The following is a 288,358-nucleotide window of genomic DNA, read 5'->3' as shown; positions in this document are numbered from 1 at the left end:
TGGTTTTTTTACCATCCTGCATTGGAGTGCATTGTCACTGTGTAGAGAACGTTTTCTAGTTCCTCTGCAAATGCAGTATCACTATGTTATCAAACGGCATTTTTTATAGTTAGGATATATATTTATACTGACAGAAGGCTGTAGCAGAAACCATTGCTGCGATACATTCTAACTTTAATTTGGAGCTGAGAAAGCCCAAGCCATTTATAGATGTACTGTAATTAGTTTCTGGAATCTACAGTACTTTGTCCTTTGGCTGAGACATCAAGTTATGGTCTTGTGTACTCAGTTAATAAAGTAAAGTTTAAAGCTGTTGGTAAAAATGCAGGAAGTGTTAATCCCAGCGTCTTTATTAAGGTCCACTTTATGTTTCCACAATCAGGTCAATCTAAAATCCCTCCTTAATGCACCTGGTGATAAAAAGCTTCTCATTCTGTCATGTAATCTGCTGTGTAGTAGGGCTGATAGCTCATGATTGCTCTATTACCCCCTAAGCTTTTTCACTGATTGTCAGAAAACAAGGTGCAAAGTTGGGTCTGGTAATGTGAAAATCACTTTATAGTATACCATTTGGATTTTTGTTTTTTACTACACTCATGACTCTGGTTTAACCTGTAAAGACACAGTCAGCATTGCAAAGTTGCAGGTTAGTGCATTTGTAAAAAGACTAGTTTGTTAAACTTGTAACATAAGTTTATCTTGGTATTTAACCAAACACACTTACTGTAACTCAATAGTCTATTTACTCAATAGTCTCTCTCCACAGCTCTGGTCTTTGCATTGCTGCTGTGCGTTTTACACACATACTGTATATAGACAATCACATTGTAATGAATTGATCTTAGATCTAATATAGAGCTAATGAATACTGCATAAGATTCAGGCACTTTTTTTCCTGCTTTTTATTTCTTAAAAAGGATTATGATACAGCACCCATACTTTGATATAAATACTGCAGCACTCATTATTGGGAATATCACCAATGACATTCCACATTCTTGTTCTCTTATTTATTTTGCAATCTGCCCAATATTTTTTATAACTTCATACTGTATGTTTTCACAGGAGGGTGGACAATCCTTGGTATCTAGATAGGGTATATCATATCTTAACTAGGATCCCAAATCACTCTAAGTTTCAGATTTCATAGGGCTTTTGACCTAATCAACTGGGAAAAGTTGTCACATTTTCCCCAATAAAGTCAGTAATTAAGCCAGAAATGAGGAGTAAAGACAATTATCTGAAGATAATGTGGCCTTCCATGTTAATGAACGTCTGACGTTCTTCAACAGTTTTTCATAATCTGATTGTAAGAAGAAATCTAGTATGAAAGATCTGTGTCCAGTATATTTAATAAGAACAATATGGTAATTAGATAAATGGAGATCCAATAGTAAAGCTAATTTTTTTTCCATACAGGGCTTTGGCAGAATCTTGTTTAAAGACCAGTTCCAAATGTACACAAGACAATAATAAGCATATAGTACTGTTTCTATAACACATTTCTATTATTACATTTCTGTATAAAGGCATGTCTCCATGACCCAGTGAAAATGTCCCTCTCTGCACTCTCATTAGTGCTCTCACTGTACAGTTTTGTCATGCAATCTCTTCATTAAAGTGTGTGAAAAAAGGCTTAATGTTCATTTTACATTATCTCCTATCCACCTTTTCATGTTTCTGTCTCACATACTGTATATTATGGTGGGCTGTTTATCTGAGAAAAAAAAACAATAATAAACAAATATCAACTACTTTTTAGAAAAATGCATACAATACGTGCATTTGCATTTACTGTTGGTTCGACTAGGTTGCCATAGAAACTGGCCTACTGGACACACTGAAAAAAGCAAAGATGTCCATGAGCAAATGTTCTTCAACAGGGTAATTAAATCAAAAGACAGAAGTGACTTTCCTGTGGGTTGAGATGATAAGATAACTGGGAATATTGTAAAATCTACACCAGCATGTTTATTTCTAAAATAGAACAGGATTTCTACTCTTGGCAAGTACAAAATCACACCTCTGAAAAGCAGTGTAGAAAAGCAGAATACCAACAAGAGCGCATTCCTGAGCTGATCTAGTTTTTTTGACAAAAAAAGACAAACTCAAAAACAGAGACAAGATCAAGACAAACTGAAGAAACAGAGACAAGAGGAGTATTTGGGAGGAGTGATCATAATGTCATATGCTGTGAAGTATGTTTTAAAACCGTACAGGCATAGTACAAAACAATGTTTTACAAATATAGAAAAGCAAATTCAGAAGGAATGAGATGGTGCTCAAGAGAAGTAGAATGGGACAGGACAGATGGAATCACCAGATAGTGAATGGGAATGTTTTAAAGATGTCGTATACTGTATACATTATATATATATAGTAATTCAGGTGGGTAGCTGCATCAGCATGCGTAGGCTGCAAAGGAACAAGTAATAGGTTTATTCCATGCTGAAAAGATAAGAAAGGAAACACAACATTTTGGCCATGGAGCCTTCATCAGGTGTGAGAAAGACAAAGGTAAGCAAAGGTAATGTAGCAGGAGAACAAAAGCTGGGTAAGAGGAGGAGCGGGAGGAGGGAGCAGAGGACAGACAGAGTGGCCAATCAGGTAGTGTGAAGTCAGGATTGTCAGATTGTCATTGTCAGATCCCCATAAGTGATCCAGTAAAACTGGAGCTGCTGGACCAGAACCCTACTCATTCTTTGCTGGTGTATGAACTCCTGTAATTGTTACCACACAGTATATATATATAGATCCATTCGTAGATGTATTTTACTTGAACATGAGCATCAATTTACATGTGATTTTCCTCTTTGTGTTTTTAATGTGATATTATACTGCACTATAATTTGAATTTGAATTAAGCTTCTTCTAGTCCAGCTTCAGAACTTTACTTGCTATGAATTGTGATATGTTTGAGATTAGTATTCTCTCATTTCTATCAATGCAATTTATAGGTTGTCCAATTTGTTATTTAAATGCCATTTATTTTCAAATGTGGGAATACCCAATTCCAGAGTGAATATTAACCTCAGTCTGTCAACATGCCTGTGGCCAAGTTGTACTCAGATCTTGCAGCCTCACCAGTTCCTCTTCTGACCACATATATTTCATTCATGGATGCATCCAAGCCAATAAATCCAGAAGAACTCAGCTCAACTTCCAGAGAATTCCTCCTTACCACACCAGCTGTCTTTTTGATACAATTCTTTTTCATACAGTGAAACCCAAGGTGATATTTCTTCCTTAAAATCAAAATGTGCAAACACAGTTTTGTGACAAAATTAGACTTTCGAGACAATCTCAAAGCATGGTTCACCTGCCTTTCACTTCTATGTGGCTCACCACAGGGGATTCCACACTAATTATTTAACATTCTGACATCCTGGAACCAGGGGCAGAAAAAAACAAGCTTATTTCCCAGCAGAAGGATCACAGAGGGTAACTTGTTAAGCTTTGAACAAATTCCCTTATAGAACTTTATATATATATATGTAATTGGAAAGATAGACCTAAACTAAAAATGGCTCTCTAATTAAGGCAAATCTTTTCATACCGGAATGAATGTTCTTTTTGTGAGGGGAAGAAAAAGGCACATCCATTACCTTTTCTCCACACTGCACCCGAATGCCCTCTCTTTTTTCACCTTTGAAAAGAGAGGCCCATTGTGTGGCTCTCCATTATCCCTCTCCTGCTCAGAAAAGTGGACACAATTTAATTCAATTTCCCCTGGGATCTTTGACAAAGTGAGAAAGGAAAGTAGGAATTGTCAGGGCCACTAAAAAGGAGCACAGATTATCCACACTTGCTTTGCTACACAAATCTGCTCTGATTAACTGATTGTGCTGCTGTCATTTTTCCGGCAGCTCTGGAAGCAAGATTTTTAAGATTTCAAACTGCACAGAGGGATACACCATGCCCCCCTTTCCACAGAGTATGTGTTATATCACGTCCTGATTTGAAAAAGGCCAGTTTGGGCTTGCCTAAGTAAAATTGGCTCCCTTGGTACTGGTACTGGGCTTGTTTATTTTAATCTTACAGTATCTTAAACATGATAATTATTCAACTCCACAGCTGGTGCCATAGCCCCAGCTAGTAACCCTGTGTGTGTTACTGTAAAACTGTATCTCCTGTAGCGTGACAAAGGATTTTTTTTTCCCTCAGCAGGGTCCCCATAGATAACCAGGGGGAATTTTCTTTGCTGCATGTTAGGTAGTTCATTTGGCGGGGATCATGAATGCTCCCAGCCTCACAGTCAACTTTAGTAATTAGGTTCTTCTTACTGTAACACCAATTAGTTTGCCTTGCCTCAGTGCTTATCAGTACAGTACGTATCCTGAAGCAAAAATTTAATTTCTGAACCTGGATTCTCAGGTTCACCCACTTCTCTTTCCAGATACATACAGTATGCACCATCAGTGTCAAACCCAGTTGAAGGGTTGAAAATGTTTCCATTTTTAATTACATCTTTAGCCCTCAGTGGTCTTGAATGATCAAGTAATTGCATTGGCTGGATACTGTTTAGCAATAGGGAAAGTCAATAAGTAAAGTGAATTTGTGAATTATGCATCAAACACTCCTGACTCTCCAAGATCAACACTTAAAGAGCTGATAATAAGTTTCTAGTGATTCAGGTGCAGGAAGGACTCAGGGATCTAATGTTAATCATTTTATTACAAGGGTGTCTACAACCCCATGAAGTGCTGGCAGAACTGTGTAGATGCGGATACACTGGTCTTAACCAGGAAATACTTGCTGGACTATTCACTGGGTCAGTTTAATTATTGAAGTGCACTTATATACAGTATTTTCAAATTGTTCCTGGAAATGTAGAATCAAAAATGCTGCAGATTTGATCCACTTCCCTTCCATTGCTGGAAGCAAGACTGACCTCTGCAATAAGAAATCTTAGGACACTAAGGGCCATTATAGGGTTTTTGTAAAATATGTCACCAACAAACTGTGACCAGGATTCTCTGAAATGTGACACGTATTTGACAGCCCAACTCCAGAGTAGATCCTCTTAGCCTTTGGCAGCAGATAACTATTGTACAAGGAATCTTGAGACGTGCTCACCTCCAGTCATTCAGTCAATCAAACAGCCAGTCAGCCAATAGCCAATGATTGTTACCCTTCCAAGCAGTTTGTGGTACATTGATTATAATTAATTGTGGACTTCCTCAAGGGTTGGGGTCCTGCTGTCCTGGATTTGTCATTATTTGAGATTCTGCCTTTTTGGGTCTAACATTCCAGGTTCTGATAGCCATAGGTCATCAGCACATGCTTGCTTGACATCAGGGCCCTGTTCTCCGATTCAGGCAGTGGAAAAGATGGAGAAAAGGTTAGCAGTGACAGGATGGCAAAGCACAGTTTAAGGTTAATAAAATAACTGTCCAATATTTTTGGCCATATAATTTGTCTTAAACAGTTTGTGGATCCTGATTAGGTTGGTAAATACTAGAAAATATTTTTGATTTGGAAATGTAAGCCAGAAGTTGACAATTTGATTCAAGTGTAGAAGAGGGCCGCCCTAAAGTGTCTGGATGATGTATTTTGAAAACAGGGCACTTTCCCTGTGAAAAGCACCTTTAACCAAAGAGCAATGATTAACAAATCCTCACCTATTGCTGAAAGCAGTTGTTAGTGAGTCAATTATTATTACAGTTACTGTATCACAAGCTTCGACATGGACTCTGCTCCTTTATAACCACCCCAAAAATAACAAACTACAAATAGATAATTTCCTTGCAGTGAACCCACAGTTGGTGAAGGACCCAGTAAAAGCAATTTAATTAGATTGAAGTTTAACAGTCTTGGTTTTATAAAAAAGACAGTACATTTAAAAAATGTTCTTGAGTAGGAGCCAACTTTCAGTATAAATAGTTTGAATATAGGTGTAAAGACTGGTCTCAATCAAGATTCCAAGAGTTTTAGAGTATGTCCTCTCTTGGGGTAGCACAAGGTGCTAATTAATATTAAGTAAAATTACACAAAAGTTATTGATACAAAGTTATCACCTACTGTTGTACAGTATAGACTATGCTAATAATTCTTACATTCTGTTTTTATCATTTGTGCCTATTAATATACACATGCTACAAGTAGTTCTGTAAGTTTCCTCCTCCTCTTACTGTGTCCCTTGTTTGCATGAGCCTTATATATTTTTTGCCTTGTCAACAAATTGCCTTTGTTCTAGCAATCTCTTTTTAGGCTATTAAGATACTGTATACTGATTAAAACATTGTTTAGTGCAATGTGATATCGAGAAGTTCCATTATAATACTGTACATCACTGTGGTGGACTGTTTGCCCATCCTGGCTTTATTCTGGCTTGTGCCTATTGTCTGCCTATTTTAGGCTCTGGCTCACCACTACCCTGTCTTTAGTATACATTTAACTGACAAGTAGTTAGTATCGTTCCCTCCATGCTTGGGCCCTGGGTTCAATTCTTGATCTGGGTTGCTATCTGTGTGGAGTTTGTATGTTCTCTCTGTGTTCATTTGTGTTCTCTCTGGGTGCTCTCGTTTCCTCTAACAGTGCAAAAAATATGTGTTTGTGTCCACCCGTGATGGACTGATGTCCTGTCCAAGATGTACCCTACCTTGTGCCTGTTGCTTGCCGGGACAGGCTCTGGCTCCCCCTGAGTTGGAATAAGTCAGAAAATGGATAGATGGGTGAATTTAGGGATAATTTTAATTCAGTATTTTCTGTTTCAATACAGATTTCCATTTTCATTTAAGGCTGAACTATTTTCAGCTTTAATGTCCTTACTTATTAGAGAAAACTAGTTCTGCAAAATCATTCCCTTGGTGCAATGATACATTTTAACTACACTACCTATGGATACTTTGAGTACATCCTGACTTTCATCCTGGAAAATTGTCTTGTGTGCACTCTGTTATGTGCAGAATATGAAAAACAATTGTGTTAAATCAAAATCCCACTATGCTTCTATACTCATTCTGTCAGCTCTGTTGGCTATACCATAAGCCTGAACTACAGGGTATGTACATCTGTATTTTTTGTGACAAATATTGTATTTACAGTATATGTGGGAGTTGGAGATAGCAATACGAAAGACAAAACTTGAGTATGAAAATCGTAGCTAAGTGCATAAACAGTTTCATGGCCTCCAATTTCCCTTTTAAAAGTAGTAAAAACATGTTTGCCTGCTCTGTTTCTTTAAAACAATTAGATAAGGCTAGAATACCAAGAAAAACCTTTTCCTCACAGTGCATGAACTCATGTTGCCCTTTTCACTGTTGATTATCTCTTTTAATCCATGCAATGAAGCAGGTGTTTTAAGTTTTAAGGAGGTCATAATTATACTTGGGCGGCATGGCAGGGCAGTAGTGAGCATTCCTGCCTTGCAGTGCTGGGTTCAGCTCCTGGGGTGCTGTCTGCGTGGAGTTTGTAGGTTCTGCCAGTGTAGTACCTCCAGGTACTCCAGTTTCCTCCTGTAGTCTAAAACCCTACTGCTAGGCTGTTTAGCTCCTGTAAAATTGGCGCTGGGTGTGCATGTGTGTGTGTTTGTCTCTGTCTACTTTGCGATGGACTGGCATCCTGTCCAGGGTGTTCACTGCTTTGCACCCATTGCTTCCCAGGAAAGACTCTGGCTTCCCCACGACCCTGAATTGGATGAAGCAGTTAGAAAACGGATGGCTGGATAATTATACTCACACAAACATTTACTAGTACTAGTACTTTCTAAAAACATGACTAGATAATGCTCAGCTCTGTGTTGAAGCACTATTCAAACACATTTGTAAAGACTCAGGACAAGCACACAAGTGTAAGTGACCAAGAACGTTGGAATGCGATGTGCCGTAGGGATGTTTCATGGAGCACTTATTAACCCTGTCTCTAGATGCTATTTCAGTTGACCCTAGTAGCACAGTAAAAGAGGGAGAACAAAAACATATTTTTACATGATTTCATGTTTGTTACTATTTTCCTTTTTTTTGTAGGTTTGCGATTTTGTTACTGCGCATATGTACATGTATAATAAACAAAAGTTTGGAAAGAAGTCAATCCCTAATCTCATCCACTACTGCCTACCTACTTATAAATATCATGGTTCTCATCACTCTCTCGCATGTTTTTCTTTCATATCCCTCCCTCTTCCACATCTTTGCTCTTGCAGTAGCTCCCTGGGTCATCTCTCAGTCCTGAGAGCCCCGGACAGCACCGTCCACCGTATGAGATATATAACCGAGGTCCTGACTCTCTGTGGGTCAGAAAACCCAGGGTGTTTCTCAAAAAGAGTGGGTTGTAACTCTGGCATCCTGGCCAAATGTCCCATTGCCCTTTACCAATCATGGCCTCCTAATAATCCCCAACTATGAATTAACCATATCACTCTGTTCTCCTCCCCACTGATAGCTGATGTGTGGTGAGCGTACTATGTTACCGTCTCATCTGTTACCGTCTCCTCAACCAAGTGGATGCTGCACATTGGTGGTAGTGGAGGGGAGTCCCCACTACCTGTAAAGTTATTTGAAGTGTCCAGAAAAGCACTGTATAAGGGTAAGGAATTATTCTCTTCAGTTAGGTGAGTTACCTCAAAAATTACTATCTGAATCATGTCTCTGCTCCCTTAATACAGCTAGCCTGAGATATTGTAAAACAACAGAAGTTTTGAGAACTATTTTGATTTGCCATAGCAAAGGGGATGACTACTTATGCAATCATCATAAAGTGTTTTTTCCTTTATACTGTAGCTTTTGGTGACATTTAACGCCTTTTAATAATAAATGTACTGTGTTTAGTTTCAGTATTCCAGTTTTGATCACAAATATTAATGAAAAACATAAATGTGTATACATACAGTAACTTGTAATTCAATAAAACAGAGCATCTTTACTGCTAAATGGAATGCTTACTTTTGCATGTCATTGTACAGTACTTTATATACTTTGGACAATTTTATAAAACCTTTTTTATTGTTATTGACACATTGTATAAGAAAAGCAGATCAATGGAAGCAAATGGTTGAATACAATTTATATCCAAGTAAACAGATACAATAAATCTGAATAATGTTAAATGAGTATATTTAATCATAGAGTCCCTCCTTGCTCCGTATGCTTCTAGGATAGGCTCCAGATTTGCCATAGTCGCATCAAGGACAAGCGACTTTCTGTTAAAGGATGAATGGATGAAAGCAAATTAAATTGCTACAACCCATTAGAAACAGAACAATCTGAAGAGATTTTAATAGTAATTAATTTAAAATATTTATAAATTTAAGTACTATTAGCAATGGAAGCAGAAATGTCAAGGGAATAGAAAAAATCTTAGATAAGCAAATCTCCAGGACCTGATGGTGTTTTACCAGTTGTATATATGGAAATAAGAGATGCTGTTAATAGGTTGAAAAATTAACCTTTTTCAGCAATCGCTGAACACTTGATTAACAGCTATTGGGAGTAACATTGCTAATGCAGCACTCATTTATAAAAAGGGTGGCACATTGGAACCAAAAAGAATAAATATTTTATTACATGTAAGGTTATGCAAATGATAATTAGAACGAAATTTGAGAATTATCTGTATGACAGGATTCTAGTCAATAATCAATGTGAATTTATGTGTGTCATGTCTTCTTGTTTCGCTAACTTTTTAGAGTTCTTTGAACAAGCAACAGAAGTACAGTATAGACATGTACAGGACACATGAAGTAATACTATATATTTTAGATTTTCATAACTGAATTGGCGAGTACTGTAGATCACGAGTGAATGCTAAAACTGCGATCAAGAGCCACAGGATCTGTTTTAGGACCACTGCTCTTCTTAATATATCAATGTTTTATATTCTTGTACAGTATATTTAGTACAGTATATAGTTAAAAACTAGTCAAGTTCCCAGATGATACCAAAATAGGAGTGTTAGGAAAAAACTTTAAAAGTCACACTAGAAATTAAAAAATAGACAAAATTCAAGATCAGGCAAACAACTGGAAGGTGACTTTTAATGCAAACCAATGCTGCAAGTGTAAATAAGATGGGAAACATTGAGCTTAAAGAAGGTACTTCTGAAAAAGACTGAGGTGTTTATATTGAAACATTATTTACATCATCTAGACAATGTAAGGAAGAAAAAATGTTTAAAATGTTTATCAGGGGATGTAATATTAAAATTGTAAGGTGAAACTTCATTTAGAATATCAGGCACAATAGTGATCACTGCTTCACACCAAAGATTGTTGCTTTCTAAAGGGTCCACAGTAAATCGTTCATATACAACGCTGTTTGCATGTTCTCCTCATGCTTACATATGTTTTCAGCTCCAGTTTTCTCCCCCACCCATGGAAGTGTGATGATTATTTACCCTACATTGCCAACTCCCCAAGATTTATTTCCTAGCCTTTTCCTGTTTCCTGCAGAAAACAGCATCATTTACCATTGATATATCCTGGTCTCAGCATGCTCAAGAAGGTGAAGAAATGTGACAATTCACTGGTGAGGACAGCTTTAGGTCTTTACAAGAAACACCTTGTAGTGTTAGGGTGTCTAAAATCAAGCAAGGAATCAGTGGATGATTGAATATGTCTGACATCTAATGCAATGTTCCAAGTTTACTACTGACAATTCCTGTTCCAGAATGTGTGGGTGTCCAGACACTGCTTGGTTCCTCTCTGCCTGATCCACAATATCTGTGTGAGTGTTTGGTGACCGAGGTGTGTGTGAGAAAGGAGGGGAGGTACCACCTTTTTGAGGTTTCTAGTTACTCTGATGAAACCAAACCTTGGGAAAATGACTGCAGGGCATTTCAGCTAAAGCTTCTGTTGGTGGTAGTGTTTGTTTGTCATGGTAACCATTAATACAGTCCTACCTACCCTTAAATTGGCAGTAATGCTTACCTTGAAAGCCTACAGAAAACAATGCTGGGCCTGGGCTACAAGAACTGTCCCAGACAAGCTTTTTTGCACAGTGTTGGTGTTCGCCTGCATGATGAGACAGTGTCTTGTCTGACACAGCGGGAGTAAAGTATGTATTAAATAATCCATTACATTATTGTATATATTGTCTTGTGAGTCATGTCGTGACAATGTAAAACTTCTGGCCACAACTGTAGTCTGAGACTTGCTTTATGTTGCCAGTAATGTGCTATTCAATTCAAGAGTCCCTTGCATTTCTGTACTGTATATTCACACACACAGTTATTATATTTTCTGTTAATTACACATAAAATAATTCACCTGATTTATCATGCATCTATCTACAAAAAGTGCTACAGCACGTTTTGAGCCATAGATTGAGACTTTTCATTGAGATTCAGACAAGTGAGAAACTATTGGCTTATCCTGGCTACAGCCCAATACAAATGGAAACTGTTTTACTTATCTTTATTGAGGATTAGGCTCCCTCTCTGACAAAACCACACAATTTTCATTTTTTTCCAAGAGAATAAATAAAACAATCCACCCATCTCAATAGCCAGTCACACAAATCAGCCATATTCGCAGGGGCATATATATGGAAAGACTTCACCTTCTGGCCTAAGAATTAAAGAGGACCCAGCTAAACTTATCCATCCATCCATCCCTTTTCTAACCTCTTTTGCAATCCAGAGTTGCAGGGGAGCCAGACCCCATTTCACCAAGCAACTGGTGCAAAGCGAGGTTCATCCTGGACATGATACCCATCCATGGCACGACAGACAGACACAAACGCACACACACTCACACCTAGGGCTTAATGTCACAGAAGCAAATTAACTTTCTAGAATGCCTTACGACTGTGAGAGGAAACAGGAGCACCCAGGGAAAACCCAAGCGAACACAGGGAAAACATACAAACTTCACAAAATAGCACCCCAAGTCTGGTATTGAATTGTCAAGATAAATATTTTTGTGTTAAGTGCAATTCTCTGATCTTGTAATGCTTTTCAGTGTGTGTTATTCCTTAACCCATTGTAACAATGCAGAGCTTCTATCTACTATAAAGCAATTTTGGGAGTTTACATATCTTGAAAACAGCTATATAAAATGCAAGGATATGCTTAATTCCCTTTTAGTCAATGAATGCAAAAACAGATCTTCATCAAACTTCAAAATACATTATATTTTTGTATTGATGCAATACGTTTTTGTTATTTCATTACAGTTGAAACTGTTTTATTTTTAGTCAACAACACATTTTTAAGTTCTAGTTTGTTAGTCTAATTGCTTAGTACAGGCCTTTTATGATACTTAATAAATTCCTTTCAAGTGACACATTTAAGGCATACATTAGTTGTGCATTACTGGTAAAAGGTAACAAGTGCCTAGTCAACATTTATGGAGTTGCTTTTTGCTTTGTTCAGAGACTGTGCTTCAGTCATAAATAACTTCATAAAGCCTTGCCTTCTTTGTGACAACCCCTTCATCTCTTCAGATTTATGTTGCAGATTTTAAAGTTTTTTTATGATTGGTTCAATACTAACGTCATGGGTTTTTTTTTCAGATGGGTAATATGTAGAATATTGTGGGCCTTTACACTGGTGAACGAGAGCTTGTTATAATATTTTCAAGGCTTGTAAAAGTTAAATTTCAAGTGGATGAAAAGCTAAAGAGAATGTAGCCTTGATATTTTTATTTCCTATGGTGTCTTTAAACAGGTTTTGCAAATGGATATTCTCATGGACAATCTTTGCATAACAATATTATTGAAGCTCAGTGTATGTTAATGTCAGAGGAGAACATCATTTTCCCTCTTTCACAGTAACAGCAACACTAAGACCAGCTTTCTCGTTAAAAACAAATATCACAGAGAAGTAAATGCTTCACCTAATAAAAAAAGGAACAAATGCAGACATTTGCCATGCTAAACATTTGTGCTCGTTTCATTCTGATAAGCTTTTTTTATAAATAAATATAAATCTCCAGGGACAGACTAAAGTATTCTTATTAACCTCAGTATGTATTACTGAAGCAACCCACTATTAATTTAAGCTGAAGAGCTCTCTTGGGATGAAACAAGCAGTAATGTGATACTGGAATTGTGGGGTCTTTTCATATGTTGCACATTCAAAAGGCTTGGGAGTGAAATGGGATATACTGCATTTAACTGTATGTCACGATCTACACAGAGCACACGTCCTTTGTTCTGGAGTTGTTTTATTTTTACATTTTTTATATACATTTCTACAGACAAAGACTATGAAATATAGACTCTACCTTACAAGTAGATCTGGCATTGTCTTAATTCTGAAGAGACATTATGAGGAATGAATTCAATGTATTGGTCAGGCCATGTTTGGAGTGTGGCATCAAAATCTGGTTTCAAAATCATACACTATTGGCTGTGAAAACACCCAGAGAGTGTGCGACTAGACAAGGATGTGGAACTACAAATTGAAACAGAAATATGTGGAGAGTCAATAAAGAAATATTTTTGATTGGGGCTCTTTAATGCATAGTACAGTTTCTTCAATCTTGATGTCAAAATCCATTACTTTTGTGATGCTTTAATAATCGGCAGACCACTGTGTCAGCATTTTTTACACTGCCAGTCTTACCTTTGTCATGGCTCAGGTCTGTGAATTCCCAAACAACTAATTCCTTTTTAAAACCTTATGCCCAGTTTGGTGATGGTTTTGACTCTGGTCAGCCTTCAACATCTCAGATCATAAAACATAAGCTTGTAAACAATGACAGAGAAAAAGGAGGCACACTGAAGGCTTCAGCTCTGCAAAGAACAAGGTAATTTATTTCTTAGCAAAATTTCACCTGAACAAAGTTCACTGTTGTATAGCGACATGAATGGAAATCATCAAGAAAACATCTGCTCTATTTATAAATTGACATTATAGTCCATAGTAGTTTGGATAGAAGCATCAATAATGACATCTTCCAAAGTATGGAAACAAGATTTCACAGGAGTTAAATGAAAAAAAAAGAAGAAATACGTTAGAGTACAGTATGTATTGGCAACAAAAAATACACTATAGATTAAATGTTTCTTTTAGGTTATAGTTCCCATGTCATTGCGTGATTACTACTGTAACTCAAGCCTGCTCTGAAAAAAGCTATAGCTCAGCCATGTAAAACCAGTTTAATACCTGCAAAGGGTGTTAATATCTGCATTGAAGGATCTTTATTTGAAGGGTGTGTTGAAAGCATTATATAAGAATGTTGCAGCGTTCAATTGTTCAAAAAGTAAGATTGTTTCTGCAGCCAAAGTCAATGTTTCTGTTTGTGGTTCTTTTGTGACTGATTAGGATAGAAGGTTCAAATGTGAATGCAGATGGACGAAATCTATCATTCTATGTAAGAGAGCTGTCTTCTCACATTGTTGATTTTTGTCCGGAATCCTTGTTATATTTCCAGGTGCTGTACAGTATGTTTGTGGATACAAGGATCTCCAGATGGCCCAAATAGCAGCAGTGACATCCCAGTTCTCATTGTCCATTTTGTATGTCTTTAGGCTAGCCTTGGGTCATTATTTTCTTTACACCACCTACTGATCATCCAGGCTTCACCTGAATAAAGTTGGATTTAACACAGCCCTGTAAACCATAGCTTGGTTGCAATTGTTAAATCCTTATCCGTGGAGCAACCTGTTGGTAACAGCTGTTGTTAATCTTTACCTGGAAATACTCTGCAATAGTGCTGAACTAGAGAGCCGGGTTTAAAGATAGCTGGCATGTCCAACATTCTTGAAAGTGACATTTCTGAATAAAAGCATTATATCTGAGTTAGAAGCTTGTTGGTGATTCATCTCTGTTTTGGTGGTATTCACTTTAAGGTGATAAAGCTTGTAAGCTGTAGATAATCTTATGTTTAGGGCTACAAATTAGAGTACTTTATTATACCAAAATAAAATTGGGCATGATAGTGGTTTCACAGTGGACAATGACTGCATAAGCCTCCTTGTCTTAAGGGAAAGTTTCATTTCTAGATTAGTCTTGCTCTCATGTTCTAATGAGGGTTATCATGGGATATGACGTGATCTCTGGAGGTTTGTTAGCTAGGAAAGTAGTGCAATTACAAATTGTGGAAGATCAAAAGAAATCGGTAAGGAATGTATCAGTAAATCCTGCCACTTCCATTTTACTTATGGCTTAAACAATCAGGAATGGTAATGTCCCCGATTACATATATTAAACAACTAAGCTAGCAGGCAAAAACAGACTGTTTTCCTAGGTATTTGTAAAATATATGGGACTTTAAAAGCACTGCTTTCCCTTGCAATATTGAGATCAGCACTTAAATAATAAAGAAAAAAACAAGCTTGAGTCACCAACAAATTTCCATGCTGCTATACAGCTGGAGCTGGTGTGACTCAAAGAATTATGAACACTTGTCGTGTGTTCCTCTTAGAATTAATCAGGAAAAATTGAAGGCTCTTATTCTCCCTGTAAAGCAGTCTGCAAACATCACAAAAGGAAGAAAAAAATGTTCTTATCTTTTTCAACCACTGTAGCTACAGCACCTTATTCCTCCCTTTCTGTACTGATATGGTATCACAGATGACCAAAAAGGAGGAGGTGTGTTGAACTGTTCATACTGTAAGCCAGGCTGAGTGATAAGCGATTGCACAGAAGGAGCCATCAGATCAGGCCAAAGTAAAAGGATTTTTTTTCGCCGTGTGACGGGAAAACAGGAGAGCATGGCTCTCCGATGACGTGGGCTCTTTTCTGCCTTGGCAGCGTGTTGTGTTTGATGTGTGCTCGCTTGGCTGGGCACTGATTGCAGGTTGCCTGGCAGTTTTTATTGTCTCTGCCTTCAGGAGTCATGATGGATTCGTTATGAATCGCTCCCAGCAAGAAAGGGGAGCTCAGGTGTGGCAGAAATGGCAGGTGGCAAGAGCTGACTTGACAGCAATTAGATGTACAAATCTTTGATTAGACTCCTGGGAATGGAGTCATTAACAACACTGAATGGGCCACCTCTTTTCCCCCTGCCTCATTAGTTGCAATACTCCTGCTACTTTAAAGAGCCTGTAAAACTCAGACACAAAGGCACCTTCTGCCTATGAATACATGCGTTGGCAAAGGTAGGCCTGCGGTCCATTTAGGAGTAAATGTGTTCGAACCTACTGAAAGAAAGACAACTAATTTCATAAAATGTGATGCAAGTAGAGTGAATCAAATTAAGAGCAGCCTACATTAAGTTTAACTTTTTCTTTGAGGGGAGCTTTTTCTTAGTAGAAGATCCCAGAAGTAGAAAATGTATTAACATCAGATAGAAAAAAATGAAAAATGGCAGTTTTGAATATACCACTGTAAGGTATTTGGATATTATAAATCTCTACTTTCTTACTTTACTACAGAAGTAGTTTTCCTTCACTTATTCTCCAGAGTACATTGCTGAGCTTTAGCACACCTTTCAATAACTTCAAAATTCAAAGGAACTGTTTCTGAAAATCCTTTTTTTTTACAATCTGGTGCTGTCATTTTTGTTCTAGCAGACTTCCAGATTTAAAACCGAAAACAAAAGCCTCAATGCATCCAACAATATTGTACATTTTGTAAATTTATAAAATGCCTTATCACTTTTTCTAAACTTGGGCTGAGTTAAAAAGGGTTTTTGATACATCAGCAGAAAGCATTCACTGTAAGGCTGCCACAAAGTGTGGCTTATAAGATGATTGGCTTTCTGGATGGAGTGTATCACTTTTAGGCCTTACTAGAGATAGATCTGGGCACACCCTTAAATCAAATGGCTACCAACTACCGCAAACAGACCGAAAGGGCCAGATGGCGACCTCTTGTTTATAACCTTTCTTATGTTCTTATGAACTATGGAACTTGGGTGCAGGGAGTTCAAAACAGGTCAAATTTGGTGGGATCAGTAGAGCTCATTGCAAAACACCTAAAATAACATTGATTTTTAAATGTGTAAGGAAACTCAGAAGCGTAAGGAATAAAATGGATTAATTCAAGGCTGTTGTATTAAAGTGCAGCTATGATATTATACAAATAATTCACACATGATCAAGAATAATGATAGGGTGATTATAATTATGATAAAATGGCAGAATAGGGTAGACAGAGGTGATGGGACTTGCTTCTATATAAAAAAAACTTGCAAGCCATAGAACAGAAGAGAGCACAAGAAGTTTTGAACCTCTAAAAAGTAATTTAACAATAACAAAAGGTAACAATAGGTATATGCTATAACCACCTAATTTATAAATACAGTACACGTTGCTTACTGTACAATGAAATCCGGAAGTCACAGTATATAACAAAGACAACACAGTATTAATGAACAAGAAACAGTGTGTCATAACATCCATTTATTCATCCATTTGAGGATCACTGCTTTTCTACATTGATAAAAGATTTAGCTGTTTATAAAAGATTTAGATTCAGACATTAGCAACACTAGCAAGGTATCTAATTTGGTAAATCATCCAAAAACAGGGGTATATGTCTTTGTATATGTCTTGGAATATACATGTTACATGTCAAATGAATTTTAATATTGAAAAGTGATCTGAAAGGCTGTAACAGCACACCCTATGTGTGTCATATTGATGATTCTGATGCAGGTGCGGAAAACTACACAAAAGATTAAACAATGTGGGGAAGCAATAAAAAAGCACACAATGCTTGGGTATATAGCAAAAAGTGTTAGAAAGGAAATCCAGGGAAACTACGTTTGAGCTTTACAATGAACTAGAAAGATCTAATAAAAACTAATTGAGTTCAATTTGGTTACTTTACCAAAAATTAGAATACCAAAAGGCAGAATAGGAGAAGCAAATTGAGTCAAGATTTGATCCAAGTATATACAGTACAATCTAAGGGACAGGGTCAACCCAAGAGACTCAGTTGCAGTGAAGCAATGACATGTGGTCCCAATTGGACAAATAGGCAATCACACATTACTGAAAGGGAATTAATTTAGGATAAAGAATAAGAATGGATTCTTTACACAAAGAACAAAGGCTTCCGAGCAATGTAGTTGTAGCCCAAATTCTGTCCTCATTCAGGAAACGGCTGGATAAAAATTTAGATTAAAACAATTTACAGTATATTAGATTAGTTGGGTAGCGACCACATAAGAAATATGGGCTGGATTGCCTCCATGTCTTGAGAGCCTTTGTTATGTAATTGTGTTACTGTATTATATAATTTTTACTAGAATAAAAGTTCCAATGTGTTCTGTTTTTCTCTTAAATAAGCAAGAATTCTTTATAAAATCTCCTGATGGGAAGGTTTTCAAAGTCATAGAGTTAGATTGACATACAATACAGTGTATGCTGTAAGCACAGAAATTGGTACAATTGGTTTAGGTACCTTTCGTGTTGATTTTGAAAAAATTTCTTCATGTAAATCAGTAAAAATGTAAAAATGTGTTTCCTCACCTTTTAAAAATGTTTTATTTTTATTTTTCAGCATTGGTAGACTAAGTTCCTCCAGTATAAGCTCCTTTTTTTAAATGACCAGATGACAGAAAATGTTTTATTTCATGTTATTTTTTAAATGGTTTATTACAGCTCACACCAACGGCCTTCATTGCTGAAAACCACTTGTTTTTCCTTTTCAAGCTGACACTGGTGAATTCCACTTTCTCTCAAATACACAAACCTGTGAGGGTGGCATCCATCTATCAGCCAGTGGTGCAGCTTCCTGGTCAGCATTGTAAGTGTGATTACGGAACAGTGTTTAAACAGCATGTGTGTATGATGACATATTTCCTGAACATATGGATACCAGAGACATTCATGGAGAAAAGCACGTTGCCTCGTTTTCCAGTTAGCATAATTTCAGCAAACAAAGATTTTCGTACACTAAAGGCTCACCACAAAGTTCTGTTCAGTCTCAACAATTAGGAAACTGATTTGGCTTAATGAGAATCTCAGTTTACAAGTTAATTATTATTAATTTATTCAAGGTTTAGGGAGAAAGCCTGAACCAGCTGAAGTGTTCTACTGTTTAATAAATGCCTATGAGAATGGTGAGACACCATTTTAATGTTATGACATGCTGTGCTCTTTTCTTGGCCATTTGTGACATTGTGTGCAATGTATGAAATCCACGTTTAATTAAATGTCATGATTACTTAATTTAAAAATTGTATTTGTCAAAGCTGAACAGTCAAAATGAAAGACTGAGTAGGAAAGATACTTCAATAAGCATCAGTACTGCATGATTTAAATTAGAACTAATGGATTTTTGAGACATATTTAACCCAGAAGATGAGCCAGTCAATAAAAGATTTAACCATACATCTAAAAGAGTTTTAGATGTATACAATCCATTTTCCTTATGTTCCAGGAGGTGTATGTGAATGGGGTACTAACCAGGAGGAGTAAAATTAATATTTTGAAACTTCTGCTTGCAGTTTTTAGATGCGACCTCACAGAAAGTGTCACAATAGTAAGGGCTACTCCACTTTTTGTTAAGCTTTGATGCAAAAGAAAGGATACAGTAATGAGTTCTTATTTTACACCAGAAGGTTTCCTTTTTAATCCCTGAAATATTTCAGCTCTTTATTGCCTTCACTTAATAAGAGGTGTCAAATTCCCAAATGATTAACACATCTAATTGGCATTCTCTCCTTTGCTAATGAGGTCTTTTCCCTACTTGGGCTTTCATTTTCCCAGGTTGCACAGCAGCTGTTCCTCTGGCAACAGGTTGTAAGATGTGTCTTAAAAAGAGAAAAGGGTAAAACAAGGTTAGGTCAATTGCATATAAAGTTATTTTCTCTTTTAATTTCGAGGGTATTGATGCATAGATATCTGTAGAGCTGCAGATCTAATCTTCAGCACAACTTGCTCGAAAGAATTATTGTTAAATACACTTAAGATATTCTTGACAAAGAGGCAGAGTGTTAATTATGCATTAAAACCAAGAAAATATCCTTTGCAACATTGCAATTACATTTGAAATGAATGTGTGGCTGTGTGTGTAGAATCATTTTCTCAGTAATTGAAAGTCTAGAATGTGCTTTTCTGAGAGTGTCAATAAATTGGTCAAACTGGTACAAGACTGCAAGTGCTTTTTCTAGAAATTGTGAACAAAATATCAAAACATCCTACAAAACTACTGAAGAAAATATACTGGACAATAACGATTATATCATGTTATAGATTCTGGTATAGTTAGTAAACTTGTCATGTTTGGGGACAATATTCAATTAGGGGAATTTAAGAAATACTGTAGAATCAACAAATACATTCTGATTTTAGGTAAATTCAAGACTGGTCAAACACCAGGCAGCTCACATTTAATATGGATGAGTGCATAATATTGCATACAGGTAACAATAACATACAGTAAACTCTACATATAAAATAGAAAACAGTAAGTTTGAAGATGCTACTTATGGAAAAGACATGCACCTGTAGGTTTAAGTAGTTCAGGTGGATAGCTGCGTCAGCATGCGTAGTCTGCAAAGGAACAAGTAATAGGTTTATTCCAGGCTGAAAAGAGAAGAAAGAAAACACAACATTTTGGCTGTGAAGCCTTCTTCAGGTGTGAGGACCTATAGGTGTTTATGTTGATAAAGCATGTACTATGAAGAAGTGCATTTAAAACCAAAAACAAGAAACACTTCTTTCCACAAAGGTTTATGGAAGCATGGAACAAGCTAACAAGCCATGTTATCAAATCTGATACCCTGAATTCTTTCAAGAAACAGCTATATGAGATCTTCACATGAAATAGCTATGATCAAACAAATTAGATGAGTCAAATGGCTGCCTCTAACTTTAACTTTTCTTATTTTCTTTTAATGTTTTTAATGACAAAACATTAATCTGATAGGCATCCCTTATTTAATTTCTTCTTTTCTTCTTTTATGTTATCCCATATGGCACCATTGCATCGATATTAGGACTTTATAGTACTTGTTTTTGCCTGTTTTTTTAACAATTGAACTTTAGTCAGGAATTGCACAGTGGAATGATGTTGGAACACAACCTGAAAACCCCACTACCAGTCGTGAAAGTTTGTTTCATAAAAGCTTTTGCATTTTTTTGTTCTGATACAAGTTCCTGAATTGATCTATCTTACCTCGTGATTAACTCAATGCCTGCGAGATCACAGCTTGAGGTTAGCTGAGTGGTTACCTTCACGTAGGTTTTAATAGCGTTTCTATTCATTTCCCAATAATTCTGAAAAACATCTTCACTACACCAGTGCTGACTGCAAACCCCTCACAACTATCCCCTGAAGGCTACCTGTGGAATACATCCTGCAGTTCTGTTACCATGGCAATTCAATACCATAACTCTCAGAGCATGCCATTCAAGTAGTTTTCACAGATATCAACTGCCTCATTAAATTGACAGATTTTCTTAATTAAGGGCTAATCAGGGCTACATGGTAACACAGATACCTGTAGATTTGATGAACATGGATTTAATATTTAAGGCTGAGGTGGCTGTATAAACTGGAAAAAGTGCTTCATGTTTTTCTTCTGAACAATACACATATACTTACATATCCTGGCATGATCTGACTTATTCCCTAATTAACATTTAGATTTCTTCTCACCCCCTGCCTTACAGAATACTGACATACATCTTTCCATGATATGCAGTATTGACTGCATACAGAAGGATCAATATTCCACCATGCCTTTTATCACTCTGTTCTATTCTGATTCACAAAATCTACCTGGAAGACCATTTGAGTAAATTGCCCCTTTTAGAATGTTTGGGTTACATTGTTCTTTCACACTACAGTAGGAAACTGTGTAGCACATAGGGGAGGCATCCGGGCTGATAACTGCTGAACTGCATCCAAACTACTTCTGAAGGAAAATGAAATGGTATCCATGTACAACCCCATAGAGCACTGTACTGTAGCTGTGAATGAAGTGAGTCCCCTGCTTCTGTATATACAGTATGAAGCCTTGTGTTCCTCTGGGAAGAAAAGTGCAACAGTATATCTATAAAATAGTTTTTATTATTTACTGTATGTATCCTAATTCAGAATAAGCAAGATTCTCATGGAGGACAAAATAAAAAGTTTTGACCTTTTCCTAAACTTTTTTTGAAGTGCCACTTTTTTTTTTACTTTTGTTTTGAGAGAGGGCTCAGGAAGTAGAATTTCCAGAAAATCCTGCTCAACTCTCTCATAAATACTTGTAAAGAGAAAAAGAACTGAAGTGACTGTACCCATTGAACTGGAAGAGGACGTTAGGAGGAATATCCTGACTAGAATATCCACACCAGCCACTTTTAACTGTCAGAAAATGTTGAACAAAGGCCTTTTCTATGAAACAGAAAGCAGAATGTACGCAAAATAGCACTCTGTGATGCCAACAGCACTTACATACCACTAGGGCACCTTGTGACCTAGCTGGGAAAATATTCCTCAAAATGAAAATGAGAGTGTGTGTTTCACCAGAACACAGATACTAATGCTTCCATTAGTTATTCATTAAAAGAAAAAAAGACACATATTTTAAAATAGACACAAAATGGTGGTGCAGAATTATTTCATTTGAATTAGAAGATTTTGGACGCAGACTTATCTACTGGAAATGGCCTTCAAGAAAAGCTTACATGTTTTATTTATCACATTCCCTGAGCTGATAGAATTGGGTGGGTGGGGTTTGTACTACCAAACTGAATAATAAAACTGAATAATTCAACAAACTGTAACATACTATATAACATATAACAAAATAATAAATGCAAATTGGTATTGTTTTAAGGATTGAATGAAATTAATTAATTTATTATACACTTTGCAGCTGCATTCATACTGTTTTACCTCCATTTGTTTAGATCGGCAATCTCAAGTCATGGCCCTAGATGATTATGCAGAAGACTATGTAAAAACACCATTATTGAATTGTTCCATTAGTTTTACCCATAAGTGTTCCTTTGGTTAAAGGTACTGCACAGAAGAAGTACTCATATCTAACACTTATAATTTTTAATACTTGACATTTCAACAAATGTCCATGTCTGCTTCATATGAATCTGTGTAAGCTTCTGTACAATAATTCTGTATGCGCCCACAGAAACTGAAGAGTATGCTATTAAAAGGAAAAAAACAACATAATTCATCTTGGTCTAGTTAATAAATTCCTTAGGAAAACAATCTTTATCTCAGTAGGGGAAGGCTTTTTTATGTATCCTTTTGATTCCAGTTTCATAATGGTTTCCCAAAACATATATTTTTTAACATTATCTAAAAATATGAAAATTGAAAACATGTATAATGTATAATGTATAATGTATAATGTATAATGTATAATGTATAATGTATGAGATTCCTTATCTGTTCATCTTTAAACTAAGATAAAAAATGGGATGCTTCAAGTGTGTCACTTCCTGTAGAGTTCCATTCGATTGTTTCAGAATGTTTCCTTGTCTTCCAATAAAACCAACTTCCTTCGTTTACACTGGCTGCTGCCACAATGATACAGACATTCCTTCCATATGAATTGCATTTTTCATGGCCCAGTGAAATATTGTTTTCGCTGGTAAATGGAATATTATACGAGATAAGGGAGTAAATGCTGGCATTTTGACAAGTGATGTTATCACAAATTGAACAATAAGAAGTGAGACTTTCCTGAAATCTTAAGATCCTATGGCACTAACCATCCACGGGGTCTAACTCATGAAATGTGTTGCTTGTGTGTCAGAAGGCCTCATGTTTTCCAAATATATTGCAATTATTATTAGAGAAAACATCCGTCTTTGCTTTCTAATGTACAGTATTACTTCCATGTTCCCCAACATCAAAACATTAATGATAGCATCAGGCTTCAATTTTTTGTTTGTTAGCAGTTGTTCTTTATTTCTACAGTTTTTACTTTTCTTGCACACAAGTACAGTATAAGTGATTGCCATTTTCATGCAGCATTATAGTGGTCATTATGAAAATATTTTTTCTTGTGGTTAACCAATTTAATTAGCCTTCACTGACCATACCAGCTTTTTCTAAAGTAATGGGTTTTCACATTTGACCCTGAAATGTGGAAATTACTTACTGACTGAATTGGAAAAATAAAGTAGTTTCCGCCCTGCTCTCTGAAAGTGATGCTTCAATTGTATCTGGGTGTTGCAAGGCATGATATACTGTATTCCGTGCTGGTACTGTACCTTTACAGTGATTCCTGTTTCACAGTGCAGGACTGAACTATGTATGTGTCAGTGAATTCTGATACAGTGAGGAAATTAAGGTTGAATTGCTTGAAGTGCACACTCATCAAAGAAATCATCCTTATATAGGAAGTGGGTGTAAATGTGTTAAACTAAGGATGTTTTTACTTTTTGGCCACATATTATGAACCTTCCCCTGTTTTCAAAACTTCTTACATATACTTATGGCTAGCCCATTACAAGGATAAACATAGTATGCTTCTTTATTCAATGTTTTATTAAGATTTAAATCCAATGTGGCTGATGTGTGCACATTTTGCCCATTCATTGTTGCAACCTCCCGAGGGAACATGATTTTCTCAGCTTTCACAGCTGTTTCTCAGTTCAAGTTTAGCAAGAAGCATCTCAGCTGCAAAATCAATGTTTTTTTTCCTACTTTTTCCCCTCTTTCTTGCCAGAGCAGTCTTTCTTCTAATCAAGTGAAAAGGGCTTCGTTAGAAGCACATGCCTTTGTACATCATAGAGCAAATTAAGAGGAGTCTAGCAGGCCAGGTCTCTAATACTTCAGTGCTATGCCTGAGCCAGTTCCAGGCATTAAGACATGGCCTTAATCTATTGTGCTGCCCGCATGGTGTGTCAGGTTTATTGACTTAGAGACTTCTCAATTAACTTTTGAGTCAATAAATGTGCCAGACAGTAATATGGAAAGCAAGTTAAGGGCAGTTGGGGAGCATTTATCTTTAATGCAATTACAATTCAGGAGATCAAGAAAGCACATTGATAAATTCACCACAGAGGGTTTATGAGGGTGAACATGGACAATAATAAACATGACCATGTCTAATCTGATTTCTTTCCTGCTTGTCTTAGAGTGAAATGATCTATGTGAAAGAAATGTGTAATCTTTCATTTGGCCAAGAAATATCTGCATTGGTTTAATAAAAAATGGCTAAATGCTGTTTTGTTTAGTAGGCCCATTATGGTATAGAAATAAACCTACTAAAATGAAATGTACATATGCAATATTCTCCAATTTGTGCATCCTATGTAGATAATTATGATCTAACTTAAGTTAAGGCCTTGCTTCAAGGATACAACCTTCTAACTTTCAATTGAGTTTAATGATGTTACTTTAAGTTTTGAAGCAGAAAACGTCCTTAATTTGAGACGTTTAAGATGTCCTTAAAAATAAAATACCTGAATTTAATTATTTTCCCAGTCCTCTCTTTTGTAGACTTTCTTTCTTTTGTAGTTATGGTTTATTGTTTTCCTATCTGCATGTAACACCCTGAACTTTGACATTACATTTACATTAAATGTCTTCTGTCAGGTTTTTGCCTAGTCTTGAACTTTGTGTTTTTTGAATTTCCTTTTAGCTTTTATAGTGTTTGGTAATTAGCCTGTTTTGGGTGTCATCTTTTTATTTGGACAATTTGACATGTTTACTAATTATACCAGAATATATGTCATTTATACAAATTAATAAGAACAGAGGTCCTAATACAGACTGCTGTAGGTATTCCACTAATTACTGTACTGTACAGTTTCATAAAAACCTTCCGAAAATCAAAATGTACATATTTGTAGTGTATAGAGTAGGGTCTGTATACAGTAGGGTCTTAACATCTGTGAATTTAACATCCGCAGATTTGCTTATTCACAATTCAGCCTGGCCGACGAGATCTTGGATGAAAAAAGAGCAGATCAGGTTCACTACAACTTTTAAATTAGTGGTGCAGACTAGGAATTGTGAGATAACTCTAGTTAGTGAATGAGTATCTCCCTGACTCTTGCCCAGGTACCCATTGCCCAGTATCTGCATCTCAACAAGGTCTTGTTTTTATATTGTACAGAACACTCCCAGTTCTGTGTTAGCATTGTGGAAAATGACAGGCTAGAGACGACGTTACAGGTTCACTGATAATTTTATTGCTGGACACAGAGAAGGATTCGTGTTGTTTATTTTACTAATTACTATCAATTTGTGATTACTGTTGTTTCTTTTAGCTGGTCAATGTAATTTCAATTAACTTAAAGCTAATGCATTAGTAATTTAATTATCATTAAAGGGAGAGTTACTTACGTATTTATACCATGCATACTGTGGTAGATTATGTGATGGTATAGGGGTGGGCTTTGATATATCCAATTTTGGCTGTTCATAACGGTTATCTGTACCGAACCCTTACAAATGTTGAGACCCTACTGTACTATAGTACTAGCATTGGTTGTTCAAAGAGGTATAACACATTAATTAAGCAAGACCTGCCTAAACCATATCGACCCTCCCCTTAAATCCTCTTGGCGTGCTGATGATTCACTAGTTTAGTTCTACGTATGTGTAGTTCTACTAGTACAATATGCAATACTGTACATCTAAGACATGTTTTCAGACAATTAAAGGGCTTTATCTTGTTTCCATATTTGATGGGTGATACAGTAAGCAAAATTCCAGTTAGTGGATATGCCTTGAGATCCTGAGTGACTGTTTAATAGCCTACAGGTAAACATCACCTATTACCAGGTATAAGGTAGAATACCATCAGGCTCTATTTACATTCTGAGTATTTTGAGTGCTTCTTACAATAAACAGGGGCTGGGTAATAAATAGGTAATACTTCTGCCTCTTTCAGTATTATACTGTAGAACTCTTGACTAAATAGACTTTCTGATACAATACCTACACCCCTTTACTGTCTCTCCAGAATGCTTGTGCCCCTTGTACAGTACTTGTACTTGTAATCTTCACCATCATTTTCTATTAGCCATGATTCTGTGATTCCAGTTCTATCGCAATTATATGCTAAAGAAGTAGCTTATTTCTAATAATTTATATATGTAGTTTACTTTTGCATTTCAACAAAAAGTAAACTGTGTGTTAACTGAAAAATTAGTCTGGGGTTATCTGAGGCTAACTGGTGGAAAAAATAGTGTTTGAAGCCATCCTGTACGGAGATTAGAGAGAAAGGAAAACTACCAAACGTAGTACCAGAACAGCAGATTTGTATCTATATGGAGTTAAAGGCACTGGGATCCTATTTGTGACACTCAAATAACATAATGGCTTAGTCAGGTAAAACGGTTCATTGGATGCATGTAATGCAAGGCTTACAGAGTGACTCACCTGTATGATCGTGAACACTCATTTTTAACCGCCCACTCTCACAGCTTACACTAGAATACCGCAGGCCCACAGAGAGGGACTCCAAACCATTATGCAAATGTAGTTCTGGAAACACGGAAAGAAAAATAAAACCAACTGAAAGACTAAAAAAGTACTAGATATCTGGCATGACAATTTTCTTTTCCCAAATGCTAGAAAAGTATTATTACCTTACAGCAATTTCAGCCATTATGTTACATCAGAAGCTTCTAATGAAATTAATATAATAGACTGATAAGTGCCACTGACATCCAAATTAGATGTGAGATGCTCGGCTTCCATGACAACCTCACGGCAGCTCATAAACATTTGCCAATTAGCCCTGTGGCTCATCACCTGTCTCCCTGCTCTTACCCAATCTGAAATCCCCCTGACGGCTCATCCCTTCAGGGAATGAGCATCAAATCCCATCAATCTGCTGTCCAGAGGTTTTCTTGACAAGGCATCCAACCAGTTACTTAACTAGTCTGGTTGCATTTGGATGAAAATAAAATCTGATGGACAAACCGTTTTCCACTAATGGGTCATTTTTAATATATTGCAGCAGAGTAGTAACAGGTAAAGGGGTCACTTGAATTAACAAAGGGAAAGTTGCTTTTACAGTAGATTCAAGTGAGAATCTAGAAAAGATCAATGACTTGGTATTTGTTCTGGTGTTGGATTGTGATTGTATTGTATTCCTGACTCCACCTGGTAAATCTTAAGGAAATCCATCCATCTATTTTCTAACTGCTTCATGCAATTCAGGGTTTCAGCAGAGCCTGAGCCAAGCAACAGGCAAAAGGCTGGGTACTCCCTGGATGGAGCACCACACCATCACAGGGCAGACACAGTACCAAACAGTTTTTCATCGATGTTGGACAGCAGGTTGCTTGTCTAACTACTTCAAAATCCCACAGTGCACTGAGATTGCCTTTTCTTCTAATTTCATAAATTATACATTAATAAAACCTCACTCTGCATATTGTAACGCAACAGGGTTCAGGCGGGCGCCCTTGCCGCATCAGGTCGGCCCTGCACCGTCGGGGGGCTCGAACCCAGGACTCCGGCATCACTCAACAGGGACCCAGTCCTTAAATCCTTAAACTGTCTATATTTGGTAACATTTCTGGCATTATTTTTCTTGGGGGCAAAGAACATAATTCCCACACTCTGAAAGGTGTGGAATTTTTTCACAGGTAACATTATTTGCTTGTTTGCCTACTCATCTGGTTATGTATGCATTATGGAAAATTATGACGAACCCTGACCTACATATAGTAACATAAATAATAATAAAAGAGTCTAATTATTTAAGTCTGCCACGTAAATCATTTAATTTTTAATTTCCAAAAAATTACCATGAACTGGCATGATGTACACCATATACACTATGAATACAAATATAAGAAAAACAGAACTTCTGGGCATGTCATTTCCTGTAGTGAAAGGCATTGTCATCTTGGAGAATGGGGGTTACGAAGGGCACACAACACAGGCCTCCCAATTGTTACTTCAGGAGTAACAGACATAAGAGAATACCAGAGACTGCAACTTTAGACATTAGACTTGTGCCATTAGTGCCATTAGAATATGCAGATTTGCCACTATTTTAATTTTTGAGTGGGTATGTTAGAATTTGTCACTATCCTTTAAAAAGCCAGAGGCAGGTATAGACAGCAAAACATAGTTCATAACTATTATGAAGAAAACCTCTGGGTTGAATGAGACTAAAAACTAAAAACTGGAGAGTTCACCTCAAAATAAGACTCCACCTAAAAACTGCCTGAGAACAGCATTAGAATGGCCTGACAATATGTAAAATATGAGGTTCCACCACTAAAAGGGGAATACTGAACTTGCTCAAAAATAAAATCTCTTTTGATCACAATTATTTATGAATATTCCTAAACTGTTATATTTTGGTCAGATTGAAAACAGAATCCAAGAGCTGGTTTCTGGACAGAACTGCTCAATTGCTGGTAGATAACCATGTACTTATTACAAGTTAGCTCTGTGCCTCTGAAGTCATGTAGCATTATACTGGTGATGCATCATGAAGTAATTCTTATTGAACATAATTATAGCAGAGGTCCACAATGTTGGCCACTATTTTCAGGAGTTTTCCCTTGAGTTTTTAACTCAGTCAATAACTAGTCAGATGATTGGCTTACTTTTGTCAAATTTAAACTGTTTCACATACACCATTTAACTTTATGGAAGCTCACATGGAATGGAAAATAATACTGTATTATTTCTAACATTATCTGTACGGGGAATATGTTTTGCTATTTTAATTAATTTACTATATATTGTAACAGTATCAGGCTACAGGGCAGACCTTTGAATAACCTAACTCTCTGTTACCTATCATCTAAGTAAAGCTTTAAATAGATTGATTATATGATTTGAGTAAGTTATTTTTGTCTGCTCTTTATAAATGATATAAATGATTTTGGGTTGGTTTTAAAATGTTATATTTTGGGCAGAATAAACCAAAATAAGCCAAGTTACTCTGAGTCACATAACATGTCTGTGCATTTCCGTCACGTCTACTGAAACCTAAAGTCTAAACCGTTAAATCGAATAAATTAATTAAAAAATGTGTCCCACTTGCCAAATGTAAATTCCACATCATGTACTGGCAGTCAGGTTTGCTAGAGGCATCAATTGCAATGTTTTTCACACCTGTCCTGGAATACTCCCTACCTCTCCAGTTGTTCAAGCAGCACACCTAAAATGTGCTTTACCGCAGTATACACACTACTTTACCTTGACCTCATTTATTTAAAAATAACTAAAAAAGTTGCATATTCATACAGGGTTTAGAACAATCACAAATTGGCTGAATACAATATCCAGACTGGTTTGGGAGTTCAGTTTTGAAAAGCCATGGTATTCCAGTTGGAAATGTGCAGCCGAGCATGGGGTTGGAATTTGTGACTGTCGGGTCAGGTGAGGTTTGGATTTCAAACTGTTCTAAAGTTCTGCTAGTGTCAGGTATTCATTAATGCATCTGGGGTGGGGGGGGATGGGAGGAAGATATGTGTTTTTTTTATCAGGAGACTTAATTTTGGATTGATAAGATCTGGCCTACCCTGACCCCAGACAGCGGCAGTAAAGCAATAAAAAGAAAATATTTTCTGCAACATTTCCGTGCAAATAGCTAAAAATGTATTTTAATATTTGAGTTAAAAAGGACAAAGTCTGGCGACTGCTGCTTTTTTTCCCTGACTCCAGATCCGCTGAAACTGCAAAGCATATGCAACAGATGTAGTTTTGGATCAAGCACAGCATATTTCTGTGTAGCTAATTGCTGTTGCTGAAAACCTTCCTTTCTATTTCTCCATCTTCGTCTCTGTATCAAAAGGGGTATGCTTTAATTGAGCTTAATGTCTGTTTTATAATGAATTCAAACTGCTTAGTATTGCAGAATGGACAAGAGTGTCCATATTCCCAAGTGACAGGTAGGATTATCCCACCCTCCTGTCTGATAGAATTTTACATTTACATAATATGATCTGGGGGGATGGGTTCAAGTTCACCACCAGGTACATTTGTGGAAATTGTAATTGTTCAACTGAGATTTTAACTATAAGCTTTGAGTTACATTCCTTGTCCAATCTATAATTCCTTGCTCCGTGGTACATGTACAGATAAGGTAGTTCAAATGCCAGTAAAAGCACATACTGTATAAAGATTTGTGCTTATTGTCATTTTATAGGATATAACATTTTAATTCTCATTTTAGTTCTCATTGAATTCTCATTCAAATTAGTGTGATTAGTTAGTTCTAAAAGTGTGTTACAGTACAGCATGTTTTGCTACCCATTTAAATTGCATTTAATTATTTTGTCGCAGTAAGTAACAGGTTCCTAGGCTCACACTTTGAGGTACTACTGTCCACAAAATGATTTGTGGATGTGTAATTAGCAGTGAGTGTAGGGCACTCATTGTAACCATTATCTTTCCTTTCGGACAAAGCTCGTAAAGCAGAGGAGACCAAGATATATTTCCTTCGATGCTTGAGTCTAATTCCAATAATAACTTGCAAACCTAGAGTAGTTCTGTCCTGTTAAAGACAGACAGGACCGCCCACAGTCCAATCAGAGAGTAAGAATTGATCCTATGCCCTCTGATCCTGAAAACAACAACCAATTCACAGTTTTATTGTCTAATTTCACTTTACTGCCAAATGGCTTTCCCCACACTTGAATGACCAATTTAAGCAAGATTAATTGAGTGTGAAACCGGCCGCATCTGGAAAGTAGTTTATCAGGCAAAATGGGTGTTAGGGGAGGCCTGCCAGATCGAGCCAGATGTCAATGTCCTGTTTTTCATCTTTCTTTTATTATCTTAAGGCTTGAATGAACTTGTTGGCACATCAGGTCTGTATTGATGGTGGCATCTTTTTCTTAAGGGGAATTGTGTTGCAAATTGTGTTAGAAAACAAGAGAAGAGCGTTTAGCCCAACTACAATTAGACGTTAATTGATCAAAGAATCACACTCAACCATTTTGTGAAAGAAACCAGAGTTTCAATAACACAACTGAGTAGGTTGTTCCATACCCAAACATTCCTTTGTGTAAAGAATAGCATTTCATCCTGTTCATGGCTCTAAAAGGACTTACTTGTAAGCCCATCGGTCTGCGGTTCACTGTTAATTCTAAAGCAATCTTTAGAATTTATCAATGTCTTTGTGGATTTTGCATACTTGTACAGTATATTTAGCTACAAATTACATAATACAAAAGGTATTATAAGCAATAGAACACTTCAAAGGTCTCTGTAGAGGTCCTGCACATCAGAAAGGTTAGAAAACCCTGACCAGCTAATTTACAAAGACCTCACTGAAATTATTACTAATAACACACTTTCTCAAAACCATGCCTTGGAATACTGCTGTAGAATGCTTCATACTGTACCATAACAGAAGATCTGCATAGAAGTAAAAGATAATTTAAATTCAATGTCTGTTGCTTTTTTGTAGTGCTTTAGTCTATTCACTTAAGATCTATCATCTAGCCATTAAATTCTTGTTACACTCACATAAAAATGCCATTAGAAAGGTCTTTAGTCCCATTCAATTGCAACATACTGTATATACTGTACCATGTTGAGCAGTGTCAGGGAAAAATACATTTAAAAAGTAATGCATTTCAGTTACAAATTCCTATTTTAACAGATCACAGTTACAAGTTCATAATCTAATGGACTACTATTTAATTTATAAAAGTACTTTTAACAGGTAATGCATTTCTTTACAAAGCACTACATATCCTACACTACATATCAATCAGTGTATCTGATCCCTTTTTAAATGATTTCCTCTGACAGGTTTATTTTAAAAAGCAACCTTTGGTACTGTACTGTGTAATTTTTAATTGCAATTTTACTTCTTAAAAGTATCTTTCCCAAGAATGTTCATCTATGCACTGTTGGGAAAATGAGTGACGAATGAAGGACTACCTCAGAAAATGCACATTTTCCTGACTTCAGACACATAGACAGACTGTTGAATCAATGCAAGAGGTCAGTCAAATTAAGATGTTTAATCTTATTCATTGATTAACCCCAGCTCCTGACTTGCACAGAGATAGTAGCCACAGCAGACTTGGCCTATGCCAAGATATGTGAAGTGGTAAACAGTTTGAGGTTCAACTGTTAGCCTGCATCTGATTTCAATTAAGTGGGATTCTACTAACTTCAAACATTTTGAAATCAAGCTGTCCTTAAGTCACAGCTGCTTGGTAAGGAGACAAACAAGCATGTGGCAGCCATGCTCAAACAGCTGTTCAGGACAAAGACATTTTGCAAAAAGAGGTGCTTTCTGGGACTTCTGTAAAGTGTCTTTATCCGCTAGACAGAATGAATGCAATAATACACAGCAGTTAATTTCCAACTAATGGATAATGGAAATTTTTTTTGAGAGTTGTGAGTGAGTAGGTATACTGTAAAATTTATTTCTGTGAACTTATGATATGTATTTAATTCATAATTTTACAGTTACTGCATGGTTATGTAATGGAACCAACTAAATTATACCTTTTTTGGACCTTGAGGATTAAGACTGTACACTTTTAGCAGACATGGAAAGTTCTTTGAAGTCTAAAATTTGAACATTGTAAATTCATGTGTCTTATATTGTTGTCTATGTGTTATATACAGTACCTGGCTTTCTTAGAGTTAGTACCTCTTGACAAGTTAGTGCTAATTTTTATCGCCAGTTGTCCAACAGAAAACAGGGTTCTGGAAAACTTCCAGGAATCATACTGAAGATTAAATAGGACTTATAGTAGAAAGGTTCAGATACCCTGTAGGATTTTTTCTGTGGAAATCCAATTTTCCACTTTTTTAACCAGGGTAAAGGCATATTAGCGTCCATCAAAAAGCAATTAAACAATTTAAGGAAGAAAATAATGTTCTTGCATCAATAAAACCAAGTCTGGGACCAAAAGATGAAAACAATTCTCTCGACTAGTGAGGATGTTTTCTTATGGCATTATGATCATAATTGCGAGGCCTCTTGTCCTGCTTCCCTATGACAATCCATTGATCCAGTAAACCTCTCCATTTTCTAACATCAAGGCATGAAAAAAATAAACATATTTCCCTGCCTACTCTGGTCTTTTTATGATTTAAAAAATAAAACAGAAACATGAAAGCACATGAAAGTACTATGTGCTGCAGAATGTTTTATGGTCCATTTAAAATGGCTTTCATATTTATAGGACATGCTGATCTTCAAAACAGAATGATATTATATTGTACATGGAATAGTTTAAAACAATTAATAACTTGAAAGGCTCAAAAATAGACATTTTATGTGCCACAATAAAGCTGAAATGAAACTTGCAAATGCGCTTGTTTGGTTAAATATGGATTCTGTACTGTAATTATAAGAAAGCAGACGGTTAGAGCTTGGCATTTCCTCTCATCTGTAGACTTCCCTCTCCTTTGGTTACAGACTTGTATTGCTGACATTTGTGTGCATTTTGTTTTTTCATTTATTGTTATGGAATATGTCATGGACATTATGGCAAAATCTCTGTAGTCCTTCCAAAACAGCAATTCTGAGGCTTGTGTTGCACAGCAAAGTATTCAGGGACATGTCAGAAAGGATAGGTATGACATACAGTATTTAGTCATGCAGAATTTACACTATGGTTTATGACTTTGTGTATTTGTTCTATTTCAATTCTCCATTTTCCATTATCGTACCTCATGGTTTAGAAACACAATCAGAGTTAAAAAGTAACCTTCATGTTGTGAAATAAGTATATTTGAAGTAGACCTAAAGAGAGAGAACAGGCCAACTAACCTTCTTCATTGCCAACTCAGTTCATTGTCAACATATATTCATTGAACATACATGAAGACAAGAGACAGTCCCCTATCCATCCACTTCTTTTTCACAGTGGGAAATACAACACCAACAGCTCAGCTAAGCCTTCTCTGGAGAACTGGTGCAGCTCTCAGTGAAGATATTGCAAGATGAGTGTCAAGCTGTAGGGGTCCCTATTGTGCTGCAAGCTGAGGATGTCCTGGCTGACTCAAATACTCTAAACCTCAGCTGTACTTGGCCAAATGTGTGTCGTTTCATGGGGAATCCCAGCGAAAGCTAACTAATGACATATTCCAGTTTCAAACCACAAATCCCTGACTGTAAGACCCAGCCTGTAATCTGAATGGGCAGCCTTACTTGTTGAGCCAGATAAAAAGCTTGCTGCAATGAAGTTTTTTCCTATTTTTTAAAGTATTTCTTCCCCACTTCCACCCTCTCTGTTTTCAACTGTCTTCTAACCACTAATACCCGCATACAGTATGAGTAAGAAGATAAAGATGGGAGATGAGTCCCCCCTGATAATCTAATCAGTATCAGCTAGGTTTGCAAATGCAGAATCTCATCTTAGATTTCAAGAACTAGGAAATGATAATACAAAATCACTTTGATAGCAGTTACAGCTGATGCATCGCTGGCACTTTGGACACTTCTGCTTCATTTAGAGAGGAGGGAAGAGGATGTCTTTTTCATATGACAGATCTCTGTACGAAGCTGTTGGAATGACAGGGTTGTTAGTCCAGGGAGTTTAGCAGCAGCAGCAAGACAAAGGGGAAGCAGCTCATGAGAAAAGAAAAACTGTAAGATCCAGACTTCGTGAACTTGAGTTGTGTGACGCCACCAGCTGATTCGTGTTCTCAAAGCTCAGCATCACCAGAGGCTGTGGAAAAGTCAGCCAGTATTCTTTCAGTTTCGGTCGAAGCAGCAGCCTCTGTGACTTCTTGGACACCTGGAAGCTTGTGATGACATCAACGAAGGATTCACTTCTGCCCTGATCTGCATCTGTAGGATGTTCTTTTAAGCCCAGAGATGTATCTGGTGGTTCATCACAGGACAAATTCCAGAACAGCAATATCTTTCTTAAACATAACATGACCAGAAATATTCTTTAATATCATACTTATTCAATATTCTTTTTATTCATCTAGTCAGTCAGTTAACAAATATTCATAAACTGTTTTATAGTACATTTGTTTGAACAATTTAAGTAGCAAATAGTAAAATAATTAATACAAATAATAAATAACAAAAACTCTCACTTTTAATGATACAGTGCCCACACCAATTAGAATGCGATTGTTTGTTTTCAACCATTAAAAATAAGTTTAGTTAACCATGAAGTAAACTATGTAAGTATCTCATACACAGTTGCTAGAAGGCTGTACTCTATCTGTTAGTTTTTGTTCTAGCTGAATTTGCTGTTTCTTAGTTGGTGTGTAATTACTTAGCTGAAAAAATCTCACATCTCTTGAGGCCTCAGAGAAATTACATCATACTGTAAATCTATATATATGAAATTATTCAGTGGAAATACAAATTTGAAATATGAATATTTTGAATGCACGCACATACTTGACAACAGCTTTATTTACGCTCATCCCATGTATTGGCTTTGTTTTGTTTTGATGGGGTACATTAGGGAAATCCTCCTGTTAAAAACCAGATTTCGTAATACTGTTCACTATTCAAAAGTTTCTTTTTCCATATTGGAGAGGGACAGCTGGACCTGATTGGAACAGTACGGAGAAACAAGCAAAACAAAACCCTCCCAGAAAAGAAAGGAAGCATTTGGACAGTCAAGCGCACGCTTGTTTTTCACCAGCTGGTAGTATTATGTGTCTCTTACAATAGGCCATGACCGCGAATCCCTGACGGTTAATATTAAGGAGCAGAGGTGTAACACAAGGTTCAGATATCCAGCACGTGTCACTTGTGTTAGAAAACAAGCAGCCTTTTCGCAGTGAGGAATGAGGGTAAACTAATACTCTCATTAATAAGGGCATGAACTAGTAAAAGATGCTGAGGTAACAAACAGACCGCAGAGTGCTCCCTCAGCTGTCTTTAAATGGTGGTCTTGCTTCATTAAAAACAACAACAATGTGGTTACAGGGAGCTGGAATTGCACTGGTTGATTGCACGTGACGTGACCAATCTACGCATTTCATGTGTGTGGCCCAATTTCCTTTGTGTATGTAGCTTGTCTACTTGTAGAATATGAAATGAAATGCATCATCTATGCATTTTCGTACGGGAAGTGGTGTTAAGAATTATTGGCAATGTATTTGAGACATAATTTCTTGAATAAAGTGGCAAAGGCAAGAGACCATAATGTGCACTGGTCAGAAGTTTAATGGTACTAGCCATAGGTGCCCTTGTTCATGACATATCCTACAGTGTTTAAGCACCTTAGGTTCCTTATAAAATATTCTAAAACAGCCAGGTTTACATAATGATATGTACATAACAGAGGCACTCAATGGGACGTCATAAGTAGTGCAGATACATAATTTGGAAGCTATAAATTTACCTGTGATAGTTTATATATTATTTGGAGTTTTGACGGGTTTACTCTGTATTGCTTTCAAGATCAACAGTTTTCAATAGAATCACTATATTTTAAATGTTGCCCATCCTAAATGAACTCCAAAGGTTCTCTTTATAAGGTAGCACAGTGGTTAGCATTGCTGCTTCTCAACTCTGGGGCCCTGGGTTCACTTCTGGACTGGGGTGCTATTTTTCAAGGAGTTTGTATGTTCTCCCACTGTTTGTGTGGGTTTCTTTCAGGTGCTTTGGTTTCTTTCTACATTTCAAAGACATACTGGTCGGTTAATTGGCCCTGCTGTGAGTGTGTTTGTATCTGCCCTGCAATGGACAGGTGTCCTGGCCAGGGTGTACCCCATGACCCTGAATTGGAAGAAGTGGTTAGCAAATGGATGGATGGTCATGACATTGTTCTCCTCAGATTTCATCCTTCTCTTTTCTGAATAACTCAAAACAGCAACTACATCAAGTGGGTAGCTGTGTCAGCATACGTAGGCTGCAAAGGAACAAGTAATAGGTTTATTCCATGCTGAAAAGAGAAGAAAGAAAACACAACATTTCATCCGTGAAGCCTGTGTCTGTGACACCTGAAGAAGGCCCCACGGTTGAAACGTTGTTTTCTTTCTTCTCTTTTCAGCATGGAATAAACCTACAGCAAGTACATTGCTGGCAAACAAGGTTCAGTTCAGAAGAAATAGGTTTTGTTGGTATAAAAATTACTAATAAGAGAACACATGCAAATAGGAGGTTTCTTTTGGCCTTAAATGGTGAAGCTCAGAATAACATGAGAATATAGATCAGAGTCACGCAGTGCACAACAAATGGGCAAATTACATCACGTTCTGTAAATCTACTGAAAGAAAGCAATGCCCTTTAGAAGCAAATACTGCTTCAATCATCTTGGGTGCATAATTATATGTTGTTAGCAGCTAATTTAGACTGATTCAAGTTAAATATCCCGTTTTTGCCTTTTGTTTGGCATTTGGTTTTTGAACGAAATGACAAGAGGCTTAGAAAACATATTCAATATTCATTTTTTGCATATTTCACTTTGATAACAGTTACACAAATCTGACCCCAATGATCTTCTTCTTCAGGTACTGCAATGCACATAACCAACAGTGAAAATATTTTCCACAAAGCTATTTTGTACAGCACACTGACTAATTAAATTATCTATTTGAAACAGATTATAAATAAAAAATGAATTTCAAGGATATGCCTAATCAGAGCTGCAGTGTTCTTTAAAGAAGAGTGAACAGCTGATAATATTACTATACTGTATATATATAAAAGATTATATAACTAATTCATTTTACAATAAATAGAACCATCATATCAGGTAGGAAATAATTAGGTAAAGTAAATTCAACCTTAAGACGTTTATTGTAGTTTTTCTTTTTTACTTTTACTGTGGATTTACTGTAAATTTGTGATGGTTTGTAACATACCTTGAATATACTTTATTGGATCAGGAGTAAATTGTGGGTTATCATAGTAAACATTCCAAAGAAACATCAATTAAGTTATTGTATTTTCAAGTTCAGTGTTGTAAGGCATCCTGATAGCGTGCAAAAACAATAGGAAACCATATGAAACGAAAATTAAAAGCAGGAAGAATGTGAAAATTCTGTGATGCACCTCACAATGTTGAAATTATATTAGGCCAATGTAAAAATCTGAACCTGAAGTCCAGATGGCACAGTTTATTAACATTAATAAAGTTAATCAAATATCTATGGAAACAGTCTCAAGTTTGTAGTTCTTTGTCCTTCTTCCCTTTCTTTGTCTTCAAATACCTTTACATCTACAGTCAAAGAATATATGTGTTCTGTAGCTATTCTCTTTAATTTTCCAGCTATTTTATTTTAATTTTGAAATCTTCTCTCCAACTACTGGTCAATGCTTTAAAATTGATAGTGCCAGAATAAATTCTGATTGGTATACCCTGACTAAAGTCAAAGACAAGGGCTTGGAGATGTTGCTTTAATATTACTTGGATTCTGTTCTGGAATAAACTGTATCTTCTGTTCCTACAGACACTTTTCTCCTATTGCAATTGATTTTTGTGTTTTATTCATGTATATAGCTTTCAGCTACAGGTGGCACCATTCCCTGATATTTATTCAAAATCTTTTATTTGATCTTTGAAACTGTTTGCATAATTTAAACATATCTCCATATGTAGCATATTTTCCATGCTAGTTCTAGTGGGAAACAATCTAATTGTTACCTTATCTTAGTTTCATTTTTGCTGGTCATTTATGGTGCTAGAAAGCAGACATCCGGAAAACCTCAACTGAGTTTTCTCAGGGCAACTAAACAGTTCAACAAGAGGAAAGCCATTTAGTAATCTATACCAGTAAGATCAGGGAACATTAGCAAAGACTACTCGTAGACCATTCAGGAAATGTAACTAAATTTCAAATGATTTATAATCAAATTATAAATCAGTTTGCATTACTAAAAAATAATATGTTTAGTTGTAAAAAATTGCACTTTTGTTCTCTCTGCCACTGATGCTGGACCTGTGTTTAGGGTTTTTAAGTACAGTACTGTATACCTAGAAGCTCAGGTGCAGCACATTTTCTAATTATTCTGGATGTAATTACTTAAATTGAAGCAGTAGCAATCATATTTGATCACCTAAAGGGATGATGAAGCACATTTAAGTCTTGACAAGACTTATTTTTTGTCATTAAGTTATTACATAAAATAATGTAGCAGAATTTTCTCCTAGAGGCTAGGCCAGCTTTTAGCAGTAGTGTGATATAACATTGTCCTGAACAGAAAATGTTATTTTTACAGGTACTGCACCTCACATTACATCCAGTTGCACTCGTCTGACCTCAGCAAGACTTCTTTATTAATGAGAACAAGGTAATGTGTTAAACTCCCATTTCAGGTCAACAAACAATAAACTAATTCAAACTTAAACTTGAAAAGAGGAAACAAGTAAGAAAATGCAATGAAAATGACATTTGGAACATCTTTTATCTGGCATGTACAGTACTTTGTATTGCTGCCATATATAAGAAACATCATTTCCTAGAATCCTCTACTATACACAATCATGATGATTAGGGCTAGTCACAGTTAGTTGGCTTAGTGGGTGATTGATTAGAGCTATCTGTAATTTATTCTGTTGTCCTGTCCTTTGAATTCTCCATGTTAAAGGATGTTTTTGAGTTTTTATGGAGAGATAGAGACCTCAGAACTTAAAAGTTTGCCTTTTTTGCCTTCTGCATAAAGTGTGAAAGTTTTGCATTGCTCCTTCTTTTCCTAGTACAGCAATATGGAGTGAAAAGGCATCTAATGTCACTTTTGACCACAATCCCCAAATTTTTTTGAACCAGCATTATTGTAATTTACAACATATCACAGTTAGACACCGAAGCTTTGTATATATTCTTGTTGGGCCATCAGGTAAACAGCTTATGAGGCTATTTGACAGCCAGAAATTGCACTCATAAATGTTCAGGTAGATAATGTTCATGTCAGTTGATTTTCTAATTCATTCATCATCCTTCAGTTCCTCACTTCAGTTGTCTCTCACGCTGAGGTGTGAATGGGTATGACTAATGCACCAAACTCTTTCGCATGTGTTATAAAAATAAATCTATAAATCACATTTCAATTGTTGTTTATTAAATATGAGTATCTCATTTTAAAATGAGAACACAGTTTAATTTCTGTAGAGATAAGAGAGAGGAGGTGGTTAACACTTGCATTCTTACGACATATGCTCTGAAGAGCATGAGTTAATTGTGTAATTTACAATATACAAAATAGCCTTTGGAGTGTATGAAATTGTATATGTTGGTATTACAATATATTTAATTGCTATTAGATATATATGTGATTACATAATATGCCTTCTGATTTTTCTTTCCAATAGAAACATCATACTGTAAGTTCCCAGATGTGTAGCACTGTTGTGATATTAACAAGCACTGAACAGTACTTCCTTTTCTCACTGTCTAAAATGCCTAAAACTTAAATGTTCTAGAGACACATTTCAAGACATTAGGGAATATCCATTGAACAATCTTAATAACGGAATTTAATGCCTGATACATGTCTTACAGGTGATGCTTTGCCTTAAAGTAAATCAGACAACCAGAGATCGCCATGTGGACAAAGAAATAGAAATGAAAGTTGGACATTATAAGTAAAATCTCATGGAAAATGGAAGACATTAATCAAAAGGTGGAAATTGAGGTAGGTAAAAAAATAAATCCTTCTTAATGTTTTGTTTGATTTATAGAATAATACAGTACAGTATGTACAGTCAAGTGATGACCTCCTCTCAGAGTATTTTTCTCAGTACAAGAGTGGTACCCTCCTTCTTCGCCTGAGAAAACAGGCAGATGAGGTCCACCTTCGGTCAGTTATTTTTCAAGCAATTCTTGGAAGTCCTAGATTGACGTAGTTCTTGCGTGGTTTGGATGGGTTGCATTATTACATCATTGCATTAGATATCATTGCTCATGGTTTTGATGAAAAATAGTGTCAATACTGAATTTCTAAAGAAAAAAAGTTTAGAGTCCTATGTGTTGTGGCCTTTGCACAGAAAAAATCAGTAAATCAGTACCACAGAAATTAAACATTTGATGCGGACAATGAAGCAAAAATATTGATTTTTAGTAACTGTAATCAAATTTATGATCTGCAAAAAGAAGAACAAGTAAAGAAATTGAAGTTTTTTTGTTGTTGAGTTTGTCTGCTTTATTCTGTTTTTCTGAAGGGGTGTTGTACTTAACAGAAGGTGTGTCCACACCACATTGTCCTGAAAGTGCCTCATAGAGCTTTTGTGAGACCCAAGTGAAAACCAACAGCTTTTTCATTTCTCATCCAGAAACAGTTCTCCCCCACAATCAGTCCATGCAGGCTTATGTATTAGTCATATGTGGTTTCCGTTATTAATATTTCTGTCAAGGCGGACCACATGATTAGCGGTTTAGAAAAGCAAAACTTGCTATATCCCATTCCCTAGCTATTTGCTTCACTATTCAAGGTGCTCCTACCATCAGAGTAACTAGGTGATACCTGGCGTCTGGAGGCAAAGCCTGGTTAAAGTGACAACCCACTGAAGCTAAGTAGGTGTGAGTCTGGTCAGTACCTGGATGGGAGCCCTCCTGGGAAAGCTAAGGCTGCTTTCTCTCAGTCCCTGCTGAGGAAAAGCATCGTCATAGCATGTTGTTGTCACCACCATGCTTGACTGTAGGAATGGTTAAAACTGGATAATGTGCTGTGTTAGTTTTGTACCCAATTTAACACATTGCAATTACATCAAAAAGATAAATTTTGATTACTTGTGTAACCACAAAGCTTTTTGCCACGTTTGCAATATCACTTAAAAGCTTTGTTGAAAACTTTGTGAGGAACTAGTGATTGGTTTGCCTCTCTGTGAAAGGCCAGCTTGGTGTAATCACTGGTGATATTATTGTCTCATGTACATTTTCTCTCATCTCAATCATTACTCTGTAGCTCTTTCAGGGTTGTCATTGGCCTCACAGTGACATCCCTCAGTAGTTTCCTCCCTTCTAGGCTTCTCAGTTTGGAGGGACAGTCTGATCTATGCAGTGTCCTGGGTGGTACAGTGCACCTTCTATTTCTTGAGGATTGGGTTGTTTGTGCTCACAAGGAAATATGCAGAGAATTTTATATTTTTGTGCACTGATTTGTAAACATAAAAAAGAGTAAAACTGACAGGAGATTATCTTGCCCATCTAGCCCATTTGGTAAAGTAAGTACTGTACTATAACTTACTGACCTAAGGATTTCATTAATCTGTTTCCTGAAGGATGCGGAGGTATCGGATTCAACTACGTGGCTGACTACATGGACTTTTTGCACAACAGCAATATCTTTTTTTAATGTGGTGACCAAAATTGTACACAATACCCTTAATGAGGCCTAAATAAGGCATTATACAATTGTTACACAACATTCCTTTATTTGAATTCTTCACTTTTAATTATACAGCCTGACAAGGGAACAAGTAAAGGTTTATTCCATGCTGAAAATACAAGAAAAGAAAGACAACGCTTCGGCCGTGGAGCCTTCTTATTTTATTTGCCTTTTTAATACTTCCCCACATTGTCTGAAAGATTTTAACAATGTGTCAAACTTAAACACCCAAGTCTTTTTCATAAGTAGTCTCTACTAGCTCAGAATTTCCCCTTTTATATTTTTGGTTTATGTTTCAACTACCTGTATGCAAATCTTGCAATTGTCTTTGTTTTTTGGTGACTTTATCCCTGACTCTTTTTTCATGGTCAAGTGTTTGCTTGAAAGTCACGATCTGACCTCGTGAACCTCATAAAGACACAAGTTTTTAGTCTGAAATCATAAGAACCACTATTATTGCACACAGACAGAGGCCACTCAACTAATTGCGTGGCTCATTAAGGTAATTTTATGTAACTAAAATAATTTAGGTTTGCTACAGCAAAGAATTTGGATAATTATGCAATCATGACATTTCCATTTTTCTTTCATATATTTTTGTGTGGAGTCGGTTATGTATAAAGTATAACAAATATCAATGGCTACTTGAAAGTGTAATGACTACAAGCTTTAAAGCAACAAAACTTGAAAACTGTGCAAGGGTCTCAATTCTTTTGCAAGGTATACTTTTGAATACTTTTTTTTTATTTTGTAGGGTTCCTTAATGTGTTAACAAGTTAAATGAGTTAATTTTCCCAATGCAAAGTGATATCAGTCAATAGTACTGCCACGGTTGCAGGGTTTAATTGTTGACTAGCATTTAAAAATGTAGCTTTTTAATGTTTAAGCAGCTCTGGAATGAGAAGACTGGAGGGTGACTCTCAGGGGGCTAGAACAGGAAGGATTTATGTGATCCTATTAGCCAGGTAAGTGACATGTTCCTGTTCCTTGCTGATATTGCACAGTCTCTTTGGGTTTGCATAGCCCTGCTAGGTCTCCAGTTACTATCTCACATTTAGCATTCAGCTGCTCACCTGGTAGACCTAAACCCATAATTATCTCCTCCTAAACATCAGTGTTGACTATAAGATCTGTGGGAACAAGTTGTGCTGCGTCTCTCAGAAGCTGACAAGGTACACAGAGACAAGTCAGGTGGGAAGAGTGTTAATCACGGAACTATTCAAGTAGCCAAACCTTTTTTAATTTAAATTCAAGACCAGATTCACTGATTAATTGAGTTGTCAGGACTTAGTCTGCCCTTTCGTTGTGAAAATGATCTGATCTTCTACAGACCTTGGATTAAATTGCAGGAGGATGTTGAAGTATGAAGGTTAGGGTAATTAAAGAATGATATTTGTGTCATGATTTGGTACATTGTGTATCATAATGGACAGTGTTGCCAAATGAGGAAAGAGAAGTGCATGTGATCTTTCAGTCCTCTTAGAAAACATTTCCTTTCCTTGGCAATTTCGTTATTTCTTCAGATATTCTCCCTGTTTCCCGCATTCTCTCCCCGCTTTGTTTTATGTGTGAACAAAAACTCAAAAAAATTTTTTAACTGCATATCCATATGTTAGTGTGCAAAAGAATATTGCCCTTTTCTGCAAATTTCTAATTATTTGTGTGTTAAAGGTGGAAGGACAGGCATATATATTAAAATCTTAGGAAAAACTATATTTAATTTAATTACTGTTGTTGTGATGTGAAAGCAAAACTTGATGCTTTACAGTTTCTCATGTTCTAACAAAATAGCACATACTGTAACTGTAGAGCCCTGGAGCAGGGGGACTCTCACGTTTTCACATTTCCTGGTTGTGAGTTTCTTTTAATTATGTAATTTTCAGCAGGAACCCTCTCTTTAAACAGAAAAAAAGTGACCTTGCAATTCAGGGTCTGTACTGTAAAAAAATGAATACTAAACTGCTAAAATCACTACTGCAAGACTCCAGGTTCTTAGTAAATTATTCAAAACATTTATTTGTTTATTTGTGGACAAGAACAGTTACATAGTAATAATGTAGGTTTTTAACATGAGGAAATATAATCTCTACTTTTTTAAGAACACCCCTGTTTATATCTGAGAATAACCAGCGATTCCCCAGCTTCCAAATTGAGTGAGCTATACAATCTGGGTATATGCTCATTAAGACGTGCGAACTATTGCTTATTTGGGATTAAAATGGTTAATAACACAAATCTGCGTTGTTAAACAGCCATGGTTTCAAATTCACCTTCACCTTATGGCTATGGACTATTCCAAACTGACGTTTGAGAAGAATTTGTCAGTTATAATCAGGTTTTATGTTTCCTGTCATTTTTTGACTCACCTCATACATACAGTACAGATCACTGAGCATGAAATGACTGTGTCTGTGTTAAATGACATGAGTTTGCAGGTCTCCAATTCCACTTGGTTAGTTAAGTGTATTACAAAAATTTTTTTTTTTGCAATTAAAACATACCCTGGGTGCACATTCTGAATGGATTAAATCAACTTTACGATGGGTAACAGCAGAACAAAATTACTGTATGTAGACACCACAGTGTTAAGCAGTGAATATAATTACTGTAGATTAAAAATGTTGAATAAAGGTAGGTTTAATGGCTAAAAAAATAAAAAACATTCGCCATAACTAACTCACCCTGGTCTCCATTCAAGAAAATGTAAGGTTTTGTTTACACCCAAGGTTTTAAAACCAAACTAGTGTGAGATCTAGTTAGAAATCTGTCTTTCTTCCTACCACTTCGATATAGCCCACAATAAAAAATCAGCAAAGATCTACCAAAAGACTTTCAACAACCTGACATTTCAGTGGTGTCTCTTTCAAAATACCATCTAAAGGATGAACTGGAGACACACATTTTCAGAAACAAATGCTACAAGTAAGTGCTTTCAGACCTACAGGTTCAAGTGAACTTAAAAGGCACACACAAAGAAAAAATTCCGGTATACATTTATGTTTGTAAATGTACTGATTTGGGGGTATTGACCTTGCTTCTCCCCTAAAATAAGCATATGCTTAAGTTAACATTAAACATTTTAAGCTTAATCCTTTTCTGCTGTTTTTGTCAAAATAAAAAGCTAAAACTAATGCTGCAAGTGCACAGCACTAATTAACTGCACTTGCACCTAGAAAAAAAAACATTTATTGTTTCCAAAAGCACAACTCACACTAGAACACAAATGTTGATTGTGAATGACTGCATTCAAAAGCTAACATGTCAAATACTATAACAAACAGCTGTTATAAGTCCAAAATACACTGTGTTTCTGTATTTTGTTGGTTCTGATTTAAATAAAAACATCTTATAGCTAGGCAATCCAATTTGCAATTGCACCAGTGTACTTTTTTTAAATAAATCTAAAGCAAATATCATCCATAATGCAAAATAAGCAAATTGCAAAAGCACAAAAATTCTACAAGCTAAACTACGTACATACTATGTACTGGGTAGTTGTTTTCCACCTGTTACTGAAAGGTTGGAGAATTATCTTGCAGGACTTTTGAGACAAATTCACAATTCACAATATACAGTGGTAAAAGATGAATCCCTTGAATGCATATTTCGTTTCCGAACACACTTTTTGTGAATCATTTTTTGTCAAGAGTTTTGGACATCTGAAATGGAAAAAATTCATAAATAATACCCTTTTGCCTTTAAGATCTCTTGTCAAGCCGCATTCCATCTTGTCCAACAGCTTCTTTCCTGGCCTAGATTTTCGCTTCCTCTTTGCAGCCAGAAAGCCTTGTCCTTGAGGTCCAAAGGGTAGGGAAAAGTAACTGAAAAGTCATTTGACAGTAGAGGAAATTATGCAACTAGCACACACAGCAGTGTGATAGGCAGTGTTGTCAGCTTTTTCTACTGTGCACATCACCTCAGCCACATGTCTGTGATTGTAATTTGCCAAATAGTTGGAGAAAGTTACTTTTGTAAGTACAGCATGACAGTTACAAGTTACAGTAGTTATATAAAGGATAACTTTTTTAAAACTGGTCCTTTGACTTCAAAGGTATTGTTTTTTCATTTTCAAAAATAATTACCAAGTGTAAACAATTAACTTGGTATTTTGTACATCTTTCTGTACATGAAGTCACCTCAGGTGATTGTTTTAAAATAGACATATTTGTCCCTCAGTATCAGAGATTTTACTATTTACTAGTACTGTAGCTAATCTGTTTATTGTTAGTTTAAGGCATTTTATCAACAATTTAAGGTTTCAAAATGAAATGGAGGCAATTTATTTTATACACCCGTATACATCATTTCACAGGGTCCTTTAATGATGGCAGATTAAAATCTGTGCAAATTATAATAAATCTTAAATGGTGCCATAAAAAGTGCAAGCATATTTTAATTTAAATTTTGATTATGATTACAGTATATGAAATTTTATGTTTATATGCATTAATGACTATAGATATGCGTCTTAGCATGCAATGAAATGTCAAACCATTACAACTTTAACTGTTTTTTTTGTGTCCAACATTGAAAACTGGGGAACAGGTTCGGTCCATCAAAATCTACAGTTTTTATAATATTCTGCAAGAACATTTGGCGAAGCTTTCTCTGTAAATTCTATTACATCACAGGAACAAAATGCCATTCACAAGACTCCCAACACGTTCTTCTTCCTCAAATTGCTATTTAAATAAACTATGTTCAGGGCATGTCTTTCTGAAACCACAGAGCAGTGCAACAAAGGATGGATATCACGAACAAGATTGCATCAAAGCTCAAGGACCACATAAACAGAGGCTCCTGAAACAGGATGATGGCATGAACGGACTCATGTGCTGTGCTTTGGCAATTTCCACTTCTAAATTCCACTTTTTTTCCTGCAGTTCTGAAATCTGTTCTCATGTTTCTCACATACTTGCTTGAATTGGATTTCAAGCTTCTCAAAACATTTCTACCAACTGAGACCTCCAACTGGGACCTAGAGATTAAAGTAACATATACTGTAGGCATGGTCTGCAAAATAATTCAGGTTAATATCCACACATTAATACAGACCTGGAATAAAACTGTGTTTTTGATTGAATTTCAGTTCATGAGTTCCAAGCTGGGTAGTGAGTGATTCTGCACATGAAGGGAAATATTTCCAGGCTATTCCAGTCAGGTTCTGAGGTCTTTATATTCTGATTGGTTTTAGTCTGTAATATGTACTTTATATATGTTGTGTAAATACATATATTTATATAATAATTTTTAAATATATGACAGAAATATTGCAGGCACAAAGAGACTAATAAGATATTTAACATGGATTTATCTGAAGAAATGAATAACACTTTTATAGTGTGCTGTTTGAAATATTTTGATGAAAACCGGTTATACTAGTTTCTTCAGACAGACGTCTGTCTGAAGAAACTAGTATAACCGGTTAGATGTTTCTGTGAGCCTTTTTGTCCCCAGAAGAGGATATCTTATCGTTAGTCACAAAAAGCAAATATTTATGAAAGTGGAGTTCAAGATTTCAGCCATTTTTTAACTTTTGCATTTCCATAAAATTATTAGAACAGAGCCTAAAGTCATAATGCCACTGTGCTCTCTATTTTTATGAAGGACAAATATATTTTTATTTTAGAAATACTGTATATCAGTCATTTGAATTTTCAATCTTGTAATATTTCTTATACTGAATTAGCCCTAGACAGACATCTTAAGTTGTCTGACATCTTATAATCTCTGAGTTCATGGAGGGAGAAACAAGCTCTAGTATGTGAAAGAGAAGCTATTCTGTTGCTATTCAGCTCTTCTAACATAGATGGAAGGCAAACTTCATTTCAAGCACTGGACATTAGCAGTTTCAAGACAGCCTTCTTCTTTAAAACTCGAAATAATCAAAAGAAATATGAATTCTTATCTGTTTGTTCTATGGCACCCAGAAGAAGAGGGTTTACGCACAACCCTCCTTAAATATTATAGGTATTTTCTTACAGTGTAAGCACAGGGTAATTACAAAGTATTTAGAGTACCTATATTATGAAGTTTCTGTAATTTCCACCATTAAATATAAATACTATTGTGTCACATGGTTTGCTGATAATTGCTTGAGATTTCTGTACTTTTAACCTTGGTATGTGAATGCTAAATTGTAGAACAATTTAGAAACAGGTTCTTTTTCTGAGCTTGGGTACTATGCAAAGATCTAGATAGAGACCAGATATACTGTGATGTGGTGGTTGAGAGGGTTTTTCCACTGCTAAGAAACAAGACTTTAAATGACAGTATAGAAGGTGGGTGTTGCTATTATGCTGGAAGATCCACTTATATAAAAAACATACTTTATTCTAACTGCATATAGATTAAGCAAATAATAACTTTGTATATTTTCTAGTCAGCATAGCAAAACAAGCAAGCCTGTTTAGTTTTTTGAAATGCCAAAACAATAGTAGTTTAGTAGTCTAGAAGACATCATACTAGAAATTGATTGTACTAGAACAGTATGAATAGATGCCAAGAACTCTTCAGTATTTTTTTCAATAATTGCACAATTCTAGCATATTAAATATAGAGGGGGAGGGGGAAAACAGCTTTTAACCCAGTAATGATAACAGCCAGTGTTAAACTTACAGGCAAAAGATCAGTGATAACCACTTTGACTTCTGCTATTTCCAGAATAAAATACAGCATTTTGTAACATTTGTGTTAAAAAACCCAGTCAACTAGAATATGAAGCAGTTAAAACAGAATTGCAATATGTGCAATTATTTTGGTGACAAGCTCCAAAGTTAAATGAAGACACACTCTGGGTCATCATTACTAGCTGGAAGCATATGGACTAGGCCTGCTGTAAACATCAGTAGAAGAGTTATGTGATGGCTCTAGCTAGATACTTTAATATAAATTCACAGATTTCTCTCTTGATACTAGATATCAGATGAAGCTTTCTAGTCCCTGTTTGTAAGAAGGTACATTTTACTGTCTGGGCTGAAATACAGCCTCTGGTCTAGCATGTTAAAGCACTGAACATCATTCTTTGATTATCCTGGAATTACTCCTAACATTAGTTAAGTTAATACTCTCCAGTGTTGCTTAAAATACTGTAATGAAATCCATTTGTGGTTTATAACATGGAGTATAGATAGACTATATAAGTTTCTTAACAGTATAGGAGTGATACACAGATTCTCAAAAATACAGCATCTCTTACACTTCGCATATTTACTGTATGTGCTTCAAAGAGTACTTTCTTCATGTTATTTTCTTCAAAGTTGCTTTCTTCTATTACTGAGACTTGAAAATTATCTGTGTCAGTTTGTGATGGCCCAGATATAAATTCTCTGGGACGTCACTAGTAAAATCAATGCGCATAGACATCTTATTAGACGAACAGCTTCAATTGAAAAATCACACAGATTTCAAGGGGCTAACCAAGGTTTGAAGGCAGCAAAATGCTTCTCAAATTTTGTCTTGTAGTTGGCTTCTTTGTACATATATAATGGTTTGGCAACATGACTTGTTTGTGGGTTTAGGAATGCATTAGCCATGTTCATCTGCCTTAAGCAGTACAACGTCTACGCTGTGTGTTGTACTGTATATCAAGTTCCTAATAAGGTCCACATTTTTTGTGGGATGAAAGGCTGTAAATTTAATTCTTGTCTTTTTTGTTGTTTCTGATTTCATTGTCCATTTTCGGAGTCATTCAAATCTATCATATAAAGGCGGTGAACACAGATCTGTTTGTGCCCTGAACAATACATTTTCGGTTATATTTTTTAAAAATAACTTGATCCAACATTGGATAAAGTTTCTGCAACTATAGAGAAAAGCAAAACTATCTATCACAGCAGTGTGTGAAAGACGTTTTTTTACATAAAGTCAAGAACTGAAACTGTTTTGTGTACAGCTGTTTTATTTTAAGCTAGTGCCCATGTCACAGCGAAACAAGACATACAAAAAACAGAACAAAAGATTGAATTGATAAGCAATAAGATAAAAGTTACTCAACAATACTCTCAGCATCTCAGATTCTGATCTGTATCTTTCCTAGTTGCAAGGTAATGAAGCATAATGAATTATATTTGGGGTATTTTGTAGAAAAATGCAATCAAAACACATTAGGTATAGTTCAGTTTAATAACTCATTTCTACTTGGATGTATGCTCTTTATAACCCTGATTAAATCATATCCTGTTTCAATTCAGTAGTTCAACCAGGTTGTTTTCCAAGGAGCTTGGGAATCAGAGTTGCTTGTATGAGGTGGGGTCAGAAGGTAACACAGTCCAAGCATGGAGGAGGTGAACAGTGGTCAGATAGCTGGTTGGCTCTGCAAGAAAAGCCAGCCAGCTTGTGGAGCTTGTGATGGCGAAGTGACGATTGCAAGATGGAGGGGAGAAGCTTGGGGGTTGAGCACAGAAATGATGGAGGATGTATGACAGATGAATTAAAAAATAAAGTTATTGGAACAGAATCCAAGTGTGAGAAACAAATGTGCCAATAAAAGATGAGCAAAAGGAAGATCAGCAGGCAAGACACAGCATTAATTATGTTGGAGAGCTGAAATGGGCAAGTTGCTCCTGAACGTCTGTTTAAAAACTCCAGGAAGTGTCTGTGTCTGCCACTGTGTGCTTTTTTGTAGGCTGCAGATTTGTTTGTTAAAAGATTAGAATTTCTAATCAGAGAAATAGTCGACAATGGAAAAGGCTGACAAGTAATGCTAGCAGGTGTGTCTTTGGTTTAGATCTGAGAAAAAGAAGGGTAAGAGCCTCTCTAATAGTAACATATGGCTATGTTAAAACAATCTCTTGTCCTTATAAACCTGGCAGTGGATGGTTACCCCAGAGGAATACTCTGACCACTGAAACCAGGCCATTATTTCATGTCTACATGTTCTAAAGTGCCCATTGCTGGTGTCTGTAGTTCAGTTATCCAACTTGCTCTCTGTCTCCCTGGTTCCTGGCCTTATTCCACTATCTTTTGTCTGTTTCGCCCTTAGTGGCTCATTTAGTGTGCATCTTGGCACCTTTGCCTGCAGCTATCTTGTCTCCCTCAGGAATTCAAGACACATCTGCCTGCTGTTTGGAGATTTCACTCTCTCTTCACTTTGTACAGTAACAATAAGGAACATGTTTTTTTTTAATTGTTTGGCAACTGTTTGAAGAGCCAGCTCAGCATGATATCATTAGAAATAGTATATATGACTTCCTCTGGAGACAAAAGGCAGAACCTCTTATATTTGAACCTTTAATAGGCTTCAAATGATAACAAAAGAAAAGAAAATCAACATTTTTGGCTGTGGAGCTTTCTTCAGGTGTGAAGAAGGCCTGAAGAAGACTCCACAACCCGAAATGTTTTGTTTCTTTTCTTCTCTTTTCAGCATGGAATAAACTTTTACTTGTTCCTTTGCAGCATACGCCTGCTGACGCAGCTACCTACAGTACTTGAATTTCTTTAAATAATAACTGACAACTGTTGGAGGGAAATGTATACTATAATTAATATTAAGCTGTATACCATACATAAGCTACAGTAGATTGTATATCTCACAAATGAAAATTTAAGTGTGAATTAATATAATCTACATTTGCCAATTATCACTAATATTTATATACAGATATACAGTATGGCTTTCAATATGTATATTTTCAAAACGTTTGTCCTCACACCAAGTGTCTTTATGGTGACCACCAACGTGTATAAAATTATTACAGTATGTATTAAGATTTAAGTAAAATTTTTCAGTAACATAACTGTTTTCTTACATATTAAAATAAAAACCACAGAAATAACAGTCAGTTCTAAGTGTTTTAAAAGTCCTGACTTCCTGATGGAAAATTACAAGTTGCTGAACATGTTTAAGCACATCTGAATGATCTACACAACATCAAAATACTTTTAATTCTTGGTTCCAGAGTCGGATACTAGCTTGGGGTTCCTTCTGTGTGGAGTTTTTTTCTTCTCACCATGTCCATGTGGGTTTTCTGTAAGTACTCCACTTTCTTCCTATAGTCTAAAGACAAAGTCCTCATTAATTTTTGTCTCTAAATTAGCTCCAGTTAACAATGAGTCTCTATAGACTGTAACTACTGTATAATGGTTATTTAGAATGAACGTTTTTCATTTGTGGATTCTTAGACCTTTGGAAAGAGGCATTAAAATGCACATTTTATCACAAATACTTTACAATAAAGGACAGCAGGGTGGCGCAGGGGTTAGCATTGGTGCCTCACAGTGTTGGGGTCCTGTGTTTAGTTCTGAACCTGGGACACAGTATTTCCATGGGTTTCCTTCTGGGTTTACTCACACAGTCCCAAGACAATACTGATAAGTTAATAAACGCCTGAGAGAACTGACCTTGATGTGAGTGTTTGTGTCTGTGTGGGTCTCTCTGTGATGGACTGGCGTCCTGTCCAGGGTGTACCCTGCCTTGCACCCATTGCTTTTTGGGCTCCCCACGACCCTGAATTGGAAGGAGTGGTTAGAAAATGTTTTGCATTTTGTCTAATTCATATACTGTAGTTACTGTACATACACTTTCCAATCTCTTTTAGTCCAACCCAATGATGGCTTCCAATGATGCATTATTTCATAGTTGCATTTCCATTTTTGTAATACTCTGTTAAAAGGTTTAGATAATCTCAGTGGTGAAAAGTGATTTTATTATTTTTTTATATTGTAGGGCTTATTCCACTGATGCCGATCCTCAAGAAGTGAACATCGAGCCATGGAACCTTGTTAGTAACACAGTATAGTAAAATGTATGGCAGGAGAAGGGCAAGCACTTCATCTGTCTTGAAAATCAAATGACATTCAATCATCTATAGAAACATTTTTAACAGCTCTTTCAAAATGTAACAGATTGTTGCCTTACTATAACAATATATGCACACTTATCCTAGGTAAACAAGCTAACATTTAATAAAAATATATATGATATAATTTTAATTTAACAAACAGTAGCTCACTCATATCTGCATAATCTTACATTAGTTACTCGTTAAAGCAGCAGTTAGATTAAAATACAGTTTTGAAATGGGATTCTTGCTATAATTTTGACAAACAAGTCTTGTTTAAACACAAAAAAAATAATATTAATTTCATTGTGTACACTAGGGGATCCGAGTTTCATTTAAGGGTGTCAAACTCAATTCCTTGAGGCCCATTGTCTCTGATATTTGTTCCACAAGAGCTCTGAGGCACCTTACTGGTCTAATCTATTAACTGTATGTTATGCTTATAGTTTAGGATGGCTACATGTTGTAAGGAAGAGTGACTCCACCTTAATAGGTGGTCATGGATAAGATTGATTGCAAAGCATTAGAGTTTTTTTTTAACTTTTTAAGCACACTTCTGCTAGCATGTAGCAGATCATGCTGTAAGGCAGGGATGTTTTATACCATCTCATTACAAAATGTTTGCTGTGCCTCCAGTCGTTCTGTCTGGATTATGTTAGTTATATAAGTTTATCGTGTTAGTACTGTTATTTCTTCAGTGTTTGTGCTCTGTCATTGTCATTATTATTGTCATATTATTATTTTTTATTCCCCATGGCACTGTTTGCCCGTTCTTGGAAGATATAGAGACGTGGCACTGGCTATTAACTGAAGTTTATGTTTCCCAGGAAATATTACAGCATATGACTCAATAAAGCTGAACGAGATCTGCAATCAGTTAAAATATGGAAATATGTTATCTGTGAAACAAGGGAATCACGGAACCTCATTTTTTGGTTAAAATTAAATAGCCAAAAGAAAGTTCTTGAAAAATTGGTGAGTAATATTTTTAGAGAAATGAAAGATAGTTAAATCCAATACTAACTTGTAAAAAATTACAGTTCACATTGCTGAGGAGTTGTTCCAGTCTGCCTGTCTGCCTCTCAGCCTTCTCAGCTGTTTGAATCCAGTGAGCTGTCCACTGGACTCTTACAATATTAATACACTGTGCAGATCCCGGACTAGCTGTCAAAGTTCTGTTATTTTATGTGGTTGCTCCTTCTGCATAGCATCATTCTGTAGTTCTCTCATTGATATGCTCACTTACAATTGTGTTTGGATGAATGTAGTGAGCTGCAGCCTTGTATATTGTAAGTCAGTTAAACAGAGCAAAAAATACTTGCCCTTTCTCAGATCTCAAGATGATTCTCGCTTTGTCATTTGCAAAGTGTTACAACATACCTACTATTAGTTAAAAAAATTGAAAGCTATGCAGTCGACTTTGAATTTGGAATAATTACAGTCATTTCCATTTATACCGTGTTTCCAACATTTCTGTATTCTCTTTGAGCATATTTCTCCTTTTGTCATCGGGAAAGAAATCTTGGAAGTTTAACCACTGGTATCCGGCCACTTCCCGTTGGGATTCTTGAAATCCGCTTAAAGAATAACCGAAAAAAAGCTCAGATGTTCTGTCTTATCGGATAATTTTAACTTTTTATGGCAGGGAAACTTTATTTGAACTGTATTTTTTTTCAAATCATGGAAATATTTTTTCTCTGATGTTTTCCTGATTGAATAATTTTTTTATTTTTTTCAGGAAACCAGAATACTTGATCAAATTAAGTGGGAAAAAAAGAGAGCACTAAAACTCCACAGTTCAATGCTGGTTCTCTCAATGGTCAAATATGCAGACATTGTTACTGTGTGACATGCTCTGTTGATTGTATGTTTTTCTCATTGTAGTAATAGGAAGTGAATGGCAAGAAGAAATTCTGAATTGAAAAAAACAGTTTTTCTTTTCTTCGATTCTTAGTTTTACCAAACACAGAATTCTAAACTAAATTCTAAATTTTAATCCATCCATTTTGTAACCATCCACCCATTTTCTAACCACTTCTTCCAATTCAGGCTAATGGGGAAGCAGGAGCCTATCCTGGCAAGCAAGGGTACACCCTGGACGTGATGCCAGTCCATTGCAGGGCAGACTCAGACATGTACTTACACCTAAAGCCAACTTTCCCAGAAGCCAATTAACCTACCAGTATGTCTTTAAACTGAAAGAGGAAACTGGAGCACCTGGCAAAAATACGAGAAGCACATACAAACTCCATGCAGATAGCATCCCAGTCTGGAAGTGAACAAGTACCCCAGTGTTGCAAGGCAGCAATACTAACCAATGTGCCACTGTACCACACTATACCTATTCACTGTACATATTCCATTTTCCTTATTAATGTAGTGTTCTCCTCCTCTCTTTGCCAGAATGGACTGCTGACTGTTCCAGTGGCTATTGTCCTTTCCCCTCTCATCCAACCTTTCCTGCTCTTTCATCCTATTAAAGGGGGATAGACCCCTGCTCTCTCTCTCTTTCTCCCTCATGGTCTGCTGAGGAAGCTTCTAAATTTCTTTCTCTTTTCCCTCACTCCTTGGCCTTAGTTACCTCTTGAGATTAACTTGCCTCATTGCAAAAACAAAAAGGGCATTAAAGCTTCCCCGTGAGCCTGCAAGTGGTCTTGACTCCTTGCTCCCCACACTGCCTAAAGAGAAATTGATCACAACAATATTTATTCAAAATTCATATTGTGTCTGCATTGTTTACATGGAAATTGTGCAGTAGTCTATACCGTATATTTTAACATTATAGTTGCGTTTTTATTGCTTTTGCAAACTCACTAGATTGGATATGAAAATAATCTATCTATAGGGAGCATCTTAAAGCTCACTGTCTTCTATTTTTTATTTCTAGTTTGCTCCAGCTGCGTGTGTCACGCTACACTTTTTGAGATTAAATGTCACATGCCAGACATTTCACTAGAATTAAGTTCTATCTAAATCTATTTGGATTTCATGTGTAGCATTTAGTAGCATTTGTGGCACTTAATCTTACAAATTAATAACCAAACTAATTTACTTTGTTTGTAGAAGGTTTTCTCAGTGAAGTTTTGTAATGTGCAGCACAGTAGTGTGGCGATTAGCATTGCTGTCTCACAGATCTTGGATTTGGGCTTGATTCCAGATGTGCGCATTCATTCTGTGTAAAATTTACTGAATAGATTGTGTTTTTAAGTTTTCCCTATGTTGTCACTGTATATTCCCTGCAATTAATTGGCACCCCTATGACTGTTGAAGGTTAGATAGAGCCTAACACAGCAGACATTGGGTGCAAAGCAGCATACACCCTGGACAGGATGCCAGTCTCTCACAGGACACAAACTTAAGAGGAGCAAAGTAGAGACCCCAGTTAGCCTAGACAGCATGTCTTTAAGAAAAAAATGAAGCACACAATGAAAATCCACACAGCCATGAGGAGAACACATAGACACTGCACAGACAGTGTCATGGGCCAGAATAAAATCAGCAATGCTAACCACTATACCACAGTGCCACCTCTATCCAAATCATAAATAGGGAGAACTAAGGAGCTCTCTCAAGTTGCTGAAATTAAGGTCAGCATCTGGTTCCACAGTTACCAGGGATTTATAGACGGAATGAATTTTGTGATGCAAAATATCCTACTTAAACTGTTAAACCCCTTTTAAAGTATCTTTACAATTACAATGATAAAATTCCATCCTTCTCTCCTTGTTAAAGAAACGTATTTCAAGAAGCTTAAATCAGGATTTCTCATATTGATGTCAAAATTCTGAGGCAGGGCACACTTATTGGCAATTGACAGTGTCACCAAAAGGTATGGCTTGGTTAGTCACCCAGATCTTTCTTAGTTCTTGAAGAAATGCAGACTTCTACGACATTCCAATTGCCAGCAGACAGGAGTGGCACTCCTCCAATTTCTGATAGCTCTTCTGTCAAGCACTGTGGAGCTTGCACCATGTCAAACCATGACGGGTTTGCTGGAGGGGTCAGAGGAGAATGTCTGGCTTTCTTCATTCTCCCCTTGCAAAGCAGAACTTTAAACAAATTACAGTTCCAAATGGGGAAAGTATGAAACTAAAAGTACCTAAAATCATTTTAAAATTATGGTATTTCAGTGCACTGACAACGTATCCGCAGAGCACAGGAATTAAGCTCAGGGTGAAAAATAAAAGATTTGGCTGCACTGCTTGATCACCAAGACGCCAACCTGCCTTCAGTTACATCTGCCCTTCAACACACACAATAAAGTTGGAGTAAAGTTTCCATCTGTGGAAAAACAGCCAAGCACTGAAATGTAATGATGTGGTTCCATTCTTCCCAAGATTTAGTATTTCATATATTCTATGCAAATACTTTTACTTAGATACCAAAAGAGAAAATTACAGGGACCAGCTGGGATAATAAGGGATATGAAATTTAATATTCTTCAGCAACTGCTGGGGTCATTAAAGTGAAATTATTTTGGATTAGATTGCTTTATGTATTGTACAATAAATTAAGAACTGAGTCTACAAACCAGCTGTTTTAAAAGATGCTAAAAAGGCCTAGCTGAGCAAATGTGCTCAGCTCTTGCAGGATCATATTCACGTTCGGGCAGCATAGAGGTTCAGCACTGGGTCACTGGCTTCAGTCCGGGACCTGGGGTGCTATTTGCGAGGAGTTTGTATGTTCTCCCCATATTCACGTGGGTTTTTCGCTTTGTTCTCCAGTTTCCTCCCAAAGTCAAAATACTGGTCCCTCCCTCCCAAAGACAATTCTGGTAAGTTAATAGTTCTGGGAAGAACTGGCCCTGGTGTGAGTGTGTGTGTGTCTGCCCTGCAATGGACTGGCGTCTAGTGCAGAGTGTGTTATGCCTTGCACCCACTGCCTGACCAGATAGGCTTCAGTGACCCCGCGACTCTGAATTGGAATGAAGTGATTAGAAAATGGATGGTTTGGAAATTTGAGTTTGTTGTAAGTTAGTAAAGGGACAGGAGCAAAAAAGGGTAAAAAAACAGTATTACTTGCAGTTTACAGCTTAGGCATACTAAAGTACCATAACTTGACCAGCAAGTGGTTCACTTAATATCTGAAAATTTGACGAGTCTCTGATGAATACTTTACGACCTGCTTCCTACCAGCTGAGTGCTTTGACCATTTGGTGTCTCAGGATCACTGTTTTGCACATACTGTGGCAACCAAAGACACCAGCTGCATAAAACTAGTAAAGTATGTGGTGGTACATGGCAGAAAATATTAAATAATTCTATTTAATATTTTTGTACTGATTTGGTATTCATAGAAAAAGACCAGGGCTACATTATCATCCTTTTTTCTGGGCTAAAAAAACCTCACAGGAAATATAACTGTAGTCTCGTTAAAAAAGAAAGTTTTACAGCAACCTGGCGCTTGCCAAATAATGATACAGTGAACTTCTGTGTGAACTCATAAGAGTTTGCATGTCCTCATTTGCCCTTAGCCTTTTTCCTGCTGTTCTGGAACATAAGGATTGCATATGTCTTTGGCACAATTCCACACCCCGCCTGCCGCATTCCTTAGCAATAAGCTCCTTGAGGCCCTCTGTAGGGATATTCGCCTCAGTCTGCAAGATGGTTTAAAGAGATAGCTGGACCACAATTCGGCAAAAACTCAAAGTTTGTCCCCCCTCATCCTGTCATTAAGTATAACCACTCTTCTAAGCAAAATTTGGCTACTTTTATAGTTTTAGCTTTTTTATTAATTCAAATATTTTGGGGGGGGGCATTTTTTTCAAATACTATAAACTGTGTTTTAACTGAACAAGGCAAGTCTAATGCTCTTGACAGCTATAAGAAAAACTTATTTACATTAGCATGTAGCTCTATATGTTATGAAACCAAACGTTTCAGTAAGTTCTCAGCACAGAATAAAACTACCAAAGATAGCACAGCCATCCTGGGCTTTAGACATGGTGGAAATTAAAAAAAAAAACTATGAAACTCAAATAGAGCACATGACCAGATGTGCAGAGACATGGTTCACTCTAGCAGACTCTGCAAGAAAGCACTTACAGGGACACCCCGTCTCATAGACCCTTCAGAAAGTGATACCTAAAGGTGGTGTGAGTGGTGGTTTCTGGTGGATGCCAGACGGCAAAGCTCCTGATTCGAGAGACAGTGCCTTTATTTCCAATCAATAAGCCTGGACAACCTGGACAGTCATCAGCCCATATAACACATCCCAACCCCAGGAATGTACAGGCTCAGTGTGCCGCAGTTTCTGGGCTCAACACACGACTGCTAGAATATCATTTTGCTAGAATTTGTTTGATAAATTATTCACTTGATTCCTTGCATGCACTGGTTTAAGACAATGTCATTGAAATGTGTGGCAATTAATGTAAATGGTGGCATGGTGGCACAGTGGTTAGCACTGCTGCCTCATGGAATGTGGGGCCTGTGTTCAATTCTGGACCCGGCCTGCTGTGTGCTTGGAGTCTGCATGTTCTCCCTGTGTTTGTGTGGGGTTTCCTAGTGGTGCTCTGGTTTCCTCCAACAGTCCCAAAAGCTACTAGTAGTTGAATTAGTTTCTGAGCAAATTGGCACTGGTGTGTACGTATGTCTGTGTCATAGTGTGTCCTATGAAGGGATTTCTATTAAAACGCTTTGTTATTAAACTTATTATTAATGCAACTATAATCTTCTCAGCATCCCATCCAGGATACATCCTGCCTTGCTCCCATTGTTTGCTGCAATAGACTCCAGCTGCCCCGCAACCCTGAATTGGATGAAGAGGTTAGGACATGGATGTGTGAATGAATGTACAATAATCAGGTAGATATCACGTATCAGAGGACATTGATATCTTCCTCTACTTGTTGACTACAAAAGTTACAACAATGCTAGCTAAAGAAATAACTGGCTAGTTCATGCTCGTTGAATTCCTAGAAGATCCACAATAAAGTCCAAAGCATCAGGATTCCATCATGTCCTTCTGCTCTTTGCTATTAATTTGAGACGCTCTGGTACAGTATGTGAGGCAACTGCTCAGGACAAAACACATGCTCCCCTGACAAGACCAATTCTCGGCTCCTAAATGTATGGTAAAACACCATAAAAGCCTTCCCAAGGACTGCAGCTTCAGCCCAGTAAAGTAGGCTGATGCTCATGGAAAAGCACACGTTTGTGTATATTGGTAGCATTGGAATGTGACGTTCTCATCACCACCTGAGACATGGAGTAGCAGCTGCTTTGCAAATGTTGGGTTTTGTATGGCTGTGCCACAATGGTTTTGAAGGGTGTTCCTTGAGTAGTTATTGTGGTGGAGGCCCTACTGCGGGGCTCAGGTTGGCTGTGTTGCCTCTGGCATTGGCGGTTCGAATCCAAGCTCTTTGAAAGCCGAGTGACTTGAAAGCAGAGACCCACCTGCTGCCAGGAAATGTTGATTAAAAATTTGGAATTTCAAATCAGGGATGGGAGAGGGAGGAGAAAGAAACAACATAATAGTAAGGACAATCGACCAGAGTGACCAACCATCTATGTTTTGAGTAAAGAACGAGAAAAATATTAATTTCTCAAGTATACATAAAATACTGAAAGGCAAATAGGGTGACATAACAAGGGTGATAACATTGGGGAAAAATATGTTATTAAAGCTTACAATAATACAGAAAGCAATACAGAAATGAAAACTACTTTTAGAATGGTTTAGTGGGCACGTTTCTTTAACTGATTTCATATTTCAAATGAATTCCCTTTTCATTTGTAGGGCTTTCTTTTTAATTTTAGTGAATTTTAGTGGGGGGGGGAGGGTTGTAAAAGCAATTGAGATGTGTGGATTACAAAAGAAAATGGTGACCTCAACAGCAAATCTGTGGGTAGTAAAATGGTAATGTAGCTGGTAACCACTGCTATAAACATATAAACATCAAGGCAAGATGCAGGAAAAAAGGGAACACTTCCCTTTTTAAACAGCCAGTAAAATGCTCCACCAACTGGGATAGTCATTTTGTTTTATTTATACAAGTAAAGTGGAGTTTACATTCTCTTCTCAAACAGTAAGGTTTTTATACGCAAAGTACATTAAAATAAAAAGAAAAAAGTAATGACGCAATGTTGCAACACAAATTAGCTTGTAAATGTTACATTGGAACTCTTATTTTGTTCACAGAGCAGAGGATTATCTAAAGTACTGTATATTGAAAACATTCTCCTTTAGACCTAAAACTTTATAAAAGAGTGTCATAAGATTTGTGGGGCAAAAGATGAAAGAAAAATGCTCACAAATTAGCATCTAGAATAATAGACCCTTATGATAATATATGTGGCCATGCTGCAAAAGAACAAACTGCACTTCTTTCTCTATAAATACATTAATGTTTAAGAAATCCTGCTTTTATACTATAACTTTCTACTACTTTGTTTGTTTTTGTTTTCCAGGAATCATTGTATTTGTTCTTATTCATTATTTTGAATGTATCAGCCAGAGCACAGGTTTCTGAAAATACAAGTGGGAAATTGTGTCTAGAACAATTCAAAATAATCCTCCTCTTATGTTCAAAATGTACATATGTCCAGTATGTTTTGAGTTACATTGACCTTATGTAGTTTAAGAAAAGCCTTGCATTGATAAAATATGTATTTCCTTTGCACAGCCTATACTTGCTTTTGTTTAATTATTAAAATTCCATGCAAAATTCCATAATAAACTCCAATATTTTACTTTTTAATCTAATATGTACAGACTGAAGTAAATCAAGCATTAGGACAAATATAATACATAATAGTATGAAATGGTATGTTAAGTATTTATTTTTGTGATAAAATACCCATTCTTTGTATGGAAGGTGTCCTGATGCTCATGTATCGTTGGACTATTGTGGGTCACTGTTAATCTACCACTCTTTAACACATTCATCTCTTAATTTGAGAGATGTTGTAGCACAACAGTAAAAATTATCCACTGACTTCCAGAGGTTTGCATAAAATGTGTTCAAAAACTCTGCCCAGACATCTGCAGTCATTATCACATTTAATTATGGTGATTGTCGTTTTGAATAATAACAAGACCAAGTCTTTTATTGACATTGTGCATGCAAAGCTACACAAATAAATACTATGGATCAAAATAACCAGACATAACTTTAACATTTCCAACAATAGACTCTTTTTCTTATCTTCCCTTTACAAACCTGTTGCTCCGACTTAGGAAGAGTAACAAAATATTATAAGGGGAAAGTTCAAGGTCACAGAAACCTGCACCAGGATTAATAGGACTGGAATGTAAACCATAGTTTAAATCAAGTTCTCATTAATTGTTTAATGGAGTTTCTAACAGAAGTTTGAGTAGAAGGTTAGATCCTAATCTTGCACACTTCCGCTCGCCTACGTAAGTCTCTCACAAGGGACTTCCTTTTGCGTATCTCTCGTATCACCCCCACCTCCTCATCCACACCCTTCCAGCAGCCTCCTTGCTCAATACTCACAATATTGAGTGGGTGGGTAGTAGTGGGAAGTCGATAGGGTAACCTTTCCAACTTCAGATAGGCTGCCATTCCTTTAGCTAGGCGAGTCAGGCCAAATACTTTAAACATATTTAAAGTATCTCTCTCATGTTTATTAGTATCTAACCAAACAACTAAAATGTCTCTTTGCATCTATAGTATACCCAAATCCTTCTTATCTTAACTGATGGTACAGCATGAGATACTGTACAGTACATGTTTTTTGCAAGAGCTCTGAACCATGAAACAATCATTCTCATTCATAAACTGTGCAGTTTGGTTGTTTCATATCAGGCTCTCGCTTTTTGTTGTGGCTTCACCACGTTTTTTGTTTTTCTGGACCCCAAGTTTTTTTTTTCTTTTTCTCAATAAACAGAAATGTGAAGCAAAATGGAAATATGACTGGACAGTTACGATTATTTTTTCCTTTTTGCGGATGCTCTCATCTCTGTAAGCCTGTGCAGTAAATTTAAATGTGATTTAAGCACGAAGGCAGACGTTTTTCGTCTCGAAGGCAGAGTCGAGAGAACTAGTGGGGAGAGACCTCGATTTCACCTAGGAGACGTCTCACTGCACATCCCTAAAGAAAAACGTAGTCAGTCTTAAAAAACAATGCTGCCTTTGTTCACTTTATGTTACTTTGGATTTGTTTAAAAAAATGCAGTCTTTAGTACAGCTAGGCTCTGCCTACAAGCCCCCTGCAGAGTACATGCAGAAAACAGCACATAAACATCTTGATAATGCAGACAGGGGACTCAATTTTTAGCCTTTAGTACTGTAAATGCAGTACAATTTTACTAGCGTGAGTAGCTAGTCACCGAGTTGAGAATAGATACACAAAGACATCCAATTTACTTTTAATATGAGTAGCAATTAAAGTTCAACGTCCAAGTCTGAAATCAAGTTATTGGTGTCTAGTTTCAAGAAGTGTACAGCATTTATGTAGTCTGGGAACGCTTGGGTTAGAACAAACAGTTTAAAATGAGCTGAACTGTTTGTATAGGTGTACCACAGCTATGTGAATGAGAAAGTCATATGTCATAATTGTAGTATACAATACACAGAAAATAGTAAGAAAGGTTTGGCCCATCTTGATCGTTTGGTTTGTAGTAGCTATTTGTCCTGCCAAGTTCATTTATAATCAGCTGCAGAATATGTGTGGGGAATTCCATGTCTCCCAGTTTAAATGTACATTTAACTAATTCCTAATTCCCACTTGTGACCCTGGCTTCATTGTTGATCCTGAACTACTGTAGTTCCTTGACTTTAGCTTATCAATATCTATTTTTTCATTGCTAAAGAATTGGTTGCTGTTCTTGTACTTGGCATTCAAGCATGGGGCATCATTCTAGTCACGTTTCTTTAATTGTTCCTGAGCCTCAATATATTTCCTCATGATGTAATGACAAAATGTGAGCACAATATTCTTAATTTGATTTTCATACATGTGATTCTCATATCAACCTCACATCCCTTAATTTAAACTAGATGCATTTCATTTATACTATATTTCCAAGCCAGCCACCTGTGAGTAATATTTTGTCATGCACCCAATGACTGCAATGACTCTTGCAATACATTCAAATTCATCTCCCCCTCCCCAGTCTCTACCAACCATCTGACTTCGACTGACAATAATAACCACTCTTCCCCCCTTACCCACGCCTGCCCATTAGACTGGCACTGACAAGAAGGTTTCTTTACCACAGGCACTGTGAAGGACAAGGCCAAAGGCCAGAGAATTTTGTACAAACCTCTGCTTTAGACTCCAATAAATTGCTATGTGTTTGAGTTCACTTGATACAATAAATCAGGTTTTATTTTTGTAATTTTGTTTCTCCAATACAGAAAAAAGCTCTTGATGGTTCAGTGAAAAAAGGAACGTATGAAGTAGGTCATGTTAAGTGTTGTCAGAATGCTTTTAAAGATAAAAAAAGTAATTGTTCAAAACCAATGGGGTGCCTTTGAGGTCCTGAAATTTGTTGTCTGCTTTTGACAGATGTGATTGGTCTTTGATAAGTATTTTCTGTACAGATGCAAAATTCTAAACAGAAAATCTAAGAATTTGAATGCAAGTTCTCTGCGAATAATCCCTGGATAAATGTTGAATCTTACGATCTGCCTTTTCAGTCTTAGAATTTCTGTAAAAAAAGGAACAGATGGCCATACAGAAGGATCCCAGTAGATCTCAAGTGTCCAGTCGTCTTTGGTCACTGTACAGTAGGGGTGTCATGGACAAATGAGACAAATGTCAATGACATAAAACTAAAACAGAACCAACTGTCATGAGATAAAGTGAGATTGAACCTTAACATCTGAAACCCAAATGTGAGGACAAACAATGAGGGAAAAATGCAAATAAAAGATTTTCATTTATTCTACCAGGTACGACAATTGCTAACAAGTTTACGATGATGGATTGATATCACCTTTTTATAGCAGGAAAGTTACTACAGCATTCTGAATGAAGCATCTCACTCAAGGGCACAACAGTGGTATCCCACATAGGATTTGAACCCACAACCCTCTGGATCAGACACACTCTGGATGGGACTGTATTCAACATGTATAGTACATTGCATATATAAAGGAAAATCCACATAAAGGTTGGACAGAAAACACATCGCATTACTAATATGACAGAAATAGAATTCTGAAACCAGCCTGCTCATATAACAGTAACCAAAAAGCAGACAGTATCTGGATGTCTCATTCACAGGCAAATATTTTTCAAAAATATTTTTTTCTGAATAATGTAGTGTATCTACTGTTATCAGTCAGCATGGCCTTAATTTCCACTTTATGATAGGACACACTTAAATTCTGAGAAGCTTTAAAAATTGTTCTGACATTTGTGAATGTGAACTATAGAGAAAAGCGGGGGGGAGGTTCAACCCAAAAAAACTTTATAGGCATAATTTCTGAAGCGTAACATCTGAAGTGTATTAAAAAAAATCATGCCTCATCACTAACTGCTCTAACTCATGACATCTTACTAATCAAAATTCTCCAGTTAGTATTTGATTTATTTTTTTAAATGCATATTCTATGGCATTCAGCTGCAGATGAGATAAAAAAGCCTCCTTTGTTTACTAGGCCAGAGGTGTCATTCAGTTTTGTCAGACTTAGTTAAGGGAATTACTTGCATTGGGTTGTTACAGTTTATTAAATGTGGAAACCACAGGTTCTGAAAGTTTGAAATTTTTGTAGGACTCTTTAGGTCAATGTGTGATTAAAATCTGGAAGCAATTCTTACTTTAATGAACAACAGGAGAATGAAAATCAGAATATCTGCATCCTCCGTGGTGCAACAAAAAAATGAATATGTTTTGCCCTTGGTGTCAGGCTTTTGAACAAGAAAATACTGCTAAAACAGTCACTACCTTGTTGTTCTGTAACTTTTTCCTGTCCATTTTAGGCTTAACATTTCTTCTATTGGTTACAAAGAACACCTTATTTATTAAATGCTGAATGGCTACCTTTCCCATTACTAAAGTAAGGAGATTGGGCTCATCGAATTAAGTAGATTTGTCTAAAACCTTTACACAGAAGGAGCACCTTAAATTTAAGGACTTAAGGGGATATTTTAAACATTTATCAGCTTTAAAATGAGCATTCCACATGTTATATGCCTTATGTGCATTCGTCTTTTTTTAAATAAAAGGTAACTCAGCCGTACTGAGATGTGAAGCTTGCTCTTGAAAAGTGAAGGCTTGGGCAGGAAACAACAGTTGAGAAGGTGATATCCTCCCAACAGAGACATGAACAAGGAAGATTAGAGGCTGGAGAAAGTCATTTTCTATCATTTGCCTGATGCAATCTTATTAAAGATAATTACGCCATTTGAGTTAAATGATTGCTGTGCTTTAAAAAAAATGCTCCGCAGGCTCTCTCAAAGCTGCTTTCAGTTTGTGCAGTGAGCATGTAAAATTGTTTGAATTCCCGTCCTTATGGGTTTCTTCTCCCTACAAAGTGAGCAGCTAAAGTTTAAATCAACTGAGTCTTATTTGGTCTGTCACAAAAACATATTCTCTGGATTTCACAGACAAGCCTGGTAACCAGGTTGTTGCTCCAAAAGTAAAGGAAAGTGAACATCATTTGTAAAGGAAAAACTTGTTTACACAAAGGGTAGCAACTGTCTGGAACAAACAGCCCATCTGTGTTATTGTAACAAAATCTTGAGAGTCTTTGAGAGGTGGCTAAATGCATTCTTTGGAACTCATTGTCTTTTGAACAATTATTTATAGAAATAGTTGAAATTATTGGAGGGAAATTCTATACAAATTCCACTTTTGGCTGAATATAAATACAAATCTGAGCCACATGGGGAGGTTAAATGCATCACTATCCCAAACTATTCAGGTTGATGTAATTTCACAGGGTAAATTCTCATGATAAAACAATTCTGGTAATACAAATGCATTTTTTATTCCTAAAGGCCTACAGTAAAGCCCTATAAAGCTCAGCACCATCTTGGTCAGGTACTGCAGCCATTCTTGACTATCACCGTACTAGACAGTAGATAAGGCGTAGAACAGACTAGATACGTTGCTTTTCAGCTTAAATTAAGGAGAACATTTAGGTAGGCAGAGTGGCACAGTAGCTCTGTAGTTAGCATTGCTGTCTTGTAATATTGGGTTCAATTCTGGGCCTAGGGTGCTATCTACAAGGAATGTGTATGCTCTCACCTTGTTTGAGTCCATTTCGTTCAAGTAATCACGTTTCTTCCTACAGTCTAAGGACATATTGGAAGGGGAAATTAGTTTCTGGGAAAATTAGCCCTTTAATTGTGTGGTTGTTTGTCTGGGTGTGACCTGTCAGGGAAGGTAGTGAGATATATAAATTTGAGAGCTAGGACACAAAGCTTGAAATAACACTGCATAATTCAAAATAGCATAGAAAAATAAATATTCTCCATACTCTTAAATATGCAAACAAATAGACCGATTGACCATTTATGTGGAATAGGAGTGAAACATAGCAACTATTATTTTCTAAATTGGGGTATACAAAAAACATAAAAACACTGAGTGTGCCACAATGTGCAGGTTTATCCCCTCCATCATGCATGTTTGGGGAAAAGAGGAATATCAGGCCTAAAAGCTACAGTAACAAGCTCCAAACTAATTGAGATTCAAGGAACTGTAGCTTGACCTATTACTAAGCATGAACCCTGCTGACCATGCTCACATTTGCATGAGTAAATGTAACCCATTCCCTATAACAGAATGGATTGTGGGCCTGTGGGTCAGGATTGCTCACCTCTTCTATACAGTATGAAACTGAATGCTGCCATTCAAAACCAAAGGACAAAGCACTAGAAACTGGATTTGCTAACTTAAGATTGGTGCCTTCCATACCCTGATTTGGAAATTTTACACTATATCATTCCAAACTAGTTCTGATCTAATATTACCAGGTTGCTCACCGCGTTATACGCACACTTCAAAAGCAGGACAGAAACAGAGAAGCATTTGTGACAATGGGTGAATGGGCACAACTTCTACTGATCAAATACTACCCAGGGAATTTATCTCTGTCACTGAAACTATCCAACACACACCCAAACCAGGAAATTATTTTTAAGCTTCCACTTTGTATCTTTGGATTGGAACCATCTGCGACATTGTTTTGCTTCATTTATCCCTAATACTTGATCTGTTATGGTTGTAATCAACACTGCAGTGCATCTTAAACATCTTAAAGCCCGAATCAAATTTTAAAATAGATTGTTAACACACCCTTGCCTTCCACTTTAAGATGAGATAGATTCCTGAAATTGAGTCTAAAACTTTCACAAAGCAGGTGATTTAGTTCTGGTTAAACAACTATCATTAATGATTAGTTGTGTCTGCAGCAATAGCCGTAAATGCAAGTTCACCTACTGTACTGTTTGTAAAAACTAATCAGTAAGTATGTGGATGAAAAGGCATGATTTTCAACTTTAGGCTGTTTTTGTGTGAAGCAGTGTTAAATTCCTGGAAAACAAACTATTGACACTGTTTTAGGACATAGCATGTGTGACTACCAATCCATTTATTGGAAAGAAGTCCTAATTAAGCTCACTGAGTCTTGTTGTAATACTACCCTACCAGCATGCCACCTTAATTTTCCTCATTTTAAATGGTCTTGCAATTCTTTCAGATAGACCCCCTGTAGGCTCCTAGATTTTACTACTCTTTCAGGGAAGTCTGCACATTCTTGTATTGTTGCTCTTCACTCAGAGTTTGACTTGCTAGGATCTTCCTTAACTCGGAAACTTTACTAATCACTGTTCAAATATTTAGCTAGGCACTACCTTGTCACCCAATCACAATACTCACTTCATGAACCACTGTTCACTCAACTAGCTCTGTTCTTTCAATTCTTTACTCCTAGTCTGCCCCAATGCCCCTGCTGCATGGTCTTCATGAAGAAAAAACACATTCCTTCTCTCAATTCCAGTGATATCCACTGATCCTTTTGGCCAGGGACACCTCTGTCCTGACTTGTGCTCCAACACAGCAGCAATTTGTTTTCTCCAGTGCCACACACCCTTCCCAGCCAATACAGAATAAGCTAAATTTTCCTCAACCTCCTTGCTCACCAGATCCCTCCATCCAGCTGTTACTAAAAACACTTTCTGGCACACTTGGTCTACTTCCTTTTATGCTAGGGCTTACACACAAACTGAAACCCTTTTCCACCTGGCTCTTACAATGTAGCTTCCTATTAGCCAAGGGGAGTGGCTGGTTACACACGGAGCCTATCCTTTTTGCTGCTCTTCCTCATTTAGAATCTCACTCCCTCTTGAACCCAATTATTCAACTAGCCCAGGTCTGTCCCATTTTACAATGCTTCTATCCTTAATAGGTAGATTTCTCACAAAGCAACCTCTCCATGTCTCATATAATATCTTTATTTGAGATGCTTTTATTAGGCAGACATAAAAACGAAACTGCTTGTGGCTGACTAGCAAGTCTTAAACCTTTTAAAGTGTTTTAGGGTACAGAAACTAGAAGCATATTATATTTTCTAACTACAAATATTCCAATAATTTAAAATGTTAGATACTGTTGTTAAACATTTTAAGAACCTCCATGATAACTTTATACACCGCTTTAAAAGATCCTAAGGTAAAAAATCTAAATATTTAATATTTAAGTTTTTAAAGTTCACTTATAAATGTTCTAGAAATATACATTTCCTGGGGAAATTTAAAGTGTACTAAAATATTTTTCTAACATGTATCCTCTCAATTTGAAGTAACCATTTGTAATCCATCTCATCCTGACTATTGTAAACTCAGACATGCTCAGAGTTGGGTCCATTGCCATCTGATGCCCTGCCTTATAGAAAAGGTAACATTGATGGGCAAACTAATGCCTCATTGATGACACTGCAGGTTATTACACACTGCCTAATCATGACCACCTGATCTGGTGCTGCTTGGTCAATAGTACAGCATCATTGGGAATTCCAGTTGCAGATGATTAATGACATAGTCAAGGTTGCAAATGACAATGTTTGAACAATTAAAAAAAACAACCCGATCCCTCAAGCAAGCAGCTTTGCTGGCTGAGCCGAATGGAACTGCATGGAGAAACAATATTCCCTAGTTTCTCTAACCAAGAAGAATATAAGTGGGGATGTAAAATGTCAGTTCTACCATCCTCTGAACACATGCCTTTTTATGAAGCATTGTAAATAGCTCAGAAATGTCTAACTTATGTATAAGACCTTTGAAGCCTGATGTTGTTCAAAGTCAATCCAGACAAAGCCCTGGCTACTAAGAATAACTCATGGGGTTACTCCATAAAGGTAGAAAGCACACGAAAAACGCAGACAGTCTGCACATGACCATGGCAAGACTTTGTATTGGTTGGCATCCGGGGCAGCTTTAATTAAAGTGCATTGTACAGCTGGCTCACACTCTCCCATCATGCAGGCCCTGAAACAAAGCTCTCAGTGTGTGCATTCCTTCAGTGGGCCTGTTCACTGTGAGAGCAGGGCTGGGACCAGAGAGGCTCAGAAAATTCCAGAATGTGGCACGGCACTGATGCGTGGCTTGACGTGACAACCTAGAGATGACAAAAATAATCTCTTTTCACGGTGTCATTGAAGTATGCGAGCTCCGCACTATCTTTTACAGCCTAGCTCATTCCTGGGTGGATTATGCCTCATGAGAGGCCTCTAGTCCCTGAAAAGCCCATTACCTGTTGTTCTTTATTCCTTTGTAGCCATTTTTTTTTTATTTTGAATCTTCCCTCAATACACTGTATAATTCTTACAATATTTAGATTTGAAAAAATCCTCCTATATACATTTAGCAGCATAACTGAAATATGTAGTTCATATGATTCAATTAACTTCTTAGGTGATTATCAGCATTGAAACTTTTCTGGATGTTGTGTATTTAATTTAAAGTATATGTTAAACACTGGGTTCCTGTTTGTTTTTTAGTTATGTTTTTAGAGTACTGTAATGAATAATATTAAAAGTATGGCTCTGTTATATAGGAAGTAGATGGAAGTAGATCTTTAATAACCTTCTTGTTTTACTTGTCATATACAAGTTTTTAGTGACCCCCCCAATATAAGTTAAATCTTTCTTAGTCAAAAGGGTTTATATTTAACAAATGTTTTTTCTTTGTGGTTTTCTTTGTGAAAAATAAATTTAAAAAAATTAAATATCAGTATATGTGATAAAATAGGTGAACCACTAGATTACTTAGCATAATTAAGGGGGTAATAAGAGTCAGATGGTTAAATAATTGTGTAACAAGTAAATAAAGACTGAGTTTGGGCAGCCCTGTCCTCTCTAGTGGTAAGATACTATGTGAGTTTGGTCTTCACCATACAAATAAGTGGAATCACAATGAAAAAAAAAAGATTTCAAAGGTTCTCAGAAAAAAAGTCAGTCTGGAGGGAGTTACAAAACAATTTATAAACATGTGGGACTTCACTCAATTATAGTTATTATGGAAAATATTCAAGAGTTTACCTAGGAATAGTTGTCCTACCAAGATTTGCCCAAGAACAATGTGGGTAAGGATCCAGGAAGTAACAAAGAACCCAAAAGTAACAACTCAGGCCTCTCTCACTTTGACTAATGTCATTTTTCACGTCTCAATCATAAAAAGACTGAATGGAAATGGTTTTCGTGAGGGAAAATAGAAGGATGACTATCTCAAGGATGACAATGTTCATTTTAAAATTGACCAATGAGCACCTGGTCAATTCAAAAGACTACTGAAGAATGTTCTCTTCATTCTTGATCTTTTTGTCCATATTGAGAAATGTTTTGTATGGCGGAATCTTAACACTTAATGAATCTTAATGAAAAAGCTCGTCCCAAGCACTCATGCACGGTGAAGGGAGTATAGCTTTGGGGCTGATTTGCTGGATCGTCTGCCATCAGAAAAATGAATTTAGAGTTGTATCATCAAATTCTGATGGAGAATATGGAGAATATCCATTTGTCAATTGAAGCTGAGCAGAAACCAGTTCATGCAGCAAGACATTGGTCCTAAACATACAAGCAGATCTACAACAACATGGAAGAAACTTCACATTTTGGATTGACCAAGTCAAAGTCTGGACATAAACCACATTGAAATGGCAAGACCTGGTGTGAGCTGTTCATGCAAGGAAATCCTCAAGTGTCACAGACTTGAAGCAGTTCTGACAGGAAATATGGACCAAGATTTATAAAAGCTGATGTGATTGATAAACAGTAACAGGAAACGTCTATCTGAAGTCATTGCAACTTAAGGAAGTGTCACCAATTACTGAATCTAAGGGTTCACAGAAGGATGTTTACTGTTTGATCACTTTGTTGTAATCCAAATATATGTTATGTTTCTGTCTCCCCTGAACTAGCGTTGATCTTAGTAGAAATTCTACGCTGTTATGCTATGTTTTATGCTATATACTCATGTTGCTGTGCTGATTTCTCTTTCTCAGTGCACTATGCATATGTTCACCAAGTATATCCTGGTAATTAATCAGTTTTAAAATGAACAGTATCTTTCACTTCTGAATTACATCCAGAATATGGCACAACGTACAGTACATACCATGAATAACTCTTACTGATCAGATATGACGCATTTGTTAATGGATTCTACATGGATTGTTTAAATGAATAATCCAACGACCATATCTATTGTAAGCAAATATATTGTGAATCTCCAACGGAATAGAACCGGTAAAAGTTCTTACTCTGAGCACAGGTCAGCTTTATGAACTAGACATAGCAGGTTTGAAAGTGTTTAAGAGTTTTATCACCAGTCTAACTAGTAGTGCTGTGGCAGTGCTCAATTGGCTCAGTACCACTGGGGTCAGTATGGAATACCTTAAGGCTTGTACTGACATAAGGTAGGGGCAGCGCCTTGCCTCCAATCAGCATGGACTTTACTGTATTTGACTGTAGAGCTTGTTGCATGTCAAGAGAAATGAAAACTTAATGATGGAGTGCATCTGAGAAGCATGTGTGCTCTTTCATGTTCTTTGTATGCGAGTACTGATTTCATCGCCTCGAGCTGAGATGTGAAGACACAACTGGTGGTTCTGAAATAAATGGGTATACTGTATTGATTGAAACACCGCTAAAGCATTATGGAGGTTTTCATGATCACTCATTAATGGCCTTGCCAGCCAATACCTGAGTTTGTTCAATAAGGCTCTGTAGGGATTACATGACCAGAACTGGGACATGGACACAAAGCTAACCCTGGACAAGGAAAGAAGACAAACACCAGAGGCAGTTTTTTGTGTAACATAATTTATGTACATGTATGGCTTCATACATTGACTGTAAAGATTGTTCTCCATTTTCAGGTTTATACTACAATATCATCAGGCACTTGCTTTCTGAGAAGCATTCAAGAAAGCACAAAGGTGTTTTTCAGATTTTTCAGTCATTGTTAGTGAAGCGGTGACATCTTTTGAAGACATTTTGCTCAATATCAACCAGCCTAGATTAGGACAGCCAAGTACTATTTACATGCCAGTTCCAGCCCAAAAAAAAAATGCGTGTCTCAAAAAGCATCCCATAAACAAAGGGATACTCACACTTTTAATGTTTCTTTTATGTCTTTTTATATAAACCAACACATTGCACAGTTAGTTTTTTTCTTGATTGCAAATCACATCTTAAAATTAAAATCAGTTACTGTACATAAGTTAAGAAATGTAACAGTTTTAAAATAATACGTAACATTTCTTTAATCAGCAAGGAGCACTGATTATAGAACCTAGAGATAACGAAGTGCATTTTTTCTCTATAAAAATTGGTCCAAATATTTACCCTCTGGCCAGATTGTCCAGCATACCACTAAACCATCTCTTTTTGTGTTATTAGCGTGAAACTTTTTTTTCTGCGTTTTAAAGTTTTCTTATAAATTTCCGCTACATATAAGAATAACAGTGTCAGTTTACCAAAAAAAGCAGAGCACTTAAATCATTGTCCTAATACCTAAATATACTTCATTTTTTTTTCTTATATAGCTATCTGAAACAAATACATCTGTGACATAAAATATCTCAACAGCTCTATAATACAATATAAGATCTTTCTCATAAGTACAAACAAAAAAAAAGAATTAAAGTACAAGAATGCATAGGTGAGATCATTAGCACATTTCACAAAGCAATCATTTACAAGTTTTTTTAAACTGTAGAATTATTCCTTTACCATTTACATAAAGGACCTGTTATGTCTATGGAGATCTTCAATTTTTAAATGAACTGATAAGTATGTGCGTTTATGTACAGGTACGTAAGATTCTCAAGTGAATGTTGCAGAGTTCTCCCCTTTTTTGTTACTGTACACCTTGTTGCATTGGAACATTTGGGAATTGATGAAGAAATTGACTTCTTTTTCACCTGTTGATGTAAGGATGAGGATTTGAAATTTGCAATTGATTGCATCAATCCTGAAGTGCTGTGTGATCTGACACTGACGAGGACAGGGGTTTCACAACTCCTATCTTAAATATTCTGCTTTTCATTCTACAATACGTCGCCTCTTAATAAGTTAACACCAGTTCAACATTTACTGTAATTCTAAAGCTGTGCTAATCTGAATAGATCCATACAATCTCCAGGACTATGTCCCTTTACCTTTAAGGCTAAGGACTTCCAGTCTGGAGATTTTTAAACAATTTTGAACAGTTTTAAACAAAGTTTGAACAGGGGAATAGGTGATAAAGTGTTACACTTTCTGTTACACAGTGTACATGGGACACTGAGATCTTTTGACCTAAAAATCACGTGCCAAGTATTACATCCTCAAAGAGGGAAACCATACAACAATGAAGAAAAAGGCAGGCTACAGATAGAGGTGGAATCTAATTCAGTATTGTCTTGGTAATGAAGAGAAAGCAATCATTATGGGAACATCTGCAAAGCATACTGAGAGTATTAAAAACACAGCAAATGAGTATTAAAACCAACAGTCATACTAATCCTCCTCAATGTATAATTTAGCTGCTTCAAGTTGAGAAACAGCTTTTGGACCATTGTCTCCACGTCATGATTCTTAATAACACCTTCTCTCAGCTTCGTCAATGTCAACTGTACCTGCACTTAAAAGTACAGAAATAAAAAAGGGGAAAAACTGGGCTCACCCTCTCCACATTGTGTTTTAACACAACGGAACAATCATTCAGGTATGAATGATGTATCCACCCAAAACCTAGACACGCCACCCCATTCTTATTGCTGTTTTTATTAAACATTCTCTGTTTTGCTGCGGTAAAAAAGGATAACATAATAGATCACGTGTTTTGGGTCGATATAATCACTTGAGATCATGATAAAATGGGAATGATAAAACAAAACGTTGATGTACATATTTTTTATTCATTATCGGATACATTTTCTAGCTCTTCATATGAACTACATGTTATATATAAATGTATATTTAGCAATAAACATTATGAGTTCTTTAAAAAAAGAACAAGTAAAAATGCAGTATACAAGCCACTATAAAGATATGTAACACTTCCTGGTACTTAACAGGGCTTGAAATAAGCAAAGTATCTATTTAACGCATGAGTCAAATTTTAAAGTCCATTTACAGCATCTGTTTGTCAGCATTTCGTATTACTCCTGCCTCACTTGATACTGCTAAATGTACAGAAGCTCCCAATACCCATGATGCAGCACTGGAGAAACTGGAAAAGTACAGGTTCAGTGAGGGGGAGAGGGGAGGGTAGTGATGTATTCCCTTCAGCTTCCAGAGATTTGTGTATGAAACAGGTGAAGAAAGTGCAGAGTCACAGAAGTATTTTGACAGAAGAAAATGCACAGGGAGGTAAACTGGAGAAAGTGCTACAGCACAGCAACACTTTGGTGGCAATTTTCCCACCACTGCCTGTAAGAAGTGTAAGCTGACATTTTACAGGGGAAGTATGTTTGCTGTTTTTTATAAAAGGCAAAGAGAAAAAGCTCTAAGTTCCGGGGTACCAACCATGGGATTTGGATTGGAGAATGTTTCATCATAACAGAACCACTGCAACTGAATAATGAGTGAGATGGAGGTCGACCTTATGGCCTCTAAGATTCAGCAGCTCAGAGACAGGTACTGTATTGACCAGGTTCACTGCCTCACAAGGGGACGTAGACAAGCAATGACATCAGGGGACTCTCAGTTGGCCTTAGTTTCTAAGGGTGGCACATGGCCAGCAGAGCTGAGGTGGATTTTGAATTTGGCCGTCCAAGTTTGGCTAAACATAGGCTTTTGTAAAAGCAGGCTTGAGCAATATGTCTCTCCATACTTCAAAAATGGGAGACGATGGGAGACAGAACAACAGAGCCACAAAGCTTGCAGCAGCAGAAGAAAAAAAAGGACACCTTAATAAAAATCTTACTTCTCCATGATCCACCAGCCTAATTCTTTAAACATACTGGTACAACTTCTCTTTTGAAAGTCAACAATACCTAAACCCCAATCCCCCCTCCCCCTCTTTTCAGAATTTCAAAGCTGTTTGACAAGAAAAATTGCTTAGAAACGCAAACGTAAAAACTACACAACCTTTGGTGCAAGTTTAGCATCAATACTAAAAAAGAGACGCAAAGAAAGAAATGGAATTAGTTTTCTGATATCTTCCATTATATGTATTTACAGAAAAAAGAAGCTATTTAACAGCCTCATTGAGAAGCACCCTCAAGTGAACAAACCAATTACAAATGTAAAAACAAATATTGGTTCAGATCCAGTTAACGATGTCTGAAACGTGACTGCTGCCCTGATTTTCACTGTGAAAATGTAAACTTACTGTACATGAAATTCAAATAACAACAAAATAAAATACACTCTAATGCAATACAACTAAATGGTTTCAAGAAAAATGGTGATGGGAAAACCTATCCAAGAGTCGCTATAGACTCAAATATATTTCAGGCCTCACTTCTAAAACAGGCCTACATATTTACATGTGATGCTTTCTCAAAGGCTAATCCATAAAAAGATATTTTTCCCAACAGTCCTGATAATAGCACATTTTGCCTGTATGTATTGTACTGTATAAATAGATTAAGACATTTCCGTGTCACTGTTAATGATACCTTCAATGTTGACTCACGGAGGGGAAAAAACACATTACAAAGAAACAGAATAAAATGGGACCAAGACTGTTGGCTTGCGATTGTAGGCTTCATTAAAAAATATTTTGCTTTTTTTCTGTTTGTATGCAATGCTGTCATAGCTTGAACCCAGAACTAACAGGCACATAAGGAGAGCAAGTATCGCTCATTTCTGACTGTGAAAAACAACATAATGTAAATAAACTGAACTCTAACATTATGTAGTGAGTTTGGCACTTGGTTGCTATATAACTTCCAATGGCAGAGTCCTTATCTGGAGCAGCATATAACCTGCACACACTGGGCAAACATCCTGTACAGGAAAAAGTCCCTCACTGCCAAGTCTAGTGAGAAGAGTGAAAAAAAGCGTCTTTTTAAAATCAATCAAGAAAAAATGAGGGATGATGGACTCTTTGGATTGCTTTTTCCATTTTCCTGATGTAGGTCCAGTCCAGTCTGAGGTGATATTTTGATATAACCTGTACAAAAACAAAAACAATGTCAGTAACTGTGAATAGAAGTAGGTTTTTGCCAAGGAAACTTTAAAGGAAATTTACAGTGAAGGCATCAACATGTGTATCAGGGAAGCTGTCTTACTTAAAAACAGCACACAGAAACTCATTAGCTGGTATTTCTGTTTGCTTTGCAGCACTCAGTCCATCTAGGTCAAAACAGTTTTTCTTATTAAGCTAATGGCCCTGTGTACAATGTAACTGCAGTTTTCATCCACATAAATGCATATATAAAAATATGTCCCTGTTTATACGATGACACTGGAGACACATTTAATGAATTTGAAGTCATGAATAAACTCTAAATATTCCACTTCTTTTCTACAGTTAAACTAGTCCACAGCTGTCTGCTATTGTGTCTCATTTCTGAACTTGTACTGATGACACATTTGTGAAAGCTTTGTTGTTTTCAGTTTTCTAGCAATAAAAGTGACCAAATTTCACTACTGGCCCTGCAGGAGAGGCGGTATTACAGGATAATGTGCTGTGCAAGCAATCAACATCTATTTTTATTTGTGCAAATCCAGAACCATTTTTTTTTTCACAATTCCACATTGTACAGAAGCTTTAAACACTTTCTCAATGGGAGAATGTCCAGACATTAGGGATTTGTATGATTTGAAGTCTAACTTACCCGGCTTTAGCCTGATACCCAGCTGTGGGTGGTAGTCTTAACGCCATGAGGAAAGCCCTGTGTGGGCACCATGGGGTCAAAATTAAAGTCTAATGAGTCCCCGTCCATCAGCGTGTCATGGAGGATGGATTCCATGTCGCACTCGAAGCGCTCAATGGACATGTCATCCAGGTCACTCGGCAGCTTCTCCTGGTGGGCAGAGGGGATCCCCATACGGCCATAGCCATTGCTGCTGTTGACCGTACAGTAGGGGGGCAGGGGATTCATGTGCAGGGACTGACCCAGAGGCAACTGCAGGGGTGTCTTTACAGTGGAGAGGCGGCTTAGGCCCACGCTGTGGCTCATGGTGGTCATGGGGTGGGTTAATGGTCGACCATTCATGGCCGCCGGAGACTGGCTATGCACAGCATGTGGGTGTGTATGTGCATGCGTATGGGCACCACTTGGGCTCATCATCTTTCCATGAGTAGGCTGTCCCCCGCTGTAGGTTGACATCACTGAGTTGGTTGGCATCATAACGTTGGGAGGTCTGCCACTAGATTGGGACACCACAGTGTCCACTGAAGGCATGATGTCAGCATGAGAGTCCGGGTCTGAAGTGAGCAACTCTTTGAGGAGCCCGGTATGGCAGCTGTACTGCCCCATTGAAGGTCCAAAAGCTGGCTTGCTTTCCGGGAGAGTTTGCATAGGCATGGGAGACAGAGCGTTCATCCCAGCCTGTCCGTACAGGCACTTGCGGTAGTCCTGCTGGGCCTGGGAGCCCAAGTTAACGGTGCTGGGGGAGCTGTAAGAGGGATAGCCAGGACTAGGCTGCATCATGGATGAAGGGGAGGATTGGGATGAGCTGCTGGCAGCCACCTGGGGGTTCTTGGGAGAGAGGAGATTGAGGTTGTCCAGCAGGTTTTCCATGACGTTCTCGGAGCTGTGGTGGCTGATGGAGCCGGTCATCTCAGAGAGGCTAGGCAACGTGGCCGTCATCTTGCTCGAAGTGTTGGGATAGACCATGTGCACGTCAGGCTCGCTCAAGTCATCCTGCTCAGGCATGAAGGGGGAAAGGCGCCCGCTGATGGTGCTGGCGTTGGAGCTGGTACGTGGACGGAAGGTCGTCCACGCATCAAAGTCGTCATTGCTGTGGGAGTTGGGACTTCCAGGCCACTTGGAGTACTGGGAGTTGGGGCTGTCTGCTCCTCCATCCTGCCCACTTTGATGAGCCATCTAGAATAAAATATAAGTATGTAAGAAAGGAAAGATGCCACATAGCATCTGTTCGTTATCTTGTGCGTGTGCAGTATAGGCATCTTTTCTGAAACACACTCAACTCAAGTGCTGTAAAGTTCTGACTGAATATGTGTCATAATGCAACTACACCATATCCAACTATAGTGCATAGCTGTCTTCCTTCACAATGCAGCAAGGTGGCCCCTGTTTTCAAATAGATATACCGTATACTGCAAATCTACAAAGCGACTGATTATTTGGGTGCAGTGATCTGAAAAGCATTAAAAAGGACAGACTCTTGGGCACAAGACATCAGATTGTTTCAAAGAAGTGAAGTACCATAAGGATTTTTAACTATGAGCAAGTATACCCCTCTACCAATTTTCTAAATGCTTTATCTAGGGTCCCAGGGAAGCCAGAGCCTATCCTGGCAAGAAACGGACATAAGGTAAGATACAACCTGGACGGTATGCCAGTCCATCACAGGGCATACACTGACAGAAACACAAACACTCACACCGGAGCCAAATTTCCTAGAAGCCAATTAGCCTAGCAGTATGTCTTTGTACTGTGGGAGTAAACTGGAGCACCCAGAAACCCATGCGGACAATAATACAGATAGCACACCAGAAATTGAACCCAAGGCCACATTCCTGTAAAGTTACAATGCTAACCACTTCCCCAGAATGCTTCGCTCTAATAATTACATTCCTGCAATTTTAAATGTGAGCTGCCCAAGTGTCACTTAAAACACCTTCCAGAAAACAACATCCAAATGATCGAGCAAACATTCCATGCAGGTCTGTATGGCGATATACCTTTTTTTTGGCAGCTCGTCCACGGCTCTTAGCAAACTTGCTGTTGTTGTCCATGGACGCGGCTCGGCGGCGGGGAGACTTGCCACTCTTGCCCCCTTCTGGGTTCAGCATCCACCAGGAGCTCTTTCCAGTCCCCTCATTCTGCACGCGGACGAAGCGGCTGTGCAGTGAGAGGTTGTGTCGGATGGAGTTCTGTAAACACACAAGAAGAGACACAGTGAACCACTTTCCACAGCTGAAATGCTGCGTGAGTGTCATAAAAGAACAGCCTTTCATGCTATGCACAAGCCTAAACTACCAGACCTTTGTGCTTTTGCGTGGCTCCTGTATGGTACTGTAGACAAAAGAAAATGGGTTTCCTGATAGAGGTTAACATACAATGATGTAACAGTCTTATGTTTTAAATCTCACTGGGCAGCTACGTGCATCTACAGTATATTTGTGAGGAAATGTTCATTCGATATCTTTAATGATTATATGAATAACTGCCAAACTGATTTATGTAAGAATCTGTGTAAAACACCATTATTCATCAGTAGACTAGTCCAGAGAACACTGGTTTTGTGAGAGACCTGTGGGAGACAAGATGGTCACCACACCAGCCCTGGACTTATACATTTCACAAACTCCATAAAAACAATTACCAAGCTGACTGACTGAGGTGGCTTGCCATCTCTGTGAAAGTCACATACATGGTGATCTGTGGCCTTTTAAAAGAAAGCATGCTAACAGCCAAGACACAAGATCTCCATCTCTAATTGAAGGCCAGAGAACATCTGAGGTGACAGTAGAGATAGTAAAAGAGGTTTTGCCCTTGACAAACCTAACAGAAGACAATGTTTGGAGCATTATGCTAAGTAGTGCTGTTTGTAAGAGCCTACAGTACTTCAATGCAAGCATGCCTTAGGTGCAGACTGAGGCAACCTTACTGCTCATTGATACATTGCCAAAGCCCTTGAATTGACAGTTTTTCTGGTTCTGAAATCTACTCCATAGGTGTCAAAGTGGTGGACAGTGTAAGACCACATAGTGCTAAGACTGCAATGGCAAGACTTCAAGAAAGGTTGTCAAGATCTTGCTGTGACCAAATTTACATTCTGTCCTGTGTTCAACTGAAACATCCGAGACAGTAACTCACTACTGCCACTGACAAAAGGCAACCATAGCCAGCTGCCTGGAGCTGCACATAAAAAGTGGGAGAACATCCCACAGGAGTCTGTCCAGAGGCTGATCAGGCGTACACTTTAACACTGTCAGGTCTTTGTCAATATACAGCAGTATTATACCCTATACAAACTCTGCAGTATTTTCTTTTTAATAATTTCATGTTTTATACTGAAAACTTACAGTGACTCACTGTTGTATACTTTTGTTCACATTTTCTATAATTGCTTGATACCCAAGCTTAAAAGATTTTATTAAATCTATTAGACCTAAGCATTACATTACATAAGTACATCAGTACATATTAGCAATTCAAATTAGCCAACACCCCCTCTGGACCCAATATTATCTCTTTAATAATGAGACAAAACCTTTCTTGAATGTTGAGTTCTGGAAATAGGAAGTTAAAGACAGCATTTAACATATTCATTTACTGTACAAATGAAACAGGAAAAACACAATGGCAATAATGTTTCATATATGTTTTTGTCTACTCTGTGTATATGGGAGAATATACTTGCTTACCCTAATGTACACATTTATTTTACTTATAATAGTGGTTATCTTAAAAACAAAAAACTTTGAGCAAAAGCAGGCCTGAATGAGATTTATCATGTGCTGTATATCGCAAAATACACTTAATTTCTGAGAAAAAAAACAGGGTCTGTACATTAACTCGCAGTACTCTTCATAGCAGCTGGGTACTAATCTTGTATAACCACACCTCATTATAGAGCTAAATGCTACCAGTTGTGTCTAATCCCAGGAGTGCAGAGTAATGGCCTCAGGCGCTTGAAAGACTGCTGAATGGCACTCCGGCACAGAGAGGTGCACACGTGGCAGGGACCCTCTCTGGAAAACACCCAACCTAATGACAGCGCACAGTACCTGTGCATATATACAATATTCTCCATGCTATATAAACTATACTGCTGGCCGCCATTTTACAGTCTCTGTAAACCACTGTGCCTAGGCTTCGAACGTTCAGCCCAAAGAAAAGTAAAAGAAGCTGCTTGCTTGCTTGAAGACCTCAGTTTTCAAACGAGTTTTAAAATTCTTGCCATTACAAATTCCTAAGACCAGCGCTTGAGTATTTAAAGGCCAGTGTAACCTTACACATCTGAGTATTGTTTTGTGTATAATACATAAAATATACTGTCTGTGTGTAGTCACAGACATTGGCATTCCCATTACCACAAATATTACATTCCAATTAATAAACATTAATTATTAAGGTAAAAAATCTTGTTACCCTGTTATTTGGTTATTTGGCAACAGAAACTTCTGGGATTATTGAATGCTTATTCACAGGTGTTAGTTAAACTGTAGTGAATTATATAATAACCAACTGAAATTTGAGTTTAAATAAGAACCTGTCAGCTACTCTCTTATGTTTAAGGCACAGGATGTGTGTACCTCTCTCTAAAAGCATCATCCACGTAAATGCTCATATCACATTAACCTTAAAGCACCCAGCATGATGGCATAAAACAACTAAAAGACTCTTAAATGAACTCCCTCACATGAACTGTAAAATGTAGACTCTTCTACTCCTCCCAGTGGCTGGTGTTTCCAAATCAATCACCAGAGAGAGATTGTTCCCAAGTCAGTGCCAGAGAGTTACCAGAGAGAGGGTATTTAAGGTCACTTAGACAGATCCAGAGCTGTCTTTGTGCACAGCCAACAATAAAACCAATTTTCCTTAACAGAAACTTGTTACTGTTTTTCACATACAGCGACAGCAGTGTGGGGTGGGGGGGACAGGGCGACTGTAAATGAAAAGTAACAACTTTTTAGATTAAAAATTTGGAAAAAATCATTTGGCAGGTTGAGGAGTCGCGGAACAATAACAATAAAAGCATAATATATGTATACATCCAAATCCCCTGCTGTTAATGATATTTTGTCTACAGAACTTTTTCCAAACACAGGCTGACGAAACTCCTCTTGGCAGCAGTCTGACAAAAATGGAGGAAGGGATGGGAGGAGGGGTGTGGGGGGGGGGGTGAAACAGTGTGGGGGTGTTGATGAACCGGTCGTAGTAGCGTTGTGGTTGTGGGTTTTTTTTTCTTCTTTTGAAGCAAAGCTTCTACTTTTCGACTGTGAGGCGTTTCACTCCGCACAATGCCGGGCTCTTAGTCACATGCGTAAACATCTCATTTCTTTCCACTACAGTGCAGCCGAGTGGTGCCAAGACAACAGGCAGGCAGTCCAGGCTTGTCGAGGGGGAGCTCGCAGAAAAAAAAATGCTTGTTCAGAAAGAGTTTTTTTGGGGGGGGGCTGGTACAGACAAACACTTGTGTGGTAGCAGACGCTGCACGGTTTTCTCCTGCGGCCAGAAAAAGGGCTGAGGAATGCCTTGGCAAGAACATCTCTGCATACACAGGATATTCCAGGAGAGACAATGAACCTCCTGTTTACTCCAGTTCTCACAGGCTCGCACAACCTCGCCGAGTCCTGATCTTGTGAACTCCAAAGGGGGCAATGCCCACGCAGAGATCTGGTTAAACAATTCCCAAACGCGATAACAGTGTTTGATCTTGGAAGCCGTGTTTCAACGATGGCCTTTAATCCCCCCGCTCCACCCCACCATGATCTTGGGAGTGGTGCTCGAGCAGACTAGGCCTCTAATGATGGCCTTTAATCACCCCACTGCGTATTTATTTAGTTTGGGGACAGACAGCTGCTTTGAAAAGTCCTGCTTTGGCTCTGTGAATGACACTGCTAATGTATAATATACCATTGCGAACAGCAATACTGCATTATTCCTTGTATCGACATCTTACTGACAGATTCACTTAAACCTGAGGTTTGAAATCCAAGAAAAGGAGAATAATTACTTAACCTACTTGATATTAAACTAGACTATCAGCTCAAACATAATAATCAGCAGCAGGCTGCAGCCTGTGTAATGAATGAACACCAGGGGCCTGATTAAAAAAAAACTTTATAAGGCACTTCTGCTGATTTTGTAAAACGCACTATTGAACTGGAATTTGAGGGTTCAGCTTATTTCAGACCTTCGGCTTTCAAATAAAGGCGGCTGTTGTAAACACGCCCCTACCTTACTAAAGCCCCCGAAACAAGAATCTGGGCTAATTGTCTAAACAAAAATGCCACAAAATTACTGAAAATGTAGTGAAGAGATGGGGTTGCAGCATAGCCCAAAACCCAATCCCAGAATGCTCTTGAGACAGCTAAGTTGTGTAAATTTGCACTGAAACCACAGACTGACTCATTTCAATCAGTGCACCATAGAATGAGGACCTCCGGAAAACTGAGATGCGCGATACTGATCTTCACCCCCTGTTAGTCTGGGAAATGTAAAACAACAAACAGAAACCAAAAAAATGCCCATTTCATGTTCTCCCTGATTACTTGTGATTGCTATAAAACTGCCATTCAGAAAGACTGAAATCTTTTTTTGGTTGTGCTCTCATCAGATCAGGCTCAAACTCAAAACACTGTTGCCATGTCTGGCTCAAAGGGTGAGGGCCACTAAATGAACCTTTAGACAAGCAGACACATCCTGTTTTTTAAAATAATTTTCTAATACTCATCATAAACTCCAACAAGTGTCATGGCAAAGAGATTGTATCCATTTTCTAACTGCTTTATCAGTACAGGGTTGCAGGAGAACAAGAGCCTATCCTGGCAAGCCATAGAGATTATTTCAAAGTACCATGTACAGTATACATGTTTTTAAGAGTAAGGGGAGAGTGAGATCCTTTCTCACGCCATAAAGTCACAGAGTATTTTGCTTTATGGTACACAGGCTTAGCAGGCAATAGTGCTGTAAACCCAGACTCCACTCGTTGGTCTCTTAACCCAAGAAGGTGGCAGCACCACACCAGCTGTGTCCCCGTCACTACTGTCTGGGTAGATGAAGTCTGTGCATTGCATTACATAATTGCTGAAACTCGCAGAAGTGTGAACAAAAACAATTAAACTGACAGGAAAGATTCTCTGCTGGGGTTACTAGAAAGTCCCACAGGCAGCTACGGGGCACCACCCTTTTTTTAAAAGAAAAAATCTTGTAGATGAGAAAGGGTGTGGCTGTTGTTATATATTTTTGTATGATTAGGTCACCATGAGTTACTACAATCCCTTTCATAACAGCATTCAATCAGTCACTTCCTGCTGAACACCCGGCTTCACCTCTGCCACCCTCTCCACCACTCGCAGTTCCACCCAAGTCTTCAACATCAAAAAGCTGCAATGAAAAAAAGTCACCCTTGGGGTTCACAAAAACACTGAACACCACGTCACCACGTCGTGAAAAGCTGTGGTGGAAATATTTTTTTTTATTAAATAGAAAAAGACAGGAAGGAGAAACTTACACAAAATGATAAAGAAAAGAAAAAAAAATCATTTCTGTCTTGTGCGGGTTTCCGTTCAAACCCGCATAGCAACGCCAAACCTCAAATTCCCTCCACAACAACAGAAGAAAAATATGATCTCTCAGCTTTTTAATTTTTTGACTTTCTCGCATAATGATCCTCCACATTTCGCATGAAAACAAGACTGACAAATGGAACACTTTCTGCCATTACAATGAGACCTGAATCTGTACAAAAATACCAGTCCTCTTTCCAAAAACAACAAAAAACACTTTAATTTCCACAGAAGTGAAATTACATAGTAAAACCAAGTGACATTTTGTTCTTTAAAATCTGAATATCATTTATGCTACGACTTCCAGTAACTTTACTGTCTGTGTTCAAATCCAAGTTGAAGATACCCATTCTCTCTGTCTCTCATCTGACCCATTATGTCTACTGCGGCCAGCACAGTAGACATAATGGGTCAGATTCTCCCTCTACTCCTAATCTGTCAGCTTGAATTAAGTTGTATTTACTGTATACTGAGTTCATAACATCATTTCAAAATAAGGAGAAGCACCAGCCCCTACCAGTTATTTAACTCAAGGTAAGTACATGAATCTGTAAATCACTCTCATCACATTTCTTGAATCTGTAGATCACTCTCATCACATTTCTTAGTGCTCACATGGTGTTCCATAATAATCAAATGTCAATAACATCCATTTTTGCAGCTGCATTATTGGGGCTTGGCTTTATCTTCTGAATTAGTCTTACTTTAATTATATTCAGATGCTGTGTGTGTATTTGTGTCTACGTGTACCCTAAGATAGACTGGCATATCATTCAGAATTGCTGCTGATACTACTGGGGATAGGCTCCAGCTCCCCAGAGACCCTGTATTGGATAAAGCGGTTAGAATAGATTGATATTTGAATATGTACATACTGTAAATAATTCACATATACTTTACACTAGATCCCATTATAACCCAATAGCTTGCAGTGCTTTATGATGATGATCAAATTTGAAATTTCTTTAAGAAATAAAAATACTATACCTGTAGATTACTACAATATGTACTTCAGAATCTGTATTCTGTATTCCAAAGACTTTTGCTTTTTGAGTTATTTTGTCTTTTCTGAATCTGTTCTCAAAGGCATTTTTGCTCCATTTGTATGTGAACCATCTTAGATAAAGGACCTGAAGTATTACAATATTACTCTGTCACTATTCAGTTTTTGTGCCATTGAAAAGACTTTATAAATTCTTTATACCAAGCACTGAAAAAAATTAAAACATCAACTGTCACACGAGAAGAATAACCTGTTGAAAACCTATATCCATCCAAGCCATTTTAGTTACAGTTTACTGCTTTCATTTTTACATTTTACACTATGTGCGGTACTGTGGGGAACAGTGTAGGCTCTAAATTGCTTCTAGTATCACTTAATAGCAAATGAGCAAATTAAGATAATGGCATAAAGTGGGAAATCTGATAGACAACCATGCAATCAATGATGAAACCCTCAGGATGAAGATTACTTGTCACATAGTAGTTACTTTTTCTAATCATTTTTCCCCATCACGGTCTACCTCCCCAATCTCTTCTCTGTACCTAACGTGTTGCTATGGTAACTGCAACAATTGCAGCTAAAGCCATTCAGCCCATTATGGTTTCATTAAGAGCAGGGGGCTGATGTTTTAGGGTTCAGGTGAACAGGAACTAGCAGATTGTATTCTTCAGACTGTGTGGAGGAAACGGGGACAAACGTACAGTTGCATGCTTAATTTTCAGCTCTCCCAGTGTAGGCCCCAATTTTAGCTTTCCTCCATTCTGAAGAAAAGAGGAAAAATAAATGCTGCAGAATTTAAATGAAACATAAATGCACTGTATAACCAAGAGAAACATGCTGTTCCCAAAGCTGTTTTAAATGTCCAACAGTACACAAAAGTAAAAAAATACTATTCCAGGATTGTTTTCAAATCTGTTATTACAGAAACTAAAACAGGTTTCAGTAGTTCTGTAAATTCTAATTTAGACAAACCAGCAAATTAATATAAATATCATATATAATATAAGCTGTAACTATCGACAAATACTTTGTTGTTTGGCATGAGCTAGACTGGCTGAAAAAACGACAGCCCTGGCCGAAGGTCAGAGCTGTCACATCCCCCAGAAGGATCCCCAAAACTCAGATGTCTTTAAACACATAGGTGCTGGAACATGAGCATTGTTTAAGCGAGTCGGGTTTGGATGTAAGGTTTCGCAGGAACCGATCGTCAAATGCATGGACTAAATGAGAAGTACTGATGCTGCAAGCGTGAACTTCCGTCTGATCGAATGGTTTGGGATATGCAATGTTTCCGAGGAACACCAATGGGAGGATGAAGTGAATAAGAGGCATGAAGGATGCAGACGATGGAATGCGAACAGGTGGCAGTACAGCGTCTGAATACCACATAGGAATTCTACGGTAAGGGGCAGAATGGAATGAACCTGAAAGAGTAGCCTGAGGTAAACTGTACTGATCCGGAAGCTGGACACTTACTGGTAGTAAATCATCACCTGCTTAAGTTTTCTAGAACTGAGTAGAAGAGGATGCATTCAAAGAGAAGAGACCAGAAAGCGACTCTTCGTGCTGGCTTGGAGGAGGTAACACGACACAGCTCAGGTCTAGCAACGTGAAGTGCGAGAGACTGGAACACTGATTGTTAGATTTTGATTGCTAACATATGGATTGTGTGTGAGTATTTACATGTAAGAGAGCAGAAGTGCAAGACTACAATTTAACCTCCTCCCAGTCTCCAGTTTAAGAACATCATATGTAGATGACCTGAACTTTAAGAACTGATAAACAACTTCGAGGCATGAAATTTAGTCTAGATCTTAAGACAATGTTAAAGAAGGTGCTCAGCATGGTTTTCATGAAAAAGAGTATAGATGTATTATCATTTTGCTCTAAAAAAATACAGATCTTCTAGGGTTATCTGTTCATTTAAAAAGAAAATGGCTAAACTTTCAGTAAAAGGATAAGGAAAAACTGAGTCAAAACATAACAAACTTGAATGTTTCAGTCTTTTGTACAGCAATGTATTTTTTTATATTTCCTGGTTCCTACAAGCATCAAAGAGGTCAGGTGAATAGTAAGTAAAACTAATGGTCATATAAACAAGCTGTCAATGTTTGAAATTAAAACAATGATTTCAAAGAAAAGGGATGCACAGTGGCCAAAAACATGACCTCAAACATACAGCAGTCAATATAGAATATAGTTACAGTAACAAACAAGTTCCTAGCTTCGACCTTGAAACTGGAAAGATACCGTTATTTGCCTTAAGACCTCTCCAGCATAACTCTCTCCTTTGGAGTTGGCACCTATTTATTGGCTCAGAATGAGTAGAAGTTTGAAGAGTGAAACTTGCTGGAAGAAAAAAAATCAAAGCAGGCCATTCGCACACCAAGAGGTTTTAGAACTTCCTGCGCAAACATGGGCCTAATTAAGGATGGTCAGTTTGGGCAGTGTGAGTAAGAGTCTGTCTCCGTGACTCACTTCCCTACATCTGGTGCACAGTCCCCGTGTGATGTACACTCCCTTGGTGTCCAACACTGCAAGCTGTTGGAGAAGGAGTTGATATACCACTGCTGCACCGGCCATGGGCAAAGGGAAAATTCCTGTCGCCGTAGAGACAGGCTATTCCTATTTCCTGTCACCACTGTCTGGAGGGCCTGACACTGTCTGCATGTCAAAGAGACGCCCCCCTACTCACGGTGCATTTGCATCCCGAAATGCTGATCAATAGCATTATCCTCTACAGCATCAAAACCAGGACCGACTCTAGATCTCAAACATTCCCTTCATATGGGAACATTCTTATTTTTTATGAAATTGGACTTTTTTCAATTAAGATATACTGTAAAGAGATTGGGTGCCTCTCAAATTTGCCAGATATCATCAGTCAGTTTCCCAGATTTTCATTTGTTTTCCCATTTTTTAGCTTTTAAGGAGATGCACTTTTTTAATGTGGTAGACCCCAAAAAAAACTAAGCAAGTAAAGCACAGACATAACTTTAAAGAACTTCCGTCTTTTATATTATATATCAAAGCACTTCCTTTTTCAAGGAAAAATCTCTAAACATGATCTCTGAGCAAAAAATCACTCTTTGCTTTCCGTGTTCAGTTCAGCTTGAGTGAAGTGATGAAATGTGTATCCACAAATGTTAATATGATAATATTTGCATCAGAGTTTCCTGCCTGATAATCAAGATGTTTCATAATATACGTACTGTAGTATGTCCTTTCTCACGATCTTTATTTGTTGTGTGAAGTGTGAAGCTTCAATGAACTTTATACTAAGGGCATGATTTACTTTATTTTCTAGTAAAAAATCCTTAAAATTTCATTAACTCTTGAAAGTTTAGAAAGTGCCAACCTCTACAAAGATGGTTGAAAATACACATTATCACCTGCCATTTTACTTAAAGAGCCTATAAGAAAAGAGAAAAAATACACCTTTATCACCAGATATTTTTAGGGTTAGCGCTTCACAACTTAGTCGGAACTCACAGGTGTTCACAAACCAATTACTGCTCAGTGATGTGCAGACACAGAAGATGTTTTCAATCCTGTACACTTCCTCCTTCACAACATTGCAACGTACACAAGCTCTCTCACAATTCATTAACTTTTTGCTACAACCCTCGCTACACAGTACAGAGAGAATATGGTGAGGTGGTCCAGCAGCTCTCATTATAGAAATCTGTTGTAAGAGGGGAGGGGTATTTATGTATCACAGCAGTTTCACCGCTGACACCAAAAACATGCAACTGAAGTTATAATAGGAGCCCTTTAGGTCAGTCCTCCTACCCCGCACAAATAGTACTTTCCTTACCAGGTATAAACATCTGCTACATTCAGCATTAGTTCAGCATTTTACACTGTTCAGTCCTTGAAACTCATCATCAGGTATATAGGTCACAATAAGTCTGACTGGCTTTATATTCAGTACTACAGTACAGAAAACATTGGAGTTTTGTGTTCATAAAACTGCTGAATTTGAAATACACCACTCACTGTTTCTTTTTCTGTATGTGTGTTTGGGCACATGCATTTGGCAGCAGGACTTTGTAGGCAATAACCAAGAAATACAGGAGAACAATAACTACCACCTTACCAATTTGTGTGAATTAATCCAAATGATTGAAGTAGTCTTTTCATATAAGATGAATGATATTTACTGTCACTGCCTCACTAATTAAACTCCTAATTATTGCAGGTAATCAAAGCTACATGTTTATAAAGGTCAACCTTCACTTTTTAGGATTTCTGTAGACTCATCCACCTCCATCTCCACTTATTTGCTGATTGAGGTATAATAAACATCACACAGGTGAAAAGAGAAAAGCAGGAAAACAACCGTAACATAAAACTTTTCAAAAAGAATAATCCACATCCTCCATAGCCTGTGATTATTTTCTTAGCGTTTACTAGGTGCTTTAGGTGCTTCGTGTTTCAAAGCATAGCAGGAGAGGTTTCGCTAAAGAAAAACAAGTAACTGTACCTCTGCCACTGAAAGAAACGGAGAAAAGGAAAGAAAGTCTTTTGTTTCTGAAAAGCCTCTAATTAAAACATACACACTGGCTTCCTTCGGGGTCGGGGCTTGGAGAGGCTTCCCAGAGGAAACAACCAGAGAAGAGGGAAGCTGCTGTCCTGCAAAAGGAAGGGCAAAACCCTGCACAGCCTGAGCAGGCCTCACTCACCCTACACAGGGCCTGCTAAGACAGAATGCTGTGATTGGCAGGTCGGCTTCTGTTTCTATTTTGAACCTTAGACTCCAGGAGACTCCAGGGAACCCACTTATGTGTCAAACGATCAGGCTCATCTTTATCACAGGGTGGGTATGGAGTCCTAGCTATCTTCTCTCCCCTGCAAAGGTTGTTGAAGGCAGGGCAGGAAAGCTAGGACTGGGACTCCCTGCAGGATGGTAGCTGTAATTTACAAGCTGTGCAATAACCACCCAATTGTTGAAACAATATCAATGGAATAATATAGAAAGGTGGCTGCAATCTTTCCAGAGAGCTGAATCTGCTGTGCTAAGTAGTGCTGCTGCCAATAAACAGAAAATAAAACAAAATCCTCAAAAAAATGCATAATGGTACAAAACCAGGGAACTTCCCAATATAATAGGGTTGATTCAAAGAATAAACTTCCCCAATTATGTACTTGTTCAGTAAACAAGACTACTGTCTTAATAGTACTGTCCTAATAGGTGTAAAAATTATTTTCTAGGCAAATAAGCACTGCACCTTGATTTTTCCAGTCAGATCAACAGGCTACTTCTGGAATTCATGCCTTGTGAAGGAACACAGGCAGCAATACTGATGCAAAATTGGAATCACATGAGCAAAAAGCTAACCTTTTTAGCCATGTTGTCGAAGATGATAGCCTGGCTACATTCAAGATGCAGCTGGACAAGATCCTTGGATTAACTAAACAGGCTACATGGGCCAAATGGTTTCCCCTCATTAGAAATCATACTTATGTTCTTAACAATTGTAAACAACTCCAGCATAAAATATCTACTGAGCACTGGCCACAAGGGCAACGCAACACATGACAATCAGCTGTGCGGACAAGCCATTAGAATTTATTGTAGTTATACTGGAGCAAAATCAACCACAGCTTTTCTTTTTTTAATGCCTTGGAAATCAAGATACCTAGAATCATGTTCTGAAACTGCAAGGTGAAATGCACTACTGCTAGCACCAACTATGAGAGAATAAATAAAAATATAATGGCAGTACAACTTGTGCTGTGTGGAAAAACATTTTTCGCAACAGCTATCCTGTCTATATGGGGAGCCAGACAGGCCTTAAGATATCCAGGCATGTTGGGAATTCAGTTTATTCTGAAAAACAAATGCCTCATCTGACACTTAAAAGCCCAGTCACAACATCTACAAAGACACCAGCAATAGATCTTTCAAGAGATGTCAAAACGTTTGTGACCACATATCTTTTTTTTTTAATTTGTCTGCACTGCCTGAATACTGTATGACATTCATTTCTCATAAAATCAGGGAATGGCTTGAGTGCAAGTATGCCTTCAAAGAGGAAAAACTCCACCACTGAAAATGCTGGCTTCTGTACATAAAGTGTCACTGTTAGCAACATAATTCATAAAGACAAGAGAGACAATTCCAGAGGTGGCATGGGTGTTCAGTTCCAGCCATGTGTCACAGATGACGTGGTGCCCTTTGGAGCTCCTGCAGTTCACTTTCTACACACTTTAACCTTTCCATCACTTTCGTACAGGTTTCTCTGCATCTCATCTTTCGATAAAATTTTTTTCCAAACCTCCTGACTCTACTTTATACTTCTGAGCAACTTCTGAAAAACGGTGGAAATGATGTCATAACCATGCACGGCAGTTTCTCAAACTAGCTGTCATTTTATGGACACTTAGAATCATTGGGTTGAACACAAAGCACGTTTGTTTTTCCTATTGTGAATTACCCTAAAATGTATATTTTGTTGTATACATCAGACAGCAGAGTGACAGTTTTAAAGGATTTACAAGACCTTTTGATTTTTGACTGCTGACAATTTTCCTGTCCGCAAAGTGTCACATTCAATTTCATTTTTTAATTTAAAAATACCTTTTTGGCATGCTCAGTTCTCTGTGCATGCATTGACTATTCAAACTGAAACCATGCTAAATTGAAGACACTTGATTAGAGCCTTGTTCAATACCCAGAAAACCTACATTACAAGACTGTTGCCAAGGTTTTCAGTTGAAAATGAGGATGGCACCAAACTATATGGAAATTCTGTTTCCAAAAAGACAAAACACACACCACAACATCAGACAAACAGAGTCCAATGTATGGATGTTTTTAAAGCTGTAAATTCGTTGTTTTTCAGCCAATGAGGGGTATTTCTCTTTTGAGAAAACCATAATAGAATAAATTTCAAGGTGGTAGCATAGTGAATTTTAGTAAACTGATCTTTCTTCAACTATGAATCATGTAGTTCAAGTCTAATAAATCAACAACATGGAAGCCTGTGGTATGCACATAGTATGAGGAAGTTTCCACTTGAAATTAGGTTGGCTCAAGAAACAGGACAGGAAGGACAGGACCTCTAAGACAGGAAAGAGGTTAAGGAAAATATGTCAGTGGAAGCCTGAAAAGAGCCACAGAGTTTGCACCAGGGAAATACTGATGGTCTTGATAGCCTTCCTTGCCACCCCCATCTTTTTAAAAACCTAAGGGGTGGCAAGACAAGATGGAGACAGAAATACTACAAACAGCAGCAGGTCATTTAACCTGCCATTTTGTTTCATGTGAGAAACGCTGGAGGGCAGCTGCCAGAGCAGAAATACTTATTTTCTTCAAAACAAAAAGAAGGAACCTGACCTGAACGTGCAACTACTGTGCCCTCATTCACTTCTGAAGGAATTTCTGTAGCTTTATACTGTATTCTGAGTTAAAAAAAGAACAAAACAGAGGCATCCTGCTGAAACCCAGCAGTTATCCGCCAAGTGCCCTAGAAAAAAATGTGGGACTTATTAAACTGTAATTTGATAGACATGCTTTCTTTCCTTTTCTCTATCTGTGTAAGCAAAACAGGTTGCTTTTTTATGTACACTGTATATATTTTTACAGAATATGCTTATGTTTTTATTTTGTGGTTGAAGGACATACTAAGAAACAAAACATAATTAAAATGTTTTTTTATTTGTTTATCAATCTCTATCACTAGTTTGGCTTATGACTTAATCGATGCAGAGGTCAGGGGTCATTGTGAGGTGTCAGCAGTGTAATATCAGGCGAGGTCTGAGGAAGCATACATGTCAGACTGAAAAGGGCAGCCCAAAGCCCTTCAGCCCGGCTCCTTGAGAGGAGTCCCATGCAAAGCATGTAGACTGTGTTTCCAGTGAGACTGGGTCAACGGGTTTGTGTGATGAATACTTGATTCCACACAAGCAACAGCAGCTAACTCTCAGACATGACGTGTTCACAGTCTGGCATCTGCCTTTGCCTGCAGCAGAAATTTTCACTATTCCCTTTCAGCTGACACCATTAATAAAAGTCTCGCCCTACAAGTGAGGACTTGTCACGGCAAGCAGCCAGGAATATGTAGGCCTGGCCCACAAACTGGCTAACCCGGTGTGTGCCACCCCAGCAGCTTGGTCCCGCCTCGCTCCAAATGCGACGTCTCTCTCTTACCTCAGGGGAGGAAGCACTTTGCTCTTTTAAGCATCTCTCACCTCGGTGCCTCTAATATTCAGAGCAGAGCCAGACAGAAATGGCGTTCAGAACAATGAATTATTCACAGAGCACGTAGAACGAACAGATAGTGTATAAACTGAAACAAACTGGAGTCTCATTCACCCAAAAATATTCAAGTTTACATGCGAAACAAAAATATTATGTGGTTCACTCTTCCCTAAACTCTTCAGATTGCACTTTGCTCTTTATTGTCATGTTCAAATAAAATATTTACAAAACACTGACTATTTATTCAATACTTCAGGGAAATAAAAAAAGAAACTTTTATTTCAATTCATTATACATTTTCAATAGCAGTACAGGAATGAGAAGATCAAAAAAGAGTTGAAGAGCTATAGCTCAGGAAAGAGTATAGGCAAGCAAACGTTTATCAAGGTTAAAACTCACTCTTTTTCCTTTTCAATTAACTGGCTCACCGTACCCAGCCCTAACTATTTGCCTCTGTTAATATGATCATCTTCAGATAGATCCTTGTGTTTACCCCAGTCGTTCTCCATGTGCTTTCCAGTAGCCCTGTGAGTGACAGGCCCAAGTGTGTGTGACCTCCACAGGGGGCTGTCATGCGCTCAGCAGCAAACCAGCAAGCCAAGAACACACTGTGCCGTTTCATGCTCGTTTCCTTTCAGGGCACTGAAAGGCCATACTGTTAGCTATTTTCACTCGCTGCTGGATCACTGTACCTGTGAGTCAGGCTGGAAGTAGGGTAGAGGGAGGGGAGAAAAGTCACAGACGGAAGACCGACCCACAGAAATAGGGGATGTATGCACCACAATACACAGGCCTTGTTTGGGAGACCTCAAATACCGCTGAGATGGTTTTTGAGCTTTGTAGGTGCGTGTGCTTGGAAAAGAAATTGAGGCACACAGATTCCACCGATTATACAAGAAGGATGAAGAAAAAATAATTTATATTTGAACACAAGTTGCCATTTAAATTATTTCATTTTTAGGAGTCAGTCCCGCTGTGTTATTGAAAAAAGCATGGCTTTAAATGGAAACCAAAGGAAAAAAAAACTTCTGCACATTCTAAAAGATTTTTTTCTGGTAAAAGATTTTTTTTTCAAATACTGTCTGGATAGATCCAGCAATGTACAAATTCCCACTTCTGTGATTTTTTTTAAAACTCACCTGCCTTTTTGTTCTTTTTCTTGCAGATCAGATAAACAAGCCATATCGTGCAGTGTTAGCAAAAGCTTCATTACATTTACTGAATGATCTGGGCTCAGTGGCAAGAATTCCAACCACAGGGAACGTCATGGACTGGAAGTGCATGAAATCGCCAGAGTTTTTGCTAAAATAAATTTGAAGCTGGTTACAAACGCTACTGAGTGAGCACAACGGAGGCAAAGTCAGATGACCTCGTGGTTACCAGAAAATCCCCTACATTTCTGAATGCTGGAGTCTCAAAAGGATTTAAGAAGACAGAGGTTAAAACTGAAACTAGCTTTGTAATAAGAGAACCTTAACAAGCAAAAAAAGTTTTTGAAATCTACCTTTCCATGTAGAGCCATTCTGTCTTACAATGAGTCAGTCTGGTTAAAATCTTACAACACCACCCTCGGAGCACTTCTGCAATTGAAGTATTTGATTGAGTTGTGGCCAGGAACTTCACATCTGCTAACCGTTTAGCACCTTCAAACTGCTCCATCCAATCTTGAATTGATCAGTTTTCACCTTGAGGTAATATAATGACTGTGGTGCACAAACAGGTCAACTAAAGGTGCTACATAAGTAACTTTCATATCAGACACATCAAAAATCTCCATCATTCCCGAAGAAGACATACATATGTCAAATAGTTGAAAGTTTCTTTCTATTTAACCAGGTCCTCTGTGGTTTCTCTTTTATTATCTTGAAACAGCTATAAAACGAATGGCTAAAATGGAACAGGCCTAAAAACTCTTCTGCAAAGGTGAGTCTTATTCCAGGCTAAATTTCCTAGTCTGATCGCGTCTTATCATTTTGCTGACTTGTTCAAAGATAAACCATGTGGTTAACAGAGAAAAAAACTCTATCATTACCTGTGTTTTTACTAACAAATCCCTAACAAATGCAGCTCGTTTCAAAAACTTAAGTATAGGTTTTACTTCATAAAATGCAAAGTTATTTTAATACATTTTAAATAAATCTCAGAATCCTACCACTTGCTAACATTCTATTATTGGATAAAGAACCTTATCAACTTCACTGCTTACTTTAACTTGTTCTAAATAAAATAAATACTTTTTCTATCCACACTTGACATATACAGTATCACAGTGTATAACCTGCGTGTTTCTTGGTGGATTGATCTGTTGAGATTGTAATCTGCCAAAGTAATTTACAACTTCAGAGACTCCTGGCTTCTGAAGGCACTGCTTAAAACTAGAACATCCACTGACAGAGTGCAACTGTAAAATACTCCCCCCTGTCATTTCCTTCAATTTTCTTCTGAGAAGGAATGACCATTAATAACCTTAGTTTTGACTGCTCCACAGGACACCTTCCAATGGGCATACCACATAGACATACTAACACGTTTGTAATTCATTCAAAACATCAATTAAACTAGAACATCCACTAGAACATACCCTGTGATATATGTCAAGTGTGGTTAGAAAATGTGTTTTACCTCATAGACATACCAACATGTTTGTAATTCATTCAAAACTTCAATGTTGCAGGGGAAGTGCACCAGTTAAGTTAGAAATCTGAGGTCTACTTACTTCCACCAAATTTCTCTTAGATTTGGGTGGTAGATTTTTGTAATACCTAAGTGAGAGTTGTTCAATAACAAAGCGCCACATTTCAGAGGCTAACTGTCCCTCTTCAACAGGTGCCCAACGCTCAGCGGTATTTTTCAAGAGTTTGTTTATGCTTACGAAGTGCCATGTGTGAAGTCGACACGGTTAAATTTAGGAGAGCAGCTGGCTCAAGGCTAGCCACACTGTCATTGTCAACATGCCTTTAATTAGGACCCATCTGCATCCTGTTTCAGGCTACAGTACACGTCTCTGGCAGCTTTCACTTGCTACACAGAGCAAAATCACGACGGTCTCGTAATGAGAGAGGCCGTCACTGCGCCCCTTGCACATACATTGCATCCACCTCACCACTGAAGGACCTCTCAAATAATCCAGCATCTCCGGTAAATACCGCCATATCTCTCAGAATACCGCAGAACCAGCATCTGTCAGATCCAGGACCACCAACCTTCCCACCCAAATGTCAGCCAGGAGCTTTATCTGAACACTTCATTTACAGGGTTCTGGAGCTGGCTATTGCATATAATTATTAATGTATGCCCATTTTATTTCACCACTCTCCTGACACCCCTCAGAGCTGAGGATGATTGTCTTCCATGATTGTTTTATCTGTGGGTTTAAAGATGGCTGATGAGGCCAAGCCAGAACAGACAGACTCTGTTGCAGTGGTCCTGAGTTGAATCTGTGGTCAAGGATTGTTTAACTGCTTTTTACAGTATGTCATGCTGTTTATGCTATTTTCCCTTCTCTAGCTCTTGTTGTTGCCTTATGATTTTGATTAGTTAAGATCACTGCAGCAGACTGGTGAACAGTGTCCCAGAAGTTGGTATCAATGTTGTACTTTTTCATGTTGGCCTTGATGACATCTTTGAAGTGCTTTCTCTGCCCTGGTCTTGAGCGTACTACATGACTGAGTAATACACAGAGGGATCCCATAATTAGAACAGAAGGGGATGCCCATACTGATGACGACAAGGAAATTTCTTTCTGTATTTTACTGGAAAGAGACTCCTCATTTTTATCTTGGAGTCACGGTAAACAAACCGTTTTTTTGTGGTCTATAACCAAGCATTTTTGTACTTCAGCATTTGGAAAAGAGTACATTAAAAGACAGTGTGGGTGTATTTAATGTTTCTTGCTCTTCCTATCATCCAGAAGTGTGTCAAGGGGTCTCATCTCAGCCTATTCAAGCCACATTTCTTAACAGATTGATGGTATCTAGGCTAGACCGATTTATACTGTCCAATCTTGGTGTTCTTTGCTACAAAAAAGCATGCATTTCCACTCGATTCTAATCACTAGTAACATTTATCTACCCAGAAGAAACTAGGATTGTTTTTTTAAATCACATGGCTGGAAATCCTCAACATCCAGCCATGGCTTAACTAACACTAAACACAGTATGATTTTCATCAGAGCAGAACTCGATCCCTGTTTTCAGGAAGCAATCGCAAAAATCCAGCAAGAGACAACACTAGAATAGACATTTTCTTATTTTCCACAAAAATCATTCAAAATGAAGCAAAATTAATTTGACATGACCATGAGACTTCATTTGGATTTAAAATAAACAGATTTTTCTTTTTGCCCTCGTGTTTTAAACGTTGTCCACCTCATCATAAGGGGAGAAGGATGCTCGTTCCTACTGTAAGATAATTATTAAAGAGGGTGACTCATTTAGCATTTTTGGGGTCCGATGCATTATGAGGGCATTGATTCAGCACACTCTGCCATATGACCCGCGTTTCTGCACTGTTTTTCAGAGAGTGATGCTAATAGCACCGATTATACCATTATGATCAATGGCTGCTGCTTAAATGGCAGGGCACCAGCGGCTTCAGGGCTTCATCACTGCGAAAGTTACACTTTCTGTCTGAGGTGATATGAGTACATCCGAGCATTCAATAAGCAGGGAGGCCGGATGAATGAAAATATTTACTTCTCAATGTGACTCCACAGCTGCTGTGGCAGTGTGACAAGTGAAGCATGGAACTCTGCAACTGCCAAGAGTCACCCCCCACCCCCCCTGCCACCAAAGCAAGCCTGAACTCCGCCGTGCAGCAGGTGCTTTCTGCCTGAGGTTGCCCAAACCACAAGGAGAGGATGGACACTGTTTCAAAACAGTCAATTTCCTGTGACCTTTCGGCTGCACGCTCAATCACTCCGAGGGATTTTCCTCCACTCCCTGTGGGTCACGACTGTTTTAACTCCCTTCTGGATGAGGAACTTTCATATCACACCACCCAAAGTGGTGAGTTACTTCCAGCGATCAGAAGGTTGCAAACGAGTGTGAGTTATTTGGCTAAGTCCTCCTGTTATCATTTCATTGCACTCCGAAGCCCAGCACGGAATTCTTGAATGATCTCAGCACATCTGCATCCACGGAGTGTTCTCCGTACACCCACCATCCTCTTTCTTTATCTCTCCCTTCTTGCAAACAACTGCTTCCTGCACTCGTTCCTGAATCAACTTTTCCGGGTAGACCTTCTGGAGAGAGTAGGTGCGTGCATCACAAGTTTCTCTGCTCTCCTTGCAATTCAACCCCTTGTATTTCAAAAAAGAAGTCAGAGGAAGCTGCTGAAGGCCAAGGTAAGCAAGTGACCAGGAGACAGAGGTGTGCCTACACATCTAATACAGTATATAGGAAAAATAGAAATAGAATAAAATCTGTAATCAAATCATAAAACAATCGTCTGCTGTTAGTCAAAAGGTATGTCCCCCTTTACTGTGTAGTTTTTAAACTGAAGAGGACAAACTATTTCATCCTATGAAATACAGTATATAGCTGAATAAAGTTAGCAGGCTGAGCCTACATCCTTGTATCAGGTATGTGTAAAATCTATAAGGTAACACGATGTGACTTACTTATAAAACTGAAGTCCTGAGAAATTAGCTTCAAGGTGATTTTCCTATTTTCAGTCACCTTGCTATAGTATCACAGGGGACCAAGGCAACATAACTCCCAGCCCCTGAGACTTGCTAAGGGCCCAGGAAGGTGAAAACCTGCTCTTTATGAAGAAGACAGATGCTGCTGAGAACACGGATTAACTCACAATGACAGATTCAATAGGCTTACCACTTCCCGCCGCACAATTTCCTGTGTCATTTTTTTCTCTCTTTAAAGTGAGAGATGAATGGTGGGGGAAAAAAAAGAGACGGGTTTTACTGCAGATAAAGCATGCAACCCTGCAAAAAAAAAGCCTTCACTTTATCAGTCTGAGAAGCAGACGACATACGCAAAGTGTGCTGCTGAGGTGTTGACGGTTCGCGCTGGGCTTGACTGTGTCGTGCTCAGCCGCGTGTGTGACGCACAGCTTTTACTGAAGCGAGCAGAAAACCACGATTAAAAACAAACAAATAATAATTTCTGACTCAGTCTACTAAAACATTTTTTCCCCCCAGAAAATGATGCATGTTACTGTAAAACAAAAACCTGTTGTTGAACACACATGTGGTCTCTATCTCAAAAACGAAGACAGGGTTAACTAGGTTGGCCACAGTTATTTTAAAGATCTTTTATAAGATCTAGTATGTTTAATCATGCACATGTCACTTTCAATGATCTTTTATTATTCTGTGATTCTCATTCTGCATGTGACTACTTTACATAGATTGCTAGTCCAGTTTCCTGTTGGGTCCCAAAGAACGGCAACAGAAAAAGTAACAAAGCAGTTTCTTGTTATTTTACCTTGGCACTAGAACCTTCTCCCACTGGACCTGTTACTTTATTTTTAACAACAAAATTCATATGCCTACTCTGCATTTTCAAGTTAACCAACCTTACTCATCTGACATTTTTACTGAAAGTTCACCTCAAACCTAAGTAGAACAGAAATCAGTAATAAAAGTCCAGTTACAGAACAATACTGATTGAAAGCACTTTAACTACCTCAGTGTCAGATACCAAAGTGTCAGCTATCTTCCTTACTCATCTGAATTAATATCTCACTACCCTTTACAAGGATCTGCAGGTTTGATCTGTGGATGAATGTCTAATAATAAAAGAAAACACAGGTACTGCCAACAACATGAGGTATTGTAGAAGTCAAACTGGCAATTCATTGAACTGGCTTTCCTTTACCACACAAATAAGAAGCAATAAGCAGAACCAAAGATCATGTGAAGCTGTGTATGTAGGCAGCTTAAATACATTTAGGAACAGGAAATGGGTTTATTCCATGCTGAAAAGAAAAGAAAGAGAACACAACGTTTCGGCTGTGGAGCCTTCTTCAGGTGTGACATCAGGTGCCGTATATACTGACACCTGAAGAAGGCTCCACAGCCAAAACTTCGTGTTTCCTTTCTTTTCTTTTCAGCATGGAATAAACCTGTTGCCTGTTCCTTGCAGCCTACAATGCTGACGCAGCTACCTACAGTACTTAAATAAATTTAGCCTTTTCACTCAATTTAACTGCAGAACATTCTTTACTTCCCATAAATATTTGCTCCTCCATGAGCAGTCTCTTTTCAGTATCAGAATAAATTCTAAAGAATATTTACAAATCCAAAGTGCACTAATGCCAGTACCAGGGATGACATTCCCCTAGCATTAATCGTGTGAAGGTGAACTATTGAGAGACTCTCTGGATGATTAATTAGGATCGGTTTTCCTCACAGGAGTTAGCATGAAGCTGAATGAGCACAGCTTTGCTATTCTCAAATGTCCTATGTATCTTAACTAACAGGAAAGTACGAAGAAGAGCAATGGTACATTGATGGCAGTAGAATCATTAATCTACCGATCAGCCAGCTTTGGAGATCAAGACAAAGACATCGGTCATTTATTAGGGAGGATGGGGCAGGGGACCTAATTCGCTTGATCATTGTCTAATTTCAGATCTTTAAAATAAACATCAATTCAATTTAGGGTTGCGGGGGAGCTGAAGCCTATCCCAGGAAGCAACAGGTGCAAGACAGGATACACCCCGGATGGGACACCAGCCACTGCAGGGCACAAACATAGACACAAGACACAAGCACAAAGACGCACACACTCACACCGGGGCTTATTTTTCCCAGAGCCCTATGAATCTACCAGTATGTGTTGGACTATAGGAGGAAACCACATGAACTCACATGAACATGGGAAGAACACGCAAACTCCACGCAGATCATACCCCAGGTCCGGAACTGAATTCACTGTCTCAGCACTGTGAGGCAGCATCACTAACCAATGTGCCACTGTGCCACCCATTGCAATAAACATAACCCTACTAAATAACTGAGAGGATTATGCGGTTATGTCAGAATTGTGATTGAACCAAAATGTGTCACAATGCAAACAGAAAATCCTGCATGGGCTGCAAAAAACAGTCAAGAAACGAAATTAGCAAAAAACACCGTGACCATTTTTACTGATAATTACTAATCAGATAGCAAAGGTCTGGCTTTTTACCAAAAGAAAAGTGACTTTTCCCTCCCCTTTTCCAAACTACCCATGCTGTTGCCTTTGATTTAGTTACCTTTACCTTTGGTGACCTTATCTTGCTTCTTTAAACTTTCTGGCACAAGAGCTGTATTATGCAAATTCCTTTTATTAACTCACACGAAAGGTAAAACTTCAATGGAAATCATGAGGAAACCAAGGCTACAAATGACAATTGTAAAGGCAGCTGCTCCCTAGATATCACAGACTTTCTATATTTGCAGTATGACAGGTAATCGCACAAAGTTGACCAACGTCACTGATATTTTCTGCCCTATTTTTACAAAGTAAATAAAAAAAGCTTATGAGCGCTAAAGGGAAGAGGCCGCAGTTATGAATCCCAAGGAATAAAGAATCTCGGCTCAGGGCTTTGTATTTGGAAGTTATGATTTTTCTCTGATTTTTTCAAAAGAGCACAGCTCTTTACAATCTTTTTCAATCTACAAAATAAAAATCCACTGTAATCATCACAAATGTTTAATTTTTTCAGGAGTGCTTTTTGTTCGACCAGGTACTGTCATTTATTTATAATTCTTTTTAAATCTGCAATTTGAGATGCCTTAAAACATTTTTGTAAAAACTGCCAGTCTCCCTAAGCTTCCCCACTAGCCAGTATTTTTCAGATACAGAAGGACGATGTGATATACAGCTTTGTTTTTGTGCCAAAACATAAACCAAATCCAAAAAATCACAGATCTGACTCATGACAAAAAAAAGTTCAAAATCTGTTTTCACTTTGGTACCGAGCTAGCAAAACCTTAAAACTGAACTATGTTAAAAGAGTGAGCCCTGTGCTTGACAATTTATTTTTATTTTTCTAAAAACTCAACTGTGAAAGGATTACAGTAGACGAATTAAAGAAATTTCGGTGGGAATCTAACAAAAATCAATAATTTATGGAGGGGAAGCATTTGTATGAATACAACTTTTAATGCGCTCCTTCAGCAAAAAACACAATTATAAAGTGTTTAGAGGATTCTGGCTTAAACACAAAGTGGCATACAGTATGGGGCATGTTGGTCAGAAGAGATGTAGAGCCAGAATGAACCACTGCATCATTCTCTATAAGCACAACCAACACTGGCAATTGATCATGAGTTATGATGCTCCTCAGAGTCTGCACAAAAGAAACTCTTTGTCACATACTTACGTCACTTCAAATAATTAGATTTAGGCGCACTGGTTTGCTGACTGCATAGCAAAGAGAGTCCAGGGGCAGATGAAGAGCAGTGTGTCAGCACTGTGAATCCGATTTTCAGGTAGTTATGGAAGCTTTTGCCCTCTGAGAAACCCTTATGACTCCGAGGAAAGGCCTTGTCATAAACTGATGTTGTGCCATACACAGAGGGCCTTCATATGAAAGGATTCCTTTGAGAACAGCCAAAGTCCTGGGATTAACTCTTGCCCCTCCAATCGGTAGGAAAAAACGCAGAGTGCAGATCAAACGTTGATCCAGCACCTTGTAATACACCTCCAATAGGGCAAGACTTTTCTAATCTGGAGCACATTAGGACACCTTCATACCCATTAACATTACTACTGATCTTAAGGCTTTGAAAATCTGTTCTTAACATACAAAATCATGCTCTAGCAATTTTGGAGTGCAATAAGACCAGTTTTTACAATTTTGTTTCTGGGTGTTGTGCTGTCTCTCTTCCTAATAGTTCAGACTTCTGATTAAACCATCACCTGATCATTAGTTTAAATTTATAGGGTGCTCAGAAATGATGTTTTTGCCAACAACTGCTCGGTGAAAACAGCACTGTGCAGCACTGAAATTTGGCGCATGTACAAATGGCACCATGGGAAGCTTTCTCTATGGACAACAACAGTACACAATGCAAGGTGCAAGGTTAAGTTAATTGACTGTTTGTAACCATGTACATTATGCCTGGAGGTGTCACCCTCTGGGTGGACACTGGTGGAGTTACGTGTCCTCTGTGTGTACCACTGTGGTCCCCTGGAACATTTTCTCCACAGTCCACGGCACATGTGCACCACAATTTATTGCTCCACAGTTCCTGACCAGCTTGCCACGGTACTACCCTTACAATGGTACTACACTAATGTTAAAATACAGTTCACATACATTTTGTACCCCAGTATCATGTAGTACACTGTGGATTAAAAAAGTAAAAAATCTTCAGTTGTTAGGGTAAAAAAATATACAAAACTGACTACTGGAAGTACACCCAGGACAGGTCTGAAGAGATACAGTACATCACTCAATTTATATACAGTATGCTTAACCACAGAACAAACGCTCTAATTAGGAGTGGTGCTTCCCAACCTTTATAATTTTATTGTGCACAAAAATACCCTTAACAAAAAACTCATTTTAAAATTGTCCTGTTTAAGGCTGCTAATTGCTTTCTTGGTTTGACAGGGGATTTGGGGAGTCTCTTCATTTGATGTGCTAACTGGTGGTTCATTAGCTGTTCATTTTGCCCATAATCAGAAAATTTAAGCTGCCTAGAATCACTGAATTTAGTCACAGTGGAAGATATTCGTCCTTTTAGTTTTGGCAAAAAAGGTGGTGGAGATTGACTCTTCATATTTTCTAAACCAAATATGTATTCTGCCGGTCTAAAACAGCACATCTGTGTTACTAAGAGGTGAAGCTTTAAGAGGTGAAGAACATATTTTTAATGTATAACTAGTGAGTGTTCAACTAGTTAAAAAAACACAACTGTACTGGAAGACTGACATAATGTAGAATTCAACATCAATAAATAGTAAGATGCAGTAGTGTAGTGCAGAGGCTAAGGTTTGAGATTTAGAATTCCAGGTGATAGACTGCTATTATATCCTTGAGCCAGGTACTTCAGCTGAATTGTTCCAGTAAATCCCAGCTGTATAAATAGGTGCAAATGTAAGTGCTTTCAAATGAAACTGTCAGCCAAATAAATTAATCTGATAAACGGTAAAGTACAAAAATCCAGTCCTAGTACATGTTAGACATCTAGTCCTAGTAATAAATAGAAAATTTGCTCTGGTTGTGGCACATAAAGCACAATGATAGCAGCTGAACTGTTTGGCCTGCAGTGCTGTGAAAACCTTCAGCGTACAGTATGAACGAACTGTAGGGAGTCTCTTGAAAGACACAGGCTATCACATACAGTAGACAAGTGGGTGTCACACAAATTAAAAAAGGAAAAGGCAATTAACTATCATTTTCACACTCCACAGCATGTGTGACTGATGTTCAATGAGAAACAACCACAGTGTCCGGTAATGTCAACTTCTGAGAGAAAAAAAAACACAGATGAAGGTTTAATGAGGCAGTCACGGTCAAGCTTACAAACAAAATACTACCCAATGACCCACTGATCTCAGTGTTTAGGCAGGGGCCTTATTTTCATCAAAAGTGTTAACTATTTCTTGTTTTCCTTAACTGCATTTTAAATCTCTGTTTTTAAGACAAGAGAAAGTAGGCTTTAGGTTTCATAACAAAATACTAATCCATGAAGAAAGACCTCAACGCGTAAAATTGAAAAAATATTTCAATTTTCAGATTACCTCCTTGCAGGCAAAACAGTATGAAGAGCACATTAAAGAGTCACCTGTTTTGCTCTAAATTGCTGAAATGCTGTTGTTTTCAGGTGTCCGCCACTTTGTTAATTCTGTGAACTAGGTATTGAAGTTAAGCAATTTGGGTAGGTGGAGCAGAAGACAATACTGACACTCAGTTCATCTGTCTGAGGTGCACCACAAACACACAGCCGCACCTTACATTTGCAGAAAACTGTAACGGCAAGGTGAATTTGCTCAGCATGTTGGTTGTTACCTAATTACCAAAACTGTAGGAGGAAGAGAAAACTGGAGTTGTCCCCTCACCCCAAAAAAAGACAATAATACAAATCAGTCTTTTCAAACAGAAATGAGATATTTATACTGAGTGACGTGAACTTTGCACTAAGCATCCCGTAAATGAGTGTATGAAAGTAAATCCCTCCTTTTGCAGCAGAAATTGCTACAAAAAGTTCCATTTAACGAGTTATACACAGTTAAAAACTTTAGTTCATAAAATTTTCAGCACAGCAATACTGAAGTGGTCCGTATGTTGATATGCTATTTTTGATGTGATTAAAAGTCACAATTAAATAAGCTGAGCTGTTCTGCTGTAATGACAAACACATGGAGAACCCTCACATTTGTGAAACGACATCATCTGGCCGTACATTCAGTGGCAAGAACTTCTGGTAACACTTGATAAATTGGCACTCCTTTTGGATGTGATAAGTCTCTTTATTTCGCTCTCTGCAACAGCACCCTGTTAGCCAGGGGTTGAGCTTCCCTCCTTGTTCCTTTTGTCAGATTTGGGCTCCATGAAAAAAACTGGGCAAAGTGCTGGGAAATGGACAGATTCTCCTCACAGCAGCCTTCCTGGCACTGTCTTCACTTTGCTCTCCTCTGCAAGAGATGCCAAAAGAGCTTGTGTACACAATCCTAGCTATCGGTCTTATCCTGTTGGTCTGGCTTCTTCGGGGTGGAAAAAAAACCTACTCCGTGGAAAGAAATCACGGATGGACACCTCAAAACCAAGAAACCGGAATGTTCCCTGTGTCTTTGTGAAGTTTATTTTTTTGTGTATTAACCACATGGTGATATAATCAGGAATACCAGTGTAAATAAAGTGATGGAATTCTTGTTATTTAAAGCTTGTGGTATTAGTGTTCAAATAAAACTTTACAGAACAACCTAGGTTTACATGGACTTTGATGCCAAACTTATATTAAAGGTTCTGGGTACGTATTTTAGAATATTGTGCCCTGGTTCAGCTATGAAGTTAATAACAGGGCATGGATTCAACGGGGAATGAAGTGTCTGACCACTGGGCTAATTATAAATTGCAAAGTGAGAAAGAGAGAACAGTCTGTTTTGATTTACAGCCAAGAATTTTGTAGGTTTTTTAGATTTTATGGAGATCTCTGAAATCTTAAAAAAAGACACACAATCTTTTCTCTCTAAATCCATTCAGTAATGGTAGGAGGATAAGAAGATATCTCTGTAAAAGACAGTTTGGCACATGCCATCGCATCAACATCAGCTACAAAATACTGTAGTTAAAATATCATTTTCTCGAAAGAGAAACACAAGACCTAAAAAGTGACATTGCCATCCTTTGAATAAAGATACTTTTTCATGCCAGATTGTTCATTACCGTTACTAAAACTCTTCTGGCTGTTGGACCAAGTTTACAAGCCATTACTATCAACTGGCAGCCCAGAAGACTTAAACTCATTTGAAATATAACAATTACTATGATTATGTTGAAAATCCTAAAGTAGTCAAGTCTAACCATTTCCAGTAATGATAACTGATGTAATAGCGTGGTGTTTTTTTTCTCCACAGTTGATTAAAAGGTTGAAATTTATGATGGGCAACCTTGACCATTCAAAGGTGCTTCAGGGTTCCCCAGACCACAGATTGTAGAACACTGCTATCCTATGTATTAAATAAATTAAAGATGGGGGGGATCTTTTTAGGATGTAATCATCAGAATTTAAGTCTATGGGTCTTTTGGATCTGGGTATATGTTTGCACATTATATTGACACTCAGTTTCTAAGAACACTTATAATATACAGTATGAGATATTCTACAGAATAAAATTAATATGCTTGGCACCACAAGCAAAAAGGTTTTCTTGTTTGCAGTCTGCAGCTTCCACAAAAAAAAGTCAACACAACAAGTAGCACACTAAAATAATCTACTCTTTCCTTAAAAGAAACTAAGTTTTCCTGATCTGTGATCAGTTTTGTAAGCTGCCAAACATTCGTATCTGTAACATATTTTATTTCTAAAATCTGCTTTAAAAATAAAAAGTATTTTTTGTGAGAATTGTTGTTTTTTTTTTACCAGGTTTCTTATGCTTGTCAGCATGTGCGCTATATCTAAATCCTGTTGCTGTTGTTGCTAATCTGTTTTAACTCTATAATACCACAGGTCTACATCGAGTGCAACAACACTGGGTCAGGGTGAAAGAGCAATTCAGTGCAGAGCTATTAGCCGACTTCCTTCTCCATTGTATCTGGAGAGGAAGTCCTGTCTTCTACTGATACTAACCTGCTCAAACTGTGTGCAAACAGAAGAGACACACCAGCCTCTCAAGGGCAGCATGAAAACTGAATGAAGAAAGGTCCAAGATGTGCAGTTTCCTAATCAAAATCAACATGCTGATACAGCAAAAAAAAACAACAAATTAACGTGTTCTCCGGGGAACTTATGTCTAGATGTAATTGACATTCAGCAATTGGTTAGTTTTTGCTTTAACCTTGCATTTCCCTCCACAGATCTCTTAAAGCCAGACTCAAAACTTCTGCGCTTTGGAAGAGATAAGTCATATTTCTACCTATCATGCATCAGGAGACTCTTTTATGTATTCTAAACTAGTTAACAAAATTTGTGTCCATTCTAAATGATTTCATCTGTGCATTCTAAACTTTTTTTGTGTTTCTATTGCCTCTTTTATAACACTGAATTGATCTTGAAAACTAAACCTCCACTTGAAGAGAAAAAGAACAAAAATGGCTGTTGGGTTGAATCATTCTGAAAGTTTTTTTTTTTTTGGTGTGTGTTACAGCAAGCAGAAGGGTGTCCTAATTAAATTCATTTAAAATTTGCCTGCCTGACTCACTGAGGAGGTGCAAACATTGAAGGCCAAGCACATCAGTAGGAGGATAATACCAGGGCCCTAATTCTAGCAATAAGGAAACTGAAAAGGCTGATCTGCATATTTAATTTTATCTTTTTCTAAGACTTTCTTGGTGAAATGATCTTTTTACAGGAAATGCCTCGTGTCTGACCTTTTCACGGGAAAGTCTTACTCAACTGCAAGACCCACAATGGAGTTGCTTTCTCAATGCTGCAGGCTTTGCCCAGCACAGTGGGTATGGTTTAAATCAACAGTACAGGAGCAGCCTCATAGAGTCTGTACAGTATGGCAGACTGATGTTCACCCCACTGAATAAAAGCAAAGTCAAGCCTCAGGCATAATTGTGTTACGCATTTCAGTAAGCACATTCAGGTAGTCCTTTCAGAGTCACCTTACTGTCAGGCTGCTGTGACTTCTTTGTGACAGCTAATCTCCAAAATGTGGTTGCACACATTCATCGCACTATACAGCAGAAGTTAATTTACAAGTCAACCAAGAGAGAGATCTGCCATGACAGAGCACTGCAAAGCCTTTCCGGGGAACAAAAGAAAATACATCTGCAAAGGCTACCAGGAGTAGCTAACATAATATATCTGTGTCTGTGTATTTAAACAGAAGATGGATAACAAGCAATAAGCAACATGACAGGGAAAAGTTATAGTTTCTGGATTTTAGTCAGTCCCATACTGTGTAAGACTTGGAGAGTGAACCCAGGGCACTACTGTATCTCTTCTTTTAAAGGCTGCATCTATTGTACAGTACTTGAGTTTCTATCTCAAATTACAGAGAAGCACCCCAAGATACCAAACATTTTGCAACATCTCCACTGTTTGATCTTTTGCATTTGTTGCCCACAGTGCACAACAAAGTGTCTCATAATGTAAAGAGGTGGGACCAACGCCAGGTTGCAGAATAACTGTACTATAAATGCATTTTTGTGTTCCAACCAGAAAAAAAATGCAAGAGCAAATGATGTGCAGATGCAGGAGGTTGTTTTTTTTTGCAAACTTAACTTCGATTCTGTTAGCCCTGGGAGCCTGGAGCAAAATCCCTGTACGGTATTTACCCTCTTATTATAAAGGCCCCTGTTTTCCAGCTCTTGGTATAGGCAGCAGTGCAAATGGGCAAGGACAGACAAGGTGGTACAGGAAAAAGGACAGATTTATAGCTCTTGTGTTTATTTCTCATTTTCGGTGGCACAGATCTGCCCTCCAGCTGTTTTTATTGGAACCGTCGCCTGCAGGGCGGGCATGATTAAACTTAATTAACGTGATGGCTTTTTCCATCTCTGAAATCCTGTACTCACCTTTCACGTGCCATGTCATTGGTGGGTCGTTTGAGATCTAATCATTTTGTAATATCTGGTCCCATTTATTAAACGTAATTCACTGCCTGTTTTCAGATGTCTAGTGTGTTTTTTAATCTTTTTCACTTGCTTATTAGATGTCGGTCTATGTCTCTGTCTTAGATGCCTGTCATATTTTTTAGAGAATACAACAGATCTCAAGAGATCATTTCTTATTCATATTTATATTTGTATTTTATTAATACAGTATTTCTACCATCATATATCAGTTGAAACGAGACCGTTATATACTTGAGTAATATTTTAAGGACAGCTTCATTGCTTAGTGTTAAATAAGAATGTATTAGTCACTCTCTTCCTTTTTTTTTCCCACAAATCACTGCACGATGAAGATCCAATTAGAATGAAATGGGTTGTCTCTGCCATTTTTTCCCTTTCTTTACTGCTTTTACATGCATCGTGAGCTGGGACATATCTTGCCTGGTTTTGAGCCGAGCTTGAGTTTCAGGCAAGATTAACCCAGTACTAGGCTGACAAGAAAGGAAAGAGGCAAAGGTTTCATCCTTCAATAAATAATAAGTGAGTTTTTTGTAGTATTATGTAGCTTAGCACACATTTGTTCTTTATCTGTAATGTACTTGTGAAATTAATAAAGAAGACATTTCGGAAAGAAGAAAAGATGAAAGCTCTGCCGACTATCTTTGAGACAGATTTTTTAGTTTTGAAGGTAAAAATATATATATTCTCAACTTTGAAAATCCTGGTTTAGGGATATTTTATTTCTAAAACATTCTGGTAACTATTACACATTTACAAAATACCAAAACTAAGTCATCAACATACTAAACGATACTAAAACTAATTTTTATATACACTGAATCTTAGTTTTAAAAAATAAACACAAAGGATATTTAATGAAAGGCATTTTGTTTTGCAGCTCTTTCTATTCAGGTGGTCCTTCAACTTTGCCATTTTACCACTTAAAAACTGAAAGGTGAATATGATATAGCTTATATTATTCTTCTACATTCTCTAGATAATTCCCATAGCTTTTTGCTCCAAGGCAAAAACTGCTAGACATTTTGAGACACCATCTATTTATTTATAATGAGGTAAGCCCAAGTGACAGGCACAGAAAAGAGAAATAAAATATTTTGCCCTTTCCATTTTTTTTTCAATCCTGTTCAATGCTCGTGACGAGAGCAGGTTTTCAAATTGGTGAGCTGCAACAGCACCGCTTAAAGAAGAATGAGGACTCCACTAAGCAGCTGAGTGCGGAAACCTGTAGCAGGGTGTTTATGCTGTAAAAGCTGTTATGCATCAGGAGGGAGACCTCAGTCTTTTTTTCCACCTCAGGTGCACTCAGTGTTCGCTGTGCTGTGTATTTTCCCTGGCCTCTCGTCAAATCACACTGGCCCCTGAGAAGCACTTTCCAATGCGTAGTAACGCAGCTCTCCTTGGCTCTCTGTCAAACAGCACACAGGTCCATCACCCCCACCCTCCCTGTACATACACACACACCCTCTCAAGCCAAGATTTATCAATTCTCCTTAATTAGTTCCAATGACCTAACTCATTAACAGGCCTGCCAGGAGTCCTGGGTAGGTTCAGCTAGTCTTCCAGCCTGCCCTGATTACTCTCTGCAGCTCTGAACAAGGCAGCGACAATAGAGCAAGCCTGGATGCCTGGGATTCCAGACTCACAGGCCTCTACTGTACTGTGAACCCACTGTGCTTGGATGTCAGTCAGTTGACCATTCATCCAGTTTTCTCTCCCTCTCACCCTCCCTCTCACTTTCAAGAACCTTTTTTTCAGTGAACAGCCAGCAGTGCAAACTGTCATGCCACTTATAGGGCTCTCACTGGTATAAAACCCACGACTGCAGATTTGGTCAAAGCCCCAATTTGATGAAGGGAGCTCAGAAAGTGATTTTCAAGTTTCTGTTTCTCACGCCCTGGTTCTAAACTGCAAGCATGCAGGATTTAAATCTGTTGAGTCTTCAAAATCTGTGGAAAATAGTTCTGAGCTCATATGAACTGTAACAAGCTCACATTTCGCGGTCGCTACTTAAATGCTGCAGACTAGCCTGTACCTGTCTCTCAGTTGTACAGTTTAACAAAACAGGAAAATGCTTTTATTTCTCATGTATATTTCTGTTTAGAAATGTGGAATTCTCCACTGTTTTAAGACTGGGCTCTCTGGTAGGGACTCCTACATTCTCCCAGTAGAGAATGAACCATACGCCCGATCACCACACCCACCTGTACAACCATTTGCTGTTTGACATGTTGCAAACTCAGAGCAAGTCCTAGGACAGTTAACACCAGCTGGAGGACCAGCACATTGATCACTGATATTAATTCAAGCATGCAGGCTCCCGACAAGTCACTCAGGGCTCAGGATGGCTGACTCAACTCTTAATCTCAAACCTTCCCTGGCAGTATTCTGCCAATTGTACACCACCACTAGGAGAATCCCAGTCAAAACAGGTTAGTGACAAGACCAGGCTCAAGCCAGCTGAGTCTGGATTGTAGAGTGTAGTGTGCTCTCCAAGCTGCCTTCTTTACCCACTGAACCACTCAGAAAAACGGAACCACCCCCATTTTACTGAATTCTTAATCTTGGTCTGCTTTCTAAGTATTATTTGATATTAAGATTGCTGCATGAGATTGCTCTGTAGTATATGTTTTATATATGTTCTTATGTTTAATAAAGAGGTGCACTGAAAGTCTTTGTTTGCCTTCTACACTCATGATCAGCTTAGAGACATCCCTGCTGATGCTCTTTTTGGTGGTGCAGATGGTACAGCACAAAATCCTAGTAGAAACAATAAACTAGGACTCAACATGCAGTACTATCGTTGGGAAACACCATGCTGACGCTAAAGTCTACTACAGTGTGAACCTCACTAAAGGCAGGGTATCTGGCAAAAATTCAACAGCTGTACTTCACTGTATCACGCCCAGAAGTGACACACTGATTATTCACAAAAGTGCCAACCTCTTCTGACAGATCCACCTACGCAGGAAAACTTGCAGTCAGCAGTCTGGCATAACTAGAATTTCAAAAACATATAACTGGTGAATTAAATGAGAAACTGCGATCGGGTTGCCATTGAAAAGTGCTGCACTAGAAGCTGGTCTTGTCTCATCAGACACAATTTAAATAGATATACTCCAACGGGACATGGTTCACAGACAGGAACAGTGGAAAATAAATTAATTGATATGTTTAACTACAGTATTCATGACACCTGCAACTCTGCAAGGGCTCCGCACTCCCAACTGGAGCATCATCAGTGAAAATATGCTAAAGTAACAGGAACAAAATTGCTTTCCCATTAGCAGACGAGATTGTTTGCCTACCACACAACACAATACAGGAGATACTTCACCATGTTTCTATGGAAACTAAAAACAGAGGCCTCAGTATGAAACCTCAGGTCAAAGAAACTTCATACAGGTTAAATTTAAAAGAAATAACATTCCATTTGCTATACTCAAGGGGAAAGTTGAAGGAGTAGTGCATGTCACATGCATTTAACGGTTCATTCATTTCTTACTACTTTCCATCTCTGTTGTAAGTGTTTCATGCAATTCTCCTTCTGTTTCTTCTTAAATTATACGTTGAGAGAGACAGGTCTAACTACTGGATTGAAGGATGTGTGTGTTCTTAGAAACTTTATGAAGCTGCAGAAGAAGCACAGAAGACAACAGATAGTCATTTTCCTGCAAAAAGGACTTGCAGCTACATTCTACTCTCAAGAGATTCTCCTGGAGGACTTTATAGCCATTAGCTTGAATATATCTTTCTAGAGAACCTAATTAAACTGATGTAGTAAGCTAGCACAGTAAATCATTTCCAAGTCCACAATTCAGTTACTTGCTTAGTCTCTTTTCTTTACATTTTTTTTTACTTTCACCATTTGTCAGCCTCGGTGTTGTGTTGCTCTTCCTGCTTTTTTTGCAGTGCCACAGGAAGGCCTGAGCTCAGACTATCAGCGTAATGTAGGTCTAGCCTCTATATCCCAGGATTAGCTACTGTACATACAAAATGCAGCCTCGTTTTTTAACCGAGCCCACATACTAAGGAGGTAGACAAACATTAGTAAAGTAAATGTTTTTTTTTTCTGAACAACCAGTGACCAAGCTTTGCAATATTTCTCAGAAGTCATCAGTGTGAAAGGTAAGAAAAAAACAGAAGTGAAAAGGCATCAAGGTATCTTCCAAAGCTCCTACAGTGGAACCAGGAAATGACAGAAGGAAGTGAGGTCAGAGACCAACTTAGGTGCTAAAAATAAACATTTGCTTTAATACCAAGACAGCACGAGGCAAGTAGGTGGTTCAGGTCCTACAGAGGTCATTTGAAAGTCACAGTTTAGTGCTGCTGACCACAGAGTCAGTGACAAGCCACTGCCACTTTATTTTACATTAAACTTCTTTTAAAGTGTTCTATTTTATTCTCAGGTATACCAGCTTAGGAAACAAACCGCTGATTGAAGCTAAAGAAACTATAAATAAGACACTGTATCTGAGAATCTGGCACTCTCAAAATGCACTCACACTTTTTTTTTGTACAACTGACCACCAAGAAAGAGAAATGTTATTTTTATTACTTGTAACCTTACACATCAAACTACAAAATATAACATATCAAACTTCAGTAAGAAGTGGGACATTTTGAAAAAAATGGCTAAATTTAGAAGGCTGAAATGTAACTAAATGTAACCATAACAAGACTGCACAGTAAAATGTATAGTGTATTTTAGTCACAGATGAAGGAGCAAAGCCCCCTCCTACCTACAGTATATTCCCCCTCTCTCACACCCCTGATGCCCTTTGTAAGTGGCCTGGTAGGGGCTGCCACAGTTAAAGGCAGGACTGTGAGTCTCAAGGGCCTAATTCCTTCCAAAGGCAGACTGCCACACTCTGGGCCTCAGGAGGATCCATCGTCTGTTGCTACTGGTTCCCATGGCAACAGTTTCTTCACCTACAAAAGTCCCGGGTGGTTCGCTAGCTGGCTAGAAAAGTGTAGCCTCATCTTAACAGGGAGTTAAAGCAGCACAGTAACCTTAGGACCTGGTTATTTTGGACATATTTGAGGACCCATTTATGGAGGCCTTTCTGAAAATAAAATCAGGTGCACCATTAGATGAAGTAACGTACTGATGTTTGGAAAGAGGTAAACTGCGAAAGGCTCCAGCTGTCATGTGGTGGGATGGAGGAGGAAATAAGTTTCCTTGTGAAACTGCACGAGAGATGACTGCAGATTTTTGTGTGCCAAAACTGTGGCGCAACTGCACAAGACTGAGATGTGTGGTTGTTGCAAAAGGTGGTATAAGAATGCAGAGGTCATCCAGATTGAGTCATCCAAGATGCTTGAGGCCAGTCCCCTACTCGTTAAGTGTGTTCAAGCCCCAGTCGTTGCTCCCAATCCTCTGTTTCATTCTGTGGTCTTATATCTTGAGCAAATGGTGATACTCATCAGCTAACTGGAAATGATATCTTGAAATTAAGATCAGGCATTCAGTTATGCCTTCTTCTTAGCTAAGCCTAATGTTTTCTGGGTTGTGACTGAAAAACCACAGAGCAGACACCTCCACCGAGACAGTGGCACCCAAATATGCATACAGAAGAGATTAAAGAAAACTAGACTGGCAATAGCACAGAGTTTCTCTCATTTTGCCACAGACTGCAAATTGCTTTTGCAAAAACCTCAAAAAGTGCAGGTCTGTTAAGAAGAAACTGATGTATGTCTGACCCAAATAGGCCTATGTTTCATATGAAGAAAATGTCCTGAGTTGGGAATGCAACTATATTGATTTAACATGTATACAGCATGTTTAAAATAAAATGTTGGTTTAAATCTATTCTCCTGGATTTGCACAACAAGCTTGTTGCTTTATCTAAGTACTAATAAGGTAACATCTCCCAAAACATGTAAAAAGTGGGTCCCATTAGAGGCTCCACAGGCAGCATTAAAATGCACTTTCCTTGGAAAGCAAATGAGGGTTCACACTGACTTTATTTACACAACTTACAAACCTCTGAATTAATGAATTTATTCTTTTTCTAGCAGCTTTGTCCAACTAACAATCACCTGTCACAATCGTAGACTAGAATTTTTTTAAAGAAATTTGCTCTTTAACACCAAGGTAACAGACCTGCATGTGTACAGCTGGGCCTCTAAATACGAAAACATGCTATGTTTCATGCTATAAAATAGGCTCTTCTGCTCACGTTTGGGGGGGAAAAAAAGAAAGTGCTAAACTTTCTGTTTAAATGATTATGTGAATTTGCCCTATGTACAGTCTGGGAGAAGATACTATGAATTATTTGTCCTCTGGCACGGTTACAATATCGCTGTCACACACACACATGCGCTCAACACGAAAAAAAGAGAAGATAGATGCTGGGCAGACAGTATGTGAAAGATGTCGAAGGAATTCCCACACTGCTTGCCAAAACAGGAACAACAGAAAAGGAGGTTTTATTTATTTGTTTTCCCCCCAAAGTTGAGTGGAGAGCTGAACCCCACCCCCCTCCTCTTTTTTCACATTTTGCACAATTCTCCAGTATGCCAAGGCTCCTTTGTGTTACTGAAACCCACGAGAACGCATACGTCTGTAATGCACAATCAGCCTGAGAGGCACCACCTATAATCGCTTCAGGGCACTGGTTGCACAACAATAAGGCAGTGCTAATGTGTGCGGTTTTGGAACGTGCTGCCAAAAGCCTAGAAAACTCAGCCTGCACTTTCCTTTTCCGATTAAGGTAAAAAAAAAGAGTGTTCTAACAGGTAGGTGAATGCCCAGGTGGTGCCTGAACCTGTGCCCGAACCTGCCCTATCCAAATGGGGAGCATGAAAAGACCCTTTTGCCCTTGTGCTGGTGCTCATGTGACTCAGGGTTGCAATAACAAATGGCTTATTTTCCAACCTCACTGGAGGAAGTGCATCACAGCTCATTGTGGCTGGCTGGCTGCTGTTTTTACAGGAAAACGTAAAAATAACCAAAGCTGTTCCGCTGCTGGGCTGACACCACTCTTGGGTTTTTTTCTTCTCGTGTTGATTAAAAGGAGCTCCTTTCGGTACAACCTTAAGACCCACCTTCTGGGACTGTTTTTGCACCAGAACTTAAGTCAAAACATACAAAAAGACCCCAAAAAAGGTGGACGCATGCTAACTTCTCATCTCAAATCCTAAGCTATCACCCTGTGTGCCAAGCAATGGGCTCTCGGAACAGAATCTTGTTTTATACGTTGCTGATCACCTGCTTACTTGGATATTAAAAATGAACATCCTAAGCTACTCAAAGATCTATGACAGATTGTCTCAAATGAGCAAAAATAGTCGCCACAATGGAAATGTCAAAGGAAGTGCCATCGTACTTGTAGAGTGGCTGTCTAACCGCAGTGCTGCAGCTAGGGCAGACACTGCACGACTTTCCTCAAAGCGCCCTGAAGTCTTCGCCACAGCTGAGAAGGTACTGTAACTCAGGCTCCAGCCTCTTGACCTTACCAGTCTGGTTGCTAACACCTCACTCGAGAGACCATTCAAGGTGTTTCTCTACAGAATCCAATGCACTGCCCTGCCCTCCAACAGACTAGCATTATTAAGAACGCCAGTCAATCTGACAGTAACACACTAGCCAACTTCCTAAGGTAAATAAAGGCCTGTCACCGGTACTCAAAGTAGGAATGCACAAATGTAGAGGGCAAAAGCCTATCTGCCTTCAGCGCTACTAAATCTGACCATGCCAAAGAAACACAAAAATTGCTCACTCCCACTGAAATGTGTGCTTGCTTGAGCTAAAAGTGAACATTGAATATCAACACAGAAAATGAAATCATTTCTATGCCAACCTAACTCTAAACATGACTTGATTCCACGAGTTTACAAAAAGCATTTCACAGAAAGTTGAGTATTTGTCTGCATGCTGTCCTGAGACTCTGCAGTAGCTTCTTACTTCTACTCCTGGCCGGTTATGGAATCATTACATCACTAAACAAAATCATGAGGATGTGATTATCTGTACTTTTTCTCTGTTTTTGACAATGCTCTCAAACGGCTCAGCCTGAATGTTCCGGTAACAGAGTTCCACAGCTGCATCTCCGGGATGCAGACAGACAGAACAGACACCCAGGAGCTATCTGAACCCTCATCAAGCCGGCCCCGTCACTCCTTTTGAAACTGGATAGCATCCTCCCCCATGTCAGAACATTCTGACACAGCTCGTAAAAGGTCCTGTGTAAGCAGCTCTGCCCTACTTGGCGTACCATAGCACTTTGAGGCCTAACATAGACAAGACCCACAATCCACAGCCCACGTCACTGCTCGTCGTGTCCCGAGAAAAGCTCAGGAACGGCCCTCCACTGAAGGAAAAACAGACCATTTTCTTCAAAACACTGTTGCCCCTTTCTGCTTTCTCCCCGTTGGACTGCAGATGTTTGCTGCAGTCCAGAGCCGGAAGCAGAAAGGAAGTGAAGGGAGGGAAGTGATCTCACTGGAATGGATCGGAGGATGTTTGCTGTCCCTCCTTGATTGGAAAGGGAGCATTTACACTGCCTCCTGCTATTGTACAGTAAGCGAAGAACAATTTACAAGGCTGCTAGCTCGTGACTAAAAAGCATTTGGCAGTTGTCTGTATTGCATGCAATGCGTCTTATAGAATTTGTTAAGGGGAAGAAAAGCAGCTATAAAAAATAAATGTTTATGTGGTCACCTAAACTGAAACTGTTTACTTGTACATGAAACTTAACTCTTACACTCTCCGAATGAGTTAAAGAGTCTTTGGACTGAATGATTTCATTTCTGATTTTTTTAATATTTTTTGTCTTTGCAGCTGATTGCCAATGAAAGATGAATATTGTACTTTGGGCTACTGGTGACGTATACAGAGGAACACCTCCCCAGGGAACCACAGAGTTCTAAATGATGGGGTTTGATGCTACGTTTGGATGAGAATAAGTGTTAACACTACAGTCTGGGCCTTTGAATGTCAGAGAACCCTGGAGCTCAGTGATTAACAATACTGATGGTGGAAAAATTAGAATCCTGTTATGTCCCAGGAGAGTTTCCACTGGATAATTCCTTCTAGCTGCTTGTAAACTAAAGCCGGTGCATCCCATCTCCCTGCCTCAGAAGACTTCCATGTGTCATTTCCTGTAACGTGTCTTTTTGAAGTTTTTTTAGAAACTGGAGTACTATGTTGACTTGGGAAACACCAGTATGAAGAGAATCAACAAAGGGAACTCATTCTAAAAAAGGAACTAAGTATGAAGAATATAACAAAAATACCCCTTAAAATACCAATTAAAATACCCATGAGGTTCCATACTGTACTTGTCTGCATAACGTATCTCTCCATTTTTTTTTCTGTAACTACCATGGTGATACACTGTATAACACCAGTTTAGAAAATTAAGGCACATCTCTTTGATCCCCTTCAGGAAAATAAGTTAGTTGTCTAGTTGTTTTGTACTGTCCCCAATCCTGAAGTCGTAAACACAGCCAGGGTTATAAAACTGTGGCAAACCAGAGGGGAACACCATGATCCCTGTGGGCAAAAAAGTACATAAGAGAAGGCATCTTGAAAACGGAGCGAGACAGACCTGAACCTTTAAGTGGAAAAAAAAGTTGTTGAGGTATGAAATGTAAAGATAAATATCTGAGGTAAGCTGTTCCAAAAACAGCAGGTGTAATGAGGCAGGAAGTATAGTTGCCACTTGCCCTTTAATGTCTGCAATTCTTACACATTTTTTTAACCGAAAATCAAAACTAATTTGGTTTTTATTTGCAGCTGTAAATCATCAAGGTATTGTGTTTTATTCACACGCGCATCCGAAGAATTTTGCTCAGAGCTGTATCTTTTCCCTTGAGGCTGGCCGCGGAATTAATCCGAGTCTCTCGGCTTCTCTCTTCCGCAGTGCCAGCACACCTCTTTTGTGCACCACAGTTGAGGGAACCTTCAATGTCGCAGGAAGCCACCGTCTGAAAGAGTGGCACAGGCTGCCTGAGAGACGACGGTTTATCAGTGCGATAAGCCTCCTAGCAAAGCCAAAAACAAACACTGCAGCTTCCTGCAAGTATGTTGGCTCCATTATCAGGAATGGATTTGAAAACTGGGAATGCAGAGACAGACCAAGTACTTTGAGCCAAGAGGTTCCACAGATTCTACAGCAGTTATTTGACTGGCAGCTACAGCACTTTAGATGCAATGCAAACGGCACTGTTTTCTTACTGTATGGCAGAAGCCTGTAAACTAGAAACCATCATGGATTTTCACCTCAAAACCCTGCCCCTAAATGTGCAGAACAGTAATCACAGTTAAAACTGATACCAAACAGAGGAAGACTATGAAAATTAATGTAAGCTACCTTATATATTTTGCCACCTTTCCCTGCTTTTTGTGTTCAGCTTTGCGTGATTGATGTGTGTATTACTGTGACTCTTTGTTCATCCAGAAAACTTACAGTAAAAATATCTTCGCCATTCCAGCTGCTACAATCCTTTTTGGCCCTTTGTTGACAATCTCTCTCAGCTCCTAAACCCAATGCAAGTAAACAAATGCTTGCTTGTAAGATCTACTTGGGAGAGAAGAAATTACCTCTGTGACTTAATACATTTATTTGACCCAAATGCAACAGGTCAAAGGATGATGGCCTGGAAACATGAACGAAAAGACAGAGAAAGCTGCAAGTGTGCTGAATGGGCAGGCAAGAGGAATAAAAAGCAAGTAATGAGGTTAATCGCCTGTCCTTACATCCTTGCAAGAAGGCAGTACAGGGGCTTAATATTAGGGGGTTGTCATGTGTCGCAAATTTCCATTTTACATTTTTGTTATGGGATGTCAGTTGGGGAAATCAATCTGATGGACAGCTTACCTTATTTGTGGAGCACTGTGCGTTTCATGCATAAACAGCTGCCCTTAGCATTTGGGTAAGAACAGCTGATCCAGAAAAGTTTTATCAATGATAACAATGAAGGAATTATAAACAACAGCCATGACTCACGCAGAACGCATGTGGTATGCAACAAGAATGCATTCAAATCATGAGGTTCAAGTGAGGAACTGCGTCAGCGTGCGAGCTGCAATGCAGAGCTGCATTCCACGCTGAAATGTTAAGCGAAAGGAGAAAAACACAACGTTTTGGTTGCAATAATGTGAGTAGAATAATGTGAGGCAAAGGGGTTGTATAAGGGGGGCAAACAAAAGCAAACATGAGAATGGGGAGGAGGGGGGTGAAAAAAATAATAATAATGTTACTGCAGAACTCGACCGTCTCAATTAAATCCTATTTCCTGCAAACTTCCATCCTTCATTTACAGTCGAGCTGCATGCCCTGTGAGATTCCATTTTAAAATCAGTGCCACGTCCACCGCAGAAACCAAAACGTTGTGGATGCAGAAAGCAGTAACCTACATGAAGGTTACACATAGACCAGGCTTTCTTAGTAGGATGAATTTACGAGCTTTTATTAACATCTTGTGTTACACGTGCCCAAAAAGGAAATTGTATTTAACATCTTCTGTTTTTTCAGTAACGATATGGTACTGCACAACATTGAGATTTCCTTCAATTCGTCCACCGATTTCAAAACTTTCCTTGGAAAGACTATATAAGCATTGAGTGGGGAGACAAGTAGGTTGTGAGGGTTTATTTTTTGTTTTTTGAAATGCTTCTCTGGCAGTTCTCAGAAAATCGTGCTGTGTTCATTAACTTCCCCACCTCACTTTGTCTTATAGTACATTTTAAAAGGAAAACTTTGATTTTGGTTTCTTGAAAAGGTAGGGGGCGAATAGAAACCAAATTCCTCATGGCAAAAGGGAATGAGGCATGTGAAGAAAGAAAATGCACATAACATAAACTGCTCCTTAACATTGGCATGTGTTCGCTGGAAACAGCTCGTCTGTCTACTGAGGGAGGGTTAAAAATGCTCACGTTACCCTAGAGCCCTAACAATTAGCCCAACTGTTAACACGCCGCTAAACAGTTCCGCTGACTAACAAATGACTGCAGACTTTGGCCTCCAGCATTCTGATTCCAGTAAATGTCTGTGTTACATAACTCTTCAAAAATCTTCACCTTATCTGAACAGAAGTAGTGCGTCACGCACAAAGCAGTGCCCACAAAAGCTGGCGACTGCTTGCTTGCTTGCTTGTTTCAGAGGGAGCTCAAATTAAATAAGTGGCCAAGAGAAAAACAAAACAGGGCTGAAACACAAATCACTTTTCCAGGACCACTTCTAAGTGCACATGCATTTTGAGGCAAAAGCTGTATCTTGCACAAGCGCTGGCATTTAGTCTTGATGATAGTCTTGGAGTCTGTGGCCCTGTTACCTCTGGAAGTCACTCCTCGTCCTTCCCTCACGAACACACGGCTGCCCGCCTGATTGGAGAGGAAGTGCAGCCGTATTGTAGTACAGTGCTCTGTGCTAACAGTGTAGTCCATGATAATAGCTATTTCCTGTCAATCCAGACCTTGGCAGAAGCTGTTTTGTGCTGCATTGGCTTAGTAAAGAATTAAAACTGAAGTACTAGGAAAGCACAACTCAGAAACTCTCCTACTGCAATGGCAATATATAGAACAAAATCCAAATTAAAAAATATACTCCTCTCAGGGTACCTTTCTGTAAAAAGTGTCACGGGACTGAAGCTGATTTTTATTAATATACAGCCTGCCTTTACTGTATTTTTATTTTTCAGGATAAGAGCAGAATCAATATGTCCATTCGCCAACCTCAGGATAACAACAATGATTTTGAACTGAAGATCCCAATGTGCTCTTCAGTCTTACACACTCACCCTCTCACACCTAGAGGTGCCGCCTTACAGACATCCACAAACTGTTACATCTGCAGCACTTCCAAGCTGTGGGTTGAACATAGTCGTAGTCACACAGAGACTGGGCGGAAAACAAGGAACAGCAGGCAATGGGTAAGTGTGGATCAGGGCAGGCATGACATCTGTAGACTCTATTAGTCACTGGACATCAGCAGTGTGAAAATACTAAGCACTAATGGGTGGACTTTAACATTCATCACCACCATCTAGTAGCTGTTGCTCCCCTTGGCAACATAAACAGGAATGAAGAGAAAAGGACTAAGAGAGTAAGTTCTCCCTTTTGACCTTCACTTGAGAACGACAGATAACTAATTAAAATATAAAATGTGAAATTATACATGAATACAATCAGTCGAAGGATCAAGCAAACAGTCATCACAAACTCTGTTACAAAAGCACACCATCCACCTTTGAAAGTACACAAGGGAGAATTTTACCATTTGATTGATACCCCTTTATTTATCAAACAGAATCTCAAATTCGGTAATTTATTTTTCTTCAGTTTCTCAATGGTAGAAGTGCAAAAACGCGCGTCTTTCAGTGCTTCTTCAGAGGTGACGTTCAAAAGCTTGAAAATGGTGACTAGAGTCAAATTACACGTTCCCTCAGGCAAGTTCACCTGAAACCACAGAGAGCTGACTGCAGTGTGCTTCTTAACAGGCGTGCACACTGCTTACATCCTGTACAGTAACTTGCCTTATAAGACCAGCACATATTGCTCAACAAACTGCCACTGCAGTTCATTATAATTGTAAGTCGGGTTGATCAGGGCAATATTTACTATGCATGAATATGTTCATTCAACCATTCACTGGATAGCCATTCTTTCAGGGCAACCCAGAGCAAAGCTAACTAAGATTGTGTCTCACTAACGTGCTGAAAATCTTCATACTACTTTACCTTCTGACCACATTCACCACATGATCAAGCTTACCCTAAGCGACCCCATTACACGAGGTGTACTCTGGAACCTTTATCAGCAGATGTGTCGCCACACACAGTCAGGACTATATTTGCAACACCTCATATCGATCAGCATTGCTGATCTTGACAGTCAAAATACGCGTTTCATTAGTATTTTGTAATGATCCTATTTGGTATGACTGATTTGACACACAGAGTCATAGTCTTGGTGTTTCGTCGATGGTTATGCATTATTTTGAATTACTGGGAATGCACCATGAATCTGTATGGTGTGACACTAAACTACTGTACCTATAGAGCTGCTGATAAATCACTTTTGAAGGAGACTCTGCAAATCAATGCGATATTTCCTATGATGAATGCACTGGTGTATTTCAAATGAACAAAATGCGTCTAAAATGCTGCATAAAAATAAAAAAAAATGGAAATCTGGCATAACTGGGAATTACTTATGCTACAGGTGGCAAATACAATAATGAAGTGAAATGAAGTAATTCATTTCATTTGAAATCAGAAGAAAATGCCAAAGCATGTGGTACTCTTATTGGTTACTTTCAACAACAGAACCAAATGTTCTTGAGACCATAATATAAGAAAAGTTACATGCTAGATGAACCAATAATTCTTGAAGTCAAGGTATGAGCTTCAACAACATTTTCCAGACCCCTGCAATCATTTTGTGTAAAAAGATGCCGCCTGTCCTGATTTAAATGTGTTTCTATACATTTACCACTTGTTTCCTCCGATCAGTGTTTTACCCATTAAAGATGTCAATTGGGTCTGTATAATCGAGAACCTTAAAAGACCCAGTCAACAAAAAAATGCAATCAGCTGGAGACTGAATGTGAATAATCAAATATCCTCAAGAATTGAACAGTTTGCTACATTTTGTATGGCGACAACAGTTTAAGGTTTAGATTAATTCAAACTATCAAACACCTGCCAACTTTAAACTTTAGCACTGGTGTTTCATTGATGTTTTGATTGAATCTGTACCTAATTGCTATTTCTGATAATGAAAGAATGACTGCTTTAGACAAATTACAAATGTTTCAGTAATCCACAGATTAAAAGTGTCATACGTTAGTACTGTGTTATAGAAGGTCCTTTGGCTTGGCTTTGAGTTAAGAACAGGCCTATGTCATTGAGTCAGCTGAGAGTGCAACAACCTAGAATTCACTGGTTTTATGACCCCTGTGATCTCTGCTACCTACAAAGGACCGGCAATACTGTTTGTCAGCTTTTGGTTGTGTTTGGATCCACTTTCTGCGTCATTTGAACTTGCTCAACTATTTGTTTCTTTGCGCCCAAAACAAAGGCACAAATGGTTCATGCAGTTCTACACTGGAATTCTTCCAAGACTTATAAGTCTGCATTGGCAGGGTTAATGTATATAAATACATCCTTCACACTAATTATCAACATTTGTACAGAAAATATACAAACTGTATGGGAACACATAGGTACACAGAATTTATCGGTAAAAATAAAGTCTTCAATGCAGTAGAAACAAACACCTAATCCTATATTTATAAATACACAGAACTTTATGTCTACAGCAAACAGATGAAAAAAAGTCAAATGCTGTGCTGGTAATATTATGACACATACTGTATCTAACTGCAGGGTCTCTAACCCTGCCAGTTGAGTGGTATGGTTATAGATCAGGTAAGAGTATTTTTATCATACCCAAAAGTGACCAGCTACTGTACAAACAATAGCAACAGTGCCTTTGTCAATAAAGACCCCAAGAGTCTATATACTGTACATGTATAATAACACAACACAACCCTTCAATATTTTCCCTTTGTTACTTCAGGGTGTCCCACAGTGTGTCTTTGCCAATATGGAAATGGATTTTGTTCTATTTTCTGTTGTCCAATTGTTTTAAATAATAATGACATTTATGGGCATTTAAAAACCAATACCACGTACCAACAGCGTCTACTGACTGACAAACTGACCACTCAACAACAAATAAAAGTTCCTTCAAGCTTTGGGGGGGAGAATGAAATATCACTACATAAAATCTGAAGGATGCACCACAAGTTGGGTAAAGTAAAACAACCCTTTTCTGTTGTTCTGAAATTCACTGCAGGTCACTGCAGCCCTGCTCTCACTCAGCTTGCTTGGGCAAGTGCGGAGTGGAATTTGGACTCCAACAATGCGATGACTCACTCGGAGTGCAGGAGACTACGCAAGACATTCTGCAAACTGCCACTTGTTCTTCCTTTTCTTTTTCTTTTTCTTTTTGTTAATTCCAAAAATCTGGAGTCATATGACATGTGTAGTGTAACTAAATACTGGGCGACATGAGGCATCAACATAATATCTTCTCTGCTTATCAAAGAGAAAAACTGCACACAGACATCACTAAGTTCCATCCAAGTTCTGTTTCTGATTCTTATTAAACATCTTAGTTGAAATTTTATTTTTCGGGGGGGTTGACAATAACTTGGCTTCACACAGGCTGGACGTGTACTATGTCATCATAATTATATTTTTTGAAATTCTCTGTAAAAGTATGGATTTCTTGGACTGCGTCTTCACACCCATTAGGTTTTTAATTTAAAAAAATGTCACAGCTCTTCAACTTACCATTACTGTATATGATTGGGGAAAAAATGAGCACTCAAAAGTGAACTCAAAGAAATGCTCAGACACCATTACATTTTTACTTTAGAAAATAAGCAGCTTTATGAAATTGAATATTAAACACAAACCACATAACCCAGTAAATCACAGTCATTAATGGGTACTGGGCATGGCAGGAATGAGGGCTCTGAAAACAGCTACAAAACTGGACTTCAAAATGTCCCATCAGTGTACGTCCCAAGCAGGCACAAATGCTGTGGGCAGTTAAAGAGAATCCTTTGCCAAAGCAAACAAGTGCAGGCTTCTGTTACAATAACCCGTGACTCAGCGCCCATGTCAGAGCATGTTCCATTGTTTCACGGCATTCACAATGGGAATATTGTTCTGAAATCGTACACTGCCCCCCTCTATATCAATTGGCCTCTACAATAAGGGTGAACAGAACCCATTTGTTTCAGATGGACTAAGAATAATCCAGTTTGAAGCTGTGAATGGCACTTCACTTTCCCACAGGCCCTTGGAGCATAAAGCCCTGCTACTAGTGCGGGCACCATGCCCATTATAGGGGGGTGAGCAGGGCTGTTCCAAGGAATGGACTTATTGGACCACATGGTGCATTCTTACACTTCATTGCTGCCCAGAGTAAGAGACCTTCACCATGGAGGAAACGGCTGAAAGTAAACAGAAATACAATCCCACTTAAGCACCTTCTCCTAAAGGACTCACACCGTGCTAAAAAGTCACTTAGTTCATGATTAGCAATTATACAGTATATAAACAGTATCTTGTGGCTGTTATCAGTTGTTGTTAAGGAAGGGCAATGGTATGAAGCTTTGGGGGCAAAGGTCACGTGAATCCGTGTTATGTGGCTCTCACATCCAGAATGTCACTTTAAAACCCTTCGCACTCAGACAACACAAACCTGTCAATGCTCTCCGGTCGTAGGTCCCTGTCACAAAATGTGAAGCCTGGTGATACAAGAAAGGCAGAAGAACAAAAGAACTGTACCTCAACGAGTTAGAACCACAACAAATTCACAGTTCCAAAGCTTCACCGTATTCACCTTCTGGTTCAGACTGCTCATGTGACGTGCTGCTACACAAGTGCCTCAAATGGAGGCTCTATCTGTATTGAGGACTAGGATCCATTGATTTATAAGCAGGCAACAAAGCATCTTTGATAACTGGCCTGAAGTGAAATCAACAAAGTTTCCAAGAGGTGAATAACCTCTGCTGTTGAGAAAAGACACTCCAGAGAGCCGAAAAAGGAGGCAGGGCTGACGCACTCAAGATTCCATTTAAAGAACAAAGCTACCTCAGCATTCCTTCATAGCATAATGAAACAGCTGTTTACAGTTGATTTCAAAGATTTCATGCACATTATCAAGGTCATTCGTTAAATAAATGTGTGATCCTTCACTAAAATAAGACATTACAAGAAAGAAATCTGGGGCCCTTAAAATGCGCAGTAACAGTGGATAAATTGTTTGGCAAAATTCAATACATCCTGAAGAAGCTCATTTATGTTTCCAATAGCAACCCTTGATCTGCAAATTAGAAATACAATTTCAGGATTTAGGTCTTGGAGAAACAGTGCTTTCTAGTTTCACATGTTAGTAGTTATTATTTAACTCTTTTTGTAGTAGTAAAAAAAACATATACATTATATACAGCACACTGTTTTACTTAATTTATGCATGTACTTTTAGTGTTTTTAAAAAAATCACAGTACACAGATTTTGAATATTAATTAAACCTTTTCAGCATTCTGTTTCTGAATTGTTCACATGGCAAGACATTACAGCCAGTCAACGACAGGCCATGGTACAGGAAATCACAAACCACAACACCTCAACAAAATCAAGAGGGAGGCCCATGTGTGATGGTCAGGCCGGGACTGTCTAGTTGCTGCTGCTTTAGTTGTAGTGAGATGCAGATTGAGGGTAATCGAACTGCATGGCCCTACACTGATCAAATCAGTGACAGCCCTTCCTGTGGGCTCATCAACACCTGTCCTCACCTCACGCGGCACATGTAACAACAGCTATCGTGCCATTTGAGAATGTTGCAGTTAGTCCAAGGACGCCTTACTAACCCTCACATCCTGCATTCTGATATACATCATAGACTGGATTAGAGTGCATTAGCACAGGAAAATAGAGAAGGCTTTCTCTGAATAGCAGTTTGAGACATTGCAGGTTTAACAAACTGCAGGCTCAGATCCACAACCTGGAGCTGGCTGATGGATTTCAAGCTTGCTAGCCGTTTCAAGAAAAATCTGTATGTACAGACACCTAATGCCCACAGCAACTTGATGCGGCATTGCTATTTCTTAAGTGCGTATAAAGAGTCTGTAGTTCATAAAACCTGACAGGAAATTATCCTGGAATAGAAGATGTACTGCTGTTAAAGGAAACTGTGCATCCAGAAACAGGCAAACTCATCAACAAAACTCACTAGTGCTACAGTCTTCTGTTTGAGCTACACTCTTACAGCCCATCCAAGCAGTGCACGCACACACACACGCGCGCGCGCGCACACACACACGTGAACTGGTTCAACCTAATGCATGATCATTAGACCTGGCACAGCATTCCACTCACTTCCTACGCTGCTGTAGAAATGCAATTATATAACCTCGAGCTTTTCTGCAGCTAAACACGAGAGCCGGCCCTCGCCATTTCCAAGACCAATGTGTCATCAGCGCAACTAAACCAAATCAGAAACTCCCCACACTCTCTCTCCACGCGCAGCAGTCCTGGGGAGCCCCAGCGACGATCTTCTTCGGAATGTCTGCATTCACCTCAACCCTTGACCAAGTAAACCACAGAAACCTTATGGCACAGATGAATGCTGAGACTTTTCATTCGAGAATGTAAAAGTCAAAACCTGTCTGTCGCCATCTGAAAATAAGCCTACAGAAGGTTTATGGGTTTCTGTTAGAGAACTGTGACATTGCTTGAGAAAGCTTGGCCACCTACGCCATGATTTGTCTTCAGTGTTTCGCACACTATTGTGCCTGTCTGTCACTGTCATCCAAAATTCTGTTTATTTTAGGAGCCCAAACACTACTTACTAGTGTCAAAGACCATAAGAAAGAAGCTTTAATGTCTAAAAGTGCACTTTGGAGTATAGGTAGATTCACTTGGCAAGTTCACCTACATTCTAATGCCTGATAAGACAGGGCACTGTCACTCTTAGGCCTTGTTTCATTGCCACTGCAAACTGAAATGGCTTGCTTTTAAAAAATCAGGCCTATTCAACTGGCAAGCTAATGGCAAGATAAAATGATTCTTCCCTCCTCACATAAGATCCTATCTTCACCAAATCATTATTTAAAAGACGTAAAAGCTCGCATGCAAGTCGTTTGGGAGTCAGATCTCTTGAGTAGATTTCTCTCCAAGTTCACCAGACAGCTCGCAGCCCACAGGTCTTAATGGTATCTTTACATCACTGGGCACTTGAGACTTAGGGTTAAGGAAAATATTGAAGTGTGGTTGCAGGGAATCAAATGATTTATTCAATTTAGTCATTCTGGAACTTCAGGCGTTTATGAAACAAAAGATTGATCCTCCCCTTCTCTGTAGCCTTAGATGATGATGAAGCACACGAAAGGACTTGGCACTCATGGATAAATCCAGCTGAAACCACAGTTGCACAATTCCAGTTCTGAGGCACCAGGTGCTTCTGCTCTCTTTTTTTTTCAGTAGGAGCTTTGAACTACTGAACTGCAACTGTCATAGGTTTAAATGGGCCAATTGCTATAACACTGTCTCTTTAGCCTCCCATGGCTACAAAATGTGCAGGACTGTAACTCTCACACACCACAGCTGGGCTTTAATACTGAATTTCATTCTCTCAGCAACAGTGGTAAAAGCCCAACAACACAGATCTCGCAAAGAATCCACACCGCATGGTGCCAGATGGAAAATCAAGCACTACAGCATTCATAAAAGGATGAGCTGAGACCCTCTTGACTCAGTTCTCTCACTGACTAAGTGAGATTCTAAGGGTGCTCTACAGGTGAAATGCTACTCTAGTCTGTTTAAATAGCTTGGTTTGACATTCCACCACAATGTCGACAACCAGCAAACCAGCATCATCTGCACAAGGCTTCCACAGCCTTTCCATCTCTGAAACAAAGCCCGGTGGTGAAACTGCATCAGATCCCATTCCCTTTTCCAACCCCTGTATTCACGGTTGCTCAATTTCTCCCGCATCGATTTCTCTGACACAGGACTGGTGAAAATTAACATATGGACACTGAAATGAGACAGAGAGCTATAGGAGAGGGACTGCCTGACACTGACTGTTACCTCACCACTGCCCTTCATGGCCACAAAATTCACAACCCACATAAAACGTAATCAAAAATGAAAACCCCCTCCAGATATATCAACAGATAAGCAAGGAGTATGGAAATGCCTTGCACCACTCTCTTGTGGGAGCTGCAACCTCCCATTGATCTTCACAGTACTGCATTCTGAAGCGTTGCTAAAACTGAGAAGACCTAAATGAATCCGCCCAGCGCCCACAGCCAGCGCACATTAATCAGAGCCCTCTAATTCATACTGTTAACGCTACGGGGCCACTCCTTAAATGTTTGACATTCAAGCTCTAAGGCACTTAAGATCCTGCTCTGGGTGACTGAATTTTCGGGGCACAATGCAAAAATGGTCTTGGCAGAAAAGAAAAGCTTCCAGTTTTTGGATTCCCCCCTTTTTTTCGGATGGAAGGGTGATTATAGAGATTGTTCAGCGCTGGAGTCATGACACCTCTGCCAATCTTGGTATTTTATTTCCCTCCGCTCGCGACTCGTAGCCCGTCTCTGCGCGCTCTCTACAGCGGAGGCCAACGGAAAGGGCGCTCGGTTAGTTTCACTTCTTGTATCGAGTGGAGGAGTCGGGGCTTTTTTTCTGTTACACAACCGAGCGAGGTGCGACTCGAGAGAAAGAACCAGGTCGTCTCACCTCACCTCGCAGGTCCCGAGCCTCCAAAAAAAACCCTTTTACTCATGTCGAGAAAAAAAAAAAACTGAAGTCAGCACACGCAAAGAAAGGTCTGTGGGACGGCAGTGAGAAGTTTTAAAACCTTGTCTTTTTTTCTTTCGCTTAAAGGCCTGTTTTTTTTTTTAATCTGATAAGAGAGATTAAGAACAGATACCTGAGCCACTTCAACTCCCCTGTGCTTGCTGAGACACTGCAGGCAACACACAGACAACACATTGTGGTTGTACAATTCAGATTAAAATTGATCCAAGGCAAAAACACCCACCACACAGATCTTTTGGAGAACATTTTTGGAGCCACGGGATCTTGTAAAACTTGTACTGATGACTCAGTAAAACACAAATATCTATTTTGTTTTAGCTCTGTGACTTTCTGTGCATGATACTGTACGCAGTGTCTTCTTTTTGGCTCCTATACAAGAGATGGTATAAAATCTGGGGCTGCTCAAACAGCCTGTGTAACAGAAGCTGTATTTCAGTCACCGATATGAAGAGCCTTCTCAGCCAAGCTCCATGGTTATCATTTAACAACTGAATGTGTGTCAAAAAAAACAAGCCAGCTTATTATTACAGATGTTTCAAAGAACCACTGAAGAATTTTAATACTGTATGTGCAACAGGTTCTTAAAGGTACACCACAGCAACAGTGCGTTTCACAATGTTTCAAGACAGCCATTCTGATAGGATGCCTCTGGTCACAGAAGCAATTGTATAACCCCAAAATCAAATACATTTCATCTTTTGTGATATACTGCATGTGTGTGTGAATCATATATACATAAGCGTGCCTACTCAGAAAGCACATAGTAGGGATATTGTGTCAGAGGTCACTCAGCATCTTGTACTATTGCACTCACATGGGGGATCCTGCACCAATTTGAAGAATGCAAAACTGCACTAAATTTAAACAATGTGATTCCAATGCTATTTCCTATATAGAGTGGGTTTTTTTCACAATATTTCAAAATGCTCATTAAATCCAGAAAAAGTGTAGTAAATCCAGTAAAAGTTTAATTATAGAAAATACTATACACTTTTCCTTAACCCTTTGTTGTGGAACTTTCTTTGCCAAATTAGCTTTATTGCTATTTGGGTTACAGTGGAGCAAATGTATCACTGGAAAGAAAAACAAAACAGCTATAAGTACAAAGCTGCATGTTTAAAAGGTGAGGTGTGAAAACGTCTGCTCTCTTACAATTCTTCCGTTTTATCTTACCCAGTTTCTGTCCTCACGCTCCACTCATACGAAACCAATAAAATCATAATAGGACCGATACTTGTGCTATAAATACGCATTCCACTGCTCACCATTCGGCGGTATGAAGTTACCCTACATTAATCACCTTAAACACAATTTTGTAAGATGATCGCAGTCGTTATGTTAAAGTCAGGCATTAAAACGCTTTTGCCACCTAGAACGATTAGTCACAAACCGCACTAATATCGTCAGGCGCCGTTCATTTCATGTATCTTTCCCTGAAAGAAACAGCCTCTCACCTCATTTAACCTTTGTCTCGGAAAGCACTGCCTGGAGTTGTCTTATATTTGCCAAAAGTGTTGTTCCGCTTCGAATACCTACCGATAGAGGCCAGCCGAAGTACAATTGTATGTATGTGAGAGTATGTGCATACAGCAATATGAAACACCCATTCAACAGAGCAGGGCCGAACAGCATTTTTAATAAACTTGAGCGCAAAGAAAGCCCTTACACTAACGCTCAATAAAACCACAGACAGCAGCTGAGAGCTGTTCAATGTTTCTGCCTATTCACTGTGACATCCGTCTCCCCTTATAAACTGCTAATTCCCGCTTCAGTAACTCTTAACTATCAATATGAACAAATACTTTTAAAAAATGTTACGAAGAAGTTAGATTAGGTTTATGATAAACAAGAATATTCAATTTTCATAATGTTAGTTTTCTGCTGTGCCTCGCCATTAAACTTCAATAACAACCCTTTGTGTTTTCTAAAGTATGTGACGCTATTGTTAAATAATATATGTAAACATCTAAGATTGCTGTGAAGGTGATTTTACGAGTCATTCTCCGAGAGCAGAAAAGCTCTAAAAGACGAGCAGGAACCTTACCAGGAATACTGCACTGCTGCACAGCACGAATCCCTTACAAGATCTAGCTACACAGTAAAATAACCGCAAATAAGATCTTCAAAACGCTGTGATTTCAATTGTCTACAGGCATGATCAGACAGAAGCAAGTAATTTGGTTCTTTTTAACATGCCCATTATCTTCCTAATCGATTTCAAGTTAGAGAGGCAGACAGTTCTATTTTCCGATATGAACAACTGTCTAATACCCTATCATTATGCGGTAAACCCATTATAAAGTCATAAAAAGTAATTGACTTTTTAATACTTTAGTTTAGAGTCGGTAGATAATTACAATCATTTTAAGTGCTACTTCGCATGCAGAATATTAGAAAAGCAGCAGTATGGATTGCTCCTGCGTCCGAAGAGGAAAAATGTGTTAGCTCTTCAGTCTGAATTTCCAGTTGCTGCTAGTTGGCTAGTCCTCAAGGTATTGTAATCATGAGTATATCACGAATACCCCCAACCCAACAACAGAACCGCTTAAAATTTATTTTCTTAATTTATTTTAAAAATAACACGGCGATTATTTCTGCCCTCGATTGTAATTGTTAATACAAAAAAAACAGGAGAAAACAGGGTAAGTGTATTGCATAAAAGTTCAAAGAAAAAAAACACCGAATTTGCAAACTAACGCTCGGAGTGTGTTTTCATAGTATGAGCACATAATGGTCGTGCCCCCAACGTTTTCACTAACTGTGGCACAGGTCGTGCTTTCGTTGCTCCTGCTACACGCATTTTCTTCGAGAAACAACACCCCCTCACACCCGCACTTAACTCTCATTAACTCACTAAGCAATCTGATTGGCGCTATTCACGAGTTTTACATTACCCATCCACACATGACTCTGGGTTAGCGTGAACTTTCTTTCAAGATTATCCTTTTGGAATTTCACACTCAAGTTGGATTTAGAGGACGTAATCCTACTGTACTTGCAAAAATAAAAAAAACACAACAACGCTATCGACCTGGGGAAAACCACAAGTCATCGAGTTAAATTGCCAGTTTTCCCTGGCCCACGCTGCGTGTGAGCATGTTTGTAAACAATGAAAGCAGACAAATCTGTGTAGCCTAATTACCTCACGCAGAAGACTTTTCATCGGTGTTGTGCTGGTGCATCTCTTCATACATGTGTTGTGTAATAATATCTGGATGTTATCTTTGCAGTTGCAACAGTATAAAGTACCAGAGGAAGTAGACTCTGTGAGCAGTTTAATAACAATATCAATAGCAATGCTAATAATGCTGACCATCGTAGGAAAATACTTTGTGTTCTCTAGTTATAAGCAGTCTTTCGGAAGGTGCACAGAGGCTTACAGTGCACTCTCTGCCTGCTCTTCTTACCTTCCAACCGGCGGAGCTGTTGCTGTCGCCCTTGTCCTTGAAATAGGGAACGCTCTTTACCATCCAGTCGTAGATCTGCGACAAGGTGAGCCTCTTCTCGGGGGAGCTCTCGATGGCCTTGGTGATCAGGTCGGCGTAAGACATATTTCCCCATGCATTTCGTCTGGAGGAACTGCTCTTCCTCTGAGCAGCGGCTACCGAGGAGGCTGAGCCAGCCGGCGAAGACAAGGGGGGCACCTGTTGGTGCGAGAGCTGCTGGCCCGGGTGCTGATGTTGTTGCTGGGGCTGCTGGTGGATGCAATTCTCCTGGCACTGAAAATCATTACACAAAACGAGCGGCTTCTGCTCGGGGTAGTCTTCAGTCTCCTCCAGCAAGCTCAGGTTGTTGATGAAGTCCACATTGCCGCCGGGCTCTTGTTTGACAGAAGGCGCCGGCGACGAATTGTTAGAGTTGGTAGGATTAATAAACTCGGGTCGGGGCAGCGGCCAGGTGCACGACCGGGGCCGTGACAATGGCTCGAAATCCGGATCAAACTCCACCACTTGTTGCTGCGGAGCTTCAGCCATAATACCAGGAAAAGTATTATCCCACTCTCACATAGACCTACGCTAAGGCACACAAGCAGGATGAGAAAAAAAAGAGGCAAAAAAAAACTTCGTCACTTCACAAACTTCTACATATAAAAGTCACAAAACGGAGCCGAAGCGAGTCATAGAGATGAGACAACGCTGGAAAAGAGCTTTTAAAGGTCTGATGAAGGCTCCCTTTTCTGTCGTTGGTCTTGACAAGTTTTGTTTCGGCTGTTTTAAAATCCAGGCTTAAGAAGATCGTATTCGTACCATGTCTGTCACCCCCAGTTGTTGCTTGTTGAATGTTGCTCTGCTAGACTGGCGCAGCGGACTTACTGGAACTACCCAGGGAGTCAGCTGATGCCGCCCACCTCCTGAGTGACACCGGGCGGCAGCCAATGCCCAGTGAGCATCAACAAGCGAAACGCTCACTTTTTTTTTCTTTTTACGGCCAAATATTTCCTCCTTTTTTCCAATAACTTTGTTTTGGTTAATGACATGTAGCCGTAAAACACGGAAAATTGCGGGGTCGGTTTCGCTGGTATCGCTTGTTATTCTGCGCGGCCTCCTATTTCCAGCGCTTTGCAAAATCATCAGAAAGTTATGAGTTAAGATTTTAGAACTCGGGGGGTGGGGGGTTTTGACAGCTGTCATTTTATTGTTTATGTCTGTTTAATTAACGAACTTGTTTATTGTTGATCTATTCCGTCACTCAACTTCCTTTCTTAAATTTTTCCTTCAGCTTTTTTAAGGTCACATTATACCCCGCATGCAATAAACAACAACAACAAAAAAACATTTTACTAGTTGTTAGCATTTATTGCAGAGATAAAAATATATCCTCAAGTGATTTAGAATTGCGCATTTGATAGAATTCTGTGCATCAGTTTATTTTTCTCAGAATAATAAATTATTCTACCCTTCAGATTGTCCAGTGCAATCTGTTCTATAATAACGCACAACGGGGTTTTGTTGCTAAACGCCAAATTGTACTATTAAATATTTGATTTTTTAATCAAATATTTAATAGTACAGACAAAGTAGTTCTAGAAAACTTTGTTAGATATGGAGATTAGTTCTTGCATTTAAGCAGATGGTTATTTAAAACTATTGAAACTCGCTGCATTGGTGCTTTGATTCATTACCATTTAGAGGTGCATGCCATCAGGAGCCACGGTAGAAACATTACATATCACAAAGGTTATCTCCCGTACATTTTAGTCGGCCTGGCTATCATTCGGAGAAATTAATGCTTTTTCTTAACTAATACAATTGATCAGCTTGATAATTGGTCATAACAGTTTTAGAGGACGCAGGCAACCGTGTTTTAGCAATGTGCGCTATTCTGTGATCTAAGATCCCAGAAGAAAGCCTTAATGAATTGTGGTAGCGGTGCATCATTTTAGAGAGAACGTTCCTGACTTTACAGCAAAACTAAATCTGACTTTAAATGCATCTTTCGTCAATGAATTGCAGGACAGAACAAAATCCTATTTAAACAGTGGATTCTGTACAGTAAGGACTCTGAAGTTCTGACACCGTTGTGTGCTGTAGGGACAATAGTTGTGTTGAACGTGTTTTGAAGCACTGAAAAATTAAATATCATCCCAATGGAGTAGAACTATGTCCAACATACGGTGCGGATTGCGTTACTGATACATTTTCTAGGTGACGTTCCATTTTTTTGTTACTGAATTATGCTACTATATTATATTGTTACTATATATAGCTTAATACCAATTTAGGTGTTCCATTTTTCAAAAAATAAATCACTATTATCATTACCGTTGTTGGTATTGTAAATCCCAGCGTTGTGTGCAAGCCACATCTGCACCCAATATGTCCCCGGAGTCCCAATGTGTGCGTAGCATTTGCTAATCCATGGTTTAATAGTAGCCTGTTTATTTTTAAGGAAACCTTGCTGTGCCTAAACCGTTAAATTTATCTGGAAGTTACAGTAGCTAACCCCCGCTTTGACAAGACAGAAGCAGAGATTCAATTGTCTCCCACATGACACTGTCATATACCGCAAAATAAACTACAGTAGGAATGCACCTGTTCTCGGCCATTTAGCTGGCGACCACGATTTAGAGACCAAATTGTTCAAATGGAGAGAAAAGGAAAACAAATAAGGGATTAAGGCAAAAAAATCTTCGTATAGAGCCACCTCTGCCACCTAACGTTGGAGCACGAGTATGTTTGATCTTCACTACTGACAAGTTACCATCTGACTTGAACAGCGGTATTTCAGGACGCATGGAAAGTTCAGGCTTCACAGCTCTAAAGTGTAGAGCGTCCCGAAAGCAGGATTAAAATAACGTTCACATCTTTAAATTGATACGTTTTCTCTGTCTGGAGTTTGGCAACGTTCACCTGCTTGTCGGGTAGTAAAGGCATTATTATGTCCATGACCGGGAATGTAACGCATTTAGTATCTGCCCCTCAGATAATAAGATGTTGAGCGCTCGAGTTGTGCGTACGCAGCAAGTTGCCTAAACAGAATAAAACGGCATCTTATGTCACACTGGAAATATAAGGAGTGTTGCAGACAAAGCAGTCATAGGATTCGTCACTAATTTTTCTTTGTGGGGAAAAAAGCTATTAGTGGCTGGAAGTAAAGAGTCTTCATAGACAGTCTACTCTGATGGAAAGAGATAGTTATTAGGTTGCAACGTAATTTCTGGACATCTATGGCCGGGTGTGTCCGGGTGTGGTAGACCACTGTAGCCTATTGTAGTTTACAACTTGCACGATGTTTGCGAGCTAAACGTGGTTGTTTTCAATATGCTAAAAATGTGTGTAAAGCCAGCCGTAAACTATGAAAATTAAAATGGCGTGCAGCTTCCCAGTGCAGGCTGAAAGAGACAGTTATTAAGAGTTAACAGCAAATTAAAGTTCAAAAAAGGTGGACTGCTTTGTTTGGGTGTGGTAAACCATGGTGGCTCCTGGCAGCCAAAAAGATTTTGGTTTTTCAGGGCCTTGTGACAGCAGTGTCTGAAGCATTTGAGTGAATTGCTGTTTTGAAAGAATCATTGAAAAGCAAGCTAGCTACCTGACTGTCATTAAAATGACAATTAAGAACAGTTCAATTATACCAGTAATTTACAATTAAGGTATCACAAATGTTATATTAGTAAAGGGTATTTGCTTAGCAGAGGGGCATGGTGGCACAGTTGTTAAGATTGTTGCCAGACAGCACTGAGGCCCTGGGTTCCATTCTTGGCATGCTACCGGCATGGAGTTTGTATGCTCTCACTATAATAGTGTAATAGTACGTTAATTAGCTTCTGAGAAAATTGGCCCCGTCTTGCACCCATTGCTTGCTGGGTTAGGCTGTGGCCCCCCCACAACCTTGAATACCTGATGGAAAAGTGATTCCAATGGCTGGAAGTCTTTGGGCTTTGTTGTGATCAGGTCTAGTTGCAAAGAGGAGGAGGACTGTAATTATAATTAAGTCAGTCTTTGCTTACACTTATAAATCGCTTTTCTGGACACTCCACTCAACCCGCTTTACAGGTAATGGGGACTCCCCTCCACCACCACCAATGTGCAGCATCCACCTGGATTATGTGACGGCAGCCATAGTGCGCCAGAACACTCACCACACATGAGCTATTAGTGGGGAGGAGAACCGAGTAATGAAGCCAGTTAATAGATGGGGATTATTAGGAGGCCATGATTGGTAAAAGCCAAAGGAAAATTTGGCCAGGATGCTGGGTTTACACCCCTACTCTTTTCGAGAAACGCCCTGGAACTTTTAATGACCATAGAGAGTCAGGCCCTCGGTTTTATATCTCATCCGAAGGACTACATTCCTTAATAGTGTTTGCCAATAAAACCATATACCAGCTCCACTGAGACAATTACATTATTTTGCTTCCTAAACCAGAGTAATACCTTTTTTATCACCTATCAGTGGTGCCTAATCAGATCTCTGTATTCAAGGAAAGACACAGATATGTTTCCAAGTACAACTTCTATCAGATTTTTGTCAGGTTGCTCCTCCACTAGGCCTAGACTAGAGGTGACAAGGTCATGCCTTATGAGATGGTTAAGGTTTTTTCAGAAAGAGCACATTTCACCTCCAGATTGATAGACACATGAAAACCCATTGATTGGTGGCTCTTGAGGACCAAAGCTGAGAACCACTGTTAAACACTTAAAAAACACACCCTCAAAAGGAGTAAAAAAAACACTTCCTGCCTGATAATAATAGAACAGAAATGAAATTGAAATTAACATCGGGTAGTTCTTTCCAAGACCAAACAAAGAAAGTTTCAAGATAAATTAATTTTGAAAATGTCAAAGTATTTATATCCAGCTGTTGGTTTTAATGTCCTTACAGGGCCTCAGCCTGAAATAATTTTCTTTTTCTTTACAAAGTAAAAAAAAAAAGACAAATGCAGAGCATTTACAAGGAACATTTGACACATTTTATTGGACCAACATGTAGGTCAAACACAAGAGCTTTCACTCCCAGGGACCACACAGCAGGGCCTTTCATCCAGACGAAAGTGAATTTGAGGAGAAGCAGTGTTTTGCTTTTTGCCCGTATGAAAATAAGATCTGTCTGGAATGCTTTGTACTGCTAACATCCTGCTGATGAACAGTTATGCTCACTTTTCATGCTGAGATTTCTGAATTAATGTTTTTTTAAAAAAAAGCTTTCTGGACACCATGCAAATTATTCCTAAAAAAAATAATTAGAACTTTAAAGGATTGGGTGCTGCTGTTGAAAAACTATTTGGCATTATTGATTTCTTACTGTTACAAGATATGACACCACAAAAGCAACCAAATTAGCTTTAACTGGAAAGCTCTGTATTCTTTAACAATTTACCAGGTCCTCAGAAGTGGTTACTTATAGACTGCCAGTATCTAAGGGCCTTACTCTTTCAAAAAAAGAAAAGTGTCAAACTGTTGTTACATCACAGTTGTACACAGTGTCATTACTGTAATCTTGAGACTTTTTAAACTTTTGATGGCTAACAGCTGACAAAACAGAATATTATATGATTGGCATTATTCTTTTGTCTTCACTTAGCTATTTATGTATATACTGAGTGTCTCTCTTAAATTGGTTTCCTTGAATTTCATTCTTATTTTCCAGGGCAAAGCTTGGCACCTGTGCAACACAATAAACCTGAATGAGAAAGGAAATGATGGGGGAAACATTTGAGTGACGCACGTGACTGAAGAGCATCATGCTTCACTAAACAGGCTGTCTCAGCCTTCAAACTGTACTCTTCTGGTATGACCACACTGTTCACTACACTGAATAAAAGGGAAACATATTGGGAGACAATGTTTCACCATAACATGCATCATGATTAATCTCCAAAATGGTGAGTGAAATCATTGGGTTGTTTCCTTCCTGTACCTCCTGGCTTTGAAACTTTCAAATGTTTTGTGGGGTAGTAATTAATGTCTGGATGAAAAATGACATACAATACCACATACTGTAGTTTGGATTCTACATGAAACTATTATACATCTGTCCCATCCAACAAAAAAAATCAAGAATCTTGCAGAAGAGAGGTCAAGCAGTGGAATATTATATGGGGGTACAATCATAATGTTGTGAAGTTGAATAATTCTTTTAAGAGTCCTAATGAGAAGGTCACAGCCTTTTGAAAACAGTTTCAACTGTTTTTAACTTAAAGTTCCCAAAACTAATGCAAGAATTCATAAAAAATGGACAATGGATAACCAGATTTTTAGTATTGTTGTATTTAAAAAGGTAAGGTTAAACAATTAGGACTTTGGAAATTCCCCCCCCCCCAGTGAAACATTTTCATGTGTTTCTGTGCCAATTACAGAAAAACCATTCTATCAGTCAGTTCATTAAACCAAGGCTACACAATTCAAGTTCAAATATTTCCAGCCAGGATTTTAACCAAAACATGTTTTTGGCTTTTGTAGTGCATGATCTAATCTAAGCAGGACTTTCAGCTCCTAAGGCCTTCAGATTTAAACTTCTCCCTGTTCTAAATGACATGCATCCTATGTTTAAACAAAAAACCAAGTCACCAACTAAAATGCATATTCCCACAATGATTTTTTTAAAATCATATTCGTAGTTCTCATTGAGATACAGTTTATGATTGGGGAAGATTGCTCCAGCAAATCTCTGAGTGCCTGGGTGTTCAATTTGTGCAAAAAATGTCTAGACTTTCTTGACGGAGGCCTTTTCTTTTGCTGGCGTTAAGTCCCCTCATGTGTGTAATTATCTGGGCTACTCTTAATTTTAGCCTATAAACACCACAGAGGTGCTTTTGAATGATGGCCTTCTATTTTTACAAACCCAGCAGAACACCATCAATTTCTCATGCCAGGGAGGCACTGCGTGTCATCGAGAATCAGACAGGTATTCTAATGCTTTTTCCCCACTTCGCAGGCTAATCAAAGCTTGAAAAGATCATAGGCTATACTGCCACCATGTGGTGCACTGATGAATAGCACTTAATTCTAAAAAAACATCGTACTTCCTCCGTTATGATGTCATGGCACAACCCATCCTAACACAATTGTCATCTGCATCTAGTGATATGTTTCCAAAGCAAGATAAAGATCATCTTTACATAAAAACAACCAGCTCTTTATCTCAAGTTTTATGAGTAATGATCCTAAAATGCACAGTCAGTCGGTACGTCTTTGGTTTCCTACACCTCAATCATTGTAGTACCTGGAAGCCTGCTATTAATAAAGTGTTTTGAATTTTAAATCACCTCATTTCAGCATCCTGTCCCTTAACACATACACAATCTCAATTTTGCTCCAATAAGGTTCTAAGTTCTTGAATTAATACCTTTATTAATAAAGCTTAAGAGAGTTCGCAGCTCACACTATGAATCGTAGCAGTGAGGTGATTAATATTCTTCAACACATTTAATTATAATAATAATTGCATGAGACAAATTATGAGGTCATTTCACTTCAATTTATAAAGTGATAAACTGTGTGACCTGAGCCACAGGAATTGTATGCATATTATTTGAGGAAAAAAGGTTAAGATTTTGCTAGATTAAAGTGCAACATGAGACACATTAGAAACACATGGGAGTCCAGTGTCCTTTCATTCCATGGCTTCTTTCCAACTAGATCTTGAAAGATCCCAGAAAATCAGTACCCTTAAATATGACTGAACACGTAATCATGCACCAACAACTATTTCAAAAAGTACTTTTAATTTTCCTAAATGTATAAGACACTCAGCTTCCACTTTTATTTTGGTACTTTGTATTGAAATGGTTAGTACCTTTCAGTATTGTGAATAGTCAGACAGGGCTCCTTTTCTGGTCATTCCCAAGTAGGATCAAGGATTGATCCTGATTGTCCATCTTTTATCACTTTCAAACACTGGAGATACCTGCTTTTTTGTAATGTGGCAAGTACAATTATTTTAAATGCAGTATTGTATCATTTCAGACAAATACCAATATCAAAGGGAAAATGAACAAATGGAGACGTGCATTAAAATGTTTATACCTTAGCAGCATCGATGAGCAATGAGATCTTCAGATCACCAAAATAAAGGAACTAAGGGGGACATTTGGATGGTAAACTCCATGTAATGGTTCTCTCAAGCATTCTCCAGAAGAGCAGGTCTGGACTAATGAAACATGATGCACCTCCAGTGTGTGTGACTAACAATGTCTCATCAGGGAAGAAAAAAACAACCTTTCATGAAGGAACACTTAAAAGAGATGCAGTGCACATTACATCCTTTACAAACATGGGCCAAACATAAGATGAAGAGCTATTTTGGTCCATACCTCTTCCATTGTACTCTGATAAATCACGAAACCATATTTTTTCTAATACATGATGTACTCTTAGCTAAAGTGCTTTCACAAAACATCTTAGAACTGAAAATCTGGGAGTATAGGCTCCTTTGGTTTTAAGCAAACATATTCTGTTAAATGGGCATTAAAGGTATTAACCTAAGTAGATGGCCAGGGAGCTCATGCTTTTTATTCATTTTTCTGCAGCTGTGTAGCGCATTGGCGAAATTAGCATCTCTAAAATATTTTCACATTTCCCCTTCAAGAAAAACATCAACAGGGCTGTCACAGGCATCATGCTACGCTAGAAAACAAAGCCACCCTCAATTTTGGATAATTGATTAATTATGAGCTAGAACAAGCCAGTATCTTTCTTTGCACGTGGATAATTAATTATGTGCGAAAACAAACTGGCAGCCTTCATAGCTGCTATCTTATTTCATATTTGTGTTCTCAAGCAAATTGTTTCCCATTTGTTTGCAAGCTACCACAGTTTCTTTCTTTTTTGGAAATTCAAATCTCAAAAGGCTTGGGAAAACCACCAAAGGGCCGGAAAGAAAGGAAAGACAGAACTGTTACAATTTTAATTTTTCACTCAACTTCCTTTGCCCACCCAATAACAAATAATACATTAAAAATCCCATTTCCAATTAGTCTAAACTGATGTGAAAAAAAATGCAGAAAATTAAGAAAGATTGTATTTAAGAGTAGCAAATTGTTTATTTCGAAACCAACCTACACGGTAAGGAATGTTTTAAAAAATATGAGATTATGCCTGTTTTCCATCCAGACATTGCCGAATATGATCACTGCAGCTAAGGCCAAATATCAACATAGGCAGCATAAAATAAGGTCCACCGTAGCAATAGGCATTACTTTCCTTATCTGTTCTATGAGGGTTAATCAAGAATATTACATTATCTTTCAAATTTGCTACAAGACTTTTACCTCAGAGAAAAGCTACTATTGATACACAACAGAAACTCCTGTATCCAGCTGTACCTGTTCTCTAATAGTTTCCAAGGCTGTACATATTTTCATTCCAATTTGCCAAGCAAAAAAGAGATAACCCCCAGACCAAAAGGACACAAAGTAGATTCCTGAACCAAAGCACGCTGGAGGGAGGCTCTTGCATAAGACAAACTCAAATGCTAGATATTTAGGGATTGCTCCCTTCAGTATTAGTGCACAGCTAGACACAAAGTTATAATTTTAAATATTTGCTTTTTTATCCGATTGGTAGAATTTCTGGACAAACTCTGAATTCACAAACCATGAAAAGAATCGATTCTCTTATGCAATGGGAGTTTCCTCTGCTTCCTTGATGTACATTATCTACTGTAATTATCTCACCTCAGCACAGGAAAGTACAAATGAGAAGAGTAACAGCTGATTACCTGGAATCTGGGGAAATAAATTAACAGTTACAGTATTGATGTTCTTGTCATTAGTTTACTGGCTGATCATAAAGCAACTACAGACTGTCCATTTTGTATAGTCTGACGATACATGTTCAGATGACGCAGGGCAGTCTGATGCAATTCCCTCACAGGAAATTACAAAAGAATGATAGCAGAAAATAATACAGTTCAAGCAGAGACAGAAAACTGAGAACTGATTTCTCCACATTGATTGGGGGAATTTAACCCAGCTAAAAAAAAATTCATGATATTTTCCCATGTACAAATTAAGATTTAGATGCTTTATTAAACACTACAAGTGCAAACAGACACCAGAAAATCTGCTTTCTCAACTAGCTGGACCTTTAAGCTTTCCAAATGGGGTGAATGACAAAAGTGTTTTTGATTGCCAACAACTATGACTCCTGTCAATGGATTCCGGCATTTTAAATTAATCTTAGTCCTGGACTAAGGTTTAAAGCCTCAAAATTACTCTTGTAAAAATCTGTGATTCTACTTAAATCTCATATCAACATATATGCCACATTACAGCAGAAAATGAAAGGTAGCACTAACCTACAGAATCTAACTTCTGGAGGTATATCTACCTTAAGTGTAGTTTGCACCGAAGGAAGGGGGTAAATCTTGCTTCTTTTCAGATTTCTTGGAAATTACGGAGCATGACAAAAATTAGGTCTTATTGATGTGATGCAACTGAAAATCAAAACTCAGGTGTAAAGATAAGATCTCTTACTTAAATAAGTTAATCTTTGGGCTTCTTCATCTAACTGGATTGTTACATCTAATTAGAGGGTTAGGCTTCATGTGGAAGTCTTTGAAATGTTTTCAGTGAAAATCGGAGAAAGAAGAGACATAGAATTTCTTAAGCCTGGGCTGAGTGTGCCGTTTTCAACAGCATTCAACAAAACTGTCAGTTGAGGTAGACTTCGGCCTCCTTCAGCAAGTCCTCCTTCTGCTGGAAGTACTCTCTGAACCAAGCTATGTGCTCTGTCTTCTGTCTGACAGTGAGATAGGGGTTTTTGGACAGCCCAGTGATCACCAGCTCCATGAAGTGACGGATGGGGCCTTGCTTTGGAAAATCCTCCAGGTGTTTCTCTAGGAACACGTGCTCATGGAACGGGATGTCAGCTTCCTCCTCTAGACCTGAGACCAGAGCAAACGCAGTGCTGAGTGGCTTAAAACAAAGACAAAACTACAACTAAAATAGGAAGTTCTGAATAAAGATTTGGCTGCTGACAAAAATGTAAATGTTCTCGATTGAGAAAATTGCCCAATCTTCTTTACAAGTGTATAAAAGGAATATGGACATTCTGATTGCTTCTGGCTAGTTGCATAGCCTGGATTCACTACAACAACCTCCAAGTACAAATCCTGTAAATGTAGCACAGGCTTTAAATAAATAAGCCACTGGGGAAGACAAAATTCTCTTTTCACACAAGGTAACTTTACAGATTGTGTTAAATATTGATCATATACTACAGTAACACCTATGGTGACAGCCTGCGCTTGCCTTGTACAGTATATTGGCAGTGATGGGACTTACCCTCTTCGTTGTTAATAGGATACCGCCAAAGCTTCCCATCATGAGTCCACTGGATCATCTCCTCAAAGCCGTTCCGAGGTGGATGTTTGGTCACCGCTGCGATCTGATTGGCCAGCTCCATATCCCACAAGGATGGAGAGGAATCTGCAGATGAACAGCACAATCAGTGAGAAAAGCAAGGGTGCAGGCGTGCAGGAAGAGTCATGCTTACAGGATTAAGAGACTAGTCATTTGTGCCATAGTTAAAATTCAGAGGTTCTGTTTCCAGCATCAGTCTTTGTTGCATAAAGCCACAATTTTTATTTGACAGAATTACGGTAACAATCAGTAGATTATTCAGCAGATTGCTGAACCTCTGTAAGTTCAGTACCTACTCATCAGATCCTCAGATCAAACATATGGCAGACAGTTCTGGATTGTGTCCAAGGCATCAGGTGTCTTTAAGATGCATATCCAGAGAACATAAGCACTCATAACATGCCATAACAAAATGATAGTTATTTATCCTTGATTTCATTAATGCTCATATCAACTGTTAACTGTCAGAGCCACAGGCCCACGTAAATGAAAGATGAGGCTCTACAGTGAAGGACTATCACATTTCAGCAGCTGGGACCAAGTATGCTACTACAGTGTGTCATACATTGTGCAGAGCTCTTGACTTGGCTCACATTGAAAGCCCTCTATAAAGCCAGTGTTGAAGTGCTTGGGAAACAAAGACTGTCTGCATAAACTCATCATTTCTACAGCCAATTTCTTTGCATAGCTTCCTTCAGAGTTACATGCTCGTTTTTAAACAAGCAGACAAGTTATGTGATGTCGTACGCATTTCCTGTATGCAGTTTGCATCAGTAATGATGAATTAGTTCACATATTTATGTTAATAAAAGAATAATAGTATTATTAATATCTAAGATGTAGCAGTATGATCATTTAGAGCATGTTATAGTTCTCTCTGCTAGCAATCTCCTAAAGTTTGTTGAAAGAATTCCCAGATACAGCTCTCTACATTAAAATATGATTATACTTACAGTATTGTGCATATTATCCACTGTTATCCACATTAGAGAAATAACATTTCTAGCTTAAAATCCTAGAATCTATCTTTAAAGATACATAAAATTTGACAAAAAATAACAATCAACTTAAAGACAGCATAATGGTTTAAACAAATAAATGTCTCATAAGAAAAGTGACCTCCCAACTTGTTAGATCTCATGCATAGTCTTCATAGAGGTGACATGTTACATGTTGCTTTAAAGGGTGTCTCTTCCATACCTCTGGGCTCTAATTCTGCTGTGTCAGGGGGAACTTGGAAGATGTTAAGCCTTTTGCCAACAAATAAGCCTTTCCTGTAAGGGGAAAAGAGACATGATTTTAACTGACAATAGAGAACTGTTGTTATAATCACCTTTGTTATCATTATCATTTTATTTTTTTTAGAAGTAGTGTTAATAAGACCTGTCAATTTATCTTAGATTTTAGGTATATCAGCTCATCACCAATGCTGTTCAGTGATCTCCTCTATCTCTCTTGTACCTTCCTTGCATGCTTGTTAAATTCTTACAGCACAAGGAAAAAATCTGTTTATTTTAAATGCATAGTTTCAGGGAGTTTGCAGAAGTTCCTTCTGAAAACAAGACTTCTACAGATTAAGTATAATAATGGCCATAAAGCCAGGTATTTTTAACAGCTCTTTCCTATTTGTTCTATGACTGTTCTCACAATAACGAGTTTTCCCCATTACAACATGGGGCGCATTCTCTGCTAGACACAACAAATAAAGGTCATCTAAGCTTTGGATATATATTTATATTTTTTAATTGAACACCACCATGTACAAAATTATCTTAATCGTGTTTTACTAATCATTATTTTGTACCCATTTCTACCTATTTTATACACATGCATACTGGCTCCATCTAGTGCTGGCGACAAATTTACTACTGAACCTTTGTAACTTCCTTTGTGGTTTTGCTTTTGTAATCATTTTACTTGACATGCGTGGGCCTTTCTGCAGAAGTAAGTTCTTGTTGTTTAATATAACATAAAACATACGGAGGCTGTACCTTAAAATACAACTCAATTACTTTTTCTAATAATATTAAGAAACAGAAAAGCTGAAGTGAAATCTGGCTCAAATGTCTCAAGTCGAGTGCTCTGACATGAGCGCTCATGACAAAAAAGATTTGTTTTTACTCATTTTAGCTTAATTCATTGCACACAAAAAAGAAGGAAAATGCAGCTAGTGGGAAACAAAAAAATGTCCTGAGTTACTGAATTTATTTGTTAAACAATTTCAACACAATCAGTTCTGTACTGCACACACAATCTCCATTAATAAACTCACATCCAATTCGTGAAAAAGTCTTTTCATATTTTAGGCTCATTTTATTTTTTGCAGCATCTGAGAAAGAAAAAAAACTATTAAAAAGTAATCTGAACGTACAGAGAAAGCCCGTTGGTATTGCACAAGACTAAAAGATACACTGGACAGAAAACACCAATGTGAATTTCCAAACAGATCATAAACACAAAGAAGATCCTTCTTACCTGTTGCGCACACCTTCAAGATTGCTGTTCACACCTCTGTCATGGATATAACCCCGCCCATCATCATCAAAGTGAATCTGATTGGCTGCTCTGGCACTGGTGCGTATGTTGGGACGCTTACCAATCTTCATGTCAGCAATGATGTTCCTTAACAAGGAAAGAGCTGGTCACTGCTTATAACATTAACACCTACTCCCAAGTTACATACACAAACCAGTATGATTTGACTAATTAAATTTCATATCCTCTGTTTTGGGGTATAAGGTTAAATGTTTTATAAGAGTGAGAGTCTTCAACAGTAAAATACACACAAGTCTGCACTGTTCTTATTTTTTTAATTCACAGACCTAGCATTAAACACACCTATTTTTAACAAATCCCCTATTCAGAAATTCATTATATATGAAATGAATCTCTTCATTATATAAAAATTTTCTGACCTTATGACATTCTTCTTTACATTTCATTAGTTTACACTCTTTCTGATACAAACAAAAGATTTAGTGCAAATTGTTACAAGTGGCACTATGTCAAACCTTATCTAGAAGATTTAATATGGCCCAGTAACATTCTTACTTGATAGAAACATTTAAGAAAGTGGTGAAATGTATTTTAAACATCCTCTTACTGGCATGTTACTCTCTGGAAAAGCTACATTCGGAGCTGCACTAGAACTAAAAATATATAAGCAACAACACTATGTTCCAATATGCACTGTATTTAAACTTAGTTTACCTCTATGTTAACCACAAAAGAAAGGTGCCAGTATCAGATTTAATTGCTGTGTTTACCCGATATTTTTTGTCTGTCCTTTCTTCTGAACGTCTGATACAGACTCGTGTTTTCTCAGCTGCTGAAGGAGTTCCGATTCAGCTTGTCTCTTATTGGGCATTGAGGAGGCAACAGCAGAGGCAGCAGCAACCAGCTCTGGACTCAAGGTCACACTGAAAACAGAAACACAGTGGTTGCTTTTTCTTCCATTATTCAATAAAACCTTGCAATCCTGTAGATCATGATGCACTACTAGTCATTTCATAACATATGGCCCCTGTGGTATGTGCCTTTTGGTTATTATTTTCAATTTATGGTTCAAAATCAAAAACTGAAATTGTCACATTATTATATAGCACACATGAGATTACCGCTTCAGACCAAAACTGAAGTGGAAAACAACTGAAGCATAAAGAAAATTGGATCATCCCAGGAAATACAGAAGATGCACAACAGTGCAAGAGCCCAAAAAACTTTCACAACCCTTTTTCAATGATGTACTATTTCAGAAATAATGGACCATCACTACTGCAATCAGAGAGGCTTGACGTGTTAAATTTTCTCCTTAAAAGAAAGGAAGCAATATTTTAAGTACACTGAATTGTGACCTGGAGACACCATGGCACCAAGGGCTGTAGGACTCATTTGCAACCTCTGTTACGTGCTAAAATGAAAGTCGTTAAAATGAAATGGTTCGCTTCTGATCATTGAGGGTGGACTAAAGCAAGGCTACTCCCTGCAGAACAAAACAGATAGGACACAGGATATGTCTGTCCAGTTTTACTCTGCTTGTTAACTACATTGTTTTTTTTCTTTTGCTCTATACTTGATTTCTACATATCTTGCCCTACAGAAAACCCGTTTTGTAACGGCTAAATTGTTTTACTTATTTCATGACTTAGGCTTAGGATACTTTATTTGTTATTTTACTTTTTTTTCTTGTATATAATTGTATATCATGATAAGCATAACATCTGCAAGACACCTAGTATTAAGGTTGAGCACCAAGAAAAAAAACGTACCTCTGGGACTCTATGTGACTGGTAGCTTTCTGGAACATGCTGGTTGCACTCTCAAGTGCTCCAGGAGCATCTCTGGAAAATTCTTTGCCTTTCTGAACGTTCAGACCACGGAATTTCTTCTTTGTGGTCACCTCTACCTTCATGGCTCCTAAGAGGTCCAACAGACTCTCTTTCCCAGACTTTCCCTGCTCCTTCTCACTGGTGGTGCTCTGCACCTCTTCTGGACCAGAAGCCTCTTCTCTCTCCTTTGAGATCGCAGTTGTGGTGCTGAAGGCCACCACTCTTAACAAAAAAAAACAACAACTCATACCTACTGAAGCTTATGTACAAGTTCATTGCTCTTTTCCCATTGTAATCCAATGACTAGCAAAGGTATCTTATTACACCATGTCTACTGGACAATAGACCACCCCCCATTTTGTCTGTAACCTGCATTTGAAAGTTTCTTAAGGCTTAATGTAAACATTGAAGCCAACTGTAATTTAAAACCCCCTTTTCCATAATGACTGTACAAATTAATATAGCTATTTTGAAGGAATGATTGAACCAAATCCACAAGGAACCCAACATAAAATATATTTTTTTAAAGATCATTTCTGGTAGAAAGCAATCCCAGCAGCAAATGAAAATGTGATATGTGTCGTAAAGTGCACTGGGAGGGCTTTGGCGTTACAGACCTTATTCAATTAGTAGAAGGCATCTGGAGACAAAGTGCTTTTGAAATAATATTATGACAATTAATTATACATTCCACACCTCTGCCCCGTCTGCGATAGCTTTCACACTGTGTAATAGAAAAAATCACAATTATTTCTTTAAATTAAAATAAAAGGGTAATTTTATAAACTCACCTCATATCCACGGCTAGGATTTTACTCGTGGACACACTGCTGTCTTTAGGACTGAATAAACCTGTTTCAAAGACTGAACCAGTAACACGTTTACTTCTAGAAGAGTATAAAATAAGTTTTCGGTACATTGCAGTATTATTTTGTCCTGCACTCTAAGCCCTACAATGTCACACGCGTATGTACAACCTCCACTAGCAATGGCGTCCCCCCCCCTATGCAGCAAAAAAGTATCGACCGGCAGGGAAACTATTGCGCCGAACTAAGGTTCCGCGGATTATATTTCGTTTAATAAAAATACCATGGAGACTATTTGGGTACAGAAAAAATGGTTGACTAATTTAGAACACCTACATACAAAACAGGTTGATTAAGGAACTATGTTGAATAACTTGTTTGCAAGTAGTGCACAATGCAACATTTGATGGTAGCCTAAATTATAATTTGTAATAGGTTTATTCCATGCTGAAAAAAAGGGAGAATAAAAGCAACGTTTCGGCCGTGAAGCCTTCTTCACTTTTTTTTTCAGCATGGAATAAACCTATCACATGTTCCTTTGCAGCCTACGCATGCTGACGCAGCTACCCACCTAAATTATAACATAATTGTTAAAATGATTTGTGCAAATCCCTAGTATTAATATACTGTATTATCCATTTGACAATGCGGTGGATTGAATGGCGCTATATAGAAAAAAAAAGATTTTTGCTTTTCAAATATCCTCTTAAATTGCAATAATGTCTACCTACACACTGCATAAAATAAAAAAGGCTTTTTTTTCTTTCAAAATTAGATCGAAGAATAAACTGCGGATTGGTTCATTTAAAACCATGTTTTTTTTTCTTTTTTTTTTATTTAAAACCATGGTACGAAGAATACTTTATAAAAGATCAAACGTCCCAGGTCTGCCTGGATTGCAGTTTTGTTAAAGGTCTCAGCCCAGTCCCAGAAATACTTTTTGCTAGTTACTAATTCATGCATTAGACTCTTTTATTTATTATACATTTATCAGTATTAGAGCAGTTTAACTGTTATTGATTAAAATTCGCTTTAGGAGACAAAACCGTAAAATAAAATCAACAGCCACACTTTGCCTTTCATGGTGCTTTATTGACTAGTGAAACCGAATTGATCGTTAAGTCTGGCTGGACAAGATCTCTCAGCCTCTGCTATTGGAATTCCAAACGATTTCGCCTTTAAAGTAAGATGTTGAAATTTTCGTTGGATACGCCGACCCTGTTTAGCTGCTCGTGTGTCGAAAACCAAGGTATGAAGTTACTTCACACACGTATGCTGAGTTGTGCAATAACATGATCAAAGAGAGCGTGTTGGCTCCGATTATGGTATGTGTATTTCTCAGCCACAAATCAGACGGGCTCTAAGACGCTCCCCATGCACTTTTTTCTTGCGAGTCCTTGGGAGCTAAGGCTGTGACGGTAACTGGTAACAGAGGATGTCCTGTGGTACCATCATTGTCATTGATTCCACACCAGTTGATGAACGGAGTTCATTTCGAAAGATGTATCTACTTTTTATGTGATCCCACTGCTGGGAGAAATCGAGTGAGTGACGTTTTTGTTAATTTCGCAACTGTGCTAATACGTCAGATTTGGTGTTCATTCTGTTCCTCTCACGCAAAACTGAATGTGCTGCTTTTTATTTCCGCTATGTACTGTATTTGATGTGATTTTTGTTCACTATGTACTACAAGAACCATCTCTTTTGATGGTATGTCACTGCCCAGCTGTTATCTACATATTTTCCATATTATAAGGCTGTAACACTTGAAGGCGTTACATCAGTTCCAAAAACAGGGAAGGACCCGAGATGTTACTTCAGTGCACGTGTTATGTGCAGCAAACCAGAGTGTTGAAGAGATGAGCATTCCGATCGCTGGATTTTTAACAACGTTGGATATGATGGAAGAATAGTTTTTTTTTTTACTGTTGCTGTTGCATTTCTGCTTCAAAGAGCGACTTGCCTTAGAACCTGATCATGCAATGTTACACGATACCAGGAAACCTCTGTGATATAATCAGTTCCATCTCTCGTGTATAGGTTTGTGCTGAAATTAAAGGTAAGGCACGACAAATGAGCGCAGTGTATTTGTGTTCAAGCTATTGCTTTGAATCTATTTGATTTGAATCTATTGCTTTGAATCTAAAAAATCTATTTTAGAGATCTACTGTAGCATTTTTATTTGTAAATTTAAAAGCCAATTCCGTCTTTGGAAAGTAAAAAGTGACAACTCGTTTCTAACCTGGTAGTTTCACAGGTGCAGCCTGAAGACATGCACCTGGTATTTGATCAATGTGTCGCAAAATATTTCCTCAACAGGGTACAGACCGAACTGGGGCAGTACAATGGTGTGGGGGTTAGCAATCCTCCACTGATGTCCTGGCTTGGAACCTGGGGTGCTGTCTGTGTGGAGTTTGTATGTTCCTCCTGTGTTTGCTTCTTTTCTAGGTGTTCCGGTTTTGTCCCACATTCCAAAATTATACTGTTAGGTTAATTGGCTTCTGGGAAAAGGGCTGGCATCCTTCCAGGGTGTATCTTGCCTTGCACCTGTTGCTTGCCAGGATAGGTTCCGGTGCCTCTGTGTCCCTGTATTGGATAAAGCAGTTAGAATATGGAATGAGACAGACCAATTTTGTTTCTTATTGCGCATATTTCCATGCAGGAATGCTGCCCTGCCATTACTGTGGGGAACAGGCAGTACAAGAGCAGGTGTAATATGACTACAAAACAGGGGTTGTCCAAGCCCTGCCCCTGAGGCTGGGGATGTCTCTGTTTATCAAAAGAACCAGCACCTGTAGAGACTGATGAAGCAGCTTTAAGCAGCTTGTTAAAAACTTAATTGGAATGATGATCTGCAGACACACCAGTCCATTATAACCCGAAGAGGACACCCCTGTTTGTGTGACTCCATTCCAAGTAAATGGAATATGCAGTTTGTTTTTGCCGTCTTTGTTGCTTATGGTTGTGTCACATAGGTTTAACTTGAAGGTGAAGTTTGCTTGTTTAAATATAGTAAGACAGTGTTTACTAAGCTGAGGCGCTCGGGGATGGTGGAAATGGTAGTGGGTTTATAGAAAAAGTACCAGTGCTGGAAAGATACTTCAAATAAAAAAAAAAACACAAGTGCTTTAATTTATTATGTTTTATTTCATTGTAGTAATTGAGGCTTAATTTAACAATCACTTGCCTGTTAAAAGTAGCTGAAATAGCATATTGGAGTTGATTTGAAAATGAGGTGTTGTGTGTTTCAAGTTTGTGTTTTATTTTCTGTTATATACACAGCGTAGAGATTTCTAAAAGTCCCATTAACAGAAAATGTAAATTTGGCAGATTAATTAATCAGGTAAAAGATAATGAAATTGTAAGTTTACAATTTAATTATATAATTATAAAATGCCCACATTCATTGACACTAGAACCACTTCTCTTTGCTGTTTCCTTTAACTAAGCTAGAAGTACAACACAGAGCTAATATTGTTTATGCAAAAGCATACTACTAAGCATCATCACTGGGGGATCCTTACTCATGAAAATAGTAACTTTTTTCATCCTTCTGTTATCAGAAAGCCTCTTATTCCAGGAAAGGGATATAGCTTATTAAAAAAAACATAACAGGAACGATAGGTATTTCTACAGTCTTAATGGTTCTGGCTCTATGTTCTCTTTTCTACCATGTTTTTTCCCCAGTTCAGAAACCTTCTCACCACTTGCATTTGCACCCAATGAGCCTCATCAGTGGATATGCTTTGTAAAGTCTTGTGTTAAAGTGCCATTTGAAAACAGGTCTGGTCCTTCTTTTGCTGTAGGTTATTTGACTGACGTAGGAGTTGAAGTTGGGGCTGGGGACCTCTGTGCAAAGGATTCCTCCGAAACCTTTCGACCTAACACCATAATGGCTCCTCATCCAGTTGTCCAGGCTATCATTGACCTCTCTGCTGGGGCTTTCGGTAATGTAACACTCCACGGCCTTTGTTTTATTCCATGCCAGTCTGGGGCAGACCAGTCACAAGACTGCTCTCAATTTTTTGGGGGAAAAATACATATTTTTGTTACAGTTGGATTTCAGATGGCAGAGCAGTGCTTCAGAAGCCATGGAGTATTCATGGTTAAGGTTTTGGGCTTGTCCGCTGACATTTTGATTACTTTATCTTGGGACATATCCAAGCTATGGACATGGTGTGATGTATTTTTCTTCATTTTGGAATTGCCTGTTAAGAAATATCCAAAATATATCTTCTCAGCCTCCCAATGTCTAGCCCTTTATCTTTTAACTTATCACAGGCTATGCGGTCACATACAGTCAAATACAGAGGTTCTGTGCCAGTTGGAAGAGAGGCGTGTTTGTCACTGCAAGTTTTGCAGGGTTGCTGTTTCATTTCATTCCTGAGTGAATCCTGACCATATCATCCAAATCCTACACTCACTGGTGCTCAGCCAGTTATGTTCATTGTCTACACCATTGCCAACAAACTAACAGGGGTTTGGTGTAATTTTTTACCTGTTCTGGGAAATTCTGGACTTCCAGCTTTGTGCACTCTGTGGTGAAATACTTACATGCAACAACCATCACAATCACGAACCTGTCATGAGTCGCTTGTCTTCATTAAGAGTAATTTTGCATAGAGTCTATATTCTATCATAAAGCCAAACTGAATTCAGAAATACTTACATTAGATGGTTTATAAGATTCTTTTTCTACACCTTTTTATTGTTTTCAGTTCAGAAAGTATTTTTATGCAGTAATTCAAATTTTTAGGTTAACAAAGTATGTTGTTCAAAATGCACACTAGTGGCTATATTCTGACTTGTTTGTCATGACAAAGGCATGAATGTCTTTTGGAGTAGTGTGTATTTCACCTTTAAAATAAGATCGAAATCATATCTGTTATTACACAAACACATGGTGTTGGCTCAAGGTCAGTGTAGAGTCAAAGCATTGGCTTACTTTGTAATTCATGTTTTGAGCCACCAGTTTTTCCATGATTTCACCTCTGCCACCTTGGCAATATGCAAAATTTTTTTTTATATTGGCAAAGAATAGCTTTGCATGTTAAAAAAGTAGACATGAGCACTTCAGTGTGGCTGCTTCAGTTGTCTGCCTAAAATGTCTATGTGACAGTTTATAACATAAGTGTCTTATTAAGAAAACACATGCATGAAAATTAAATGGGGATAGATGTAACTTTAAAAAAAAAGTACACTGGGATCCAGCTCTCTTTTACTTGTGCATTCTGCAATCAACTCGTATCCTGTCAAGGGCATAATCCTGCGTTGTACTTCTTGCTTCTGGAATTGGCTTGGATGTGGCACGCCTTATCAGGATTAACACGTTTTTATTAATGGATGAATGGGAGGATAGTCGGAGTTCAAGCCTGGTCTGTAGGATAAAACAGACCATGGAGCCAGATCTCCCGAGCAGATAGGTCTGTGCTTCCTCCGAAAACAATTCTATAGGCAGCATAAAAAATGCTTGGATCAGCACTGCATATCCAAAGGGAATTGTTTAGGAACAAAAGACATGATGGTCAGTCAGAAAGAGCCTGGTTCAGTTAGCTCCCCAATAATCTGTGTAATCCTTCTAGCAAAGAATTTGAAATGCTTCATTCCATGTTGTTGCACAGTTGTGAAGTAAGTAAAACAAACCACAGCAGAAGTCTGCCTGAGAAAAAAAATGACTGAAAGGTTAAAACTTTTAAAGGTAAATATTAATCAAGTTAACCTTTAACTTTAAATTAAAAAACAGCAGTTTTTAGTTCTCAGTTAAATGTGTGTCACAGCCCAATGCTAACTAGTTATGGAGACAGTAATCTGACTTGACTTCCTAGGTTTCTTTATCTGAATGTTTCACGGGACCCTGCGGGAGTTAACATTGACCGGAGGAGTAGTGCGGCATCTACTAACAACACCCCTAGCTTACAGGTTCCCAGCATGTTACAGTTCACACATGTCCTACAGGATTCAGCCAACTAAGCACTGCTAAATGTAATAAACCATTCAGAGGTGGCTGATAACACAGTACAGACTTTATCCAGACATATCTGGACTGTAGGGCTCATTCTGCACCCCAAACAAACACCTTTACAGTTTAAACAGGAGCCCTCATCTTTGATCTTTTGATGCTATCTCAGTTCTGTATGGTTCTGAGATCTTTTTTTAGCAGCTTAAATGGTGCGTCCCTCTTTCAGCCATGCTTTTGGAAAGAGAGAAATGAGGTTTTCGGGCAGTTGGTAGTAAATATACTGTAGGCCATTCAAAGAAATAGGCAATGCAACGCCAAACCTTGTTAATGTGGAAAATGAAGTTCAAACATATGCCTAAACCTGTTTTAATAAAAAGGAAACTATTCCAGAAACAGAGTATTATTACTACACTTAAAATAATCCAGATAGTTTAGAACAGGGAGCTGCAAAGGAACAAGTAGAAGTTTAGAACAGGGAGCTGCAAAGGAACAAATAGAAGTTAATTCTACAGCAGGAATTGTGTTGTGTTTATCCTTCTTTCTTTCTACTTTTCATAATGGAACTAACCTCTAATTGTTATTAATGAATCCCTATACACTGTATATATGAATGGATCTTAGTTTTCTAGGAAGAAGAATGCTAGCTAATAGACAACTGCAACTGAGGTTTGTCTTAGAATATTTCAGCTTTTGTTATCTGAAGATATGTGACATCCAGCTGCCCTCTTTCTCAGGAGGTACAGCCTGTGTGCTGAGTGGGCAGCCCTTTGACACAGCCAAGGTGAAAATGCAGACCTTCCCCACGATGTACAAGGGCTTTGTAGACTGTTTCGTGAAGACCTACAAGCAGGTGGGCTTCAGAGGGCTCTACCACGGCACTACCCCGGCCCTCATGGCCAACATCGCAGAGAACTCTGTGCTCTTCATGTGCTACGGCTTCTGCCAGCAGGTGGTTCGGAAGGTCCTGGGCCGAGACAACGCCGCTGTGCTCAGGTGAGGTTGCTTTCAGGGTCTTGTCAGGGGTAGGGATGCTGTAGGCCTGCATTGCAAATCTTTGGTCCCAATGATTGTGAATTAGTTGTTTTTTTCAGCACTTTAATCAGTTACCAATTTAGTAATTAATGTGTTAAAAGGATAAAAGATCCTGCAATAGTATATACTGTAAGAATGAACCATTTGATGTTATTTACTGTATATTTAGAATTTTGGTTCCACTTGGAATTCACAGCAGTTCTGGGATGGCATAATATATTAATGAACTGAAACTCCATTTAAAAAATACTTAATACTTCTGCAATAACAACAAGATATTTTACAGGACAGTACTACTCATTTCAAACCTTTATTACCTTTGATGTTGCTCTCAGAGTGTATTTTTTAAGTGTTGTCTTCCGGTATTAGGCATGTATTGACTTGGGAGAGAGCAGGTGTTCTCAGTATATACACACATAGAAGACCTCAAGGCGCTCCTGGTTTTCACCGGTGAAGTCTCAGAGTTGGCTTGTGTTAAGATGATGGAGACAGGCCATGTCTGGGTTTTGTTTCCCTGCAGTGATCTTGAGAATGCGGCAGCAGGTTCTTTGGCCTCTATCTTTTCCTCAATGGTTTTGTGTCCCACCGAACTGGTGAAGTGTCGTCTACAGGCCATGTACGAAATGGAGGCCTCTGGGAGGATAGCTGAAAGGCAGACGTAAGTACCGTAAGGGAGAGGCTGTAGCTCAGACAGTTTGACCTTGATGTTTTTCATTGTATTTGTGTAAGCTATATCTGTATCTCACCGGCTGTTACTCGAGAAAGTGGAGTTTGGTCAACATTGTCTCACAGGCGGTATCAAACTAACTTACCTTCCACCGTGTATTTACGTTGTAAGCATAAACTTTTAAGAAACAGGACAGTGTTCTAATGTGATATTCATGACCACTCACATTTACACATCCTGTTGTTCTAGGTTTTCTTATTTCCTTATTACCATCAGTTTTAACTTCCCTTCAACTCTTAATCTGTAGTTCATTTAAAGGGAGTGCTAGTGTTGACTTGTGTACCTCTGACATACAGTAACCGGTTAAAATGATCAGCCTTCCCAGCAGTTGATGATATAAAGATGCTTGTGAAAACTGCAGGTCCTTAATTTGGAACACAAGACCCAAGACAGTCCGCTGTAAAACCTGGGTTAGTATGCCAGAGCCTGACGGGTGACAGTCCTGTTCTGTGTTCAGCTCGGTGTGGTCTGTGGTGAAGGCAATATTGCAGTCTGAGGGGCCTCTGGGCATGTACCGAGGCCTGAGCAGCACTCTGGTGAGAGAGATCCCCGGATACTTCTTTTTCTTCGGGGGCTACGAGCTCAGCCGTTCCATTTTTGCATCCAGGGGGAAAACCAAGGAAGAGCTAGGTACTGTACCATACTAATACTTTTCTATTAAATTATCAGCTTTTCTAAAAATCATTTCACTTCTTGTTTGATTTTAGTCTCTTACCTTTCAATGAAAGCTGAACGTTTTGTGTGGTAGGACAACCAGAAGTGACTGTAAATCATTAGTTGAGTTTGTTATGTTGCGAGTTAGTCATGAAGATGAGTTTTTGATGATTTATGTAAGCTTCCTTGATGATGAAATTGTTTTTGTGTTTGTCCCTGATTATGTAAGCTTCCTTGATGATCACATTGTTTTGTTTTAGTCATGGATCATGTTGAACTATAAAACTAGAGCAGTTGCTGTAATAAACAATGAGAAATCCTGCTTAAAATGCAACATGAAATTATGTAATACAGACTCTTACAAAAGGCTTTTCATTTCAAATCAATCTACACTAAAAACTGACATGATTGAAAGTAAAGGAAAAGGCAGGAAGTGTCATCTTGCAATTTAACACATTTTGATCTCGTCAATTTGAAGCAATCCCTATTTTTAAAATGTGAAACATGAAGCATTCACACGGTGCATATGGACTTCCTGTCGTTCTGATTGTGTGGCTTTGCTTTGTACAGGAGTGCTCCCCGTGATGTTCAGCGGAGGGTTTGGGGGTGCCTGTCTCTGGCTGGCAGTGTACCCCATTGACTGTGTCAAATCCAGAATCCAAGTCCTGTCCATGGCTGGCAAGCAGGCAGGCTTCCTCAAGACCTTCAATAGCATTGTTAGGAATGAAGGTAACACCCCTTAGTGCCCACTGGATAATAAAGGTCCAACAATATTACAGTGAACAACACTAACAGTTATAGAATATTCCCATTTCCCATAGTATTCATGTTATAGATAGATTTTGCATGTATGCATTGTATGTTTTGCATGTATTTCCATTGTATGATGTCCTAGGTAAAGCAGAAGGCTGTGTTCCCTTATATAATAATAATTGCTTACATTTATATAGCAGTTTTCTGGACACTCCACTCAAAGCACTTTACAGGTAATGGGGACTCCCCTCTACCACCACCAATGTGCAGCATCCACCTGGATAGTGTGCCAGAACACTCACCATACATCAGCTATCAGTGGGGAGGAGAGCAGAGTAATGAAACCAGTTCATAGATGGGGATTATTAGGAGGCCATGATTGGTAAGGGCCAATAGGAAATTTGGCCAGGATGCTGGGGTTACACCCCTACTCTTTACGAGAAACGCCCTGGGATTTTGAATAACCATAGAGAGTCAGGACCATAGAGAGTCAGGTCTCATCCGAAGGACGGCACCTGTTTACAGTATAGTGTCCCCGTCACTATACTGGGGCATTAGGACCCACATGGACCACAGGGTGAGTGCCCCCTGCTGGCCCCACTAACACCTCCTCCAACAGCAACCTTAGTTTTTCCCAGGAGGTCTCACATCCACATACTGACCAGTTTCACACCTGCTTAGCTTCAGTGGGTTGCCAGTTGTGAGTTGCAGGGTGAAATGGCTGCTGGCTTATAAAAGGGATTTTTAATATAAAAGGGATTACTGTACGTCTTCTTCGTTTTGGTCTTATTTTTGCTTTTGCTTATTTTAAATCAAAATGACACTTTAATGCTCTTATATTGTTAAAGTAAAAATTACAAATATTACCATCTGTTTCAAGCCAGAAGCCATTTCACCCTGCAGCTCTCAACTGGCTGCCCACTGAAGCTAAGCAGGGTTGAGCCTGGCCAGTACCTGGATGAGAGACCTCCTGGGAAGCTATGGTTGCTGCTGGAAGTGGTGTTAGTGGGACCAGTGGGGGGCACCCACCCTGCGGACTGTTAGGGTCCTAATGCCCCGGTATAGTGGTGGGACACTATACCGTAGTTGGCGCTGTCTTTCGGATGAGACATTAAACCGAGGTCTCTCAGTGGTCATTAAAGATCCCCGGGCATTTCTCGATAAGAGTACGGACATATCCCGGTGGCCGGGCCAAATTTCCCCCCTCGTCTTTAGTGTGGCTTCCAAATTGTCCCCCTGTATGATTGCCTTGCACTTGCCCTGTGATGGACTGGCAGCCCTTCCAGGCTGTACCCTGCCTTGCCCTCATTGCTTGCTAGGTAGGCTCCGGCTTCCCGCGACACCGTATGGTATAATTTTTGGTAAATGACATGACATGCCAATCTTTTTCATCTTTTGGGAACACCTTGGGGATAATATAGAGCAAAAGATATCTATAAAAAAAGAAAGAGTACAGTATGTTCAAAAATACACTCTCCCTTTCCAGGCATTCCGGCACTGTATTCTGGTTTGACCCCAACCATGATCCGGACATTCCCAGCTAATGGAGCGCTCTTCCTAGCCTACGAGCTCAGCAGGAAGATGATGATGAAACAGTTTGACAGCTGATCTCTCAGCCTACCTCAGGTTGCCCTCCACCCCAGCCTTTCTACTTGAAAGGCTTTCTTAACTTGAAACTTTTGTTTTTATGTCTCTAAAAAAGTGTGTACTGCCCCATCCTTAGCTCCGAAACACTCCAGTCGAAATCGAAATACACCTGGTTATTAAAATTTCCCACTCCCATCTCCATCTGTGCTGTACTGAACATACAGATGCTATTTTGCATCTCAGTACACGACTAAAGAAGGTAATGGACAATCTGGTTTAACTAGCTGGTTTTAAATGTCTTCTGACTTATGTGGAACCACTGTGTGAAAAAGTCTCACAGTATCAGAGATTTTAATAGATGCCATGTACGAAAGGAGTGATTGTGAATATTTTTTTAATGTAGTCATTTTTTCCCATTTTTTACAGCCTTATTTTTTTCCCCACCAGTCTTCACTGATACCATTGGTAAATGGCATCAGTACCCAGTCAATAGCTTATCTCTACTGGCTTGACAACAATTGTGTTTCGTCTTCCTTCTTCCCTTTCTGGACTGAAGGTTGCTCAACATTGGTCAATTCTTAAATAGAGGAGCACGAAAAACATATTCATCTATTTTTAAATTATAAAAAAATAAACAATTCATGGATGATGCAGAAAAGAGTGACAGAAGTTGAGTAAATTGGCCATCTCGTGAATGATGTCCCAATCTGGAGATATCAAACAAAAATTAAATAGTTTTTGGTTGCTTTTCAAAGAAATACATTTTGTGTGTTATTAAGAATTTTTAGGAACTGCCATAGACTGTTCAGGCTATTTTTATGTATTACAAAGCACTCCCAGCTTGAAACAGTAATTACACTAACCACTGTGGCCTCCAATTTTGAGAGTAAAATTTTAGGGAAAAAATTCTAAAAAATATTTTTAAAGAAGACATTTTGCATAAATATGTAATTATTTAAATATATTCAGGAATTATGATTACAGCTGTGAAGGCCAGCTTTGACAGGAAAATCTGAAGCATTTGAAAAGTATTCTGTACAGTTTATGGGAAAATGATGCTTTTCAAATTTTCTTCAGTCATCTGCTGAACCAGCACATATAGGACTTTGCAGCAAAACAACTAATCAATTTTCCTTTAAACCCGAGTCTATGATAGAACATGAGGTTGTCTGTGGGTGACTGCTTTCACATTATGTATTCAAAACTGTCCTATGTTATTATGGAAACAATTTCATACCAGACAATCAAATCAACACTCCCTGAATTTACCACATCATTATATTTCATACCAGTGCAATAATAGGCTTTACTGAGACGTAGCTGTGCAGTTAGGTGCATTTCTTTATTAAAAGAAGCTTTGTAAACAATATTTTCCTCTCTATCAGGGATTTCTGCAGCAAATGCTGCCTGCCATAAGCACAGGGATATATAGAGGTAATGGAGATAAGTAATTCTCCAAGCTTCTCTACCCTGGACTCAATTCAAACTGCCAAAATCTAACCCAGGTTGGAGCCCAGGGCATTTTTTAGTTGGGAGTTTCCTGAAGAAGTTACTACTCTACAATATCTCTGTTCAATCCTTTCAGTTAGACGTTCAACTTAAGTCCGACTATTAGCAATTTTGCAGACAGTGCTAACTTATAAATAGCCCCCACGTTTCCCCTGTGTTTGTTGTTCCAAAGCCAAATCACTCAAACATGTGCAGTGACAGTGACACCACTTCAATCTAAAGTGAAAAATAACTACTCTTGGGAGAAGCTACACCTAACATGAATGGAAGGACAGCAAAAAAATAAACAATTAAGTTTAGTTTCCCAATGCTGCATGGAGCAATAATACTTAATAACTACAAAAATATGTTTCAAAGACATTGTCGCTATTTTCTCTGTACTTTTCTGCATGTAAGATTTTCTGTTTTTACACATGTGCTTTTTCTCTGTGGAGTTATATTTTTTTTCTAAAAGGGAAAGTAATTTATTAATGATCAAGTAATAAGAACTGGAAAGCACCAATTATTCGAATCACAGAACAGTATCTGTTCTTCCATAATATTGGTTTATGTACATGGATTATTTATTATTAGAATAGTGACAGGTTGGACTTGGAATTGTATTGGCCTCATGACCATGTATGAACAGATAGAAGAGGCTTATCATCAGTTTTCAACACTTTAATGCAGCACTTGGAAAGCACCATTGTTGGGCTTGGCTCCAACCACAGTATGTCTGGCTAGGAAGAACATATAACTGCAATATGATATCTGGTGCTATATAAGTCTCAGACGAACTGCAAGTTTAGTTATATGTTTTGTCAATGTGATCCTCTGCCTATCTCTGTCCAGTATGTAATACCTGATTTAGGTATACTGTACTCCCCCAATAAAGTGGTCAAATAGTGAAAAGTATTATTCAGATGTACAGACATAAATTGTATGTGAATTCTTTGGTGGTTTATTTCAAGTCTTTTTAATTTAAATGTGCATTTTGACTTGAAAGAATATGGCGCATAAACACTGTTCATAAAAAAAGAGAATTAGGTTAACAAACCCTTCATGAGTCTATTATATACATCACATTCCCGCTGTACTGAAAATCCTGAGCTAAAGGTGTGAACAGTAAAGCAATTTGGTCCAAATTGTACACCACTCTGCTCTAGAAGAGACAGTGTATGCTGTAACCAAAATGTTCTTGTGGTCTATCAAAATATCAGAGGGTTCAGTACAGGGAAGTGTAACTCGCAAAAAGGAGAGTTCAGATCTCCTTCGTTCGAGGTCCTCTTAGCAACAGAGCTCGTAGTTAGACCTCACTGAAGGCCAGCTCCACTGCAAAGTCCTCTTTGTAGATGCTCCAAGTCTTTGGCTTGTGCGGGTTGTCAAGCTCCTCTCGAGAGAGGTAGAGCCTACAGGAAGAGATGAGACTTTGAATATAAGCAATTAAAAAACGTCTTTCAAGATAAATGCTGTAGAATATGAAATTCGACTCCACCAGGTTCTAACCTTGTTGGAACAGCTTAAAGAAGAATAATATTGTAGTATTTGTGCTGATCTGTGATTCTGTGTCCTTATTGATGGTGATCATCATTTAACACTGCAAAGGCCGAAACGTTGTGTTTCCTTTCTTCTCTTTTCAGCATGGAATAAACCTATTACTTGTTCCTTTGCAGGAACATTCCTATGTATGCTGATGTAGCTACCCACCTGAACTATCATTTAACACTGACTGCTTATTTCAGAATTTGTGGTTAGGTTTCCCATTTTCACTGATATTCTAAATGATGACAAAAAGTATTGAAGTCATCAGAAAAAATAATCAGCAATTTTCCAGCTTTAAAAATCCCTAGTTTAAATCACTGGATTAAGAGATCGTAATTACATTTTGTTTCTTGGTATGCAAAGAATGAAATGTATTTCCATTATGAGAAATGACCTACCTGTTCTTTTCAATAAAAGAAGTGTTAAACCAGAAATAGAAGGGACAGTCTTCATAGCCTTTAGGAAGACCCTGGGGTAGAAAAAAGGTATACTAGGAACTGGTAAAAGGAAAATGTTTTATTTCTGTCTTGAGGCAGTTTATAGATGTCTACAGACATCTAAAGTGTTGTCAGTGCTTTACCTGAGATGTTTTAATTGTTTTATTATAATTTTATATTTTATTAGTTAAACAAGGCACAGTTGAAAGTTCCACATTCCGGCACATACCTTACAAATATCCTTGAGGTACTGAATTGAATATACACCACAAAAACGTCACACTTCCTTTGTTAAGTACTCTGTATTATTTGCTTATCTTTGTCATTACTGATGTAGATGTCTTTCATATCAAAGTAATACACTACACTACTTTAAACTTGTGATACTTACAGCACTGGACTCGAACATGACCTTCACATCTCCGCTCACAACAGGACCCTCTGATAAACTGATAACAACAGCATTGCTGCCAGCGTCAGGAAACAGCTGCAAAACACAACTCGATGTAAAATGACCATACTATATCCCATTTAACAATGCACAGCTAAACCAGCATGTTACCTGGTAATCCTAAATCTAGAAATACAATTTGGTGTCTTGGCAATGACAAATGACCCATTTTAACCACAGAAACAAACATATCTAACTTGGCATTCCATTGGCAAATTCACAAATTCATCTCAGGATGTTCTAAAATGTAAATATGTAAACTGAATTAATGTTCAGGGGTTTAAATGGGATTTTACTGGAAAGCAAGATCTGCCAGGAATATGGTTAGGTAGGAAACAGTGTACCATAGCTATCACGAGTATCTGGATTTCAATCACTTTTCCTAAAACTGCTCTCTGAAGATGAGATGGCAGTAGTACAATGCAGGTTCGCTACTGTAGCTTCACTTTGGATGCAGAGCTCAGAGAGTGCGACATCGACTCTCGAGACGAGCATGGCCTACCGTACAGTTTTCCTGAGTGGCACAAACACACTGGAAGGCTGTCTCCTTCTTCACAATAATCTTCACCTTCAGGTCACTGCCATTGCCTTTTCCCACACCTGAGAAGACAAAGAACTGATCAGCAGGACTCATTTTATTTAGTGGGTAAATGAACAGAAATTAGCCAAAGCATAATTTATTTTGTAAAATGTTTTAGAACCGATATTTATTAATAATTAGATTCTTGTCTTTTAGTGTGTTACTGGTTAATACAGAGATTGTATTTACAAATGGTTTTGGGATATGTCTTCTTTTTCATCATTTTTTACCTGATATAAAATGGCTGACGACTCCCCCATGCGTTTCTTTTGAAAATAAGACCATAAACGCTACAAGTGAGAAGAGGCCATTGGCACATCTAGCCTGTTTTGTATTTTGAATTTAATTAGTCCCAGGATCTCATCCATTTTGTTGAGAGAAGGAAGGGTATTGGTTCCAACAACAGGACTGGGTAGCTTGTTTCATCTTCAATCAACCCTTTGGATAAAGAAGTGCCTCTTGTTCTCGGGTTTTTAAAGTACTTCCACATAAAGTTCCACTTGTGCTCTCTGGGTCGTGCTTCCCTGTTCATTCTGATTAAATCTTTACTTGTCTGAAGGATCTGATTGTATTTTATCTTTGGAAGACTAAACTGACAGCTAAATACATCATTGCAGATTTTGAGAGGTTATTGAAAAAATGAATCCCATTGCTTCTATTTTGTCATTTTAAAATTATTTTCAGAAAATTATTTAAAGAACTACTGTATGTGATCAATATTTAACTCAGCAACATAATCCTTTGCTGGATTAAACGAAGGAGCTGCCAATTCCCAATTCTCGTTTCAGTCCTGTGAAGAGTTCTGGTAACATGCAGATCCAGCACAGACGCATTTATAAAATCACATAAAATCATATTCAGGATTCAAAGTCTAAAGCTTTTATGGAAAGAAATGACAAAGAGTACACAATTTCCACTTCACAGACTTGGATGCACATCAGCAGTGCCTGCACTTAAGAGAAACAGACAGTCTTAGCACTCTTACCCAGTATGGAATGGATTCGAATGCTTCGAATTTTCAAGCTCTTCTCAGGAGGTAGCTGCCTGTTGTACTTGTTTTTCATGATCTCATAATACCCCACGTACCTGCTCTGTAAAGCACAGAAACAAGACTCTCCCTCAAAAAATAATGGACTCACTATCTTATAAACTAGACCTCAGCAATTGTCACCTTGGTATCCCATTCAAATACCCAAAAGGCAGCCACAGTTTAAGATGAGAAAAAATGACCTTCTCAGGTACTGAAAATCAACCCCCAGGACTTAAAGGGCTTCCAGATCTATCCATATACAGAGCATTTAAGCAAGGCTGGGCCTGGCCAGTATTGGGATGGGGAACATCTTAAGTATTTATTTTGCTTTTTACATTTGTTGTTTCAATTACAGATTGAAAAAGAATTTAAGGCGTACATTTCAATAACCATTTTTCTACATATACAGCCTTCAGTTATTAGGTGCTGGTAGACCAGCAGGTGGCACTCCAGAATTTCCAAACCAATGTCCCATTATAACGGGACAGCAAGCAAAATGTGCTATAGGAAGTATCATCCTTTTGGTTGAGCTGTTAAATCAAGGACTCTATGCCCATTAAAGATCCCATTTGAATGTTCCGAGGAGTAGGGGCACTAACATTTTTTGTCCTGGTTAGATTCTACCCTGGACTTCTGTGATGTGGCCTACCTAAAATGCCCTCTTATCCAATTGGTGAAGCAATATCTTCTGCACGTGATCTGCTGGCACGTCACCCAGATGGGTGTTGCACCTCAGCGGTGGATGAAATGAGTTCCCTCCTACTGTATATGCAAAGCACTGGAGGATGCTTCAGGATTAAAAGCAGTACACAAATGCAAGGAATTATTATTACTTTTATTTATACATTTTCCACTTTTCAAAGAGAAATCTGACAACTAGCTATCTGTATTGTTAAAAGAAAACAAAACATCAAAAGCCTTAAAGCATGATAGTGAATTTAGCTTTCAACAATGCTTTATTTGTACCTGTGAAGGCGTCTCTACTCCTTGGAACTTTGAGCTCATGCTTGTGTCCGTTCTTCTCTCCCCAAAATAATCCAGACTTTCCTTAAAAAATGCAAACAAGGTAAAGTTTTTAATAAGAATCTAATTAAATAGCATGTAGTACCATGACATGGTTGTTTTAAAAGGGGAAAAACACAAAACTATCCAGCAGTTGAAAGGGATTATTACTGAATCTGTACTACACATCCTCTGTTGTAGTGAGCACAAATTTCTCGTGCAAATGAACTAAACATCTTGAGCTAACGTAGGTAGCTCCTCTCTTTTGCGGATTGGGCAGAACCTCTTGATAATTTGAAATCAAAGATAAAAGCACGTCTCTAAGACAATTTATATTTGGAATTCAATTACTTTAAGTATTTATTTTGCTTTTTGCATTTAATGTTTCAGATTAAAAAAAAGAATTTAAGGCATACTTTTCAATGATCATTTTTTCTAAATATACATTATTGTAAAAGTTTTATTTGTACAGCATGATATTATATACCTTTCGTTCCAGTGTTAATCCATTGTTAACTTGCTTTCCTGTCTGACTATCTACAGTGGCACTTTGAGGCCCTAATGATTTAAACATGTTATATGAATGTAAACAGGGCTACTGTACGTTGTGGTTGAATTCTCTAAAGGGATTCTCTGACAGTATTGCCTTGCTGGTCAGGATACCTTTGCACTCTCAAACTGGTCGCTGTCAATGAGCCATGTACACACCATTGTCCCAGTACGACCTATAAAAACACACAAGGCACACTCTGAACTGCCTGCCCCCAGACAAAAAGCCTACAAAGAAGGAAATACAGACATTTTTACACCCGAAGATGACAGGGATAGACTTTTTAACAACGATGGTTCCATTCCTTGTTAAAAACATGGGTTAAACAGAGAATATTATAAATATTAAATATAATTGCTAATGTAACATCTTTTCTATTTCAGCAGAATTCTATGTCCACATGTTGAAGATGGCTTGCAAGTGATTTTAGAAAAAATAAAATGTAAGGTTTTTCTGGAATGGCTTGTAAAACTACTGTATCATTACCTCTGGTCTCTGGAGATATATTTACATATTCAAACAATATTCTTAGTTTAATCTATATTTTATATAATTCCTTAGTTATTCTTGAGTCTTTAAATGAGATTGTATGGTACATTTTCTAATGCATGGGATATCCATGTATATGTGGTTTGATATTTATGTAGTTTATTTTGGATTGATTCCATTCCGTAATGGCATTCTTGCTAGAATCTGATAGATTTTCACATGGATGCAGTTCAACGAACACCTTGTCCATTACTGTTAATTCATACAGTATTACATCAACATGGATCCCAAAGCACTTTATACATAGGAGGGGATGCAGTTCAACCACCACTAAAGTGTAGCACCCACTTGAGAGACACATAAGAGCCATACTACACCAGCAGCCCCACTATACAGATCAAGCACATGTCTGCACCTGTTGAATTTAGAGGGAATTTTTGGAAGGTAGGACTGAACAAGCCCAGAATGGAAGTTAGCCAGAACACTGGGATTACAGCATATAAATATTATTTCCTGGATCTTAATACTAATGTTTGAACTTAACTGATATTTATTTTTCAACTCTAAAGTAATGAGTGAAGTAATATTCTATTGCAATTATCTTTGGGATACAGATGTTGAATTTTCACATGGTTGATACTGAAATAACCACTGGAGTTCTGATTTAGACTTGGAGTTGTAAATGCATTGATGAAGGTAATTCATCTGCCTTTTCTCGTGGCTCTTTGATGTTTAGAATACTGAAGACTTTTTTTTCTCTTTCTGATTCCACGCTTTTTAGCTTCATCATCTGTTTGATTTCAAACTTGGCAGGATATGCTTCTTTTTGTTAGCTCTAATATCTAACTAAGACCCCGTGTACATTTTAGCTTTTCTGTGTAAGAAAAGTCTGGTTTAGAGTTGTGACCAATGCTTATGTACGGTAAAATTACATCTAAAATAATTCCCATCATATTAACATCTGTAGTGTTTACCCTTGATTTATTTCAAATTGGGTTTATGACTTATGTAGTGTAATGCTCGTTTATCAGTGCAGCAGATAGAGCTACAATCCACTTGTACATCCCAGGCCTGCATTACAACATCTCACCAGTAGGCGGCAAAGAAAAATCAGATTTTAACAACCTCTGAAGCACAAAATGAGGCACAGAAAATGTAAAAGCACATAAAAGTAATCCTGGCACCTTTTGCTGATTATTCATGTCACTTAGTTAAAAGTGTTTTAAAGACACAGTACTCAATATTGACAAACCTGAAATTATTAGATTAGAGCGAGTTGCTAGGAGCTACAGTCTATCACCCTGTAACTCACAACTGGTCTGAGCCTGGGAAGTACCTGGATGGGAGACCTCCTGTGGAAAACTAAGGTTTCTGCTGGAAGTGGTGTTAGTGGGACCAGTAAAGAGTGCACACCCTGCAGTATGTGTGAGTTGTAATGCCCCAGTATAGTGTGGTGACAAAATAAGCAGTATCCTTCGGTCGAGATGTAAAACCGAAGACCTGAATCTCTGTTATCATTACAGGTCGTTTCTCAAAAAAAGTAGGGGTGTTAACCTCAGTATCCAGGCCAAATGTCCTTCTATCAATCATGGCCTCCTAATAGTCCCCATCTATAAATTGGCTCCATTACTCTGTTCTCCTCCACACTGACAGCTGATGTGGGGTGAGCGTACTGGCACACTTTGGCTGCCGTTGCATCATCCAGGTGGGTGCTGCACCTTGGTGGTGGTGGAGGAGAGTCCCCATTACCTGTAAAGGGCTTTGAGTGGAGTGTCCAGACGTGGTACATAATTTTAAGGAATGTTATCATACTGTTTCTTAAACAGTATACACCATCATATACAGTACCCTTACAATTATCCTTTTCAGTAAGCTGTCCAATCCATCCAAGGATTTAATAAAGAGACTAAGTGGCACATCCATGTGTCAAAATCCTCACCTTTCCCACCCTTGCAGTGAATTGCGATGATGTTCTGAGGGTCAGCGGCCATCCACTCTCGAACGCTGGCTGTGTATTTTAGCATGTCTCTGTGTGTCACAAGGAAAGAACATCACATGAAACATTTCCAGCCAGCATCCCATCAAATCACGTACACTGCTGTACTGAGGCTATGGAAATCTGAATTATAACGTATTTCACCAACAATTTACTCATTTATTCAATTCTAACTTATTGACAGGTTTTCCTTGCCATTAACATAACTTTTTTCTCTCTACATCGATTCATCTGAAAAGTCTACTTTTTGTAACGCATAATACAATTTCAGAATTGTCTGTCACTTAACACAAAATGGTTAAAATTTCAGGGAGAGATTGAACAGAATTGAATTTCTTTAAGAAGAAGGAAACATACTGAGTAGAAGATCTGAACAGTGCATAGTAAGGCTGTTACAAGTAGTGTACTTCTTCATTGGCATAAAGGATCTTAAGACTGTCACTGCCCCTGTGCTAGTTGCTATTTCTCAAGTATAGTGTCACTGCTGTAGTACTGCAGTACTTAATTAGACTGTTACTTTCTGAAATCAAAGCTCAATTTTCCCAATTAATACAATTAACAGTTCTGATTTTTTCAGTGTGAAAGACAATTATCTACAAAACACAATAAAAGCAGTTAAAAGATATGTCGTTTAGATACATTCTGTGACAGAAACAAAGAGGCACCAATATTTGCCATTACTATGTGGTTAGATCATAAAATGGACAATTTAGTAAATTTTAATTTTCTTGTTCCTGTTTTGGTTTAATTTGTTTCCAAAGCAGTAATGCCTCAGTGCCCTAAATAAAGGCAGAGTATAACCAATATGACCTTGTTTGTACAGATTTATTCAAAAGGTAGGGGCAGGCTACCATACCTTCTCAAAATGATAAACAGCATTCATCTAAAATGAGTAAAATAAAACTTTAATTTCTACAATCTAGGTACCTCTTTTAGAAATGGCAACCTTTCTGTATTACAACAACAGTTTTGTACATTTACAGGAACAGTTTCCTTAGTCTATCCTCTCTTTCTTTTCCTGCTGTACATCCCTATCAAACAATCCCTGTCTGTTAATCACTAAAGGAGTTGAAGTGTTTTTGGGACATACCACATTTATTTAATATATTCCTTTAGTACTAAAAATAATTGAAGAAAACAAATGAAAATGTGAGGGCTGGTCAATTTTATTCAACCTCTGTAAAAAGGGTAAATTGACACATTAACAATTTTAGTTGGAAGTAACATCTGAAGAACGGCTTACTCAAGCAACAGAGCTAATATGTCAAACTTTCACCACAATGAACAACTTCTAGGAAGTTTCACTCAGAATCTGTATTATCTTAAAATGTTAAATTTCTTGTAATTCTTATTTAAATTTAAAAGATGAAGATAAAAGAACCAAGAACAAAACAGTAAAAACAACTATAGCCGCTACTCTGCTGTATATTTTGGGAACATTTCTTCACCAAAGGATGGCATGGTGGCGCTGTAGTTAGTTTTGCTGCCTCACAGTACTTAGGCCCTGGGTTCAATCCCAGACCTGGGCTGCTATCTGTGTGGTGTTGGCACATTTCCTCCGTGTTTGTGTGTTTTTCCTCCAGGTGCTCACATTTCCTCACATAGTACAAAAACTGGTAAGTTAATTGGCTCCTGGGAACACTGGCCCCGGTGTGAGTGTGTGCGTCATTGTTTGTGTCTGTGTGTGCCCTGTGATGCACTGGTGTCCCATCCAGGTTGTATTCCTGCTATTCACTACTTGCCAGGACAGGCTTCAACTCTTTTGCAACACCAAATTGGAAGAAGCAGTTTGAAAATGGATGGATTACTTCACCAAAGACTCATGCTACGCCTTATGTGGTAATTCTCTGTATTTTGGTAAAGGCTACACATACCCCATGCTGAGAAGGCATGTTTATATCAGGACAACACATACAGTAGCTTTCCAAACCAAGTACTTTGTACTTACTCTAGTGAAGGCACGTTGTGGTCATCAATGAAAATGCGCTCCACTCTGTAGTGGAAGTATTTGGGATCGTAGCCTTTCTCGGCTGTTCGTAAAATTAATCAATTACATTACATTAGCATTCCAGTTACAGAAGTTAAAATGTCAAATCCACATTGGCTTGCCACTTTCTTATAATCTATAAGAATTATCAGGTTGGAAAGCCCATCTCTCACAGTACTGAAGTGGTTTGTACAGTATCTTGAGCTAATGTCTATCCATTTCAGCCTGTCAAGTCAACCTAACAACACTTATTTGGATGCAGCTGAGGTATTTCTCCTTGTACGCCTGTGAATTCCCAACAAATAATTTTTAAAACTGATCCAATTATTCCTCCTCCCACAGTTCTCTCTATTGGCATAGAATATGCACTAAAACTGAAGGAGAGAGGGCTGCTGGTAAAGGCCATACTTGGAGAGAAAATGAGGCCATACAGCATACAGCATCTAGATATCATTGGCTCTAATGTGATTCAAGTCATCGTTAGTCACATGTGAATTATCAAGTGGAGAAACAATTTGCCAAATGTCATCAATGACTGGTGCATTTCCATTTCTTATCTTGTAGTTCATCAGTGCTTCCTTGGTACAAGGTTCAGATCTGACTCCTGCTGTGATCTGTCATGTGCCAGTGACCTTTTATTCTAAGTGCCACCTTCATCAATCTCCATCAAATGCAGCTGAACTCAGGGGCAGTGAATCTCACATATACAGTAGCACAATCTACCTGGTCTTAAATATCCCATGAGGTTCACATGGATGAATGAAGCAGGGTGGTCAAAATGAAGTTGTTACAATATGTATTTCACCGTTTTCTAACAGCGTGTTGTTTGTGCAAAGCAAACATGGCAGCACTGTTGACCACCATCACTCATTTCAGGAATATTTTGTTAGAACTCAAAGATATAAATGGTCACTTACTGCAGAGGTTATAGACTTTGTAGTGATCCGTGTGTTTGGTGTCAAGGAATCGTGCAACTTCCTAAAGAATACATAAGAAATGATACAATGATAGAAATGAGGTTGTGGAAATGTGCACACATTTTCAAGAAATTAATTCCACCTTCATATGCAGTGGTAGACATACATATTCAGTATACATTTTCCAGTATAATCTCCAAAGCAATCGTAGATTTTCCATAACATGAAGAGCGAACTAATCTTTCAAGACAGATTGGCAATGTGATCAAAATAATGAGCACACAACTCAAATATGAAATAAATTGGGGTGCTTTTAAGTTTATAATCATGGGGTGCTTCTGTGTTTATACCGACAGAGTTAAAACACAGTGATACAAAAAATAAAGCACATCCTTTTAAGATTCTATGGATTTACATATTAAAAGATACAGTATCTAACCTTCACCTAGTCCTTACTGAGTCCTAACAGTAAATAAATCTAACCTTATGTGATCGATAACACACACACATTTTACTTCATTTTTAAACAAGAAATGAGTTAAACATGGGGTCCGTCTAAAAGTATTACCTGTGCAAAGAAAATATGCATGTCTTCAAACATTAAACATTTCCCCAAAACTTGAATATTTCCTTTTGAATTTGAACTGAGTTATGTACAAGCATCACTGCCATATCTTGGAATGGCTGTAGGACCATGATAAGATATCTTTTGTAAAGGACAGCCTACCCCAATGGGATTCCTGTAAAAAGACTGCTTCCCAGATGATGGAAATGACATGGCAATGATGCGATCTGTGAAAACAGAGAGATTACAAACTAGCTGAGTCCTGTTACAGGAACTCTCTGCCCCAGACTCTGATATCCAGTCTCACTTTTGGTAACACTATGACAAAAACTCAAAACATAACACAACGTTGGATTTTTTCAACTGGGGAAAAATATCAAAGTAAATTTACTATGTTAAAGATTTACAGCAAGGTTACAATCTGACAAAAAATATAATTACGCACTGATCAGTAAATTACATTGGTATGGGAGTGTCACAGTTCTTCTCAGCAACATGATACAGTAGGTTGGCATGTAAGAGAGAACAGGTGTCTCTTAATCTTACATTTTAACCATTAGATCAGACTAATATTAAACCTGCCTTTTATAACCAGGTGCTGTTTACACAGATGCAGCACCAGAGCTTCTACATATCAAAGATTTGCTAAGGTTCGCTTAAAGAACAAATAGCATGTTTCATTACCAGACAGCATCACAGACAGCTTTAGAGGAAGTAATGTGACTGCAGTCTTTCTTTCCAGCTTCACACTTCACATGTTTTTAAACCTGGACTTTCCTCTCTTTCTCACAACATTAGACAACATCTCTAAACACTAGACTTTCCTCTCTTTCTTACACCTGAAGAAGGCTCCACAGCTGAAACGTTGTGTTTCTATTCTTCTCTTTTCAGCATGGAAAAAAACGTGACTTAATTTGTTCATTTGTTTTTAGACATGCCTGAGTCTTACAGGTCTGCGTTCTCAAAGCTGCTGTTTTTCCATAGTCACCTGCAACTCCTAGAGAAGGACATTTCTCCAAACCTGGATGCAATGGAACTATAAGTTTAAATACTACTGGTAATACAAATGATGAACAGTAAAATGACTAACCTGCCACTTAAACAATAGTAATATTTGGTGAGGTACGACACTATTTTCTGGAACCCAGTCATTTATTCTTTAAAATGCATTAAATCTGAAATACAACAGTTCCAACACAGCATACAAACCAGTCACATAAGTCAGATCAAGATCAAATCCATCCTTCTGGTAGCGTCTCTTGTTTTCAGAAACCTGGGAAATCAGCACAAAGTTCAACATTAACTTCTTCCTATTGCAATAATGAGGCTCCCACTGCCACATCTATGACAGTTTGCCTGTTCATAATGAATCTTAATATTTTGTGTATGTTGGAGGATTGACATACACTAATGTGGGTGCAATAACGAGAAAGGATTGTTAAAATGAGATTCGAAATGGCAATGCAGACTTTAACTGTAAACACAGAGACAAGGTTCTAGGGACACATCTAAAGTGCCTCTAAATTCAGAACGGAGAACAGATAACACGTCTTTACACTAATTACTGTGAATGAGAGGAATATGAAACAAGCTGCCACTTAGGTAAATGAGGTAAATGCTTAGAGTATCCTAGAGCAATTGGACGCATATCTGTAAATCAATAAGCAGCGCATACAGTAATAGCATGGTCAAATCTGGAAAAACGGCTCACATTTGTCTGTTCTTTTTTTTTTTGTTATTCAGTGCAGTGCAGTGGTAGACATAGCAACCTCACCATTCTCCTCGTGGCCTTCTCCAGGTGCTTCTTCTGTGAGGCAAGTCTAAAGATCCGCACCAGGATAATGATTCTCAGGGCTCTCAAGAAGGACACCACTCTACAGAAACGCAAAGGAAAAGGGTTGGTCAAATTAACACCAGGAAATGGATATATGCTGTAAACTCAGTATGGGGTTATGTGCATTTCCACTTAAAAACACACATTTCTCATTTTACCTCTCCCCAACCTGCCCTCCCATTGAGTTATTCAACTTTCAACACACTGCAATCTCCTGGCAGGAGGGTCAGCACCCTTACTGGATCATTATTAAGCTGCACGCACCTTGTAAGTCAGACGATAGACTGCTTCTCCAAGTGATGACCCAGTACTAACAGTAGATTTAATTTAACTGTGAGTTAATAAGCATGTAACAGAATTGCCCTTTATCGATTAAATTTCCTATCCAATTGCAGCAGGTCCTCCTAACCTGTAGTGTGGTTTTGGAGGACCTACATACATAAAGCCCCTGATATACCGCACATGTACTGTATTTGATGTAACCTGGACTATATACCTGTGTGGAATTGTGAAACTAGGGCTAAGGCCAGACCACTTCCACTTAAGTCAGAAACCAATTTTACTAGCTGATCCTGTTTGACCAGGATCCAACAAGTAAAATCACCATCCTCAGCACCAGCAGGTGTTTTTTTAGTTATCTTCCACAAGACTCTACATTTAACTATCAGTGCAGTCTCCCCATGAAACACAAACTTTTTCCACTAAGTTCACTGTCTCAACCTGAGACTTTATCCTAAAATCTTAATAGACAACCCTTGTTGGATGATAAAGCTTTTTTTTAGAGGAATCAGATTGCTGTCGGGGGAGTTGACTGCTCATGCAAATATGGAAAATGCCCTCTAGTGGACCAAACCAGTATTTTCACTCCAGATCCAGCTCCTCCATTATGCAAATTAGAGGACTCTATTTGCATAATGGTGTCAGCAAACTCCTATTTACTTTGCCAAACTCCCATTTCAGCTGTCTCCAAAGATAAAAAATAAAACACTCAAGAGATGACTAAATAGTTCCAAAACCACAGTTCAAATTCTATGCTGATGTAAAGTGAAACTGGTTGACTGGTTTACTTGTCAACTGGTCAACAATTATGTTATTTATCAAAATAAATAATATAATAATAATAATAATAAACTTTATTTTATATAGTGCCTTTAAAGGTGGCTTCTCAAAGCGCTTTACAGGATGACAATAACAATAAATAAGAAGACTACAACAATAAATAAGAAAATTTCACAAGACAGGACACAATTATAATTACAACAATACAACAATAACAATAGAGGAGACCGTGGAAGATGGTATTAAGAAGAGCAGAGGGGTGAAGAATGGAAGCAGTTAAGTAAAGGCTTTTCTGAAAAGGAGGGTTTTGAGTCTGGATTTGAAGGAGTTTAGAGAAGGTGACTCTCTAATATCCTTGGGCAAGGAGTTCCAGAGCTTGGGGGCATAGCAGGAGAAGGCCCTGTCGCCCATACAATGTAGACGGGCTTGGGGGACAGTAAGGAGGGCAGAATTTGAAGAGCGGAGGTTGCGAGGTGGGGAGTAGGGCGATAAAAGTTCAGACAGGTATTGAGGTGCCAAGCCATGTAAAGCCTTGTAGGTGAGCATGAGGATTTTAAAGTCTACGCGGAATTTGACCGGAAGCCAGTGCAAGGACTCCAGGATAGGAGTAATGTGAACACTTGCACTAGATCTGGTCAGGATTCTGGCTGCTGAATTTTGGACATACTGCAGCTTGTTCAGAGTAGATTTAGATACCCCAGGGAGCAGAGCATTGCAGTAGTCAATTCGAGAGAATACAAATATGTTGATCAGCTTTTCAGCCACAGTTAATGATAGCATAGGGCGTAGTCTTGCGATATTTCTAAGGTGAAAAAAAAGATGTTTTGACAGTATGCTGTACATGTGGGTCGAATGTTAAGCCAGAATCGAATATAACCCCAAGGTTTTTCAATTTTGATTGGAGCTCAAGTACAGAGCCATCTACAGACAGGGTTACAGGACTGGCTTTACGAAGTTGATGGGGGGTACCAATAAGCATGACTTCAGTCTTGTCACAGTTAAGATGAAGGAAGTTTTGAGTCATCCAAATTTTTATGTCAGAGATGCAATTAGATAGAATAGAGACAGCCACATCAGTGTCGGGTTTGGTATGGATGTATATTTGAGTATCGTCAGCGTAAAAATGAAAGCTGAGGCCATGTGATCTTAAAAGCTGACCAAGTGGGAACATGTAAATGCTGAAGAGCAAGGGGCCCAGTATTGAGCCCTGAGGGACACCAGACTTGACAAGACCAATTTCAGACCTGTACCCATTGAGAGAGACAAAGTGACAGCGATCAGTGAGGTAAGACTTAAACCATTTGAGGGCAGTGTCAGAGACTCCAAACACAGTCTCGAGACGAGAAAGCAAGATGTTATGGTCAACAGTGTCAAAGGCAGCACTGAGATCAAGAAGGATGAGTATGGAAAGAGAACCAGAATCAGAAGCTATTAGGAGATCGTTGGTGACTTTGACTAGAGCGGTTTCTGTGCTGTGAAGTTGACGGAAGCCAGATTGGAGGGGTTCGAAAAGGTTGTTTGTCATGAGGTGGTTATGTAACTGAAGTGTGACAGCACGTTCTAGAATTTTAGAGAGAAAGGGTAAGTTGGAGATGGGGCGAAAGTTGTTAAGATTGTCGAGAGCCATGTTAGGCTTCTTTGGCACTGGGGTAATAGCAGCAGTTTTGAGGACCGTTGGTACAATGCCGGTGCTCAAGGATTCATGTATTATATTGAGGACAATGGGACAGAGAGAAGAGAAACAGGACTGGAATAAAGTGGTGGGAATGGGATCTAAAATAGATGTGGTGGGTTTCATGCGCGTAACTAGTTTGTTTAGGGATGCTGAGTCAAGAAGAGAGAAGCTGGAGAGACGGGAACCAGAGAAGTTGGATGAGGAGGGAGGAGGTGTGGAAATTATATCCGTAGTGGAGAGAATGTGATGCCGGATGTTGTCAATCTTAGAACTAAAGAAATCTAAGAATGTGTTGCAAAGTTGTGATGAGGCAGGTAATGTGGTGGGGCAGTTTAGCTTGAGCAGTCTGTTGATGGTGGAGAAAAGATGTCTGGGATTGTTTTGGTGATTTTCAATGATGTGAGAGAAGTAGGTGGATCTAGCAGACTCTATAGTAACCTTATAATCAGATAAGTAATCTCTCCAGGCCTGATAATGTACATTTAATAAATAAATAAATAAATAAATAAATAAAAATATTTGAAAAAACAGATGGGAACATTATAAAGAGATTCTACTGCATCAGAGGGAAATAAATCGTGTGTTATTTTCAAATAGACAACATGGAGTTCTGGCCACCTTGAGGCAGAACACCCACTTGTAAAGGTATGTGATTGGCACCCCTATTACACAGTGCCATCTAGTGGTTATGGTCCCCTTGAAGATAAAACTGTATTTTCATTAGTATCACACATAAATTTCGAGGATTAAAGTAACATGCCTATAGTTTTTCTTTGGAAAGTTTCACACTTCACACAGTTTTAAATCCAGAACTAAAAAAAAAATTGATGAGCTCTACAGTAAAATCATGAAACAGCACAGCCAAAACAAATTATAAAAAGGCTCAGAATTCACAAAACGTAGCATGTAGATCTGAGCATTTTCTCAACTACTTACTCAATCAGAATTGTGTACCAGTATTCCTAATAAGTGTAGACTAAAAATATAAAAAATACCCACAACAAAATAACCAGAAATATTGTGCAATGGGACTTGAATACAACACAGAAGTGAAAAAGTGACAAAAATCTTAGAAATAATAACTTTTTAGCACATATAACAGCCTACCTTTCCCTTTAACTGTAGCCCTCAACATAACATATGCTTCACATCAATTCTAAAATCCGGAGTGAAAGAGATTAGTGGTGTTAGTGGGGTATTTTTCTAAAGTATGTTAGCGTAAAATTCCTCTTTTTCTGCTCAGCTGTGCCAAGATATGTTTTTCTGCCCTGGGCCATACAGAGAAATATCCTTTTTCCTGCACGTGTGTGTGTGTCTTGGTATGTACTGTATGTGTGGTGGTATGGAGTGCAGGCTACGTTCCTTAAATCCCAGCTTTGAGTGAAATTCAGAAATTTCTCACTAACTTTAACCATAATCCTAACAATTTTTAATCTGCTGTTCTCTGACACAATATCCAGGGACAAATATGTCTACAGGGTAGATGCAGCTACCAAATGTCTTTCAGATTTCAAAACACATTTCTCAATCAATGTCACCTAGCTGGTTTAGACACAATAAAAAACACAACTAGATTCCTGATGTTTCACAATTGGCACTAAAAAAATCAATCCTGTACTGAAGTGCTGCAGAACAGGAAACAGAGTTTAATACCCAAATAAAACAGATGGAGATCACTAAGCCCATATTCAAGCTCTTACAAAAAGAACCACCAAATCCTTAATAATTATAGTGAGAACTGGGCCTCGTATTAAGATACAAAAGATTGCACCTCTTACAACCCAGTGTTTACTCTAACAATACTATGGATATACAGTATAATGTGTGACTTTTGTGCAATTGATCAGCTGCACAGAGATGAGGAGAGGGAGCTGTCATGATGTTCCTACCTGGGGATCAGACTGACGCCTGTGAAGTCTGAGAATGTGTAGACCATGGTGACAATCAGGGTGAGGACGACGATGCAGGCGTCCATGATATTCAGCCTGGAGCTGAAGTATGTGTGGAAGCTAAAACAGATAAAACAGCAGCACAGCTCACATTTACAGACACCTTTGAACACAGTGAGTTTCTAGGAAATAAGATCCCCAGTTTTAAAAGATTTAAGATGGAAAACAAATACAGAGAATGGTGATCTCCTTGAAAACACAATAAAAAATCATAAAGAGACAGGTTGATGAAGGACACATTCTTTTTTTTAATTTAGCAGCTCTCAAAAATCTGTCATCTTCTTAGGCACGTAGATCAAAGGTCATGTATAGTTCTTACCAATTCTGTCACTTTTGCTTGTGAATTTACATAATTTAATGCTTATTTAGTTTTGACAAAATCACTGTGTAGTCCCATATGCTGTGCATGTCCCATAAATATGGCACAGGGCACAGAAGCACTAAGATTTTTCTGCTCCTAGTCAGGTGCATATCTGTATGTGGGAGGAAAACAGATCATCTGGCAAATACCCACAAAAAACAGGGGAACTTGAGGAGGAACATGCAAAATCCATACACTGTAAGTGCTCAAGACTTGAATCAAGTGTCGGGCCATGGAGCTGCAAACTGCCCTGTTCCCTTTCCACCCCTACCGTAACATATTCAGCAGTCAAAATACTGGTTTAAAGAGTGATCACCTAGCCGAAAGAAAAAAAAAACTCCATCTAGGAAAACATCTTCTGTGACGTGCAGCTGTGTTTTTTAACAGTATTGACTCACCCTTCCACATAGACTCGGAGTAGAACGTCAACCAGGAAGAACAGGGAGATGGCTAAAGATATGGCTTCCAGGGCATCCCCTGCTGCTACGCTCTTGTTTGGAGTTGCAAGATCGACGATGACCAGGATGATATCCACGATAATGAGCACCACACCAAATATCCTGGAGAAAATGGAGCACAGGCCTTTCTAACAGTGCCAAATCCCTTGCCCTCATTTACTTTAACCCAGAGTCTTTCCTTGCACCACAAGCCAATACATGACAGGGTACTCATACTGTAGATACACAGGATCAATTCACCTAGTGAGACACCACCTAGCCAGCATGTCTTTGGAAGATTTCTTCCTAACATGCCATTTCTATTTTGTTATATACCCACCAATTGTGTCTTTCTGTCTTGCATCACAACAAAGAGCCCTCTACCAACTTGAGAACAAGCCCATTGCAGAGTTTCCTCTGCACAGGCCTCTTCATCTTTTGTCATGTTCCATAGCCTATAGTGACGTACAGGAGGTTCAGTGCAGATCACAGGAGAGATGCACCTCTCACTGACATCACTATGAACCTGCAGGTGCCTGGACAATTGCAGGGGTCATGGTTTTGCTGGGAGCCACAGACAATTATTCTGAACCTTACCCCTCCCCTCCAACAGTGCTATATCAACTGTGTGCCACCTCTAGGGAATTCTCGTTGTTTTTGTCTAGTGACATGACCCAGGCTCAAACTCATGGCAACCGGATCACAGAGATCAATGTGCACTCATAGCTAGTGCCCTAGTATTTTATGACAAATACTAATATTTTGCTAAGAGAAATTACCATAAAAGTCCCCAATAATACAGTTAGTGTATCAAGATTTACAATACCCAACACCAGTACACAGTACACAGAGAGCTCTTAAAACATGCAACACAGAGACACTTTACTGTCCTATACTAGGATATAATGAGAGCATCTCATATTGTCTGGCTTTGACATGGGAGGATTGCATAACCAGGACAATGACTATTATTAGCTTGAGTACTAAAATATTAAGAGTATAAATTGCAAGAGTAACTCCACTCATTAACTTTGAAAATCATATTACAGTTGATTATATTGCTTTGAGAAAATACCACAAGATACCTTATAGTAAAAAACATTGTGACTCAACCTGTTAAGGTACACTATAATCACAGGATCAAGCCTGAGTCATGTCACTAGCCAACTGTAACTGCGATTCCCACAGTTGGCTGAGTGCCTCTGAACATGAACAACAACAACAGCAACACAGAGACCACTACGACCTTCATTTATAGGCATGTGGTGGTGCTGAGGGATGCACCTCTCTTCATTTACAGAGATGCACATTTCTTTACATTTACACTTCTTCATTCTCCCTTGTGTGCAGTCACATAGTTTGCAGCTGTGAGACAAGATGTGGACAACACACAACTGGCTATTCCAAACTGGATCAGTTAACAAAACAAACTGGTCTTTGAACAGTTTCAAACAGAAAAATGAGAATCTGAGAGGAGACACTTACCGGAAACCAAATGACATCACAAATGGAGTGATAATTTTCTTTATTTGGCTAAAGAGATTAAAAAAATTAATGGTGAGTTAAAGAGAAATAAGTGATTTCACTGGATGTGGTGTCATTCCCACAACTCCTGAAATGAGGAGATCACTTTATTTAAAGCTGTAGTTTGACAATCTGCAGTTTGACATTTGACAACCTCAGTAAAAGACTCTTAACTTCAATTAGAAACCTGCTGCACTAAGTGGGTAATACTCTAAAAATACGTATTAATACGTATTTTGGTTTCAACAACATTACTTTTTTTTCCATTTGTAGTTATCAACATAGTGATACAAATATGTATAATTTTTGTTATTTATGTTTTGTGAAAGCAAAGTTGTTTGGCTAGAAAACTAGAAATCCAGATAAAACAGCATCAATATTCCCTACAGAATTATGATGTACAGTAATTAAGATGACATTTGCTTTCATAAAAACAATAAAGCCAGACAAAATCATGTGTGAAATGGCAACATACTCACTAGAACATTGTGTCTGATTCCATACTTTCTTCCTTCCCATCATCAATTTCTACAGATGCCTCCTCCATGCCTTCATTATTAAAACTAGAGAAAAAAACACTTCTAAGCACAACTGCACGACAGAATTTCAGAAGGAATGACTGGAATGACTGCCTTGATTCCTTAATAGGCAGAGGTTTTCACGGGAACTGCACCAGCTCAAATCTTTCCTTGTAAAGTGTATATTACAGTACCTTCTCCAGATGTCTTAGCAGTGCACAGAAATGTTATTTTTAGCTCACACCAGCACAAATTATGACTAAAACATGTACTGTACACAGTTAATTTGGCTGAGGGAACTAAAGTTATTTTTTAATTTGAAGGAAATGTGTGTGTTGTGGTGGAAGCTGGATCTGAATTAGGAGTATAGATCTTCTTAATGTATATCAGTGATCTAGATTCTGATACTGTAAACTAGCCATTTTCACAACCTTTACATGTTCACAGTGCTAATAAAATAGGAGGAGCAACATTGAGAAGCTGCAAAGTAAATTAAAAAACAAATTTCAACACTGTTGAAGACTAGGCAAACACAAGGTGGATGGAATTCAATATTGACAAGTAGAGAACATCAAATATTAAACAACAAATATAAATATGTAAAACTGCTGCTCTGGAATATGGATGAATACGTGTATTTCACCTCTAAAATGACAGGGACATTTTTGGATTTATAAATCTTTTAAATTTTTTTCTCAATAAAGCAATTTTTTTATAAAGTGGAAAATCAAATAAAATATTCTAAGAATCCCTGCAAGCAGAGGTGTTTAAAATTATAATGATGTTTAAATGAATCCTTATGATATCAAGTCCTTTAATGTACAGTATATCAAGTCATTGATGTTTTTGGTGAATATATGCTTATATCTTACACAAATGCAAAATGGTCACACTAAACTGTTTGGTATACCTCATATCCCAAGAACCAATTGCACTTTTACTTAAGTCTCCCACTGCAGTAAAATATATAGCAGCTTCCAGAAAACGGAAAAACAGTTTTTAATGACTTACTCAGAATTTCAATAGTAAAAGTTAATATTGAGCCAAATGAAATGTGTGTTACTATTAAGTCAGCACTTAACAGTCTGAAGTTGTTAACTTACCCATTAACTTCCTTGGAATCTGACCCTGGACTAAATTTTATGGAGGACATACTGGCAGAAGTCTCTCCCGTTTTGCCTCCTTCTTTGAAGTAGTTAGGTATACACCAGAAGAGGGAAGCGCTTACAAAAACATGCAAGAATATTACATGTAATAAGCAGCAAAATAACATTACTGACAGGCGTGTTGAAAACGTGACTGTAGGGAAATGAACAGTTACAGTATGTACCACAATGAGCAGCTAATAACACAGTAGGTTTGTTCGGCTTCCCCACCACACCGATGAGCACATACTCTAAATAAGCATGTTCTTCGCAAGAGTCTCAGTTCGGCCCTGCAAAATGACAGGCTAAAAGATACTGCTGTGGCTTTCCAGGTCCTGGTCACATGTTAACAAGGCACTGCATTTCAGAGATAAATAAGCTAAAATGTCTTGTTGTGCTCTGACATATTCAAGGACATTGATGTGGTCCTATTTTACTTGTCCCAAAGTCAGAAAATTTGCAGGCAAAGAAATAACTACGAGTAAAGAATTCATGGTATTGAACAAGTATGAAAATAAGGCAAAGAACAAATCGCAAAGGTATTCTACTTGAGTCTTGGTTCATTTCTGACCTATCTTGGGCATTTCCTGACACACAGGAAGCTAGACAGCCACACAGCCAAAACTGTCTTAGATTCCTCTTGTGGCCTGAACATGCAATATTCAGACAGACCTCTTTAATAGCAAATGTTAAGTAGTCAGCACCACCCAAAAACTATTGATTTTGTGCACTTTTTCATAGGCGTTTTCCCCATATCTCTTGATGCCTCCTGCTGGACAATGGGAATTTAAACTTCTCCCTGCTAGTACAGTACAAGTGTGGTGTTGCTGCTGTTCATGAGCCAGCATCAATGTAATCAAGTTTCGGAAATCTTGCCTTTTTTTTCTTAAAAAAGTGATGAAAGTGGAAACACAAGGAGCACATTTGGATGCTGATTTTGAGACATTTTTTTTTATAAAACGAATAAACAGAAATAACAGAATATATGTAAAAGAAATGACAACGGGTTTCGTGTTTCATCCGAACACAGAAAAGTGGAAAAGCTTTGTAAAATCATCCTATTTACAGAGCAAAACACGGTCCGCAGGCCATATGTAATGCTAAAAAAGTGCACACTACACTATCGACACGCTTAACGCAAACCCTGGTATTTCAATGCTTCGTATTCTTTAAGAAAGAAGAATCCTTCACTAACACTCGTTGCGAGAGAAAAAAAAACTACTTACAGTACGTTAAAAAAATAACGAAATGTTTTGCATTAAAAGATCGTGAAGACGAACATACCAATCTCGGCAAGTGGGAGAAAGGCTTGCAGTCTTCAGTAAATCTATGTCTTCATCAGACTTGTTTTGGATTTTAGAGGCGAGAAGACTGATTCAGTTTACGCCTGCTCATTTTAAAACGACAAAATCATACTCCGTTCATTTGCTTTATAGTCAACTAACTAACTTGGTCTTGTGACTGCTTTCTCCTCTTGAAGGAATAAGGTTCAAAGGTTGAGAGGGAGAGTTATTTTTTTTCCGTTTCTGCTATCCCTCTTCTTAGGCTCTGCAGACGTAGCGGTTTTCCACTTCCTGAGCTACGTTCCCAACATAATTCCGTTTTCCTTTCTTGCACTTAGTACACCCCCATCCTGTTTGCAACAGCTATTGAGACCCGCTATAATTCCACTGACTGTAGGTGATTTTACAGTAAAATAAACGTATCCAGACAACTTTTACTTTGTGTTTGCACTAGTATCTTACCGCACCATTGTTTCTTCATACTTGGCAGATGAAGCATTACGTCATAAGGTTGTAAAGGAAAGCTATAATAGTATTATTAGTATTATAATACATTTTAGGTAAACTGCAGTGTCTCCACATCAGTGTTTAGGGGGAAAATACTAGTACTCTTTTGCAGCCTTTCAATCCATATACTGTAGCTGAGCGTTGAACCAATAATTAGGCATTCAGCCTAATTATAAAATTATGTCCAAAATTTAATTTAAAGTTCTAACAATAAATTGTTGTATTTAATGTCACTATCTAGAATCTTCTGGAACGCGATTTTTGTATCATATTCTAATATACAGTATACATTTATCAACATGTAGTAATAAATAGTTTGGGGAATGAAGACAGCAATGCTAAACAGGAATGTGTATATCATTTCTGGATTGCACTCCAGGCAGTGATGCAATATTGTCTTCTGGTTATAATGTGGAACATCTGGAACGATGACCAGATATTATAAATTACGAGGCTATACCGAGAAGCGATTATTTAGCACTTGGAGACTGCCCTCGACTCAGCGGTTATCGACTATAACCCACAAGCTGCTCTTTTTCTTGATATAAAGGTAGCTATGTTTCTGTCAACCAGTACTAATTCTCTAACAACTTTTGAGTGGAGGCGTGTGGTCTACATGATCAGGATCAAGGGCTTGTAAACTGTAAAATGCTTCTTATGATTATATCGTTTATAAACAATCTTATCCTCTTATTTGCATAACAGATTACTGATGTGACAATCTTTAACGGTTTAAGATGAAGAAGAAATACAATTAATTAGAATATGTATTATAGCTATACATACTGTAAGTGAGGCTCAATTTGACTACTTAATCCCACATCTTGAAATGGGAAATCTGTAGTACTATTCAGTCTGACTTTGCTTTCTTTATCCACAGGTTGTGTGAAGACAAGGACATGTCTCTGGTGTTGATTCTTTTATTTGTGAGCCAAACTTTAGCAGCATCTCGCCTCTCGGTACGTATTTTCTTCTTAAGTACTGTACAATATTCGTATTATAACTTAGAGTGGATGCGCTATCTGGTATGTACAGTATATGGTTTTACTGCAGGCTATTAACTGTAGGTTTTGCTGCCTATTGTCAAATTATTTCTCAAGTACTGTACCTTTACAAAAATCACAGCCTAAGCAATAGAGTAGAAACACAGCAGGAAGTGCTATGAATTAAAGATTAGGTATGTGTTTGTGGGATTTCTGTTGATTTTGTGTATAAATTGGGTGGCATGGCAGCCTGCCTAATAACTCTTGGTTCATGAGTTTAATTTAGGAGTGCTGTGTCTCCAGTGTGGAGTTTTTAAGTTCTTCTGTTGTTTGTTTGGGTTTTTGTCTGGTGCTTTAGTTTATTCCCAACTTCAAACAACATGCTAGGTTATTTGGTGCCTCTAAATTATACCTGCATGTGTGTGTGCCCTGTGATGTTGTCTTGTCCAGGCTGTAGTCTTACCTTGCGCTGTGTCCTACTGGCGTGGGCTCTGGATTGCTGCCATCCTAACTGGAAAAAAGTCTTTCTGATGAGTTTATTTTTGGCTTACTGGTGGATACAGTATTTCCCCCTACCTTCTCCTTCAGGAGAACGAGCTGTGCTTGTCAGAGCTCTCTCAGCTTAATGACACCATCAAAAACCTGCAGAACAAGCTGTTCATCGGTGAGTGGCAGCTGTTGAACCTGCGACAGTACAAGTACTTTTTTGTGGACAACCATTGGCCCAGACACAACAAGAGCCTCCAGGGGCCAACCCTACTGCCCACCACAGGAGGAAATCTTATTGTGTATGACCAGGGTAAGAGGCTGTTGCTTGTTTTCCTGAAACAAATACATTTTCTTTCAATTGCTCTTCAAACCCAGTCCCTCTGGACTTTCGGGGCCAGTGCCCTGCAGGAAGTAACACATATACACTCCAACATACAGTACAGTACATGCATTGATTTTCCAGTGGATTTATCATCACAGCATAATCCTCTTCTGATTTTTAGCAAAACATGTCAGAAAGAATGCAGGTGTGAAAACCCTAATGCCTAATCTTAAACATTTTTTTGAAAATTGAGATTGGAAGTTGTCTTTGTAGTTCATCCCAACTCCAGGCCTCAGGACTCTCATGGTCCATGTTTTTGTTCCACCCAACCCCTGATATTAAATTTAGGAATGGAGAATGCTTTACTTTGCTTTGGAAAAATCCATAATCCTCATCCTTGAGTGTTATTGCGTTACCAGGAAGAAGATTGGGAAGCACTGCTCTAAATGGATGTCAGATCCATTTTTTTTCCTGAGAGGGTAGCTGGGGATTATTAAACCAAAATTAACAGCTCATGATCTGAGAATAAGAGTTTAGATGGGTTGATTAATCCCCTCACTAGGAAAGGAAGAATGTGTCTTTTATGGCGAAATTTTCATTTTCTTCTTTCACAAGCCTGCCATAAAATCAATTAGCACTTGGTTGCAGACAACTCCTGCACAGTGACAGGTGGAAACAGGTGCACACTGAAGGCAAAATAAGGAAAAAAGGACAAAATACTTGGAAAAGAAAAAAAACAATGTAGCTGTAGATTTACACTCTCTCATTTGATGCGGTGGCATAGGAAGTTTGGCTGTTATAATGGCTTTTTTAGTCAATCTGGCTTACTAACATCAGTGCAAAAAAGACAGCACTGCATCCTGGGATGAGCTCCAAACAGTTTTCCCTGTGGACGTGTTTTTTTCTCACTTCTAGTGAAAAGCATATTACCATGGCTGCCACTCAGTCCTGGAGCGAGAAATTTCACCCATGTGCAAATCTTCCTTCCACAAAGAGATAATTTATTAAGGATCACTAGGTACTCACTGCAGTATGTCTGTGTTTTTGTGCTTCTAGTCTTAGGATTTGTTCAGCTGGCATGCTGAAGTGTGCATGTTATGCTCCTGTACAGACTGCTCAATGCTGTATGACAGACAAAAAGTGCCTAGTGGGTTCTACCGGATCAAGCCCAAACTGGTGGCAGAGCCTTTCCTTGTGTACTGTGACATGACAGATGGGGCCGGGTGGACAGTGTTCCAGCAGAGACGGAGTGGAAGAGTGGATTTCAACCGGTATAGTATGATTTCTCCTTATTGCTAATGTATTCCCTTACAATAGTGACCGCTGATACAAAACTTTGTCTATTTATGACCTTTTGGAGTTAAAGCATACAGTACCTGTTTATTCAAACAAAGCAGAAGGTGAAGAAAATCATGATTTAGAAACTTGTCAGTCAGCCATCTCAGAGTCCCACTAGTGAGGTCAGCCACTAGGCAACAAAATAGAATAGCCAACATCTAAGAATGATGAAATAATAATTCTGCATTTCTCCCTTCTGCACATAAGGAAAATGTGATGAAGTCTCTGTGTTTGTCATTGCGTGGATGCACTACAGAAAGCAGATTGTTTTACTTTAAATGTTAAGTTCTTCATTATGGTAATATGTTAACTGGTTAATATTAACATCAGGAAAAAACCACAGTACATTCATACATTTTTTTTCTACACTGTGTTTTGGAAAGATGTTTGGAATATGTTAGAGTCTAAATGTGTTTTCTTCTTCTCCAGAGAATGGAGTGATTACAAAGAAGGATTTGGGCATTTTAAAAGAAGTAATGATGAATACTGGCTGGGGAATGAACATATTTACTCTCTTCTCTTGGGTGGTAAAAAAATCTAAATTCTTTTTCTTTATTATTAAGAAAGCAATGCACTCTTCTGTAATTAAAGGTTTGTGAGCCTTCAAGTTAAACTGAAAGTCACATTTCACATTTCACTTTTTTTTAAAAAATAACAATACAGTGCAAAGCAGAGCACACTCTAATGAACATAAACTACAATGTTATATCTTCTCTTCCAGGTGACAATCTAGTGAAGATAGAACTGATGGACTGGAAAGGAGAGAAGAAGCATGCATACTATGAAAACTTTCAAATAGCAGATGAAAAGGTGATCATTCAGAAACTCTGTCTGTCACGATTCAATTCAGGCATCTGCTCTAGACACAATGAAAGCTAATGTGTGAGTTGGCATGTACAGTTTTAATAGGTATATGAATAACAAGAAGCAAGGATGACTCTGCATTTTAATGAGCTTTTCAGCAGAGTTCATAACCTTGAAGTTTACACTGCTCGAGTTCTAAAAGCCTCATGTTGGCACAAGTGGAAACTCAGCCCTCAAAAATTAGTTATACCACAGAATCTTTCCTACAAAATATACTATGATAACTGTTTTGGCCTTATGGCTTCTCAGACACTGGCCTGCCTTTGGTGAAACAAGGGCAACATGTACTGTAAAAAAACCAGGCTGTGAAGGACTCATCAACATACATTGTCAAATGAGTAGTACAAAACAAAATCAAGCTGTTTTACTCCAGTCAAGAACAGGTTTATGGAGTTCATTCAGTTTCCTGGTTAAAAGAAAACAAATGATTTAAATCAGATTGTGCATAATCCACAGAGTATTTCTACTTAAGAAAGTTCTTTACGTGTTTAACTTACTAATGCACATTTAGTATTTTATTTCTCAAGAGTTTACCATCTAAACTCTGCAGTTGAACAAGGTGACTCCCCCATAACATATCTTAATCTATTTCTAAAAATATACATGTGAAAAAATTATATATTTTTGCAAAATATAACTGAATAAAAAACATTTTCCTCTATTATTTCATAATGACTGCCATAGTGTTACGGAAAAGATTCTAAAAAAATTAAACCATAGTGACGCCTAGTGGGTAGCTTTAGAAATGCCACACAAATCATTCACAAACAGAAGTGAGCAGCTTTTTCAAATGGTCTAATGAAATGTGTAATCCATATCTTGAAAACAAAACCAATTAGTAAACAATTCTTTCTCTTAAACAATCTAATGACCGATGCCATAGCAATCCTTTCTTAGGGTCTGTTTAGACACTATGCACTCTTTCAAGCATTATTACACAGATCTTTTGTTTTCATGTCCTGCACTTATCTGCTACCAGTATCTCGATTTAGTCACAAATCACTTTATAATACAGTGCACGTTGTTAGAAAAAAGGCATTTTTCTTCCTTAAAAATTACAGTAGTATAAACTTGGATCATAGAAATCATGTTTTGGACCTTCCAAATTTCCAAATAACTTGTCCAGATCACAGTGATTTGTAAGCATCCCTTATACTTGATAGTTACCTCTTTCAAAACACAACCTGAGAAAATGTAGTTTTTGTATGGAGGCTAGGTCCCAACTACATTCCTATATTTTCCCGACAACAAGGTCCAAATACCACATAACCTTTCACAAGAGGCACTTCTGTATTCTTGTCACTTTTTACAGGTTAGCATTGAGAAACACTATCAACCAATGACTGCATTAGAGGTGAAATTTCTTTATTTGGAGCATTTTTAGATTTGACGCCTATGGTAATGATAGGCTATAAATTAGGCAGTGCTCCCCAAAATCCATGCTCTGCTCACAAATTTTCAGCTTCTGCTCTTAAAGGTGGGAAGAAGGTGTACTTGACTGTCGTTGTGTTTTAGAATAACTACCAGCTGAGGTTTGGGCTGTACAGTGGGAGTGCTGGCGATGCGCTGTCCGGGGGAGGTGGTGTGGAGCAACAGTGGTCAGCCTCACACAATGCCATGCTGTTCAGCACCAAGGACAGAGATAATGACCGCTTCCTGCAGGGCAGCTGTGCCAAGGAAAACAAGGGAGGATGGTGGTACAACAGGTATCCTAGACACAGGCCACACTGTTCAACTACCACATATTCCAGCCTCACCTTCCCTGACCTGCACGGTGCCTTTGAAAATGTTTCCTGGGATGACTGCTAATAACAGATTCTTAACACTTAAGTCTGAAGAACAGCTGCATGAGATTTTTTTGGGGGTAAATCAGTCAGTACTTCCTGGGAAGAAAATAAACAGCCACCTGGCCAACGTTTATACCGCAATTTATTTTGTGGAGAAAATTAAAAGCCAGTTTTTCACTTAATGGTGTCGTGTAAATAAGTACAGTAAATTGCCCCCATAATAAAGATTTGCTGCCTCCTAAATCGATCACAAAGATCAGGTTATCTCATGAAATGTTACTGGGATCACAAAAACATACTCTACAGTTACTATTTTTTCCCCCTTAGCTAATGATTGTTTAACACTGTGCTGCAGTTGTTATCTTGACAAGAGCAGTTGGCTTGTCAAGCTCCAATAGAAAACTGTGCCTTATGCACAGTTGCTTAAGTCTATGGTATGTTCCTCTCTGAAAAAAATACAATGATCAAGACATTTCATGTCACATGAAGTGTGCCATTATATGAATAGAAAATAACACAAAATAATCCTTTACTAGGTGATTTCATTTCACAGGATGCCTGCTAGTACAACAGGTGAGACAAAAGGAACCTACTGAAAAGGAAAACATTATGATTTATCATAAAATATAGTGTATCTTGGGTACTTTTGGAGTGATGTGCAGGTTGAAGAGGACCGGCTTGTGCCCCCACACAAGTCCCACTACTGTCTCAAAGCAGGGAGAATAGATTCAAACACTGTAGTTTCACAAAATATGTGGATTTTAAAACATAAAAGAAAGCTTGTGTTCCATATCTCTCCCCTATGTCAACTGAATTAGGGCTGATTTCAGTCCCTCCCAGAGTTCAAGGAGGCCTCTGTGCTTTGTTTGTCCTGCAGGTGCCATGCAGCCAACCTGAATGGAAAGTACTACAGGGGAGGCGAGTACAGAGGAAAGTACGACAATGGGGTGGTGTGGATGACATGGAGCGGCCTCTGGTACTCCCTCCGGCATACTACCATGAAGGTCAGGCCACTGGTCTTTATGGACAGCTGGGGGAGCGGTGAGGGAGGGCTGGTATAGGTTAGCAATAAGAGTCCCCTTTCATCCAGGACTCCAGGCCTCTCTAGGCCCTGCCATTCTCTTCCCTGCCGGTGGAGACCAGAGTTCTAGAGCAATACAGAGATCCTCTGATTGGTTGAATTCAGGGAATGATTTAATTCCAACAGTCATTTCTGTGCGCTGCTGATTTTTTTCTTTCTCAGCGGGAACTGTGACAAGTAGGAGAATACCAATGTTATGCTTTTTTCCATAGTTAAACACTTAAAATTAAATGTACCCACATTATTCTGTACCTTAACTATATCAGGTTAACTAAATAAACCTGTCTTTTTGTCATAATTAAGCTACCAATACTTAATTTCATTCTATTCCTTCCCTTCTTGTTTGTCTTTCACCTTTGGACGGTTTACAAAACTGGGACTAGATAGCAGTTTATACAAAAATAACAAATATGAAATGAGCGGAACAGAACTTGAATAGGCTATCTATGAAAAAGACCTAAACATTTTTATTGATTCAGCAGTGAACATATTCAGGCAGCGTAAGGAGACAACATAAAGCCTTACATTTTGCAAAACATAAGTTGTTAAGATTTGGTAATTAAATCTGTTATCTGTTATTGGTAATTAACTCAGTTGCAGTATAAAGCCATGTCTGATGTCAAATACATGGACGGAGATGATGATCTAAATAAGAACCTTAGGTCTGACAAGAAAACATTAACTTAATGAAATGGTATTTAAAACAATTTTTAAAAATTATTTCATTCCTTTAAGAAGGTTCAAGATAACATACATTCTTTGGCCCTGGAAAGATACTGTCAGCATAGATACTAGAATCTCAGTGGCAGACAGACACTTTCATTGTCCACTTTCACAAATATGTTCATAAATTAACAGAAAATATACATATGTAAATAACTGATGACCTAGACCTCCAGTCAATAGAGAGTAGTGATAATTAACTGTATTGGCCATTGAACTGGCTTTGCAACTTGTGTTCACCGCTTGCCGTATTCACACTGGGATGTTCCTAATACTCTAGGTTGACCACAAGTGGCTTCATTACTTTTTCAGTCAGTGCTCTGACAAAACATGAACTACATTTCAGCGACCCTGAGAGTATGATGTGCAGGTAATCATCACAGCATCTCAGCACTCAAAATCTCTGTTCTCATCCTCTTCCCCAAAGAACCCCGACAGATCCATCATGCGTTGTTCAGACTCGGTGAGGCCGTAGGGGGAGCTGGGGTAGAGTCCGTACTCAGAGTCGAGTGGAAGACTCTTGCATTTGTCCCTCCTGTACTGAGAGGGGCTGAGGCTGGTGTTCCTCTGGTGGCTGTAGGTGGCCGATGAATTGGCTTGCTTCAGCTTCCTGGCCATCATGTTTCTCTGAATTGGCGAAGGACCTCTTCTGGCCCTACTTTGCACTGTTTTGTCCAGTCCAGTACTCCAGGTCCCCAGTCTGCGATCACCGAGGAGGTCTGGCCTGTTTGCTGACAACCTCTCATTCCAAAATCGGTGCCTCTCCTCCTCCCCATCCCCCATCCTAGATTTGGGGCGTCTGTCCTCCTTTTCTTGATGCTGGTCGAAACCTCTCAACCTGGAGCCAGAGAATGCCAGCTGCCTTGTAGTACAGGAAGACAGGCTCCTTTCTCGGAATGGTCGGGGGTGTTTGGTTTCATGGAAACTGGCTGTTCTCTTGAAATGTGGATTCCTCATGTAGCCTCTTTCCACCATCTCCACCCATTCTTCAGTACGCTGATGCACACTGGGCTGAGAGGAGAGAGGAAGCTCACTGAGCTGTGAGAGCACAAAGTCCACTTTGGGACTCGGCCTCTCTGGAGAAACAGAGCTCTTGGGTTCTAAGAAAGGTGCCTTGATGCGGAAACGGCTTAATGCTGCTTCCTCCTGGCTTTCTGGCTGCTCTGGCATAATTACAGAGGTGGCATCCAGGACAGTGTCATTCTGGGGATTCTGGGACACATGGTAGACCTTGGTGGCCTCCTTCAAGCCTTTCTTCTTCATCTCCTTAAGCTGCTGCTGGGCAAGCCGGTAGCCAAAGATAGGAGGGATGATCTTCTGCACGTTGGGTGACAGACTCTCCCCAGAAGTGGGGTTGCTCAGTTCAGCTGAGAGAGGGTGGCTGTGCCTGCGGCCTACGGTCAGCTTGTCGAAAACTTCCTCAGCCTGCTCTGGCAGGGCCTCCAGGCTCTCAGAGAAACTGTGCCGTTGCTGGCTCTGGCAGTAGATGTTGACCTCGTCCGAGTTCTTCCTGAATCCCGGGGAGTGCAAGGAGCTGCGGCGGCGGACGGAGTTGCACTTTGGAGTCCGGCAGAGCTTCCTCCACAGCGTGATGAGGACAGTGGCCACAATCACTACAAGACAGATGGAGATGCCTGCCACAGCTACCATGTTGCCCATCTTTTTGCTCTCAGGGTGAACAGGAGCGAGGGAAGGTGAAACTGCAACCACTGCAAGAAATTGAAAAACAAATTAGGTTCTCTAAAAAAAATGTCTCATGAGGAAGTGTCCTTGTCACGCCCTCTGCAGCCAGAGGGCGCTCCTTCTCTGTCCTGTCCCTAGTTTCCGGTCTGCTGTCCTTCCTGTCCCTCTCTTCCTTGGGCTATATATTTCCGGGTCTTGCACTCTGTCCAGGCTTAGCATTGAGGTTCGGATGTCCTGAGACCCGCCTAGCACCAGGGCGCCCCACGTCCGCTCCCTGAGGGCATAGGTTTCTATACGGCATTCCTGAACTCTTTGCATTAATGAGCCCGGGCCTTTTTCCCGTCTCGCCGCTACGCATATGGGTCTTTTTCCGCTCTCCTGCTCCCCACGGTTAGTCCCTTTGGACGTCCGTGACAGTCCTGTGATTTCTCCTCAATCCAGCATGCACACCAGACTGTGAGCCCTCTCATGTTACCCAGCCTCCCCTTTTTCCCCTGTGAGTCCATGTGAATGGAAAGGTTTGAACCAACTTTCAACATTCAATTCTCTGTGAGAAGGTAATTGTGAAGCAACCTAAAAGAGCAATGGCTACATTCCCTTTGAGGGAATTAAGGATATAACATCCATCCGTTTTTTAATTGCTTTATCCAATACAGTGGAGGCAGAGTCAAACCCAGCAAACAATGGGCAACAATTAATCCACCACTATGTCTTTGGACTGAAGGAGGAAACCAGAGCACCCAGAGGAAACCCATGTGACTACAGGGAGAACTTACAAACTCCATGCAGATAGCACCCCAGGAATTGAACCCAGGGCCCCAGCATTGCAAGGCTGTGATGCTAAATGCTGGGCCACTATACTGGCCAAGGTTATAACAATAAAAAAAAATGTTTGCCTTCCTGTGAATGTAGTGGTTACTGTACCTCTTGAGTAACATCTGTACCCCAGCAAATGCAAATAGATGAACTAAAAGCCTAAGGATACAGTGGTAATGGGTCATGAAAGTACTTGGAGGCAAAACGCGGGAGAACTGCACTGCACCAGTCTGTAGAAATGGTTGAGTGTGGAGGGCAAAATTATTGCCTCAGTGAAGGCCCCATCACAAAAGATCCAAAATGTAAACTGCTCAGCAGTTTAAGAAGATGCTCCGTTTATAAGAATATTGGAGCCCGCTACATGTTGCATGAGTGCTCTGGATAGCAAACACTGCAGGCTGGGGAAAGCTCATTATAGTCAGGTAGCACCATTCCTGGGCCAGGAGATTTACAGTTCATATGCATAATCTTCTGCTTGTCTTGAAAGGTTTCATATGGTATGGAATTCCTTTCTTGCCAAGTGCCTAGAGATCTATTAGCCTGATACCGAGTGATGTAAATTGCGGTGGTTGCTGGAGGGCCTGGGTGTGACCCAGCCCAGTGTTTACCTGTGCAGTCCTCCAGGGAGCAGGGGGAGAGCTCTTTCTGCAGGCCGGTGCAGTGGGCCATCCCAGTAGAAGGCACCAGGCACTCCCGGTACCGCTGCCTCACCCCTTCACCACAGTTCACACTGCAGGGGCTCCAGGTTTGCCACCGGCCCCATGACTCTACAGGATGAGGTGAGGGAAAGTGAGTGCATTACAGCATTATAGCTCCGCCCGCTAAAAGCAAATCTAGTACTTATACTGGACCTTTGGAAATCCTGCTGCTTGAAGAATAATTCTAGCTTGGTGAGTCAACCCATCTGAAAATATCTGTGGAACCTCAGAGGTTTGAACCTTTACACATGTACAGTAGAGGTGACCAAGTAGTGCATTAATCTATCAGCCAGGATTACTGTTAAGATATCCCAAAAGTATGTCACCTGACATAATCTTAGCAGAAATAATAACACATAATATCTTGGCATTCTTGTTACGTATGGTACAGTACCTCACATCATATCACTTTCATTAACCACTTATCTTATTCAGGGTCACAGTGGTCTGGAGCATATCCTGGGAAGCACTGGGCACAGGGCGTGATACACCATGAATGGGACAAACATGCACACACTGACCCCAGTGTTAATTTTGCAGAAGCCAATTAAACTACCAGCATGTGTTTGGACTGTGGGAGGAAACCAGAGGACCCCGAGGAAGTGAACAATGGGAGAATATGTAAACTCCGCACAGACAGCACAAAACCAAATGAATCCAGGGCTCCAGAGCTGTGAGGCAGCCATGCTAACCACTGTGCCAGTGTGTTGCCCAATTATGGCACCTACAGTATGATTCACTGCATAATCTACTGTAAAAGCAAAAATGTACATGGCTAGTGGCAGTAACAGGAGGAAGAGAGGGGAGGCTGCAGGCATTATAGTAAGGAGATTGAGTCCTTTGAGATTTTGTGAGCTCCCCTACCACTGAGAGTATATACTAAAATCTCAGGCTTCAGATGAACTCATCTACACCCTTGCTCTCCTCAATCCCCAAACTAGCCCCAGGTTTTTTCAAAAGTTTTAAACTGCCAAGTACATATTGCCTTTCCTTTATGCACATCGCAGGGTGTGGAGCTTGAATTAATCTCAGCAGACACAATCTCTAGCAAGACTAAGCAAGCCATTAAATGAAGGAAGAGGTTGAGTCTGTCCTTCTTCTGTTTTTACACGAAAGGTTATTCTAGGAAAACCAACGCTATGGCTCCTCTGGCTACGTTAGAGTGTCTCCTCTTGCCCATCTTTTGTGACTCGGGCATGTCATTGCCGAAGCTCTTCGAGGTCTACTTTTTGCACGGGCACCAATCGGTAACTCATGAAATGGCGTGGCAAGGTGGAGTCTAGAATGAAGACTACAGCGCTGGTAGGTGAAGACAATGTTGGCAGGCGAGAAGGAGTGAGGTTTCAAATGGAGAGGGAGGGGGCAAATATCAGATATCTCTGAAACTGAAAAGAAAAAAAAAGACATTAAAAAACAAAAGAAATGCTAACCTGTGTTCCTCTGTACGACGATGCAGCTCTGGGCATGGCTAGGCAAGCGGCTAAAGTTTAAAATGAACTTAAAGCAGTACTTGTTTTTGCCCGGTTCAAACAGGGAGCAGTTGAATTCAGTTTCATTCTCTCCATGGGAAAGCCATTTAGACGCCACAGGAGGGCTGTCCTCTCCTGAGCCCGTGACTCCTTCCCGGTACAGGACCACCTTTCCTTGGGCGAAGGCACAGGGTGGGGGCAATAAGCGCACTGTCACTGTTCGCTCGCAGCCCAGCTTGTACACATTGTCAATGAGCAGCTTGTATGTAAATATCTGAGAGAGGTACAGCGGCCCTGAGGACTTTATGTCCCAGTCTGCATGGCGGGATTTCAGGGCCACCTTGATGAAATCCCGTTCGGTAAAAGGGAAGACACAGCCCAAATCCACCCACTGTGATTTCACAACAGCCACGTCCCTCCTGACCTGTGCCTTCACTTTATCAATGCTTACCTTCCCTATCGTGTTGTGCTCAAAGTAGCTGACCTCCAAGTAAACAGGGGACAAGTTCAAACGGCAGGGCTCAAAGTTGGTGGAAATCCCGATCTGAAAAGAGCTCGAGCTCCTGTTGCTCGTTCTCTGCACGCCGATGTGGAAAGGGGGCCACTGGACGTGCAGTACCTCACTCCACCACTGGGTATCATTGAGGCACCCTTTCTGCCCACCCAGCTGCAGCCAGAACCGGAATCTGCCTGCGTAGGGGAAGCAGGTGCAGTTAAACTCCACTGTGCCTTCTGACTGGTTTCCAGGTACAGGTCTGCTGGCCACTGTGGTATTGGCCTCTGTATCCACCAAGGAAATGGTCATGCTGCCATCGGTCACATTCCTGTCACAGTGGAAATCCACAAACACTGTCCCGTTGCTTAAAGCCACATATACTGCGGAGGGCCAGTAACGGATTTGGGCCAGAGCTGAAATGAAGTCAAAAGGAGTGGTGAGCATTTAGTTACAGTGTGTCCGTTTCAATTAACAAAAACAACCGCAACAAACTCGACATTTGCTAGTAAGGCAGGACACCTCAATATCAACTACCGTATGCGGTGAAAACTGAACGTTAGCGCTCAAGGATAGTTTTTTATTTTCTCTGATCCACCCGTAAAGTGGATGCCAAAAAGCGACATTTTTATTCAGTATGTTTAGTAATGGGCCAGCATGTTGGCGCAATGGTTAGCATTGCTGCCTCACAGCGCAAGTTAATCGCAGGGCATACACAGATATAGACACGCGCACACTCACACCAGGACCAATTTTCCAGCCATCAATCTATCACATCACAATCTTTTATCACAACATCTCAGGGTAATCGACACATGAATACAGTAGTTAATTCAAAGTCCTGCAGTAGCTAATCCAACATAATTACAGGTCAAATATACTGTACACTCATTCTCAGGGGTTCCATATCATTAACAACCTTTGTTCCTCTCTGCATATCCACAAAATGAAAAGAATATTGTTCAAAGTACTACAAAATACAGAGCTTTCAGGATGACCTGGTAAACATTAAAGTAAAATGACTATTTCTATAAAAGACTGACATAGGTTTGTTTTTCTGCATAAGAAAAAGAGAGTACAAAAATCTAAATTGTCGTTTAGTTTGAGCTTTTACGGAGACTTTAGTGAAGGCTACAAATAAAAAAAGGTTTATGTCTTCTAAGAGTAAATTTCCTTCTCTCTGATTTGCTGGGCTGTATAATGTTTCGCCAAAAGAAAATGTTTTCATAAAAATTAAGAGGCATCTACTGTATGGAGAGCTTTTGGAAGCCTCTGAGATGAGGCTTTCACACTCATATGTTGCCTAAACTTGTCCTTTCAAAAAGAGTAACAAAAATATGGGCTATGCCAAATATTTGAAAAACACATTTGAATAAGTATCATATACTATTGCCATGTCCCTTCCCTTGGGCAATCTCAATGGGATTACAGTAAAGGGCAGAATCTTTCATGTCACAGCAATCACTTTGATGATTACAGTATTTGGCATTTTTAATCGAGTGGAGCTGCTATTGTATCTCCAAAGGTTTTTCAAAAACAATCCAGGAGGAAAAAAAAAATTCTAACCATTCTTCCACTCCTATTATTCCAGTGTGATTTCCTGTGTAACTCAGGGCCTGTTCTTCGTATTTAAAGGTTTTGCATTTTAACTACATTTGCCAGTTAAAGCGCAAAGATGATGTTTTAAATTATTTCCTAATTCAACATTTTCTAACTATTTTGTAGAAATATTGAGTGCTCCCAATCTCTTGTCTTATAAAAATAAAAGAATATGTTAAAATGAGAGGTATGAGGAAAGACTTTAGATTTCCAGCTTCTCTGTTTTTGTATAGTCTTATACACTTATAACCTCAATTTACATCGATGATACCATTACGCAGATGTGTCATTTTCAGCAGGTACATTTCAGGGTAGAACAAGAACATAACGACACAGAAAGCAGTTTCTTGTCTTCCTCTCAGGAAATGCCCTCATTTACCCAGAGAAGGCCCCAGCTGTTTCCCTGCTCTGAGTCACAGCTTGGCTGAGGCACCTCACCAACCACCAGAAATATACAACTTTACAATGGTTTGGGAACAGGGCAGCTTAAAGCCTATTCTGGCTGCAGTAACTCACCGTAACCGCAGAACAGCAGCAGGAATACAGGAGCGGAAGCTGGCAGGGCCTGAGGCATTCCGACTGATAAGTCCTGGCACCCCTGCACACCTCATGACCCTCTTCACAGCACCTGTTCAAGGTGCCCAATCAGTAGTCACTCTGAAACCACCAACACAACAGTTTAGAAGTCGCCATGGCTACTCCATTTACCCACTGAGTGCTTTCTCCTCCACAAGATACCTTCAACAACGTCTTTCTATAATTACACTTCCAAAAAGGCAGGTGCAAAGTTTGTGAAAGGAGGCTGTCTCCTTGTTTTAATGTCAAACACCCTCTCACTTTATGCTACTTGCCAGGGAATTTCCGTCTAGATTTCTGTATAGGAAAAGAAAAAAAGACATTTTAACTTGTTTTCCTTATGAGCTGTGAATCAGCTATTAACAATGACTGGTTTGCTGGCTGCTGTATGACTGATTTAAAACTTAAAAAGCTGTTAGGTTTTGCTAGACAAAATATTGCTGTTGCTAGGAGAAATTGCTGAAATAATTATGTCCATGCATCCATTCATGTTTAAACCACTTTATCCAACATGGTGTCAAAGAGGAGCCGGAGCCAATCCTGGTAAGCAATAGGCGCAAGGCAGGATACACCCTGGACAGGACGCTAGTACACTGCAGGACACACTCACATCAGGACCAACTTTCCCAGAAGCCATCTAACCTACCAGTTTCTTCTCACGGTTCAATAACATACCGTTAGGTAAACTGCTGCTGGGAAAAATTGGCCCTGATGTGAACGTGTGCATGTCTGTGTCTGTGTGTGCCCTCAAATAGACTGGCGCCCTGTCCATGGTGTATCCTGCCATATAGTCTCCAGCTCCCCCACAACCCTCTACAGAATAAAGCAGTTTGAAAATGGATAGATGGACCTATCAACACTGCACATCCCTTTTTTCATGTAACAAAAATAACTATATTAAATGAATATTCGATAAGTTGCATTTCAATTCAAATCAAATCCATTCAGTTTATTTGTATAGCGCTTTTCACAATGGACATGGTCACAAAGCAGCTTTACAGATTTCTGGGCCTGAAGCCCCAATGAGCAAGCCTAAGGCGACAGTGGCAAGGAAAAATCTCCCTTAGACTAAAGTAGGAAGAAGCCTACTTTAGGAAGAATAGAAAGAATAGGAAGTAGGAAGAATTAATGAGTAGCAGAGATGTACTTAATTAGAAGTACAGTTCCTTGTAAAATAACTGGTAAGAAGCAAAAAAAAGCATACAGCTTTTGAATAATTATTCCAATTGAGTTATATAGAGCTGGGATAACATGAAATGAGAAAACAGTATGGTACTACTTTAACTGAGGTTGGTGTCAGTTGTGTGGTCTTTTAGGGATGCTTTTGGGATAGGATGTTGACTCATAGGCAAACGAAACCATTCACAGGAAACTCAAAGAGGTTGTGACGGGATTATACAAGACAATGGGTCTATCTTTAAGAAAATGAGAAACTCAGTTATTCTTTGTCCATTCCCAAGGCACAGTCACATAACACAATGGATTTTAACCATTTTTGTCTGACGTTTTTAAGTCCTTTGTGAAAAACAAACATTAAACTGGCAAAAATAACTTGGAATGTTTTTATATATCGGACAGACTCCACCTTATTTTCTAGTGAAAAGATCATCATGCACTCCCTTTTTTCTTTTAGTTTTTAAAGTTTCCAAATGAACTACTCCTCATATTTAACCCCAAGCGATGTGCCCACAATTCTCAGTCAGCTGTAGAGCCATCTGTAAAATCATTATTCACAAGTCTGCTAAAGGAGTTTGGAAACGGATACATTCAGCATAATTATATATGTAATGTTTATTAAATAAAATAACTTTTAAGCAATATTTCTCATTTAAAAAAATAAGAGCAGGACCAGACAAATTGAAGTTAAAAAATTAGAAATCATAAGAATGAACCATTATGATGGGGAAAGCATTTAATCACACTGTGACAGTTTGTGCACGTGCAAAATGTAATTTATACTGTTTTCCCTAGAACAGCTGCAAATCAAATCAAACGTAAGTGCTGTTTAAGGGTGTTACAGTCTCCACCCAGCCTCATAAGACATGTTTGTTTTGGTTGCAGACCTGTGAACAAACGATTAGTATCTGAACACTGACAGTAATTTGAGAATCTTAACTGAAAAAGAGCTGTGAAGATCAGTGGCACACACCCAAAAGTGGCACTCCCAAAGCATGTACATACGTAACTGGTACGCCCGAGTGCATCTGTGGCAGAGGCATAAGAACAATATTCGTCTGAAATGACTATTACTGAGAGTACATTTTATGTGGATGTTTCAATGAACTTGCCGATTTACTAAGTAGAGGAAAACAAAAATTGTCCCGAATTGCATACTAATCTAGACTACCGTCTAGTTTAACTAGTTTTCTCTCATAAATTAATAAGAACCTTTATTTTACATATATTGTACCTTAAAAGCAATCATTTCAATATCAAACAATTGGATCAACTGCTGGGTGAGAGGCCAAGGTGGTGATCCATTATACTTCGCAGGAGAAAAGGAATGAGTGCAATCAATCGGAAAATTCATTCTCATGCTCTACATTTCAGATGTAGTATAAATTATTTGAATCCCCTAAGGAACTGTATTTGTCAAAGATTCTTCTATAACTCTACTTTAATTCAAACTAAATACAACGTTTTATTTTTTTAAATATCCACGTACTGTACTGTACAGTACGTGTCTGGAAGAAAACCCGTTTATCCCGCTGCCGTAGGTTGCAGCGACATGCCTACACTGCACAGACGACACGATCAGTTTTGGTCTCTAGGATTACACCTTGCTCCTGACAGAAAAAAAAAAACTCTTAGTCTTACGGAGTCGAGTCCCAGGAAATAGATGCTGTTCTCCAGATCCGTCGAGACGATAGGTAATTGTACAGTAGTACTGCAATGATATCCGTATAGCGGTGTGAGGTGCAGCTGGGGCTAATAGATGATTAGTGCTTATATAGTTCCAAAATTAACCAGTGTCCTTTCCAAACACTGGAGCCTATTAACCTAAGTCTAGTCTCCTTATAGCTCCCCTCGAAGTCGGTAAACAACCACCAAATGTAAATGCAAAGTTACAGTATCATCTTAATGAACCCTATATGTTATTAACAGAACAGGCAACACATTACTGACTAGTCCGTATACTTATGAAAATAATTTCAAATGAAACGCCTTAGTCACTCTGTTTTGTTTTAAAAAAAAATATTCAGCTTCGTGCTGTACTACAGATGGAAAATACTACTGGCTCCAAAGAAAACTATTCAACTCAACATTTAAGTTTTAAACGCAGGCGATATTTTGTCCTTGAGCGTAACAGAACCGGGATAATCTTACATGGGCAGTGTGAAATTAAAAATACTAAACATACCTGGCTTGACAGCACAACTCTAGATTCAAAATGGAAAACATAAATTAATCACCCTCTGAACTCCTATAACAGTAGCCTTACTGCCATACAGTACTGCCTGAATATTACATTAATGTACTTACAGTTACCGCAAACCGGAGAGAAGATAGCTCTTCACAGTAATGTTTGTATTATTTTTTTTTTAATGTGAAAAGCCATTACATTTTCCACACGTTTCCAGCAGGCTGACCGATTCGTGAATTTAATAAACGACATAACTTGAAGCAGGACAAGTCTAGTTCTCTCCGCGGGTGTGTTTAGTGAGCGTCTGAGTACCATGTAACAACACCCAGGGATGACACTTGATTTCTGTGCTCCCTCTACTGGCATCGAGAATCATTTACTCCTCGAAGGAGACTGCTGCGTTGGAGGTCCCGTATTTCTTAATGTTGATTGAATCAACTCGGTCAGTCTACTCGCAGTGTAATCATATATTCTGATAATACGGGATAACCTGAATAGGCTAAACGTACAGGACATCTTTCAATTTTAAACCGTCAGTTTGATTTTAAAGCTAGGACGACCTGTTTTTCCCTGCTTTTTTATGAATCCAGTAGTTGCTGTAAGCATTTGTTCGTCCCGACGTTGGAGTACCGGAGTATTACGGCAATATTTTCACATAAGTATGTTTCTACATAAATTAAGGCGAAAGATTAAAACCAAATGGAATTCAAGGTGTTTTTAAAACCACTGCTTAACTTCTACTAAATGATGCTCAATATAAAGAAATGTCCCTTTGCATTTTTATATCCGATATAGAATATCCGAAAAACACGACGGAGGTCAGTTACAGCAACAATGACATCATCCACAATTATCATTTCCACATGTTTGATCTGCTACAAAGACAGATTAAAAATTATTTTTTTGTACGAACACTGCAATGTTTCTTTCTTGAATCATTAAACCTCATCTACTAATACAGGATGGGAAAGAGTACTTCTATGTACATTGGCACAGAATATGAAATACAGATTAATCATTTTGTCCAGGTTGTTTAATCTGCCACAGTCCAAGAGGCCTCCTTCATAATTTGCTTGATTGTTCAGAATTTGAATAGAAATCTAATGCAATATGGATGGTAAATAGGTTTAAACAAACAACAACTGGAAAGATGTATCAATATGAATGTCAAAAGTTAAAGTTACCAACAAGAGTATAGGTTGCAGTACACATTTGGAGAAGTTGAAAGGATAGCCCTGGAAAAGCAAATCCCGCCCCAGCCTTATAAACACTTTTTAATGGAAAATGTATTGGAAAGGGCAAATGGAACAGCCCACTGACATCAAAGATTTGAGGGAACACTTGGGAGTGTCAGGGGAGTGTTAACAAAACAAGATAAAGTCATGCTGCTTTCTGTGGGGTCAAGGCAGGTGAAGGTGGTCTTTTTTCAAGTTACATTCTTTAAAAAAATGATATAATCTAACATAGTTTCAATCCAGTTACTAAGGAAATTTCACTTAAAATGTTCACTAGGGCTTGTGTACAGGATATTGTAACCCCAAAATCAGGGACAATATCACTGAAAAATGATACATGCAAGGTAGCCTGACTAATACCAAAAAAAGACCATTCACACTATCTTCCCTATGCAGACTGCTAAATAAGAGTAAAATCAAGTCACATTACACAAAGGGTAAAAGTCTAACAATGTGCAGACCAGCCAACTATTTAATCTTAAAGAACTGAAGAGCAACGGAGTCCAGGTTTTAAATCACAAATAAAGCTGATTCAATCCAATTTCGACGTGAAGAGCTGAAGCTTGCCATCCTTGACAGAGGCGACAAGTAGGTAGGTGTGTTTTCATAACTCAGTCTTGCCACACTCACAGAGGGCTGTACCCACCCAGAACATAAAGTACAGGCTATGGTCCATTGGAGCAAAACTTTTCAAGTACCAAGTATCTGAGATATTCTTTACATTGGCATTGTCTCTTTTTATCTTAGAACAAGTTGGGATAAAATCGCAAGCCCTCCACAGAATCATCTCTGCAAAGGTGTCCCATCTTCTCAGCAAGAAGCAGCCTTTAAACAGAAAAAAAAGAAAAAATGCACAAATATTGTCTTTATTGCTTTATATTCACAATATAACCTTGGGATGCTAGCTAAATCTAATTTAATAAGGTAACTAAATGACTGTTCATATAACAGTTCCAGCTACTTTTTGACAGTTACAAACACAGCAACGCTTTGAACGTGTGGTGTAATGTGATGTGTACATCAAACTCTAACCTCACCCTGCAGTGTTACTCTACATTTACAGCTGACCTCTGCCACTGGCTTCAGGTTTGTTGAATGCAAAACCTATGCACAAAAAATAAATACTACAAAAAGGAGACAAAATCCATAAGAAATAAAAAATAGGTCCTCTTTTAATGGATGTAAAACATAAGTGTGTTTACAGCAGATGTTTTGTTTTGTTTTTTACTTTTTTGGCTATGGGTTATGGAAAAATGAACAAAACCTCTCCATGCATGTTGTGAGGTCTTTGCTCAGTCTAAGTATCTGCTTTGTGAGAAATTAAAATACCTCTGTTTGCCAAAAGTAAAATGCACTTATTCCCAGTACTGAACATTGACTCTACTGTATAAAAAGGTAAGATAAAAGCAGACAGTTCACACATTCTGCTTGGGAAGATAGACTTCTCAGAAAAAAATAATATGTTGGAGTGATATCACATTGGCATAAATTTACAGTGTATATTATTTATATTTTCTACTTCTTTATATTTCAGAAGGGAAATGGTAATCAGTTCAGGGTTGCTAAGACATTAATAAGCCACACATCAGAAAGAAGAAATACCTCAACAGTTTTCTTTAACAGTTTTCATATTCTGTATTTTATATCATTTTATTGCTAATACTGTATACCAATACCTCTCTTTTGCAAGAAGAACTGAGAGTCCTAGAAGTTTTGCAAACTCTTCTGAGGTCAGAGAGCCTTTTTCAGTCACCTGCAGAAAAGAAAACTGAATATTTATCATTGTAACAGTTTTCATTAGAACATAAAAACAAAATTAACAGATTACACTTCCTTTTTGTTAATCCAATTTGGCACACAAAGGCCTTGCTTTGGGATTTCCACAATAATTGGTTGCTTCTATTATTTCATTGTTATGAATGAAGAATTTTAGAAAAATATATAAAATGTTAAAGTAATGGCTGTTAGGATTATTTTGGAGGTTTAGCTTTTGGAAGCACATGTGCTATGGACCTGCATCTGATGGAAAATTGCAATCAGACATTCTCCATAAAAGATGTATTTGTCTTCCAGATCAACATCTGGTTATAATATTCAATCCCATAGGCATTCCTAGTCCGCTCATGCATGGTGTCTAGCTGAAAGCTATTTGGAACCTCTGGGCACTGAAAAGTTGTACAGGAAACTACACAACCTTTATTAAATCTCACTGTGTAGTCTGATGTGTTTTTCATGAGTTTATAGAACAGATCACTTAACCTGAAATTGTAAGGCAAATAAAAAGCTTACATTATCAAGTGCTGAAGCAATCATTTCTTCTTCACTATGGGACTGTAGCTGAACAACCATAACACCACTGTCAAAAACTCGTAACCTAGAACACAAGAATGTGACACCATATACTATTAATTTCCTCCTGATTACCATAACATTTAAAATATGACACAGTGGGACAATATACATGTAGGTAAGACCCTAAGTGCAACTGTTGTTGAATTTTATTTGATTTCACAACTCACACAGTCACTTCCTGCCTCTTTATATTAGAAAATACTGACTGTTAACCTTGATTACATATGTGAAGCAAAATTAATTGTATTTAGACCATTCTTCATTTTACCATACTGAAACTGTGGGGGCTCATTACTATTGTTTCCCAAAATTCCTAGTGAGTGTTTATACTTTAAATACACCTGCTTACGCCTGATAGGTGTTCTTTGTAAAACACATACAGTTGCAAGAAAAGGTTTGTGAACCCTTTGGAATTACCTGGATTTCTGAATTAATTACTCGTAAAAAATGTAATTCTAATTTTTTTAACTAAGTCACAATAATAGACAAACACAATCTGCTTAAACAAATAACACACAAACAATTGTACTTCTTCTTGTCAATGCTGAATGCATTGTTTAAACATTCACTGTCCAGGTTGGAAAAAGTATTTTTGTATTATTGTGTTTGTCCATTATTGTGACTTTGAAGATCAGACCACATTTTTATGAGTAATTAATGCAGAAATCCAGGTAATTCCAAAGGGTTCACAAACTTTTCCTTGCCCTTATCCAGGTTGACTCACAATATGTATACACTGTCTATGAGGTTTTCTTGTCCTTCAACAATACACATCAATCCAGTGAGTATTGTTCACACACAACAACCTAACAAAATGTAAAATACAACTAGCACAGCCTGGCAGAGCAAAGCAAGCACTGTGCTGAGCAAAAAAAAAGCAAAATAGAAGAACAAATCGCACTGCCAGCCTGACATTCAAGACCACACCTAAGAATGAGACCACAGGTGTTGTCTGAATATTATAGTCGATACACAGTATTGTATGAGACTATTTACTAAAAAGGTAAAAATGTAGTGACTAGCTATGGAATTTCCAATAGTTCTTCACAAATATTGTGGCTAATTGTCTGAAGCTATGAGTCTGTCCTTCAATTACTGTCTATTTCTCAGTCAGCTTGACATGACAAAATGAAGTCTGGCACACTTCCATGCAATGTTGCATTTTGGGATGCAGACAAAGTACCATTCTCATAACAAATGGATATAAAAAATCCTCACCAGAAAGTACTAAAACTGGGCTTTCTAAAACTAGACAAATTCTTTGAACATCTGCCCATTTATTTTATAAAAGACTTAAAACCAGAAGTGTCTAAACAAAACAGGATGTGGAAATTGAAGCTATCAATGGAATTCACTCAGGCTGCTGGCATTACTGTCAGTAGCCACCTTGTTCTCAGACAGTTCACTCACCTCAAAGGCAGCTTCAGGGACTCAAACATTTTGCAGGCATTTACCAAATCCTCTGGGGATAGCAACTGAAAGGAAACACGTACAAAAAGCCATGACAAGTGTGTGCACTGCGGAGATCACAACAGGACAGTGCCGATGTCCGGAGAGCTTTCCTGAGACAGGAAAACGCAATTAGCGCAGGCGAAGATGGCTGCTTTTAGGATTCTTTTGTTCCAGAATCTCATCCGCCCAGGTCTATCTAGAAAACCCTCAAAATGAGTTCGTCAGACTTTCAGGATTTCCTTAAGCATTTCTGTACAGGGATAACATCCACAGACCAATCACAATGGCATTGATGCAACAGAAGGCCTTGTTCAGAACTCAGAATGCTCCCGTCTTTGCCCTCTCAATCCTAATAGTGCCTCACAATGTTAATGTTTCTTTATTAGCCCTATACAATTTCTTGCATTAGGAATGCGTCTTTTCGCATACCCCAGCTTTTCTCCAGGGAGACACAGACACAGAGACAGGGAGAGAAGCTTGGGGTCAGAGCGCAGGGTCTGCCATTGTACGGCGCCCCTGGAGCAGTTGGGGTTAAGGGCCTTGCTCAGGAGCCCAACGGAGTAGGATTCCTCTGCCGGCCGCGGGATTTGAACCGGCAACCTTCCGGTCACAGGCGCAGATCCTTAGCCACAGAGCCACCGCTCCGCCCAATATAGAACTTTAACAAGCTTTAAAATTTTCCCAACATTTGTTATATATTTGCAATTGTTAAAAACATAAGAAAACCGCAAAGCCCTACAGCGGGTGGTGAAAACTGCCCAGTTAATCTCTGGGGTTGCCCTCCCATCTATACAGGACATTTATGACAGACGGTGCTTGAGGAAAACTCTACGCATCATCAAAGACCCCACACATCCCAACTACAGACTGTATGACCCTCTACCATCTGGAAAACGGTTTCTGGAGCATTTGTGCCCGGACTACCAGACTCAGAGACAGTATCAAACTATTAAACTTCCAGCCACTCTCACCTACTATCTGAACCTCACAGTGCCTCCTTTCTTTCTTACCAAAAACTCACACATTGAAATCTACCTCTACCTTACATGTCAAAAAGCTCACTCCCCATTATTTCTATCCTTTTATTTCATTCTGTTGATGCATGTTTTTGCACATCTGATGTTGTTTTTGCACATTACCTGTTACCTTTTTGTTGTTTTGCACATTGCCTGTTGTTGTTTGCACACTGCCTGTTGTCTCTGTCTTTCTTTTATTATACAATTGCATTGTTGGTTTTTTTTTGTACTACGTATCGTCTGAGAGCTAGCTAAATAGCATTTCGTAATACCATATACTGTACCTGTATATGAGTATAATGACAATAAACTTGAACTTGAACTTGAAAAGTCCTACAAATGCATGGAATCAGATAACACACTTGTTAAAAAGAAGTATGATCAATTTTTGTTTTTACACATTAGGTCATATAAACCAACACCAGGTATAGGATTCTTTTGAGTAGCTAGCTTGCTTCGATGTAAATAGGGAAAGATATACTTAGATGATAGTATATATAGAGAGAATTTTCTCTTTAACTTGATTAGTTTTTATAAGAACATGCAGCCCATAAAACAAACATGGATCACATTAATATGATTGTGATATACGAACATCACATTAATAAACAATGGGTATCTTACTCGTATTTTTCTGTACGTTGGGCTGTGTGGGGGAGCACTTTTCAGTAAAATGTGACGGGTACAAAATAATAAGAGATTTTGTTAAGCCCTTGATAGACATGAGTCCATGAGAAGTAGAACAACAAGCAATTTTCTCTCATAAGCAAAGCAACGAGTACAGCATTAAAGGAATCCAATGTTGTTCACTTCCCATCTTTTTCAGTGATGAAAGAAGTTGATCTCCCTGGGACCTTGTGAAATTTCCTAAGTCACATCCTCATTTAGTACCTCTCTTTGTAATCAGATTTGTATTCTCCTGCATCAAGATTAAATACTTTTTCCAACATGCTGTTTTATTCAGATTTTCTAACCTTTTTCTAATCTTTCTAACTTTTATTTTATTTTTAATAAAACAGATAATCGGAAAATGGAGAGGTGAATGTGTTATTTAAAGCATCCAAGTTCTGCATCCAAATTGCTTTAGGGTTAATAGCAGTAGAACATTTTCAATCATGCCATATTCATCCTGTTTAATATTAAATCGTACCAGCACACGTTGTGCTCGCTGCTGAAATACTGTGTGCAGTGCGCGATGGGGCAGTTTCCTGGTGGGACCACTTGTGAGTATAATGATATACTCACAACAAAAGTATTTATCTAAAACTGCCAGAGCTCTAGATAACAGATGTGACATGATATACAGCATATCACTGAAGTGTAATAGTGCATCAGAAAAAAGGCAGACATTGTGGCAAAGAAACAATGTGCTACCTTTACTGGCATTCATATTAAACACAGTAAAGTGCCTAAATACCAAATCAAATAAAGAGACAAATTGTTTGATGTTCTGTCAAGATTACATTACTCCAAAGGTGAATAACAACAATCTATCCTTAAGAGGGTCATCCAATATTTCTCTGTATTATATTTTGCACCAGAAATTTTTAGATCAAGTACAATAATCCCATATCCCCACTTCCAGGCCAAGTGAAGAGAAGACCAAGGGGTCTAGAAACCCTCATCACTCCCTCACAGCCATCCAGATGGTTTCTTCTGCCTTTCCTAATTCCAAGTTGCTTAAACCAGGGTCAAGTGGGATCACAGTCACGTCTGATTATACTGCCACTCTAATTAGAAAGGTAATTAGCCAATCCATTCTCCTAGAGAGGCCTGGATGATTTGCGCTGGCAGAAGAGACTTAGATTTGGGTCAGAGCCCATATGACCTTTATCAGTCAAGAAGTAAAATGCCAATGCCAAAGGCAATGTTCATTATTTTGTCTGGCATGCGCCAACATGAAACTGGACATCTATTTTTCATGTATGGAGAAAGGGAATTAAAAAAAAACGGAGTCAAAGCAACAGATTAAGAAAAGGAGCACACATTAAAAATAAGAGGACTGGGTGGTCCCAATCTTACCTCCATCCCACGGGCTCGATTGACTAAACAATAAACTTCAGTCAAAGCCATCATGCCTCCTCTCTCCTTTAAAAAAGAAAAAAAAATACTCCTTTTCATGGCCAAATACACTAATGTCAATAGCAGTGAATCTGACTTGGCATTCAAAAGCAAATAGCACCGCACAGGGAGAAAAGGCTATGTCGGTGTGTCAGAGAAAGCTCTGCTGATGAGAGCAGGCAGAGGCAGCCATCCTTAAATGTCTCCAGAACACTTAGTTGTAAAGCTATATGGACCTCACTGCACACCAGCATAGGTCGCCAGGCCTCATCAGCTAGAAATGTTCACATGTAGAAACTCGCTGTAAAAAAGGGGGATCTGGTTAGACTGTGGGGGCCACAGAACATTGTTCAGTGTTGAAATTCAATGTTCAAGCTGCTCAGGCAGATGTCATCACCCCACTCTTCAATTCGCTCATTGTCTCCTCATGATCAAATTCATAGATTAAACAACCCAAAGGAAATTAAGCGAAATAAGAGCACTCACTGATATGGGGCTTGCAGCTGTGAAGTGAAGCTGGACATCCGTGTTCCAAATGGGAAAAACAAACTGGATTGGCGCAGAAATACACTGGTAGCAGATGGAATATAATGAGGGCTTCGTACCTGCAGAGGGACCAGCAGCATGTCTCCCAGCTGTTTGGCTAGCTGCATGTGGTAATGTGTCCCAGAGCCATGGGTTTCCCTGGTGACTGGGTTTGCTATGCCCATACTCAATAGATAAGATTTAAATCGGATAGTCTGTTGGGAAGAGTCAGGATAGCAATAAGCACGGGATTCAGTTTAACCAATGGGTTTAACACAACCATTAGAATATTCAAGAGATCTATGAATCTTTAAGACAACTCTTTATTTACATTTTGAGTATTTTATTGTATGATTCTTCATCTGAAATCGCAGAAAAGCACAAAGGTAAGAATAGTATCGCTTTGCTGCTCTTTGGTTTTTGACATTTGAGACTTAAATGCACGTGTGTAGGATATACTGTAAATATAATAAGCACAAAACCTTACCAAGTGACAGATAACCTCAATTTGAAATGGTGATTCAAAGAAATTTACAATTTAATCTCTGTCACACAAAAAATGGCAAAACACACTTTAAAAAAAATTAAATAAAATATCATTCAAAAAGTAGATTTTCTCATGAGCATTTAGGATTATAGGTAAGGCAGGAGAAAGACTTAAATAGGAATAGATGGTTCTTAAATGTTCTGAGAGACTTGTTCAAAGCCACTGCTAATAGTCCTGCCAAGCAGGCTTAACAGTCCATGTGTTGGCAAAGAGACTCTAATCCAATAAAGTTAAGATGCTTATGTTTATAAAGCAACAGGCTTTTTCACGCCTGGAGAACACAAGAGTATTTCACAGAAGAAGAGGTCCCTAACAATGTAATTACTACATTCTGCTCTGCCAGGCTCAGGCTCTTAACTATACAGAATTTCCCCCACTGGAGCAGAAACATAAATGACAATTCAACTTTGTATTTTCAAAATTGTATTTTCTTTAACATTTTTTATTGTTTGACTGTCATAATAACTGTTATTGTTAATACAGAAATACCTTTCTGCTTTTTAAAAGACTTCTCAAAGGCACCTATGAGGAGTTGTACTGCAGAGGTTAAACTGCACTGTCAAATAACTATTACAGAAAATGAATATGGGGCACCATTCACCAAGGTCCCCTAAAATGTCCTTTCATTTTTGGGTTTGAGTTTCAAAAGCCTTCATTTTGCAGTAAAACTATTTGTTAAATACTTGGCTCCTTAAGCATATTTTAAAATAATTTTGTCCTCTGATACTGTGAACTGTGAAGGACAAACTAAATAAACCCACCATGACCCAGAATTTCCTTCATGGACTAAAAGTGTCAATCAAAAACAATGCTTACCTCATCTTCTGTGATGTCCCCTTGTTTTTCTTTGATTTTGTTAGCTATGGATTTGGATAATTCTACCATTTCTTTTGCCTGAGGAAAAGAAGAACAATTTAACTCTGTAATGCACCATCACGTGATAAGGATAATCATATACAGTTGACTTATCAAATATTACCTTTTCCATAAGCTTGCTGAGATCTTCAAAAGCCTGTGGGAAATGAATGAGAAACTTGAAATCCAGTTCCAAAATAACACTTATTGTTTTTCTGTCACATGTATTTAATCAAATGCAATGCAAGTCCTGTCTCTTAAAGAATTAAACTCTTTAAAACAGTTTTCTAAACAGAAGCATGCAAATTAATCTAAAAATCTATTTTTTAATTAAATAAAAGTAGAAGATTCCTTTACAGAATATACAGTAAATGTCATTAACCAGGTACAGAAAGTCAGCCTGCATAAGGGATTACAGTGGAACCTCTTTTATATTGTCACCCTTTGTACTAATGCATCGTAGGATTTTACAAAATGAGAACGCATAATATCCACAAACACATGACTTGGAAAAAGAAATACTACCCACAAAAAGCTATGGAACATCATACAACTAAAATAATATTTATTTTATTATATATATTTATAGATCATGTATTTGGTGCTGCATGACCATCAACGGTAATAATGAGATTGTCAGACAAATGTAATAATGATAATTAATAATTGCTTACACTTATATAGCACTTTTCTGGACACTCCACTCAAAGCGCTTTACAGGTAATGGGGACTCCCCTCCACCACCACCAATGTGCAGCATCTACCTGGATGATGCGACGGCAGCCATAGTGCGCCAGAACGCTCACCACACATCAGCTGTCAGTGGGGAGGAGAGCAGAGTGATGTAGCCAATTTATAGATGAGGATTATTAGGAAGCCATGATGCCCTGGGATTTTTAATGACCACAGAGAGTCAGGACCTCAGTTTTACGTCTCATTCAAAGGACGGCGCCTGTTTACAGTAGAGTGTCCCTGTCACTATAGTGGGGCATTAGGACCCACATGGACCGCAGTGTGATTGCCCCCTGCTGGCCCCACTAACACCTCTTCCAGCAGCAACCTTAGATTTTCCCAGGCTCACACCTGCTTAGCTTCAGTGGGTTGCCAGTTGAGAGCTGCAGAGTGATATGGCTGCTAAATGTAAAATATTAATGAGGTTATTTATTCCAATAAAACACAGGAGACCACAACAGTAGTTTTATTCTCATCCAACAAGGAGTCATAAAACTGCACAATAACTGTATCGAGTAATACACTCTCAAGCATCAATAACAGCCTCAGTAACATCAATGTCACTTCCTAGCTTACAAATGCCACCTTGGGGATGTTCTGCTCCTCTGCAAGCACAAAGCAGTAACAGAAAGTCACGTGGTTAATGATAATGACGAGTCAGATGTCTACACTATTGAGCTCAGAGGTGCTCAAATGGGGCTCGAGACAGAAGACAGTTCAAGCCAATCCACTTGAGGCCTGAACCCCAACTTCTCACAGACGACATGTAACAGTCATCCATGACTATTAAATACAATCCACCCAGTGAACATTTTCAAAAGCTAACAGTGAAACATGAACAAGGAGACACATGTGGAAGGGCATAGAAGTAGAGGCTCTTCTTTACCAGCAGTCTTCTGATGCAGTGTTTGTTTACTCATTTCTACACTCATTGCATATGCCAGGTGCACCCTATCAAACTACAGAACTACATACAATACTGAACTGAAATCAGTGGGATTGAAAAAAACAACCTGTAAAACAGGCAAGATACAACTGACAAAGAAATGACAATGCAACTTGAAAAGACAGTGCAAGCCAGTTGGGTTTTTAAAGTGGAAACCATTTCAGTGTCTTAATAAAGATGGTGTCCAAGTCTTTACAAATGGACAAATTAAAATAATAACTTTGGCATCTTCTTCTAAGGATTACAAGATCATTTATTTCCCAGCAGACACACGTTGGGTTTATACACAGTGTACGGCCTTGGGTGAGAAATTTCCAAGACAAGATGTGGACCACTGAAAGTCAAAGACCTCAATCAGTGGAGTCTCAGTAACATGGGAAGAAGCTAAAACAAGTACTGGGTACAAATCTTGTTGAATTGAGGGTTCAAAGCTTTTAACATTATTCAAACTCCGGTCCGTCCATGAGGGGTGAGTCTGGGAACAAAAGGCCAGTGCACACACACACCTAGCAGGAACTTCCTCTGATAAACAATGGGCTGCACTGCTCTGTTCTTATCAGCCACACACAGCACAGGCAGGAAGCCTTTGGGAAAATGCAAGAGCACCAGAAAAAGAAAATCTATCATCCATCAATGAAACCAAAACTGATGCTAAGAGCCAGCCTCATTTCACAGACTCCATTCCCGTGGTGCAATCTGCCACAAACAGCTGCAACAGGCTTTGATATGTTCATATCTGCTCTCATTATTATTATTCGGAAGAAAGAGCCCAGGACACGACTGCTGTTCTAACCATATTTGTTGTTTTTGCCACTGGCCATTAAAAAAAAATACAATTATAACTGAACAAAATATTATTTTTGTGACTGATTGAAGCACTTATCTATTCCAGTGCTTGGAATCACTTTCATGCTCTGTATGTAGGTGGACCAATACTAATTGGAGCCACCATATGTACATTTTATCAAATGAAAACTTCAGTTCCTACATGGTTTACTAAATTATTAGCACTCTGGTATTAGTACCAATGAAGATCAGATCACCACATTATTTTCATGGGATATATGGTATAAAGTAAAATGTGAATTGCAGATAAATATATTCTATGTTCTTTAAAAAAAACCCAACAAAAACACTGACAAAAACAGGTCTAACATGACATAATAAATAACAATTAAGGTGTACCTTTTTCATAATCAAAACCTTTAGTTGTACAGAGTCTGCCTTATTTATGCTTACATGTTTATGCTGCCATTATTTATGCTTATATATGGCATACGTATAAATGTTTACATACGTATAACAAAGGAGAGCACTCATTAAAAAAGTGTCTAGAAAACATGTTGTACAAAATTGCAAAATAACTAAGTTAAGTCATTTTGGAGTCTAAAGTTATTCTTGCATCCTATATTTTTAGATCTATTTCAAAGTCTCAACAATATGTTACATGTTGATAGAATAGCTGTCATTTTATCTTTGAGATCTCTGTGCTCAATGAAGTGCGTACTTCTGTCTCAAACTGCCATAGAAACCGCTGATTGAGTTGCAGCCTTATTGTTTACAACTGGGTGTATTCCATTGCCTATTTTCATTATTTAGATCTACTGACTGACAAATGAAGTTCACAGGATACAGAAGCTTTCAACAGGAACTTTTTTAGAGACGAGTCCCTGACCTCAGCTGCTTTCCTGATGCCTCACAAATGCGGTTCCTCACATTGAGAGATGTTAATCACTGTCTGCCCAAGATGTGCTCAAATTGGCCTGTAAACTTGCTGAGGCTTAGAACATTAGAAAGATTACCAATGACGGCAAACTATTCGTCCCATCTTGGTCATTTAAGAAGGGTTAAACAGAGCAGTTCTCATATTTATCTGCTTGTAGGGGAGTCATAAATTTCTCATTGTTATAACTTTTCTGTATACAGTACGTAATGTATGCATTATTAATTATATCGTGTAAACTAAAACTGCAAGCTATCCGATTAACGGTAAGGTTTGGAAAGGCCAATCAGAGGTCCTGCAAAAAGAAAAAGTGGATATTGTGTGATGAACTCCCAGGGACATTTTGATTTAGATGAGCTATCAACAAATTTGTCATTTGATATTGCAGATGTGTTGTATTTACTTTTGTACTGTTTTTGTGAAAGAAATATTACAAACGTCACTCCAGGTTTCAAAGCTTAGTAATTTCCATTCTTCTTTCAGTGGTACACCTTGTGCTTGATAACACAAAGTTTAATAAAGTTAATAATAATAAAGTTATTAAAGACGTTTAATAACAGATCTGTTAAAGATCTTTCTAGATCTACTACATATTTCTAAGGGCTCTATTTAAAAGTGTGCATATTTCAGGATTCCTTCAACACTAAAATTAAAGTAAAGATAAGAAATTAAAATAAGACAACCTAACTACTTTAAAGGATGTTTTACTTTGCATCGTGCATATACCACTTAAATTCAAAAACATATTTTTGTCTCATGTCAGCATGTGGGTGTGTATTATTATTTTTTGGTCAGAAGCAAAAAGCCCTTCTGAGGGATAAATACTGCCATATAAAGAAAAGAAAAATTGGAATTGTTTTCAGAATCAAAGAGCACATAATCTTTATCACTGTAATAAATCTCTTCATTGGAACAGCCCACTGCGTGCATCCCGCTGGCCGGTGGAGGGTGTCTGGGGTGGAGCAGGAAGCACAGTGGACCAGACCAGACAGATGGATGACCTCAGATCTCAGATCCAGGCTCTCCTCCCAGCAAACCTTGACCAACAACCCCCCCGCCTCTCGCCCCTCACCTCTGAAATGTTTTTGTCCGTCTCTTTTCGCTTTTCCTCCAGCTTCCTCTCAATACCCACAATTCCAACAGCCCGGGTTCTTCCTGCCTGCAAGCCAAACAAGGAACGAGGAAGGAAACGTTAACAATGCCTTGCATGTCTGTCTCCATCAAGGCCATGGGCACAGCATGAGAAACTGCCTTTACTGCATCAAAGAGGGAAAAAAACCATTCAGGTAACCCCTCTCAGCTTGGGTTTAGTTAAAATTAAAAAAACAAAATCACATCAAAGAACTCCAGTGCTAACTTTAAACAGTTCTAACAATCATTTAGGGATACCATAATTGGTATGCAAAATGTATCAATATGCTTTTTAATCTTGCATGGCACATACTTTATATAAGACAAACATAAATACATATGGACACACAGACCTTAACTCAGCCTGGGAGAGAGTTTAGAGCTTTAAGATGTTACATCTCAGAACAGAATCTGACCTTTTCAGAGCAGAATCTACAGTATACCTTTTTTTTTGGTAGGGGTTGGCATCCCAAATACTGTAAAAACAGCACCACATGCTGGCCGAATGATGCATTACTTCCTCCTAAATGCACTGACAAATGCAAATGAAATTACTATACTCATTCTAGATTTACAATAACAAAAATGCTAATTTTAAACGATTATTTTCAATTTTAATTATAAATCCCTGCCAGGAAAGCTACTAACTCCAAGTTGCTGGTTCAATCAGTGATTATTACACCAAGAAGCAAGCTACTAGACACAATATTCATGTGGTTGCAGACTAAGTGAGTTTCTCTGCCTAGTCACATTTAACATCCCACAGGTGAAGGCATGATTTGGAGATCTGGTCACCTGGGTTCCAGTACCAGTGGAAATGGCCTGGGAGGCTGGAGTCTGTTCCCATCGCCTCCGAGTCATTTCTTCTGACAGCCGCCTGTAAAACTTCACAGGGAAAATGAAACTGTGTGGTTGCTGCTATGACCACACTGGCAACTTAGAATTCGAGCATCCCCAGTGTTAGAATCGAGGGATATTTTCTTTGTCTATTCTGGGTTTCAAAAATCTCGTTTTTGGGAAACAGGCGCATGGCAGGATAGAACCTAGATGAGATGTCAGTCCAGTGCAGGGTAGACACAAAAACACACACACACAGTCCTAAGGCTAATTCTTCCACAAGCCAATTAGCCTACTTTACTAGTATGTTTTTGGACTGTGGGAGAAAACTGGAGCACCTGGAGGAAATCCATGCAAACACAGAGAGAGAACACAAGCTCCACACATACAGCACCCCAGGTCTGGAACTGAACCCAGGGCCCCAGCACTGCGAGACAGCAATGCTAACCACTGCTCCACTGTGCTGTCCACAATCACTAAATAAAAGTTGTAATTCCAAAAACATGTCTCTTTTAGAATTGAGCCAAATTAAATCATTCTGCAATAAAACCAAGATTTCAAGACATTCATCCATTCTTTCTTTTGATAAAGGATCTTAGTAATAGGGGATGCTTATATAAGGTGTTTAATACAACTAGTTCATATACTGTGCATTATGGTTGCAATTCACTCTCTTTCAGTCTCGAGGGCTGATTTACCTCAATCTGACCATGCTCTTTGAAGGACAGTTTTATGTGGGAATACTTGCTGTTTTGGTACGGTCCCGGCTCCTTATTGGGTGATACAGGGTGAAGGTGAATTACTATTTTAGCACTGTATTGAAACAAGAGAAAATATGATGGGAAGTTACAATTAGTAAGTCAAGAACAAAAAGAAGAAAATGAAATCAGTTGTGATGCAGAGTTTGAGCTTACGTGTGTGGAGTGCAACTACATTATGATTTAAAAAAACAGGCAAAGAGAGGAAGTCTATAAGAAGAGAGAACTTCTAATTCATTGAATGAAGAAATAAAAATCTAATTGCATTTGGTGCGCAATTCATCTGTAAATACTGTACGTTTTCACTTCTGAAACCACTCAGGAACAGGAAATCCATTTTTAAAACCTTGTAATTTTCTCTAGTGGGTAAATCTGTCAATACGTGTTGGCTGCAAAGGTATAAGTAAAGGTTTATTCCATGCTGAAAAGAGAAGAAACACACGGAGCACAACGTTTCAGCTGTGAAGCCTTCTTCAGCTGAAACGTGTTTCTTTTCTTCTCTTTTCAGCATGTAATTAAGCTTTGTGAGATTAGGTCAGCCTGTTAAATACAACTCAAAAGTACTGTATCAAGTGTGCCTCCTTTTCAGAATTCTGAACTGCAGGTTTGTTGTCTCTGTTTTCAAATTGATTGGAAGTTACAGAAAAGCTGCTCCAAAAGTGTCTAGCTGACACCTGGAGAACACTTCATGTACTTTAAATGCTTCTTTTTGATTCTTCCAACATACGTCAGCTTGGGTTTTTTTTTTTCCCAAAATGTAGTAGACATGGCATAGGGGAGAGACACTTTACGAATGTGAACTGACATTCACTGATTGCAGCTGTTCCTGTCACTGGGACAGTGAGGGATAATGTAAAGAGGCAAGAAGAAAGGAGATTGAAAAATGGAAACGAAAGGACGAGACTGGAAACTGAAGTACTGTGACAACAGAAGAGCAGTCGGCTCCCTTCTACAGCTGCTTTTACCTTTTTCCAATCCCAGCTGCCTGCTCCTCAAAGAATATAACCTGTGACAGAGGAACGGCGATACAGCACTCCTGCAGAGAAGAGAAGGCAAAGTTGAGTGGAATTTTCCTCAGATGCCAATTCTGAACAAATAAATGTGGACTTGCAAAAGTAACTGAAATGTGTTCATAATGGCAAAGCAACTGGTAGCATTTTTACCAGTGTCACTGTGTGCAGAGGCCTTTTATTTTTTCATAATGTTATTTATTGAAACACAAGAGAATTAAAGAAATTCAGCATGATCATTTAAGAGTTTTTTGCACCGTGAAACGTCGTTCCGATATGCACAAAATTCATAGAAGTTCACGTTGGAATGACGGTTCTATTACAACCATTTTGTATTATAGGGGGGAAGACTTACATGATTCTTTTGGTCCCTCCAGATTAATCGGTGTGTACTCAGAAGAGCTGTCCCCACATCAAGCTTAGCCTGGCAAATAAGAGCATGCACAGGAGCAATTCAACAGCGAGGCATTTTCAACAACTAGTTAACAAGCCTAGGACTTTGTGCCTATGGAAACAGAATGGCATTATTTTGAACATAGCTGGATTCAATATTCATATTCAGGGCACAGAGGTTTAAATTTAGTTTGTGTTCGACTTTGTTCTGAATTGCAGTACTACAGCACAAAGACCACACTTCTTTACAAAGCACGTTCACCTTTGCAAAATCACTTTTTAACTGTAAAACTGTACGTAGGCTGCTCCGTGAAATGTTAATATCAAATAATTGAACTACAAAACAACTCAGGACTGTTCGTCAATCTTAGATCCCCTTTTGTCTTAATACTAGGCCTAAATCCGGGGATCTCGGTCTATCCAGCATGAAAGTAAGGCTGCGGTTTGTACCTTCTCATCTCCGTCATACAGCCTGACTCCTCTCTGCTGAATCACTAAAGTTTCGTTCATTTCCAACAAGCCATTAGACCACACGAACCGGTCCATTTGTGATCACTAACCCCTTCACTTCACTATACAATGGCAACTTCAGCACAAGACAAGACTGTCACTGTATTTTTGTTTACTTCCTGTATGCTGCCTACTTTACTGCCTGAACGTTTAAAAAACAGTATAACATTGATACAGCACATCAAAGTTTCTTGTGCATTAATTTAATTTAAATTCAATTATTTTCAAAATTTAGAATCAAAGGAATATCAAAAACGGATATGATAAAAAGCGAGAAGGCAGAAAAGGATAGACCTGTCATCATCAGAACGCGACAGAGATATGGGGGGTCTAATAACGCTTTCAGGGAACTTAAGTAACAAACAATGAAAAAACAAAATACATTTTTAAATAAAACTATATATCGAGAACCACAGCAGATTTTTAATTATATTACATAAACGCTTACTTATCTATACCATGATTACTTCCATATTATTATTTTCTTGGGGTGCAAATATGTAGCATCCGTATACCCCCTGAGTTACCCCCATCTAAAAGGGGTAAAAAAAGCTGACGTAGTGGGTCCTAACAAAAGAAGTAAATGCTTTGGAATTATTTAGGATTTGTTTGTGTCTTGTATTTTGTGTTTCTGGTCCACAATAATGATAAAAATGGTGCTAATGTGCATTTTAGCGTAATGCAGTTTATATAAGATTAGTTAATGTGGACCATATAAGATAATTGTCTTAATATTTTCTTAGGGAATGCTGTTTTTATACTTACTATGAATGGCTAACCCGAATCCCACAATAGACTATGTGGACAATTTGACCAATGCAAATGAAATATTACGTTACAATTTATTTACTCTATGATGATGATCGGATTCGACATAATTTACAGACTACGACAGTTAGCTAGCTGAAATAAAGTACATTCTAACAATCGTTTACGGTAATTGAAGATACATGCATAGGTGTATTTAAAAAAAATAATAATTGTATTAACCCCAAACATAGACGAACAAATAACAGGACTTTCCTAGTAGTTCGTTTCAAGTATTTTACATCAAACATAAAAAATGGATAAGAAATCTTTTGAAATTGTACTGGACGAAATCAGAAAGGTATGTTTTTCCTCCTACTCTTGTTTGAAAATGTAATTTGATAGAGACTGATAAAGATAATTTTTTAACAGAATTTGCAGAAGTAGAAATTCTAATAGTAGGAATTTAAAAAAAAGTTTAAAAATACACAGCATTTTAAACTTTTTTTATTATTTCACAATGCTGTAAGCAATGTTAATCCTAGACATTTTTAATTGCTACCAAGAATGGACGTGGTAGTGAATAATCATGCGGTATTTTAGTCTTTGATTGCCAACACATAGCTTTTCATCCATAAACATCTTCTGTTTGAGCATTCAAATTTTAAGTAAAATAATTCACTTTTAAAAAAGTGTAGGCATCGTATTTAACATTCTCATATTAAAAATAAAAATTATGATGCTTCATCACTTCTGTTTGTACAAAGGCCTGGAGCTTGTGTTTGACAGAACTGTATGTACTGTAAGTCTGTTGTCTAGTGTTAGATCTTTTAGTGCATTCAATTCACAGGTTCTAATATAAACTAATTGTCAGTTAATTAAACTATCAAAAGAGCTGATTGTCCAAAAATCTAGCTGTGGAATTGTGGACTACCCCTGTATTAATGTGTGTTCCAGATATTTCAAATGCATGGACATTTTCCATGACATTTAGCAGGGTGTCACAAGCAGGTTAAGTTGCAGAATTTTGGAATACTGATAACTTTACATGTTTCCCCCTTAGTGTGTTCTGACCGAGCAAAGGATTAAGGCCATTGAGCATGTGCATGGATATTTCTCAAGTGAACAGGTAAAGTACTGCACCAATTGTCTATTCACTTCTAATTTTAATCTTTGCTTTGTTTGAAATGATGGAAAAGTCTATTTTTTCAATTACCTATCACCAATTACAGTATGTTTCAGTTCATAGATACTGTTGCTACCCCTGTACTGTACAAGATTAATATATAGACTAGCCCATATACTTTTCCTATTTTTGCTTGTCATTCGAAAAGCAGTGAGAACTATAGTTTTTTGCATGAGAGTTAGTACTCATTGGAGTAGTAAAACATCTACAAGCTTATGGGTCAAGCTAGGTCCTGGGATTAGGCTAAGGTAACCCTGTCCAGTTCAAACCCACAGAGACCCAGTGGCACTTGGTCATTTGTGTACTGACACCTGACACTTAAGTAACCCTTGTCACAGTCAGCTAATGAAACAGACTGATGACAATTGGACCTTATGGCTCAACTAGCTCTCTCAGGTATAGTCTTTTATACATGAGCTAATAAGGACCCAGAAATTATTTCTTATAATTTATTTAGCTGGTCCACATCAGTGTTTTAGTCCAGTCCCGCCATTACAGCCAACTTGTGAAGATTGATTGTGGTTTTAAAAAGGAAATTGCTATTTCATTGTTGGCTGTTGTAGTGGATTGTTAAATTATTCTCTGCATTGAGTTAAGAGCTCATTTACAGTAAACGGTGGACACCAGGAGATATGAGACCCTAATGTATCTCATAACCATAATTAAGAGTGTTCTGTTCCCATAGAGGATTATGTTTAACGTTTATATAAAAATGAACAAGTAATATTGTTCCTGGTTTATTCCATGCTGAAGAAAAGAAGAAAGAAAACGCAACGTTTCAGCCGTGGAGCCTTCACTTGAAGCTCACACTTGATCCTCACACCTGAAGAAGGCACCACGGCCGAAATGTGTTTTCTTTCTTCTTTTTTTCCAGCATGGAATAAACCTACTACTTGTTCCTTTGCAGCCTACGCATGCTGACGCAGCTCCCCACCTGAACTACTTTATATAAAAATGTTTTCAATGCATGACAACATGGACTTATCAGCATTCTTATAATGTAAAATCCTTGTTGCTGCTGTCAGTGGCTTTAGCAGTTTTGTCATCAAGTAAGCGTGTGAGGTTTTGTTTTTGCTTTTTTGCACAGGTGACAGAGATGTTGAAATATTTCTCATGGGCAGAACCTCAGATAAAGGCTGTGAAAGCCTTGCAACATGTAAGTTTATCAAGTTTATCTTTTCAGCTTTTCCGGCCAATTCTCATCACTTACCTAGTAATTAAGAACCAAGATTTTGAAATCTCGGGTGGCACGGTGGTACAGGGTTAGCATTGCTGCCTCGCAGCATTGTGGCACTGGGTTCAGTTCTGGACCTGAGATGCTATCTAACTGGAGTTTGTATGTTCTCCCCGTGTTTGCATTGGTTTCCTTCTGGTGCTTCGGTTTCCTCTCGCAGTCCAAAAACATACTGGTAGGTTAATTGGTTTCTGGGAAAATTGGACACGGTGTGAGTGTTTGCCCCTTTAGAAATGCGTGCCCTATTTTGTTTTGGTATGTCTGTCAAATATAGTAAAAACAGAATCTGATTTTTCATTATGACTTCAACCACTTCTTCATTAGCTATGATTATGACAAACTGAAAGTGAAATATGGTTAATTATTGGTGTATTGGTTTTATAGTATTTTTAAAAAGTAAATCCAGTCTCATTCCACACACCCTTTGTAATTTCAGAAAATGGTTGCAGTTCCTACAACCAAAGTGGTGAATATATTAAACTGCTTGACCTTTACGAAAGACAAACTCATCGTCCTGGAGTTAATAGCACTGTAAGTACTAGGATTGTGTAGCACAAGCTAGGTGTTCATATGTGGGGGACTCAAGGTCCTGATATGTAATGGAGCTAGAAATATAGTCTAGTTATATATTATTACAACTGTTTGAAAACACCTAATATAACTATAACTATAAGTCAGTGAACAAAAACCCATTGTTTACCTTAGAAGCAGTGATGAATAAAATGATTAGTTATTTCATATTTAATTTCTATCACACTGTGAAGTATTGGTATTTACTTTTATCTCTTTTCAGAATCTAGACCATAGATGTCTGTCAAGAAACTGTCAGACTCCAAACTAAAGCACAGTTGTGGTCAAATTTTAATTAATAAGCAGTATAAACATCCACATGTATTGTATAAACCACTGTTGTACATTAGGTTTCAAAGTGAGATTTAAAAAAACGTGACCCCTGAATATTTTTGTATAGACAGTGACAGATCTTTTGCCAGGATAGGATTCCGTGTTGTGTCAAGCAGAAAAAATAGTTTGTATAATAATTGATACAAATACTAGTTGTGAATGTTTTTATTAAATTGTCATCTTTACAGGAATATCTCTGACGCCCACAATTACCGTCCAATTGAGGACCTCTTTCGATTTCACCTGTCTGAAAAGAAACGTTGCCGTAGGATCTTAGAACAAGTAAGATGTTGTGAGTCTGTCAGGTGCACAACTGTGCCCTTGTGGTGTCTGTGTTGATTTGGGCTGTAGGTACTGTACAGTATGTGGCTCAGAGACCATCTGGAGAGGAATGGAAGTGCAGGCATTTGCAGAGGAGACACGAGGAGTAAGATCTTCCACAGCTGTGTTCAGTCATTTTTCTCTAAAAACTGGAATGAACACACATCCGAAGGCTCTACTCTGGTAGTCATGAAGTCAGACTAGTTTTGAGGTTTTGATTAAAACAGGAGAAAGGTTATGTTGCCTATAGGTTTAAAAGGGAGAAGTGGCTTTCTCTCCTCTGGGTTAAAGAAGGTAAAGCACTGTTTACTTTTCCATGTGGTTAAGGTTAGAAGGAGGAAGCACAGTGCTGACCTCCCATAATTTAAAGTACAGTTTGCCTACCAAGTCAGGGTGGGAAGGTTTTTTACCTGGGCTGATCAAGTCTAGGCCCCGGTTAAAAATTTCCCACAGGTGTGTACTAGGGATATCTCCCAGAGGTGCATCTGAAATGAGAATACTGGTTGGTGAATGCTTCTTTTGAAATAATTTAGCCACTTTAAATATGAAAGAATGCGTGTGTCAGATATAATATCTAGGAAAATAACTAAATGGTGTATTTCCAGCAGTACTTGCTTCAAAATTCTGAACAAAGAATATTTATATATACTGTATATGATATCCAAACAAGCCACAGCCATCTTGGAGAGAGTGTGTAATAGAGATGCAGGACATTCCAATATAATTTGGCAGTGTCCAAGAATTCAATCTTATTGTGAAGAACTGTGGTCTCGGATTCAGGATATATTATGCTCAGAAATTTCAAAGTCTTGTTCAGTTCTGTATCTGGGTAATCGGCCTGATGAGGTTGTGGGAGGAGATAAATACTTGCTTAAAGTATTTTTGGCAGCAAGCAAGAAAGCTATAACACAGAAATGGATATAAAGACATCCCGCGACCAAAGAAAACTGGATTGTTATTGTTTCATTGTTTCAGAGATTAACGAAATGGAAAAATTAACCCTTCAGTTAAGACTCCAGAAGGAGGTTTTTGAGAGGCATTGGGGAGATGGGTTATTTGTATTACCTAATGATAATCATTTTATGTTTTTGGAAGTTTTTTTTTTCTTCACCCTCCTTTCTCCCCAGCACTAAACCATCTGTCAAAATGCAAAAGAATGATAAATAACAGACTTCAGATTCATTTATGTTTGTATTACTTGAGATTTTTTTATTTCTGATTACTGTTGTATGTTCAGAAAAAATCAATAAAACGTAAGTAACAAAAAAAAGATATCCAGACACTTGATAATACTCTCTATACATTACATATGTATTACAATATATACAGTATATATTGTACGGATTATACTGTATATGCTTGGCAATAGATTACCATACAATGGAAATAAATTAAAAAAACTAATCTTACAGAATTACGAAGTTCACCTAGATGGGTAAAACAGACTTGTTTTTTGTTCTCATTCATTTTTGTTAGATGGTTGGAAATGCTGTGAAGGTAACTTAACTTGCACAGGATGTTTCATTGTAGCTGATTTTGCTTCTCTGGTTTGTTCATTGGCAGGCTTCTAAAGTTGGCTGCAAGGCTCCTTTAGCCATGATCTCATCCTGCGGTATGATCCCAGGAAATCCGTACCCTCAGGGGAAACCCAGTCTCTTGAATGGCGTGTTCCCAGTAAGTACATACTGCACAGCATACAAGAACATACAGTAAGAACCCTTATACTGTAAATGAGAGGCCATCATCCTATGTAGACCATTTGGTAATTAGTAGGTAATTCATCCAAGAATCTCATCCTGCCATTTCATGAAAAAGGCCACAGTCTCAGCTTTAATAATTTGGCTGGGTAGCTTGTTCCATACTCTTATACAACTCTTGGGGTATAGAAATGCCTCTTGATGTCAGTTTTATGTGCTCTTCCATGTAGTTTCCACCTGGGTCCTAAGGTTTATGTTTCACTATTCGTTCTAAAGAAGATCACCGAGTTGTATTGGCAGTTGAAGTTTTTAGCATCACTTCATCATAAATATCCGCACTGGTGAAATCTTTCTTTATGGTCATTTTTATATCATGGAAAAACAATACAGTAATTCTGCAGTTTTGTTTTTGTTGGATTTGTTGGCATGTCATTCAAACTGAAGCTATCCTGAAACTACATTTTTCTTGGCCCTTTGTATTGTATGTATAAATTAATGGCATAGTTTCTCCTATCAACGATGGTAAGGATTTATGCTTTCAGGTTTTTAACTAGTTTAAGATGTCTGGCAAAAAAAAAGTAAAACATCAGTATTATTTTGAAACTTCTTTAAACTTATTTTTTATTAGCTTTTGAAGTATTGGCAGAAAGACTTTCAAAGCTTTTTACCAAAGAGCAAAATTTGCTTTGTATCTGTAGAAAATGCACAATTTCCAAAACTGTAGTCAAGTGACAAATGTATCTATATAGATAAATCAATTTTATTTCTCATACTGACATAGTCCCTTGATAAATATTTACCTTGTACAGACAGCACATGCTATTTTGCAGTTAAAAACATTGAAAATTATCTTTGAAGTCTCCATGTTGTTCAGCCAATAAAGGATTTTTTAGTGTGAAAATCACTGGGTTTGCAGTGTTATCAATTATATGACGAGCAGTATTCCTTATATTCCTTTCAGGCTAAAGGTTAGTAGCATAAAAAGTAAGTGAATGATGACCGTGAATATTTTAAAGAGTTAATCAATGTAGTCTGCCTTTTTTTCTATACTAGTATGATAGTTGTAGTGGGTAATCACTATGAAAAGAAAACTAAAGCTATGTAAAGCTATGATCAGAAAACTACTGGCCCTTCTAAATAAAGAAATAGAAATCACCCCATGATTGTGCTGCTTAGTATTTTGCAGAACCAGAGTCAATTTCAGTAGACTTCAGCCATGTTACCCTGAAGTATATGCTTTTACAACCTTTATTCTTGAGTTTCTCAGTCAGAACAACAGCAGAGGATTTAATTGTTTTTTTTAAAGTGTAGTGCCATAAGATTACATTTTCTCATTTTCTTTTTCTGTGTGTAAATAAAGGGAACACCAGCCAAAAAGGAAAATGACGACAATAACAGTGAAGGCAAGGGGATTGCAGCACGTATCCTTGGATCGTATAAACCAGTAAGAACTCAGTCCACGGCCCAGCTTATATCAAAATTCTGTGCTGATGGCCATGTTATCGTTTTCTTTCTTGTTCCTCCACAGGCTCCGTCTACATACAATCCTCATAAACCCGTGCCGTACCCCATACCACCATGCAGACCCCACGCCACAATCGCTCCAAGTAAGCCGTGTCTGCCTGTGTTTTCTTTTTTCATGTACTGACTCCCATGACCATGGCACCCGTCAGTTAGGGATCCACGCAGAAATCCGCTCAACAGCACTCAAACGAGTTTAAGGGTGGATTAAGGGGTGGAATGTAAAGAACATATGAAAACAAGCTTCACTGGGGGAAAAAGCTCCAGGGAAAAATAACATATCAAAGCTGGGCACTTAAAAATCCATTCCTTAATGGTATTAGGAACAACACTGAAGCACCAATATGAACATGCCATAATGATGTAATAGTACTTGACCCATGACTAACAGAATGCTGTAGCAACTAATGTAACACAAGTGGATATACTGCATTTTGAGCAGACAGGAAAAGAGTATTCAGACACATGAACTTAACCTAGATCAATTGTCGGTCTCAGAATCTTAATGATCAAAATTTAAAAAAACATTCAAAATAGTCTTGGGAGTATGGTACAGACCCACTGATTCAGATGCAAAGTCGAATTCAGTCTTACACCATAACAGCAGGGAATTATGAATGGAAGAAGAAGTAGTTTTCATGGGAGATTTTAAGCTCACATAGAGTGGGTAGCACTAAAGGAGGCTACAGCACCAAAACCTGAAATTGGTAGATTTGGCTATCGATCACTTTCTTGCTCAGTGTGTCGGAAACCTACTAGTGTGAATGTTTGTATTAATCTAGGGTTTTCAAAAAGTGGTATAGTGAGGTAAATGAAAGTGAAAGAACGATTAGAGAACTGCAACCATAATATGGTATACTTTGAAACTATCCAGGTAGACTATGAAGGAAATAGGCAGATCTCAGGAGGGGTAGAATGGAATAGGGTAGATATATATAACTGGTAATATTTTAAAGACTTTCTGCTTAAAGTAAATAGATAAGAACATTAAAATCATTTATGCAGTGGTACACATGCATAAATAAACTAAGAAAATATAAGAATAAAAGAAGCACTTTATAAAGCAATCAAAAAAGAAATTATGTAGTTGAATGAACTAAAGTGTCTGAGATGACACGGATTTGGCTAATGTATCAAATTAATTTTTCACTCAGGTTTAACTCAAATTTCAGTTTTTTCAATGAAGGCACAAATAACATACTTCCAACTGAGAAAAGACACATTTCCATATCGAATAACATTAGCATAAAATGGGCAGACATGTCTAGTTACTAGGAGCTGTTAAGATAAATCTCCAATTATACAAGAAACTAGAAATGATATTCATAGGCCATTGAAACAATAGGCCATTGAAACTATTCTAACAGTTTCTTGAGACTTGTCAATTGTTAATGTAGGATCCATCCACAAAAAGGGTGACAAAACCTAGTAATTGCAGACAAATAGGTCTCTCTTTTATTACTTGCAAGGTAATGGAAACAATTATTAGAACTAAACTAGAGAATCTGTCCTTTGGCAATAAGATTCAATAGGATGGTGAATATGGATTTAGAAAAGGTAGGTTTTGTTTAAGTAACTTTCCAGTATTCTTTTAACGAGCTTATGATGTGGTATATTTCTACTTTCAGTATAACACACTGAAAAAAAGATTATTGATCAAATTGCAGGCAGTAGATATTAAAGGTACTACATGTACTTGGATTAGGAATTTGTTATTAGCAAGGTGATATCTAGAAGGTCATGATTGATAGGTCTCTAATCTTTACTGTATTTCCTTGACAGTACAAAACTGATTCCTCCATTGCAAATGAATTGAGTGACCTGCTCAATGGAAATCTGTGCCTAGACTTAATTTCTTCTTGTCTTTTGACCATACTGGAGCAATGACTTTCAAATGTTTAAATTGTTGTAAATGTGCTGTCCAGTTCATCGTTTTATGCAAAGCATTTCACAGGCTTTTGAAGTATGTTCATTGCATGGTGAGAAGTAGGTTTGTCATTTTTTCTGCTTGGCCTTTGCTTAATGGGTAAATACAATAAATAAATAACAATTGTAGTATCTGCATTAAAATATCAGTAGTTACTTCTACTGCAATATTGCTGCTATTTTTGCTGGGTTACACTAGGCAATTAGTAATACTTGGAAATACATATACTGTAACTCTTTCTAGCAGTTATTGTCCATCATAAAACCCCTCTTAGGCTAGGTTAAATGGAGAGGTGACGTTTGGCATGTTTTGATATGGTCTTTCTGCTCTTCCTCACCTTTCCAGGTGCATATAATAACGCAGGGCTGGTTTCTGTAGGGGGGGTGATAACTGCTAGTGTGCCCCCTCCTCCGTATGGTGCCACTCAGAACACAGCAGGTACGCTATACTGCTCCCAGTGTAATGGCTTCAAAGCCAGCTAGCGGAATCTGTGGCTGCTTTTTAAATAGCACCAGGTCTAAACTACAAATGCTTTACCAGCTGTTTAGCTATTCCTAGCTGTTTTGTGGAATATATCATTCTTGGTAAATCTACCTTTTCTCAATTGGACAAAAGTATAAATCTGTTTATTTTAGCACTTTGTATTTTTTTTCTATATGTTCCACGTTTCTAATGTTTTGCAAGTCTGGTGTAAAATCCTGATTTCACTATTTTGACAGTAGATCGGTTCTTATTTCATGACATATGTGCGTCCCATTTAAATTCAGGAAGTGAGAGGCTATAATAAATTTACACTGCTGTTTATGAACACTGTGTGCTGTGTCCCCATGCTCCACAGGCCTTTCAAACAGTTAACAGACTAGCCTTCAAAGTGGTTTTGCTTAGGTTCAGAATTTGCTCCCCTTTTTCACCCATCAACTAAAGAACTGCTAAAATCTCAAAATGTATACTTAAGTAAAAAAAACTGCTTTGCAGAAGTCTTTAGCCCCTTTCACATGCATAGACTGATGGTGAGCCTTCTAAAAAGTATTTATAATACCATGCATGCAGTACAAAATTGAACAATCCTTTCATGCAGCCATTTTTTTATTTAAATTAAAATGTGTGTGTTATGAATGTTTTTTTTACCGATACCTACTGGCAAAATAATGATATAATATACAGTACATTATGGACTAGTATATTTGTTAAATATGATATTAGTTTTTAGCAGATTGTGTAAGCTCAAAATGGAACTTTCAGTCAGAATACTGGTGTTGATATACTTAATTTTCCAAATGCTGCCCTGTGATCTTTAATGACCAAGTAGTCAGGACAGCCTTTTAATTTCTCATCAGAAAGACAGTGTGCCATGTCACTGTAATGGGGCATTGTTTTAAAGATTTTAGTAATCAAACCTTAAAGTTAACAAATTGACCATTAAATGTACAGTATACTGCAATCATGTGGCATATTGGCTTTCAGTACAAGTCCACTGTACTACTGTATATCAGAGCCAACAGTCTCACACGTATGCAGACAGTTGGAACAGTTCAGTGCTCTCACTAAACTGCTAATGCTAATGAATAGCAACATGAATAAGCAACATATCTCCAGACTTTTGTAACAGTATATGTTTCTTTCTAAACATTTATCTCTTGCTTGATTGACATTTCCTTATTTTTTTTAAATAACTGTCAGCAAATTAGGAGCAAATTCTACACAGAGCAAAACAGCTTTGAAAAATCTGTATAAACCATACTCTGTACTGTATCTGCACCTAACTTTCACAGCTTGCTTTTAAGTGCTTCAAAAGGCTTTTTTAACACATTTTTCAAGTTTTTTCACATTCATTTTGCAGTTTTTTCTCTTCACTTTTGCTTGCTATGCAGCAGTAGTCATCCACCAATGTGAGAAGATAGAAACAGCACGTCTGCAGTGTATGTTGATTATGTAGAAAAAAAGAATAAAGGAGTACAGGTATATGACTAAACAAACATCTTGACTTATAATACTGAAAAGGAAGTTCAAAATGTTCTAAACCATTTTTTAGTTTTTCTACAGATCTAATACTTGTATAAATGTGCAACCAAAAGGAATGATTAAAATCAAAATGAATATAGAAGCAGGGCAAAGGTCCTGGTTATGACGATTCACTGTCCAGAAGTGATTTCCTACTCTTCTTGGCATTTGCCCTTAATTGAGTTTAGTTGCCATTAAATTGGATTTCCACACTAATTTGATTTGACATCTGGACTGAAGTTTTTTATGAAGATTCTTTTTTTTCCTGAACAGAAAAAGAGGACAGTGCGAATCCCAAATCCACACAGCCTCAGTGTAAGTCCCCTCTTTGGAAATTACCATTGATGGAGTATTCTAGACTACTATGGGGGATGTAAGACATTCAGATGTTGTTTCCCATTTAGCTCAGACCACATGAAGTATCATCGGAGACATTTATGGCTACAGGTAGTGTCATTTTTAGATTGAATATCACTTCATTGGTGTTGCTTTACAATCCCGTATTGATTGAATTCACTGTAAAGCAGGGTCACCAACCCTGGTCCTAGAGAGCCACATAACTTGTAGCAATTTCATTATGACCACAAAAGCAGATTGTTTGTTCCATTAAATACTGTAGTGGTCAACTGAAATGAAAATATCAACACCTTGTAACTTTCAATGACGACAGCTGGCCATCCCAGAGGTAACATAACTATTTAACTTAATAGTCTGATTAACAATACCTCTGATTCCAGTCTTTTTTAACAAATTGATGATTTAAGACCTGTTGCCTTCCAGTACAAGGGTTGCCCATCCCTGCTTTAAAGGTGCCATAGACTGATACAAGATAAGCCACAAAATTCAAAAGCATAAAACCTCTCTTGTTACTAATTTTCAGAATTTAGTTTTATTTTCCTAAGTTAGTTTTATAGCATTGTAAGTATTCTTAACAGCAGTAAGGTAACATAAGATGATCATGAACAGAAGCCTATACAGGAATTGCCCAATTGCGAATTCCAGTTCCACACAGCACAAGGTTTTGCACTCTACCCAAGCAATCTGTTAAAATAAATGTAAGGACCACAAATGTATCCTGCATATAGACAGAATAAAATGGTACAGTACCTGAACAAGATATTATTTTACTAGTTCATTGAAATCTAATAGAAAGCAGAGAAATAAAACTTCATATCGTTTCACAATGTAGTATTGTTTGCTTTGCATCAGGAGGTGTTTGCAGTCATTGTTTATCAAGAGAGCTACATTAAGACAATGTGTGATGCACTGCTAATTTTACTACACAATACCTGGAGAGGGATACTGGATACAGTTGGTCTCTGGGACTCGGTATTTCTGCACATATGCCGGTGTTAGGCAGCTTAGCTGCACAAAGTGCAGTGGAATTCATTACAGCAGACAAAAAGCTCCATAAATAGAAAAGTTTACCAGAGTATAGAATAGTGTATCAGAAAAGGGTACCACAGTGTCAAAAGACAACAAAGCACAAGATTAGCACACAAATTCAGATATAACTTTTTCTTTCATAATCAAGTTTGCGAGGAGTAATATTTCCTTCTGTCTCTGCTGGATGTGAAATGGCTTTGCGGACTAATGCTGAATTTCTGTTTGCATGGTGGCTGACATCTTGTTGTGCACAGCTGAGATCTCTGCTTTCTACTGCCAGCAGTGTTCATTTGTTTTGATTTGACCAGTACTGCTCTCTATAATTGTGTCTTTGTGAAGCCTTGGTAGTATTTTTTTATCTTGGTTGGTGGTATGGTGGTACTTGTGCTCAAGCTTTGTAGAGAATGTACAGGCTCACTTCCCATACTTAATTTAAGGGTAGTTGGTTTAGAAAATAAGTTTTATTATTATTATTGCTGACAATAAAAAAGTCATTAGTGATTGTTGTTATTTTGTGGAGTGGGCTACCAATCATCACTACTGTCACTGGTAAGTAATAATAACAGTAATCACAAATTGGAGTACACAAGGATTTATAAATAGTCAATGTAAAGCAAAATATATTTTCTAAATTAGCAGGTTGAGGTAAACAATGCAATTTAATGTTTTTTACAAAAGCATGATTCTAGGTTGGGCCACGGGGTGGCGATATTTCTCAACGTTTTATGTAAAAGTATTTCCAATCTGTGTTGTTAGAATTTAGTGAAAAACAAAAAGTTTACATATTTGAGGAAAATGGTCACCTGTACCATATTCAACACTTTGTCAGTAATTCCATATATCCATATATTAACACTTTGTTTTTCTCATTTTTGTGTCCAGCTCTATCACGATCAGCCAGCCAGCAGAGCCACACCTCCAGCGCCCCTAGCACCACATTCTCTCCCCATGGCTCTAATCCTCCTACCCCTGTCACCCCAGTACCGGCTCACACACCCTCTGGCCAGCCTCCTCCGACCACCCCCATCGCCCCCGTCTTCCCAGGGCTAGTGCCTGTGCCCCTGCCCTCTCCCTGCACCAGCACCTCTGCTCCTTCTGTCATCAAGGGGCCTCCCCTAACTGCTTCGCCCCAACTAACCCCAAGCCCCAGCGGGCATTCCACCCCTATCCCTCAAGGGTTTCCTGGAATCTCTCCCTCCTTGACCCCTACCCCTTCTGTCATTAAGTCCCACACCCCCTCTGGGACCCCCTGTGTTACCACAGTCCCCAATGGCTCCTATACCTCTGGCATGTCCAGATCTGCCACCCCTTCTGTCACCCTAACCCCTAAGGGCTCCTCCATCTCTGTACCCCATACTTTCTCCCCTCAGAATCAGCTCCCTCCCTCCACCCTAGGCTCAGCTGATCCTTCCCCATCTGGATCTCTGGGAATTCCCACTTCTGTTTTCAAGGGCTTCCCTTCATCCGATGCACAAGTGCCCTCTTCCTTCTCAGTGCTCCCTCCTCCTGCCGCCAGTCCTGCCCAGTCCCAGTCTGTCATCCGGAGCTACACCCCCTCTGCCACCCCTACACCCCAAGGTTCCTCCACTCCTGGGATGCCAGTTTTCTCCAGCCAGGCCTCAGCCACCACTCCCACACCTAAACCTTCAGCCATGCATTCCCAGAATATAACTGTCAACCTAGCAGGGGCTGTCAACCCCCTTTATGGAGCCAGTGGGATCTTGGAGCAGCATGTGGGAGTTCTAGCAAGGCAAAGTGGTGGCAGCAGCAGCAGCAACAGCAGCAGCAGCAGCAGCCCCGTGCCCTCTGCGTTCAAGGGTCCATCGCGCTCCAGTACTCCTTCACTCAGCTCGCTGGTGATGCCCAATTCTGCTGCCCTGGCTCTCAACCGGTCACTAGGCCTCAACCACTCCTCTGCTTCTGTCCAAGCCACACTCACCAACTCCATGGCAATGGCTGGATTGCAGGGTCTGTCTGCCCTGGGAACGCAGCCTGGGGCAAACCCAGCTACCCTCGCGGCTGTCACTGCGGCCTTATCCGGACATTCTGGCTTCCCTGGTGCTCCCTCTCTCCCAGTTTCCCTCACCTCCAACCCCTCGGCTTCATCCTCCTCTGCCCAGGCCTCCGCCACTTCCTCTGCCATGTACTCGGGCCTACCTCCCTCCGCTGCCGCCTCCCTCTCCCCCTTCGGCCTGGGCCTTTCCACCCCTGTGTCCTCCATCTTCCCCGGCCTGGCCCCTGGTCCCCTAGGCTCAGGAAACGCTGCCTTCCCCGGTTTTGCCGCCTCCAACAGCCCCGCCGGCAGCCCTGTTCTCTCCTCCTTCATGGGGCTCCCGGGGCAGGCCTCCTCCGTGGCTACTGTGGCCCCCTTGCAGGCTGCAGCAGTAGCGGCGGCGGCGGCGGCAGCAGCGCCCTCTTCGGCCCCCGTGCTCCCTGGCTTCGCCTCAGCTTTCAGCTCCAACTTCAATCCTGCTTTGGTCGCTCAGGCTGGGTAAGTATGTCTTTTATTAGTTAATAAAACTTGTAGGTGTTGCTACTTGCAGGTGTTGCTTCTCATTGGTTATTGAAACTTACAGTACCTAACTTATATACTATTATTCTCCTTATATATTTAATGCCTCAGCTGATGTTGTCCTTTAGGTCCCATAGTTTAAAGTCTAAATTTAATAAGCCTGATCACAAAACGAAGACATAATCCTCAACTACCCATTTGAATGGGTTAACACAAAGGCCACACAAATTCCAGTACATTCTTTGATTAATGCAGCAGCAAGTAACCAGTACGGTTCACTTCCAGAAAAACTCAGCTGAATTATTGCTATCATCTGTTTGTGTCAGCACAAATTAATTCTGAGGACAGAGGTTGAGCTAGTTTATTATCAGTGTTTGTACTTAAATGGTTTTAATCCTAGGGCTGTGTTTTTTGCAAGGGGACCTTTATACACACACTGACATTAAGTTGCATAAATGTACACACAAATTGTATTGTTTCCCACATCAGTACATAAGTTTTGGACCACATGTGTTGGACATCATGTTATAAGCTATAATGTTACCTATAATTTCATATTTCCATACAAACCGAAAAACTAGATAATACAGTCCGATAGTACAGGAATATAGGGGAGATGTTATTAATACCCATGCCCTTGGCAGCAGTGAAAAAATCCTTTTAACAAGCCCACAATTTTTAATGCTTTCCTTAGAATCCCTTTGTTTGTGTATAATGCTATTTACGTGCAGGCTATTCACAGTGCTGAGAAAATATTTTTTTGACCCTCCAGGATAATTATGGGAATTACTGTTTTTCATCATAATACCCTTGGTTAATCAAAACTGGTATTTTCCTAAATAACCAAGAGAGTCTATATTTCCCAAGAATGTTTTTTGAGACACAGTGGTGTATGAAATATTAAATTGCTAATTAATAGACAGTGTATATGAAATAATAAATGAACTTCTACTTTACCTGGTACAATTAAGGGGGTAATCAAGTGGTTGAATAATTAGGTAACAAGTAAACAAGAGAGTGTCTTTGTAGAGTTGGAGGAAGAGCATTCCATAATAAAGGAGCAGTGACAGAAAAGCATGGTCACCAAAAGTCCAAGATTTAACCCTGGGTACAGTGAGCAAAGGACCAGCCTCACATGAACAGAGCCTATAGGAAGGATTGTAAACACTTAGGAGTTCAGAGAGTCAGTGACAAGATCTTGTATTGAATGTGTGACTTTATAGGCAAACAATGTATAGATTTAAGCATAGGAGTAATATGTTCCCAAGGTCTAGTGTGAGTTTTAAAGTCTAGCTTACAAAGTTTTAGACATACTGTAAATTACTGAGGAGAGTGCAAGGGTACCCATAGTGTAAAGACAGACATTGATAGAAATTCAGGTGGGTAGCTGCGTCAGCATGCGTAGGCTGCAAAGGAACAAGTAATAGGTTTATTCCATGCTGAAAAAAAGAAGAAAGAGAACACAACGTTTCGGCCGTGGAGCCTTCTTCAGGTGTCACACCTGAAGAAGGCTCCACGGCCGAAACGTTGTGTTCTCTTTCTTCTTTTTTTCAGCATGGAATAAACCTATTACTTGTTCCATTGATAGAAATTGCCAAGTGTGGGCAATATTTCTAAGGTGAAAAAAAATGTCACAATCAAATTTTTAACATGGAGCTCAAAGACAGGAGAGGAACAAGCATGACTTCCACATTCCCTACTACGGCTAATGCATGAATGGAAAAGACATCCACCATTACCGTAAAGCACTCCAGTCTGGCCGGGTGACATTTGCTTAGCTTCAGGGCATTTCATGTCATGCAAAGAAGAGATAAGTAATGGAGGTGGGAGATCAGAAGGGGAAGACATTTTAGCATAAATCTGAGTTTCATCTGCATAACAATGGAACTGAAGACCATGTTTGCATATAATCTGAATAAGAGAAAACATATATTTAAAAAAGTAGTGGGCCCAAAACTGAACCCTGTGGCACACCGTGATTGACTGTCAAACAGAATATGGGGCCATGAAGGATGCAGAAGGACCAAGGGAAACAAAATGCTGCTTGCTATTCAGAGAAGAGCAGGATCAGTTAAAGACAGTACCATTGATAGACAAGGACATTTTGTAAGCGATTGAGCAACACTGAATGATTAAGTATATCAAAAGCCACACTAAGTTTAATGAGCATGAGGATACTTGTAGCCCTTAAGAGAGATGTTGTAAGTAAATCATTCATAACCCTGACGAGAGCAGTTTCAGTGTTATGACTAGAGCAAAAACCAGACTGGAATGGTTCAAACAAATCATTAATTATAATGTAAGCCTGTAATTGATGTGCAACCACATGTTCTAAAACCTTAAATAGGAATGTTAAATTAGAAATTGGTCTGTAGTTCATCGCTATACAGTATCAGAATTCAAGCCAGGCTTTTTTAGGATAGGAGTGATTGATGCAGTCTTTAAAGCAGTAGGGACCACACCCATGGAAAAGGAACTGTTGATGTTATTGACAATTAACAGGCAGATGTCTGGCAGGCAAGCTTACAGTAAAGAGGAAGGGATGGGATTTAAGCAACAGGAAGTTATTTTGCAGCTGTTAATAATTTTTGTAAGTTGATCTGAATTAGCTGAGCTAAATTCAGAAACATCTTGTACAGAATGTCAGTGGAAAAGCTAGGACTCAAATATTGTCTGAATCCAGTATAAGGCTAATGCTTGATTCAGATAATCACAGATTTATAGCATCAATTTTGGGTTAAAAGAATTGCATGAATTTAAGACAGAGATCGGGAAAGAGCAGATTTGTCATTGGGTTTAATGAGATTGTTAATAACAAAGAAGGGCACTTTATGATCTTGTAGTCCAGAGCTGATTGTATCTGACATATAGGAAGATCTGGCAAAAGCTAGAGCAGCTCTATAGACGTGCCCTATAGATGTGTCCATTATAAAGCTGAGTGGGATCTACTAGGCCACAGCGTTCCAGCGCTGTACAGCTAGGCTCAGGTATATACAATGGAGAGGAACACTTGAAGGAATCAGAGAGTGTTTTAAAAAGGGTGAGTTTATTTTAGTTCAGCTGTCGAAGATGACCAGACTTGTAAAAGGGGAGAACTAAGTACAGCATTTCAGTAATCAGAGTGATTTACAGATTTCATATTTCTAAAACAATGTCACTGAAGAAATGGATACTGTATACAGACATCAAATAACAAAGCTTTATGATAATAAAATTGTAGGTCAATATCACAAATATCTCTTATCTTTGGGACAATTTGGACAAAAGGACAGACAAGATAAAGGGTGTGACTACAGAGGTAGGTGGGAAAGTTTACCAGTCTCTCAGTGTGAGACTCTTGTAACCAACTAGGAGCTGTTTTCTTTCACCTGTAACCCTTCACGTGTTCCTTTTTTTCCTTAAAGTGAATTAAGACCTCCTTAATGTGTGTCTAGGTTCCTTGAGAGATACTGATGTAGCAGCTCTTCATTCTTCCTCAATGTAGACTTCGGGAGACGCAACGTAAATGTGCTTTGCCTTTTCTGCAGGTTGACAACTGGTCTGCAGCCTGCAGGTGGTGCTGCATTCCCAGGGCTTCTGTCCTTCCCAGCCATTCCTAGCTTCTCTCCGAGCGCATCTCCAGCTGCTCTGTCTGGTCTTCACAATTCTGCAGTGCAGTCAGCACTGTTGCAGGTATTGAACTCAAGTCCTCAGCAAAGCTTCAAAAGAATTAAAGATCTCAGTCCTCCAAAAACAAAGTGCCATTACTTTTGTTTGCCAGATGTTTTGATGTAATGTTCGGAGTGATATGCAAATAATGTCAAAATGTTTAATTGCTGCTTAAGCTGTGTTTTGCAAGGATAGAAAATTTAGGTTGAATCACTTCCAGCCGCTGCAAGGAGATTGACCAGGTGCAGTGACAATCAGGGCCAACATTCTTGCAGCTGAGCAAGTCATTCTGCATGATTTCTGTAGAGAGACTTCAGTGTTTGCCAGTCATTCAAAGAGCGAGACTTTCACAAACAAAATAGGATCCGTAAACAAAGTGTGGAAAAATTGTTTGCTTTTTATTGAGGAGGTTTTGCCCATAAGACCTTAAAAGCTATACTTTGAACTTGGAGTGTAAGTTCTCAATTAATTTTATTTGTTATCCCAATGCTTATCGCAGCCCCTAACAGTGAATTATATTACTGTGATTGCATAACATACTAGATTATTAAGCTTTTTTTAGCTTTTCCAATCTTAGTGCCTGGGTTCATATCTTGCTTTGTTCATTACAAAATGAGCTTTATGATTTGTAACTAACTCACAACGGACACTTACTAAGCAATTTGACTTCATTACAGAGACACTTGGTATGAGAATCCAAGGAGTGGGAAATATTGAGTCTGTACTGTAATCTCAGTTCCTCCCAAGTGTGCTATAACTCTCTACATAATTAGGTGAAGAACTGTTGACATCAGGGTATCTTAACCCAGATGTTTTGTCCGTTTATCCAAGCAATTCAGCTTTGACTAATGGAGTCAATATAAAACCACACGGATCTGCAACAAAGTTAAACAGTCGAATACTGAGTAGAACAACTTGCGTGGTCAAGCCTGGGTCATGTCATTAACTGATTGTGACCAAATTGCTTCAAGCGATGTCCAAGGAGAGTAAGATTAGTCAGCCAGCATTCTCTCAGCGATAAAACGGCTCCCTTTGGCCTCCTGGGAACTTGCAGGCCTGCTGTGCTGTCAGCAAGGGACACACATGTCCCCATTCGGAGCTGAACTTTCAGGGTGGGGCTAGGTTGCGTGTGATGAGTTAAAAAGTGGCAGTTTCTCCAGTGCGCAAGTCATAGGTGTCAGCCAACACTTCACATTCCAAAGTCATGTGTGCAGTCATAGGCTTCAGCCAAGTCATAAAAAACACTCATTTGGAAGTTCTTAGTTGCAAGGGTATAGCAACAAATAATTGACAATTCTCTTTTTTTAAAAAAAAAGTGCAGTTTGACAATGATGTACAGTACATCATACACATAAAGCAGTACTGTGAAGTCCAAGTATAGCGGTGACAGCAAGCCCATGAAGTGAGAAATTAAAATACCATCTAGATGTGGCAGAAGATTTTTTTTTCTTTTACTGGGAAACTGAATTTTCAAAACGCTGACAAGTCTTTCCAGCTTGTTTAAGAATCCCCATGTCCAGATTAAAAGGTATCGCGACTGTATGAAGTGGACTTTCACAAATCATTTATCAAATGAACTAAAACATTCCATTTATGATGTTTCAGGCACATTCAGCCTCTGCTTTGGAGAGCTTTCCGGCACAACCAAATGGCTTTACCAACTATCCTTCAGCACCAGGAACCCCATTTACCCTCCAGCCTGGTCTCCACCCCCAACTAGGATGGCAGTGATAAAGTTTTAATATCAGGAATCCATAGCAATTAACATCAAGCATATACAGTGATCACCGTTGACATCAAGAATACTGTATATAGTGATCAGCCTTGAATTTGAAAATATAGTGCTTGACTTTGACTTAAGAAATACATAGTGGTTAATTATGATTACTGGAATATACAGTGATCAGCTTTGACTTATGAAATATACAGTGTTCAACTTGGAATTATGGAAGATACAGTTATCAACCTTGACTTCAAGAATATATAGTGCTTGACCTTGACTTACTGAATATACACACAGCACAGTGCAGAAAGAGTAGAGCCAACTTGTTGGTGAAATTCAAAATGCTGTTTGATCATTTCTACACTTGAGTAGGAGGGCATTCGTGCATTTACATTGCCTAACACTCGAGAGAGGGAGAGAGCTCTCTTGATGAAGAGGAAGTTTTCAGAAAGGGTGTTGGGTATAGTAGATGTTAATTTTTGAATGTTTACAGCTACCTTACATTAGGGTAACACCTACAAAAGAGTTTTCAATTTTAACTGAAAAGATTTATAGGATGATTTCCTGATGATGTTTTTAAATTAAACTTACTTTTGTAAGTTCTGTTGTGCAAATAATTTGATAAAATGAGGACAGTTGTTCAGTAAATCTTTATAACTATTTGAAAATGATGGGATCACATTCAGGCAAAGAAAATAATAATCCACAGTGTACAGGTATGTGTGTTTGTGTATATATGCACATTGTGTAGTGTACCTTGGGTTTTTTTGTTAGTCTACAAGATTGCAGAGCAGACTAGATTTTTATTCATTATTATAATACAGAGTATGGTTTTGACTAAACATACAGTATCCCATACTGTCAAAGGTAAATAAATTAAATAGGATTACTTTTAATGAAATGGTGTGCACTAGCAATTACTGATAAAGCTATGAAACTTATTATCGCAAGTCTTATTTTCTTTTGTACCTGTTATGATTGGTTAAACTGTATATATTTACATATTTTAATCCTTTTCATAGCACTGTGAAAGAGGCATGTTTTCTATGGCTGTATGTACATAAAGTACGCACCCGTGCATTCTTAAAAGATATTTTTTATGTGAAATCTTTGTGTTGTGGGCGGTGAAATTAACTCCAGCTGTGAATGAAGTACAAGCAGCCTCCTAATGTCTGACAAAAAAACAGAGGAAAAAATCTGCATCTTGCACCCACATTTGAATATTGGATTTGTAGTAGAACCTTACATTCTTGGTTATAAATGAGCTTTGCTTAGTATTCCCTGTTTAGCTCATACAGTTCATGATGTTCATTTTACTGGTTACACTAAAGGATAATATTTGTGATTTGTGATAGGAGAACTAGGACAATGTAGCAGCATAAACAACATCTTTGCAAACATTTAAGCAACAGTTTTACAATCTGTGCCCAGAAACATAACTCCCACACACCTATATACTGTAGTGAACAGAGTTGACAGATACCAGCATGTAGTGGCATGTTGTAATTGTTTTTCCCATTTCACTCTTGAATGTCCTTGTTCTTAGATCACAAAAATACACAAGAACAGTTGTAAATGAGAGACCATTCAGCCTGTCTAACCCATTTGGTATTTAACAGATAATTGATAACAGTGATCATCCCACAGTTTCTCTCTATACTTTCCATGGTCTTTTGAGTAACGTGCCTCCTGTTCTTGGTTCGAAATGGTCTTCTAAAATTTGTACTCAAAAGGTTCAGATACAGTACTTAAGCCTGTTAGTGTGTGACTTTCTCTCTGAAACCTGGGACTCTATCTAGTTGCTCTTCTCTGGGCTAATTCCAGTATTTGAGAAATTTTTCAGTTCCTGTTTCTTTTTATTTGGAATATGTGGTAAAATAAACACCTGTCCAATAAATACTGTAGTTATACTTATGTATACATAAGTCACTTGAAAAAGTCAACAAACTGGCTTGGTTAAAGCCAGTTATTGAGAGCTTGATTGGAATTCAGAAACAGAACATTCTGTAGACCAAGGACTGGAGACCACTGATGTAGATGCATTTGCGCGTAGTTCAGATTTTTGTAGGTTGTTTAGGACGTTTGTGATTTAATATTTTAACACAATCTACAAAATCTGGTTTCAATTCAATTATAGTATTTCTGTTAGAGTGTTTGTCACTGTCACTCAGTGTACAAGTACTTTTTCTGCAGTAAATTAATTCAAACTGAATTAACGTACAGTGCTTTTCACCGCGAAACAGTATCATTGACAACGTTGTGTTCACTTTTTATACTGTATATAAATGCACAAAACATTTTTAAATTGATTATGGTGTACAGTAAAATATCCATCAGGATTTTTTAATCTCACACCATCTGTTGTGACTTGTGCCATAGGCTATGTGGCAATGAATAACAGATACATTTTTTTTAAATGACCAGCTTCTAAGAAAAAAACTTGTGGAAATTCTGACTCCTACTTTCCTATCATGTTGTAAAACCGAAGCAATGAATAAACAAACCTTGGTGTCTGTTTGTGTTTAGTTGATGTGTGAATCTCAGAGAAGCTTTAGTTACAATATAATACCTCAGTTTGTATTCCCACTGATTATACTTCACTTTTTGTTTATAATTTCTCTGATTTGGCCAAGGAAGGTAAAATATGGGTCAAAAAAGCTCTGTTCCCCGCATTTGTCATTTTGTCACCTCTCTCTCCACTGTAATATCATCTTTGCAGTAGCTTCTTGGCTCATTCCTACTGATGGGGGGAGGGGGGGTTCCTATATCCTCATCTTTATAGCACATTAAGCCAGATCAGTGTCTCAACTGCTCATTAATTAAACCGCTCAGTCCTCGGGTAAGTCCTTCTTGAATCCTTAAAAGTATAGAACTGAATGTAATAAGATCACTTTTATGTGTTTTATCTTTCAACCTGTTTAGTATGTCCTATTTTTACTTATTACTTTTACTTTGTAGTGTGGGGTAAACAGATTTTACTGGAAACCTGAGAGACCTTTACAAATGAAAAGATATAACTGCTGTGTAACTCCTTACTGAACTGAAAAACTGCTGAACCTCTTTTTGTAGAAATGTTTCAAATGTATGTAATAAAACAATAATGAGTGCTTGCTAATGGATTAAGACTGTTTGTTTTGTGTTATCACCCAAAGCACATCAAAACGTGTCACAGCCCTGTAATGGAAAATGTATCCTCTTTGTACATGTTGTGCAACTGCCTTTTTATTTTATGATGGCACTGTACAGTTGTAACCATGCTCTAGAGCTGGGCCCTGTGTCAGCACGGCTCAAACTGACCCATATTTATTGAGTCAAAATAAGAGGTGGGGTTAGAATATTACACAAAGTGCAAAAGACATGTAAAAGTTAAACTACAAACAGACCAGAAAAAAACAAGGGAATTTACAAAATCAATATATTATTCCATAATCCACAAACTACCAGGTTTCAGGTGAAATATCCTGGCTTCTCAATCTCACTGTAACAAAAAATGATTTTCATCCAGTAAGTTATTTTGATCACTGGATAAGAACAAATATTTTAGTTCGCATTTTGTATGACAATGTTTATATATCGGGAGGAAATGCAGCAGAGAGCTGTTCATAACATTTCATCCTCTTTGATTTTGTATTTCTTGATCTTTGATCACTGCATGGTGTTTTCTCCTCCAAACAAAAATATTGAAATCGGGAGTTATTTTTAGCAATTTCCTTTCATTTCATTCCTTTATTTGAGGTATTTTGGATAACTCATGTGAGAATTGCTGTTGTTCCATATATGCTACCACATTTTCTCTTGGTCTGTTAATCTTTTTAACAAGGTCAAAATGTATAAGCCCTTATTTCAGTGCACAAGATAAATGCAGTGATTGTACTCATTTTAAACCAGCTCTTTGGTAAGCATTTTTTATCAGCATCAAATTACAAATTTAATAGTTTGTCACTGTAGGAAGGTAGAAGGCAGATTACTGACCTGTGGGTCTACTGGCTCTTTGTAGTGGTGAAGCACAATGCAGTCATAATTCCTAAAATGTCTTTATGGCGCTAACTTTCCTAAAGCTAAGTTCAAGTTAAACCACAGCTCTCAATAAGAAGAGGCAAAAATTTCTGGAGAAAAGCAGCTGAAAAAAAGGGGGATCTTGCCGAGCTCTATTTTTGTTTATCAAACACATGATAGTAGTAGTAAATCTTAGGTAACTTTCAAACGTTTTTTCTGTCTTAAATCTGTTTTTGCCAAGTTTACTGTCGATGCAGAGAATCTGTGTGGAGCTCCACGTGACACTCAACACAGAATGGAAAAAAGGTGTGGTTGGATTGTGCAATCGTAAGTGTCAGGAAACTCTTTGAGGTTATCAGCATGGTTTAGACTGGAGTAATAAAAAGCAAAGGTATGAATGGTTTGTGAATTGCATAACTGTTCACCTTAGAAAGATCCAGTTAGATCACTGGAAAAATTACAATTCTTAATTGCTCAATGTTGCTGTTCCATTTAGTGCCACATCATTAATTACTTAACTGAAACAAATGATATACACCCTGTAAATTACTTTGTCTAAAAGCATCAAATAAGTTATTGATAATGAATCCACCTAATCTGAAATCACCAATCATATCTCTACAACACCCTGCAACTCACAACTGGGAACCTACTGAAGCTAAGATGGTGTGAGCCTGACCAGTACTTGGATGGGAGACCTCCTGGGAAAGCTAAGGCTGCTGCTGGAAGACGTGTTAGAGGGACCAGTAAGGGGCGCTCACCCTGTGGTCTATGTGGATCCTAATGCCCCAGTATAGCGATAGGTACAATATACTATAAAAAAGGGGGCTGTCCTTTGGATGAGATGTCAAACCAAGGTCCTGTCTTCCTGTGGTCAGGAAATATCTCGGGCATCCCTTGAAATGAGTAGGAGTTTTAACCCATGTGTCCTGGCCAACTTTTCCCCTTACTTTTACCAATCATGGCCTCCTAATAATCCCCATAATCTAAATTAGAATATAATTTGGGAAAATCTATGTAACAAAATAATAAATATATTGGTATATACAGTAAGAAAAGAAATATAAGACAAATTTGTAACTATATCGCAATGTTTCTATTTAAAAAAAAATGTGAACACTATTTTGCTTCATTGTTAGAAAACAATGTAGTGTGGTTTCATGATTTCACATGATGAAAATGTTCACGTGATTTCCTGTTGCCATAATAGTCCATGCGAAGGACTCACACCTGGGCTCTGACAACACGACAAGCTTGTTTGTCAACTGATACTGCTTCCTTCCCTGAACTGAAACCCATATCCATTGTTGGCTCATGGAATTAGGTTAATGTTTAGTAAGAAGGAATTTTAGGATATTCATTCCCTTAAAAAAACATTAGCCCATGGGATATGTCTTAAAAAAATAGTCATTTTTTTAATTTTTAATCAACAAGCTGTTTCCATTCACGGTCACTGATGAAAACATCCTTTTCTGAATCTGAATAGACTACATCATTTTTAGAGTATATGTAAGCCATTCTAAATGGTAGACTAAAGTCCAGCAGAAGTCTGAATCCTGGTTCACTAGCCTTTTGTATTTCCAGGTAATTATTTTTATCTATTACTGTACTTCCCTGGGTAGTCGTTATATAAATAATTATGTCTGCCTTTGTCTTCTCCCCAATTGCCCCTGCTCCTCATCTGCTGATGCTGGATTAATGGTACTAAAGCTTTCAAAATTAATGTTTTGTCAGATTTACATCAATAAGTGTAAAATGAAATATTTGCATATTAACAGATAGCAGTAAGAGATTAGGAGACAAAGGAAACACATCTATAAAATACTATTTTATATTAGAAAATGTGCCATGGTGGGTTTGTCCTTTATTTCCACAGTTCGTGCATGATTGCAGTACACATCTGTAGGGGTTTTGTGCATTTGCTGGGACAATTATTAATTGTAGCAGTAAGTCACAAAGTGATTCTTTGATGGCTATTAGAAAACCAACTTTGTGGGATAACTCGGCAATGCACACACACGGATACTAATACATGAGAATACATTTATTAATACATAAAATGGAATATAAATATAACAGATCTTTTAGTGAGGGTTAGCAGAATACAAAATATATATATTCAATAACGAAGATTTACAAACCAAGAGGAACATACATTCAGTATACCATTCATTTATACCGTTTCGTAAATTAACTTTGATTACAAGTTCTACACTAGATACTCAAATGCAAGTACATCACTCATAGGAATTAAATTGAAATCAACTGGGTTGAGGTAACAATTGAATTCTCGAGCTGTAATGCAGAATGTTGAATACTCAATCCAATCTGTGTGGATTCAGATCTCCCGCGGACACAAAGGAACAGTAGCAGGCTGTTGCTGCGTCCAATCGGCGTCCTCTGGCCCGGTGCCAGGCCGTCCTGGTTCGGCATGAGGTGTGGGAGAAGGAGGGAGAGATTCCTGGTGCGGCGTGCTGGCAGTTACTCTCTGAAGACCGGCTAGTTTGTGCACATGAAAAATGACTGCGGGTCCAAGCAAGTCACACTCTTTAGAGGGGAAGAAGACCGGTTCGTTCCCGATGTAGCGCTTGTCCTGAATACTGATATTCTGCTGTCGACAGTTCCGACCGTAGTTCACTCGTTGATCAGGCGAGCTTTCGCGGTGGGGTACCGGCGGTTCACAAGGCTTGCTGCTGGGCTAACCTCGGGCGGATCCTTTGGTTATGCGCAGGCGACCTCTGGTCTCGACTCTTAGAACAAAATAAAGTCCTGACACTCGGACACACTGGCCGTCACGTGATTGTCTGAGCTGAGTCTGAGAAGGTCCTGGAGGGGGGCCCTTTTGGGCCTTGTGCTGCCTCTTTATCTGGAGGAACTACAGTCGTTCGTTATTTGAAAGTTTCACGGGCATTCAAGACCCATGTGGGGTTGTCCTGCCCTACCAGTTTCTGATTGGCTGATTGAGGTGGAGGATGAGTAACAGTGCACTCTGACCTTAGGATTGTAAACCTTGGGATGAGACTCTCCCATGGAATCTCCCAGACAGGTAGGCACCAGAGATTACCATTTATTAGGGTGGCTGGAGAATCTCAGCCTTGGGAGTTGTTCCTTATCAGGAAACTCTATCAGCTAGAAAAACACCTTAAATCTGAACCAAATGGAATAGCCTCTCTGTGTCCAGCACCACTGAGATGAGGGAGAGAAGGACTGGCAAGGAAGCAGCAAACTTAATTCCTGTATTATTAATAAGCCATGCCGCTACACATCTCTTGGTGAAAAAACCTATCTCGGTGGAACCTCAGTGCTTTGCCAGCAGCCATATCACCCTGCAACTCACAATTGGAAACCCACTTAAGCTAAGTAGGTGTGAGCCTGGTCAGTACCTGGATGGGAGACCTCCTGGGACAAACTAAGGTTGTTGCTGGAAGAACCTGGTTCTAATGCCCCAATATAGCGATGGGGACACTATACTGTAAAAAGGCACCATCCAATGGATGAGATAACACCAAGGTCCTGACTCTCTGTGGTCATTAAAAATCACAGGGCTTTTCTTGAAAATAGTAGGGGTGTTGCCCTGGTGTCCTGGCCAAATTTCCCCCTGGCATTTACGAATCATGGCCTCCTAATAATCCCCCTCTATGAATTGGCTTCATTACTCCGCTCTCCTCCCCACTGATAGCTGATGTGTGGTGAGCGTTCTGGCACAATATGGCTCCGTCGCATCATCCAGGTGGGGGCTGCTCATTGGTGGTAGTGGAAGGGAGTCCCCATTACCTGTAAAGCGCTTTGATTGGAGTGTCCAGAAAAACACTATGTACTGTAAGTGTAAGCAATTATTATAGGAACAAGTAAAGGTGTATTCCAAGCTGAAAAGACACTCTCCAGGCTCTACAGCTGAAACAGATGCGTTTCTTGTCTTTTCAGCATGGAATATACCTTTACTTGTTCCTTTGCAGCCTGCACATGCTGAAGCAGCTACCTACTGTACTTGACCTACTTATTATTATCGTTGTTAATTTTAAACTTCGGCATTGGTAAATGCATCTTGTATTTATCTCCCCAAGGACCACTGTTATTGTGTCGTATTTATGTTCGCTTCAACCACTAGCAAGGTGTAGCGATTTGAACCCTGAAAGATAACCTCTGCATTTAAATAAACAGATAGGCCATCTAACAACTGTTGAGTCCTGCCTCCCACAGATTTTCCTGCAGTCACAAGACAAATTTGCATCACTTATCAGTGGTGAAGTCTAACCTGTTTCACAGCTACAGGCTGAAGTGTATGGAAACAAACCCAGCCCAGTTTTTTTTTTTGCTTTAGGCTACGCCTTTAAAAGCTCTGTGTTTCCTCAGTCTCACAGAAATAACATTATTCTGTACCTCTCAGATAATCGTATGGAAATGGAAGGGAAGGACAGAGTAACAGCTCAGAGCAGTCAAAATTTAATAGGTGAGTCCCATTTCTTTGTCTAAAGTACAGATAAGTATCAATTATTCTCTTTTTTCTCCTCATGCTATTCTTGGCATTGGCAGCATAAGCTTAAATAACTGTTATACTGTTATAAATAACTACTACTACTGGGTGGCACAGTGGCATGGTGAGTTTACATCTTCTTCCTTATACCCGGTGCTCTGATTTCCCCTTACAGTCCATACATTTTGCTGTCTAGGTTTATTAACATCTTTAAATTGTCCCCTGCATGTGAGCCATCTAATGGCCTGTTCTGGGTGACCCTGCCTTGTTCCCATTTTCTGCAGGGTGAAGCTCTGTTTCGCCATAAGCCTGTATGGGATTCCCCAGTAATTGAAAATGGATAATAATAAAGTTAAACTCATAAATTGATTTTCAGTCTTATCCTATATTAGTCGTTGAATTAGTGTTGGAATTGTTGGGGGAAAAAACATATAAAAGACTGCTATGCAAAAGTTGTAGACGTTTTGCATTGTTCTGAGCTATCACTCGGTATGTTTTCTAATTTTTGTGGATACTTGATTCTGTGGAAACCCCATACAGAAATTTTACCCATTTCATTTAATGATAGTTGCTAATTCTGGTAGTATTGTATTCTTGTTCAACATGAGGACATTGACACTTGACAATTAATTAATTAGATTTGACCAGTAAATGTAACAGACTCTTCGGACTTTTAAACATTCCGGTCAGTGTCAAGTAAAAGATAAGCTTGGTTTTGTATTGCCAAAATTTAGCTGTATTTAGAGCAGCTCAAGTTGTTATAATGTACAGTATAAAATGCTAATGGAAAGTGTAGGTAAATTGTTACTGTTAATAATAAAAGTATATTATGTACCTTCTGACTTGTCATAAAAGAGTATTGCATAGTAGTGTATATGAACAGTAGCTATATGAATAATTAGTAATTTCACAGTGTTTCAAAGCAGAGTCTTATAAAGAGGCTTTTAATTTGACATTTAATCAAATCTACCATGACCAGGAAAGAGCTCTTTTATATCCAGCTGCCCCAGGATAGTGCTCACTTTTTATAACACCACAGACTCAAAAGGGTCAGATCTGTTTGCCTGTTAGCATGGTAGTATAAAAGTTTAAATTTTGATACTGTAATAGATGTATTTATTGAATTGGATTTGCAATGGATTTCAGATGTGTCTCTTCTTTTAGCTGAGCACTTTTAAAATTAAAAATCATTTTCAAGAACATTTTTTCTTTATTTTATTTTTGGTTAGGTTGTGACATTGCTCTGGTCATATTTATTTTTATTAACAAAATAATTTACTTAGCCTATACAGTACTTCCTTGTATAATTGCGCAGGCAATAGACAATTGTCTTCCTTAAGCAAACGTAACGATTTTTCAGTACACCTAATAAAATATTTTCCAAGTACACAGGAACTGTACAGAGCCCAAAAGGGAAATGTTTCACTTGATGTCTGATAGTATGTAAAATGAACACTTTTATAGTGTAGATCTGCTCTGATTCCACTTACAGCCTATTTGCCTGTGCTTTTGATATCTTCTAATTAATAAAGAAGTCAGCTAAAGTGCTGGTTTGAAAACAACTTCATGATTCATCTTAAGTCACATGGACACACAAACAAAGCAAGGAAAATTACACTTTTTCAAAAGTACAAGGTTTAGGCAAAACATTGGACAGGGAAATTTGAGGAAACCTTAGTTCCTAGAGAAACCTAGCATCAAGACAGGAAGAATGTGCAAACTGACCTTTGAAGTTCATATTCCCTTATCAGTGTAAGTGTGAGGGCTGTAAGTAAACAAAACCATGTGACATCGGAGTTAATGCCCAAGGCATACTTTGAAACTGGGTGCAGGCTTAACATTTTGAAATACATAGTTTGAGGTTTCCACAGGGTAAATGCTTGCTTGACAAAAAATTGAATCACTGAACAGCAATAAAAAACAAACCAATAAAAATGTATATCCTATCCATATGTACAGTAGTTGTGTTTAAGATCCATTTGGCATTTGGCAAGCAGCCAAAGTTTCTTAAAACTTTCAGACATAAGCTTATCCACACCCTCATATACCATATATACCCTCATATACCAAAATCAAAGACACATTCAGTAAAGGCTGTAGTTCACTAGATTATAAAATCTATATTATATGAATAAGAATTGTTTTAAGGTATGTCCTGAAATTCATTTCCAGGAATCTCTGCTAGCCAGAAATTATGGGCTGGCTCCCAGAGTTAACGTTTTCATTGCTGTAACTCAACCTTCTCCTATGATAAGACTTCCTGTATTGTCCCACATGGGATATTTGTTTTGCAGACAGGTAAAAGACATAACACAATACATAATACATTTAAAACAATATTACCTATCAACAGATAAGAAACATAAGATTTAAGTAGTCCTCACAATTTAGAAAGACTAATAAAGAAGTTAGGTCATCACTGAGTGAAATAGATGCATTATATTGTACAAGACTGAAACCATTAATTATGTTGTTCCTAGTCACATATTTTTTCATCAGTTGGTCAGTCACGTGTCTCACAGCTATTGACCGACTACAGTACTTAATTAACAAGTGAACACATTGCCTTCTCCTGAGCATCGCAAAGTAATGCACCATGACTCCTGTTAAAAAGGGTAAAAAGTAAAAATTCAAGTAAAGTATTTCTGTTACAATTCATGCACATCTCAGTGCTATAAATCGCATCATAGCAAAAGGCTTAAAGTTACAATTAATGTGTCTGACCAACTTAAAGAAATATACATAATATGTACAAATAATATGTACAAATATACATACAGTACAGTAAGCCTTGCTAGACAAGGAGCTTAATTTAAAATATTGTTACAGGCTGAAGAAGGTGTCAATGGAGGTGTCTAAGACTAGATAAAGTGTAACACCTGGTAGTGTCAACATTTCCAGCTTCAGAGCTTGTTTGCTGAGCTACTGTATAGAGGATCCAGAGTCTGTGATCAAAGCAATTATAAAGTTAACCCTGGTTTATCTTTAGTGAATTAAGTTCTGCGTAAATGATTAAGTGTCAAACAACAGTCCAGAAACACACCATATAAGATCAGATCAGGAGAAGGAAAGGATGGAAGGGAAGGAAAAGAATGTCAGACCATAAGAAAGAAATGTTTTAGGAGTTTGAATCTGAAGTTTGAGCGAGGTGAGAGTTCCTGCTTCATGATCATCTTTCAACAAAAGATCAGCCTCCAGCACTATCCCTAACAGAGGTTACTTTTAGATACTGCTAACCACAATGTCAGAGTATCCTGTTTCCATCTTGCCACTTTAGAAATGCTGTGACATTTTTACATTAATATTTCACATTTTTATCCACAGCTTTAATGTAATCATGTGATTTATGATTAATTATTTATTCTGTTTATTTCTTTCCCATTTTTAAGGGGAGGAAAATAACGGACTGGGATGCTGTGGTTGGATTTTGGTTATCCTCTCTATTTTTCTAGTGATCTTAACCTTGCCAGTTTCCATATTTTTATGTTTAAGGGTAAGTCGTATAATAATAATTGCTTACACTTATAAAGCACTTTTCTGGACACTACACTCAAAGTGCTTTACAGGTAATGGGGACTCCCCTCCACCACCACCAATGTGCAGCACCCACCTGGATGATGCAACGGCAGCCATAGTGCGCCAGAACACACACCAGCTATCAGTGGGGAGGAGAGAGTAATGTAGCCAATTCAGAGAGGGGGATTGTTAGGAGGCCATGATTGATAAAGGCTGATGGGAAATTTGGCCAGGACGCCGGGGTTACACCCCTACTCTTTTCGAGAAATGCCCTGGGATTTTAATTACCACAGAGAGTCAGGACCTCGGTTTTACGTCTCATCCAAAGGACGGCACCTGTTTACAGTATATCGTCCCCATCACTACACTGAGGCATTAGGACCCACATGGACTGCAGGTGAGCGCCCCCTGCTGGCCCCACTAACACCTCTTCCTTAGTTTTTCCCTGGAGGTCTCACATCCAGGTACTGACCAGGCTCACACCTGCTTAGCTTCAGTGGGTTGCCAGTTGTGAGTTGCAGGGTGATATGGCCGCTGGCTGTATGAGCCTGAGTCTGACATTTTTCATCTAATATACTAATAATAATAATAAACTTTATTTTATATAGCGTCTTTAAAGGTGACTTCTCAAAGCGCTTTACAGGATGACAATAACTATAAATAAGAAGACTACAACAATAAATAAGAAGATTTCACAAGATAGGACACAATTATAATTACTGTAGTATTCAATCTGTTTATAGCAGTTTACTAAAAATCACTTGACTAAAGATTTCACACATAATTTAAAATGTATTATTTTTTGCTGAATGGCTGTTATTTATTGTTGTAATATGAAATATCATCCTATAAGACTTCAATTTGGCTTTTTGGATAGATTTTTTTAGGCTCATCCAGAGAGATCCAGCAAAACGAGTGGTTGATTCCAATGCTGTTTTTATTTTAGATTGTCCAGGAGTATGAAAGAGCCGTCATTTTCAGACTGGGACGCATCACCTCTCGGAAACCAAAGGGGCCAGGTGAGACATAAGTGGCTGATGCTAAAACAGTGCCATACATGACACTGACAGCAGCATGATCTAAATGTGAATTGAAACAAAAATCTGTGACTAAATGTGATTTTTCAGCTCCTGAATTGTACCATCCAAGACAAAAAAGGCCATATTTACTTTATATGTGTCATTTCATGTTTTTGTTCCTTCTTTTCTGCAGAAAATGCCCTTTTATAACATTTCAAGTGCAGCATCTTTCTAACTCAGCGTGAACACCCCTCCTGGTTGGAGTGGGAGCTAAGTGCTTTAGTTGCAGTGAGTCATGGGTGAAAGTATGAAAAAGCTCCATCTGCAATCACAACACTACAGACTTACTGTATGACTTCTCAGTCCATACTTTTTACATCTACAATATAAAGTCTAAGCATCATGGACTGTACAGTGTATGCGCAAAAATGTGGATTGAGACGTTTTTGTTTCCGTATCTTTCTGTCGAGCATTGCAGATATTTTAGTGATTGTTACTGAGCTAACCTTAATTTACTGCTTTTCTTATCATTCAGAAGCAGTTTTTTTAGATAGTGTCACTGTTATAGGCATCATTGCACATTGAAGATTGTTTAAATGTGTGCTTGGTTGGGGTCTGAGACTTACAGAGGTTACATATGGTATGTGGGGAATAGTACAGTATATTGATATTTCCTCTGGTAAATAGTAATGATACCAGCATTGACCACTGATGCAAGAAATGTAATTTTTTTGTTGTTTCTTTGTTTTGTAGGTCTTTTCTTTGTGTTACCATGCACAGATACCTTCAGGAAAGTGGATTTGAGAACAGTTTCATTTGACATTCCTCCACAAGAGGTACTGATTTATTTCACTCTTACACAATCACACAGCAATCCAGTGACCTTTGTTTGCATGGACGTATTACTTTTCATCAAAGCTAAAGGGCCAAACGTTAACAAGCAAAATAAACACACATTTTAAAAAAGGGGGATGATATGTTAAGTATTAAATATCGAGATTACTGTATCATGTTGTTTTATGTCTAGTAAAAATAAAATAGTGAAGATGAGAAGTCTGGACAAAATAGAAAATATAATTAAGTAAGAATGAATTATGAAGAATGAGGAGTGATAGGTATCCATTTATCAAATCAAAGTTTATTTATCAAATGTACAACAGGACGGCGTGCAGCAGTAGTTGCTGGCAATGAAATGGCATCTACTATTTATACAGTAGATGGTCCGTTTGGCTTTGGTAGTAACTTCACTTGACTTAATAAATGCTTTGATTCCATTGTCTTCTGCTGCCATTTAGATCCTGACTAAAGACTCCGTGACAGTGTCTGTGGATGGTGTGGTGTATTTCCGAGTGAATTCCCCTATTTCCTCGGTTGCCAATGTGACTGACGCTGACTTCTCCACACGCTTGCTGGCTCAGACCACACTGAGGAATGTTCTGGGAACTAAGAACCTTTCTGAGCTGCTGTCCGATCGGGAAGGGATTTCCCATAGCATGCAGGTACTGTCTTAAAGCAATCACTCCCTTTCAGATATAGCTGCACTTTCAGTCACATTGTGGCTGGTAGCAGCTGTGGGTAAAAGCGGTTTTGATTTAAAAAGTCGGTTTAAAGCAAATGGGTTTTTTTGTTTTTACATGATGTGGCAAACTCTATCCCTGAATACTACAATTTCAGGGTTTTGAATAATAACATACTCACTGCTCACTCGGGCTTATTATTCTTTGTCTTATAATATTTAAACAAAATTTAAATGTTAGTATGTTGTGCTGTGAAATTGAAAAAGATTAAACACTATACTACTTAGGGTGATCAAGACAGTGGAAGCATTACCATGGTTTGCGCCTAAAATAATAAAGAAACAGAAATTTTGTTGGCAGCACAGTGGCATAGTACAGTATGTATGTAACAACCACCTAGGGGAATAGATTTTATAAGCTTGTATATAAAATAATGAATACATATATTTCCATTTTGTGATGTTTTACTCTTTTCTTAAGTCTAAATGTTGAGAAATAAATTCAGTAGTGAACATAGTCATTTGGTATATAGAAAGTTTAATTAACATTAATAATAACTTTAACAATGACTGCAGTGACAGTCCATGTCTTTGTTTAAATCTTTTTGCTTTTTTCTCTTTTCTTCTTCTTCTCTCTCAGCTGCTTCCCTCTTTCCACCTTCTTGCAGCATCTGCACAGCACTGAGGGGTTCTGGGGGGTTTCAGTCTGAAAGAGACAAACAAAAACAGGGATCAGGACAAATAAAAAACTAAACCATTCAACATTACCACATGTAGTTATGCACACCCCCTCCCCCACCTCACACACAACCTAAAACTGAAGCAATTAGAGGGGCATATTTTATTATTTTGTAGCATCATTTGTTTAAACAATTGAGGCTTTCTGTTACCTTTCTCACTGTGAGATGTCTCTTTGCCCATCTCAGCAGGCAGTATAAAAAGTGAGCTGTCCCAATGTAGTCTATTAGTACAATCAGCTGTTCTCCGGTTATTTCTCCAAACGTTGGCATTTTCCTAAAGAATGCCCATCTACTCTCATCCATGTCCTCAACAGTTTGGTGTTGAATTTCCAAGCCTTCACTTTCTGTCTTCACCTTTTCCTCCTGTACAAGTAAGACAGGCTCGTCATCAACCAGAACGATATTTAATTCTCCTTCTTTGTCATTTTGAGGGGATCCATTCTTATCCAGTGGGTTTTGCCCTGCTGGTGCGATCTCTTCCTCAGGTTTTGGCACAAGAGATTCTTCTGGGTCTTCAACCAGAACAATGCTTAGCTTGTCCTCTTCAACATATGGAACCAACCCATATTTGTACAGTGGGTATTGTCCTACCTTTGTAAGGACAAAGGCCAGCAGTAACTTTGCACAGAACCGAAGTTCCATCCTCACTCTGTAAAAGCAAGAATGCAAATGCCTGGTTTAGGTTCCAGTCATGACTTTCTGATGATTGGAACCTTGATGTCATGATGACCTCACAATGGCAGAGCATTCTGTAGGTCTTTTAAAAAATGCTCATGATTTTTTTTAAATCTAAGACCTAAAGAAATATTTAACAAATATACACATATAGGTAGTTCATGATTTATACAGGACATCTTTTTGGAATAAATCTGTAGAAAAAAAGATCAAGCACAATTGTAATGTATATAGAAGATTTATTAAACATTAATAATAACTTTAACAGTGACAGTCCATGTCTTCATTTAAATCTTTTGGCATTTTGCTCTTTTCTTCTTCTCTCTCAGCTGCTTCCCTCTTTCCATCTTCTTGCAGCATCTGCACAGCACTGAGGGGTTCTGGGGGTTTTCAGCCTGAAAGAGACAAACAAGAACGGGGATCAGGACAAATAAGACACTAAATCTTACAAAATGGCCACATCTAATTACATGCTGTACCTACTGTACTCCAGCCCAATCCTGAGGCAATTAAGTTGGGCATTTCTTAACAATATTTATCATCGTGAAACTAAATTTACCTAGCTGAAAATAAAATTATACCAAAACAATACAAGTCACCATAAATCTGACTTCAGATTCCTTTGTATTTTGAATAGTTTAGGCAATTAAGGCTTTGTGTTACCTGTCTCACTGTGAGACGTCTCTTTGCCCATCTCAGCAGGCAGTATAAACAGTGAGCCGTCCCAATGTAGTCTATTAGTACAATCAGCTGTTCTCCAGTTATTCCTCCAAACATTGGCATTTTCCAAAAGAATACCCATCTACTCTCATCCATGTCCTCAACAGTTTGGTGTTGAATTTCCAAGCCTTCACTTTCTGTCTTCACCTTTTCCTCCTGTACAAGTAAGACAGGCTCATCATCAACCAGAATGATATTTAATTCTCCTTCATTTTGAGGGGATCCATTCTTATCCAGTGGGTTTTGCCCTGCTGGTGCGATCTCTTCCTCAGGTTTTGGCACAAGAGATTCTTCTGGGTCTTCAACCAGAACAATGTTTAGCTTGTCCTCTTCAACATATGGAACCAACCCATATTTGTACAGTGGGTATTGTCCTACCGTTGTAAGGACAAAAGCCAGCAGTAACTTTGCACAGAACCGAAGTTCCATCCTCACTCTGTAAAAGCAAGAATGCAAATGCCTGGTTTAGGTTCCAGTCATGACTTTCTGATGATTGGAACCTTGATGTCATGATGACCTCACAATGGCAGAGCATTCTGTAGGTCTTTTAAAAAATGCTAATCTTTTAAAAAAATCTAAGCCTATGTAATTTGATACTTAAAGATTTATTTAACAAATATACAAATACATATAGTTCTTAATTTACTGTATATAGCAGAAATGAAAAATGCGGAATAACTATAAAACACTTAAGAATACAAGTAAATTGTGAAATGTGTATTGGGTCCACTCCCTGAAATCCAGAATAAAAACAATTACACATTTTATTTGTGAATGAATATTAATTTACACAAAGTCATTTTTCAACTGTTGAAAACACAACGGGCTTGTGTTGGTGGTTGTTGTTTATTGCTGAGCAAGATGAATGAGTCATTTTCACATAGCTTCTGTGGAAGGAGAGTTTAAATCTGAGGAAACACTTTGTTTTTTCATATTTTTACTGGAGAAAAATAGGCTGTTATTTTTATTCAGGTCACATCAGAGAGATCTTATCCTCTTTCAATCTATGTTCTGTGGTAGCTTAAGCCTGGGGGAGCCATGTGTCATGTACACAACTTGTGAAGTTGTATGTCATCATTAGCCTAGTAGTATTATATTTAGATACCAAAGTGTTACCTTACATTTGGAAATACAGTTTGCTTTATTAGTGATGACATGAAATTCACTGGTGAAAAAGAAAATTGAAGGCACTGAAGACACCTCCCTCTCTAACATAAGTCTTGACACAATTTCGAACCTTCTGTCCAGTGTCACCAGTGAAATCATATCTCCTCACAGCAGCTTGGGCTTTAGTGACAAAGCATTGTCATCCCATTACACCACACTGTAGATCCCTTGCAAGGCGGTGGTCAGTTCCTGCCCCTCATGCTTCTGGTATCTGTTCCATTTCTAGGTGTCCCTGGATGAAGCCACAGATAACTGGGGCATCAAGGTGGAGCGTGTGGAGATCAAGGATGTCAAACTGCCTGTTCAGTTGCAGAGGGCTATGGCTGCTGAGGCAGAGGCAACCCGGGAGGCCAGAGCCAAGGTAGAAATAAAACCCAGGACAGCTCCTGTCCCAAGTTAAACTGTTTATTCAGCTTCCAATGGCACTGGCTCATTACATCCAGATGTCACAGGTTTGAACCTGATTCATGACATCAGTCTTCTGTGACCCATGTCAACAATCACAGGACTAATAATGGGAGTAGTGGAGCACCCTCTAGGGGAGGAATGTGGGATGTGACACCTGCAGGTGGTGTCTGTAAGAGATGCACCTCTCCTCCACAGTTTTAATCCACCAGTCAGACATTGTGAACTCTACAACAGGGGAAAAGTTCACTATGACAGTTGGAAATGCCGGTGGAATATGTCTGCAGGTCTCCATGTTCTCTGAAGTTCCCATCAGAACCATGATTAAAATATTTATGTTGCTCAAGTACTTGCACTTCAACAGTTAAGTCAAACAGAAGCCATTCAGTTCTTCTTACTGTTTGGAGGTGAGGAGACATTATTTAAAATATTTAGTTATTCTCTTCTGGTAGTATTAATGCCATAATTAGTGTACTTTATGTAAGATTTATCAACTCCTCCCTCCAGATGAATTTGCTTGCGTTTTGCAATTTTCTGGCAATACTCTGGTGCAGAGTATCTTCTGTTTAATCTACACAAAGCTTTACTATGTCTGTTTACATGCAACACATTAAATGTTTTACTGCAGTTGGTAGGTTTTTTGATAAGAGGGCTTTTTCTAAAAAAAGTGCAACCAGGTAAATATTTGAAAGTGACAAACAACACAGAGGCACAGTGGAGAGAGGGCAACATTTTATATACGTTTAGATGGTTGTATGTTGGAGACTCTAAGATCTAAATGATTCATAGTGAGGGAGGATAAAAATCCACTATACATTAGGCATGGGGTTCAGATATTGTGTTTTATGTACAGTATGTTCAAGATCTGGGAAATATACCAGACTCCAGCCTAAGTAAGGTAGCTTGAAGGGTCTGAGCACATTTCAAGACCACAATGACTTCAGAATTAGAGAAGGATGCTTTATGATAGAAAAAGCTCAACAAAAATATAGTCTGTTACTCTAACAACCCAACCACTGTACACACCCCAAGCAAGCCCTTAGCCCTTTTGAGTACTGTATGCGTACAGACACTCCTCACTAATAATTTAATCAAATAACAATCATCAGTGACATTTGTTACAGATAATAGGGGACTTTATCTTCCTCTAGTGGCAGTCCATCTGTAATAGTAGTCCATCCTGGATTGCCTGCCACTTAATCTACAATCTAGTCTCTAACCTGGACTCCTGTACTAAATCAAGACTGCTCTTAGCAGATTAAATTAGGATTCTAGTAGAAATCATTGTCCTCTGACAGCATGATGCCTAACAGTTTGGCCAAGGATGTTTGTTATATTGTTGTTCATCAGAAACCGTCTTTAATTTTCATTCTGTTTTCATTTTTCATCACTCTTTAAAGCAGCAACCAAAATCAACCTTGATATAAATAATCCACCACAGTATTTGCACCTTGATCCGCTTTATTTGAACCAGCTGGAAATGTAACTTTTCCGACAAAACAGACCCTGTCGCAAGCAACCGGGGGATGTCCTCGCGAGCAGCATGTCCTGTGTTCGCTGACGTCGTCTCTTCTGCTCTAGGTGATCGCAGCCGAGGGAGAAATGAACGCGTCCAGGGCCCTGAAGGAAGCCTCGCTGGTCATCTCTGAGTCCCCTTCTGCCCTGCAGCTCCGTTACCTGCAGACCCTCACCACCATCGCCAGCGAAAAGAACTCCACTATTGTCTTCCCGCTGCCTGTGGACATACTGCAGACCTTCCTCTCTAAGGGAAAGTGAAGCCAAGCAGGCAAGCCTGGGACACCCTGGGCATAGCCAGCAGGACAGAAATGAAAAGGAGAGCAATGATTACATTCGCTCATGAAAACTAAGAGACACTGGGAATTGTTTATAATTGTTATTAAATAAGCTAATTTACCTTTATTATACTGTACTTTACATTCACTGTTTACTTTACAGTACTGGCCCTCAAACCTGACACTCAGAAACTCTTGAGAGCTCTGTCTGAATGGCATGTTAGGAGTGGTCCTTCACCGAAGATGTGAAATATTATATGGGAATTTCAGTTTACTTTCATTTTATGAAATTGGCTGTGTACAGTTTAAAAATATTTCTACTGACTAATGTCTACCACAGAATACGACTTCCCTACAGCTGCTCAGATCCGCTAATCTAATCTGAAGCAGTCTTGCCAAACCTGGCATTCAAAACAAAAAGCTAAGGACCATTTCCTTATTTATTTTCTGCATTTCCATGAACAGTACCCCTTGTAATTAAATACAGAATATTTAATTAGCTAGATTTTAACTCTATTGAGAGCTGTCAGGTTAACTCACCATCTTAACAATGCAGGCAAATGACTGGCTGTCACTGCACAGACAATTATCCCTTTGAAAAGATGTCTTACATACAGCTAGCTCAGAAGCTTTACCCTGACTCTTTTTCAGTTTTTATGCCGTATGGGGAGAGAAATAAAATTTGTACATCTCTGTGGAGTTTGCAAGGTCTCTCTGCATTTGTGCAGGTTGTTGCCAGTTTTTCCAGGCTTCTCCCATTTCCCCCCAAAAATGCTGGATCGGGTTTGTTTGGCTTTTCCAAATTTTCCCTCCAAGGTGTATCCCCATGATCAAAGGGCTGGTCTGTGCACCTTCTTCCCCAGCTATGACTGGAGAAACCTTGATGCCTCATTCCTATGTGTAATATGTACTGGAATTTGCAGACAGCAATGTTAGTACAGTACATACAGTATTATGTGCTCATTTTCATTTTTAAATTAAATGTTCAACCATTTTCTTTTTATTTTGCAAATAAAACATACTCTCGGCTGTAGTCCCGCAAGCCTCCACTGCTCTTTTGATCCTCACTGATATCGCTGTTTTACACCCCTCCAAGATTAAAGTACTGTATTGAAGGTGTTTGTCCTAAACTAATAAAGGGCTCTACAAGAAAACTGACAAGCAGCAGCACAAACTTTTAAAGGGGAACTGCAGTCCTGACTTTTCAGACTGGTTATGAAATCTCAGTAACAAAATAAATTCATTGACACTATAGAAACATTTTACAAATTTCAAAAGTACTATATAGACAGCATTGTTGTCGCGAAGCCAAGGGTGAGACCGAGACCTGGCACGACATGAAGCGGCCCTTCCTGCTCACTAGTCACTGTAATGACTAATATGATGCGACGTACAGTACAAGCAGGTTGTACGGCAGACATTTCACTGCAGAAATGTTCCAATGTTATCTGCATCCTGAGTTAACAAGTAGTATTTGTCGACAAAACTGTCTCTCAAGTCGAGACCAATATTTCTATTGAATTAAAAGAGATGTATTTGCAAGCCTGTTTGTTTGCAATTCATAGGGCCATTTCAGGTCACCAGGTGTTTTTTTTTGCCTCGTTCTGAATTGAAAAAATTGATGGAATTATGGTGCTGTGCATAACAGGAAATTTTATTTTATTATGTAAATTGTAGGTTTTATAAGTTACTGTGTACATTTTAAGTTTATTATAGTTTGAAATGTACTGTACTTATCAATGCTGGTTTTTCTAACACCAAAATATAAAACGTTTTGCAGTTCTCCTGAATGAAGACCTTCATCTCCAAGTCATATGCTGGATAAGCAATATCATTCTGCACATCCAAGGTTTTGTTTATTCTTTTAAAAATACAATTATACTATGATATTGTATCTGTATGCAGGCACTGCACAATATGCACAGCTGTGAGAAAGGTTTTTTTTATTTAGTTGGAAGCTTTCTCCACTAATCAAATTGTTTATCTTAAGATTCCATGGCAAATGATGGATTTTCAATATGACCAAGACACACTATGCCTGGGGCTCATTTGGAATTAATTCAGATCAAGTACAAATGATTTAGGGGAATCCAAGCAATAAAACTGACAAACCCTGCACCATTTTATTTCCATACAATCTTCTACATGTGATTGAATTTTGCTTGAATGCATCCCTTTGTTCCAAAGAAATCAGAGTGAGTACCTGTAACCCCTGAAGGACTAAGGTGAACATAATGTATTTTACTCTGGAGTTATTTTTTTGTATGGATAAAACAAGGTAATACAAAACGAATCAATTTGCAATTATCATCTATCATTTATTCATATAACAATAACCTCTATAAAGTGCTAATTACATTCTTTCTTTAGTCTATATAGCATTGCCTAATATATACTATAGGTCTTTTTCTGTTAAATTTTCGAACACTAATGCTACAGACAATAGAGTATTTTATTAAGATTTATACCATTGTTATACAAAGTTTGCATCTCTCCTCAACAACCAAAGAATCGTCATCAGCCTCTGGAATCTGTAGCTGTTTAGGGATTCCAATGATCCAATTAAAACGATTCTAGATGCCTTGCCCGTAAAATTCAAGTTTCTTTAAATTATTGAATTGCAGCAGCTTGGTTTATATGCAGTAGTGCACCAGCACTTGTTGTGTTTAACCTCAAATCCCAGCTGAGCATTTCATACCCTTTAGTTTGGCAAACAAAACATCAGTATATCAAAAGTAAAAATGATATTTTCTTTCCACAGGCAGCACATTATTTATTCTCACTAAATCAATAATTTAGGGAATTCCAAAGTCAACCCTAAGTAGCAGAAGCAGCATATTTCTGACTGTCTTAATGAAGAGCAAGATTAAGACATTCAAAGCCAATCCTTAGATCAAATGAAAAATGCAGGCCATTCCCATGTACTAATTCCTTTATCATAACTCAGCTGTAGGTAATACTTTTGAAAGAGTGGCCTGGCATTGAGTCACAAAAATTTGGGAACATTGTGCAATACGTGAAACATCCCAGTCAGGATGTTCTTACTGCCCACAGTGGCCCCACATATTATTGATTTGCGTTTCCTTGTGTTGTTTAGTTTTTATTTAATTAATTCTATTCTATATGACTTTGGCCTTGTCAAGCCCACTATCAATGTATTTGTCCATATTATATTTTTCACTGTGAAAATGCACAAATAATAGCGCATTTGGCTGCATGTACAGTATCTTTGCCCATCAATTGGAACACATTTTTATTTTAAGTACGGTAAGTATTTTAAGAAAGTTTTAGTACTACAATATAGGTAGGCCCAAATGCGTGGCATATGCAAAGACTCCTACCAGGAAGAAAGTTTACCAGACAACCACCCAGTTTCTTTCCATGCAATTCACAGTTGTGTTTAAAACACATTGTACAGAAACTAAGAGTAAACCAAATCATAAGTAGAGTTATTATTTTTTTTTAATCCCCGCCTCTCAGTCCCATTGTACCATCAAGGCAGTGATTGTGTCAGTTGGAAGAAAGTCAATTTAGCTCTTGTCCTTGTCGGACAACTGAGTTCTGTCCTTCCTGGTTTCATTGTCAACTTCACCGTCACCTTCAGAAGTGAGGAACTGGGTCTCATCAGTTGATTCCAGACCTAGATATTGCACGGCGCTAGAAGATAAATACACACAAATTACAGTGAGAAAATGCAAAAAACAAGTGTTGCATAAAACAAAACATTTTAATGATACAGCTTTTAAAGACTGGCTTCCTTACAGAAATTTTGGGCACAAAACTAACCAGAAGAAGTATTCTCTACGATTACTTTGTTACTCTGATTCCCTAGACTATTACATTTATTTCACACATACAAAGTGCAGAATAAGATTGCAGGATACAGGCTCCCGATTGGCCAAGGGTGCCAGCAGGTTTGTGGCGATGTCAGCGAGGGATACACCTCTCCTCCAATCAGTACCTTACCTCCTGTGGTTGCTATGGAGCTTTGAGAAAGTAGAACGCTAAAGGGCTCAATGGGTGGGCCAATCTCTCCGTGTCAGCCCAGATGTAAAGACAACTGGAATTCCATGTTTAGTCCATGGTGTGAACTAAATAATATAACTTAATATATATTGATCAATTGATAATAATTCTAAATAAAAATAGGTAATATGAATTGCTTATATACAGTATGTTTAATGGGCCCATTATAACAAACACACCAAACACAGACCAAGGAATAGACAAATGCTTTAGCACATTTGAGCTAGGAAACTCATTTCAGAGGACTGAAGTCTCCTTCCACCTTCTAAAGATTCAGTTGAAGAATCTCGTGTAGTGAAGCTTCCCTTTTCTGTATTCTACTCAAACAGCATCATTACAAAAAAAGCAGTCTTCTGCATCAGAACTATATTTTTTTGTAATCTATATCTTCCTAGAAAATAATTCATGATAAAAAAGCATTATGATGGGGGCATGCTGGCGTAGTGATTTGCATTGCTGTCTCACAGCACTGGGGTCCTGGGTTCAATTCCGGACCTGGGGTGCTGTTTATTTGGAGTTTGTGTATTGTATGTTCAATGTGACTGTGGGTGTTTGCCTCACGATGTTTTTGTCTTGAAATGTTATATGTACTCTTGCTTGTATTTTAATTTTTGTTATTGTTTATGCATAAATAAATAAAAAATAATTTTAAAAAGTGTGGGTGTTTGTGTGTGTGCCCTGTGGTAGACAGGCTTTGTGCCTGTTGCTTGCTGGGCTTGCTCTGACTCCCCTGTGACCCTGTATTGGATAAAGCAGTTGAAAAATGGATGGATGGCAATCAGTTACACATTACATTGAATAACTGGATTGGGAGATCGGCTCCTCTCATAACCACTAGAGGGCACTGTTGATTCAAGCCAATAGCTAACAAGTTACTGCTTTGCAGACTATTTTTGGTCCTAACCATGAGCAGTTTTGGTCTATAGGGTAACTAAGACAAATATAGCTGCATCCTTAAAAAAACAAATAATAATAAAAATAATAATAATAATAATAATAATAATAATTGCTTACACTTATATAGCACTTTTCTGGACAGTCCACGCAAAGCGCTTTACAGGTAATGGGAACTCCCCTCCACCACCACCAATGTGCAGCATCCACCTGGATGATAGTGCGCCAGAACGCTCACCACGCATCAGCTATCAGTGGGGAGGATAACAGAGTAATGTAGCCAATTCAGAGAGGGGGATTATTAGGAGGCTATGATTGGTAAGGGCCAATGGGAAATGTGGCCAGGACACTGGGGTTACACCCCTACTCTTTTCGAGAAACAACCTGGGATTTTTAATGACCACAGAGAGTCAGGACCTCGGTTTTACGTCTCATCCGAAGGATGGTGCCTGTTTACAGTATAGTGTCCCTATCACTATACTGGGGCATTAGGAACCACATGGACCCACCCTGCTGGCCCCACTAACACCTCAACCTTAGTTTTTCCCAGGAGGTCTCATATCCAGATACTGACCAGACTCACACCTGCTTAGCTTCAGTGGGTTGCCAGTTATAAGTTGCAGGGTGATATGGCTGCTGGCTAAATACTATTTACAAACTTTTCCCTTCCCTGCCAGGACAGGTAACATGTAAGAACATTTATTTCTGCTGCTAAATCAAACTTAATTTTTATGCATCAACCCCCATCACATAAAGCATAACCAATCTGTGGGAGACCAAGACAAGACATGGTAAAACTCCCAGGAAAATGGAAAATGTTCAACAGTACTATTGTTGCTTTACCCTGTAAAAAGACAGAACTTGCTTGAATCAAACATGGGCCACCATGGAGTTGTAGTATCAAGAAGGAAATGGAAGATTGAGTTAGTCACAGCTGTGAACTGCTTCAAATGTTCAGTGTGTCTTTAAAACCCCCAGACAACAACACAGCACACCTACCCCATCAGCACAATTGGGATCACAGTCAAGCCGGAAGCCAAAATGAAGCTGAAACCAGAGAACCAGGAGACCGTGGCTGCGTAAATACTGCTGAACACTGCAAAGGAAACCACGGTGCTCACCATCTCCAGGAAAGCCAAACAAGCAAATGCAGCCCCTAGAACACATAACATTCAACAGCCTTATTACATACAGTACATACACTGATCACCAACAGAAACAAGTCTTTTAAAAACACTTATTTGTAGTTGCACAAACTTTTTTTTGAACAGACATGATGATAGGGGTAAATTCCTTATGCCGATTTACATTTGTCATCAACAGGGCAGATAAATGGGGGTTTCCTGTGTAAGTCACAGATGAGTAGTGTATGTGGAAACAATACAAGAAATACATCTGGAACACAAGCTTTGCAGATGCTGTCTTCTGGGCTTCTGTCCACTTCTTTTTGTAGAGCCTGAACAAGGATAAGCCCATTCTCTGGTCTCTGAACCTTAGGAGTCAAGTTGTCACAACTCATTCCACAGATGTTCAGTGTTGTATGACGTGGTCTCCCACATCAGGACCAGTCACTTAGGGACTGTCTTTGACTGTAACATGTTTCCAAGTTAGAAATTGTTAGCTGTAAACACCCTGGATGACCGTTGTCACAAAGGGCAACATTCTCTTGGTAATGGGGTATATTGTTTCATTTCTGTGTTTCGTTCTTGATTTTTATCAGGCTTGACATCCAACTTGTTAAATCACCTCATCACCTGTGCCCAATCAACTCTTTCACTATTTCAATGTCCAAAATCTATATTCTTTATTTTTCTGAACACGTGAAAAAAATGCTATGTTTTTTTCTAAGGGTCAGAACATATATTATACAAAATGTACATCAAAACAAAGAAGACTGCATCAAATAAGTTGTGAAGGCTCTGAAGTATGCGAAAAATAGAATACTTCCGTAGTTAATGTAGTTAAGATAGACACTACAATTCTACACTTCTAAAGGCTAAACATTAGACAGAGAAATAGAAGTTTTAGAACCTTTTTTTCCTAAGACGGATTTCTTATTCTCTAGCATTCATATTGCACTTCCTGATTTTAGTGCCATAGTTCCTATCTTAATTGAAAAATAATAAAAACTGCATTGAGAAACAGAACTAATATCAGTGCAATCTACAGCGGGTCTGTAACATAACTATCAGGATGTTTGCACTTTTGTTCTCAGCTACCTGATCTCAACAGATTAATCAACTACTTTTTCTCCCCTCAATTAAGTCTTTTACAAAGAATATTTAGAACATTTTGGTGATGATAAACTAAGGTAGTGATGTTTATGCAACCAGGTTGTTTTTCCACTGTAATGCTAAACAGTGCAAAGAACGTACCCTTCTATATTTGATGTCATGGAACACTATAACTGTAACCTACCTTGTTCAGAACTCAAAACAATCTTCGACATCATGGATCGCAACACTGGAGCTGGCATTATGGCAAAAAGCAACGGTACTCTAACTGAAAAAGAAACATGCCCAGGGGTAACAGCATAGTTCTTGAGGGTATTGCAGTTTTTTTTGGGCTGGTTTATGTGCATAAGGCAAAGCATTCACAGACAACAAAGCAATCCTGGATTTTAATGGCCTGGCTGTTTTATTGTTAATATGGAATATTGATCTCTGGCTTTTTTATGAGAGATTAATAAATTTCATTTCTTGATTCAATATTTTTTTGTCCATTTTCAACTCAAGTTAAAAGATCTAGATCTTGAGTTCTATTCTAATGCGCAATGAGATATGAAAATACTCACCAAGAAACATCAGAAGTGTGGTTTTGGCAAAGGCTGCCATCAGTAATCCTGCCATGGCTGAGACAAGGCCGATCAGCACAATGTAGATGTCCTCAAGGCAGCGGGAGAAGCAAAACACCCCAGCAAAACTGGAAAGGAAGATCAAGGTGGAAAGAGCAGAGCCATACCCAATCAGGATTTCATTCCAGCAGAGGGGGGCGTTCAGCTCATAAATGATGAACATGAAGATCCCTCCGAAATTGGCAAACTTGTGGAACGTAAAGGCGAGCATCATGAGGATGAGGAGCGTGCTCCTCTTCCTGCTGGAGGCCACGAAGAGGAGGTAGACCCTGTGGAAACGATTTTTCAAGGCCTCCATAGTGAAACCTGGCAAGGGGCTGAAGTTGGGGGGTTTCACTGTTTCTTCAAGAAAGAAAACAACGTAGAAAATGTTCAGGCAGTGGAGCAGGGCTGCTGTGAGAAAGGGCCATTTAAAGCCTCCTGCCTGTATAAAGTAGCCCGTAGATAAAGAGGCCACCCCAGACAGCAGGCCCACAACCATTTCCAAAATAGCCATGCGCACAGTCTTTTTTTTGCTGTTGTCACAGAGGTCTGCCACGTAAGCAAAACAGCCTGCTACAAGGGAGGTGGGACCCCCCCACAGGCCCATCAGAAAAGAACCAACAAGCACAATGTTCAGGTTCAAAGAGAATGAGCAGACGACAAAGTAGATTAAGGAGAAGAGAACATTTCCTATCAGGGGCAGGACGATGGCTATCTTGCGGCCTCTGTGATCGCTGTAGGACACGAGCAACAAGGAGACCACCAGGCTGGGGAACATGAAGCACAACTCACTGTATAACAAAAACAAGGAAGTCTCCTTCTGCACATCCTGTTAAAAAGGAGAGAACATACAACAGATCAAATAAAAAGAAGTAGTTGTTTAGGTAAGTATTTTTAAATAAACACATTACAGTAGTGCCTCTCCAGAAGAACAAATAAATCCATAAAACTGTCTAATATACTGTATGTTACAGAATAACTACTATTTCAAGAGCTTCATTAGCAGATCAATGTCAGTAGATCAAGCTGTTATAAGTTCTGACTTTCTTCCCCCCCATGGAAACAAAATGTTTAATTTATCCTAAGGGCAGTTACTGTACATACACAATTGAAATAATTGATTTTGTGTAATACATTTTACGAAATAAATGTAAATGTTGAGTCACAGTCTCCCAGCTTTTTATTTTGAAAGGTTGGATTCTGTGAAACAGTTGTATCATTTACTGCCAAATACTGTACTGTATATTCCTAATAAGGCATGGGATTCAAATTTCATGCAATCATGGACCATTTGTCTACAAATAGATGTGTTTCCACCTTAAAACTTATGCAAAGTTACTATTCCTCTGCAAAATATGGCTGACAACATGAATGTATAGCCCTCCTCACCCCCAAAACAGAGGTGAATTCTCTCATGGAGGATCCCTCTGTTGAGCAGTGACAGGATCCATTTTTGTGACTTTTTTTTCCCCACCCAAAAGCAGTTCAAAATGTTAAGTCACACCTATTAAGACTTTTACAGTCTAATGTACATAGAGTAAAAGACATAGTGTAATCGGAGATCTTGATAGTGGTCAATGTTACACAATGTACTATCAATACATATCAGTTTGCATATAAACACCAGCGGGGCACCGATGATGCAATTAACAGCATTATGCATCTTGTTCTAAAACATCTAGAGGACCCCGATGCCTATGCTCAGATGCTGTTTGTGGACCAGTTTTGCATTTAATACGCTGCAGCCCCATATATTGAAAAGCAAGTTGAAGCAAATGTCCGTTAACCATAACATTATAAGATGGTACTATTAATTTTTAACAAAACGTACACAGTATGTCAGGGTCAACAAAACTCTTTGCTAGTCACGATCTATTAGCACAGGTGCCCCTCAGGGCTGTGTGAGCTCTCCAGTTCTGTTCACACTTGATTGTACAAGCAGTAGTCAAAACAACTTCATTTTCAAATTCTCAGATGATACTGCTGTTCTTGACTTAATGCATAGAGGTAGAAGCTCATCTGTGTACATGACAGAAATTCAAAGGTTTGTACAATGGTGTGACAATAGCCTAATTCTGAATGTTAAAAAAACAAAAAAATAGTTTTTGATCCCAGAGAAGTTGGTGATCACTCACATACTGTATAGTAATCCACAACAAATTTATCACTCAGGTCGATTCATATAACTACTTAGGTGTACACAGACAGTAACCTGTGCTGGTCTACTCATGTTGAGAGTGTTTGCTACGAAGTTCAGCAGCGCTTACAGTATATTTCCTGCGAAGACTAAGAGTGTTTGGGGTTCAACTAGAAGTAATGCTACTCTTTTACCATGCTGTAATCGAGAGTATTATCGGATATGGTATTACAGTGTGGTTTGGTAATCTATCAGTTCATTTAAAATTGCAAATTACCCGCCTCATCCAGACAGCTTTGAAGGTCATGGGAGTGAAACAGCACCCCTCCCTGCAGGCAATCTTTGAAAAATCCATAATCAAACAGGCAGGAAAAATTATATCAGATCTTTCCCATATCTTCAACTCTGAATATCAACTTCTTCCTTCTGGCAAACATTTGAGGGTTCCCAAATGTAAGTCAAACCAATACAAACATTCTTTTGTTCCACTATCCATTAAAGCTGTCAACGCAAATGTCAAGGATAAACAATTTTTACTCTTACCACCCACTTGAGTGCAATATGTTTTGTGATGTGTTATAAATGTTACATGTTGTTATGTGTTATACTGTACATGTGCAATGTTTTCTTTAGTTTGTATTCTATTTAAATGTACAGGAGTGCTGGGTGTCCATAAAACATTTCCCTCAGGGGACAATAACATCTTCTTACATATATCAAAAATGGTCAGATAGATAGTTTACACACATTTCAGCTAGGGTAATGAATGTGCGCTCTTGTCATATACCAATACACCAAAGACCACACCACGTTTCCATTAACCATGCTCAAAAGCACATTGGTTGATCACTGCTCATAACAAACCACAACAGGCCTTTTTGGGGGGCAAAAGAGTACTTTGCCACATCTTGTGTATTTTCAGAAGGTTGATTTTTCTGAGGATCCCGAAGCAATTTCTTACAGTACACTCTCTTACCAAGGATTCTACTCACATCGTAAAGTTTTTTCACACTGCTGTCATTGCTCATGCACTGGGAAGAGCTTTGAGTTCTGGGATAACTGGAGTTGGCAATCTCATCCCAAAGTCGCTGGTATACATACTGCTGCAGTACTGGATAAGTCAACAGACTTGCAAACGCAAAAATGCCAATCACGGGTTCTACGAGGAAGAACCGTTTCATTCTGTTCTTGGAGTCCGGCACTCTCTGTAGTGAGGAAGAACAGGAGAAACACAGTCAAAGTGAAACAGAAGGCGAGTAACATTAATTACCTCCTAGGTGTCTCAATGGAGGGTGCAAATTAATTTTACCATATAGAAATTACTGCTGCTCAAAATCTAAAACTTTTAGATTTTCTCCCCACATTACTTGAAACAGAAGCTGGCACTGTGGCACAGTGGTTAGTATTGCTGCCTTCCAAACCATCTGTGTTGCAGTTTATACAGTCATGTGAAAAAGAAGGTACACCCTCTTTTAAATCTATGGTTTTATATATCAGGACACAAAAAAAAATCATCTGGTCCTTACCAAGTCCTAGAATTAGGTAAACCTCAGGTGACAAACACATAACAGATTCCACTATGCCATTATTTAACACAAAATAAGACAACATGCAGAATCCATGTGTGAAAAACTAAGTACACCCCATGATTCAGTAGCTTGTAGAACCACCTTTAACAGCAATAACTTGAAGTAATTGTTTTCTGTATGAGTTTATCAGTCCCTCACATCGTTTTGGAGGAGTTTTGGCCCACTCTTCTTTACAACATTGCTTCAGTTCATTGATGTTTGAGGGCATTTTTTTTTTATGGACAGCTCTCTTAAGGTCCCACCATAACATTTCAATGGGGTTGAGGTCTGGACTTTGACTTGGCCATTCCAATACCTTGATTATTTTCTTTTTCAGCCATGCAGTTGTAAATTTGCTGGTGTGCTTGGGATCATTGTCCTGTTGTTGTTGTTGACCCAGTTTTGGCCAAGCTTTAGCTAACAGACAGATGGCTTCACATTTATGTCTAGAATACTTTGGTATGAAGAGGAGTTCAAGATCAACTCAATGACTGCAAGGTGCCCAGGTCCTATGGCTGCAAAACAAGCCCAAATCATCACCCCTCCACCAGCGTGCTTGAGGGTTGGTATGAGGTGTTTGTGGTGATACCCTGTGCTTGGTTTTCGCCAAACATGGCATTGAGCATAATAACCAAACATCTCCATTTTGGTCTCGTCTTTCCAAAGGACATTGTTCCAAAAATCTTGTGATTTGTTCAGATGCAACTTTGCAAACCTAAGCTATGCCACCATGTTCTTTTTGGAGAGAAGGGGCTTTCTCCTGGCTACCCTTCCATGAAAGCCATACTTGTTCAATTTTTTTCCCGATCGTACTGTCATGAACTTTAACATTTAACATGTTAACCGAGGCCTGTAGATCCCTAGATGTAGCTCTTGGGTTCTTTGCGATTTCTCTGAGCATTATACGGTCTGACCTTGGGGTGAATTTTCCTGGGATGCCCACTCCTGGGAAGATTGGCAACTGTCCTGAATGTTCTCCATTTGTAAATAATCCTTCTCACTGTAGAAGGATGGATTTCAAATTGTTTGGAAATTACCTTATTACCCTTCCCACAATCAACAACATCAACAACATCAACAACATCAACAACATCAACAACATCAACAACATCAACAACATCAACAACATCAACAACATCAACAACATCAACAACATCAACATCCATTGCTGATGTCTCTTCTCCTTGGCATGGTATTAACACACACCTGAATGATCCAGACAACCAAACTGCCAAAAGGTCTGCTTTTATAGAGTTTGTCACACTTCATGATGATCAACTAATCAAGTGCATTTGATTAAGGGCACCTGGCTGCAAATTACCTTGTTACTTTAATTCCTATGGAATTCCTAAGGGTGTACTTAATTTTTCCCACATGGTTTCTGCATTTTGGCTTACTTTTTGTTGAATCAATAATGACATAGTGAAATCTGTTATGTGTTGTCTGTTATCTGAGGCTAGATTTGTCTAATTATGGATGTCGGTGAGGACCAGACAATTGTTATTTACTGTATGCCCTGATGTGTAAAACCATTGAATTGAAAGAGGGTGTACTTTCTTTCACATGACTGTATATTCTCCCAGTATTTGTGTTGGTCTCCTCTGCTTTCCTCCCATTGTACAAAGACAAGATGTTAGGTTAATTGGTATTTGGGAAAAGTGACCCTAAGGGTATGTTTGGGTCTGTGTGCCCTGCCTTCTCTCAAATATTGCCAACACTAAAAAAAACAAACCTCCTATATATACTTTCAATGAAATTGTAGTGACAAAACAATTTATTTCCTTTTTTAAAATACATTCTATGCTTTAAATATATTACGACGTACTGTACCACCCACCTAGTTTTCGCAAAAAAAACCCCGACATTCCCACCTATTACTTTGCAGTATAAAGTAGCATTTTTATTTAAACAAAGACTGGAGGAAATGTATTCTATAATAAACAATAATATAATCACAGGGAAGTGCCTACAAATAAGTTTAGTATGAAACGAAGAATTACTGTATGCTTGCAAAAAATACGGGAAAACTGAGAGAATTGTGTTTAGACATATTCACATATGTCATTTTTATAATACCAGTTCCATATGGATATAAAATACCACGGCATAGAAATAAATTATTAAAATGATAACAACTAATGTTCTTAACAGTTTTATTGTATTTTCTGAATTGCACTACAATATACACGCACCACTACGGATTATAAGCATAACATCAAACCTAAAGCCACATTTTATTTATCTGTTTATTTTATTTACACTGTTCATGCTTCAAATATTATGAACTAATAATTTGACTAAAGGTACGGTTTCCAGTTTTAAAAGAGCATTACTAACACCATATGAAGAAACTTGTTTGAGGAAAGAAGTCAGTAGTACAGGTATTACCATAAAATAAACTATAGGTACCGCAATTTTCTAAGGTTTCAGTTTGTCTTAGGAACTGAAAACATTCTCTTTTTATACTTTTACAACAATACTTGTTTACGGACACAGCTTATCGCGAGGAAATGATCATTTGCGGACTGGCATTTTGGAATCGCAATAGCTTTTAAAATGTAAAAAAGATAAATATCAGAAACATAAAGCATCTTAGAACGTCGACGCTTACATAGGAAATTACATACACTGTTTTTCCAGGTTTCTTAAAATTGGTTCGTTTTTACTTATTGTTCGCATCCGTTATCTCTCCGCTCGTCTCGCTCGAACAAGGACCAGAAACTAATTTTATGAATTATTAATGCGTAACGTTAATAAGACAACTTTTCAGTTGTTTTCGGATTTCATAAGCAAAAGTTTTCACTGACTATGCATTCAGATGCTTCATCACACCTCAACCGACACTTGCCGCGGATGAACTTGACAATAAAAGTACTAATTTATCGACAAGATGTATGTTTTTTGCTTTCTTTTCATTTCGGCTGTTATTTTGCAGGGGTGAATTAACACACTTACTGTATCAATTTCAGTGCTGCTCCTGTGCACATGTTAATTGAATTGTACATTATGTATGTATAAGGACATAATGTTAAACGGACAAAGGCCATTGGGGTCCATCTAGGCCAATTGTTCCCAGTCCTGGTCCTGGTTACCCACACACCTGTTCTTTTTGTTCCAGCCGTGATCCCCAATTACACAATCAAACCCTTCAATGACCTAATAATAATAAGATAATCTGAAATGTTTGTTCCCATATCTTTAAATATGTTTAACTGTTGTATTATGTAAGTGAAATAAAATCCCAAACTCTAGTCTAGAAACAAAATGCAAATATTCCAATGAAGCAACTTCCTAGAACAATTAGGCATCAATCTAATTATGGTGGGATGGAATGAAAATCAACAGGTGTGTGGATCACCAGGAACAGGATTGGGAACTACTGAACTAGCCCATTTGGATTTTATAGTTAAGTGATTCGTGGGTATCAACCAGCCGTTGAAAAATGACAGGTTATCGACTTTGACGACACGGCTGGGTAGCTTTTTCCAGACTGCGACAACCCTTCGTGTAAAGAGATGACTTACATTATTTATTTTTTTATTGTTCATAAACATAAGCCCAAGGAAACCTAATTCTATATGACATCTGTATAAAATACAGTAGTATGCCGGTTAATTTCGTGCTCTGGTTGTATCTGTGTGTGAGCAAGTTACACTGTACAGGTATGTTGTATTCCCAGTTGTATTATATACAGTAATGGGGAAATACAAACTACCGTGCTAAAACGCCTGAATCAGTGTTTGTTTATTTTCCCGGTAGCATGTTTTACTTCAACAAATTGCTAAAGGAAATTCTGGAAAAACTTTTTAAACTACTTAGGACAGTGCAATGTATATGAAATAAGTACTAATTGCATTGCCTTTAATAGTTTTTTCTTACAATTACATTCTGTAGCACTTTACACCCCGAAGGTTCCCAGAACGACTTACATACAGTATACAGTAGAGGGCACAAGTCATTTACCACTGTAGTGTAGCAATGGTCATGCGAGCCAGACCCTGGGTTAACTACAATATAATTACCCAAACACATCCTCTACAAAACGAGTCCTTGCTGGCACGCTACTACGACCTGCAGTACCCTTCTGTATATACTGTATAAGGAAATTAATTTAAAAAGTACAGTGCATATTGTATAGAAATCTTAAAATGGAAGAAATAATTGCATATCGTGACCAAATGTTATATCATGCTAATTAAACCGGTATACTGTTAATACAGTAGATAACATTTCGCAACTACTGTATACTAAAACTACAAAAAATCGTATTGTTTTAAAAAACTTTGTTTCAATATTAAAAGAAAGCAAACCAAAGTTACTTACCACAGAAGCTATTTTTTTTATACAAACATGCATATAAAGCATGCACTGTGTAAATTTTATTTTTTAATTTTGTAAACTACAAATTAACCAAAAGCGTAGAGAAAGCGATGAATTCGCGGCAACCCCAGGTACAGTAAGTACTTAGGGGATCACTTGTCAGACGTTTATCCCGCAAGTCGCTAAATGCTTCGGTGTTACGTACCTACAGAATAGTCTTGCCTTAAAGCTGAACCTCAAGTGCTTATACTTTACAGTATGTATATGAACAGAAGGGCGGGATGCATTGTCACCGCTGGTCCTGAAGCGACAAGGCAACTTCGACATCCCGGAAGGGTTTAACTCGTTAAACAAAAACAGGATAAGACGATGTAGAACTGCGAAAAATATTAAAAGTTGAAAAGTGTGTAATGCTTTGTGTCGGGAAACATCAGTTTAGAACGTTGTCTGACATAAGAAAGGAGGTGATATTGTACCTCCTTTCTTATGTCCTGAAGGCAGGTCATGTTTGCAAGGTGCGGCAGCAGCAGCTATGACAACGAGGCGGTGCCCTTGCCATAAGGAATGAACTCGGAAAAAAAGGCCACTACTTCAATATTTAAATTAATAACTCCCAGTTTTTCCACTTAAAATTTGAACAATTGTTGTGTCTAGTATCTAAACAGCAAAACACAATTTTATAAATGCGAGATATTACAGAAATACAGAATAATAAAGTTGGTGACAGAAAAACGCACATCCTGCCAAGCTGGTAATAAAGTTTTGTTCTGTTTATTTTGTTCTGTTACAGTAGTACTAAGTACAGTAGTATTAAGGGGTGTAGTCATAGGTATTGACTTCCGCACAATACTGTTCCCTTAAAGTAAATACAAACGTTGTGCAAATGCGTAGGAGAGCCACAGACCTTCAGAGCAGTGAAGGGCTGGGATAATGGCAATGCTTTATAATCCTGTCCATACGGTTAACACTTGGTACTATTACCCGGCTAACAGAATATTCTTTTTTGTTTTAACAAATACAACAATTGTATACTGAGCATCAAAAGTGCTTTTGTTGTCACTTGTCATGTATTATTTGTTAATAAAAAACGATTTTGAATATTGATTAAATGTTTCTGGCTTCATTTCAATTGATTATTGAGAGACAGTGATACACTCCAGTGGATTTGTTGCATAAGCACTAATTACACTCATTAGTGAAAGATTATCTGGAAACAGGTGATGAGGTTATTTAACCTATTGAACGTCGAGCCTTGTGTAAATAAAAAAAAAAACAAGAACAAATCAATATAACCTGTTTATCAAGAGAACCACTATGTGTCACAATTGGAATGTTGGATCAACAGCTCAGCTGGACTCCCTGGCAGTGGAGCCAAGACCCTTTCAGCAATGAATCAAGTGTTCGTGTTGACCACCCTGATGGACATCCACAAATGTGGCACAGTCATGCAGAATGATATGGTCATTGTTGTGTAGAGGAGACCATCACATTTGGCTCTCCCCATCTGCTCTTGTAGTGATTAATGGCAATCTGACTGTATAGAGCTACATTGATCAAGTCCTGCGATCTATTGTTTGCTGTTGTAACAACAGTCCAGCGGTCTTCATGCTGCTCATGTGACATATTTCTTGTGTGATGATATTGTGTCCACCACAATGTTCTCTAAATGTCCTACTCACCAGACATGAACCCCACTAAACATTCATGGGATGAGCTGGAATGATATGGGGCATCTGGGGGCTCTGTAAACTGTAGTCAATGATCAGACATGTGCTTGTTCAGGCTGTGCGAGAGAAAGGGACTGTCCGACGAGACAGCATTTGCATCGTGGTGCAAAGCATATTCTGCTTGTATTATTTCTCATTTCAAAAGAAATTTGTTTTTTTTCAAATTCATGAAATTTGTTTACTTTCACAGTAGACCTCCTGTAGATCACAAATTCTAATGGCATAATGGATTTGTCATTCCTTAAAGCCTGTGCACCTGCTACAAGAAATAGTCATTTTCCTTGTCATTTTGTGATATTACTATTGTTCGCCAATATGTTAAGTTTAATACTTAGACAAATTGGGGCATTTTAAACTTTTCATGGTCTGACTTCAAACCTAAATCTACAGGTCACTGTACAAGTACAGTTGTGCGATGTTTGCACAATCCTAGCCTGATTTGCCTAATACTCTATGCAGTAATGTCCTGTTGGACGTCACTGAGTTTCTGTTATACAGAACAAAATCTTTGCTTTAGAATTCAGTTTTCATTCTTTAAGCTTCTTAAGGCTTTGTAATGGTGTGTGTTAAGTGGTGGTGTTGGGATCTTAGCATTTGAAGCTCTTGAGCATCTTAAATTACATGTAGAGAATTCTTGGCTGGCCTCATTTGCACCTATACTGATAAACAACTGCAGACATTTACATCCTTTTGCATTCTTGCTGTGATACCTGTAGGTGGGTAGCATTTGTTATTTTTACTGGCAACATTCCAAAACTGGGTTTGTTCAACCTAACATCTTTAAAACACCAAGGGCTTCTGGATTGCTATGTTTAGAATTTAGTTACCAGTATTTTGTTTTTTTCAGTTTTAAAAATAGAGTACATGTTCTTGCCCGAATACAGGAAGCTATGGTACAGCATTGTCCATAGCTATACAGTACCTAAACAAAGCAGAGCTGGAAGTAGGTAAAGAGGAACTGATGCTTAATGTGATGTAAAAAGAGGCAAAAATGGTGGGGAAAGAGCACAGTGGAGGAAAGTATAAATGCACTTGGTGGAGTATGCGTGCATATACAGTATAATGCACTGGACTTGTTTTTTAGCATTATGTGATTTGTTTTATGCTACAAATATGAGGGATGTGTTTTTAATGGATGTATGTTAAAATATTTTTTAATTAAAAAAAAATGTGTTTTTTTAATATACCCAGCAACACAAAGACGTTCTTTGTGGGGAAAAAAAGCAGCACAACTGACATTCAAAATTGTTGTTTGTATTTTTGTAGTCATTTCACAAATTTGTCAAATGGTTCATGGAACAAAAGAGAGGACATGAGTTGAATTAGTTTCTCCTTTGTTTTTAAAAGTAGACCATCGTATGTTCTTAAAGGTAACTGTAGGTCAGAAAAATCTGAGCTGCACTGGGTTCTTGAGGAAAGTTAGATAACTAAATATTCTGCTAAGCTTGCATTCTAGTGTCCAAATATATCAATTTTGTGTAGTTTGTCAGTGTGGTGTCCACATATATCCTTTTTTCTGACAAAGCAGTCATTATTATATAATAATGCAAATGCTCATTTAATGTTGCAGTTGACCTACTCAGTTCTGAAGATATATCTCTGCCTGGCTTTTTGAGGGCCTACATAATAAACTGTGCTATAGAATCCCCAAAGTTGTGTGCCTCTTTTTTCTCTGGTCTTTTTTCCCGTTTCAACATGCTCCCTCTTCCTTCTCCAGGTGACATAATTCTGCCTCATTGTCAGTAATTCAAAGTCTTTAATCTTACTTGAGTCCTCATATTTGTGTGCGGCACGTAGCCATCTAAACGTTCATGCCTTTTGTTCCAGATCTCTTATTTTAACTAATACCAGGAATTATTTAAATTATGAGATTGCCTTAGTCATTAACAATGGCTGATACTGTATGCTACAGTATTTTAGTAATAACACTGTTATTGGAGTAATAATAATAATAATAATAATAATAACAATAATAATAATAATAATAATAATAATAATAATAATAATAAACTTTATTTTATATAGCCATTGACAGAAGAGAATTTGCAAACCTTGGGAATCAATTGATCACCTGTTGTGGAAATGTACAGAGCATGAGGGGGAAGTGTTAGAAACAGGTAATTCCAGTTTGAAAAGATTAGCTAAGTGGTCAGAGAGGCCTAGATCAAGGGGAGGGCAGTGGGAGACAAAAGAGTCATTTACAATAATTAAATCTAAGGTGTGTCCTTTATGTGTAGGGGTACAAACAAACTGAGTAAGATCAAACGTTACAAATGAGATAATACTGCTGTTATTACTAAGAGCACGCAAAAGGTTACAAATAAAACAAGACTGTCTAGTGTGTTTGGATCAATAATCCACTAGAATTCAAAGACCTTGTCCAGCCATTCCTTGAAGGAAACCAGGGTATTAATTTTACCAATATAACTGATTAGCTTGTTACACACTTCTACAAAATACTGCCATGTTGTTAATGGTATGCCCTGACTTCCAGGATAGAACTGGATATGATCCTGGGATCAACAATATCTGTGTCCAAACAAGTTACAGTATATGGGCCAAATTCTTCTCATTTGTAACATTTCTTATGTTCTAATTATTTAGTTTCTACTTGTGGACATTTGACAAATTTGATAGGGAATTAATCTTGATGCCTTACTTTGATTTCAGTTCAGTTGCCTCCATATACTGCAAAATTATATACAGTACTGGAAATGGGGTCTCAGCAATGCGTACTATTTAAGTTACAGCACTTTCTTTTCACAATCTATCCTATTGTGTAATACATCCTATCTTACCTAAGGTAATCTGCATTAAAACCATGAACTATGAAAGTAGGGCAAATTACAAGCTATACAGTGGTATGGAAAATTAATTTGCATAATGTAATCAAGACAATGCAAGGTATAGCAATAACATACAGGGGTGAACAACTGTACATAGGTTTGTTAATGTTCACACTTACCACACTGATGTTTTGACTGAAAGACAGTTTTTCAAGTTCTTCTGTGCTGTAGGTGTTCATTTGGAATGTACTGTATGTGCCTAAAGCGCCCAGTCTCTACTGCACTCACCAGTCTCTTCATGATAGAAGTCTCAAAGGTTCTGCCTGTGCCAGGTTTCGGTATGGACCGTAACCTCATCCACTGCCCTGAAGGTAGCTAGCTACGTCTTGTTCCCAGGAGTGAAATGTCTACCTCAGGCATTTATTCATACGTGTTTAGTGGCTAGTATGTTGTATAACAAAAGTAATTGTAATATAGTCTATCACATTAGAAGTAAGGAGTAATATAATCTCCCAGTTTTTTATTTTATATATTTGAATTCTTGGAATATTGCAATGTAAAGCACATGAAACTTAAGAAGAGTATAAGCACCAATATCAAGGTGGCAATGAAAGAGTAAAATATAACTGGAAACATAAAAAAGATTAAATATTAAGTATTAATAACTACATTGTCTCTCTGTGTGAGCAGATCACTTTATTTCATTTTAATTTTACATGATTAGGCAGCTCACTAGTTCACTGGGAATTGTTCATTTACGACAGACATTATTAATTGTTGCTGTCAAAGTGTCCAGATCCTGTAGCAGTGTGCTGCAGTTTCTGGAAATATTTTTAAAAGGATTTTAATGTTCAAGAAAATGTGTCTATAGAAATAGCACAAAATACCTAACATAAAAAGCTGAATTGATTAAATTAAACAATTGCTGACTGAGCCAAGCTAAGCAAGCAGAGTTTTAAGTTTTATTACCTTAATGAAAGCAATGACCAAGAAACCTAAATGATTTTTTGCTTCTTTCAAATAAATTATCGGATATAAGGAACTCCTGTCTGTAGGGCAGAATTACATGACCATGATAAAGAATATGGTACAGCTGGACCATCCATCACACAGATTTCTGTTATTCTGAGGCTTTTCCCAATGAAAAACGCTGCAAAGTTAGATACAGTGGAAGCTCTGTTCTCAAACACCAGCTTTCTCTAGTCTGTGATTACAACTGTTTAAAAGGAGAATTGGAGAACTGCTGGCAACACAGAAGTTGAAATTTAAGGAGCTTTAAAAAACATGTTCAGTCTTAAAATGTCCATAAGAAAGTACTTTAACCCTTGGGCTGGAGTGCTGCAGGGTCTTCTGGCATTCTGTTAAACTAAGCTCTTAATTTAATTTAGCCAATTACAGGCTTCATTTGTCACGATTTAAGGTGACTTCTAAGTACAGATTGAAAATGCCTATAAAACATGAAGGCATGGAGCTCTTCAGGATCAGCATTGAAGAATGCTTTTACACCATAATGATCAGAATAAGAACATGAGAAAAAGTTCTATTTACAGATGGGGGCCAAGCATTTCTATAAAGAAAGGTATTTCATCTTCACAAAAAATCCTGACATGAACAAAA

General features: G+C 38.4%; 10 protein-coding genes and 1 long non-coding RNA gene across 24 annotated transcripts; 4 read left to right on the top strand and 7 right to left on the bottom strand.

Moving 5' to 3' along the window:
* Positions 1–73,946: 73,946 nt before the first annotated feature.
* Positions 73,947–137,581, bottom strand: LOC102685236 (forkhead box protein O1-A). Its single transcript, XM_006628194.3, has 4 exons — positions 136,685–137,581; positions 80,955–81,146; positions 78,919–80,133; positions 73,947–78,251 (listed from the first exon to the last, which is right to left on the bottom strand). The coding sequence occupies exons 1-3, from the start codon at positions 137,249–137,251 to the stop codon at positions 78,925–78,927; spliced, it is 1,968 nt and encodes a 655-aa protein (XP_006628257.1). The 5' UTR covers positions 137,252–137,581; the 3' UTR covers positions 73,947–78,251; positions 78,919–78,924.
* An 8,152-nt stretch (positions 137,582–145,733) lies between these two features.
* mrps31 (mitochondrial ribosomal protein S31) lies at positions 145,734–153,438 on the bottom strand. The gene is made up of 7 exons (XM_006628232.3): positions 153,200–153,438; positions 152,349–152,630; positions 151,347–151,499; positions 150,556–150,702; positions 149,281–149,354; positions 148,003–148,146; positions 145,734–147,602 (listed from the first exon to the last, which is right to left on the bottom strand). Exons 1-7 carry the CDS (start codon positions 153,325–153,327, stop codon positions 147,370–147,372), a joined length of 1,161 nt encoding a protein of 386 aa, XP_006628295.3. The 5' UTR covers positions 153,328–153,438; the 3' UTR covers positions 145,734–147,369.
* Positions 153,439–154,572: 1,134 nt separating this feature from the next.
* slc25a15a (solute carrier family 25 member 15a) lies at positions 154,573–166,329 on the top strand. Of its 4 annotated transcripts, none has more exons than XM_006628193.3 (7): positions 154,575–154,758; positions 157,021–157,161; positions 159,908–160,166; positions 160,726–160,863; positions 161,390–161,562; positions 162,157–162,315; positions 163,826–166,329. In XM_006628193.3, the coding sequence occupies exons 2-7, from the start codon at positions 157,107–157,109 to the stop codon at positions 163,945–163,947; spliced, it is 906 nt and encodes a 301-aa protein (XP_006628256.1). In that variant the 5' UTR covers positions 154,575–154,758; positions 157,021–157,106; the 3' UTR covers positions 163,948–166,329. The 4 variants fall into 4 exon arrangements, with proteins under 4 accessions (XP_069046281.1, XP_006628256.1, XP_015197406.1 ...); XM_015341920.2 differs by lacking the exon at positions 154,575–154,758 and adding an exon at positions 154,780–155,273; XM_015341921.2 differs by lacking the exon at positions 154,575–154,758 and adding an exon at positions 155,880–156,130.
* tpte (transmembrane phosphatase with tensin homology) lies at positions 166,081–189,200 on the bottom strand. Of its 2 annotated transcripts, XM_006628231.3 has the most exons (19): positions 188,747–189,200; positions 187,421–187,540; positions 186,279–186,362; positions 185,761–185,808; positions 184,237–184,398; positions 183,418–183,537; positions 178,735–178,834; positions 178,170–178,233; positions 177,123–177,187; positions 176,396–176,456; positions 175,440–175,521; positions 173,435–173,523; positions 171,120–171,181; positions 170,421–170,501; positions 169,410–169,515; positions 168,347–168,444; positions 167,785–167,880; positions 167,355–167,425; positions 166,081–166,823 (listed from the first exon to the last, which is right to left on the bottom strand). In XM_006628231.3, exons 2-19 carry the CDS (start codon positions 187,468–187,470, stop codon positions 166,721–166,723), a joined length of 1,542 nt encoding a protein of 513 aa, XP_006628294.2. In that variant the 5' UTR covers positions 187,471–187,540; positions 188,747–189,200; the 3' UTR covers positions 166,081–166,720. The 2 variants fall into 2 exon arrangements, with proteins under 2 accessions (XP_006628294.2, XP_015197405.2); XM_015341919.2 differs by lacking the exon at positions 187,421–187,540.
* A 519-nt stretch (positions 189,201–189,719) lies between these two features.
* On the top strand, positions 189,720–196,096 carry fgl1b (fibrinogen like 1B). Its single transcript, XM_006628230.3, has 8 exons — positions 189,720–189,802; positions 190,133–190,211; positions 190,824–191,034; positions 192,158–192,317; positions 192,814–192,911; positions 193,106–193,194; positions 194,764–194,954; positions 195,913–196,096. Exons 2-8 carry the CDS (start codon positions 190,152–190,154, stop codon positions 196,094–196,096), a joined length of 993 nt encoding a protein of 330 aa, XP_006628293.2. The 5' UTR covers positions 189,720–189,802; positions 190,133–190,151.
* LOC102692674 (thrombospondin type-1 domain-containing protein 1) lies at positions 194,597–208,694 on the bottom strand. Of its 5 annotated transcripts, XM_015341955.2 has the most exons (6): positions 207,657–208,694; positions 204,114–204,254; positions 201,957–202,414; positions 201,467–201,674; positions 199,947–200,105; positions 194,597–198,548 (listed from the first exon to the last, which is right to left on the bottom strand). In XM_015341955.2, exons 2-6 carry the CDS (start codon positions 204,169–204,171, stop codon positions 197,227–197,229), a joined length of 2,205 nt encoding a protein of 734 aa, XP_015197441.2. In that variant the 5' UTR covers positions 204,172–204,254; positions 207,657–208,694; the 3' UTR covers positions 194,597–197,226. The 5 variants fall into 5 exon arrangements, with proteins under 5 accessions (XP_015197441.2, XP_069046280.1, XP_015197436.2 ...); XM_069190179.1 differs by having other exon boundaries at positions 201,467–202,414; positions 204,114–207,060; XM_015341950.2 differs by having other exon boundaries at positions 201,467–202,414.
* Positions 208,695–209,210: 516 nt separating this feature from the next.
* vps36 (vacuolar protein sorting 36 homolog) lies at positions 209,211–225,857 on the bottom strand. Its single transcript, XM_006628191.3, has 14 exons — positions 225,561–225,857; positions 225,073–225,141; positions 224,673–224,743; positions 223,648–223,762; positions 222,908–222,997; positions 222,054–222,140; positions 217,705–217,737; positions 217,542–217,619; positions 216,259–216,393; positions 215,615–215,680; positions 212,535–212,599; positions 211,062–211,146; positions 210,449–210,525; positions 209,211–209,597 (listed from the first exon to the last, which is right to left on the bottom strand). Exons 1-14 carry the CDS (start codon positions 225,654–225,656, stop codon positions 209,516–209,518), a joined length of 1,149 nt encoding a protein of 382 aa, XP_006628254.2. The 5' UTR covers positions 225,657–225,857; the 3' UTR covers positions 209,211–209,515.
* Positions 225,858–226,192: 335 nt separating this feature from the next.
* Positions 226,193–249,545, top strand: proser1 (proline and serine rich 1). 4 transcript variants are annotated; one of them, XM_015342011.2, is made up of 13 exons: positions 226,193–226,728; positions 227,431–227,496; positions 228,641–228,709; positions 229,224–229,318; positions 229,879–229,972; positions 231,575–231,685; positions 233,069–233,152; positions 233,237–233,315; positions 235,502–235,594; positions 237,431–237,472; positions 239,426–241,034; positions 244,583–244,727; positions 246,309–249,545. In XM_015342011.2, the coding sequence occupies exons 1-13, from the start codon at positions 226,684–226,686 to the stop codon at positions 246,432–246,434; spliced, it is 2,658 nt and encodes an 885-aa protein (XP_015197497.2). In that variant the 5' UTR covers positions 226,193–226,683; the 3' UTR covers positions 246,435–249,545. The 4 variants fall into 4 exon arrangements, with proteins under 4 accessions (XP_015197497.2, XP_015197498.2, XP_006628291.2 ...); XM_015342012.2 differs by lacking the exon at positions 235,502–235,594; XM_006628228.3 differs by lacking the exon at positions 237,431–237,472.
* A 3,246-nt stretch (positions 249,546–252,791) lies between these two features.
* Positions 252,792–267,682, top strand: stoml3b (stomatin (EPB72)-like 3b). Its single transcript, XM_015341808.2, has 8 exons — positions 252,792–252,990; positions 254,810–254,872; positions 258,286–258,389; positions 259,359–259,431; positions 260,185–260,267; positions 260,727–260,930; positions 264,476–264,610; positions 266,236–267,682. Exons 1-8 carry the CDS (start codon positions 252,942–252,944, stop codon positions 266,428–266,430), a joined length of 906 nt encoding a protein of 301 aa, XP_015197294.2. The 5' UTR covers positions 252,792–252,941; the 3' UTR covers positions 266,431–267,682.
* LOC138239186 (uncharacterized) lies at positions 262,582–263,114 on the bottom strand. Its single transcript, XR_011189635.1, has 2 exons — positions 263,026–263,114; positions 262,582–262,757 (listed from the first exon to the last, which is right to left on the bottom strand). It is a non-coding gene; the product is annotated as an uncharacterized lncRNA (long non-coding RNA).
* Positions 267,683–268,744: 1,062 nt separating the features above from the next.
* Positions 268,745–282,483, bottom strand: slc46a3 (solute carrier family 46 member 3). 3 transcript variants are annotated; one of them, XM_015341806.2, is made up of 6 exons: positions 282,434–282,483; positions 277,333–277,545; positions 274,162–275,032; positions 273,786–273,869; positions 272,367–272,523; positions 268,745–270,104 (listed from the first exon to the last, which is right to left on the bottom strand). In XM_015341806.2, the coding sequence occupies exons 2-6, from the start codon at positions 277,519–277,521 to the stop codon at positions 269,978–269,980; spliced, it is 1,428 nt and encodes a 475-aa protein (XP_015197292.1). In that variant the 5' UTR covers positions 277,522–277,545; positions 282,434–282,483; the 3' UTR covers positions 268,745–269,977. The 3 variants fall into 3 exon arrangements, with proteins under 3 accessions (XP_015197292.1, XP_015197291.2, XP_015197293.1); XM_015341805.2 differs by lacking the exon at positions 282,434–282,483 and adding an exon at positions 282,232–282,423; XM_015341807.2 differs by lacking the exon at positions 282,434–282,483 and adding an exon at positions 280,864–280,953.
* Between the last annotated feature and the right edge of the window lie 5,875 nt (positions 282,484–288,358).

The sequence above is a fragment of the Lepisosteus oculatus genome, chromosome 5 (assembly GCF_040954835.1).
Source record: "Lepisosteus oculatus isolate fLepOcu1 chromosome 5, fLepOcu1.hap2, whole genome shotgun sequence".
NCBI lineage: Eukaryota > Metazoa > Chordata > Actinopteri > Semionotiformes > Lepisosteidae > Lepisosteus > Lepisosteus oculatus.
The sequence above is the reverse complement of the archived record's forward strand: the minus strand, read 5'-3'. Positions and strand labels throughout refer to the sequence as shown.

What these genes read in the sequence shown, in the direction of transcription:
- LOC102692674 (XM_069190179.1), bottom strand. Translation starts at nt 204,171, where the DNA reads ATGCCTCAGGCCCTGCCAGCTTCCGCTCCTGTATTCCTGCTGCTGTTC. An exon ending in CGTCGTACAGAGGAACACAG is followed by an intron (nt 200,106 to 201,466) that starts GTTAGCATTTCT and finishes CTCATCCTGTAG; the next exon opens with AGTCATGGGGCCGGTGGCAA. An exon ending in CTCCCTGGAGGACTGCACAG is followed by an intron (nt 198,549 to 199,946) that starts GTAAACACTGGG and finishes AATTTCTTGCAG; the next exon opens with TGGTTGCAGTTTCACCTTCC.
- tpte (XM_006628231.3), bottom strand. Translation starts at nt 187,470, where the DNA reads ATGTCCTCCATAAAATTTAGTCCAGGGTCAGATTCCAAGGAAGTTAAT. An exon ending in GAGTAGAGACGCCTTCACAG is followed by an intron (nt 169,516 to 170,420) that starts GTACAAATAAAG and finishes TGTGCTTTACAG; the next exon opens with AGCAGGTACGTGGGGTATTA. An exon ending in CCACTCAGGAAAACTGTACG is followed by an intron (nt 167,881 to 168,346) that starts GTAGGCCATGCT and finishes TGTGTTTTGCAG; the next exon opens with CTGTTTCCTGACGCTGGCAG.
- stoml3b (XM_015341808.2), top strand. Translation starts at nt 252,942, where the DNA reads ATGACTGCGGGTCCAAGCAAGTCACACTCTTTAGAGGGGAAGAAGACC. An exon ending in TTGACATTCCTCCACAAGAG is followed by an intron (nt 260,268 to 260,726) that starts GTACTGATTTAT and finishes GCTGCCATTTAG; the next exon opens with ATCCTGACTAAAGACTCCGT. An exon ending in CCCGGGAGGCCAGAGCCAAG is followed by an intron (nt 264,611 to 266,235) that starts GTAGAAATAAAA and finishes CTTCTGCTCTAG; the next exon opens with GTGATCGCAGCCGAGGGAGA.
- LOC102685236 (XM_006628194.3), bottom strand. Translation starts at nt 137,251, where the DNA reads ATGGCTGAAGCTCCGCAGCAACAAGTGGTGGAGTTTGATCCGGATTTC. An exon ending in ACAGCTCCGCCGGTTGGAAG is followed by an intron (nt 81,147 to 136,684) that starts GTAAGAAGAGCA and finishes GTGTGTTTACAG; the next exon opens with AACTCCATCCGACACAACCT. An exon ending in GACGAGCTGCCAAAAAAAAG is followed by an intron (nt 80,134 to 80,954) that starts GTATATCGCCAT and finishes ATTTTATTCTAG; the next exon opens with ATGGCTCATCAAAGTGGGCA.
- vps36 (XM_006628191.3), bottom strand. Translation starts at nt 225,656, where the DNA reads ATGGACCGGTTCGTGTGGTCTAATGGCTTGTTGGAAATGAACGAAACT. An exon ending in AAGAGCATGGTCAGATTGAG is followed by an intron (nt 222,998 to 223,647) that starts GTAAATCAGCCC and finishes TTCCCTGTGAAG; the next exon opens with TTTTACAGGCGGCTGTCAGA. An exon ending in GGGACATCACAGAAGATGAG is followed by an intron (nt 216,394 to 217,541) that starts GTAAGCATTGTT and finishes TCTTCCCAACAG; the next exon opens with ACTATCCGATTTAAATCTTA.
- slc46a3 (XM_015341805.2), bottom strand. Translation starts at nt 282,273, where the DNA reads ATGCTTTATATGCATGTTTGTATAAAAAAAATAGCTTCTGTG. An exon ending in CACACTTCTGATGTTTCTTG is followed by an intron (nt 273,870 to 274,161) that starts GTGAGTATTTTC and finishes TTTCTTTTTCAG; the next exon opens with TTAGAGTACCGTTGCTTTTT. An exon ending in ATCCCAATTGTGCTGATGGG is followed by an intron (nt 270,105 to 272,366) that starts GTAGGTGTGCTG and finishes TTTATCTTCTAG; the next exon opens with CGCCGTGCAATATCTAGGTC.
- proser1 (XM_015342011.2), top strand. Translation starts at nt 226,684, where the DNA reads ATGGATAAGAAATCTTTTGAAATTGTACTGGACGAAATCAGAAAG. An exon ending in TACTGGACGAAATCAGAAAG is followed by an intron (nt 226,729 to 227,430) that starts GTATGTTTTTCC and finishes TTTCCCCCTTAG; the next exon opens with TGTGTTCTGACCGAGCAAAG. An exon ending in TGCAGTCAGCACTGTTGCAG is followed by an intron (nt 244,728 to 246,308) that starts GTATTGAACTCA and finishes ATGATGTTTCAG; the next exon opens with GCACATTCAGCCTCTGCTTT.
- fgl1b (XM_006628230.3), top strand. Translation starts at nt 190,152, where the DNA reads ATGTCTCTGGTGTTGATTCTTTTATTTGTGAGCCAAACTTTAGCAGCA. An exon ending in GGAAGAGTGGATTTCAACCG is followed by an intron (nt 192,318 to 192,813) that starts GTATAGTATGAT and finishes CTTCTTCTCCAG; the next exon opens with AGAATGGAGTGATTACAAAG. An exon ending in GGAGGATGGTGGTACAACAG is followed by an intron (nt 194,955 to 195,912) that starts GTATCCTAGACA and finishes TTTGTCCTGCAG; the next exon opens with GTGCCATGCAGCCAACCTGA.
- mrps31 (XM_006628232.3), bottom strand. Translation starts at nt 153,327, where the DNA reads ATGTACCGAAAACTTATTTTATACTCTTCTAGAAGTAAACGTGTTACT. An exon ending in GGACAGACAAAAAATATCGG is followed by an intron (nt 150,703 to 151,346) that starts GTAAACACAGCA and finishes TTCCTTGTTAAG; the next exon opens with GAACATCATTGCTGACATGA. An exon ending in CTTGAAGGTGTGCGCAACAG is followed by an intron (nt 149,355 to 150,555) that starts GTAAGAAGGATC and finishes TTCCCCTTACAG; the next exon opens with GAAAGGCTTATTTGTTGGCA.
- slc25a15a (XM_006628193.3), top strand. Translation starts at nt 157,107, where the DNA reads ATGGCTCCTCATCCAGTTGTCCAGGCTATCATTGACCTCTCTGCTGGG. An exon ending in GACAACGCCGCTGTGCTCAG is followed by an intron (nt 160,167 to 160,725) that starts GTGAGGTTGCTT and finishes GTTTCCCTGCAG; the next exon opens with TGATCTTGAGAATGCGGCAG. An exon ending in TAGCATTGTTAGGAATGAAG is followed by an intron (nt 162,316 to 163,825) that starts GTAACACCCCTT and finishes CTCCCTTTCCAG; the next exon opens with GCATTCCGGCACTGTATTCT.